The sequence below is a fragment of the Pseudophryne corroboree genome, chromosome 2 (assembly GCF_028390025.1).
Source record: "Pseudophryne corroboree isolate aPseCor3 chromosome 2, aPseCor3.hap2, whole genome shotgun sequence".
In the NCBI taxonomy this organism is placed as follows: domain Eukaryota; kingdom Metazoa; phylum Chordata; class Amphibia; order Anura; family Myobatrachidae; genus Pseudophryne; species Pseudophryne corroboree.
Genome location: NC_086445.1, coordinates 77,620,514 through 77,908,871, shown reverse-complemented (window position 1 = coordinate 77,908,871; position 288,358 = coordinate 77,620,514). Strand labels below are relative to the sequence as shown.

General features: G+C 47.0%; 2 protein-coding genes across 2 annotated transcripts; one reads left to right on the top strand and one right to left on the bottom strand.

Annotated features, from left to right (window-relative positions):
* Nucleotides 1-105,472: 105,472 nt before the first annotated feature.
* On the bottom strand, nucleotides 105,473-274,203 carry PANX1 (pannexin 1). The gene is made up of 5 exons (XM_063951448.1): nucleotides 273,726-274,203; nucleotides 138,420-138,559; nucleotides 135,064-135,281; nucleotides 119,016-119,674; nucleotides 105,473-114,251 (listed from the first exon to the last, which is right to left on the bottom strand). The coding sequence occupies exons 1-5, from the start codon at nucleotides 273,904-273,906 to the stop codon at nucleotides 114,172-114,174; spliced, it is 1,278 nt and encodes a 425-aa protein (XP_063807518.1). The 5' UTR covers nucleotides 273,907-274,203; the 3' UTR covers nucleotides 105,473-114,171.
* LOC134999741 (zinc finger protein 862-like) lies at nucleotides 185,906-188,987 on the top strand. Its single transcript, XM_063951447.1, has 3 exons — nucleotides 185,906-186,064; nucleotides 186,151-186,257; nucleotides 186,349-188,987. Exons 2-3 carry the CDS (start codon nucleotides 186,156-186,158, stop codon nucleotides 188,794-188,796), a joined length of 2,550 nt encoding a protein of 849 aa, XP_063807517.1. The 5' UTR covers nucleotides 185,906-186,064; nucleotides 186,151-186,155; the 3' UTR covers nucleotides 188,797-188,987.
* Nucleotides 274,204-288,358: the final 14,155 nt, after the last annotated feature.

The window sequence follows — 288,358 nt, the reverse complement described above, 5'->3', positions numbered from 1 at the left end:
GACCGACCTGCGTGTGAACATAAGGTAAGTATGTATGTATGTATGTGTGTATGTATGTAATAAAATTATACTTTCACGGTGTGTGTGTCTTGTCTTTTTTTGGGTATTTTTTTAGTAGTAGTACTACAGGTACCAGCGGGCCCGTTTTTCCGTCGCATGCTGGTACTTGTGGTTCTCCAAGTACCAGCATGCGGGGGAGGCTTGCTGGGCCTTGTAGTACTGCTACTAAAAACAATATCTTTTCTTTTACAACAAAGGCTATCAGCCTCCCCATCCGCAGCCCATTGGATGGGGGGGGACAGCCTCGGGCTTCACCCCTGGCCCTTGGGTGGCTGGGGGGGGGGGGGACCCCTTGATTGAAGGGGTCCCCACTCCCCCAGGGTACCCCGGCCAGGGGTGACTAGATGGATTTTTGATGCCACGGCCGCAGGGCACTATATAAAAGTGACCCCCGGCTGTGGCATTATCTGTCCAGCTAGTGGAGCCCGGTGCTGGTTTTAAAAATACGGGGGACCCCTACTCTTTTTGTCCCCCGTATTTTTGGAACCAGGACCAGGCGCAGAGCCCGATGCTGGTTGCTTAAATATGGGGGAACCCCTGTCATTTTTTTCCCCATATTTCGGCAACCAGGATCGGCTCAAAGAGCCCGAGGCTGGTTATGCTTAGGAGGGGGGACCCCACGCAATTTTTTTTTTAAATTTTACAGTGTTTAATTAAAAAAAAAAAAAAATAGAACCCCAGCACGGATCACACAGATCCGGCCGAGATTAATTGTAAAAAAGTCGGCAGTGTTTTGCTAATCACTGCCGTAAAAAACACAAAAAAAACACGAATGACATCGACATCGGAAGAAAAGAAAAACCCGAATACGACAGCTTAGTAAATCCATCGTAACAAATTCAAAAAGTTGCAGTTTTACACTTTCGATGTCATTCGTGATTGAACTTTGACCTGAAACGGGAAAATACGAATCTTAGTAAATTTACCCCTAAGAGGGGACATGATCAACATCTACAAATATATAAGGGGTCAATACACAGAGCTTGGGAGGGACCTGTTTTCTATAAGATCAACACAGAGGACATGTGGTCATTCGCTTAGGTTAGAGGAGAGGAGTTTCCGCACATTGAGGCGATAAGGTTTTTTCACAGTAAGGACAATACGTGTTTGGAATTCCCTGCTTGAGAGAGTAGTAATGGCAGACTCAGTCAACACCTTTAAGAATGGGTTAGATAAATTCCTATTGGATAAAGATATTCAGGGTTATGGTGCATTATAGTTAATATAACCAGTCATAACATAAAAATAAATATGCCTATAATAAGACTGCATAGGAGACCACAAATAGGTTGAACTCGATGGACAATTGTCTTTTTTCAACCTTAGTTACTATGGGGGTCATTCCGAGTTGTTCGCTCGCTAGCTGCTTTTAGCAGCATTGCACACGTTAGGCCGCCGCCCTCTGGGAGTGTATCTTAGTTTAGCAGAATAGCGAACGAAAGATTAGCAGAACTGCTAATAAATAATTCTTTGCAGTTTCTGAGTAGCTCCAGACCTACTCACAGATTGCGATCAGCTCAGTCCGTTTAGTTCCTGGTTTGACGTCACAAACACGCCCTGCGTTCGGCCAGACACTCCCCCGTTTCTCCAGACACTCCCGCGTTTTTCCCTGACACGCCTGCGTTTTTTAGCACACTCCCGGAAAACGCTCAGTTACCACCCAGAAACGCCCCTTTCCTGTCAATCACTCACCGATCAGCAGAGCGACTGAAAAGTGCTGCAGGATCCACAGCAAATCTACTAAGTTTTTAGTTAAATAACTAAGCGCATGCGCCCTGCGTGCCTTGCACATGCACATTTTGCAACAAATCGCAGCATAGCGAAAATCGTTAACGAGCGAACAACTCGAAATGACCCCCTATGTTACTATGTTACTGTAAGACGTCTAGCAGTTGATGATCATGCCAAGGCAGTAACCCTCAATGCTAATTTGCCATATCTAAAATGAAAAGGCATAGCTTTAATGACTATAAGGTCAATGGTCGGCCGAGACAGTAGAGCAACCAATCAGCTGCAGCTAAAACAAACCTTACCAATAGAGGCAAACCACTCCCAACGCAACCTAAACTGCAGACTCACCTCCCATTGCCTTGTCATGGTACTGGATACTCCTGCAAAGAAACCCCCAAGCCCCCCTAATCCCCCCCTCCTACACACACAGACACACACACATGCAGGTCAAATTGTATGCAGTCATTAGGTCAACATACAGAATGTTGATAACAAAATGTCGGCAAAAACAAATTGTCAACAGTCAAAATGTCAACATGGACAAAATGTTGACATTTAGGGCTACAAATCAGCTGCAAACGATATGTCAACAGTCGCCATTCTCAATGTTAATAATGTAAATGTCTACATTTTACATGTTGACATTTTGTACAACTCCCGGGCAAACTTTTGAAAGGGGAAGTGCTCCACAGTCACCTCTTCTGCTAAATAAATTGTTTGTGCTATAAAACTACTTCGAGCCCAGCGGGTAGTTCCAGTAACTCTACACTGGGAGACAATCAGTATACAGTCTGCAACTGCATTTATACGGGGGGAGATTTATCAAATCTTCGAGAGAGATAAAATACCAACCAATTGGCTTTCAACTGTCAGGTTACAGGCTGTGCTAAAGTTGACAGTTGGAAGCTGATTGGTTGATACTTTATCTCACTCCAAGATTTTATTAAATCTGCCCAACAATCCTTGAACACTTTAATGGGGAAGCAGTCTAGATGCCAGCTGCGGGATCCTGTCAGCCGGCATCCCAAACGTAAGTATAGCAGGTGGGTTAGGGCTGGGTGGGTGTAGGTTTAGGCCCCACCCGAGGGGGGGGTTTAGCCTGTGGGAAGGTGGAAGTTAGGGAAAGAGGGGGGGTAAGGGTTAGGCTGCAGAAAGGGGAGGTTAGGGATAGGGGGGAGGTAAGGGTTAGGCTGTGGAAAGGGGAGGTTAGGGTTAGGCGAACTAAGGGGGGAAGGTAAAGGTTAGGCTACGGGGCAGGGGGAGGGGGTAGGTTTAGGCACCACTGGGGCGAGGTTAGGGTCAGGCATTAAGGGTGGAGTTTAGGGTTAGGCTGTGGCAAGGGAGTGATAGAAGATAGGGGACAGGGGAGAACAGTAAAGGGATTTCAAGTATCGGTATGCCGGCATCAGTATTCTTACCTCCGGCATCCCATACGCCAGGATATCATAATGTACATCCCCTTTAATGGATGACTCTCAGTGCCTTCCAGCCAGGGGTGCAGCTGGTACTGGGAGGTGGGCATGGCCAATAGGAAGGGGAGTTGTGGCCAGACCCCTGCCTGAAAACATTTTAAAAATAAAGTTAATGTGCGCCCATGAATCGGCTGAGTGCGCTGCACAGGGGGGACGTGGGTGCCCGATCAGGGGGGCGGCCAGCCGCGATCATGCCCCCATACATGACACAAGGAGAGGACTGACTGCTTCCTCCACCAGGCCATCCAAGGGGCATGTAAAAGAGGATGACATTTCACTTCTGGGGGTAAACGTCCCACGGGGCATGCAGTATACTTAAAAGATTGGTTTGTGGGCAAAAGGAAGGATCCAGTTTATGAGAACTATAATTATCCCCACTCCCTATCCAATCAGGTGCAAACCTGTAATTTTCCGCTAAGGCATAATCATGAGCACAAGGCAAATTAACCCCTCCCTTAGAAGTAGGTTGTTGTGGCTTAAATAAAGAAATGCAAGTGTTATGATTCCAGCACTCTGGTCTGAGGAGATCTTATTGCGAGGACCGGAGCACTGGAACGTAATGCTGGGGAAGGGAGCGGGAATGGAAAATAGCCCCTGGCACCCTAACTCCGTTGTCTCGCCCGTGCTGTCAGAAATCCCCTGCGAGACTATGGTTGCTTGAGCCCATGGCAGCCGCGTTTGAAGGGCGGATTACGTCTGCCCAACTCCGATGCCCCCCCAGGTCTTAATGAGAGACAAAGGGAAATCCGAGACAGGGTGATAACAAGGGGCCCTCTGACTAAACAACCAGGCCAGGGGCTACAAGCTAATAAAAACTAGAATATGTGCAGAAAAACCGCCAGGGAAAAGGACAACCAAAATATCCACTTGTCCACTTCTCCTACCCGGCACCGCCGAGTTCCAGAGAGGACTTGTGGAAGCGGAACCCTCCGCAAATGCTCCAAAGACAAAATATGTAAAGATAAAGCGGCTGAGCCGCAACACACGGCAGAGCCGCAACTCACGAAACACCACTCGATATTCAAAGGTGATCAGTCAGGACTACTGGGGACCCAACGACTTCCTGGGATGAGATGACAACTCCCGGATACAGGACTTCTGAGGACAGGAATGACCGGATACAGCAGGACTGGAACAGACTCTCAGCAAACCAAAGCAGCATGCAGGAAGCTATTACCGGCGTCTGTGAGAAGCACTGAGAAGGTATTTAGCAGGGAGTCCTCCAATCAGCTGTTCAGAGCCTGATTGGTATTAATGCCGTGCAGCTGCCTTGCTGCACGGCCAGAAGACAAGTGTGTGTGCGTGTGTAACTAGACCCTGCAAAGGGGAACGCGGTTGCTAGGGTCCGTGCGGCTCAGCGCGCCCGGCGTCTAGCGTTGCTAGGAAGCTGGCGGCTGAACACGCACGGCGTCCCTAGTTGCTAGGCGCCGGGCCGCGTGGACATTGCGGACCCCGGCGCCTAACAGTACCCCCCCCCTTGAGGAGGGGTCAAGGAACCCCTAAAGCCAGGTTTCTGAGGAAATTCCCGAAAAAATGCCCTCTTGAGCCTAGGGGCATGAAGATCCTTATCTAGGACCCAAGACCTTTCCTCCGGACCATAGCCTTTCCAGTGAACTAAAAAATAAAGCTGACCACGGGACAATTTGGAATCAAGAACTTTCTCTACCAAGAACTCCTGTTGTCCCTGTACATCCACTGGAGATCTACCCTGAGAGATCCTCCGAGGAAATCTACTGGAAGAAACGTATTGTTTCAACAGGGAACAGTGAAACGTATTTCCAATCTTGAGAGATCTTGGTAAACGTAGCCGAAAGGCAACTGGGTTGACTCTTTTAATAATAAGAAATGGTCCAATAAATTTGGGTCCCAGTCTAGCCGAGGATTGTCGAAGCCTGATGTTGCGAGTTGACAACCACACCTTATCTCCCACCTTAAAAGTGCAAGGACGTCGGAGCCTGTCAGAAAATTTCTTCTCTCGAAAGGCCGCTTTTCTGAGAGCAAGGTGCACTTTTTTCCAAATTGCTCTGAGATGGGAGGTCAATGCCAGCGAGGAGACTGGAGAATGATGAAAAAAAGAATTAGCTCTGGGGTGAAAACCAAAAACTGAAAAGAATGGAGACTCTTTAGTGGAGGAATGACAAGAATTATTGTAAGCAAATTCAGCCAAAGGAAGAAACTCGGACCAATCATTCTGGAGTTTGGCTGAATACAAGCGCAGATATTGTTTCAATGACTGGTTAACTCGTTCGGTTTGCCCGTTGGATTGTGGGTGGTAACCGGATGTTAACGACAGTTTCATCTTTAATGAAGCACAAAAACATTTCCAGAATTGTGCGACGAATTGTGGACCCCGATCAGAAACAATATCAGTGGGCAACCCATGAAGCCTGAACACATGGCGGAGGAACAAAACTGCCAACCCTTGGGCAGAAGGCAATCGGGGAAGAGCAATAAAATGAGCCATTTTACTAAAACTGTCCACTACCACCCATATGACTCGGAATCCAGCTGAAAGGGGAAGGTCAACCACAAAATCCATGGAAATATGAGACCATGGCCTGAGAGGGACACTTAAGGGCATAAGTTGCCCTATAGGCAAGGAACGGGGAACCTTATGCTGTGCACAAACCTGACATGAATAAACAAATTCCCTAACGTCTTTAGAAATACTAGGCCACCATACTGAGTGAGAGACTAACTCCAATGTTTTAGTGATTCCCGGATGCCCTGAAACTTTGTTGTCATGGAATTCAGTTAAAACAGTAGCTCTCAAAAATTCAGGAACGTAAAGACGACCAGCAGGAGTAAATCTAGGAGCTTGATGTTGAAGCTGGTTTAACTGGGTAAATAAATCCTGTGTGAGGCCTGCCCGGATGACCGAAGATGGAAGTATTGGGGTAACAACAGGATTGTTATTGTGAACCGGAAGAAAGCTACGTGACAGGGCATCAGCTTTAGTATTCTTGGAACCAGGCCTGAAAGTGATTATAAATTTGAAACGAGTAAAAAATAATGCCCAACGTGCCTGCCGGGCATTAAGCCGTTTAGCTGATTCAATGTATTGCAGGTTCTTATGGTCAGTCAATACCGAAATAGTATGCTTTGCTCCTTCCAGCCAATGCCTCCACTCCTCAAAAGCCCACTTTTCCGCCAGTAACTTCCGATTACCAACGTCATAATTGGATTCAGCGGAGGAGAATTTCCTGGACATAAAGGCACAAGGATGTAACTCCAGAGACTCCGGATCCTTTTGAGAAAGGACGGCCCCCACTCCAACTTCTGAGGCATCAACCTCCACAACAAAGGGCAATTCCGGATTAGGATGTTTTAGGACTGGAGCTGAGACAAAGGCTTGTTTCAGGGCCCGGAAGGTTAACTCAGCTTCATGCGACCAGTTGGTAGGATCCGCTCCTTTCTTTGTCAGAGCTACAATGGGTGCAACCAGGTCAGAAAAAGAATGAATGAACCTCCTATAATAATTCGCAAACCCTAAAAAGCGCTGAATTGCTTTTAAATTGGTGGGTTGCGCCCAATTAAGGATGGCCTGGAGCTTCTTAGGTTCCTTCGAAAATCCCTGAGGGGAAATTATGTACCCTAAAAAAGATACTTCCGTGACGTAAAATTCACACTTCTCCAGCTTGGCATATAAATGATTCTCACATAACTTTTGAAGAACCAGACGCACCTGGGTGATATGTTGTTCCATCGATTCAGAATAAATCAAGATGTCGTCTAAATAAACGACCACGAATTTCCCTAAGAAGTCACGGAGCACATCATTTATGAGGTCTTGAAAAACTGCTGGAGCATTAGACAGGCCGAACGGCATCACCAGGTATTCGTAGTGACCCGACTGAGTACTGAAAGCCGTCTTCCACTCATCTCCAGATTTAATTCGGATGAGGTTGTAAGCTCCTCTCAGGTCAATTTTAGAAAAAATCACAGCAGAACGTAACTGATCAAAGAGTACAGAAATCAACGGCAAAGGATAGGTGTGTTTAACTGAGATCTTATTCAGGGCTCTAAAATCTATGCATGGTCTAAGCGAGCCATCCTTCTTCTCCACAAAGAAAAAAACAGCACTTAAAGGGGATTTTGATGGTCTAATAAATCCTTTCTGTAAGCTCTCCTGAACATAGTCATTCATAGCCGACACCAAAGAACTGAGGCTGTCAAAGGAAACCTTAACTGGGACTAAAAGAGAGTTATTCGAGGAGATAAGCTGCAGACCTAGGTGAACCCCCTCACAATTCACCTGGTCAAAGCGTTTCCCGACTTGTTCGGAAAGTTACGAGCAAAATGTCCCTTACCACCACAGTACAAACAAAGACCGGAATTTTGCCTTCTGGTCCTTTCCTCAGGAGACAGCCGGGAGATACCCATCTGCATGGGCTCCTCGACGTCTTCTGGAATGGAATAAACACAAGGACTTGACCTTACAGATGTTCCTCTTTCAGCTCTCCGCTCTCTGAGACGACGATCAATCTTAATAGAAAGCTCCATGAGTTTATCGAGAGTCTCAGGAGCGGGGTACTGGAGGAGACTGTCTTTAATAGACTCTGATAAGCCGAGGCGAAACTGACTCCGCAGGGCTGGGTCATTCCAGCCACAGTCGTTCGACCAACGGCGAAACTCAGTACTATAAACCTCTGCAGGATTTCTACCTTGTTTGAGAGCGCGCAGCTGACTTTCAGCGGACGCCTCTCTATCTGGGTCATCATACAAAAGCCCTAAAGATTTAAAGAAAGTGTCTACTGACAACAACGCAGGATCCTCTGCTCTTAAACCGAATGCCCAGGTCTGAGGATCCCCCTGGAGTAAAGAAATAATAATCCCAACCCGCTGAGATTCAGTACCAGAGGAAGTAGGTCTTAAACGAAAATAAAGTTTACAGGATTCTTTAAAATTAAAAAATTCTTTTCTATCACCAGAAAAACGGTCAGGCAAATGCATCTTTGGTTCAGGGACTCCCCTTGGGGAGGCTTGCAAAAGATCTTCCTGCGACCTCACCCGAAGAGAAAGATCCTGAACCATCTGAGTAAGTTCTTGAATCTGATTGACTAAGAGCTGGCCAGGGTTTGGCCCTAAACCTGTCGGATTCATGAGGCAAAAAATTTTTAACAAAATATGAATGAGAGGAAAAAATTAAAGCCCTGTTTAATTTTAATTTTTGGTATGGCCGGTAATAATGTTATGATTCCAGCACTCTGGTCTGAGGAGATCTTATTGCGAGGACCGGAGCACTGGAACATAATGCTGGGGAAGGGAGCGGGAATGGAAAATAGCCCCTGGCGCCCTAACTCCGTTGTCTCGCCCGTGCTGTCAGAAATCCCCTGCGAGACTATGGTTGCTTGAGCCCATGGCAGCCGCGTTTGAAGGGCGGATTATGTCTGCCCAACTCCGATGCCCCCCAGGTCTTAATGAGAGACAAAGGGAAATCCGAGACAGGGTGATAACAAGGGGCCCTCTGACTAAACAACCAGGCCAGGGGCTACAAGCTAATAAAAACTAGAATATGTGCGGAAAAACCGCCAGGGAAAAGGACAACCAAAATATCCACTTGTCCACTTCTCCTACCCGGCACCGCTGAGTTCCAGAGAGGACTTGTGGAAGCGGAACCCTCCGCAAATGCTCCAAAGACAAAATATGTAAAGATAAAGCGGCTGAGCCGCAACACACGGCAGAGCCGCAACTCACGAAACACCACTCGATATTCAAAGGTGATCAGTCAGGACTACTGGGGACCCAACAACTTCCTGGGATGAGATGACAACTCCCGGATACAGGACTTCTGAGGACAGGAATGACCGGATACAGCAGGACTGGAACAGACTCTCAGCAAACCAAAGCAGCATGCAGGAAGCTATTACCGGCATCTGTGAGAAGCACTGAGAAGGTATTTAGCAGGGAGTCCTCCAATCAGCTGTTCAGAGCCTGATTGGTATTAATGCCGTGCAGCTGCCTTGTGTTATGATTCCCGTACTCCAGACCAGAGGAGATCTTATGGCAGAGGTCTGAGTACAGGAAAGATATACTGGTTGTGGGAGCAGGAGAGCTTAGTAACCCCTGGCGCCCTAACTCCGTTGTCTCGCCCGTGTTATCAGAAATCCCCTGCGAGACTATGGTTGCTTGAGCCCATGGCAGCCGCGTTCGAAGGGCGGATTATGTCTGCCCAACCCCGATGCCCCCTCAGGTCTTAATGGGAGACAAAGGGAAATCCGAGACAGGGTGATAACAAGGGGCCCTCTGACTAAGCAACCAGGCCAGGGGTTACAAGCTAACTAACTTAACCAAAGAAGTATGTGCGGACTAGCCGCCAGGGAAAAGGACAACCAAAGATCCCCTGATCCGTCACTCCTATCCAGCACCGCTGGATACCAGAGTGGACCAGGGAGAGCGGAATCCTCCGCAAAAGCTCCAGAACACAAAGATACAAAATAATAAACAGTAAGCGGTCAAGCCGCAACACACGGCTATGCCGCGACTCACGAACACCACAGGATGTTAAAGGTGCTCGGTCAGACTCCAGGAATAGATGACAAACTTCCGAGTACAGGATCACTGAGAACAGGAACAACCGGATTGAGCAGGACTGGAAACTCTCTGTAACTGACACAGGCAAACAGGAAGCTATCACCGGCGTCTGTGAGAAGTCCAAAGGGTGCTTATAACTGTGAGCTCCCCAATCAGGAGCCAGGCTGGGTAATCACAAGTAATGCCGTGCAGCTTGCATGCTGCACGGCCAGCACACCATTAATACAAATTAGAAAAGACCCAGCAACGGGGAACGCGGCCCGAACGTGGCGTCCCCGTTGCTAGGGTCTGAGCGGCTCCGTGCGCCCGGCGTCCAGCGTTGCCAGGGAGCCGGCGGCTGTACGCGCACGGCGTCCCCGGTTGCTAGGCGCCGGGCCGCACCGACGAGCGGACCCCGGCGCCTAACAGTACTCCCCCCTTGAGGAGGGGTCAAGGAACCCCTAAAGCCAGGTTTCTGGGGAAATTCTCGAAAAAATGCCCTCTTGAGCCTCGGGGCATGGAGATCCTTATCCAGGACCCAAGACCTTTCTTCTGGACCATAACCTCTCCAATGCACCAAAAAATAAAGCCGACCCCGGGACAACTTGGAATCGAGAACCTTCTCCACCAAGAACTCCTGCTGACCCTGTACATCAATTGGTGATCTCCCCTGAGATATCTTACGAGGAAATCTACTGGACGAGACAAATGGTTTCAGCAATGAGCAATGGAAAGTATTTCCGATCCGTAAAGTTTTTGGTAAACGTAACCGGAAGGCAACTGGATTGACTTTTTTGATAATGTGAAATGGTCCAATAAATTTAGGACCCAATCTGGCTGAGGTTTGTCGAAGTTTAATGTTGCGAGTCGACAACCATACCCTATCTCCTACTTTAAAAGTGCACGGCCGCCGGAGCCTGTCAGAAAATTTATTTTCCTGAAATGCCGCTTTTCTGAGAGCCAGGTGCACTTTTCTCCAAATGAGCCTAAGATGAGAGGTCAAGGTCAGTGAGGAGACAGAGGAATGTTGAAAAAAGGAATTGGCTCTGGGGTGAAAACCAAAAACTGCAAAAAATGGAGACACATTGGTGGAGGAATGACAGGCATTATTGTAAGCGAACTCCGCCAATGGAAGAAACTCAGACCAGTCATTTTGGAGTTTGGCCGAGTACAAACGCAAATATTGTTTTAGTGATTGATTAACTCGCTCAGTCTGCCCGTTGGATTGGGGATGGTAGCCTGACGTTAAAGATAATTTCATCTTCAATGAGACACAAAAAGATTTCCAAAACTGTGCAATGAATTGTGGACCCCGATCAGAAACAATATCAGTGGGTAACCCATGGAGTCTGAAAACATCGCGGAGGAATAAGACTGCCAATCCCTGGGCAGATGGCAATCGGGGAAGAGCAATGAAATGGGCCATTTTGCTAAAACGGTCCACTACCACCCATATGACTCGGCATCCGGCTGACAGAGGGAGGTCCACCACAAAATCCATGGAGATATGAGACCATGGCCTAAGAGGAACATTCAAGGGCATAAGCTGACCGATAGGCAAAGAACGGGGAACTTTATGCTGTGCACAGACCTGACACGAAAAAACAAACTCTTTAATGTCTTTGGAAAGACCAGGCCACCATACTGAGCGGGAGACTAATTCCAAAGTCTTAGCGATTCCCGGATGCCCGGCAACTTTGCTATCATGAAACTCCGTCAAAACAGTTGCTCTCAAAAACTCAGGGACAAAAAGACGACCAGCAGGAGTATTTCCAGGAGCTTGATGTTGAAGCAGCTTTAACTGGGTAAATAAATCCTGTGTGAGGCCTGCCCGAATGACTGAAGACGGAAGTATGGAAGTAACAGGACTGTTGTCTTGAACTGGAAGAAAACTGCGTGACAGGGCATCTGCCTTGGTATTCTTGGAACCTGGCCTGAAGGTGATAATGAATTTGAAACGAGTAAAAAATAAAGCCCAACGAGCCTGCCGGGCATTCAGTCGTTTAGCTGATTCAATGTATTGAAGATTTTTGTGATCAGTCAAAACTGAAATGATATGAGTCGCTCCCTCAAGCCAATGCCTCCACTCCTCGAAAGCCCATTTAATAGCCAGCAATTCCCGGTTACCAACATCGTAGTTGGATTCAGCAGAAGAGAATTTCCTGGACATAAAGGCACAAGGATGTAATTCAAGGGAATCCGGATCCTTCTGAGACAGGATAGCCCCTACTCCAACCTCTGAGGCATCAACCTCAACAATGAAAGGCAATTCTGGGTTGGGGTGTCTGAGGACAGGGGCTGAGACAAAGGCTTGTTTCAAGGCCTGAAAAGATAACTCAGCTTCACGTGACCAATTGGTAGGATCTGCTCCCTTTTTAGTCAGTGCCACAATGGGAGCAACTAGGTCAGAGAAAGAGTGAATAAATCTTCTATAGTAGTTCGCAAACCCTAAAAAGCGCTGAATTGCTTTTAAGTTGGTGGGTTGCGCCCAACTGAGGATGGCTTGGAGCTTTTTTGGTTCCATACGGAATCCCCGAGGGGAAATAATGTATCCTAAAAAGGATACCTCCGTGACATGAAATTCACACTTCTCCAGCTTGGCATATAGGTGATTTTCACGTAATTTTTTTAGAACCTGACGTACCTGGGTAACATGTTGTTCTACAGAGTCAGAATAAATCAAAATATCGTCTAAGTAGACTACAACGAATTTTCCAAGAAATTCACGGAGCACATCGTTAATGAGATCCTGGAAAACTGCCGGAGCGTTAGACAGGCCGAATGGCATAACCAGATACTCATAGTGGCCTGACTGAGTACTGAATGCCGTTTTCCACTCATCCCCTGACTTGATTCTGATGAGGTTATATGCTCCTCTCAGGTCAATTTTAGAAAAAATCACAGCCGAACGTAGCTGATCAAAGATGACAGAGATCAGTGGCAGAGGGTAAGTATTTTTTACTGAGATTTTATTCAAGGCTCTAAAGTCAATGCAGGGTCTGAGTGAACCATCCTTCTTCTCTACGAAAAAGAAGCCTGCACTTAAAGGGGATTTAGATGGCCTGATAAATCCTTTCCCTAGGCTTTCTTTAACATACTCATTCATGGCCATGGTTTCAGGTCCGGACAATGCATATAACCTTCCCTTAGGCAAAGTGGCACCAGGAATAAGCTCAATAGCACAATCATAAGGCCTATGGGGAGGCAGAATATCCGCATTGCCCTTGGAAAAAACATCAACAAAATCCTGGTATTCCACAGGAATGAGTGCGGGAATGGCAGCAGCTATTCTGATGGGAAGCGTAATACATTCTTTATTACAGATGGTACCCCATTGTGAGATCTCCCCCGACTGCCAATCAATGATGGAATTATGAAAGGCCAGCCAAGGGTGACCCAGAACCACTGGAACTGCTGGGCAATGGGTGAGGAAAAACTCAATTTTTTCAGAATGCAGAGCTCCTACCGAGAGTAGAACAGGAGGTGTACAGAGAGAAATAACCCCATTGGACAAGGGACTCCCATCTAAACCATGCATGGTGATACACCTACCCAAGGCTAACTGAGGAATACCTAAGGTCTTGGCCCATGTTAAATCCATAAAGTTCCCTGCAGCTCCACTGTCCACAAAAACAGAGACCGAGGAACAGAGGCTGCCAAAGGAAACTTTAGCTGGGACTAACAGTGAATTATTTGAGGAGATAAGCTGCAGACCAAAGTGAACCCCCTCACAATTCACTTGGTCGAGACGTTTCCCGACTTGTTCGGACAACTACGGGCAAAATGTCCCTTACCTCCACAGTATAAACAAAGACCAGAATTTTGCCTTCTGGTTCTTTCTTCAGGAGACAGTTTGGAGAGACCTATCTGCATAGGCTCCTCTATGTCCACAGGGATGGAAAAAACACAAGGAGTTGACCCGACAGATGCTCCTTTTTCAGCCCTCCGCTCTCTGAGCCGACGATCAATCTTAATAGAGAGCTCCATGAGTTTATCGAGAGTCTCAGGAGCGGGATACTGAAGGAGACTGTCTTTTATAGACTCAGATAAGCCGAGGCGAAACTGACTGCGCAGGGCTGGGTCATTCCATCCACAGTCATTCGACCAACGGCGAAACTCCGTACAATAATTCTCTGCGGGATTCCTACCCTGTCTGAGAGCACGCAACTGAGTCTCGGCGGATGCCTCTCTATCAGGGTCGTCATATAACAGTCCTAAAGACTTCAGAAAGGCGTCTACAGAAAATAAAGCCGGATCGTCTGTCTTTAAACCAAAAGCCCAGGTCTGAGGATCCCCCTGAAGCAGAGAAATAATAATTCCAACCCGCTGAGCCTCCGTACCTGAGGAGACTGGTCTCAAACGAAAATAAAGTTTACAAGACTCTTTAAAATTAAAAAACTGTTTTCTATCCCCAGAAAAACGGTCAGGCAGATGCATTTTTGGTTCAGGAATGACCCTTGGGGAAGTCCGTAACAGATCTTCCTGTGACCTCACCCGAAGGGACAGATCCTGAACCATCTGAGTAAGTTCTTGAATCTGACTAACTAGAAGCTGGCCAGGATTTGGCCCGACACCGGTGGGATTCATGAGGCCGACAAATCTCCCAACTGAACAAGGGAAAAATTAACTCCTGTTAATTTTAATTTTTAGTTGGGCCGGTGATAATGTTATGATTCCCGTACTCCAGACCAGAGGAGATCTTATGGCAGAGGTCTGAGTACAGGAAAGATATACTGGTTGTGGGAGCAGGAGAGCCTAGTAACCCCTGGCGCCCTAACTCCGTTGTCTCGCCCGTGTTATCAGAAATCCCCTGCGAGACTATGGTTGCTTGAGCCCATGGCAGCCGCGTTCGAAGGGCGGATTATGTCTGCCCAACCCCGATGCCCCCTCAGGTCTTAATGGGAGACAAAGGGAAATCCGAGACAGGGTGATAACAAGGGGCCCTCTGACTAAGCAACCAGGCCAGGGGTTACAAGCTAACTAACTTAACCAAAGAAGTATGTGCGGACTAGCCGCCAGGGAAAAGGACAACCAAAGATCCCCTGATCCGTCACTCCTATCCAGCACCGCTGGATACCAGAGTGGACCAGGGAGAGCGGAATCCTCCGCAAAAGCTCCAGAACACAAAGATACAAAATAATAAACAGTAAGCGGTCAAGCCGCAACACACGGCTATGCCGCGACTCACGAACACCACAGGATGTTAAAGGTGCTCGGTCAGACTCCAGGAATAGATGACAAACTTCCGAGTACAGGATCACTGAGAACAGGAACAACCGGATTGAGCAGGACTGGAAACTCTCTGTAACTGACACAGGCAAACAGGAAGCTATCACCGGCGTCTGTGAGAAGTCCAAAGGGTGCTTATAACTGTGAGCTCCCCAATCAGGAGCCAGGCTGGGTAATCACAAGTAATGCCGTGCAGCTTGCATGCTGCACGGCCAGCACACCATTAATACAAATTAGAAAAGACCCAGCAACGGGGAACGCGGCCCGAACGTGGCGTCCCCGTTGCTAGGGTCTGAGCGGCTCCGTGCGCCCGGCGTCCAGCGTTGCCAGGGAGCCGGCGGCTGTACGCGCACGGCGTCCCCGGTTGCTAGGCGCCGGGCCGCACCGACGAGCGGACCCCAGCGCCTAACACCTTGCTGCACGGCCAGAAGACAAGTGTGTGTGCGTGTGTAACTAGACCCTGCAACGGGGAACGCGGTCCGCCCGTGGCGTCCCCGTTGCTAGGGTCCGTGCGGCTCAGCGCGCCCGGCGTCTAGCGTTGCTAGGAAGCCAGCGGCTGAACGCGCACGGCGTCCCTAGTTGCTAGGCGCCGGGCCGCGCGGACATTGCGGACCCCAGCGCCTAACAGCAAGGAATCTTTCCTGCCCATATGAAACGATTAAGGGCTGTTTTAATAATCTGATTATCTCTTTTCGAGATCATAAAGGGAAGCATCTGGATTGTACACAGTCATCTAGGGAAAGCCACCATTTTGTACAGGTAGCATTTACCCAGAAATGAAATGGGTAATTGTTTCCATTTATAAAATTCTCTTAACATCTGCTGGACATGAAAAGAAATATTATAACTGTATAAATCCTTAAGTGAAGACGGAATCCACAATCCTAAATATGTTAGATGGTTTCCGACCCAATGAAAGGGAAAATCAGTTCCCCTGTCAGCCTTCGCATCAGAATGTAGGGGTGGAGCCTCTGTTTTAGTACAATTGATCAAAAAAACAGAGATGCTGTGAAAATCTTGAAGACTTGATTGTAAAAAGAGTATTGCAATTCTAGGTTCACTGAAATACAACAAAAGGTCATCCAGAAAAGCAGAAACCTTGATATCCATATTTCCTCTCCAGGAGTATGTCTGAATGAAGCTTCTAACGAGGGGGACTAAGGCAATGTAAAAAAATAGGGGAGATTAGGGGCAGCCCTGATGAGTACCCGTTGCAATATGAATGAGGATGTGTTACAACCATTAACAGTAAGAAATGCAGCCGGCCGAGAATATAACATTCTGAAGACATGTATAAATTCTGGCCCAAACTGTTGACGATGAACAAGTAAAATATGTCACCAGGAAAACCTGTCAAAGGCCTTGTCAGCATTACAGCTGATAATTATGGCCTTATAATTAGCCAATTGTTGATTCCTATACATTGCAGCAATTAGCATACGAAGATTGTGCACCATAAACTTTGAAAAAAGTTTTAAATCTTGATTCAATAATGATATAGGCCTGTAGGTTTGGACCAAAGTGGGGTCTTTACCTGGTTTAGGAGATATAATGATTCTGGCCTCATTAAACCCTAATGGAGGTGGTTTCCCCTCAAGCAAAGAATTATACAGGGAGAGTAAATGGAGTATTACATGTGGAGTTAGCATTCTGCCCCGTCACCATCAGGTCCTGGAGATTTTCCTCTTAGCAATGATTTAAGCAGAGAGGGGACCTCCAATTCAGTAATTGGTATTTTCAGTATCTCTCTCTCCTCTTCAGTTAAAGTCGGTAAATTGGCTTTCCTAATAAAATCCATGCCCAAAGCTGGCCCATCAAGCGATGCAGCTAACCTATTTTAATTACATTCAATGATAAATATCCTACCCCAAAACAGATTTAGATTTGTAGCTAATACACACCATACAAATGTTGTCATGGTGATCATCGGTCCTAATCTTCTATCAAATAAAAACAGAAAATCAATGGGTTTGTTCTGTCTGCTACAAATACATGAGAATAGCGAAGCTAGATGAAGCAAACTGCATTCTCCGGCTTGGAGAGATCAATATCAGATGGGAAACAGAGCTGGACGGCTGAGTACCTGCTCCCTGGGCCCTTTATAATCTGATGACATATTCCTGGTGTCAGCAGGATACAGCAAGTAAAGGCGGAATTTACCAGCTAGCTCAGTATTTTCCCAGAACAGACGTTTGGCGCCGTTACATACATGTGTCCGAACATCATTTTGGAAAAAGGCAAACGTTAATAATAAATTGGCAATCTTATTATTATTATTTTTGTTGTGTAGCATTAACTTTTCAGCTGAATGTAGTTTGTGTTCTATGTTATTCCAGGATGTAGTCAGAGGGCAAATGTAATGGATTATGAGACAGCCGCAGCTCCGAGATTCCGGCCGTCTCGCAATCCATTACATTCGGCCCAAAATGTTGATTACCACAATGTCAACAGGCAACGATGATATTGTTGAAATGTCAAGAGGCAACATGTTGACATTTCTCAGAATGTAGACAGGTTAAATGCCGACACTGTCAGAATGTTGACATTAGCGTTAGACTGCAGACGGGAGGGTTAGGTTTAGGATGCGATGGGGGGGGGGGGAGCTAGGGATAAGCTGTGGGGAGGGTTTTGGGCACTAGAGGGAGGGATAGGTGTAAGGATTCCGCCGGCGGAATTTGAGGTCTCATCCGAAAGTGATGGCCACATGACCGCCGGAACCCCGGAAGATCCGCCAAGGTGAAACGTCAACATTTCACCACTGTCTACATGATGAATGCTGCTATGGTCAACATCAACATTATGACTGCCGACATTTTGTACCCAAATTTTCTATCCCATATATGTAGATTTAAATAAATTCTGATATTTAGAGAAAATGTATCATCATTTAATTCTTATGCAATTTATAACAGGAAAAAAAAAACCTAAACTTGGAAACAGAAAATGATTTAGTTTAAATGTTGTAATTTAAAAAACGGACTCTGAAAGTATTTCTTAAATGAACTTTAATGATTGCTTTAACGAAAAAATGGAAACTGCAGCACAACGCTGTCAAATTTTTCATCTAAGAGGAACGCCTTGTCATTATGTGATGCGTCATGGAGACAGAAGTAGGATTAAAGTATTTCTTGACCTTTAGATGATTTAAATTTATTGGTTTGTACTTATCCCCTGGCACTTTATCGCCTTGTATTTTGTTCCTCATTTAGAGTCGGATGTATCACAATTCTTACGCCTGATGAGAGTAAGGACAAGCAGCGCCCAGCACATGTGGGACGTAGATAAAAATTAGACTCCAGGAACATTACTAAAGATTTAAATATTTTGTGGTGTAGCTGTCGCTGCTTCTTATAAAGGTTCAGATTTTTTTTTTTTTTTTTAAATAAAAACCTCTAAAGAAATTGTACACCACCGATAATCCGGCAACCTCGGTTCTGACACTGTGCCGGATTATCAATTTTGCCGGATTATCTGGGGGATTGGCGACAGAGGTGTCGGCGGCATTCTGATCCCCCCTCCCCTGCAGCCTAATTCTATCCAGCATGCCTTCCACAAACTAACTCTAGACCTGCAGCCCGACTCCCAGCACCGCAGCCGGACTACCCGCCCACAGTCCGACATTATCCCGGTTCCGGTATGAATGGTCGACAGTCATTAGGTCAACCACTATTGGTCAACTTTGACACGGTCGACATGGACACATGGTCGACACATGAAAATGGTTGACACATGAAAAGGTCGACGTGGATTCTTGAACTGTTTTTTGGTGCCATTTTTTCCGTAACATGACCAGAATCCCCAATTAGTGTACCGCGTCCCCTTGCATGGCTCGCTTCGCTTGTCATGCTGCGGGCAAGGTGCCTCGCTTCGCTACCGCTGTGCTTGGCACAGGTTACTGTTCCCAGTCGTAGTCCACGTGGATGGTAAAGTATGAAAAATTTAAAAAATCTGTTTTTTTAAAAAAAAAGCCATGTCGACATTTTCATGTGTCGACCTGTCATGTGTTGACCATGTGTCCATGTTGACCGTGTCAATGTTGACCAATAGTGGTCGACCTAATGACTGTCAACCATCCAAACGGATACCCTCCTCCCCCATCCACCCACCGCAGCCTAACTAAGCCTCATGCTGCCTATTTAAACTCTCCCACAGCTATCTAAGCCCTCCCGCAAACTACCAGCCACCGCCAAACTTCACCGGGCACCTGATGTGTCCGGAGTAAAAGAGGTGCCGGAAAATCAATGTTGTACCTGTACTTAATAAGAAATGCAGGCATATACACCTACTCATTAACAACAAATTCAAAATAAAAAGGGCTTGGTAAGACGCAATTAAAAAAACAAAAACAAAATGTAAATAACATAAAATGTGACATACAAAAGGGTCGATTCAATTAAATACCACATACAGTAGGGGTAATAAAGGCGATGATAGGAGCACATTGACAACTGCACCCTACATTGTGTATTTTAACTAGCACCCCTGTAGGGGTGAGCAGGAAAATGCACAATATTAGGCTACCAAATTTACAGGATATGTATGCACTGAAACATTGTAATGTAATTGAATTGACACCATAAAATTCCAATACCAACTTGATGCTGTATTAATGATCTTGCTTACTAATCAGATTGTATAGTTATTTCCTAAACTGGCAAGTATCGGCAATCCAATAAAAAGACATTACAGTGCATGCAAAGCTATTAGGGCTGCCTGAAATCTGGTGATACCGCACAATTACATACCCTCCAACTGTACCTTTTTGGCAGGTACAGTACCTTTTTTTATGGTCTGTACCGATTTTTGGCTCTACAGACGTCTATTAAAAGTATAGGAAAAGGGGCGTGACCACGTAACTGTACCCGTGGCCACGCCCCTTTTCGAATGTGTACCGTTTTTTATGTGTAAATTGTTGGAGGGTATGCAATTAATGTGATAGATTAGGTTCCTGGCACTACATTCAGCTAACCACCCGCAACTGAATTACAAACGGTACTACTCCTATTTATATAGTACATATGGCAGAACATCCGCAGTAATAAATGGAACATTATAATATATCAATATCTCATAAATGGTCACATATCAGTAAATTAGATCTCGCCGCTGTAACAAAGGAGCATTTCTCCTTTTAAGCAGTAAAACAGTTTGCTTCAGTGCTGGCAATGTGGAAACACCTTATTCAAGGATATAGATAATAAATGAGTCCGTCCATTTCAGTGATACTGTAAGAAATTATAACTTACGTTTGAAAAACGGTGGCTTGGCATGATATACTGCAAATAATGGTTATATCATTTCTCAAAGGAACATACATCAAGTAAATTGTATAAAATAGGATTTTAATTATCTACCGGTAAATCCTTTTCTCGTAGTCCGTAGAGGATGCTGGGATCCACATTAGTACCATGGGGTATAGACGAGTCCCTTGGGAGCCATGGGCACTTTAAGAGTTTAATAGTGTGGGCTGGCTCCTCCCTCTATGCCCCTCCTACCAGACTCAGTCTAGAAACTGTGCCCGAGGAAACGGACAAACTTCGAGAGACGGAAATACACAGATAGTGGTAAGATTCACACCAGCTCACACATAACAAGGCAAACCAGACTAACCTGTCTGAACAACTTCAGTAACAGCTGAACAACAGTACTTAACCAAGTAATAATGCAGTACTTAGTTCAGTACTGCCTTGTTACTTGGTTAAGTAACTACTGCAGGAAAACGAAGTGCTGGGTGGGCGCCCAGCATCCTCTACGGACTACGAGAAAAGGATTTACCGGTAGGTAATTAAAATCCTATTTTCTCTTATGTCCTAGAGGATGATGGGGTCCACATTAGTACCATGGGGATGTACCAAAGCTCCCAGTACGGGAGGTAGAGCACGGAGGCTCCTGCAGAACTGATTGACCAAACTTTAGGTCCTTAGAGGCCAAAGTATCGAACTTGTAGAACTTTGCAAACATATTCGACCCTGACCAAGTAGCCGCTCGGCAAAGCTGTAAAGCCGAGACACCCAGGGCAGCCGCTCAGGAAGAACCCACATTAGGAGTAGAGTGGGCCTTAACAGATTTTGGACATGGCAAGCCTGCCTTAGAATAAGCATGCTGAATAGTAAACCTGATGCAGCGAGAAATCATCTGCTTAGAAGCAGGACACCCAACCTTGTGGGGATCATAAAGGACAAACAGAGCGTCCGATTTCCTGTGATGCGCAGTCCTCTTCTCATATATCTACAAAGCCCTCACAACATCCAAGGACTTTGAGGGAATTGAGGAGTCAGTAGCCACTGGCACCGAGCTAAGATCTGGCGTTCAACCTCCATGTCATCAAATGTAGCTGTGGTAAGTCTCGATAAGCAAACGGCCCCTGTTGCAGAAAGTCTTCTCAAAGAGGAAGTGGCCTCGGGTCTTCCAGCAGTAACTCCAGAAGATCCGCGTACCACGCTCTTCCCGGCCGGTCCGGAGCAATGAGGATTGCCTGAACTCTTGCTTTCTTTATGAGTTTTAGAATTCTTGGGATGAGTGGAAGCGGAGGGAACATGTACACAGACTTGAACACCCACGGAGTTACCAGAGCGTCCACTGCCACTGCCTGTGGATCCTGAGTCCTGGAACAGTACCTCCGAAGCTTCTTGTTGAGGCTTGTCTATCATGTCTATTTGAGGTACACACCAAAGATTTGTTACCTCCATGAACACCTCCGGATGGAGGCCCCACTCTCCCAGATGGAGATCGTGTCTGCTGAAGAAGTCCGCTTCCCAGTTGTCCACTCTTGGGATGAAGATTGCCGACAGCGACACAGCATGCTTTTCTGACAAAAGGAGGATCCTCGTTACCTCCGACATTGCAGCCCTGCTCTTCGTTCCGCCCTGTCGGTTTATGTATGCCACCGTCGTTACATTGTCCGACTGCACCTGAATGGCTTGATCTTGTAGAAGATGTGCCGCTTGTAGAAGACCGTTGTATACGCCCCTTAGTTGTAGAATGTTTATTGGAAGAATGGATTCCAGACTTGACCACCTTCCTTGGAAGGTTTCCCCTTGGGTGACAGCGCCCCAACCTCTGAGACTTGCATCCGTGGTTAGAAGGATCCAGTTCTGAATCCCGAACCTGCGGTCTTCGAGAAGGCGAGGCATTTGTAGCCACCATGGGAGCGAAATCCTGGCTTTCGGCGACAGCCATATTCTCTGGTGCATGTGCAGGTGAGATCCCGACCACTTGTCCAGGAGATCCAGTTGGAAGGACCGCGCATGAAATCTTCCGTTACAGCAGAGCCTCGTAGGAGGTAACCATCTTTCCCAGAAGGCGAATGCACTGATGAACCGATACCCAGGCAGGCTTCAAGACATTCCGGACCATTGTTTGGATCACCAACGCCTTCTCCACCGGTAGAAACACCCTCTGCACTTCCGTGTCAAGGATCATCCCCAGGAAAGACAATCTCCTTGTCGGCTCCAAATATGACTTTGGAAGATTCAGGATCTATCCATGATCCCTGAGCAGTCGAGTCATGAGAGCAATGGACTGAAACAACCTCTCAAGGGACGACGCCTTTATCAGCAGATCGTCCAGATATGAAATTATGTTCACTCCCCATTGGCGGAGCAGCACCATCATCTCTGCCATCACCTTGGTGAGTGAACACCCTCGTTGCTGTGGAGAGGCCGAATTGCAGTGCCTGGAACTGATAATGACAGTCCAGCATTGCAAATCTGAGATAAGCCTGGTGAGGCGGCCAGATTGGAATGTGAAGGTACGCATCCTTGATATCCAGGGATACCAGGAATTCCCCCTCCTCCAGTCCTGAGAGCACTGCTTTCAGAGACTCCATTTTGAACTTGAATTCCCTCAAATAAGGGTTTAATGACTTCAGGTTCAAAATTGGTCTGACCGAACCATCCGGGTTTGGTACCACAAATAGGTTTGAATGGTAACCCTTGCTTTCTAGATGAGGTGGAACCGGAACAATGACATTTGCCCTTTCCAATTTTTTTATGTCTTCCTGTAGGATAGCCCTTTCTGTCAGCAAAGCTGGTAAGTCTGATTTGAAGAATCTGTGAGGTGGGAGCTCTTGAAATTCCAGTCTGTACCCCTGGGACACAATATCCTGTACCCAGGGATCCAGGCCGGATGATACCCAGACGTGGCTGAAAAGTCTGAGACTCGCTATACCTGCCCGCTCTCCAGGCTGAGAGGTCCACCGTCATGCTGAGGATTTTGAGGAAACAGAGCCAGACATCTGTTCCTGGGAACCTGCAGGTGCAGGTTTTCTGGATTTTCCCCGACCACCTCTGAAGAAAGTGGTAGGGACTTTGGACTTCTTAAACTTTGCGGTCCAAAAGGACTGCATTGTAGATGCAGAAAAAAAATTCTTCGGTGTCTGAGGGGCTGAGGGAAGAAAGGTTGACTTACCCGCGGTTGCCGTGGAGATCCACGCATCCAAAGATTCCCAAAAGAGAGCCTGACCTGTGAAGGGGAAGTTCACCACACTTCTCTTGGATTCCGCGTCTGCAGACCATTGGCGCAGCCAGAGTCCCCTGCGTGCCGAGACAGCCATGGAAGATGTCCTTGCAGTCAGATGAACCAGGTCCTTCATGGCCTCCACCATGAAACCTGCAGAATCCTGTATGTGACGTAAAAACATTTCAATGTCACTTCTATCCATAGAATCTAATTTCTCTAGTAATGTGCCTGACCACTTTACTATGGCTTTAGAAATCCATGCACAGGCAATAGTGGACCTTAACGCCATGCCTGAAGCACTGTATATGGATTTGAGCATAGTCTCAATTTTGCGGTCTGACGGTTCTTTCAAAGCGGTAGACCCAGGGACCGGTAAAACCACCTTTTTAGACAGTCTAGATACAGAAGCGTCTACTATAGGGGGGTTATCCTACTTTTTCCTATCCTCCTCAGGAAAGGGAAAAGCCACCAGAACTCTCTTTGGGATCTGAAATTTTTTCTCCGGGTTTTCCCAGGATTTTTCCAATAATGCGTTCAATTCCTTAGACGCAGGAAAAGTCAGGGAGGCTTTCTTATTATCTGTAAAGTAAGCCTCCTCGACCTGCTCAGGTGCTTTGTCAGTAATGTATAACACATCCCTAATGGTCTCAATCATGAGCTGCACCCCCTTTGCAAGGGATGCCTCACCACCCCGCATATCCCCCTCACCATCTCCCGTATCAGAGTCGGTATCCATGTCGACTTGCATAATTTGGGCAAGAGCACGCTTCCTTGGGCATATACCAGGGGAGTTTGAGGAGGCTGTGGGAACAGAACCTCTACAGATTTTCTCAAAACCTGCGTTTCAGTCTCATTAAGAGTTATCCTAGATGAAATCTGGGCTATCATTCCCTTAAGTGAAACCACCCACAACGGTTTGGATTCAGAAGGCTGAGACATGGTATTACATTCCTGAGTACATGGAATGGAATCCTCTGGGGAAGATACATACTCTGCAGCACAAGATACAGAGTCCCTGGACATGGTAATGTGAGAAAATGTACATACACACACACACAGGAAAATGTCAGACACAGTTTCCCCCAAGTACCTTCAGAGAGACACAGAGTTAATGGAGCCAGCACCCACACAGCGCCCCAGTTGACAGTTATATCATAAAAGCCTGACGCTGACTGTGCAACCTTAATAGACTACACAGTTAACCACTTAACTGATGATTTATTTCGCCCAAAAACGCTCCGAAATTGTCTTTTTTTTTTTAATGAGTGAATTAGGTGAAGAACATGAATTTAACCCTATCCCAAATTATTTTAATTAAAAAGAAGGAATTTATTTTTATTCCCCCCCCCCAAACATCGAAACATTGATCGGGAACATTGTGACCATCGGAACATCGGGAACATCGCGGATTTCATTTTGAAAGCCGGGACAGCCTGCAGGTATACAGCGGGGTCTGGGGGTGGCTTGGGAGGGTTCATTTACACTCCCCAGCGGCTGCCATTGTCTGCAGTTGCTGGAGGGGGGGGATCCTGCCGTGCTGACCGATCAGCAGTGATCAGCAGCACGGCAATCAGTGGGGGAGAATGCAGGGAGGCAGAGGGTCCTTCCGGTCCCTCTGCCAGCAGCAGCGGAGGGAAGTGCTGGGTGGGCTGGGTGAAATGATGTTCACTCCCCATCTGCGGAGTAGCACCATCATCTCTGCCATCACCTTGGTGAGTGAACACCCTCGTTGCTGTGGAGAGGCCGTATGGCAGTGCCTGGAACTGATAATGACAGTCCAGCAGTGCAAATCTGAGATAAGCCTGGTGAGGCGGCCAGATTGGAATGTGAAGGTATGCATCCTTGATATCCAGGGATACCAGGAATTCCCCCTCCAGTCCTGAGAGCACTGCTTTCAGAGACTCCATTTTGAACTTGAATTCCCTCAAATAAGGGTTTAACGACTTCAGGTTCAAAATTGGTCTGACCGAACCATCCGGGTTTGGTACCACAAATAGGTTTGAATGGTAACCCTTGCTTTCTAGATGAGGTGGAACCGGAACAATGACATTTGCCCTTTCCAATTTTTTTATGTCTTCCTGTAGGATAGCCCTTTCTGTCAGCAAAGCTGGTAAGTCTGATTTGAAGAATCTGTGAGGTGGGAGCTCTTGAAATTCCAGTCTGTACCCCTGGGACACAATATCCTGTACCCAGGGATCCAGGCCGGATGATACCCAGACGTGGCTGAAAAGTCTGAGACTCACTATACCTGCCCGCTCTCCAGGCTGAGAGGTCCACCGTCATGCTGAGGATTTTGAGGAAACAGAGCCAGACTTCTGTTCCTGGGAACCTGCAGGTGCAGGTTTTCTGGATTTTCCCCGACCACCTCTGAAGAAAGTGGTAGGGACTTTGAACTTCTTAACCTTTGCGGTCCAAAAGGACTGCATTGTAGATGCGGAAAAAAAATTCTTCAGTGTCTGAGTGGCTGAGGGAAGAAAGGTTGACTTACCCGCGGTTGCCGTGGAGATCCACGCATCCAAAGATTCCCAAAAGAGAGCCTGACCTGTGAAGGGGAAGTTCACCACACTACTCTTGGATTCCGCGTCTGCAGACCATTGGCGCAGCCAGAGTCCCCTGCGTGCCGAGACAGCCATGGAAGATGTCCTTGCAGTCAGATGAACCAGGTCCTTCATGGCCTCCACCATGAAACCTGCAGAATCCTGTATGTGACGTAAAAACATTTCAATGTCACTTCTATCCATAGAATCTAATTTCTCTAGTAATGTGCCTGACCACTTTACTATGGCTTTAGAAATCCATGCACAGGCAATAGTGGACCTTAACACCATGCCTGAAGCACTGTATATGGATTTGAGCATAGTCTCAATTTTGCGGTCTGCCGGTTCTTTCAAAGCGATTGACCCAGGGACTGGTTAAACCACCTTTTTAGACAGTCTAGATACAGAAGCGTCTACTATAGGGGGGTTATCCTACTTTTTCCTATCCTCCTCAGGAAAGGGAAAAGCCACCAGAACTCTCTTTGGGATCTGAAATTTTTTCTCCGGGTTTTCCCAGGATTTTTCCAATAATGCGTTCAATTCCTTAGACGCAGGAAAAGTCAGGGAGGCTTTCTTATTATCTGTAAAGTAAGCCTCCACGACCTTCTCAGGTGCTTTGTCAGTAATGTGTAACACACCCCTAATGGTCTCAACCATGAGCTGCATCCCCTTTGCAAGGGATGCCTCACCACCCCGCATATCCCCCTCACCATCTCCCGTATCAGAGTCGGTATCCATGTCGACTTGCATAATTTGGGCAAGAGCACGCTTCCTTGGGCATATACCAGGGGAGTTTGAGAAGGCTGTGAGAACAGAACCTCTACAGATTTTCTCAAAACCTGCGTTTCAGTCTCATTATGAGTTATCCTAGATGAAATCTGGGCTATCATTCCCTTAAGTGAAACCACCCACAACGGTTTGGATTCAGAAGGCTGAGACATGGGCCAAAATGTACTAATATTCGTGTTTGTGTCGGTTTGTGTAGTGTTTAAACTCGTCTTGTATCGGGTGCATTTTCATGCAACTTTTTGAAACTATATATGCCAAGTTACTAAGCATTCGAGTTTATTGTTTTCGTGTTTTCCGATGTCGATGCCAGTCGTTTTTTTTTGGCACATTTACGGCCGTCATTGTCGTTTGCGTACGTGTTTGTGTTGTTTTTGCTGGGGGGTTTTCTAAGTTAAACGCGGCAGGGTTTTTTTTCCCGCGGCCGCATTTTCACTTTTAGTTTCGGTTTTCATCCCCGTTCGTGATTGGTTGCGTTTCAGATGGTAGGAGTGTCTGTGCGCAACCATATAAATACGCCCCAAACCGTCCGCACCTCGTGGGTTTAGTTAGTGGTGAGGAGAGAGGTTGTGCAGTGGAGTTTGGTGAGTAGTGTTTGTTTGGAGGAGTATTTTTTGCGAGTTCTGAGTGTTGTATTGTGTTTGAAAGTAGTTTTGTCATTCTTGTTGTCTTGTATTTTTTGGTTTTGTCTCAATTTTTGTCCAAGTTTTTTTTATTTATAGTCCCTTGTCAGTGTGTGTGTGTGTGTGTGTGTGTGTGTGTGTGTGTGTGTGTGTGTGATTAGTGTAGTGGTATCGGAGGAGTGTTTTGTTTTGTCTTTTTTTTCTGTGTTAATTGTTTAGTCACACAATTATGTGTGACTCAGAGGTGGCTGAGGTGAGTGAGGTGGAGGGTGTTAGTGAGGGGGAGGAGGTCGGTCAGGTGGAGGAGGTGAGTGTTAGTGAGGTTAATGAGGTGGAGGAGGTTGGTGAGGTTGCTGCAGCAGCCTCAAGTGACAGTGATAGTGACAGTCAGACAGCTCTGCAGCCACACACCACTACTAAGACTGGGCGGAATGTCAAGTTTAGTTATGCAGAAAATGTGGCATTGGTGCGGGAGCTGATGAAGTATCAGCGGCAGCTATTTGGGCCTGAGTCCGCCAAGGTGCCAACAAGGAAGAAGACGGTGTTGTGGGCGAAAGTAGTTGCTGCTGTAAATAGTGAGGGGGTGGTGAAGCGGACGGAGGACACGTGCCGCAAACGGTACTATGACATAAAGCGACGTGTCAAGTCCAAAATGGCCAAGGAGGCGAAGTCGGCTCGCAAAACCGGTGGTGGTCCGCCCTTTATTGCCACATATCTGGACTATGAGGAGCCCATGCGGACTATAATCCCTCCAGAAGTAGTGTCTGCAACCCATGTCCGGGATTCCGATCGCCCCAGGAAGGATGGTGAGCATGTGTATTTGCCTTAACATTCTATGACATTACTTCTGGCTTACTGTATGTTTTAAATGTGTGTCATGTGACGTTGCATATTACTCCCATCTTCAAGTGTGCGTCATCAAATACATTGTTTTGGGTCATGTTTCATACAAAAGTCAATGTAACGTCTTACTTGCTTGTATGTCATGTGGTTTTTGGACAGTACATTTTCCATGTGTAGTTTGGACTTGGTGTGTCATTGAATTGCCCAGCAATAATGTTTTACTTTTGCACATTGTACATTTTGAAAGTTGGACTATGTTTTTTAATTCAGTTATCCATGTGCAATGTTTCCAAATCAGTGGTTGATATGTTAGAGGCTGGAGTAGTGCAAAGTGTCTTTGAAGGCAGTTACATGTATAATTTCATTAGTACTCAATGTAATATTGTTTAAGTCAAGGCCACTATTTGCTGGTTCATTTTGAGTCTGTATTTGTACACTGATACAACTGCAGACTTAGTTACCTTACTGATTTTTTGTTTTGTTTTGTTTTTTGTTGGCCTCATATTGTGTTAATGTGTGTTTGGAGTGCCACATCACAGACCTATTTCTATATCGCATCTGTATTTTTTTTCCTTTTATTTGAAAATGAAGCTGTGTGTGTTTTGGCTTGTTAGTGTATGTTTTTGGAATTGTGTCCTATGTCTGTGTCCTGTATATGATTCCGTGTTGCACTTTACATAGTGCATATGGCTATTGGACAATGTTTTGGGTTTGTTGTTGTGCTTTTTGTGTTTAATGTCCTTATTTTTAGATTCAGAATAAAACATCAATTTTTTAAAGATGTAATGTTTATAAGCATAATGGGTGGATGTATTAACAATAGCATGAATAATTTTTTTTTTTTGGGGGGGGGATTTACAGTGTTGAAAAAAAGCAGTACTGGTCGTCCTACAGTCACTCCCATCACATCTGATGATGATGACGCTGCGGAAGCAGGTAAAGTGTCCATTGTAGTATAGGTTAGGTTTGTAAATGAATGGCCATAACAAAATGTCACTTTCAATACCAGGTCCATCCAAAGAAGTCTTAAGCAGCGGAAGGTGCACTTCTGGAACACACCACAAAAAACATCTGCTAGCAAAGAAAGCAAGGTCTGATGTCCAGGGCCAACCACAGCAGGCTACCCCGCCACGAAGATTATCTACTATTTGTTCGGTGCCTCCACTCCAAATTTTGGACACACCTCCAAGACGACAACCACACTCCCCTCATCTTGATTGTGAGTAACAAACTGTGATAACAATTAAAAATGTCAGATCTTTAAAAAACCATTTATTTAAACTCATTAAGTCAATACCCATCAAAATCTGCTATACTTACCAAAGTCAGTAAAACATGAAATGGAAACGAAACAAAATGGCCTACACAACATCCAGTAAAGATATGTATGTCCACTTCAGCCATACAGTAGCACATTGTGTGGAAGATGCTGCAACAGAAACTCATGTGTAAGCTTTGCAAATAGTAAGGTTGTTAGAATCATTTACACATGTTTGTTTGTCCTAACATTGCCAACTGCATACAAAAACATTACTATGTTTTGGTTGGAGACACTATAAGGCAACACATTATGGATTACAATGTGTTTTTAGGCAGGAGTATGTCTGATGTACCATACAACTCATGTGTTTGCTTTTAGAATGAAGTAACCAGACACATTTGCCACAAACAGGCATATGTATGTATTTAAGTAATGAGTGATGATGGTGCTAGGCCGGATATCTGAAAGCACCAGTCCATTACATGTGTTCCATGTTTAGTGCTTTGTACCAATGTATTAAACATATGGATTAGTAACGGATAAATGTTTTTAATTTCAGCTTCTAGTCCTGGTACCACCATCCCTCCGCAACAACAGCAACACAGTGACATGGATGACACAATCATGTTAGAAATGCATCCAGTAAGCGAAGGAATCAGCCCCCCAGCACCTGTGAGTACTCCCCCACAGCAAAGCACACCACCACACCAACACAGCCCAACAACACCAGTAACACAAGGCCCTGATCAAGTGTTCTGGACCATTTGGGCTAGACAGCAGGCCACAAATGAAGATTGCCTGCGTAGGCAGACCCAAATGTTTGCAAGCCTACCATCTCACCTCTGTCAAAGTCAGAAAAATATCTCTATGCACACTACCATATTTGCACCGCACACAGGTCCGTGCTGCGCATGCGTACGCTCTCCCGTACGTGCGCATACTCACAGTCGCGGGCACCCGCAGGCGCATGGTATGCGTATTTACGGTAGAGTTTATGCGATCGTAGCGTGCGACTCAATCATTACATATTTTCACTAATAATGTATTTTGTAGATCATGGTCCCTTTGATAGATTCTGAAAGTTTGGTTAATATAGAATGTTCATGAACAGAGGAATCCCTCTTTGTTTGATACGAAGGGTCAGATAGGAGTAATACAGTGGTGTTTAGTATCCATCGGAAGAATATTTAATTAGAAATATTCCGGTGTTGGTTTGAAGCAGATCAATCGCTCGTGCGAATAGTTATGGACATAAGAAGTTTATGAACATTTACTTTATTTGCACTTTATTACCCATGCGGCGGGAAACCCAGTTTCCCTCCCACCTGAGCAGTTGGAAATAGTCACAGCCCACCTGTATGAATCAACCTATGACCTTTTGTTATAATGCGAAGCCGAATTCCTGTGTCCAATGAACAATGAGATTGTAGGGACCATTGAATTGTATTGTGTGTGGAGCATAAATAGCAGGCCGACCATATCCAACTTCACTCTCTTCAACGGTTCTCATTGCTGATAATCGGGAGCTGGATATCGAGGCGCATGCGATCGTTCCCCTTGTGCGTAAGTTCTCTCCGTAATCATACTGTCTTACTGTGAGCCATTTCTCTCTCTCTCTCTCCCTCTCTTCTCTTTCTCTCGTATTTTCCCTTGATTAGACTTAAATTGTATTGTATTGTATTTCCTGTGTAGTTATTTGGTTAGTTGGTTTATGTTATACTGTAGTGTATGCTTTGTACTGTGATTCTTTTTGCAAGTAATAGTCATAATACATATAATAGGTTTCGGACCCTAAGCCAGGTATCTGTGTATTCTTTATAGTGTTAAGTATTCTCTGAGCGTCGGTGACGCTCAAGCAGCTTTGTAGGTAATCAGGTTACACAAGGTTGCACTTACACATTGTCTCCACACTAAGGTTTACTGTGTATTTCATTGCTGAAGGTATAGATATAAAGGTTTAACGTTGTGAGCGTCTGCATCGCTGGTGATCTCCTCGTGGTCCCGAGCGTCCGCTACGCTATAGCTAATCATAACGTTAGTCGGCAGCCAATAGCGTGCCTGCCTGTGATCTCTGGGCCGTGAGCGAACGCGACGCTTGAGCGTCTCGCCTACAGCTGAGCGATCATTACGCAACTTGCGTACCCTTACGGTACTTCTTACGTAGCTAGCGTACAGTGTTCTTAGACCTCATAAAGGGTTATATACACGATAAATATTTAGCTTTATCAATTGGCGGCTCGTCCTGTCCTTCACATATCTGCACTAGGTAGATCAGCAGACATTATCCCTCAGCAAAGGGCGGGAGGTTGTCTCGTAGTGCTGACGGGATAAGCGTCTGCTTCACTTAGATAAAAGAGTGCTGAAGGAATCCGGGAACCGGAGGTAAGAACAAAACGCTAGTGTCTTTTAAAACTGTATTTTTCTGTCTTGCGTACACACGCACGCACACATATATATCTGCATTTCTTTTTCTTTTCATTTTCGTATATCACTCTCCTGTCTGCCAGTTTTATAGTCGATAGAAGTGCTAAAAAAAGATTTGCCGTTATTTCATAGTTTAAGAGTAAAGGTAATATAGTTAAAAGATAGACAAACACACAGTTTTGCCTGGGAGATAAGGCGAAGTCAGTGTGTTGTGTGGTAGATGACCAGGGATCATCTACATTGATAAAAATATAAATTGTGTTACGGTGGATCTTTGCTTTGCGTACACGTGTCCCTAACAAAAGACTTGTGTACGCAATCCAAAGGCGGACGCACGCAGCGTACATTACGCAACGGAGCGTCCGGTTACGCCCACGTAGCTCGTCACGATAAGTTGATTTTTAACGCAACGCGATAAGTAACGCAAAGCGGTAAATAGCGCCACAGGCGATAAATAACGCAAGTCTATTTTTGGAAAATCCAAAATTTAAATTAACAGATCCTGCTCCTAATTGGTAACACAGCTGGGCTAAAGAAAAATTTCTGCGCAGAAATAGAAATAGAAGCAAAAGTGTACATGTGATGAGTGAGTGTTTTTGTATTACATAAGTTTATATAACTTAAAGGTTGAACCACAAGAAAAGTCGAGTACTCGTGAGGTACACGCGTGTAAGTGACGTGCACGGTGGCTAGGGAGGCATCCTTGGTTAAACATAATATTTGAGCATTAGAGTATAGCGGACCAGTATAGAACAAGACCAGGAGGTCAGACCAGGAGGTCGTACAGAACAAGACCAGGAGGTCATAACAGACCAGGAGGTCCAGGTACAGTAAACAGGGAAGTCCGCTATACAGTTCAGAGGCACAACACCGAGAAGGGTTGGTGCAAGACCCATATAGGCCGTACAAGCTCTGGCTGAAGGAATTCGCAGTCGTAAGTTTCGATTCCATTGGTCTTTCTGTACACAAGCTTAGTTGTTTGTGTACTGAACGACTGGACCGCACGTAATTGTGTACAGTAGTTAGTAATCTGACCTAGTACCATTAGAGTAAAGGGGTCACAAACGCTATTTGTACATTCTGACGTGATTTGTGTAATTTTTTATTTTTCAAGAAGGGAAGTTCGCTGGTCACTCAGGAACTATCTGACAAACCTCACCTTTACTGGAAAGAGTAAGTGTTCTGCGGATAACCCTCACATGTTCCAGTAAACAACGGTTTTTATAGGTGCCCTGGGTCGAGTACGCCAGCACCATATCGGTGTGATCAGGTCGTATTGGTCGGCGTGGGCGAGTGAGTGGGGTACTCGGTAAACCGCCACCGTCGGCCTATTGTGAACAATCTGGTTTTCTGTAAGGGTTCGCTGAAGACCTTGATATAGAGATCAGAGGTAGAGCAAGCAACGCCTGCAGAGTTATGGGGGCCAGTTGTTCAGGTAGGGGGCGATCAACCTCGGTTCGGGTTGATTCAGTGGTCCGACCAATTGGGTCGGCCAGGTATATCATGTGTGAGAAATATGGAAGTCACACAGAGGTTTTATGTGATGAATGGGAGAGAATGAAGGTACAAGACCGGGAGAAATTCCCAAGAATAGGTAGCTTCAGCCCAGAGGTGTTACAAAATTTAAGGAGGAGGATATGTCTCATAAAATCAACAAAGAGACGAGTTCAGCATTATGATTATTTACAGTTGTGGCAACAGGAAGGTGAGATACAGAGAGGTTTGGCTCAGGCGGCAGGATCTGGTTCTAACAGAAAATTGATTGCCACGGCCCCGCCGCCACCATATATATCAGGAGAGAAGTTGATTACGGAGAAAGACGCACTAAGGTGTAACACAAAATCACTTAGTAACTGTGTAAATGTTAATGATAATGTTAACCCATTAACCCATGCAAGTATTAACCCGTGCAAGTTGTACCCTGTTTTGAACTTTCCTCAGGAGTGTGATCAAGAGGACGAAGCGACAACGATTTCAGCGCTCTCTCTAGCAGCCACCATAGCAGAGACCACAGTAGGCACAGCAACACCCACGAGATTAGTAAAGGCCCCTAGCGGAGGGATAGGTGAGGTCGTATCAACTGGTAAGTACGGCACCATGCATTATGCTGAGACTATTTCACCACAAGCTGTAGAATCTACACAGAATGAGGTTGTTAGAATTACTCCTGTTAGGGTAATAGCAGTTCCCAATGGGAAAACGGATGTATCAGGAGCCACTCCCATAAGGAACATTGCCATGTACAGCCCATTTTCCCGAATGGAATTAAGGACCATAGTGTCTGAATTCCCTGACCCTAGAAAAGATTTAGTTGCCAGCCAAAAATACATCACAGACTTAGGAAACACTTTAGAGCCCAATAATAAAGATTGGCAGATATTGCTAAAAGCTTGTTTACCCTCCAATGTCGACTCAGCTCAATTTTTAGCTGATTGTGGACTAGATCTGGATGTACCTCTTACAGATGTGTACAACAAAGATAACGTAAGAAGGATAAACTTACAGTTAAAGGAGCAATTCCCAGCAGTTGTTAAATGGAACAAAATATTTTCCATTAAACAAAAAGAGTCAGAAACAGCTGCAGAATATTTTCACCGGGCACTATTAGAAATGGCAAAGTACACTGGTATAGAGGACATTAGGACAAATCCAAACCATCGAGAAATAGCAGTATCTGTACTAATGGATGGTTTGAAGGAAACATTAAAGGCAAGGGTACAGACCACGCAACCATGTTGGCGAGGTCTGTCAGTGTCCACTTTGAGAGAGGCTGCTATTGATCACGACAGAAACATCACCAGACACAGGGAACAACAAGGTGACAAATTAATGTCAGTAAGTATACAGGCTCTGACCACAAAGCAGCCTGCGTATGTACCATCCAACCCTATGGGTAAGTCAACTATGATAACATGTTATTCTTGTCAAAGACAGGGACACTATGCACGAGACTGTAGAGCGAAAAATTCGCAAAGATCATACCAACCCCCTAGACAACGACACGACACACGACATTGGGAGCAAGGTCCGCAGAAACGGAGTTATGAGCCACATACAGGGGAAACAAAAAGATATCCCCCAAACAGAGACTGGCATGCCTCTGGTAGTTCCCAACTATCTCCCTCACAAATAGTTGCTGCCAGCGGGATTCAGGGAGGTCACCATACCCAATAGGGGTGTGGCCATACCTGTAATCTGCAGCCAGTGAAATTGATTGCCAACCTTGAAAGTGAACCCGAGGTCGCAATTAATGTAGCTGGTAAAACTTTAAACTTTCTTGTAGACACAGGGGCGGCCAAGTCGGTGATAAATTCGACAGTGGGCATGAGGACCACTGGTAGGACAATTCCAGCCATGGGAGTAACAGGAGTAGTCCAGCACTACCCTGTTAGCAAACCAGCCGAGATTACAATAGGGCCTTTGCATACCAAGCATTCCTTTTTGCTGGCTGCATCGGCACCAACCAATCTCCTGGGAAGAGATTTACTGTGTAAAATGGGGTGCGTCATTTATTGTACTCCTGAAGGTGTATTCTTGGACATACCTGAGAAACACGCTCAGGAAGTGCGAGACATGTTAGACTCCCCATCAAAATTAATGTCACATACCATTATGACAAATAGGAATCCATCCCAAGTAGAAGAGATGACATCTCAGATACCAGAGTCACTTTGGACAAAAGACGGACAGGACACTGGATTTATGGCAAACGTAGCTCCAGTAGTTGTACAAGTAAAAGATGGTAGGATAGCTCCAAAAATCCCACAATATCCTCTGAAGCCAGAGGTGGAGTTAGGAGTTTACCCAGTAATAGAGCGCTTGCTACAACAGGGCATTCTGGTAAGAACGTCCAGCACTGCCAATAGTCCCATCTTCCCTGTTAAGAAGAGTGGGGGGAGGGGTTACAGGCTAGTGCAGGATCTAAGGGGGATTAACAAAATAGTTGAGAGTCAGTTCCCCGTAGTGCCAAATCCAGCTGTCATCCTAATGCAAATCCCTCCCACTGCCAAATTTTTCACTGTTATTGACCTCTGCTCCGCTTTCTTTTCGGTACCTCTGCACCCTGACAGCCAATATTTGTTTGCATTCACATACAGAGGAGTCCAATACACGTGGACTCGATTACCCCAAGGTTTCATAGATAGTCCAAGTATATTTTCTCAGGCTTTGCATGATTGTTTACAGTCTTTTCAACCAGACAGTGGATCAGTATTGATACAGTATGTGGACGATCTATTACTGTGTTCAGATTCACTGGAAGCATCTCTGAAGGATACGAAACAGCTCCTGTTTCATCTTTCAGACACCGGACACAAGGTGTCCAAAGACAAGTTGCAATTATGCCAAACTAAGGTAAAATATTTGGGACACTGTCTAACACAAGGACTGAGACACCTGACCGCTGATAGAATCCAAGCAATTAGAGACATGACCCTGCCACAAACCCAGCAACAGATCAGAACGTTTTTAGGAATGTGTGGGTATTGCCGTAATTGGATCCCAGGGTTTTCCATTTTAGCGTTACCTTTGCAGGAAATGGTCTCCTCAAACAAACCTGATAGGATCTCGCATACAGACGAGTCCGAAACAGCATTTGAGAGACTCAAACAGTGCCTAACGCAGGCACCAGCACTAGGTATGCCAGACTATGGGAAACCCTTTGAACTATACGGAACAGAAAGTGCTGGTTGCGCGGCAGGCGTACTAACCCAAAAACACGGTGATGCCAGCAGGCCAGTTGCATACTACAGCGCTCAGCTAGATACGGTAGCGCGATCCCTCCCCACATGCTTGCGAAGCGTTGCTGCGATAGCATTGCTAGTGACAAAAAGCGAAGATGTCGTGCTAGGCCACAACCTCACAATCCATACGCCACATGCAGTATCAGCCTTATTGAATTCTGCCCAAACCAGACACGTCTCATCAGCGAGGTTTACAAGATGGGAATTAGCACTAATGGCCCCCGTAAACATCACCATAAGGAGATGCAGTGCATTAAATCCTGCAACATATCTCCCAGGTGTGCCTGGTCAGGCACAAAGGGTGGAAGGTGAGAGTGCTGGGGAAGGAGGATTTAATACAAAGGAAGATACACATGATTGTATGGAATATTTGACCCAAAATTTTACCGCAAGGCCTGACATCAGTGACAACCCACTGGAAGATGCAGAACTCACGTTCTACACGGATGGTAGTTGTCACAGACAGTCAGACTCGGGAGACTTGTGTACTGGATACGCAGTCGTAGATGACCAAGACACCATAGAAGCGGAACCGCTAGGCCCACCTCACTCAGCCCAGGTTGCTGAACTGGTCGCCCTAACCAGAGCATGTGAATTGGCTAAGGGTAAGTCAGCCAATATCTACACCGATTCTAGATACGCATTCGGGGTAGTCCATGATTTCGGAGCCCTATGGCGCCTCAGAAATTTCATGACGGCAGCTGGTACACCGGTAGCGCATGCAGCTCACATAAAAAGGCTTCTAACAGCGATACAGGAACCCGACAGAGTGGCTGTTATCAAATGTAAAGCACACACATATAGCCAAGACCCGGTATCACTTGGTAACAGCCGAGCAGACGAAGCTGCTAAGTTAGCAGCTGCTAACCCCATACAGACAGACACCACACAACTGATGGTATTCAATACCATCAACACACAGAAGTTGTGTAAAATGCAAAATTTGTGTTCCACACAGGAAAAGGCAGTCTGGAAGGCAAAGGGATGTGGCCAAGAGTCCTCAGGACTCTGGACGGATGGACATGGTAAACCAGTGGCCCCCAGAGCATATCTTCCATGTCTGGCTGAAGCAGCTCACGGGCTGACTCATCTAGGCAAGGAGGGAATGTGCAAATTGGTAAGAGCCTATTGGTGCGCCCCAGGATTCTCCTCTCATGCGAGTAAAAGAGCAATGTCATGCCTTACCTGTCTGAGAAAGAATATTGGAAAGGCAATACCAACAGAACCATCCCATATCCCACCTGCCGGCGGCCCTTTCCAGGTAATACAAATTGACTTCATTCAATTACCCCCTTGTCGGAATTTGAAATATGTACTTGTTTGTATAGATGTTTTCTCGAATTGGGTCGAAGCATTTCCTGCAGCTACAAATACCGCTATGTTTACAGCTAAGAAAATTGTGCAGGAATTTGTATGTAGATATGGTATCCCTAGAATAATCGAGAGTGATAGGGGTACCCATTTCACAGGTGATGTCTTTCAAGGAATGTGTAAGTTGATGGGAATTGATAGCAAGCTGCACACTCCGTACCGTCCACAGGCGAGTGCGAAGGTCGAAAGAGTGAACAGCACTATTAAAAATAAATTGAGTAAAGTGATGGCAGAGACAGGATTGACATGGCCAGAAGCTTTACCCATTGTATTGTACAGTATCAGAACCACTCCCAGGTCCCCTCTTAATCTGTCCCCCTTTGAAATCTTATTTGGTCGACAACCGCATGTCATGATTAACCCTCAGGATGATTTGAAATGTAACAATGAAGTAACTGTAAAGTACTTGATTAACATGAGTAAACAGTTAAGGAATCAAAATGATAATCTAAAGTTGGTGATTCCTGATCTACCTGATAGTAGTTGTCATGACATTGAACCTGGGGATTATGTAATGATACGAAATTTTCTACGCTCAGGTTGCCTTATTGACAGATGGGAAGGACCATACCAGGTCTTATTGACTAGCACGACAGCATTGAAGGTTGCTGAGAGAGAGACTTGGGTCCATTCATCCCACTGCAAGAAGGTTGCTGACCCAGAGAAGTCCCGTGATAAGGAACAGACGGTAGAGGTTGTATCACTGGAGTGTCTGTTCCAGGAGGACTGAGGCAGCACCTGAGCCTTGAAGACCGAGAGCTGTTGTCGACTCCCCACTCCCTTTTATTGTTTTTCTCCACTTCCCATCCCCTCTCCCTCAAATGTATTTTTCCTCCTTCTCACTCTTCTTCGTCTCCTCCTCAAAGATGGACTTGCCCCAAGAGACTGTGATCCGGATTTTCCTGTTGACCATGATGTTGACCAGAGCAGTCTGTTCCGGCGAGAGTACCATGGAGGTCGATAGAGGTTCTGGAATGGGTTCTGATGATAAAGATGGAGGCGTAGTTTTCCAAGATCAACCTAACCAACAAGCAAAGGCGAGTATCAGAAAACGATCCGATAGCATCGATCATAGAAGAAATTGTGACGGATTGTTAGCTGAAGAAAACTGTATCTGTAGGCTCTGTAACAATGTCATTGAAGATGGGTGCATTAAGAAATGCCAATCCAGTTTTAATATCCATATGGACCGGCATCCATTGAGTGATTATCACTCCTTAGTGGGTAATGTATTAAACAAAACAGATTGTTGGGTATGCTCTCAAGTACCTCAGGGTCATAGCAAATCAGGGCTAGTACCATTTCCTTTAACGATAGGGGAGGTACTTGAGTTAAATGGTGGGAGACCGGTGGACCGGAGGTTTAATATCTCCAGCCCTCCTAGTTTGAAGCTCCACCAATACCACGTGGATAGGTCCCTATTATGGCCCTCATTCCGAGTTGTTCGCTCGGTATTTTTCATCGCATCGCAGTGAAAATCCGCTTAGTACGCATGCGCAATGTTCGCACTGCGACTGCGCCAAGTAACTTTACTATGATGAAAGTATTTTTACTCACGGCTTTTTCTTCGCTCCGGCGATCGTAATGTGATTGACAGGAAATGGGTGTTACTGGGCGGAAACACGGCGTTTCAGGGGTGTGTGGCTGAAAACGCTACCGTTTCCGGAAATAACGCAGGAGTGGCCGGGGAAACGGTGGGAGTGCCTGGGCGAACGCTGGGTGTGTTTGTGACGTCAACCAGGAACGACAAGCACTGAACTGATCGCACAGGCAGAGTAAGTCTGGAGCTACTCTGAAACTGCTAAGTAGTTAGTAATCGCAATATTGCGAATACATCGGTCGCAATTTTGATAAGCTAAGATTCACTCCCAGTAGGCGGCGGCTTAGCGTGTGTAACTCTGCTAAATTCGCCTTGCGACCGATCAACTCGGAATGAGGGCCTATGTTTTAACATCTCCAATTCCAGAAAGCCGGGAAATTGGGAAGTATCATGGAGTGACCACACCATGACCTTTTCACATAGAGCAGATAGAATGCCTACAGATACAGAGCTTGTACGCCACATAGCCAGTAGAGGAAAATCTTTCCGGTATAGATACACCTTAGGAAATAGGATTACTAGAGTTGGAGAAGTATCACCAGGATACTGTGCACATATCGTACAACCTGATACGTGCATGAAGCAGATGGAAGAATTAGGGCTAGGAGATTTCACCTGGAAGGTGTGTAATATGGTGATGTCTTTCTCCGTCCCATATGTTCTCCCCGATGATGCATATTTCATATGCGGGAGAAAGGCGTACAAGTGGCTTGCCCCAAACTCAGAAGGATTGTGTTATATTGGAAGAGTATTGCCTGAAGTAATGACTGTAACTCATGATAAAATGAAAGACATACACCGTGGTGCCCAAGCTCCTTATACTCACACTCATTACGAGCACCTCGTTAAAAGACAACTGTCAGAAAGGTTAGAGCATCCGGCCTCTGATCTGATCCATGAATCCACCGGGATTCAGGTTCTGGTGGCGTTAGATTTCACTCGCACCGCTCGAGGAGTGATGAATTATAGATACATTTCCGCACTCGCCAATTTGTTAGATAATATCACTGAAATGTATGATGACACGTTTAGATACACTGGAAGAGAACTTCAAGCTTATAAAACAGAACTGGTACAGCATAGAATGGTTCTTAATTACCTCACAGCAGTGACAGGCGGATATTGTGTTACATTAGCAACACAGTACGGCGTGAAGTGTTGCACGTATATCACGAATAGCACCGAGGATCCGGTAGAGGTCATAGACCAAAAGATGGACGACATTCTCCAATTAAAGTGGGAATTTCGTCGAAAACACAATCTCACTCTTGCTGCTGTAGGTAATGAGCTGACTGGTTGGGTGTCATGGTTGAACCCGCGAAATTGGTTCTCTGGTTTAGGAGACTGGGCTCAAGGAGTCATAATGGATGTTGGGAAGTTTCTGCTATGTATCTTAGGTGTCGTTATATCGATTGGATTGATATTTAGATGCGGGCAGGCCTTAATGAGGTGCAAACAAAGTACCAGAGTGATGAGTTTGAGGAGTGAGGAAACTGTAATTAACCTGGATTTGATTTACGACCCAACGATAGAAACAATGATGTGATGAAAATGCGATTTCTACGGTCCGTTTCTTTCACCTGTTTTTCTGGTTTTTCTCCAAGATAACAAGACCCCCTTGGACGAGGAAGTTGATGAGACGCTATACAGACAACGGATAGACCAAAGAAGAAGTTTTGACCACTTGAGATATGGACACTTGATGAACTTTGCCATGGATCCCCAGTTTCCCTAGAATTCTTAAAATTACGCTAGCCCAACATTTTTTGTAAATCTAATGGCATTGACAAAGCTTATTGCTCACGCTTAATGAGCAAAACAGCGCAAAGAAGACGACTTTCAACTGATACCGAACAAAACTTCAACCGACAGATGTACATTGATAAAGCTGGATTCCTTTATCGTTTATATAACCCTTTATGAGGTCTAAGAACACTGTACGCTGACTACGTAAGAAGTACCGTAAGGGTACGCTAGTTGCGTATCGATCGCTTAGCCGTGATCGAGACGCTCAGGCGTCACGTTCACTCACGAGTAAGTGATCACAGGCAGGCACGCTATTGGCTACAGACAAACGTAATGATTCGCTATGGCGTAGCGGACGCTCGAGACCACGAGGAGGTCACCAGCGGCGCAGACGCTCACAACGCTATACCTTTATATCTATATTTTTAACAATGAAATACACAGTATACCTTAGTGTTGAGACAGGGTGTAAGTGCAACCTGGTGTAACCTGATTAACTACAAAGCTGCTTGAGAATCACCGACGCTCAAGTGAACACTTAACACTATAAGAAATACACAGATACTTGTTTAGGGTCCAAAGCCTATTATATGTATTATAACTAATATACTTGCAAAAAGGAATCACAGTACAAATGATACACTACAATATAACAGAGACTTCCTAACCGAAATAGCTACACTAGAAATACAATACAATACCAATCTAATACAATACAATACTAGTCAAGGGGAGATATGGGAGAAAAGAGAAGGGAGAGAGAGAGAGACGGAGAGAGAGAGACGGAGAGAGACGGAGAGAGAGAGAGAGAGAGAGATAGGGAGAGAGATGAGAGAAATGGCTCACAGTAAGACAATATGATTACGGAGAGAAACTTACGCACAAGTGGAAACGTTCGCAAGCGCCTCTGGACACCCAGCTTCCCGATTATCAGCAATGATAACCGTTTGAAGAGAAGTGAAAGCTGGATGTCACAGGCCCGTCTTTTATGCTCCACACACAATGCAATCCAATGGTCCCTACAATCTTATCGTCCATTGGACACAGGAATTCGGCTTCGCATTATAACAAAGGTCATAGGTTGATTCATACAGGTGGGCTGTCTTGTATCAGTGGCCTTGGTTATGCAACACAATGGGTGATGACCAACACATTCCTGTCTTCTGGAGAGCTATTGTTTGGTGAATACAAAACAGAATCCTGTCTGGGTTTTGTTCTATATTCATGATGTCCACTTTCAGTTGAGACAATGACATCTCAGCCCTCATTCTCCTGGATACAAACCCTAATCCATTCGTAAACACAGGTGTTGGCCCTCCTCATTGAGTCTCAAAGCTCAGTGTAATTAAAGGCTATTGTACTCCGTCTGCGGGAAAGATACTGATTTGGAGTACAATTGATCTTCAATTACTATTCCGGTGCTTACCTTATGCATGTAAAGATATGAGGCCCTCCCAACATGCAAACTATTGTTTGGGGGATCTCTGAGGTCAAAGAGCCATTTGAGACCCACTGATACCTGTCTCCAACTGTTCAGGTGCATGACTAAGTAAGAACAAATAATAATAAATGGACATAACTTCTTATGTCCATAACTATTCGCACGAGCGATTAATCCGCTCCAAACCAACACCGGAATATTGCTATTTAAATACTCTTCCGATGGGTACCAAACACCACTGTATGACTCCTGTTAGACCCTTCGCACAATACAAAGAGGGATTCCTCCGTTCAGGGACATTCTATATTAACCAAACTTTCAGAATCTATCAAAGGGACCATGATCTACAAACTACCTTATTAATGAAAATATGTAACGATTGAGTCGCACGCTACGATTACATAAACTCTACCGCAAATACGCATACCGTGCGCCTGCGGGTTCCCGCGACTGTGAGTATGTGCACGTACGGGAGAGCGTACGCATGCGCAGCGCGGACATGAATGAGGTGCAAATATGGCAGTGTGCATAGAGATATTTTTCTGACTTTGACAGTCTACCCTTTGGCAGTCAATAATAACTGCCACCTTCTAAAACATTTCAAAAGGAGAAAAATATAGGTCAGGGGTTAATTCATTTCCATGGTTGGGTAGGGGAGGAGAGAGGAGTAGGTGTGAAGAGGGTATGACCTAGTGAGATAGCAGAAGCGTGTGTGTATGAGTCCATGTTTGGTGGGTCATGTATCATCGTGCCGTACGTGTTGTAAATCAAGCTTCGAGGTATTGCGAAGTATACATTTGAATTCCTTCTTATCCCGTATCAAGGGTCTGTGGATGGGCTGTCAAACTCTACCGAGCTCATTTTGGCTTTTAGTTGTAACAAAATGGGGATGCACATTTTAGTTGATGATACATGAATGGGGGAAGTATGTGGTTGCTGATATCTGTGCCTGTATTCCCTATCGACTATGTGTGTCATTACCTGAGGGTTGTAGAGATGAAGATAAAGAACACTTATGGAAAATGCAATGATATTCTATGTCAGGTAAATGTACATCTGTCGTTGAAGTTTTGTTCGGTATCAGTTGAAAGTCGTCTTCTTTGCGCTGTTTTGCTCGTTAGGCATGAGCAATAAGCTTTGTCAATGCCATCAGATTTACAAAAAATGTTGGGCTAGCGTAAGTTTAAGAATACTAGGGAAACTGGGGATCCATGGCAAAGTTCATCAAATGTCCATTTCTCAAGTGGTCAAAACTTCTTCTTTGGTCCATCCGTTGTCTGTATAGCGTCTCGTCAACTTCCTCGTCCAAGGGGGTCTTTTTATCTTGGAGAAAAGCAGAAAAACAGGTGAAAGAAACGGACCGTATAATCGCATTTTCATCACATCATGGTTTCTATCATTGGGTCATAAATCAAATCCAGGTTAATTACAGTTTCCTCACTCCTCAAGCTCATCACTCTTGTACTTTGTTTGCACTTCATTAAAGCCTGCCCGCATCTAAATATCAATCCAATAAATATAACAACACCCAAAATACATAGGAGAAACTTCCCAACATCCATTATGACTCCTTGAGCCCAGTCTCCCAAACCGGAGAACCAATTTCGCGGGTTCAACCATGACACCCAACTAGTCAGCTCATTACCTACAGCAGCAAGGGTGAGATTGTGTTTTTGGCGAAATTCCCACTTTAATTGGAGAATATCGTCCATCTTTTGGTCTATGACCTCTACCGGATCCTCGGTGCTATTTGTGATATACGTGCAACACTTCACGCCGTACTGCGTTGCCAATGTAACACAATATCCGCCTGTCACTGCTGTGAGGTAATTAAGAACCATCCTATGCTGAACAAGTTCTGTTTTGTAGGCTTGAAGTTCTCTTCCAGTGTATCTAAACGTGTCATCATACATTTCAGTGATATTATCTAACAAATTGGCGAGTGCGGAAATGTATTTATAATTCATCACTCCTCGAGCGGTGCGAGTGAAATCTAACGCTACCAGAACCTGAATCCCGGTGGATTCATGGATTAGATCAGAGGCCGGATGCTCTAACCTTTCTGACAGGTGTCTTTTAACTCGGTGCTCGTAATGAGTGTGAGTATAAGGAGCTTGGGCACCACGGTGTATGTCTTTCATTTTGTCATGTGTTACAGTCATCACTTCAGGCAATACTTTTCCAATATAACACAATCCTTCAGAGTTTGGGGCAAGCCACTTGTACGCCTTTCTCCCGCATATGAAATATGCATCATCGGGGAGAACATATGGGACGGAGAAGGACATGACCATATTACAAACCTTCCAGGTGAAATCTCCTGACCCTAATTCTTCCATCTGCTTAATGCACGTATCAGACTGTACGATATGTGCACAGTATCCTGGTGATACTTCTCCAACTCTAGTAATTCTATTTCCTAGGGTGTATCTATACCGGAAAGATTTTCCTCTACTGGCTATGTGGCGTACAAGCTCTGTATCTGTAGGCATTCTATCTGCTCTATGCGAGAAGGTCATGGTAAGGTTGCTCCATGATACTTCCCAATTTCCCGGCTTTCGGGGATTGGAGATATTAAAACATAAGAGGGACCTATCCACATGGTATTGATGGAGCTTCAAGCTAGGAGGGCTGGAGATATTAAACCTCCTGTCTACCGGTCTCCCACCATTTAACTCAAGTACCTCCCCTATCGTTAAAGGAAATGGTACTAGCCCTGATTTGCTATGACCCTGAGGTACTTGAGAGCATACCCAACAATCTGTTTTGTTTAACACATTACCCACTAAGGAGTGATAGTCACTCAAGGGATGCCGGTCCATATGGATATTAAAACTGGATTGGCATTTCTTAATGCACCCATCCTCAATGACATTATTACAGAGCCTACAGATACAGTTTTCTTCAGCTAACAATCCTTCAAAGAAAATGTTTACAGATAACATGGTTGTTAGATCGTGCCCGGTACTCGCCTTTGCTTGGTGATTGGGTTGCTATTGGAAATTTACACCTCCGTCTCAGCCATCAGGACCTTTCTGGATCCTTTCTCGACCTCACTGGTACTCTCACCGAAACAGACTGTTCTGGTCAACATCATGGTTAACGGGAAAATCCATATCACAGTCTCTTGGGGCAAGTCCATCTTACAGGAGGAGAAAAGAAGAAATTTGTAAAGGGGGTATAAGAAAACAGTTTGAGGGGGAGAGAACTTGTTACGATAATAAGTTCTCTCGTCTTGTTGTTCTTCTTGTTCTGCTGTCCTCTCAAAGGTGCTGTCTCTCAGTCTTCCAAACGAACATTCTGGTGATGCAATATTCCCTCCCTAACCGACGATCTTTCTGTAAGGAGCAAAAATCTGGCATTACCATTGGTCCAACTGAGGGGTGACATAGCATCTTTAAACCATGGAAACATGAGTGGGAAGAGAGAGACAACAAAAAAACAAAAGAGATAGAGAACAATTCATGTGCATATATACATTACATAACTCGACAATAACCATCAATAAGAAAAGAGAAACAAAACATTTTTAAACATTGTCAACATTAAGAAAACATTGTTAGCATTAGAAAAACATTGTCAGACTTATTAGGCTGTCATATCTATGTGTCTAATGGTCTCCTTGAGCAGTCCCTCCCCACCAGCACCTGCATTACTCCACTGTCTGTATCTGGCCATAAATACATTGTGGCGGAGGTCATGCTGGGGTTTGGTAGACTTCTGCAAGGACCAAGTGGATATGCAATGTGTGAATTCTTACCAATACTCGTCAGAGATGGGGATAGAGAGAGAGAGAGAAAAAAAACATTTCACTGATACATTTACAACGTTTCACCTGGTCATTCCTGTGTCTTTCAGTGAATGACCTCCCAATTTATTAACCGTTACCTCAGGCTTACCATCAGTCCTAATGTTCACCTTTCCTGACTACATATCATGAGTGTGGGACAAAATTCTTCCTGTCGGATCTCTGATTATAATTTGGTGTGTTCTTACTTTGCTCATTTCTTGGTCTAGGGGGTCTAACTTTATGTGGGTTGTTACAGTTGCTGGCGTAATGCCCTTCTCTTCTACAATGGTAACAAACCCTTGGCTTTCTCCAAGTGTCAGTGAACTGGGGTCTTGGCTGATTTGATGCCTCCTCAAACGCTTGGATGCTCATCACCCTCAACCGCTTTCCCTGTACCTCCCTGCTTCCTTGGATATCATGGTTGTGTTGTTGTCTAGGGGGTGTATATACCTTGTGTGTGCTTCTAGGCCTGCAATTTCTTGCATAATGACCTTCCTCCTGGCAGTTATAACAGACTTTCAGATTTGAATTTTTCGCAGTGGTGTGGGGCTTTTGTTGAGGTGGTCTTGTGGTTAGGGCCTGTATACTTGTTGCTATTAACTTATCTCTTAGTGACTCTCTGTATCTGGTGATATTCTGATCATGATTAATGACGGCCTCTCTTAGTGCGGCCACCGAGATATCTCTCCAGTTTGGGTTGGTGGTCTGTACCCTTGTTTTTAATTCATCCTTTAAACCATTCATTAGCACATATACTGCTGTTTCTCTGTGCGGTGTGCTTGCTTCAATGTTTTCTATACCCGTATACCTAGTCAGGTCCTGCAATGCCCGGTGGAAATAATTGGAAGTACTTTCCCTTTCGTTTTGTCTTATGGAGAAAATTTTGTTCCACTCGACAATGGCTGGGAAATGTACTTCCAACTGTCGGTTGATCTGCTTAATACATTCCTGATTGTGTTCCTCCGTCCAAGGTACCTCCGTGTCTAATTTACAATCAGCAATAAATTTCGCAGGGTCAACACTGGAGGGCAAACATACCCTCAGCACTATCCGCCAATCTTTGTTGGTGGGTTCTGTGGAGTTTCCTAGTTCTTTAATAAATCTTTGGCAGGCTACTAGATCTTTCCTAGGATCAGGGAATTCAGACATAATTGATCCCAATTCGGTCCGGGACCAAAGACAGTGCATTGCACTGTCCTTGACGGAAATGATTCCCTGATCGTCAGTCTTCCCATTGGGGACTGTGATCACCCTGACAGGACTAAACTCAATTACATCACCTTGTTTTGGTCTTATAATATGGGGTACATTTGTTTGTGCGTGATATAAAACATTGTACGTACCTGTGGACACGACCTCACCTGACCCTCCGTTAGGGGGTTTGATTATTGCCTTTACCAATTTGGTCGCGTCCACCTGGATGTCTTGTAGGATGGCTTCCGGAAGAGGTGCCGACATTGTTCTGGCCTCACTTTCATGAGTGTATTCCTGGGGGAAGTTTGACATGGGGTGCAACTTGCATAGGTTAATAGTTGTACATTCAACAGTATTACAATAATCATTGTTACATTTATTACACTTATTCTTATAATCTATACTACAGTTGCTAAGAGCGTTTTTATTGTTCAACCTTGTGCTTTTCTCCGCAACCACAATCCTCCCTGATGCCATGTCTCTCTTCTCAAGATAAGAGTCAGAAAAGTCAATTGAATCTCTTTGTAATTCACCTTCCTGTTGCCCTAACTGCAAATAATCATAATGTTTACTTCGTCTCTTTGTTGGTTCAATGAGACATATCCTCCTCCTTAAATTTTGTAACACTTTTGGGCTAAAGCTGCCTATATTTGGGAACTTCTCCCCATCATGTACAGTCATTCTTTCCCATTCATCACATAAAACTTCTGTGTGACTTCCATGTTTCTCACACATTATGTACCTGGCCGATCCTACTGGACGGTCTTCTGAATCAACCCGAACCGAGGTTGATCGCCCCCTACCTGAACAACTGGACCCATAATCTGCAGGTGTTGCTTACTACTCCTTTGATCTTTATATCACGGTCTTCAGCGAACCCTTACAGCAAACCAAATTATTCAAAATAGGCCGACGGTGGCGGTTTACCGAGTACCCCACTCACTCGCCCACGCCGACCAATGCGACCTGATCATACCGATATGGTGCTGGCGCACTCGACACAGGGCACCTACCAAAAACCTTCTGTTTACTGGAACATGTGAGGGTTACCCGCAGGACACTTACTCTTTCCAGTAAAGGTGGGGTTGTTAGATAGTTCCTGAGTGACCAGCGAACTTCCCTTCCAAAAATAAAAAATTACACAAATCACGTCAGAATGTACAACTAGCGTTTATGACCTTTGTACGCAAAATGATACTAGTCAGGTTTACTAATGCACACAATGACGTGCGGTACAATCGTTCAGTACATAAGCACTACTTGTTATGTACTGAGAGATCAATGGAATCGAAAATTTCGGCTGCGAATTCCTTCAGCCAGAGCTTATATGGCCTATATGGGTTCTGCACCAACCCCCGGGGTTGTGCCTCTTACCTTTATAGCGGACTTCCTTGTCTATTGTATGACCTCCTGGTCTGTTACCTTGTGGTCCGCTATACTCTAATGCTCAAATATTTTATTTAACCAAGGATGCCTCCCTAGCCACCGTATATGTCACTTACACGTATGTCCCTTACGAGTACCCGATTTCTTTTTGGTTCAACCTCTAAGTTATATAAACTTATGTGATAAAAAAAAAACACACTCACTCAACACATGTACACTTTCGTTTCTATATCTATTTCTGCGCAGAAATTTTCTTTAGCCCAGCTGTGTTACCAATTAGGAGCAGGATCTGTTAAACTAAATTTCAGATTTCCAAAAATAGACTTGCGTTATTTACCGCGTCGCGTTATCTACCGCTTTGCGCTAATTATCGCCTTTGCGTTAATTCAACTTATCGTGACTTGAGCTACGTGGGCGTAGCCGGACACTCCGCTGCGTAATGTATGCTGCGTGCCTCGGCCTTTGGATTGCGTACGCAAGTCTCAGTTAGGGACACGTGTACGCAAAACAAAGATCCACCGTAACACAATTTATACTTTTATCAATGTAGATGATCCCTGATCATCCACCGCGTACCCCACTGGCTTTGCCTTATCTCCCAGGCAAACCGTGTGTTGGTCTATACTTTAACTATTACCTCTATTCTTAAACTATGAAATAACAGCAAGTCTCTTTTAGCGCTTTTCTATCAACTATAAAACTGGCAAACAGGATAGTGATATACGAAAATTTTAAATGAAAAGGAAATACAGATGTATACGTAAAGCAGAAGAAAAATACAGTTTTAAAAGACACAAGCGTTTTGTTCTTACCTCCGGTTCCCGGATTCCTTCAGCACTCTTTATCTAAGCAAAGCAGACGCTTATCCCGTCAGCACTGCGAGACAACCTCCCGCCCTTTGCTGAGGGATAATGTCTGCTGATCTACCTAGTGCAGATATGTGAAGGACTGGACGGCCCCCAATTGATAAAGCTGGATTCCTTTATCGTTTATATAACCCTTTATGAGGTCTAAGAACACTGTACGCTGACTACGTAAGAAGTACCGTAAGGGTACGCTAGTTGCGTATCGATCGCTTAGCCGTGATCGAGACGCTCAGGCGTCACGTTCACTCACGAGTAAGTGATCACAGGCAGGCACGCTATTGGCTACAGACAAACGTAATGATTCGCTATGGCGTAGCGGACGCTCGAGACCACGAGGAGGTCACCAGCGGCGCAGACGCTCACAACGCTATACCTTTATATCTATATTTTTAACAATGAAATACACAGTATACCTTAGTGTTGAGACAGGGTGTAAGTGCAACCTGGTGTAACCTGATTAACTACAAAGCTGCTTGAGAATCACCGACGCTCAAGTGAACACTTAACACTATAAGAAATACACAGATACTTGTTTAGGGTCCAAAGCCTATTATATGTATTATAACTAATATACTTGCAAAAAGGAATCACAGTACAAATGATACACTACAATATAACAGAGACTTCCTAACCGAAATAGCTACACTAGAAATACAATACAATACCAATCTAATACAATACAATACAATACTAGTCAAGGGGAGATATGGGAGAAAAGAGAAGGGAGAGAGAGAGAGACGGAGAGAGAGAGAGAGAGAGAGAGAGACGGAGAGAGACGGAGAGAGAGAGAGAGATAGGGAGAGAGATGAGAGAAATGGCTCACAGTAAGACAATATGATTACGGAGAGAAACTTACGCACAAGTGGAAACGTTCGCAAGCGCCTCTGGACACCCAGCTTCCCGATTATCAGCAATGATAACCGTTTGAAGAGAAGTGAAAGCTGGATGTCACAGGCCCGTCTTTTATGCTCCACACACAATGCAATCCAATGGTCCCTACAATCTTATCGTCCATTGGACACAGGAATTCGGCTTCGCATTATAACAAAGGTCATAGGTTGATTCATACAGGTGGGCTGTCTTGTATCAGTGGCCTTGGTTATGCAACACAATGGGTGATGACCAACACATTCCTGTCTTCTGGAGAGCTATTGTTTGGTGAATACAAAACAGAATCCTGTCTGGGTTTTGTTCTATATTCATGATGTCCACTTTCAGTTGAGACAATGACATCTCAGCCCTCATTCTCCTGGATACAAACCCTAATCCATTCGTAAACACAGGTGTTGGCCCTCCTCATTGAGTCTCAAAGCTCAGTGTAATTAAAGGCTATTGTACTCCGTCTGCGGGAAAGATACTGATTTGGAGTACAATTGATCTTCAATTACTATTCCGGTGCTTACCTTATGCATGTATAGATATGAGGCCCTCCCAACATGCAAACTATTGTTTGGGGGATCTCTGAGGTCAAAGAGCCATTTGAGACCCACTGATACCTGTCTCCAACTGTTCAGGTGCATGACTAAGTAAGAACAAATAATAATAAATGGACATAACTTCTTATGTCCATAACTATTCGCACGAGCGATTAATCCGCTCCAAACCAACACCGGAATATTGCTATTTAAATACTCTTCCGATGGGTACCAAACACCACTGTATGACTCCTGTTAGACCCTTCGCACAATACAAAGAGGGATTCCTCCGTTCAGGGACATTCTATATTAACCAAACTTTCAGAATCTATCAAAGGGACCATGATCTACAAACTACCTTATTAATGAAAATATGTAACGATTGAGTCGCACGCTACGATTACATAAACTCTACCGCAAATACGCATACCGTGCGCCCGCGACTGTGAGTATGTGCACGTACGGGAGAGCGTACGCATGCGCAGCGCGGACATGAATGAGGTGCAAATATGGCAGTGTGCATAGAGATATTTTTCTGACTTTGACAACATTAACCTGACATAGAATACCACCGCATTTACCGTAATTATGTCTTTTCTTCATTTCTACAACCCTCAGGTAATGACACACATAGTATAGGGAATACAGGCACAGATATCAGCAATCACATATTCCCCCATTCATGTATCATCAACTAAAATGTGCTCCCCATTTTGTTCAAAATCCGAAAAGAGCTCGGTAAAGTTTGACAGCCCATCCACAGACCTGTACCACGGGATAAGAAGGAATTCAAATGTATACTTCGCAATACCTCGAAGCTTGATTTACAACACGTACGGCACGATGATACATGACCCCCCAAACATGGACTCATACACACATGCTTCTGCTATCTCACTAGGTCATACCCTCTTCCCACCTACTCCTCTCTCCTCCCTTACCCAACCATGGAAATGAATTAACCCCTGACATATATTTTTCTCCTTTTGAAATGTTTTCAGGAAGTGGCAGTTATTATTGACTGCCAAAGGGTGGACTGTCAAAGTCAGAAAAATATCTCTATGCACACTACCATATTTGCACCGCACACAGGTCCGTGCTGCGCATGCGTACGCTCTCCCGTACGTGCGCATACTCACAGTCGCGGGCACCCGCAGGCGCATGGTATGCGTATTTACGGTAGAGTTTATGCGATCGTAGCGTGCGACTCAATCATTACATATTTTCACTAATAATGTATTTTGTAGATCATGGTCCCTTTGATAGATTCTGAAAGTTTGGTTAATATAGAATGTTCATGAACAGAGGAATCCCTCTTTGTTTGATACGAAGGGTCAGATAGGAGTAATACATTGGTGTTTAGTATCCATCGGAAGAATATTTAATTAGAAATATTCCGGTGTTGGTTTGAAGCAGATCAATCGCTCGTGCGAATAGTTATGGACATAAGAAGTTTATGAACATTTACTTTATTTGCACTTTATTACCCATGCGGCGGGAAACCCAGTTTCCCTCCCACCTGAGCAGTTGGAAATAGTCACAGCCCACCTGTATGAATCAACCTATGACCTTTTGTTATAATGCAAAGCCGAATTCCTGTGTCCAATGAACAATGAGATTGTAGGGACCATTGAATTGTATTGTGTGTGGAGCATAAATAGCAGGCCGACCATATCCAACTTCACTCTCTTCAACGGTTCTCATTGCTGATAATCGGGAGCTGGATATCGAGGCGCATGCGATCGTTCCCCTTGTGCGTAAGTTCTCTCCGTAATCATACTGTCTTACTGTGAGCCATTTCTCTCTCTCTCTCTCCCTCTCTTCTCTTTCTCTCGTATTTTCCCTTGATTAGACTTAAATTGTATTGTATTGTATTTCCTGTGTAGTTATTTGGTTAGTTGGTTTATGTTATACTGTAGTGTATGCTTTGTACTGTGATTCTTTTTGCAAGTAATAGTCATAATACATATAATAGGTTTCGGACCCTAAGCCAGGTATCTGTGTATTCTTTATAGTGTTAAGTATTCTCTGAGCGTCGGTGACGCTCAAGCAGCTTTGTAGGTAATCAGGTTACACAAGGTTGCACTTACACATTGTCTCCACACTAAGGTTTACTGTGTATTTCATTGCTGAAGGTATAGATATAAAGGTTTAACGTTGTGAGCGTCTGCATCGCTGGTGATCTCCTCGTGGTCCCGAGCGTCCGCTACGCTATAGCTAATCATAACGTTAGTCGGCAGCCAATAGCGTGCCTGCCTGTGATCTCTGGGCCGTGAGCGAACGCGACGCTTGAGCGTCTCGCCTACAGCTGAGCGATCGTTACGCAACTTGCGTACCCTTACGGTACTTCTTACGTAGCTAGCGTACAGTGTTCTTAGACCTCATAAAGGGTTATATACACGATAAATATTTAGCTTTATCACCTCAGACGAATCAGCAGAAATCTGAGTAGACAAAATGAAACAAACACAAGAATTGCAAATACCATGGAAATCATACGTGCAGACATTACACATGTCATGGGCAACTTACAGCGCATAATGGAAGAACAGCACAGACAACAGCAAAGCTATATAAACATTTTAGAAAGCAATCAAATGATCAATGAATCCATGTCCAGAATTGTAGACAATCAAAATGCTGCAACACGTGAACTCAATGCCACCCTCACTAACCTCAATGAAACACTCAGATCCCTGCAGCAACAGCAAACAAGCAGCAGTTCTGGTACGACTACTCCAAATGTAACGCCAGTGTCATCACCACCAAGGCGCTCCACCAGAGCACGCCAACACGACAGTGGTAAAGGCAAAGGCCAGGACAAGCAACCACCCAAATAAACATAAAAAAACCACACCCATTTCTTTAAAGAGAAGAGAAAAAAAACACTTACCAAGTGTATGATTAACAGAATATATATAACACTTAGCTCCTTGACAATTTGTACAACATCATTAATTATAACTGGTACAAACAACAAAAGGAATTTTGTACGCACATTTCTTCTTTATCATATTTGTATTTTTTGTTAGCAGGAAACTGTTGTTTGAGCTGCACATAGATGTTAGCATGCAGAAAGCAGACCACTTGATTTTTTTCTAATCATTACTCTTTCTAGATTCTAATCATTCTTTGAGCCAGCAGACAGACTTATTGGCAGCCAGGCAGATTGTCTTAAGCAGGCAGAAAGCAGACCACTTGATTTTTTTCTAATCATTACTCTTTCTAGATTCTAATCATTCTTTGAGCCAGCAGACAGACTAATTGGCAGCCAGGCAGATTGTCTTAAGCAGGCAGAAAGCAGACCACTTGATTTTTTTCTAATCATTACTCTTTCTAGATTCTAATCATTCTTTGAGCCAGCAGACAGACTAATTGGCAGCCAGGCAGATTCATCCATGACCAATACAATTTACAATGTGAATTGTAACTGTTTTACATTTCTTCTCTAGACGAATTGACAAGAAAAACACAATTGAGTTGGCTAAAAGTGTCCTAATATGTTGGGGGTAATATTTAGATAATTCAGTCCGAAAATGACTGACATTATTGTTGTGCCATGTTTGTGTGTGTTAAAAATAAGTAATCAGATTTAAAAACATGATGCAGAAACAACAACATTTGAAATATTTGAAAGTTGAACACAAATGTGTGTAATAATGGATATATGTTGTTAAATGTGTATTGCCTTACAAATCTACAAGTTTTGGCCAGCAAACATAAGGAAATAAATTATTTTGCATGAGAGACGTTTGTGTCCCTTTTATAGGCATCCTAATTCAGGTTTGAATGATTTGTAAGTGTCAACACATGTAAACACGGCTGAAAAAAGCAGGTCTATTTTTTTGCTGCGTTTTTTAACGAATCGCAAACAAATCCGACCGCAATTGAGCACTCAGAGACTAACACCCAAATACGAATGAATAGTGAATTCCCGTATTGTATGAAATAACAGCCGCGTTTGACTGATGGTCTATTCATTCGTATTTGTGTACTTTGCCGTTCAAACCATTACGAATGTCCCAAACACTGCCGAGATATGTGCTTAGTGAATTCCCGTGTTGGGACTTAGTAAAAAAAACACAAATTGGCCAAACTCGGATTTTTAGTAAATACTGGCCAAGGTATTACATTCCTGAGTACATGGAATGGAATCCTCTGGGGAAGATACATACTCTGCAGCACAAGACACAGAGTCCCTGGACATGGTAATGTGAGAAAATGTACATACACACATACACACACACACACACACACAGGAAAATGTCAGACACAGTTTCACCCAAGTACCTTCAGAGAGACACAGAGTTAATGGAGCCAGCACCCACACAGCGCCCCAGTTGACAGTTATATCACAAAAGCCTGGCGCTGACTGTGCAACCTTAATAGACTACACAGTTAACCACTTAACTGATGATTTATTTCGCCAAAAAACGCTCCGAAATTGTCTTTTTTTTTAATGAGTGAATTAGGTGCAGAACATGAATTTAACCCTATCCTAAATAATTTTAGTTAAAAAGAAGGATTTTTTTTTAATCCCCCCCCAAACATCGAAACATTGATCGGGAACATCGTGACCATCGGAACATTGCGGCTTTCATTTTGAAAGCCGGGACAGCCTGCAGGTATACAGGAGGGTCTGGGGGTGGCTTGGGAGGGTTCATTTACACTCCCCAGCGGCTGCCATTGTCTGCAGCCGCTGGAGGGGGGGGATTCTGCCGTGCTGATAGATCAGCAGTGATCAGCAGCACGGCAATCAGTAGGGGAGAGTGCAGGGAGGCAGAGGGACCTTCCGGTCCCTCTGACAGCAGCAGCGGAGGGAAGTTTATCTTCCCTGCCAATGCTAACACTCTCTACCTGACTGGTCGCATCCTGTGCGTCCAGGTCAGATAGAGCATTTGCAGGCATGGTCGCATCTGATGCCACCATGCCAAGCAAGTGGTTAAAATTGGGAATAACAACTCTCCCCCCCTGCTATAACCCGCTGGTACCGCACGGGACAGTTGGAGATATGTAGAGGGTCAGCGCTCCCTGTCAGCGTCTCTGTGTGCTGATCTGCAGGGAGAAAATGGCGCTGGTGAGCTGCTGGATCCGCTCTGAGGAGACGCTCTGCCCCCTGTCATGGCGCGTCTTCCCGCACTTTATGATAATACTGACCTGAGGTAAATTACACAGCTGGCAGTAGAACACATTCGATGATAGCCCAGTGACCAGTCTTAAGGGTGTTGCGCTGGCCCAGGGCGCCCCTCACAGCGCCGCACCATAGTACCACTGAGCCCTCTGGAGTGCAGCCTTAACGCTTCGCTCCTACCCTGATGCCGCCATTCACACCGGCTCCCCGCTTGTTGGGTCGCCGGTAATCTACTCACCACCGATGTCTTCTTGCTCTGTTAGGGGGTGGCAGCATGCTGCGGTAGTGAGCAGTTGCCTCGGGGGCTAGCGATCATCACCCTCAGGAGCTGAGTGTCCTGTCAGCGGAGATAGTGGCCATTAACTTCAGAGGGACACTACTCCCCCCCCTAAGTCCCACGAAGCAGGGAGGCTGTTGCCAGCAGCCTCCCTGTGCCTAACTCTATTTAAAATAATAAAACTAGAAAAACTCCTATGGAGCTCCCCTAGCTGTGACCGGCTCCTCCAGGCACATTTTCTAAACTGAGTCTGGTAGGAGGGGCATAGAGGGAGGAGCCAGCCCACACTATTAAACTCTTAAAGTGCCCATGGCTCCCATGGTACTAATGTGGACCCCAGCATCCTCTAGGACACAGGTTCTCAAACTCGGTCCTCAGGACCCCACACGGTGCATGTTTTGCAAGTCTCCTGACAGAATCACAAGTGACATAATTAGCTCCACCTGTGGACCTTTTAAAATGTGTCAGTGAGTAATTAATACACCTGTGCACTTGCTGGGTTACCTGCAAAACATGCACTGTGTGGGGTCCTGAGGACCGAGTTTGAGAACCACTGCTCTAGGACATAAGAGAAAATACGTAACCAAGAAATTTCGCAGCTGATTGATCCAATGGACAAACTAACACGTTTCTCCACATATACAAGGTTTTTTTTGTGTGTGCGTGTTTTTACCTACAGTATGTAAGTTTAGCCCTCCAATATGCTTACCTCTAAATGAGGCACAATGCTTTCCCTTTCTGTTATTATTTCTTGCATTTGAGACAAGTATTTATATCATCCACAGAGTTCATATTTGTTGCCCAAAATTTTGGGCCTGATTTAGGCCTTGACCCATTTTTAGGTTATGAAAACGTAGACATTTTGATATGAAATTGCAGTCTTTAATATTTTCAAAAGGCGCATACAGTATCTTATCCAAAATAATATACAGCCAGTGTCAGACTGGGGCATGTAGGGCCCACCGGGGGGATGCAGTGGTAGGGGCCCATGTTAGGGGTGTGGCCAGTCTGCAGAGGGGGTGTGGCCTGCCACCTCATTGGTTTGACTAACCATTAGAGTGCAACGTCTGGGCCCCTTCATAAATATATACAGTAAATTCCGCTGCTGCATGCATGATAATGTTCCAGATTAATAACAGCAATCACTATAGAAAATACAAAATAGTCCACTATAAGGTAACATATGTATTATGCATAATACAAGTGCACAGTCTGGAACCTGATCCTTTTTTACCAGTTTGGGTAGATTAGTTTTGCTATATTGGGCGGTAAGAACAAAATAATAATCTTTTCTGAAAAGTCAAAGTCACCAGAAAAAAACTATGACTAAATAAACAAATCAATAACAAATTACTTACATTGATGCTGGGATGTGTCCTGTCAAAAATAGACTGCACACAGTAGTGGCTTTTGCCACGGGCAAGCAGGCTTTTTGCCTTGGGCGCCGCTACCCTGAGGGCGCCACCGTGGCAAGAGCCGCTACTAAGCCTCCCTCCCTCCCCGCTCCCCAGCTGCAGCGAGCGCCGTGTGCGCCCGCTGCAGCCGGCGTCACTGACTGACGCTAGAGGTCAAAATTGACCCCTAGTGCCAGTGCGGCACTGCTATGGGAGAGACGTCATGATGTCTCTCCCATAGAGAGGAGCCGCCGCCAGGAGACAGCGGCAGCAGCGGAGCAGCGGAAGCAGGAGCGAGGCAGGTAATTATTTTGATTTTTCTTTTAGGGTTTCAAAGCAGCGCTACAAGAGGGGGCACATACAGGGGGGACAGCTATAAGGGGCAGTACTACTGGGGACACAGCTACAAGGGGCAGTACTACTGGGGGCACAGCTACAAGGGGTAGTACTAATGGGGGCACAGCTACAAGGGGCAGTACTACTGGGGGCACAGCTACAAGGGGCAGTACTACTGGGGGCACAGCTACAAGGGGCAGTACTACTGGGGGCACAGCTACAAGGGGCAGTACTACTGGGGGCACAGCTACAAGGGGTAGTACTACTGGGGACACAGCTACAAGGGGCAGTACTACTGGGGGCACAGCTACAAGGGGCAGTACTACTGGGGGCACAGCTACAAGGGGCAGTACTACTGGGGGCACAGCTACAAGGGGTAGTACTACTGGGGGCACAGCTACAAGGGGCAGTACTACTGGGGGCACAGCTACAAGGGGTAGTACTACTGGGGACACAGCTACAAGGGGCAGTACTACTGGGGACACAGCTACAAGGAGCAGTACTACTGGGGGCACAGCTACAAGAGGCAGTACAACAGGGGGCACAGCTACAAGGGGTAGTACTAATGGGGGACAGCTACAAGGGGCTGTACTAATGGGGGCACAGCTACAAGGGGTAGTACTAATGGGGGACAGCTACAAGGGGCTGTACTAATGGGGGCACAGCTACAAGGGGCTGTACTACTGGGGGCACAGCAACAAGGGGCAGTACTACTGGGGGCACAGCTACAAGGGGCAGTACTACTGGGGACACAGCTACAAGGGGCAGTACTACTGGGGGCACAGCTACAAGGGGCAGTACAACTGGGGGCACAGCTACAAGGGGTAGTACTAATGGGGGCACAGCTACAAGGGGCTGTACTAATGGGGGCACAGCTACAAGGGGCTGTACTACTGGGGGCACAGCTACAAGGGGCAGTACTACTGGGGGCACAGCTACAAGGGGCAGAACTACTGGGGGCACAACTACAAGGGGCAGTACAACTGGGGGCACAGCTACAAGGGGCAGTACTACTGGGGGCACAGCTACAAGGGGTAGTACTACTGAGGGCACAGCTACAAGGGGCAGTACTACTGGGGGCACAGCTACAAGGGGCAGTACTACTGGGGGCACAGCTACAAGGGGCAGTACTACTGGGGGCACATCAACAAGGGGCAGTACAACTGGGGGCACAGCTACAAGGGATAGTACTACTGAGGGCACAGCTACAAGGGGCAGTACTACTGGGGGCACATCTACAAGGGGCAGTACAACTGGGGGCACATCTACAAGGGGCAGTACAACTGGGGGCACAGCTACAAGGGGTAGTACTACTGAGGGCACAGCTACAAGGGGCAGTACTACTGGGGGCACAGCTACAAGGGGCAGTACTACTGGGGGCACAGCTACAAGGGGCAGTACTACTGGGGGCACATCTACAAGGGGCAGTACAACTGGGGGCACAGCTACAAGGGGCAGTACTACTGGGGGCACAGCTACAAGGGGCAGTACTACTGGGGGCACAGCTACAAGGGGCAGTACTATTGGGGGCACATCTACAAGGGGTAGTACTACTGGGGGCACAGCTACAAGGGGCAGTACTACTGGGGGCACAGCTACAAGGGGCAGTACTACTGGGGACACAGCTACAAGGGGCAGTACTACTGGGGGCACAGCTACAAGGGGCAGTACTAATGGGGGCACAGCTACAAGGGGCAGTACTACTGAGGACACAGCTACAAGGGGCAGTACTACTGGGGGCACAGCTACAAGGGGCAGTACTAATGGGGGCACAGCTACAAGGGGCAGTACTACTGGGGGCACAGCTACAAGGGGCAGTACTACTGGGGGCACAGCTACAAGGGGCAGTACTACTGGGGGCACAGCTACAAGGGGTAGTACTACTGAGGGCACAGCTACAAGGGGCAGTACTACTGGGGGCACAGCTACAAGGGGCAGTACTACTGGGGGCACATCTACAAGGGGTAGTACTACTGGGGGCACAGCTACAAGGGGCAGTACTACTGGGGGCACAGCTACAAGGGGCAGTACTACTGGGGACACAGCTACAAGGGGCAGTACTACTGGGGGCACAGCTACAAGGGGCAGTACTAATGGGGGCACAGCTACAAGGGGCAGTACTACTGAGGACACAGCTACAAGGGGCAGTACTACTGGGGGCACAGCTACAAGGGGCAGTACTAATGGGGGCACAGCTACAAGGGGCAGTACTAATGGGGCCACAGCTACAAGGGGCAGTACTACTGGGGGCACAGCTACAAGGGGCAGTACTACTGGGGGCACAGCTACAAGGGGTAGTACTACTGGGGGCACAGCTACAAGGGGCAGTACTACTGGGGGCACAGCTACAAGGGGCAGTACTACTGGGGGCACAGCTACAAGGGGCAGTACTACTGGGGGCACAGCTACAAGGGGCAGTACTACTGGGGGCACAGCTACAAGGGGCAGTACTACTGGGGGCACAGCTACAAGGGGCAGTACTACTGGGGGCACAGCTACAAGGGGTAGTACTACTGGGGGCACAGCTACAAGGGGTAGTTCTACTGGGGGCACAGCTACAAGGGGCAGTACTACTGGGGACACAGCTACAAGGGGCAGTACTACTGGGGGCACAGCTACAAGGGGCTGTACTACTGGGGGCACAGCTACAAGGGGCAGTACTACTGGGGGCACAGCTACAAGGGGCAGTACAACTGGGGGCACAGCTACAAGGGGCAGTACTAATGGGGGCACAGCTACAAGGGGCTGTACTAATGGGGGCACAGCTACAAGGGGCAGTACTACTGGGGGCACATCTACAAGGGGCAGTACTACTGGGGGCACAGCTACAAGGGGCAGTACTAATGGGGGCACAGCTACAAGGGGCAGTACTACTGGGGGCACAGCTACAAGGGGCAGTACTACTGGGGGCACAGCTACAAGGGGCAGTACTACTGGGGGCACAGCTACAAGGGGTAGTACTACTGGGGGCACAGCTACAAGGGGCAGTACTACTGGGGGCACAGCTACAAGGGGCAGTACTACTGGGGGCACAGCTACAAGGGGTAGTACAACTGGGGGCACAGCTACAAGGGGTAGTACTACTGGGGGCACAGCTACAAGGGGCAGTACTACTGGGGACACAGCTACAAGGGGCAGTACTACTGGGGGCACAGCTACAAGGGGCTGTACTACTGGGGGCACAGCTACAAGGGGCAGTACTACTGGGGGCACAGCTACAAGGGGCAGTACAACTGGGGGCACAGCTACAAGGGGCAGTACTAATGGGGGCACAGCTACAAGGGGCTGTACTAATGGGGGCACAGCTACAAGGGGCAGTACTACTGGGGGCACATCTACAAGGGGCAGTACTACTGGGGGCACAGCTACAAGGGGTAGTACTAATGGGGGCACAGCTACAAGGGGCAGTACTACTGGGGGCACAGCTACAAGGGGTAGTACTAATGGGGGCACAGCTACAAGGGGCAGTACTACTGGGGGCACAGCTACAAGGGGCAGTACTACTGGGGGCACAGCTACAAGGGGCTGTACTACTGGGGGCACAGCTACAAGGGGCTGTACTACTGGGGGCACAGCTACAAGGGGCAGTACTACTGGGGGCACAGCTACAAGGGGTAGTACTAATGGGGGCACAGCTACAAGGGGCAGTACTACTGGGGGCACAGCTACAAGGGGCAGTACAACTGGGGGCACAGCTACAAGGGGCAGTACTACTGGGGGCACAGCTACAAGGGGTAGTACAACTGAGGGCACAGCTATAAGGGGCAGTACTACTGGGGGCACAGCTACAAGGGGCAGTACTACTGGGGGCACAGCTACAAGGGGCAGTACTACTGGGGGCACATCTACAAGGGGCAGTACAACTGGGGGCACAGCTACAAGGGGTAGTACTACTGAGGGCACAGCTACAAGGGGCAGTACTACTGGGGGCACAGCTACAAGGGGCAGTACTACTGGGGGCACAGCTACAAGGGGCAGTACTACTGGGGGCACAGCTACAAGGGGCAGTACTACTGGGGGCAGTACTACTGGGGGCACAGCTACAAAGGGCAGTACTACTGGGGGCACAGCTACAAGGGGCAGTACTACTGGGGGCACAGCTACAAGGGGCAGTACTACTGGGGGCACAGCTACAAGGGGCAGTACTACTGGGGGCACAGCTACAAGGGGCAGTACTAATGGGGGCACAGCTACAAGGGGTAGTACTACTGGGGGCACAGCTACAAGGGGTAGTACTACTGGGGGCACAGCTACAAGGGGCAGTGCTACTGGGGACACAGCTACAAGGGGCAGTACTACTGGGGGCACAGCTACAAGGGGCTGTACTACTGGGGGCACAGCTACAAGGGGCAGTACTACTGGGGGCACAGCTACAAGGGGCAGTACAACTGGGGGCACAGCTACAAGGGGCAGTACTAATGGGGGCACAGCTACAAGGGGCTGTACTAATGGGGGCACAGCTACAAGGGGCAGTACTACTGGGGGCACATCTACAAGGGGCAGTACTACTGGGGGCACAGCTACAAGGGGTAGTACTAATGGGGGCACAGCTACAAGGGGCAGTACTACTGGGGGCACAGCTACAAGGGGTAGTACAAATGGGGGCACAGCTACAAGGGGCAGTACTACTGGGGGCACAGCTACAAGGGGCAGTACTACTGGGGGCACAGCTACAAGGGGCTGTACTACTGGGGGCACAGCTACAAGGGGCTGTACTACTGGGGGCACAGCTACAAGGGGCAGTACTACTGGGGGCACAGCTACAAGGGGTAGTACTAATGGGGGCACAGCTACAAGGGGCAGTACTACTGGGGGCACAGCTACAAGGGGCAGTACAACTGGGGGCACAGCTACAAGGGGCAGTACTACTGGGGGCACAGCTACAAGGGGTAGTACAACTGAGGGCACAGCTATAAGGGGCAGTACTACTGGGGGCACAGCTACAAGGGGCAGTACTACTGGGGGCACAGCTACGAGGGGCAGTACTACTGGGGGCACATCTACAAGGGGCAGTACAACTGGGGGCACAGCTACAAGGGGTAGTACTACTGAGGGCACAGCTACAAGGGGCAGTACTACTGGGGGCACAGCTAGAAGGGGCAGTACTACTGGGGGCACAGCTACAAGGGGCAGTACTACTGGGGGCACAGCTACAAGGGGTAGTACTAATGGGGGCACAGCTACAAGGGGCAGTACTACTGGGGGCACAGCTACAAGGGGCAGTACTACTGGGGGCACAGCTACAAGGGGCTGTACTACTGGGGGCACAGCTACAAGGGGCTGTACTACTGGGGGCACAGCTACAAGGGGCAGTACTACTGGGGGCACAGCTACAAGGGGTAGTACTAATGGGGGCACAGCTACAAGGGGCAGTACTACTGGGGGCACATCTACAAGGAGCAGTACTACTGGGGGCACACCTACAAGGGGCAGTACTACTGGGGACACAGCTACAAGGGGTAGTACAACTGAGGGCACAGCTACAAGGGGCAGTACTACTGGGGGCACAGCTACAAGGGGCAGTACTACTGGGGGCACAGCTACAAGGGGCAGTACTACTGGGGGCACAGCTACAAGGGGCAGTACAACTGGGGGCACAGCTACAAGGGGCAGTACTACTGGGGACACAGCTACAAGGGGCAGTACTACTGGGGGCACATCTACAAGGTGCAGTACTACTGGGGGCACAGCTACAAGGTGCAGTACTACTGGGGGCACAGCTACAAGGGGCAGTACTACTGGGGACACAGCTACAAGGGGCAGTACTACTGGGGGCACAGCTACAAGGGGCAGTACTACTGGGGACACAGCTACAGGGGGCAGTACTACTGGGGGGCACAGCTACAAGGGGCAGTACTACTGGGGGCACAGCTACAAGGGGCAGTACTACTGGGGGCACAGCTACAAGGGGTAGTACTAATGGGGGCACAGCTACAAGGGGCTGTACTAATGGGGGCACAGCTACAAGGGGCTGTACTACTGGGGGCACAGCTACAAGGGGCAGTACTACTGGGGACACAGCTACAAGGGGCAGTACTACTGGGGGCACAGCTACAAGGGGCAGTACAACTGGGGGCACAGCTACAAGGGGCAGTACTACTGTGGGCACAGCTACAAGGGGCAGTACAACTGGGGGCACAGCTACAAGGGGCAGTACTACTGGGGGCACAGCTTCAAGGGGCAGTACTACTGGGGGCAGTACTACTGGGGGCAGAGCTACAAGGGGCAGTACTACTGGGGGCAGAGCTACAAGGGGCAGTACTACTGGGGGCACAGCTACAAGGGGCAGTACTACTGGGGGCACAGCTACAAGGGGCAGTACTACTGGGGGCACAGCTACAAGGGGCAGTACTACTGGGGGCACAGCTACAAGGGGCAGTACTACTGGGGGCACAGCTACAAGGGGCAGTACTACTGGGGGCACAGCTACAAGGGGCTGTACTAATGGGGGCACAGCTACAAGGGGCAGTACTAATGGGGGCACATCTACAAGGGGCAATAGTACTGGGGGCACATCTACAAGGAGCAGTACTACTGGGGGCACAGCTACAAGGGGCAGTACTACTGTGGACACAGCTACAAGGGGCAGTACTACTGGGGGCACATCTACAAGGAGCAGTACTACTGGGGGCACAGCTACAAGGGGCAGTACTACTGGGGGTACAGCTACAAGGGGCAGTACTACTGGGGGCACAGCTACAAGGGGCAGTACTACTGGGGGCACATCTACAAGGTGCAGTACTACTGGGGGCACAGCTACAAGGGGCAGTACTACTGGGGACACAGCTACAAGGGGCAGTACTACTGGGGGCACAGCTACAAGGGGTAGTACTACTGGGGGCACAGCTACAAGGGGCAGTACTACTGGGGACACAGCTACAAGGGGCAGTACTACTGGGGGCACAGCTACAAGGGGCAGTACTACTGGGGACACAGCTACAAGGGGCAGAACTACTGGGGGCACAGCTACAAGGGGCAGTACAACTGGGGGCACAGCTACAAGGGGCAGTACTACTGGGGGCACAGCTACAAGGGGCAGTACTACTGGGGGCACATCTACAAGGTGCAGTACTACTGGGGGCACAGCTACAAGGTGCAGTACTACTGGGGACACAGCTACAAGGGGCAGTACTACTGGGGGCACAGCTACAAGGGGCAGTACTACTGGGGACACAGCTACAAGGGGCAGTACTACTGGGGGCACAGCTACAAGGGGCAGTACTACTGGGGACACAGCTACAAGGGGCAGTACAACTGGGGGCACAGCTACAAGGGGCAGTACTACTGGGGGCACATCTACAAGGTGCAGTACTACTGGGGGCACAGCTACAAGGTGCAGTACTACTGGGGACACAGCTACAAGGGGCAGTACTACTGGGGGCACAGCTACAAGGGGCAGTACTACTGGGGACACAGCTACAAGGGGCAGTACTACTGGGGGCACAGCTACAAGGGGCAGTACTACTGGGGACACAGCTACAAGGGGCAGTACAACTGGGGGCACAGCTACAAGGGGCAGTACTACTGGGGGCACATCTACAAGGTGCAGTACTACTGGGGGCACAGCTACAAGGTGCAGTACTACTGGGGACACAGCTACAAGGGGCAGTACTACTGGGGGCACAGCTACAAGCGGCAGTACTACTGGGGACACAGCTACAAGGGGCAGTACTACTGGGGGCACAGCTACAAGGGGCAGTACTACTGGGGACACAGCTACAAGGGGCAGTACTACTGGGGGCACAGCTACAAGGGGCAGTACTACTGGGGGCACAGCTACAAGGGGCAGTACAACTGGGGGCACAGCTACAAGGGGCAGTACAACTGGGGGCACAGCTACAAGGGGTAGTACTACTGGGGGCACAGCTACAAGGGGCTGTACTAATGGGGGCACAGCTACAAGGGGCTGTACTACTGGGGGCACAGCTACAAGGGGCAGTACTACTGGGGGCACAGCTACAAGGGGCAGTACTACTGGGGGCACAGCTACAAGGGGCAGTACAACTGGGGGCACAGCTACAAGGGGCAGTACTACTGTGGGCACAGCTACAAGGGGCAGTACTACTGGGGGCACAGCTACAAGGGGCAGTACTACTGGGGGCACAGCTACAAGGGGCAGTACTACTGGGGGCACAGCTACAAGGGGCAGTACTACTGGGGGCACATCTACAAGGGGCAGTACTACTGGCGGCACAGCTACAAGGGGTAGTACTACTGAGGGCACAGCTACAAGGGGCTGTACTACTGGGGGCACAGCTACAAGGGGCAGTACTACTGGGGGTACAGCTACAAGGGGCAGTACAACTGGGGGCACAGCTACAAGGGGCAGTACAACTGGGGGCACAGCTACAAGGGGCAGTACTACTGGGGGCACAGCTACAAGGGGCAGTACTACTGGGGGCACAGCTACAAGGGGCAGTACTACTGGGGGCACAGCTACAAGGGGTAGTACTACTGGGGGCACAGCTACAAGGGGCAGTACTACTGGGGGCACAGCTACAAGGGGCAGTACTACTGGGGGCACAGCTACAAGGGGCAGTACTACTGGGGGCACAGCTACAAGGGGCATGACAATGCTAAATTCCTTTGTCGTATAACCAACCCTTTATGAAGTCTAAGAACACTGTACGCTGTTTACTTAAGAAGTATCGTATGGGTACGCTAGTTGCGTAACGATCGCTCAGCCGTAGGCGAGACGCTCAAGCGTCACGTTCGCTCACGGCCCAGAGATCACGGGACAGAATGATTCGCTATGGCGTAGCGGTTCGCTCGAGACCACGAGGAGATCACCAGCGGCGCAGACGCTCACAACGCTATACTTTTATGTTTAAACCTTATACCAATGAAATACACAGAATAACTTAATGTGGATACAGGGTGTAAGTGCAACCTTGTGTAACCTGACTAACTACAAAGCTGCTTGAGCGTCACCGACGCTCAAGTGAACACTTAACACTATAGAAAATACACAGATACTGGTTTAGGGTCCAAAGCCTATTAACTGTATTATATCTAATATACTGGTAAAAAGGGGATAACAGTACAAATGATACACTACAATATAACAAAGACTTCCTAACCAAAATAGCTACACTAGAAATACAATACAATACAATTACTATTTATGGGAAAATGGAAGGGGAAGAGAAGAAGAGAGAGATAGAGAGAAATGGCTCATGATAACATTAAATAAGAGACAACATGGTTGCAGATAAAACTACACATGTGAGAGACAATCGCTGCGCAGTTAGTCAATGCTGAATACAGCATGGGATGGAAGCTAGACTCCATTTTGAGAAACCTCCACTTGATTCCAAAGACCACACCACATGGCTGAAAGGGGGAGGGGAAGACATCCAGCAGCAGCCATTTTAGATTTGCAGGTCCAAACACATGGCACTTTATTCCAAAATGTCCAAGCCTCAAAACAATGCATATGTTCTGATTTTACAATTCCAAACCATCTAAATCACCTTTCACAATGTAATCCAACTTCCTAGAACCATCTCATAATTCCACATCCCAAACAACTTCAGTATCTCAATAACCAGAGCATATTCATCACAAGACCAGATCACAATGTAATTAACACAAACGTAACTGCATGGTGGTATTTATGATTAACAGGATATATATTATAACTAACCAGCACAATCTATTTTAAATCTCCATAGGCAAACAAATACCACAAATACTATGCTACAGATTGTATACTGTTCCAATTTATCACAGACTTCACAGAGTATCCACAAACACCCAACAATCACACAACCAAGTTACAATATCCTATTTAAACCAGAAAGCAATCTGTCTGTTTCCTTATCTAGCCATGTGAAGTTCAATACTTAGCCTTTAGTTTGGAAGATGTCCTGGGGATTTTGCTGCCATGCTGCTTGGTGCCAGGTAGCTGTGTGTGTGTCTGTGAGTGTAGCTACATTACATCTGTTCTCTGAGGCCACACCTGACCACTACCTTCCTGTTTGACCAGTACCTGGGGGAGGGGTCTTTCTTTCTCCTTTGTATATGCTAATCAGGTTCAGCCCTGAAAACTTAGTAAAAGGTTGTCTTGAGCATCCATTGTTCTAACAATATGATCTTAGCTTTTATACATATAATCATATCTATCCGCTGCAATGTCCCACAACAACACAACAGGCCTCAAACTAACCCACACCTCATTCTGCTTGCTTCAATACCAAACATGATGTGTTTATCTGGTTCGGTTCGAATGATACACATCCATGACATTAATTCATTAGCCAATTCTAAATCTCCATGATGTCTGGTGCTGTTCATTATTATAACCATGTACTGTATGAAACAAGTGCCGAATCCATCTCTGTGCCATGTCCGAGCAAATGCGTGTGTTTCCATATATTGCTGTGCTCGCTGCGCATATTTGCAAGTATAGCGACTTAAATGTGTGTGTGTTTTGTATGTTCTCTCTATGTAATATTTTTGACTTTGACAGTCCACCCTTTGGCAGTCACCAATAACTGCCACTTCCTAAAACATTTCAAAAAGAGAAAAATATATGTCAGGGGTTAATACATTTCCATGGTTGGGTAAGGGAGGAGAGAGGAGAAGGTGTGAAGAGGGTATGACCTAGTGAGATAGCAGAAGCATGTGTGTATGAATCCATGTTTGGGGGGTCATGTATCATCGTGCCGTACGTGTTGTACATCAAGCTTCGAGGTATTGCGAAGTATACATTTGAATTCCTTCTTATCCCGTACTAAGGGTCTGTGGATGGGCTGTCAAACTTTACCGAGCTCATTTCGGCTGTGGTTGTAACAAAATGGGGGAGCACATTTTAGTTGATGATACATGAATGGGGGAGGTATGTGGTTGCTGATATCTGTGCCTGTATTCCCTATCGACTATGTGTGTCATTACCTGAGGGTTGTAGAGATGAAGATAAAGAACACTTATGGAAAATGCAATGATATTCTATGTCAGGGAAATGTACATCTGTCGTTGAAGTTGTGTTCGGTATCTGTTGAGAGTCGTCTTCTTTGCGCTGTATTGCTCTTTGGGCATGAGCAAATAGCTTTGCCAGTGCCATCAGATTTACAAAAATGTTGGGCTAGCGTGAGTTTAAAAATACTAGGGAAACTGGGGATCCATGGCAAAGTTCATCAAGTGTCCATATCATAGGTTGTCAAAACTTCATCTTTGGTGCTTGTCTGTTGTCTGTATAGCGTCTCGTTAACTTCCTCGTCCAAGGGGTCTTTGTATCTTGGAGAAAAGCAGAAAAACAGGTGAAAGAAACGGACCGTATAATCGCATTTTCATCACATCATGGTTTCTATCATTGGGTCATATACCAAATCCAGGTTAATTACAGTTTCCTCACTCCTTAGACTCATTACCTCAGGTAGTACTTTTCCAATACAACACAACCCTTCAGAGTTTGGGGCGAGCCGCTCATACGCCTTTCTCCCGCATATGAAATATGCATCATCGGGGAGAACATATGGGACGGAATATGTCATTACCATGTTACACATTTTCCATGTGAACTCTCCTAACCCTAATTCTCCCATCTGTTTAGTACACGTATCAGTTTGTACGATATGTGCACAGTATCCTGGTGATACTTCTCCAACTCTCGTAATCCTATTTCCTAAGGTATACCTATACCGGAAAGATTTTCCTCTACTGGCTATGTGGCGTACAAGCTCTGTATCTGTAGGCATCCTATCTGCTCTATGCGAAAAGGTCATGGTTAGGTTGCTCCATGACACTTCCCAATTTCCCGGCTTTCGGGGATTGGAGATGTTAAAACATAATAGGGACCTATCCACATGGTATTGGTGGAGCTTCAAACTAGGAGGGCTGGAGATATTAAACCTCCTGTCCACCGGTCTCCCACCCTTTAGCTCAAGTACCTCCCCTACCGTTAAAGGAAATGGTACTAGCCCTGATTTACTATGACCCTGAGGTACTTGAGAGCATACCCAACAATCTGTTTTATTTAACACACTACCCACTAAGGAGTGATAGTCACTCAATGGATGCCGGTCCATATGGATATTAAAACTGGATTGGCATTTCTTTATGCATCCATCCTCAACCATTGTCACAGAGCCTACAGATACAGTTTTCTTTTTGAACTAACAATCCTTCACAATTGTTTACAAATAACATGGTTGTTAGATCGTGCCCGGTACTCGCCTTTGCTTGGTGATTGGGTTGCTATTGGAAATTTACACCTCCGTCTCAGTCATCAGGACCTTTCTGGATCCTTTCTCGACCTCGCTGGTACTCTCACCGAAACAGACTGCTCTGGTCAACATCATGGTCAACAGGAAAATCCATATCACAGTCTCTTGGGGCAAGTCCATCTTACAGGAGGAGAAAAGAAGAAATTTGTAAAGGGGGTATAAGAAAACAGTTTGAGGGGGAGAGAACTTGTTACGATAATAAGTTCTCTCGTCTTGTTGTTCTTCTTGTTCTGCTGTCCTCTCAAAGGTGCTGTCTCTCAGTCTTCCAAACGAACATTCTGGTGATGCAATATTCCTTCCTAACCGGCGATCTTTCTGTAAGGAGAAAAAATCTGGCATTACCATTGGTCCAACTGAGGGGTGACATACCATCTTTAAACCATGGAAACATGAGTGGGAAGAGAGACAACAAAAAAACAAAAGAGATAGAGAACAATTCATGTGCATATATACATTACATAACTCGACAATAACCACCAATGAGAAAAGAGAAACAAAACATTTTTAAACATTGTCAACATTAAGAAAACATTGTTAGCATTATCAGGCTGTCATATCTACGTGTCTAATGGTCTCCTTGAGCAGTCCCTCCCCACCAGCACCTGCATTACTCCACTGTCTGTATCTGGCCAGAAATACATTGTGGCGGAGGTCATGCTGGGGTTTGGTAGACTTCTGCAAGGACCAAGTGGATATGCAATGTGTGAATTCTTACCAATACTCGTCAGAGATGGGGATAGAGAGAGAGAGAGAAAAAAAACATTTCACTGATACATTTACAACGTTTCACCTGGTCATTCCTGTGTCTTTCAGTGAATGACCTCCCAATTTATTAACCGTTACCTCAGGCTTACCATCAGTCGTATGATCACCTTTCTTGACTACCTATCATGGGTGTGGCTCAAAATTCTTCCTATGTGATCCCTGCTTGTAATTTGGTGTGTCATAACTTTTGCTCATTTTCATGTCTAGGGGGTCTGATTTTATGTGGGCTGTTGCAGTTACTGGCATAATGCCCTTCTCTTTTGCACAGATCACAAATCCTTAAGTTTCTCCATGTGCCAATGGCCTGGGGTTTTGGTTGATTTGATGCCTCCTCAAACGCTTGGATGCTCATCACCATCAACCGCTTTCCCTGTACCTACCTGATTCCTTGGATACCATGATTATGTCGTTGTCTAGGGGGTTGGTATGCCTTCTGTGAATCTTTGATCATACAGTTAGATCTTTCCTAGGATCTGGGTAATCAGACATGATTGATCTCAATTCTGTCCGGGACCAGGGATGGCGCATTGCACTGTCCTTGACGGGAATGGTTCCCTGATCGTCAGTCTTCCCATTGGGGACTGTGATCACCCTGACAGGACTAAACTCAATTACATCACCTTGTTTTGGTCTTACAATATGGGGTACATTTGTTTGTGCGTGATATAAAACATTGTACGTACCTGTGGACACGACCTCACCTGACCCTCCGTTAGGGGGTTTGATTATTGCCTTTACCAATTTGGTCGCGTCCACCTGGATGTCTTGTAGGATGGCTTCTGGAAGAGGTGCCGACATCGTTCTGGGCTCACTTTCTTGTTGGTAATCCTGAGGGAAGTTTAACATGGGGTGCGACTTGCACAGGTTAACATTTGTAATTTTTACACTTTCATTTTCATAAACATTATTACATTTAACACTTTCATTCTTAATACAGTTACTAAGTGCATTTTTATCGTACAACATTGTGCCATTTCTCTGCAACCATAATCCTCTTCAATGCCATGTCTCTCCTCTCAAGATGAAAGTTAGATATGTAAGTTACATTTCTTTGCATTTCACTTTCCTGTTGCCATAACTGCAAACAATCATCATGTTTAACTCGTTGTTTCCAGGATTTTATGAGACTGATCCTTTGCCTTAAATTATGCAACACCTCTAAGTCAAAACTACCTATCCCGGGAAATGGTGCCTTATCCCCCGCAGTCATTCGTGTCCATTCATCACAAAAGGTCTCAGTGTGGGGACCATATTTCCCCCACATTACTAACCGAGCAGACCCTCGGGGTCTGCAAGCCTCTGGAGTCTGAATCCTGACCTCCGACCGTCTCTGTGTTGTGCACTTGGCTGCCATTGTGGACCTTTTTAACACAGAAAAACTTCCTAAAATGCACCAAACACAGAACTTCGTTGGAAATCCTTAAAGCTCTTCCACTGAACTTCTTCTGCTCCGGGTATCCCCGTTCCGCCTTCTAGCAGACACGTGTAGCCGTTGCAGGCCCTATCTCTAGAGATTTTCCTGAGAAAATTCCCTTCCTTTTTCTTTACACAAATCACGCTTGCATGTGCTCCCTACAACACGTATGAGGGCAAGATTTACGCATGGATATACGACCTCATATCACGTTGCGTTATTGGTCACACATACAACCGTGCGGTCCAATCGTACCACTTATAGACACTTGTTGCCCATAAATGGTAGGATCATTGGAGTCTCCCTACTGTGCTCCAAAACAGCCAGAGCGTAATACAACGAACTTTATCACACTCTGTTGCACGTTTTCACTCAGATCGTGCTCATCACGTTCCACATAGATCACACAGATCACAAAGTCCACAAAGCGGAATTCAATACCGTTTTATCACATAGATCACAAAGTCCACAAAGCGGGATTCAATACACTCATACCGTTTTCAACCCACTATCATTCTTATAGTTTTCTGATCAGAAAAATCATTTCCCGTAGTCTGATAGCTCTCCCCAGAGGCGTTACAGTAAAGTAAGGTATTTAAACTAAATTTTGGAACTGAACAAATGTGTGCTATTGTCTTGTGGCTTCTGTATCGCCTTACTATAAGCGATATTTCACTATATAAACGCTTACCAAACACCACACAGTATCTTCTATGCTGTGTGCTTGTTTTTTCTCAGCACGTTATCAATGCAAATGGCAAACAGGAAGGTGAGATGTGAAACTTACACAGATGAAAATGCAATTCTAAATTTAATCTAATAACATACATTGATGTAAGCACACGCATATGAAATTACATATAAGTACCAATCACTATTACTTATGATTGACTATGATATAGATTAAATAAATGCATTAAAAAAAAACTCATTAAATGATGATTTCTTTTTGACAGTGGATGGCTGATTGTTTCCTGAGTCAACTGAAAACCAGCCGCTCAGAAAAAAAAATAAAAATTTTTTTTTTTTTTGACCTTCCCAAAATGGCCGCTGCTCCTCCCCCTTCCACCTCCATGAGGGTCACACAAAATGGTGGACAGACCATGCGGCCTCTTGTCACAAAGAAAGTCATCATTCAAAACTCCTAAAGTTATTCTAGGCCTGAGTGTGTAGTTGGCACCAAATTGAAATAAAAACCAGATTTTCAAAGACAATAGCGTACTGTTCTTACCTCCGGTCCCGGATTCCCTCAGCACCCTTTACTAAGCGAAACAGACGCTTATCCAATCAGCACTGCAAGGAATATGATCCCGCCCTTTGCTGATGGATAATGTCTGCTGATATTACCTAGCAGAGATATGTGAAGGATAGGACGAGTCCCCCAATTGACAATGCTAAATTCCTTTGTCGTATAACCAACCCTTTATGAAGTCTAAGAACACTGTACGCTGTTTACTTAAGAAGTATCGTATGGGTACGCTAGTTGCGTAACGATCGCTCAGCCGTAGGCGAGACGCTCAAGCGTCACGTTCGCTCACGGCCCAGAGATCACGGGACAGAATGATTCGCTATGGCGTAGCGGTTCGCTCGAGACCACGAGGAGATCACCAGCGGCGCAGACGCTCACAACGCTATACTTTTATGTTTAAACCTTATACCAATGAAATACACAGAATAACTTAATGTGGATACAGGGTGTAAGTGCAACCTTGTGTAACCTGACTAACTACAAAGCTGCTTGAGCGTCACCGACGCTCAAGTGAACACTTAACACTATAGAAAATACACAGATACTGGTTTAGGGTCCAAAGCCTATTAACTGTATTATATCTAATATACTGGTAAAAAGGGGATAACAGTACAAATGATACACTACAATATAACAAAGACTTCCTAACCAAAATAGCTACACTAGAAATACAATACAATACAATTACTATTTATGGGAAAATGGAAGGGGAAGAGAAGAAGAGAGAGATAGAGAGAAATGGCTCATGATAACATTAAATAAGAGACAACATGGTTGCAGATAAAACTACACATGTGAGAGACAATCGCTGCGCAGTTAGTCAATGCTGAATACAGCATGGGATGGAAGCTAGACTCCATTTTGAGAAACCTCCACTTGATTCCAAAGACCACACCACATGGCTGAAAGGGGGAGGGGAAGACATCCAGCAGCAGCCATTTTAGATTTGCAGGTCCAAACACATGGCACTTTATTCCAAAATGTCCAAGCCTCAAAACAATGCATATGTTCTGATTTTACAATTCCAAACCATCTAAATCACCTTTCACAATGTAATCCAACTTCCTAGAACCATCTCATAATTCCACATCCCAAACAACTTCAGTATCTCAATAACCAGAGCATATTCATCACAAGACCAGATCACAATGTAATTAACACAAACGTAACTGCATGGTGGTATTTATGATTAACAGGATATATATTATAACTAACCAGCACAATCTATTTTAAATCTCCATAGGCAAACAAATACCACAAATACTATGCTACAGATTGTATACTGTTCCAATTTATCACAGACTTCACAGAGTATCCACAAACACCCAACAATCACACAACCAAGTTACAATATCCTATTTAAACCAGAAAGCAATCTGTCTGTTTCCTTATCTAGCCATGTGAAGTTCAATACTTAGCCTTTAGTTTGGAAGATGTCCTGGGGATTTTGCTGCCATGCTGCTTGGTGCCAGGTAGCTGTGTGTGTGTCTGTGAGTGTAGCTACATTACATCTGTTCTCTGAGGCCACACCTGACCACTACCTTCCTGTTTGACCAGTACCTGGGGGAGGGGTCTTTCTTTCTCCTTTGTATATGCTAATCAGGTTCAGCCCTGAAAACTTAGTAAAAGGTTGTCTTGAGCATCCATTGTTCTAACAATATGATCTTAGCTTTTATACATATAATCATATCTATCCGCTGCAATGTCCCACAACAACACAACAGGCCTCAAACTAACCCACACCTCATTCTGCTTGCTTCAATACCAAACATGATGTGTTTATCTGGTTCGGTTCGAATGATACACATCCATGACATTAATTCATTAGCCAATTCTAAATCTCCATGATGTCTGGTGCTGTTCATTATTATAACCATGTACTGTATGAAACAAGTGCCGAATCCATCTCTGTGCCATGTCCGAGCAAATGCGTGTGTTTCCATATATTGCTGTGCTCGCTGCGCATATTTGCAAGTATAGCGACTTAAATGTGTGTGTGTTTTGTATGTTCTCTCTATGTAATATTTTTGACTTTGACAGGCAGTACTACTGGGGGCACAGCTACAAGGGGCAGTACTACTGGGGGCACATCTACAAGGGGCAGTACTACTAGGGGCACAGCTACAAGAGGCAGTACTACTGGGGGCACAGCTACAAGGGGCAGTACTACTGGGGGCACAGCTACAAGGGGCAGTACTACTGGGGGCACATCTACAAGGGGCAGTACTACTGGGGGCAGTACTACTGGGGGCACAGCTACAAGGGGCTGTACTAATGGGGGCACAGCTACAAGGGGTAGTACTACTGGGGGCACAGCTACAAGGGGCTGTACTACTGGGGACACAGCTACAAGGGGCAGTACTACTGGGGGCACAGCTACAAGGGGCAGTACTACTGGGGGCACAGCTACAAGGGGCAGTACTACTGGGGTCACAGCTACAAGTGGCAGTACTAATGGGGGCACAGCTACAAGGGGCAGTACTACTGGGGGCACATCTACAAGGGACAGTAGTACTGGGGGCACATCTACAAGGAGCAGTACTACTGGGGGCACAGCTACAACGGGCAGTACTACTGGGGACACAGCTACAAGGGGCAGTACTACTGGGGGCACAGCTACAAGGGGCAGTACTACTGGGGACACAGCTACAAGGGGCAGTACTACTGGGGGCACATCTACAAGGGGCAGTAGTACTGGGGGCACATCTACAAGGAGCAGTACTACTGGGGGCACAGCTACAAGGGGCAGTACTACTGGGGGCACAGCTACAAGGGGCAGTACTACTGGGGGCACAGCTACAAGGGGCAGTACTACTGGGGGCACAGCTACAAGGTGCAGTACTACTGGGGGCACAGCTACAAGGGGCAGTACTACTGGGGGCACAGCTACAAGGGGTACATCTACAGGGGGCACATACTGGGGCACTGCTACAGGGGGAACAGCTACGGGGGGCACTACTACAGGGGACACTGCTACAAGGGGCACAGTTACAGGGGGCACAACTACTAGGGGCACTGCTACAGGGGGCAAATTAACTAATTAACTGGGTGCACAGCTACTGGGGGCAAATCTACAGGGGGGCACAACTACAGGTGGCACAACTACAAGGAGCACATACTGAGGTCACTGCTACAGGGGGAACAGCTACAGGGGGCAAATCTACTGGGGGCAAATCAACTGGGGGGCACAACTACTTGGGGCAGATCTGGGGGCACAATTACTGGGAGCATAATTGTAGCCACGCCCCTCCCCTATGAAGCCAAGCCCCTGTTTAGCTGCGGGGGGGCGCCAGTGGAAACTTTCGCACTGGGCGCCACAATGTGTAGAACCGGCCCTGACTGCACAGGGTGAAAAAAGGAATGTCAGCAAACAGGTTATAAGGTACACGTGTAATATGAACATCTTCATTTTCACACTGCAATTTAGATTTCAGTTTGAACACATCCCACCCAAATCTAAATCTCTCTGCACATGTTACATCTGTCCCACCTACAGGGCAACATTTTTTTCCCCAGTTGCTTGCTTTTTTGCTTTACTTACAAATATGAATCAGACCCTGTGTAATTGTAGATAAAATAAATCAAAGGGATTGTTTACAGAGATAAATAAATGTAATAAATAGGCCTAGATACTGTAGTTCTCAATTTCGTTATTTTAACAAGAGGTCCAAAGTGAAACCTCTTTTAGCAGATGATTCTATCATGATCCATAAATAAAACTTTGGGGATTTATTAATAACAGTCCAAACCATTTTTAGATTTCTTTCAAAATGTAAATAAATTGGCTTTTAGGGAAAAATAACATTTTGATTTTGAAAAAAGTTCTTTTTCATTGAATCATACTGCTGTTATATATCATATGAAAGCCCATAAAAAGAGGTTTATGGTGATAAATTATCCAGCTCTCTATTTAAATTAGGTGAGCTGCAAATGCATTTTTTTTATTCAATACTATAGCAATATTTGTGTTAGAAAAAATGTAGCTTTAAAAGCATATACTGTAACTTCAAAACCAGTGTACATAGCCTAAAATAATGAAGTTATCTTCACACCGAAGTCATCAATTAATATACCTAATTTAATTACTATCTGAAATGATTGGTTTAAAACCCTCTGTTGATTTGGTGTGGAATAACCTGACTTGCTTCACTAAAATAGTCACCGCTCGACTCCCTTTTGCCATAGACTAATGTTTCATACACCTAAAACTTCCTTGAAAAATGCTCTATAAAACTGTGCAAACCACATCAAAATCCATCAAGCGGTTCTTGAGATTAGCCCGCATAAAACAAACATACGCCTGCCAGGGGGCTTTATACTATGTAGAGATATTGAATATTGTATGTAGCTGTAATTAAATCCTAACCACTGTTATGTTTCACATTTTTATAGGTTATAGTGTGAAAATTGTAGTTTTCCTCATTTGCATTATTTGCCTTAAATTAAATTATTGAATTGTCTGTGTAGACGCTGCATAGAAAACGTTAAGGCCAGTACTCACGGCCCGATTTGGGAGAGATGTGTGCTGAGCGAACCGCTCAGCACACATCTCTCCCGCCACTCAGCACAGTGCGATCTGTGCTGAGCGTGCGGGGGGAGACGGGGGGGCCGCTCATTTCACCCAGCGGGTGAAGTGAGCGACCCGCTAGATTGGCCTGCATGCAGGCCAATCTAGCAGCAGCGATAGCGATGTGCGGGGCCGCGCATCGCTATCGCTGAGGGGGCTACACACGGAGCGATGTTGCTGAAAATCTAAGCAATCTAGTCAGATTGCTTAGATTATCGCTCCGTGTGTACCCCCCTTTATTCTCTATGTAGCACTGTTATCTGAGATAACGAACAGTGCAGGTAATTAACTTGTCATTTAGTGGTTATGCATCTGTGAATGTTGATAAGGCAATGGAAGTTTAATGTGATAGCGCGGAGAGAGCTTTGCTTGAATTTTATTATAATTATTGTTTCCCACCTGAATTTCTAACGTATTCTTTGCATAACGCAGAGTCTAAAAACCAGATAAAATACCTTTATAACTAAAACAATGGTGGTCATTCAGAGTTGTTCGCTAGCAGTTTTCGTTCGCAGTGCAGTATTTAGTAAAAAAAAGCGGCAGTTCTGCGCATGCGTAAGCGCCGCAATGCGCACACGTGACGTATTTTCACAACAGCCGAAGTAGTTTCACACAAGGTCTAGCAAAGCTTTTCAGTCGTACTGCTGGCCGCACAGTGATTGACATGAAGTGGGCGTTTCTGGGAGATAACTGACTGGGAGTGAGTGAAAAAACGCAGGCGTGCCTGGGGAAACGCGGGCGTGCCTGGGGAAACGCAGTCGTGGCTGGTCGAACGCAGGGCGTGTTCGTGACGTCAAAACAGGAACTAAATAGTCTGCAGTGATCGCAAGCGCTGAGTAGGTCTGGAGCTATTTTGAAGCTGCACAAAATTATTTTGTAGCCGCTCTGTGATCCTTTCGTTCGCACGTCTGCTAAGCTAAAATACACTCCCAGAGGCCGGCGGCTTAGCGTTTGCACGGCTGCTAAAAGCAGATAGCGAGCGATCAACTCGGAATGAGGGCCAATGTTGGTTACTGTGTCTGAGTGTTTGGGGGGAACCTGCCTATCTATAGTGGTGTACGCAAAGGAAAGTATCCAGAAAACGTCAAGGAAGTCGGTTTCTAGACAGTACTTACCAGCCTCCCTGCTCTTCATTGGTCTATGAAAGGGATGGGGCACCTTCGGACCTCCAGCTGTTTTTGAACTACGCATCCCAGCATGCCCTGCAACAGTTTTAGCATGGCCATATAGCAAAACTGTAGCAACGCATGCTGGTATGTGTAGTTCAACAACAGCTGGAGGGCCGAAGGTTCCCCATACCTGATCTATGAGAACAATTTACAAAGAAACCTTTACAGTCAATAATTTGAGTGTATAAGGCCATGAACTGAATCAGAAAGACTTTCTCTATCAGCGCTAACATTAACATACTGTAAATCTCTGTGCATGTAGCAAATAAAAGAGGGGATTTTGTCATATTTTGATCAAAACATTTAAGCTTGCAGCCCATGTCCAGCCTAGATGTTTTGATCAAAATATGACAAAACCCCCTGTGTATGGAGGTGTGGATGTATGTATTAAACTTTTACTTTCAAGGTTTGTGTCTTCTGTTTTTATTGGGGTATTTTTTTAGTAGTAGTACTACAGGTACCAGCGGGCCTGGTTTTCCACCGCATGCTGGTACTTGTGGTTCTCCAAGTACCAGCTTGCGGGGGAGGCTTGCTGGGACTTGTAGTACTGCTACTAAAAACAATATTCATTTTTTGACAAAAAGGCTATCAGCCCCCCATCCGCAGCCCTTGGATGGGGGGGGGGACAGCCTCAGGCTTCACCCCTGGCCCTTGGGTGGCTGGAGGGGCGGGACCCCTTGATTGAAGGGGTCCCCACTCCTCCAGGGTACCCCGGCCAGGGGTGACTAGTTGGGTATGTAATGCCAGGGCCGCAGGGACCTATATAAAAGTGTCCCCCGGCTGTGGCATTATGTATCTGGCTAGTGGAGCCCGGTGCTGGTTTCAGAAATACGGGGGATTCCTACGCTTTTTGTCCCCCGTATTTTTGGAACCAGGACCAGGCGCAGAGCCCGGTGCTGGTTGTTTAAATATGGGGGAACCCCTGTCATTTCCCCCCCCATATTTTTACAACCAGGGCCGGCTCAAAGAGCCCGAGGCTGGTTTGGCTTAGGAGGGGGGACCCACGCATTTTTTTTTAACAAAAATAACACTTTCCCACCCCTTCCCACTGAAAAACATGCACGGATCTCATGGATCCGTGCATGCCTATCCGAACACGGTAAAAAAAAAGCAGGTCGGTTTTTTTTAGCACTTTTTCACGATTTGTATTTTAGCACGGCAGTGTTTGTGATTTGCACTTTTTAGTAAATGACCGATTTCTACCAAATTCCTGGCGTATTTGACCGATGGTGTATTGATTCGTAATTTTTTCCTAGGACTTCCAAAATAATACGAATGCCCTCATCACTGCCGTGATTTGAGTTTAGTAAATTCCCGAGATGACACTTTGAAGAAAAAACATCATCTCGGTCAAAATCGGGACCTTAGTAAATATACCCCTTTGATTTCACAGAAGTGTGATTGACTTGGAGTTACTGTACATTGTGTTGTTTAAGTGTTCCCTTTATTTTTTTTTAGCAGTGTACATACATGGCATTAATATTGCTACACAGCTGGTACCAGATAGAATATGGGTAAATCCGAGCGTGGGCATATTTCTTTTCATGGACCGAATCCGTTTGCTTGCCAGAGGGGCAATTTATAGTTTCCTTTTTAATATCCTTTCAGCAATCAATGTTATAAAGAAAATCAGATTTGTGTAGGCAGCAGGTTTATGGCTCATGAGTCACATTAGGGTCGCTACGGTACTCTAGTATTAAATTAGTATTTATTCTGTAAAACTTTAATCCTATGAGCTCTCACATTGATTGCTCAGTCCTTTTCACAGCCAAGTACAAGTGTAAGCTATACCTCACCTACTGGGATCTACACAATTAGAATTTAGCAAGATGAATAAATGTTGTTTCCAAGGAAATTAACAGAGATAACAACGGTTGTGTTGTAAACTATAAAAAAATAAAATGGGTAACTCACTCCTATAATTATACATGCAAATAATAGGATTTTGGTACCTACCAGTAAATCCTTTTCTCGTAGTCCGTAGAGGATGCTGGGGTCCACATTAGTACCATGGGGTATAGACAGGTCCACCAGGAGCCATTGGCACTTTAAGAGTTTGAGAGTGTGGGCTGGCTCCTCCCTCTATGCCCCTCCTACCAGATTCAGTCTAGAAACTGTGCCCGAGGAGATGACATACTTCGAGAGAAGGATTATACACAGATAGTAGTGAGATTCATACCAGCTCACACATACAAGGCACGTCAAGACAACTAGCTTGAACAACTCAGCAACAGCTGAAACATTACTTACCAAGTAACTATGCAGTACTCAGCTAAACAAAGTTGTACTGAACCAAATAACGATAGCAGCTGGGCGGGCGCCCAGCATCCTCTACGGACTACGAGAAAAGTATTTACCGGTAGGTACCAAAATCCTATTTTCTCTTACGTCCTAGAGGATGCTGGGGTCCACACTAGTACCATGGGGATGTACCAAAGCTCCCAGAACGGGAGGGAGAGCGCGGAGGCTCCTGCAGAACTGATTGGCTTCTGATGATCTGAAGTTCAGTCAAAGTATCGAACTTATAAAACTTTGCAAACGTGTTCGACCCCGACCAAGTTGCAGCTCGGCAAAGTTGTACTGCCGAGACACCCCCCTTCCCGGGCAGCCGTCCAGGAAGACCCCACCTTAACAGATTTCGGACACAGCAGTCCTGCTGTGGAATATGCGTGTTGGATAGTAAATCTGATCCAGCGAGAGATCGTCTGCTTAGAAGCAGGACACCCAATCTTCTTGGGATCATATAGGACAAACAGAGTCTGACTTTCTGTGACGAGAAGTTCTCTTCACATATATCTTCAGAGCCCTTACGACATCCTGTGAAGGATGTGAAGTAATCGAGGAGTCAGTAGCCACTGGCACCACAATAGGTTGGTTGATATGAAATGCCGACACAACCTCGGAAGAAACTGCTGACGAGTCCGGAGCTCAGCTCTATATTCGTGGAAGATTAAGTAAGGGCTTTTACAGGATAAAGCCCCCAGCTCGGACAGATGTCTAGCAGAAGATAAGGCCAACAAAGTGACCGCCTTCCAAATTTGAGGTCTACCTCCTATAGAGGCTCAAACCAATCCGATTGGAGGAACTGCAACACCACGTTAAGGTCCCATGGCGCCGTAGGCGGTACAAAGGGAGGTTGGATATGCAGAACTCCCTTCAAAAAGGTCTGAACCTCAGGGAGGGCAGCCAATTGTTTCTGAAAGAAAATGGACAGGGCTGAAATCTGGACCTTCACAGATCCCAACCGCATACCCATATCCACTCCTGCTTGCAGGAAGAGGAGGAAACGTCCCAGTTGAAACTCCACCGTAGGAAACTTCTTGGACTCACACCAAGAGACATATTTCTTCCAAATACGATGGTAATGTTTAGACGTTACCTCTTTCCTAGCCTGTATGAGGGTAGGAATAACTTTCTTCGGAATGCCCTTCCGAGCAAGAATCGGGCGCTCAACTTCCATGCTGTCAAACGTAGCCGTGGTAAGTCTTGATAGGCGAATGGCCCCTGCTGCAGCAGGTCCTCCCGAAGAGGAAGAGGCCTCGGCTCTTCTTGCAGTAGATTCAGAAGGTCCGCGTACCAAGCCCTTCTTGGCCAGTCTGGGGCAATGAGGATCGCTTTAACCCTTGTTCTCCTTATGAGCTTTAGGATTCTTGGGATGAGTGGGAGTGGTGGAAACACGTACACTGAGTGGAACACCCACGGAGACACCAGGGCATCCACTGCCACTGCCTGTGGATCCCGCAACCTGAAACAATAACGCCGAAGCTTCTTGTTGAGACGAGAGGCCATCATGTCTATTTGGGGTAGGCCCCAAAGATCTGTTACTTCCTTGAACACCTCCGAATGGAGTCCCCATTCTCCTGGATGGATATCGTGTCTGCTGAGGAAGTCTGCTTCCCAGTTGTCTACTCCCGGAATGAAGATGGCTGACAGCGCCAACGTGTGCTTTTCTGTCCAGAGGAGTATTCTTGTCACCTCTGACATTGCCGCTCTGCTCTTCGTTCTGCCCTGTCGGTTTATGTAAGTCACTGTTGTTACGTTGTCCGACTGCACTTGAATGGCCAGATTTCTAAGAAGAGGGGCCGCCTGAAGAAGACCGTTGTAGACAACTCTTAGTTCCAGAATGTTGATGGGCAGGCTGGCTTCCAGGCTTGACCACCGTCCTTGGAAGGTCACTCCTTGAGTGACTGCTCCCCAGCCCCTGAGGCTCGCATCCGTTGTTAGCAGGACCCAGTCCTGAATCCCGAACCTGCGTCCTTCCAGGAGGTGAGGCAATTGGAGCCACCAAGGAGTGAAATCCTCACCCTTGGCGACAGATGAATTCTCTGATGCATGTGGAGGTGAGATCCCGACCACTTGTCCAGGAGATCCAGTTGGAAGGTCCAAGCATGGAACCTTCCGTACTGGAGAGCCTCGTAAGAGGCCACCATCTTTCCCAATAGGCGAATGCATTGATGAACCGACACCTGGGGTGGCTTCAAGACATCCCGGACCATGGATTGGATCACCAACGCCTTATCCTGCGGAAGAAAGACCTGCTGCACTTCCATATCTAGGATCAGTCCCAGAAATGACAATAGTATAGGAAAAACTTTCAAACCAGCGCTCCAAACCAGCAGTGCTGCAACGTCCGCTGAAGTGGTCACCCCCACTCCCAAAGAAACGTTTAAAAAGTTCACACAATGCAGATGTGCGCACCCCGGGGTACTACGGGATAGATAGTCAAATGTTATTTTTATATGGAAACCATTCGATATCCAAATCCTTCCTTTTGGATCAAAGAAAAACTCCTCTTCATTCCCTCAAAGAAACAAAGAAGGGGGAATATAGTGAAGTACAGTTTTTATTATTGGTAAAACAACATAAAATAGAATAATACACAATTCCACCAACTGAAGGTGGGGCAAATATGCGTACCGTAATGTGTGGGGTCCCCAGTGATGGTTACCCTATAGCATTTGTGAGGTAGTAAACAGATACCTCCAGGGATCCAGGCACTGCTCTCCTTCTAGCTATGGCAATCCTGGGTACTCCCCTCTTACTTGGTCAGTCGCAGTCTGTCCCACAGCACCAACGTGTTTCTGCTCACAGGGAGCCTTTCTCAAGGTGTATGGTGGAATGAGTGACTGGGAGTATTTAAACCCAGTGGTGTGGTGTGATTGGATCAGACCGGACCGTGCAGTAATTATACCTCCCCACATCAATTAACTTGTGCCAGCTGTTGTGGAGGGTATGGTTAATATCCTTTATAGCCCCATTGGTGGACAAACTTAACATTAAAAACTTTTACAACTTTAAAAACGGTAAAATTCTCTATTATTCGGCGTGCGTTCCAGCTCGTGGAACGCACGCCTCACTTCCGGTTCCGTATTTGTGTACTCCGTGATTCGGCGTGCGTTCCAGCTCGTGGAACGCACGCCTCACTTCCGGATCCGCCCGTCATTACTAATCGTGCGCTCCCAGCTTGACACCCGCGATGCGTGCGTTCCACGAGCTGGAACGCACACCTCTGCCATTTCCGCCTCCGCTTTCTATAGCGGCAATGAGGAGTCCGATACCCCTACTCCCAATTGCAGAAGGCTTCAGTTGTGGAACGCATTAATTAATATGCGTTCCACCTACTTGTATTCCGGCCTTAATGAATAGTTTCTTTAAAAATGAACATTAAAAGGGGAAAGAAATGGAACTAATGGGCATAGATAAATAATGATTACATTTAAGATATGATAAAAGGAGTTTTATCTTTTTAAATGCTAATAAATCAGAAATGACAATCTCTGGGTTGGTTCCAAATGTGACTTTGGAAAGTTCAGAATCCACCCGTGACTCTGGAGCAGTCGCGTTGTGAGAACAATGGACTGCAGCAGCTTCTCCTTGGACGATGCCTTTATCAGGAGCTCGTCCAGATATGGAATGATGTTCATACCCTGCTTGCGGAAGGAGTATCATCATTTCCGCCATCACCTTGGTAAACACCCTCGGTGCTGTGGAGAGGCCGAATGGCAGGGCCTGGAACTGAAAATTACAGTCCAGCAATGCGAAGCGGAGATAAGCCTGATGCAGCAGCCAGATCGGAATGTGAAGGTACGCATCCTTGATATGCAGTGATACCAGGAATTCCCCCTCTTCCAGACCTGATATCACCGCCCGGAGAGACTCCATCTTGAACTTGAACTCCTTTAGAAAGGGGTTCAATGACTTTAGGTTCAGAATGAGCCTGACCGAACCATCCGGTTTGGGTACCACAAAAAGGTTTGAATAGTAACCCTTGTTCAGCATGTGAGGTGGTACCGGCACAATGACTTGTGCCTCTACCAGCTTTTGGACAGCGTCTTGAAGTACTGCGCTGTCCTCCAACAGAGTTGGTAAGCCCGACTTGAAAAAATGATAAGGGAGACTTTGAAATTCCAGCCTGTATCCCTGAGACACAATATCTACTACCCAGGGATCCAGGCCGGACGATACCCATACATGACTGAAATGTCTGAGTCTCGCTCCCACTGGCCCCACCGCCGGGCCGTGCAGTCCACCGTCATGCGGAAGCAGGCTTTTGTTCTTGGAAACCTGCAGCGTCAGGTTTCTTTGACTTAACCTTACCCCCCCTAAAGAAGGTATTGGATTTTCTGGCCTTCTAGGCTTGTTAGGCCGAAAGGACTGCTGTGCAGCTGAGGAGAAGGATTTCTTCGGAGCAGGTGCTGCTGAGGGAAGAAACAGAGACTTACCCACTGTAGCGGTGGATATCCACGCGTCTAGAGCTTCCCCAAAGAAAGCCTGACCTGTATAGGGTAGCGACTCCACACATCTTCTGGTTTCCGCATCAGCTGACCACTGGCGCAGCCACAGTCCCAGACAAGCTGAAACAGACATGGAAGAAATTCCCACAGCCATGGAACCCAGGTCTTTCATGGATTCTACCATAAAACCTGCAGAATCATGTACGTTGCGTAAAAATAATGCAACATCATCCCTATCCATCGTATCCCAATTCTCAAGCAAGGTAGCCGACCACTTCACTATTGCTTTTGCAATCCATGCACTAGCAATAGTGGGACGTAATATGGCCCGAGGGGCAGTATGCATTGATTTAAGTGTGTTATCAATCTTTCTATCTGCCGGCTTTTTTAAAGTGGTAGATCCCGGAACAGGCAAAACCACCTTTTTTGAGAGTCTGGACACAGATGCGTCAACAATCGGAGGGTTTTCCCACTTTCCTATCCTCCTCAGGGAAAGGAAAAACCACCTGAACCCTTTTAGGGATCTGGAACTTCTTTTCAGGGTTTTCCCATGCTTTTTCAAATATAGCATTCAACTCCTTTGACGCAGGGAAGGTTAGCGAGGCTTTTTTATTTTCAGTGAAAAAAGCCTCCTCAACCTAGTCAGGTGTGGTATCTAACATTTAACACATCCCTGATAGCCTCTATCAATAATTGCACCCCCCTTGCAAGAGATGCCGACCCTCGCAACACATCCCCATCACCGTCTGTAGTGTCAGACTCGATATCCGTGTCGTCTTGTGTGACATGCACAAGCGCACGTTTGTGGGGGTATATGGCGGGGTGTCCTGAGGTACCAGACATAGGCCATACAGCCATAGAGCTCTGTAATACCTGGGTTGCAGATTCATTACTAGCAACCCTGTCAGAAATCTGAGAAATCCAATTTTTGATAGAGGAAAACCACTCTGGTTCCCTTGCTGGTATCTGTGCTAAACCAGTGCTAGCCTGATTACATGGAATGGGATCATCCTGGGAGGATAAATCCTCTGCAGCATATGACACAGTGTCCCTGGACATAGCTAAAGGAGACAACCAAACACTACACACACACACACACACACACACACACACACACACACACACACACACACACACGTGGGGCATACAGAGTTCCCCACCCCCCAAGAAAGGCAAGAGAGACACAGAGATCAGAGCCAACCCGCCACAACACAGGGCTTTTAGTAAAAGGCTACCCCTTACCAGCGCAGACTGTGTCCCTCTCACTTCTACAACCCCCTGGTACCGTGGTCAGTCAGATGGAGCTTCTGTGGAGGGACCTGATCTTCCATCCAGCGCTGATAAGGCAGGAAAATGGTGCTGGAACACTGCTAGGTCAGCTCTGAGAAGCTCCGCCCCCTTAATGGTACTGTCTTCCCGCTCTTCAGATGTTTTTACTGGCCTGAGGAAAATTGCTGGCTGAGATCCGCAGACCCCGACAGGCTTGCTGACCAGTGTGGAGGTAAGCACTGGCCCAGGGCGCCCCACTATGTGCCTCTGGTACCTTCCCAGGAGCACAGTTAATACTGCGCTCCCTCCCCATTGCCGCCATCTTCACACCGGCCCCCCGCTTGCTAGGGGGGTCGGTGACTAACTCACCACTTCTTCAGCTCTGTAAGGGGTAGGCGGCATGCTGCTGGGGCGAGCGGTTCCCCTGTGGCGGAGACCGATCCAACCCCTCTGGAGCTCAGTGTCCAGTCAGCGGAGACAGTGGCTCAGACCCCTCAGGGCGGACTCTGCTCCCCCCTTAATCCCACACTGCAAGCAGGCTGTTGCCAACAGCTTCCTGTAAAAATATAAACTCTAAAATAACTTTTACTAGAAAAGCTCAGGAGAGCTCCCCTAGCTGTGACCGGCTCTTCTGGGCACATTTTCTAAACTGAGTCTGGTAGGAGGGGCATAGAGGGAGGAGCCAGCCCACACTATCAAACTCTTAAAGTGCCTGGTGGACCAGTCTATACCCCATGGTACTAATGTGGACCCCAGCATCCTCTAGGACGTAAGAGAAACCAGATTTGTGTAGGCAGCAGGTTTATGGCTCATGAGTCACATTAGGGCCACTACGGTACTCTAGTATTAAATTAGTATTTATTCTGTAAAACTTTAATCCTATGAGTTCTCAGATTGATTGCTCAGTCCTTTTCACAGCCAAGAACAACTGTAAGCTATACCTCACCTACTGGGATCTACGCAATTAGAATTTAGCAAGATGAATAAATGTTGTTTCCAAGGAAATTAACAGCGATAACAACGGTTATCTATTAAATAAAATGGGTAACTCACTCCTATAATTATACATGCAAATATACAGATGACCGGGGATTGTGTGTACCGTTGCTACGGCAATGGGGGCAGTACGGATGGTGTAATGGTTAGCATTACTGCTTCACAACACTGAGGTCATGGGTACAATTCCCACCATGGCCCTAACTGTGTGGAGTTTGTATATTCTCCCCGTACTTGCGTGGGTTTCCTTCGGGTGCTCCGGTTTCCTCCCACAATCCAAAAATTTACTGGTAGGTTTATTGGCTCCAAACAAAATGTAACACTAGTGTGTGAATGTGTGTGCGTGTACATATGGGGGGTAATTCCAAGTTGATCGCAGCAGGGAAATTTTTTAGCAGTTGGGCAAAACCATGTGCACTGCAGTGGAGGCAGATCTAACATGTGCAGAGAGAGTTAGATTTGGGTGGGTTATTTTTATATTTTGTTTATATATTTTGTTTCTGTGCAGGGTAAATACTGGCTGCTTTATTTTTACACTGCAATTTAGATTGCAGATTGAACTCACCACACCCAAATCTAACTCTCTCTGCAAATGTTATATCTGCCTCCCCTGCAGTGCACATGGTTTTGCCCAACTGCTAAAAAATTTCCTGCTGCGATCAACTCAGAATTACCCCTATGGTAGGGAATAGATTGTAAGCTCCAAAGGGGCAGGGAAAGATGTGAATGGCCTAATATTCTCTGTAAAGCGCTGCAGAATATGTGTGCGCGATAAAATAAATTAATAAATAATGCTGCGGGGCCTGCCGTCATCATTATGGAGCGTTTGGTGCGCTTTACTTCCCATTTCTGGTGGAGTGCCTGCGTGGGTGTATTTAAATTAAGCACGTTTTACATTTATATTCATACCGGTAAAAAGAACACTGTGACACTCTGAAACGTTCGTGAGGTGGTGTAATGTTTTAATATATATAATTTACAATCCTGAGAGCGGATTTTCTTCCTGTGCTGGAGAAAGTGTAATGTTTGTGCTAAAAGTTTGCAAGAGGGCACATTTATCATTTGCATAGAGAGTAGAATTTGGACAATTATTTTATACTAGGTGCTTCATCGCGCCCTACGGGCGCTCTTCACACCGTCGGAAGGGGCTACGCCCCCTTAACCCCTGCACGCCTTTCTGGGGTTCAATATATGGAGTATTACCTGCATTCCTAGTTTTGTTAGTGTTTGAATATTGCACAATGATAGGGCGTCCGATGGTGAAGGGGGCGTAGTCCCTTGCAACAGGAAGGGGTTTGGGGAGTGGGGACCGCGGATGGGGGAGGGGGTATGAAGGCGCTGTGAGTGGGGTAGGAGCAGGGGTGTCGCAAGTGGGGGATGGCAGCTGCAGGGCTGTTGCGGATGGAGGAGGGGTTCCGAAGGCGCTGCAGATGGGGAAGGGGTGGGTGCGGGTGTGCAGTGGATGGGGGAGGTGTCCAGGGGGCGCGGTGGGTGGGGGAGGGGTGTATGCGGGGGTAACATGGGTGGGGGAGTGGCGGGTGCGGTGCTGTTGCGAATGGTGTAGGCGATGCGGATTGGGAAGGGCCTGCTGCGTGGGTGGGGTAGGGGATCCAAAGGTGCAGCGGGCGGGGGAGAGCCAGATGCGGGGTGTGGCGGATGGGGGAGGGGCTGCTACAGATGGGGGAGGGGTTTGGAAGACACTGCGGGTGGGGTAGGGGGTCCGAAGGCGCAGTGGGTGGGGGTGCCACGGGTGGTGGAGGGGCAGGTGCGGGGGATGGGGAGGGGTCCAGGGGCGCTGCAAAAAAATGGGCGTGGTCACACACCAGAAGGGGTGTGGCTACGCTCCAGAAGGAGTGTGGCCACTGAAAATGGCCCACAGTGCCAGTTACATTGCCCCACGGTGCCAGATACATTGCCCCACGGTGCCGGATACATTGCCCCACTCAGTGCCGGATACATTGCCCCACTCAGTGCCGGATACATTGCCCCACTCAGTGCCGGATACATTGCCCCACTCAGTGCCGGATACAATGCCCCACTCAGTGCCGGATACAATGCCCCACTCAGTGCCGGATACATTGCCCCACGGTGCCGGATACAATGCCCCACGGTGCCGGATACAATGCCCCACGGTGCCAGATACATGCCCCACGGTGACAGATACATGCCCCACAGTGCCAGATACATGCCTCACAGTGCCAGTTACATTCCCCACAGTGCCAGTTACAGTGCCAGATACATGCCTCACAGTGCCAGTTACATTCCCCACAGTGCCAGTTACAGTGCCCCACAGTGCCAGTTACAGTGCCCCACAGTGCTGGATAAAATGGCCCACAGTGCTGGATACAATGCCCCACAGTGCCAGTTACATGCCCCACTGTGCCAGTTACAGTGCCCCACTGTGCCAGTTACAGTGCCCCACAGTGCTGGATAAAATGCCCCACAGTGCTGGATACAATGCCCCACAGTGCCAGTTACAGTGCCCCACAGTGCTGGATACAATGCCCCACAGTGCCTGTTACATGCCCCACAGTGCCAGGCCCCCCGTGCCGCCGCCGGACCCCCGTCACTAACCTCTTGTGAGGGGAGGAGAGCGCAGCGCAGCGCCTCTCCTTCCCCTTGCTGCTCCAGGTCTCTGGACGCCGGCGGCTGTCTGGCGCCGGTTCGCTAGCCAAACAGAGCTCGCGGACCGGCAGCCAATCAGGAGCCGGTCCGCAAGCCCTGATTGGCTAGCGCCGGAGACCGGACACGGCAGCGCTGCTGGCAGCGCTGCTAGTGCTCCCAGCGGCGGTGAGGGGAGGGAGAGACGCTGCGCTCTCTCCTCCACTCACATTTAGGGTTAACGGGGCGAGTGGGGCATGATGCCCTGGACGCCGGCGGCGCCCCCCTCTCCTGGGCCTGCCAGGGCGCCCAGGGCACGTGCCCCACTCGCCCTACCCTAGTTACACCTCTGGTGAGGTATATGTGAGGTATGTGTGAGGTATGTGTGAGGTAAGGATGTGCGGGTCGTGGTGGCCACTAACCTCCAGGCTGCTGCTGTGAGATGGTGACTGCAGAGGGAGGGAGCTCAGACCCAGCAGCAATGGGTCGTGGTCAGCATTCCCTCCTGGCCCCGTTCCGCCGCACACTGTCCGCCCCGTCTGACGGGCGTCATTCCTCCATCCTGCATGGCAGCGTCAGCTGCTGTGATCGCGGAGCAAAGGTAAGCGTCCGGAGCCCTGTGGGCGGGCAGGCATGGTGTTTCCCTGGAGAGGTGCGGCGTGCGTCCTTAGGCTGCAGACGGAGGGAGCTCCGGCCCAGAAGCAATGTTGATTAGTGCGTGTCCCGTCCTGGCGCTGTCCCGCTGCACACGCTCCGCACCGCTTGCCGCTGAGCATGGCAGCCCTTGTCTGTATGCTGCAGATGCTGATCTAGCGGTGCCTGAGCTAGCGCCCTCTCCCTGGGGTGTGGGTGTCAGGTATGGTGTGTAGGTGGGAGAGGAGCTGCGGGCGGCGACTCGCTGCCTGCAAGTACCCTCCATATCAGCGCTGTTCCCCTCCCTGCAGATAGTGTCAGTGGAGTGGTGTACTTTTGCTACTGGTGGCCAGGGCCGGTGCTAGGGTGTTCGGCGCCCCCCTGCAAACTATGAATTTTGCGCCCTCCCATATTCCTTTGTTGTGCATCGGGAAAAGTGGTGTGGTCTCACAACTAAGGGGCATGGCCACACAATAGTACCCCCATTTAAAATTACGCCACAATGTAGCACAATCTTATTCATCTTATACGTAATGCCCCACCCGTAGTAGTAGCGTCCTTATACGTAATGCCCCACCCGTAGTAGTAGCGTCCATATACGTAATGCCCCCCCAATAGTAGTAGTGTCCTTATACATAATGCCCCCCCAGTAGTAGTAGCAGTTATATGTAATGCTCCCCAACAGTATTAGTAGCGTCCTTATACATAATGCCCCCCCAGTTGTAGTAGCGTCCTAATACATAATGCCCCCCCAATAGTAGTAGTATCCTTATACATAATGCCCCCCCAGTAGTAGTAGCAGTTATATGTAATGCCCCACAACAGTAATAGTAGCATCCTTATACGTAATGCCCCACCCGTAGTAGTAGCGTCCTTATACGTAATGCCCCCCAGTAGTAGTAGCAGTTATATGTAATGCTCCCCAACAGTAATAGTAGCGTCCTTATACGTAATGCCACCCCTGTAGTAGTAGCATCCTTATACATAATGTGCCCCCAGTAGTAGTACCGTCCTTATACATAATGCCCCCCCAGTAGTAGTAGCATCCTTACATGTAATGCCCTCCCAGTAGTAGTAGCACCGTCCTTATACATAATGCCCCCCAGAAGTAATAGAGTCCTTATACATAATGCCCCCCCCAGTAGTAGCGTCCTTATATGTAATGCCCCCCAGTATTAGTAGCCTCCTTATACGTAATGTCACCCTATAGTAGTAGCGTCCTTATACGTAATGCCCCCCCTAGAGTAGTAGCGTCCATATACGTAATGCCCCCCCATAGTAGTAGCGTCCTTATACGTAATGCCCCCCCATAGTAGTAGCGTCCTTATACGTAATGCCCCCCATAGTAGTAGCGTCCTTATACGTAATGCCCCCCTATAGTAGTAGCGTCCTTATACGTAATGCCCCCCTATAGTAGTAGCGTCCTTATACGTAATGCCCCCCATAGTAGTAGCGTCCTTATACGTAATGCCCCCCATAGTAGTAGCGTCCTTATACGTAATGCCCCCCTATAGTAGTAGCGTCCTTATACGTAATGCCCCCCTATAGTAGTAGCGTCCTTATACGTAATGCCCCCCCTATAGTAGTAGCGTCCTTATACGTAATGCCCCCCCTATAGTAGTAGCGTCCTTATACGTAATGCCCCCCCCTATAGTAGTAGCGTCCTTATACGTAATGCCCCCCTATAGTAGTAGCGTCCTTATACGTAATGCCCCCCCTATAGTAGTAGCGTCCTTATACGTAATGCCCCCCCTATAGTAGTAGCGTCCTTATACGTAATGCCCCCCCTATAGTAGTAGCGTCCTTATACGTAATGCCCCCCCTATAGTAGTAGCGTCCTTATACGTAATGCCCCCTATAATAGTAGCGTCCTTATACGTAATGCCCCCCCTATAGTAGTAGCGTCCTTATACGTAATGCCCACCCTATAGTAGTAGCGTCCTTATACGTAATGCCCCCCCTATAGTAGTAGCGTCCTTATACGTAATGCCACCCCTATATTAGTAGCGGCCTTGCATGTAATGGCCCCCCCAGCAGTGGCGTCCATAAAGTGCGCACACACAGACATACCTCACACACACACAATTCACACATATATACAAACACACACCCCACCATATATATACACACACACACACACACACACACACACACACACTTCTCTCTCACCCTCCACTTACCAAGTTTGGCTGGCCGTCACTGCAATGCTGATTCCACCACTGTTCAGCGTCTGGTCCCGTGTAGCTCCGCCCCTCTATTCCGTGTAGCTCCGCCCCTCGTGACACCATAGCTCCGCCCCCTTTTTGGGCCCCACTCTGCACAGCACACAGCCCGCTGTCACAGGTGATTTGGGGTGGGGGGGGGGGGGGGAGACAGGCACAGCAGCCGGCAGCTAGTGGCCAGCCTCACCTCCTATACTGTAAGGTAGGGTCTTGCACCTGACTGCTGCTGGCGCTGGGTATGGGGTAGCTCCCTGCAGCAGATGCAGTTGACTCCGCCCAGCTCTGTGACTCCGCCCAGCATTACGAGCACAGAGTCACAGATTAAGGCAAATATATAGGAGACTAGGTGATTCATCGCGCCCTACGGGCGCTCTTCACACCGTCGTAAGGGGCTGCGCCCCCTTAACCCTTGCACACCCTTTTGGCGTGCAATATTTTTATTATATGGAGTATTACCTCCTATCATAATTGTGTGAGTGGTTAAATATTGCACGGACAAAGGGCGTGCAATGGTTAAGGGGTGGAAGCCCCTTGCAACGGCTTGAACAGCGCACGCAGGGCCTGGTGAATCACCTAGTAGGTGCTTTGGTTGGGGGAGTAGGGGGTGTGGGGAAGAGGCGGATGGGATCCTGGGGTGCCACGGGAGGGGCGGTTGCGGTGGTGCTGCAGGCGGGGGAGGGTGCGTGCTGCGGGTGGTGGTCCGCAGCCGCTGCGGGTGGGGGAGGAGCAGTTGCGGGGTTGCCCCGGGTGGGGGAGGGGCGGTTGTGGTGGGAGGTACGGGTGCGGGGTCGCTGCGGGTGGGGGAGGGGGTCCGGAGCTATCGCGGGTGCCGGAGGCAGTGTGTGGGGGTGTTGTAGATGGGGCCCGGAGGTACTGCGAGTGGGGGAGGGGCGGGTAATGCTTATCCTGCTTCTCCTCCTGTCAGTAGCTAAGCTGCTGTCCTCCCTTTGGCAGTGGCTCATCCGCAGACTCGCACAGCAGCCAGTCACTATTGTTAGCGCCGGTGTCCCAACGCGCTGCATTACAGGGAAGAAGATGTACGCAATAAACTACAGCTCCCAGCAGCCCTAAGGGGCGGAATGCTTCGGTGCTTAGGGCCGCTGGGAGCTGTAGTTTATGTAGTGCGCTGTAATGCGGCGCGTTGCGACACTGGTGCTAACAACTCGCCACTTGCGATCACTTCAGACCATTCAGTTCCTGATTTGACATCATGAACACGCCCTGCGTTCGCTCAGCCACGCCTGCGTTTTTCCGAACACTCCCTGAAAACGGTCAGTTGACACCCAGAAACGCCCTCTACCTGTCAATCACTCTGCGGCTGCCTGTGCGACTGAAAAGCATCGCTAGACCCTGTGTAAAACTACATCGTTCATTGTAATAGTACGCCGCACGTGCGCATTGCGCTGCATGCGCAGAAGTGCCGAGTTTTTGCCTGATCGCTGCACAGCGAACGAATGCAGCTAGCGATCAACTTGGAATGTCCTCCATAGGACGCTGCAGTAAAAGGATTTCCCCCCCCCCTATCTACAGCGCAGAGACTTGCTGCAGATGCAGTGACATACCCTCCAGCTGCACCTTTTTGTCAGGTACAGGACCTATTTTTTATGGTCTGTACCGTTTGTTTTTTGACTCTCCAAGCTTCCATTGAAAGTATATTAAAAGGGGCGTGGCCACGCTGCTGTACCCGTAGCCACGCCCCCTTTTCGAATGTGTATCAATGTTTATTAAATTGTTGGAGGGTATGATGCTGCAGATGCAGTGGGACTATTTTGGGGTGTGGGGCTGGAGCTGCAGCTCCATCAGTCCCATTGCTAATACTGCTCTGTGAAAACACAGCAGGCAAAGGGCAGAGCCTCCCATTGGATGTAACCTGTGTGGGAGGGCGTTTCTCGCCCAATCAGTTGTGGACTGGGTGTGATAGACCTGCTGCTAACCCAATGAGAGCTCCTAGCCACGCCCAGCGTTAAAGACCCAGGCACAGAATCACAGGGCTATTATATAGGAGATACAGCCGTATATTCATGGAATAAAGTCTTAAATTCCTAGGGATGCTTTGTCATACTGCTTACCTCACTGAGGGGCAGATATATTAACCTGGAGAAGGCATAAGGATGTAATAAACCAGTGATAAATGCAAGGTGATAAACGCACCAGCCAATCAGCTCCAAAATGTAAATTAACAGTCAGGAGCTGATTGGCTGGTGTGTTTATCACCTTGCACTTATCACTGGTTTATCACTTCCTTATGCCGTCTCCAGGCTTAATACATCTGGCCCTATATAGCTACACTCAGGGGCAGATGTATTAACCTGGAGAAGGCATAAGGAAGTGATAAAACAGTGAAAAGTGCAAGGTGATAAACGCACCAGCCAATAATCCACTCCAATATGTAAATTAACAGGAGCTGATTGGCTGGTGCATTTATCACCTTGCACTTATCACTGGTTTATCACTTCCGTATGCTGTCTCCAGGCTTAATACATCTGCCACACACTGTCTGTTCCAGGCACTTTCCTGGGTGCAGGCGCCCAATATCCTAGGACAATGATATGCAAATTCAGATTTAACCTTATTTTCTGTATTATTATTATCATCATTTATTTATATAGCGACACAAAGGTTCCGCAGCGCATAACAACACATATAAACAAATAGGCAAGACAAGAAAAATAAGAATTTACTTACCGATAATTCTATTTCTCATAGTCCGTAGTGGATGCTGGGGACTCCGTAAGGACCATGGGGAATAGCGGCTCCGCAGGAGACTGGGCACATCTAAAGAAAGCTTTAGGACTAACTGGTGTGCACTGGCTCCTCCCCCTATGATCCTCCTCCAAGCCTCAGTTAGGATACTGTGCCCGGACGAGCGTACACAATAAGGAAGGATTTTGAATCCCGGGTAAGACTCATACCAGCCACACCAATCACACGTATAACCTGTGATCTGAACCCAGTTAACAGTATGATAACAGAGGAGCCTCTGAAAAGATGGCTCCCAACAATAATAACCCGATTTTTGTAACAATAACTATGTACAAGTATTGCAGACAATCCGCACTTGGGATGGGCGCCCAGCATCCACTACGGACTATGAGAAATAGAATTATCGGTAAGTAAATTCTTATTTTCTCTAACGTCCTAAGTGGATGCTGGGGACTCCGTAAGGACCATGGGGATTATACCAAAGCTCCCAAACGGGCGGGAGAGTGCGGATGACTCTGCAGCACCGAATGAGAGAACTCCAGGTCCTCCTCAGCCAGGGTATCAAATTTGTAGAATTTAGCAAACGTGTTTGCCCCTGACCAAGTAGCTGCTCGGCAAAGTTGTAAAGCCGAGACCCCTCGGGCAGCCGCCCAAGATGAGCCCACTTTCCTTGTGGAACGGGCTTTTACAGATTTTAGCAGTGGCAGGCCTGCCACAGAATGTGCAAGCTGAATTGTACTACAAATCCAACGAGCAATAGTCTGCTTAGAAGCAGGAGCACCCAGCTTGTTGGGTGCATACAGGATAAACAGCGAGTCAGATTCCTGACTCCAGCCGTCCTGGAATATTTTCAGGGCCCTGACAACATCCAGCAACTTGGATTCCTCCAAGTCCCTAGTAGCCGCAGGCACCACAATAGGTTGGTTCAGGTGAAAACGCTGGAACCACCTTAGGGAGAAACTGAGGACGAGTCCTCAATTCCGCCCTGTCCGAATGGAAAATCAGATAAGGGCTTTTACAGGATAAAGCCGCCAATTCTGACACGCGCCTGGCCCAGGCCAGGGCCAACAGCATGACCACTTTCCATGTGAGATATTTTAACTCCACAGATTTAAGTGGTTCAAACCAATGTGACTTTTGGAACCCAAACTACATTGAGATCCCAAATTGCCACTGGAGGCACAAAAGGAGGCTGTATATGCAGTACCCCTTTTACAAACGTCTAAACTTCAGGGACTGAAGCTAGTTCTTTTTTGGAAGAAAATTGACAGTGCCGAAATCTGAACCTTAATGGACCCCAATTTCAGGCCCATAGACACTCCTGTTTGCAGGAAATGTAGGAATCGACCCAGTTGAATTTCCTCCGTCGGGCCTTACTGGCCTCGCACTACGCAACATATTTTCGCCAATTGCGGTGATAATGTTTTCGCGGTTACATCCTTCCTGGCTTTAGATCAGGATATGGATGACTTCATCCGGAATGCCTTTTTTCCTTCAGGATCCGGTGTTCAACCGGCATGCCGTCAAACGCAGCCGCGGTAAGTCTTGGAACAGACAGGGTCCTTGCTGGAGCAGGTCCCTTCTTAGAGGTAGAGGCCACGGATCCTCCGTGAGCATCTCTTGAAGTTCCGGTTACCAAGTCCTTCTTGGCCAATCCGGAGCCACGAATATAGTGCTTTCTCCTCTCCATCTTATCAATCTCAGTACCTTGGGTATGAGAGGCAGAGGAGGGAACACATACACTGACTGGTACACCCACGATGTTACCAGAGCGTCTACAACTATTGCCTGAGGGTCTCTTGACCTGGCGCAATACCTGTCGAGTTTTTTAATCATGTGGACGACTTCTGGGTGAAGTCCCCACTCTCCCGGGTGGAGGTTGTGCTGAGGAAGTCTGCTTCCCAGTTGTCCACTCCCGGAATGAATACTGTTGACAGTGCTATCACATGATTTTCCGCCCAGCGAAGAATCCCTGCAGCTTCTGCCATTGCCCTCCTGCTTCTTGTGCCGCCCTGTCTGTTTACGTGGGTGACTGCCATGATGTTGTCCGACTGGATCAACACCGGCTGACCTTGAAGCAGAGGTCTTGCTAAGCTTAGAGCATTGTAAATGGCCCTTAGCTTCAGGATATTTATGTGAAGTGATGTATCCAGGCTTGACCCTAAGCCCTGGATATTCCTTCCCTGTGTGACTGCTCCCCAGCCTCGCAGGCTGGCATCCGTGGTCACCAGGACCCAGTCCTGAATGCCGAATCTGCGGCCCTCTAGAAGATGAGCACTCTGCAACCACCACAGGATGGATACCCTTGTCCTTGGTGACAGGGTTATCCGCTGATGCATCTGAAAATGCGACCCGGACCATTTGTCCAGTAGGTTCCACTGGAAAGTTCTTGCGTGGAATCTAGCGAATGGGATTGCTTCGTAGGAAGCCACCATTTTTACCCAGAACCCTTGTGCATTGATGCACTGAGCCTTGGTTCGGTTTTAGGAGGTTCCTGACTAGCTCGGATAACTCCCTGGCTTTCTCTTCCGGGAGAAACACCTTTTTTCTGGACTGTGTCCAGGAACATCCCTAGGAAACAGAAGACAAGTCGTCGGAACCAGCTGCGATTTTGGAATATTGAGAATCCAATCGTGCTGCCGCAACACTACCTGAGATAGTGCTACACCGACTTCCAACTGTTCCCTGGATCTTACCCTTATCAGGGAATCATCCAAGTAAGGGATAACTAAAATTTCCTTCCTTCGAAGGGATATCATTTCGGCCATTACCTTGGTAAAGACCCGGGGTGCCGTGGACCATCCCTACGGCAGCGTCTGAACTGATAGTGACAGTTCTGTACCATAACCTGAGGTACCCTTGGTGAGAAGGGTAAATTTTGACATGAAGGTAAGCATCCTTGATGTCCCGAGACATCATGTAGTCCCCTTCTTCCAGGTTCGCAATCACTGCTCTGAGTGACTCAATCTTGAATTTGAACCTCTGTATGTAAGTGTTCAAAGATTTTAGATTTTAGATTTAGAATCGGTCTAACCGAGCCTTCTGGCTTCGGTACCACAATAGTGTGGAATAATACCCCGTTCCCTGTTGCAGGAGGGGTACCTTGATTATCACCTGCTGGGAATACAGCTTGTGAATGGCTTCCAAAACTGCCTCCCTGTCAGAGGGAGACGTCGGTAAAGCCGACTTTTGGAAACGGCGAGGGGGAGACGTCTCGAATTCCAATATGTACCCTTGAGATATTACCTGAAGGATCCAGGGGTCTACTTGCGAGTGAGCCCACTGCGCACTGAAATTCATTGAGAACGGGCCCCCACCGTGCCTGAGCTTGTAAGGCCCTAGCGTCATACTGAGGGCTTGGCAGAGGCGGGAAAGGGTTTCTGTTCCTGGGAACTGGCTAATCTCTTCAGCCTTTTTCCTCTCCCTCTGTCACGAGCAGAAAAGAGGAACCTTTTGTCCGCTTGCCAACAAAGGACTGCGCCTGATAATACGGCGTCTTATTTTGAGAGGCGACCTGGGGTACAAACGTGGATTTTCCAGTTGTTGCCGTGGCCACCAGGTCTAAAAGACCGACCCCAAATGTCCCTTTTCAAAGGCAATACTTCCAAATGCCGTTTGGAATCCGCATCACCTGACCATTTTACTGGTAGAATTGGACAACGCACTTATACTTGATGCCAGTCGGCAAATATTCCGCTGTGCATCATGCATATATAGAAATGCATCTTTTAAATGCTCTATAGGCAATAATATACTATCCTTATCTAGGATATCAATATTTCCAGTCAGGGAATCCGACCATGCCAACCCAGCACTGCACCTCCAGGCTGAGGCGATTGCTGGTCGCAGTATAACACCAGTATGTGTGTAAATACCTTTTTGGATACCCTCCTGCTTTCTATCAGCAGGATCCTTAAGGGCGGCCATCTCATGAGAGGGTAGAGCCCTTGTTCTTACAAGCGTGTGAGCGCCTTATCCCCCCTAGGGGGTGTTTCCCAATGCACCCTAACCTCTGGCGGGAAAGGGTATGCAGCCAATACTTTTTAAGAAATTATCAATTGTTATCGGGGGGAAACCCACGCATCATCACACACCTCATTTTATTTCTCAGATTCAGGAAAACTACAGGTAGTTTTTCCCTCACCGAACATAATACCCCTTTTTGGTGGTACTCGTATTATCAGAAATGTATAAAAACATTTGCCATTGTCTCAATCATGTAACGTGTGGCCCTACTGGAAATCACGGTTGTCTCTTCACCGTCGATACAGGAGTCAGTATTCGTGTCGGCGTCTGTATCTGCCATCTGAGGTAACGGCCGCTTTAGAGCCCCTGACGGCCTATGAGACGTCTGGACAGGCACAAGCTGAGTAGCCGGCTGTCTCATGTCAACCACTGTTTTTTTATATAGAGCTGACACTGTCACGTAATTTTCAACAGTACATCCACTCAGGTGTCGACCCCCTAGGGGGTGACATCACTGTTACAGACACACTGCTCCGTCTCCACATCATTTTTCTCCTCATACATGTCGACACAAACGTACCGACACACAGCACACACACAGGGAATGCTCTGATAGAGGACAGGACCCCACTAGCCCTTTGGGGAGACAGAGGGAGAGTATGCCAGCACACACCAGAGCGCTATATATATACAGGGATAACCTTATATAAGTGTTTTTCCCCTTATAGCTGCTGTATGTTTTAATACTGCGCCTAAATAGTGCCCCCCTCTCTTTTTTTAACCCTTTCTGTAGTGCAGGGAAGAGTCAGGGAGCTTCCCTCCAACTGAGCTGTGAGGGAAAATGGCGCCAGTGTGCTGAGGAGATAAGGCCGCCGAAAAGGGGGCGGAGCCTATCTCCCGGTTTTTTGTATATTCTGGCAGGGGTTAAATGCATCCATATAGCCCAGGAGCTATATGTGATGCATTTTTTTGCCATGTAAGGTATTTCTGTCATGTTTTATTGCGTCTCAGGGCGCCCCCCCCAGCGCCCTGCACCCTCAGTGACCGGAGTGTGAAGTGTGCTGAGAGCAATGGCGCACAGCTGCAGTGCTGTGCGCTACCTTATTTGAAGACAGGAACGTCTTCTGCCGCCGCTTTCTCCGGACCTCTTCGCTCTTCTGGCTCTGTAAGGGGGCCGGCGGCGCGGCTCCGGGACCCATCCAGGCTGAACCTGTGATCGTCCCTCTGGAGCTAATGTCCAGTAGCCAAGAAGCCCAATCCACTCTGCACGCAGGTGAGTTCGCTTCTTCTCCCCTTAGTCCCTCGATGCAGTGAGCCTGTTGCCAGCAGGTCTCACTGAAAATAACAAACCTAAACTAAAACTTTCACTAAGAAGCTCAGGAGAGCCCCTAGTGTGCACCCTTCTCGTCGGGCACAGAAATCTAACTGAGGCTTGGAGGAGGGTCATAGGGGGAGGAGCCAGTGCACACCAGTTAGTCCTAAAGCTTTCTTTAGATGTGCCCAGTCTCCTGCGGAGCCGCTATTCCCCATGGTCCTTACGGAGTCCCCAGCATCCACTTAGGACGTTAGAGAAACAATGACTTACAGTACAAGACAATGTAGTACAAGTACAGGGTATACAAACATTGTTACATCAGGGGATAGGACACTAAAATAATCATTAGGGTTGCAGAAACTGAGGGCTAGGTGCCGATAAAGGGGGCATGGAGTAGAAAATAGTCTGAGAGAGGGAAAAGCACACGAGGACAGAGGGCCCTGCTCATGAGAGCTTACATTCAGAAGGGGAGGGGCAGACGGACGGGTGACACAGATGGGGTAGGAGGGAGCATGTAGCAGAGGGTTAGGATGAGTGATGGCTGGATTTGATGAAAAATAGGGTCTCTGGAGCCCGCTTAAAGTTTTGTAGAGTCTGATAGGGAGAGGTAGACAATTTCAGAGATAAGGAACAGCAAGTGCAAAATCTTGGAGGCAGGAATAGGAGGAGGTAATCAGTAGGCAGGGGAGGCAGCGGCGTGTTTTTGTGGAGTGAAGAGGGCAGGTGGGAGTGTAAACGGAGATAAGGTCAGATATATAAATGAGAGAGGAATGGGTGAGGGATTTGTGAGTGAGTGTGAGAAGCTTGAATTGGATTCAGAAGCATTTGGAGAGGAAGATGAGCCGGGCAGCAGCATTGAGGATAGATTGGAGTGGGGAGAGGTATTTGTCAGGGATGCCAGTCAGGAGGAGATTACAGTAGTCCAGTCTGGAGATGACCAGTGAGTGGCTGTGGGTCTTAGTAGCATCCTGGGTGAGATATGGTCTGATCCTAGCAATATTTTTGAGATGGAAACGGCAGGACTGCGAGAGGTGCTGAAGGTGTGGTCAGAGGGAGGAGTCAGGGATTACTCCAAGACAGCGTACTTGGGAGCTAGAGGAGATAGATGTGCTGCGAATAGATAATAAGCTCAGTCTAAAGGGTCCCATACACTTACGCGACATGTCCGTCTGACATGTCGCAGGCGATCACCCCGGCAGCCTGTCCTTTTGCATACGATGTGGGCGATCCTGGGCGATCCCAGCCATGCCTGCGGGGTCGGACGTGATCGCTAGTGCAGCACATTCAATCTGGAGGATCCAATCCGATGCTCACGGGAACGCGGATCGGAAACATCTCCAAAATGCCCGATTTCATCCGATATATCGGGCCGAATGCCCGAAATTGGGCAATATCGTTCTAGTGTATGGGGCCCTTTAGACATGTTACGTTTAGGAAAGCGCTGGGACAGCCAAGAAGAGAAAACAGAGTGACAGTTGGAGACACGAGTGAGTAGGGAGGGAGAGGTCAGAGGAGGATAGGTAGATTTGAGTACCATCAGCACAGAGGTGATTTTGTAAGTTGAAAGAGCATATAGCTCCCCTAAAGTGGGTATGTGGTTTGTAACTTTTTTTAAATCAAAATCATTTTGGTTTAAAAATGAATACAGTATGCAGAGGTCTTTCTTTTCACAGAGCATAATGACAGATACCGAAATCCAAAGTTTAATCAGATAAGCAAATATATTATTTTCTGGTACCCATTTTTTCACTCATATTCCATGAATTCATCATACAGTATTACATTACTGTACATCATTCTCTTTCTTGTTGCGTCAACACACTGGAAATATATACATCTGGCTGCATCTCATATGGAAGAGAAGAGCTGTGACTGAGGCAGGGGCGTAGCCAGAACTTTGTGGGCCCCATAGCCACATTTTGAAGGGGCCCCCCGTCCCAATGACACTTCTCTGCAGCAGTTGTTAATTTTATGCCCTATAGTCATTTTCTGAACCATAGTAGAGCCTTATTTAATGTTATGCCCCATAGTAGAGCCCTAGTTTCTTTTATGAATCGCAGTAGTGCTTAAGTTCACCCTATGTCACATTTCAGAGCTGCCAGTACACATTATGCCGCACAGTACCCCCAATTCACATTATGATATATATACTGCTACCTGTTCATATTATATAACATTATAATGCCCTCCAGTTCATTTTATACCACACTACAATGAGCAGGTCCAGGGGCAGACCTAGATATATTGCAGGCCCCAACGAAAAAGTTTGAAAGGACCCCTACGTACCACCCAATGGCGAAAAATGTATATAACACATGTAACTGACAGGGAAGGTGGCCCCTCTCAGCTCTGGACCCCATAGCAGCTGCACTCCCTGCACCTATAGTAGCTATGCCCTAGTATAACACACATGTAACTGTGACAGGGAAGGTGGCCCCTCTCAGTTCTGGGCCCCATAGCAGCTGCACTGCCTGCACCTATGGTAGCTACACCCTTGGACTGAGGTTATGTAATAATCAGACAGGCTTGACACTTTCTTCACTTCGGTATGCAAACCCTCGGCGCTATATACATATATTCATTGTAGATTTAACATACTATACTATTAAGTGCTTGTCCTTTCCCAGATTCGAAATATACAAGCACAGCACACAATTATATTATTCATTTTTTTATTTAAACAAAATGAAAAATCATAGTCTGAACTTGTTAAGAAAAGACAAATACAAGAATAAACTTTAGAAAATATAAGCTACAGAATGTTCCAGAGTAAGTATCCAATTATCAAGTGTAAATGTCAGCATTCAGCAGGGATGGGTCCCTGAATAATGACACAGACCACCTTTGTGTTAAATGCAGCCATTCTATTCCATTATTATGTAGCCAGTTAAGTGCCACTTTATCCTGTGCTCAGAGAGTTTTAAGGGGCTGAGTTTAGAAACACACGCACACAGCTATGCTGAAGGACCGTATCCTAACCTGAACCTATCTCGTCGTAGATTAGAGAAGACAAGTTGATCCAAGAGTTTTATTAGTTTGTACTGAAGCTCTAAGTGCAACAATCCATATCATTCCAGTTTATACAGGGTTAAGAAGATAAACAGCAGAAATGTATAAAATATTTACAGCATCGAATATTTACATACAATTGGTCAGGATTATTCTAAAGAAACATGTACATTATTTCATACAAATAATATTGGTTGCCAGCGTCTCACAATGGTCAGCCATTTTGTGAGCTTATAAACATTAAGCATACCAATTTACTAATAACTAGTGACATAATTTAAATAATTCAGTGTATCAGTTCACTAGGAAGTAGGGCAATCATTTAGGCAGCCTTGATGTCCCCAGTTCCTAGTGCATTTATACTCAACAAAATGGCTGCCATCACTGTGTACTGTAGGTAATGAGCACAACAAGTTCTAATCTTGCACTTTTATGGCTAGATACGAACACAATTCTGCTTTCGATAACAACACAATGGACGAATCCACTGTTTTTCTATTCAAGAAGCTTGAAGGCTTTGTTCTAGTTGCATATAAACTCAGAGAAGGCATTAGTGGCAGCTATTCAAGTTCATGTTTTGTGACCTTTCCCACCACGGCTGAAAGCAAACTGTAGCTATGGTAGTCCCAGCAGCATACTGTATGTTCTCCTGAGCCAACCAGCCCACCAAATCATGCCTGGGACACTAAAAAATGTGTATTATGGGCATGGTTGTCTCACAGCCAATAGCAGTTGTTCAACTAGTGATTGTCAGTCAGTATACGTACCATTGTAAACTCAGCACTATGTCATATTGCTGATGTCATTATTTGTAAAGAAGAGACGTCACCTGTGGAGATGCTAAAGTGTAAATGATCCTATTAAAATGTGTTTCTGCCACTGGCAGCTATTTGTGAACTTGAGAATGCAGCCATTACTTTTACTAGGAACCAGTGCATCACGAATATTGAAGTACCTCAGTGACATCACTGGTCCCTAGTGAACATGGGAGTTTTTATCTTCATGACAATTGGTTCAGCCTACAAAATGGCTGCTTCCACAACGTGCAGACAACTGCTGCACTTTAACAGAGGACACTGGTGACCATCTTGCAACAGAGTTAATGTAATGTATAAAATTCTGTAATTGGAAAAATTATGCACTAGTTTACAGCATAAAATGTATTACTGTCTGCGTTCATCACAAAAAACAAACAGCCATACCCAGTATCTTTACTCCTGTATCCAAAAAATGTAAAAACAATGGGGGTCATTCTGAGTTGATCGCAAGCTGCCGTTGTTCGCAGCGTAGCGATCAGGCTAAAAATCGGCATTTCTGAGCATGCGTACGGGCCACAGTACGCACGCGCAAAGTACTTTCACACAAAACTATACTGTTTTACACAAGGTCGTGCGACGCTCTTCAGTCGCTCTGCTGATCGTTGAGTGATTGACAGGAAGTGGGTGTTTCTGGGTGGTAACTGAGCATTTTCCGGGAGTGTGCTAAAAAACGCAGGCGTGTCAGGTAAAAACACAGGCGTGCCTGGGGAAACGGGGGAGTGGCTGGCCGAACGCAGGGCGTGTATGTGGCGTCAAAGCAGGAACTAAACTGTCTGCAGTGATCACAACGAAGGAGTAGATTTGGAGCTACTCAGAAACGGCATGAAAATATTTTTCGAGCAGTTCTGCTAATCTTTCGTTCGCAATTCTGCTAAGCCAAGATACACTCCCAGAGGGCGGCGGCTTAGCGTTTGCACTGCTGCTAAAAGCAGCTAGCGAGCGATCAACTCGGAATGAGAGCCAATGTACAGATGTAAAGATGTATAGCAGTAAACAGCCGATGTATTAAACTAGTTCTGCAGTCAGTCCAGCGGTATTCGGAGGATTGGCGCATTATCGGGGCTATGTATAAAGAGAATACCACAGATATCTGCTGCAGTCCCTCTTTACTGATCGTAAGATTGGGACTGCGAAAGATGACAAGTATTAAGCGATAAAAAGGACTATATGGAGCTTGGCAATGATACCTAACGCCATCTTTCAACATCACCCGTTGCCTATGGCAGACTGTGGAGATAGTGGCCGGGAGATAACGAAGTCTGAGTTTGGCGGCCGTGCGGGATGCTGGCCGAACTCTGACTTTTTTAAAGGGGCAATCATGTGCAGGACTAAACTATGCCTTATTCCAAATTCGGGCCAGCATCCCACACGGCCGCCGAACTAGGACTTCATTACATTCTATCCAATGAGTCTGTAGGTTGAGTACATATTCTAGAACATTGTCTTGTTTAAACAGGGACTAGAGAACTCCGCTCGCCAATAAACTAGGAACTAGTGACATCATAGATTGGCTCGGCGACATCACTAGCTCCTAGTGAATACATAGGCTACATATCTGTAAATACGGTTTGAACAAACACAATGGCTGCCTCCATTGTCTGGACGCTTTAAAATAATACTCGTAAAGGTCATGCATACGGTTTGCAGACAATAATCCTTTTTCATAAACTCAGCAGCAGCTCTGACGCCTGCAGTATTTTATTTTATCAAAGGAATTATGCCACGGACTAACACTAAGCGAACCTGAAGACAGCCATAAACTGAAGGCAATCTTTATTAAATCCAGATAAAAGTTATGAAGCAAATCGGCTTCTCTGCAGTTATCAGCGATAATTATCATGGCTTCTCAAACATGATGGCAAATATATTACTAAAGACCACAACATATATATTTTATTCACCCCTGACATCATAAAACTGTACCTCTAATTATATAGGATATGTGCAACGCAGGATTGCAAGCCTTCTGTTCAAAGGGTATACTGTCAGAGACATTGGGGGTTATTCAGAGTTGGTCGCTCGCTAGCAACTTTTTGCAGCGCTGCGATCAGGTTAAATCTTGGCAAAACTGCGCATGCACGTCGTACGGGTACAAAGAGGATCGGTGTTGGGCGATGGATTTAACGAAAAATCCATTCGCACAGCCGATCGCAAGGTGATTGACATAAAGAGGGCGTTTGTGGGTGGCAACTGACCGTTTTCAGGGAGTGGTTGGAAAAATGCAGGAGTGTCCAAGCGTTTGCAGGGCGGGTGTCTTGACGTCAATTCCAGGACCGGACAGGCTGATGTGATCGCAGCGGCTGAGTAAGTCCAGACCTACTCAGAAACTGCAAGAAACTTTTTTGTGCCGTCGGCTGCAAAAGCGTTCTCACACTTGCAAAGCGAAAATACACTCCCCCGTAGGCGGCGACTACCTGATCGCAGCGCTGCAAAAAGTTGTTAGCGAGCGATCAACTCGGAATGACCCCCCTTAGCTCTAGCTTCTGAACATATACAAGTTACGTAAGTTTCTCTACAGTCATTTCTTTAAACACTGCGGAAAGAACAAAATGATTTCTACACAAGTGTCGGAAAAGCTTTATACTTCGGGTAAACTTGCCCAATTACCTGTAAACACATTACATATCTATAAACAGAGGACGCCATTATAAAAATCCTGATTTTCTCACATAATGGGAAAGGAAAGGCTGCATCGCCATAAGCGTTACTGTGGTTATTATCCAAACCTCTGCGATCAATTGTCGCGGTGTTTGTAATCAGCGGGGGGGCTCGGCTGGATGAAATAACCATGCCAGTAAAGTAAGCTGCCTACAAAAGCATAGCCTTTAATGCACATACAAAAGTGTTATTGTACTGATTTAAAGCAGTAACCATGCGGCGCGTTCACAATTCTATCCAGCAGTACATGAAAATCAGGGACATGTAGGACAATACAGTATGTCCACAGGAAGAGAGGTTTTCATTTTCTAAACTAGACTAGAAAGCAGAGATTCTAGAATCTAAATATCCATCAATAAATCCATATAATGTAATAGTATGTATTGAATGCTCTCATACTAATACATGCACAATCCATTTCATTTATGGCACTCACATAAATATTACATGTTTCTTAGTCCTTTCTTTACTAAGCAAATGCAGGTACAAGACTTCACCGAGGCTACAGGCTACTCAAGGGATCAGCGACAGATCACAGAGAGGGATTGCGGGATGACAGCGGGATCCTGACGGCCAAAATCAGGGATAAAGGACAGGTTCCACTTAAACACAGGTGAGTTACTTACAGGTCACTGCGGGTCAGTCTGTTAGTAGCTATGGGTATTCTGCAGCCATAAATAATTACTTTTGTACCAAGTGCAAGCAATGTCATTCACCACGACCAAGTGTCAGCTTCAAAGTGTTAAGGGCGATGTTTTCGACCAACGATATTATCAATGGTCGATTTTAACATACACACTGGACGACATCGATGGTCAATTTGAACGATACGAGAGTGCATACATCAATATCGGCCAAATTGACTGGCATGTATCAACGATGATCGATCAACGATTGCGGGCACGCGCATCGTTCACCGTTGATGCATCCACACTGAAAGATAGGAACGATTTATCGTTCATTTATGAACAATCTTTCAAGACATCACCCAGTGTGTAGGCCCTCTTACAGTGGAAGCCTAGATGTAAGTGCAGTCTTCAACTAACAACTCATTAGAAATTAGTGATATCACACTAGGAGCATTTTGGTCCACAAAAGAGGCTGCGTGTTAGTTCAGCCCACACAGTGCTGCTCTCACTGCGTACAGGGGACGGTACCTCTTCAGCAAATCAAGACTATAGTATAGTAAGTATATATCATGGGAGACAACTGATAAAAGTTAAGCATATTTCTTGTGTGTTAATTAAAATCTTACAGGGTAAACCTCAGGTATAGTGATCATGTAGCAGACACTGCGGCAGATGTATTAACCTGGAGAAGGCATTAGGAAGTGATAAAGCAGTGATAAGTGTAAGGTGATAACGCACCAGCCAATCAGCTCTTAACTGTTAATTTACATATTGGAGGTGATTGGTTGGTGCGTTTATCACCTTGCATTTGTCACTGGTTTATCACTTCCTTATGCCTTCTCCAGGTTAATACATCTGCCCCCTAATCACAATGCTATGGACTTCTAACTACATCATTTGTCCAACGCAATCTTACAGAGTGTACTAAACAAGCCGAATAACTGCTGAATTTTCTGGTCTTCTAATAGTATTTTATATATGGAGTTAACCAGGATGAGGATTTATCAAGGTTTCTGGGTATTAAATGGATGTGTTTAATTACAGTAATGTAGGCAGCATGGATGGTCTCAATGCAAGGAGAGAATCTGTGCACGTGGTCTCTACTCATCAATATCCTGCTCTCAGTCTCCAGCCAGTGTCATTAATCTGTATCTATTGACTGTAAATACAAAGATCAGGGGAATACAATCTGTCCAAGCCGGGACTAGCTCTCAGCAGTTACATTAATTACCAACAGACAGAACTCCCCAATTGCATATCTCTGTAACGAATGTGTGTTAAGCAGACACATTTGATACGTCCGAATGTTGATGAGGAAGAATGTTTTTGCTTTCTACAAAAATACAAACGCTTCTCCTTTAAGACTTAACGAAGAAACCTATAATCAATGCAAGTCTACACTCTCCGTATTTACATGACTGTTCCTTTAAATTGGAAAGCTAGCTAATCTGTTGAGTTAATGGTAAAACCAAAACCTATGCGCAGTTTGCTAGGGAACATCGCCTCCTGCAGACACCTCTGCACCTGACTGATATGTAGCATCACACAGAGCTGGGACTGTGACATTGCCCGGTGCAAGGTTCTCATACCTGGAAGGAGAAGCTTAGACTGTACATTGCTGGTAAGAGCAGAGCCTGCCGTCCCCGACGCACAGCTAATCATTACGTAGCAGCTGCTGCTGTAACACATTCACTTTATCATGCATCGGCCAATGTACTGCCATACAGGGCTGCGACAGTCAGTATTCTCAGACAGCTCTCAGCTACAGCACAAACAGCATTTACACATCATGTTGTCAGGCATACAAATATTACCCAATACATTGATTTTTCCAGCAACGGACGTCTAAATCATATAAATTCAAAGGTCCGTGTAGGTTTGTTTTAGAAGGGAACCCCGCAGGCTCCTGATCCCATTAATAGGCTGTGAAAATTAGTGTCTTTACTTCCTTATGTCTCCTGGCGGATAAGTAATCACATTTATATATTATATATATATATATAAAATTATAGGTTGCCAAGAGGCATGTCAGGGTTAGGGTGTCAACATTTGAATACATTGACTTTAAGATATTGTGACTTTAAGACATTATGCACGTCAACATTTTCAACATGTTGACACGTGGAGCCCCTGCTGACATTCTGGGGGTAAATTTACTAAGATGGTAGTTCTATTTAAGATGGGATGTTGCCCATAGCAACTAATCAGATTCCAGGTATTATCTTCTAGAAGGTGCTAGATAAATGAGAAGTAGAATTGTAAGCTTGCGAGCAGGGCCTTCCTACCTCTATGTCTGTCTGTTTTTACCCAGTTTTGTTCTATTACTGTTGTTCTAATTGTAAAGCGCAACGGAATATGCTGCGCTATATAAGAAACTGTTAATAAATAAATAAGTAGAATATGATTGGTTGCTATAGGCAACATCCCATCTTAAATAGAACTCCCATCTTAGTAAATTTACCCCCTGGAGTCTACATTCTGGAGTCTACATTCTGTCCGTGGACAAGTCACACTAAAGTTTAAAGTTAGGTATACATTAGTGCGACCAGCAATTGTGCCGATGGGCAGGGCGATTACCCTTTGCCAGTACACACTAGGTAGATATTAATGAGTGACAGAACGATCACTGCTCCGCCCCTCATTAATATTCACTGCATTGCATGCAAGGTCGTGCGATTGGCTGTGCTGCACAGCCAATCACACAACCTCGCATGTGACCTGCAGAAGCGCGCAATCGACCATACACACTGCACAATACGGCTGATTTGTCTTTCTGATTCGGAACCCGCATTTCCGGCCAACTCAGACTTCGTTACATCCGGCTCCATATATATTGATAGATGAAAAAAATACTACTTTTGGCTGCAGTTAGAATTGCGGCTATAGGACTTGTGAACAGCAGTGACTACAGATGTAAGAGCAAGACTCAGACTATAGCAGACATTACATTAATCAATTAGAAGTCACACTAATATCGCATTTAAGGAAAACCAAGCTACCATAACTGTTGTACAAAAACATCAGTGACTGATAAGAGTTCCCCTGTTCAGTAACCCAGAAAATTATTCACAGACCAGAGCTGAATGGGAATCCACCTGCAAAACAGCACCACGTGTCCTCATCACACAATCCTAGCGTGAAAACACCTCATGCAATCAGCTCTCCACACCAAGCAGGCGATAAGAATATACTGCTTACTTAATTTAAAGGCTAGAACATTTGCAATTATGAAGTCTCCTCAAGTAGTGTGTGAAAGCCGTATTTTTCTTCGGTTACATATGTTGGTAACAATGGGATGTCCACCTAATCCATATCAATGCACACTTAGTGCATCAGAGAGACTCGTGCCTCAGTCTCCTGCGGGTTGCGGTTTCCAATGATCATCAAACTTTGTTCATACACCGCGTCGCATTGTCAGTGAGGCACCACAAATGAGTCGCCAGGAGCTTCCTAGTGTCCATAATGCAGTCAATAAAGTCTATTATTGCAGAAATAGTAAAGGGTTTGTAAACAATGTCATTTAAAAAAAACATATTTCAACAATCAAAACATTTTAAAAGTATATTATTGGTTTGATGGACATTCCTATTACATAATAATAAAAAAAACTGCAACGAGGAAACACCACTAACATCTTTAAATCTTAGTATGAAAGCCCGTTCCTCTGTCGGGCGCAATTACAGGGCGGGGAACAAATTCCCTGAGGATCCCCTGAGGCAATGGTGATTCAAGTGATATTGAGCCTTCAATTGGCTTTTACTAAATGCTTTGATCTTAATTATCTTCTGCACTTATTAGGCATGTATTTTACCATAAGGCAGAGCTGTTGATATCTATTGCCCTAGGGAACAACACATAGCTGCTCTCTAGGCTCAGCTTTATCACAGAACCTGGCAATGCCAAGATGCATCCCAGGGGAGGGCAAAATAAAAAAGGAACCATATTTAGTAAAAGCTGCAGGGTGTACAAGTGTACACCCTGCACAAGCCAATAAAGTTATCTGAAGGTGAAAACACCTTTACTTACAAAATCCATTCGAATGGCTAAATAAAGACAATATTAAATATAGCTTAAGTGCATATAAGGGATGATTCAAGGGGAAAAAACAATGTACAGTAATGCGGCAGGTTTTTTTTTCTATTTTTTTTTTTTAAATCAAAGTAACTGAAGACAAATTTAAGTAACACATTCTAAAAAAAACCCAAATGTAATTATTATACAGTTTTGCCACATTACAAAAAGTATTGCCAGTTTTTTGTTTGTACAATTCGGTGACTTATAATTATTTAATTCAAGTCGCTGTTATTAGGATAAAACAGGTTGGCCTGTTCTCTTGATTCATATTGGCTACACGAAAGTGCTCATTTGTCAGACATAACATTGTCGCTAGTTCGAGGGTAAGCTTAGGATTTCAGCCAACTATAAAAGTCCTGGACCGACAGCGGCCAATCAAAGAAATGGAACTGCGACCAAAACCTGAGTAAAATGCTCCGGCACGCTGCACAAAGTATATTCAGGTGCCGGATCATCCAGTGAATACTACCAATGGTTCTGCCTCAGACGTGGCTGTGGTAAACAATAGGAGGCTGGATGCGCTGCCTAGCAAGACGAATCCAAGAGTCTCTGCCTCACGTTCTTGTCTTCTGTGGTGGTCTTTACTCCATCCCCCGTGGACAGATCTGCAGAGAAAGAATACAATATGGAATGAATCCAGACGGCATCCTCCAGGCTCCTCTTTCGTACATAGCAGAAATAATGGGACTTTGTATTCGCTTTAAATGCTCTTCTCAGTAGCTGAAGGGGGACATTAGAACACTGGATATATAGAGTGAGGCTACAGCAGCTCTTCCAAATTAATTTTCAAAAGTTTACATACAGTATGCATGCCCTGCAAGCCATATGCTGACACTTGTAGTTCCACAACACCTAGGGTTGTTTAGGTACCTTCTATACTGATATATGTCTTCATACATCTGTGCTGCAGTCACGCCAAACAGCTCCTCTTGGCATGTCAGGTCGCGTGAGAATGTTCTAGCGTATTTCTTTACCAAAAAATGCATCTTCATCACAACACGAATAAGACGCACAAGCAGACTCTGCTGATTAAAATGTGTGGCATGCCTATACAGGTTTAGTATCCCATATCCAAATATTCCGAAATGCGGAATATTCCGAAATACGGACTTTTTTGCGTGAGAGTGAGATAGTGAAACCTTTGTTTTTTGATGACTCAATGTACACAAAGTTTGTTTAATGCACAAGGTTATTAAAAATATCGTATTAAATGACCTTCAGGCTGTGTGTATAAGGTGTATATGAAACATAAATGAATTGTGTGAATGTAGACTCACTTTGTTTAATGTACAAAGTTATAAAAAATATTGGCTAAAATTGCCTTCAGGCTGTGTGTATAAGGTGTATATGTAACATAAATGTATTCTGTGCTTTTATTTGGGTCCCATCACCATGATATCTCATTATGGTGTGCAATTATTCCAAAATACGGAAAAATCCGATATCCAAAATATGTCTGGTCCCAAGCATTTTGGATAAGGGATACTCAACCTGTATTCTGTGTGCAACTGCAGCTGTATCTGCATCCAAAATAATACGCTAAAGTGTTTTCCTGGAAACACTATAACACAGCATTTCGTATGCAGATACAGGCGTGGTCACACACAGAATGTAGACATGCAACATTTAATTTTAATCAGCAGTCTGCTTGTGCGTCTTCTTCGCATAGCGATGTGACTAAAGGCCCATACACACTTGCCGATAAAATGAGCGACGTCGCTCATTTTTCCCCTCCCTGAGCGACGTTGCTCATTTTATCGGCAAGTGTGTATGCCGCCAGCGACTACCAATGCGCAGCCCCGTGGGTCGGCAACGATCGTCGCTGTCGCCAGTGCATGCATGCAGGATCTGGACTGTCGTCCACAACCTGCATGCAGGGCTGGTGGAGGTGTGACGTCACTAAGCGATATGAGTGGTCATATCGCTGAGTGTGTACAGTCGGCCGCCAACCGGCTGGCCCGGGAGGGGGAAACATTAGATGACGACGCTCACAGAGCGACATCGTCTAATGTGTACGGACCTTTAGACACATTCTCGGCAACAAAAGATGCCCGACACTAGCAGAGTTGCACGGGACCGGTCAGCTCACTCACACGCCAGGCATCTCCCGCTGCGTGGCGTATTGAGGCAAGACGTATGAGCTGTCAGCAAGCTGTGGATTGATAAGCATGAAAAGGACCAAAAGTATACCAATCTCAAGACTGGTGCAAATAATACAACTTGTAAGATAAGAAGGAAAGAAACGGCTGAATAAGTTAATGCCCACTTTTGTGGACTCTACTTCTGTTAATGTAACTGCACTTACAGTAATAGACACAAATGGATGTGTCTGTACATAGAGCTCCCATTTCCTAAGTTCTTTATCTTGCTAGCAAATTATATCCCACGAAAACCTGCAACTGAACAATCTGGCTGTACTGGAGACATGTTCTGCTCTATTGTGCTTCTGTACCTTCCAGAAATCCACACACGTTTATGAATAATAATATACTATATTATTATTCCAAGCAGATACATCTCCACAAAGATTACAGTGTGAATATTACAATGGACGTGACCGTTTCACCCGCTGTGCATGAAATCTTATTACAAACCACCTCACTTGTGCAGACAGATTCCGACTACTCATCAGAACAGGAGAACTACCCCCTTTCTCACACCCTGCCCTGGTTCTCAGGAAAAAGAACCTAATGGACAGAAATGTACAGCTATAAGGAAATATATAAAACGCTGCTGTAGAATCATGTGACGTTTGCAATGATTACCTGTGAACAAGTATATCCCTAAAACCTGGCCTGTCTGTAAGTTTCAAGTATTTGTCAACATGATGCAAGGAAGATGCAAAACATTTCTAGAATGACAGAGAACAAACCGTCTTCTTTAAGGAGATTGCAAATTCTACAAGTATGGGATAAAAGGAAGCGCGGTCTGTTGCTCTAAACTTCTGTTCCCAGAACATCATGTTATGTTATGATATAATTAAATCTCATAGTAAAAAGTGTGTCTGACAACTGAGGCGTGGTGGAATTGCACCATCTGCAGGCAGTGTGCGGTACAGCGTCAACTGTAGAATAAATTCAGAGCCGACTTACAAGTGGGGGAAAAAAACAATCCAAAACGCAAGGGGGCTAATTCAGATGTGGGTGGAGCTAATATAATTTCCCTTGAAGCAGCAGTGATAGTGCTGTATGGTGATGCAGCAGGAGGAGTCTGTTACAAGTAGACGCCTCCTGCTGCGACTTGCAGTACTAATGGTGTTACGCAAGCCGCCGTTGCAGAGGCCGGGAACCTTCTGTCCAACTATGGAGATCCCTGGCCTCTTCCCTCCCCCTATACGGCGGCAACACACCTCCGCTTTGGGAAACGGAAGCCGTCGCCGGCCCCCAGACGGCAGCAGACTGTAAATCGCTAACAATCTGCTGTCGTCTTACATCGTAGGACCTATTCGTGCATGAGAAAAGCACTGAACACCTGTACTTTGCGCATGAAGTAGCAGATCCGATGGGATCTGAATGACCCGCAATGTCCCAAAAAGACGGCCGAGGTCTGAGACCTGAAAAGAGTTATAGTGTGTAGTCATCATTTAAGCCACATGGACTACACAAACCCCTTCTTGTTCTCCACTACTAAATTGATCCTTTGCCAACTTATAACAATGTAAATCACTTGTCTGCATTTTCTGTATCTCCTAATTATTGCTATTGTTGTAGAGACTTTTCATACTGCTCGTTTCATACTATACTCCTATAGGAGCAAGTCTTTATACACAAACACGTACTGATGGGTTCAAATACACCTATTCTTAAATTGTGCCAAACAGCCCCATTTAACGTGCCACCGACTTTAGGACTTATCTGCGCCAAAATACTACTCCTAAGAACCTATGGCCTGATTCACAGGTATTTTTTAGCAGTTGAGCAATTATCAGCCGACAGCGCACACGACGGCCATTCTGAGTGACCACAGCCTCACTGAGAGGAGCGGATGTTGATCTGCACCCGATGCTGCGATGGCTCCGGACGGTGCCTCACTACAAGCTCTGGCGGCAGCATTAGCATATTTTTGCAGATCCACAAAAGTCGACGCCATTATAGCACAAGTATGAATCAGGCCCCTAGAACACTATAAGCAAACTAAAATCCAAAACAGGGGAAAAAGTAGCACAGTTTGTGTAGAAAGAGCAAAATACAGGGTCCGGTAGGAGTGACTGACGCTGTGCATCGGTCAGCTTTATGCGCAACTTCATAGCAATTCCTTTGTGGCAAAAATAATCCTAAATACCTAGTACACTATGGGGGTAATTGATTGGCAAAACCATGTGCACTGCAGCGGGGGCAGATATAACATTTGCAGAGAGAGTTAGATTTGGGTGGGTTATGTTGTTTCTGTGCAGGGTAAATACTGGCTGCTTTATTTGGGATACGGTCATTAGGTCGACAGGGTCAAAAGGTCAACATGAGTTTTCACATTTGTAAAAAAATTTTTGGACTTTGTCATACTTTCCAATCCACGTGGGCTACAATTGGGAACGGTAACCTGTGCCGAGCGCAGCGAGACACCTTGCCTTGAAGCATGGCGAGCGAAGCTAGCCATGCGAGGGGACGCGGTGCACTAATTGGGGTTCCCAGTACTTTACGAAGAAAACGACACCGAAAAAAGAAGAAAAAAAAAACACTCATGTCGACCCTTTGACCTGTCAACCTAATGCATGTCGACCAATAGTGATCGACCTAATGACTGTCGACCTAAGTTGTGTCGACCCAGCGACCCATACCCCTTTATTTTTACACTGCAATTTAGATTTCAGTTTAAATACACCCCACCCAAATCTAACTCCCTCTGCACATGTTACATCTGCTCCCCTGCAGTGCACATGGTTTTGCCAATCTACGATCAGGTCTGTATTAGGCACTATATGTGAACTAACACATGAAACTGAGGCAAAAGTGTGCAGCACGGGAATCGCACCAGGCGTCTTGTGCTATATGGCGCTATAATTAGAACAGTAAGTACAATTTTCCTTTAAGTGGATCTGTCTCCAGAACAAATAATCATGACGATCCATGCGGATGTTTGCGTTGCCTCCTCAGGGTGGTGGCAGTCAGGTGGGAGGTGCATAATACGGTAAATGCATCCCCACTATACAAAGCCGTGATCACCAGCATTGTAGAGTGTGTTAGAATCTCCCGGACATTCTGTCCAGTATTGGCAGTCTATACATTCCCTAAGAATAAGTAATTATTGGCTCTGTCTATAAATTGGCTTCCTCTATGGTACACAGGCATCAGCTGCGCGTTAAACATGACGGATAGTGCATAAACTAATCATGTTAGTAAATACCCATGTAGCAAGCACTCTAATCTATTTACCTTTAAGCTCAGTGCAATTCTTTGTCGCCGGGGGCTGTACACCAGTTTTAAACGCTGTTTGCTTCCCGTCCACCATGTCGGTCTTCACCGTTCCTAGCGACGTTAAGAGCTGCATGGTGTCGAAATCTTCCCCCGTGCCTTTAAGGTTCTCTAGTACCTTGAGAAATTTGTAGGACTTCAGCTCGCTAACGTTCTCTTCCAGAAACAGAAGAAAGAGGCTCAGGTCGTCGTAGTTTTTCGAGGGGCACTGGTGGACGCTAAACGTGGGGAGCAGTTCATAAACCTTCAGGACGTTGGACCTTTTCCTAAAAGGGACCAGCATGGTGTAGACCACAAAGGGCATGACCAAAGAATAGACAATCAGGTTTATATAACTGAGCAGCCGAAACACCCCCACCGCTATCAGCTTGCACTGTATCAAGGGCGGCAGTGTGGTGTCATTCTTCAAGATGCCGGTGCGGATGTTGCAGCTAAACTCGTCTGTGAGGGAGAAGAAGCTTATGTAATAACCGAGGTAGATAGAAGTCAGGAACATAATCACCAGTGTCAGAGACCGGCAGATGAGGTACTTGATAATCAGATTTAAAGAGCTCCGCTTGGTCTTGAGATACTGTTCCACGAACGGGTATTTGAAGGGGCTTTCTGAAGGATCCCACGTGCTGCAAGGAGAGAAACACGCAGGCATTAAACTCTGAAACGTTACTTACATCCGTCCAAAGACAAGGACTCGTTAAGAAGATAATCAACTGAAAAGCCCACTAAGCTCTCTCATCTATTTCACTGATGGTTTTGGATTCAAACAATCTTTGCTTATTATAACATGAAGTTGATACAAAGCCTAAGCCTGAATTACAATGCAAATAAAGATGGGAATTACTGGGAAACGGGCCTCTCTTAGTCTCCGACTAAGTCAGCAATCTATAGCCAACTCTTACTGAATTTTATGTGTATTTTATTCCAAAACCTTAAACTGTGCACTGATACGCTCTGTGATGCTTTACTTAACCCTCGGCTGTCCCCAACACCGGTGCATCTCCAGCTGAGAAGCAGCAACATTACAAGTAGGGGATGAAGTTATCACGTTGAAGGCTCAATTATACTTGTATAATGCAGACTTAGGGGTGCATTCAATAACTGTCGGAAGCTACAGTCTTGTCAGAAAGACGGAAGCTTCCGACAGAAATAGGTCGGAAGGGATTCTGACCTATTCAATAGGGGCTGAATAGGGGGAATTCCCGACTTGTCAGAAAACACGTTGATCGGCGGAATAGCCGCCGATCCACGTGCTTCTGCCGGAAATTGGGCCAAATCCGACCTGTTTTGGCCCCCTTTCCGACAAACTAAATCTGACTTGAAAACATGTCGGATTGAGGTGAGGAGACAAGCGGTGCTGCGGGCGGCAGGGGGAAGCTGAGATCAACAGCCGACGGGGAGAGCTGGCTGCGGGGGGAAATGTCTGCGGCGGCTGGGAGAGGCGCTGCAGGGAGAGAGGTGCCTGGCTGTCCCCCAGCCAGGTACCTCTCTCCCTGCAGTGCCTTCCCCCCGCATGTCCCCCCCACATCCAGCTTCCCACACCCGCCATTGATCTCAGTTCCCCCAGCCGCTCGCAGGCACCTCTCTCCCTGCAGCGCCTCCCCAGACATGTGCTCCCGAAGCCAACTCCAGGCGCCGATCTCTGCTCCCCCCGCCGCCATACCGCTCACGGTCGCCGCCATATGCACCCCTGGCCGCTGCGGTCAGCGCATCCACAGCCGCTGACAGCAGCAGCAGGACAGGGGCCCTGTGTACGGCCAAATCCGACAGTCTGATTTGGCCGTCCATTGAATAGGGGTTGTCGGATCCATTCCGATAACTGCACGTCGGAATGGATCCGACTCTTATTGACTATACCCCTAAGGCTACATCCGTGCCTCACTAGTACACACAAAGGTGACTGTGTTGGCGCGCAGATTTTAAGTTATATGCACATTTTTCAATTTGGAATGGTAAATGCCGGAATCTTATATTCACAAGGACGTCTCTTAAAGCATCTGCATTTACATAATACTAGAAACCACATTTAGGATCGATCGTGAGTATTTTGGTGTAGTACAATTTACCAACTTTGTGAATGTCAACATGTAGCATGTCCAGCATCGGTGAGTATTGCTCATCCTAACACTAACCTTCTTGGCTGCCTAACCCTAAAATCATCCTAGTATGGGCTGCCAATTGTCTTTTGAATTTCAACATTCTGAACGTACACCGGGCATTTACTCACTAGAACACAGGTTCTCAAACTCAGTTCTCAGTACCCCAAACAGTTCACGTTTTCCAGGTCTCATCACAGAATTGCAAGTGAAATAATTAAAATGTGTCAGTGAGTAATGAATCTGGGTGATCTGGAAAACATGACCCGTCCTGAGGACAGAGTTTTAGAACCACTGCATTAGAATTTTATGTAATAAACACATTTTAAAAACGTGTTTTACGAATCTGTGTAACGGATCTAAGAGGACAATTGACCCTACAGTAAAAATAAGATTTTACTTACCGGTAAATCTATTTCTCGTAGTCCGTAGTGGATGCTGGGGACTCCGTAAGGACCATGGGGATAGACGGGCTCCGCAGGAGACATGGGCACTTTAAGAAAGAATTTAGGTTCTGGTGTGCTCTGGCTCCTCCTTCTATGCCCCTCCTCCAGACCTCAGTTAGAGAAACTGTGCCCAGAAGAGCTGACAGTACAAGGAAAGGATTTTGGTAATCCAGGGTAAGATTCATACCAGTCACACCAATCACACCGTATAACATGAGTTTATAACAACCAGTCAACAGTATGACAACAACAGAGCATCAGGTCCAACCCTGATGCAACCATAACATAACCCTTATTGAAGCAATAACTATATACAAGCATTGCAGAAGAAGTCCGCACTTGGGACGGGCGCCCAGCATCCACTACGGACTACGAGAAATAGATTTACCGGTAAGTAAAATCTTATTTTCTCTAACGTCCTAGTGGATGCTGGGGACTCCGTAAGGACCATGGGGATTATATCAAAGCTCCCAAACGGGCGGGAGAGTGCGGATGACTCTGCAGCACCGATTGAGCAAACACAAGGTCCTCCTCAGCCAGGGTATCAAACTTGAAGAACTTTGCAAAAGTGTTTGAACCTGACCACGTAGCCGCTCGGCAAAGCTGTAATGCCGAGACCCCTCGGGCAGCCGCCCAAGAAGAGCCCACCTTCCTAGTGGAATGGGCCGTAAACTGATTTTGGCAGCGGCAATCCAGCCGCAGAATGAGCCTGCTGAATCGTGTTACAGATACAGCGAGAAATAGTTTGCTTTGAAGCAGGAGCACCAAGCTTGCTGGAAGCATACAGGATAAACAAAGACTCTGTTTTCCTGACCCTAGCCGTTCTGGCTACATAAACCTTCAAGGCCCCGACCACATCAAGCAACTCGGAATCCTCCATGTCAGTAGTAGCCACAGGCACCACAATAGGTTGGTTTATATGAAAGGATGAAACCACTTTCGGCAGAAATTGTGGACGGATCCGCAATTCTGCTCTATCCGCATGGAAAACCAGATAGGGGCTTTTATGTGACAAAGCCGCCAACTCTGACACACGCCTAGCCGAAGCCAAGGCTAATAGCATGACCACTTTCCACGTGAGATATTTCAACTCCACCGTTTTGAGTGGTTCAAACCAGTGGGATTTCAGGAAACTCAACACCACGTTAAGATCCCAAGGTGCCACTGGAGGCACAAAAAGGGGCTGAATATGCAGCACTCCCTTTACAAACGTCTGAACTTCAGGTAGAGAAGTCAATTCCTTTTGAAAGAAAATGGATAGGGCCGAAATCTGGACCTTAATGGAACCCAATTTTAGGCCCAAATTCACTCCTGACTGTAGGAAGTGAAGGAAACGGCCCAGCTGGAATTCCTCCGTAGGGGCATTCCTGGCCTCACACCAAGCAACATATTTTCGCCATATACGGTGATAATGTTGAGCTGTCACGTCCTTCCTAGCCTTTATCAGCGTAGGAATGACCTCATCCGGAATGCCCTTCTCTGCTAGGATCCGGCGTTCAACCGCCATGCCGTCAAACGCAGCCGTGGTAAATCTCGGAACAGACAGGGCCCCTGTTGCAACAAGTCCTGTCTTAGAGGAAGAGGCCACAGGTCCTCTGTGAGCATTTTTTGCAGATCTGGATACCAAGTCCTTCGTGGCCAATCTGGAACAATGAGTATTGTTCTTACTCCTCTTTTTCTTATTATTCTCAGCACCTTGGGTATGAGAGGAAGAGGAGGAAATACATAGACCGACTGGAACACCCACGGTGTCACCAGGGCGTCTACAGCTATCGCCTGAGGGTCTCTTGACCTGGCGCAATACTTCTGTAGTTTTTTGTTGAGACGGGATGCCATCATGTCCACCTGTGGCAGTTCCCACCGACTTGCAATCTGTGCGAAGACTTCCTGATGAAGCCCCCACTCTCCCGGGTGGAGGTCGTGTCTGCTGAGGAAGTCTGCTTCCCAGTTGTCCACTCCCGGGATGAACACTGCTGACAGTGCGCTTACGTGATTCTCCGCCAAGCGAAGAATTCTGGTGACTTCCGCCATCGCCACTCTGCTCCGTGTGCCGCCTTGTCGGTTTACATGAGCCATTGCGGTGATGTTGTCTGACTGAATCAGAACCGGTTGGTCGCGAAGCAAGTTCTCCGCTTGATGCAGGGCGTTGTATACGGCCCTTAGTTCCAGGATGTTGATGTGAAGGCAAGTCTCTTGACTTGACCACAGACCTTGGAAATCTCTTCCCTGTGTGACTGCTCCCCACCCTCGGAGGCTTGCATCCGTGGTCACCAGGACCCAGTCCTGAATGCCGAATCTGCGGCCCTCGAGAAGGTGAGCACTCTGCAGCCACCACAGAAGAGACACCCTGGCCCTGGGGGATAGGGTGATTAACCGATGCATCTGAAGATGTGATCCGGACCACTTGTCCAGTAAGTCCCATTGAAAGGTCCTCGCATGGAACCTGCCGAAGGGAATGGCCTCTATGATGCCACCATCTTTCCCAGGACTCGAGTGCAGTGATGCACTGGCACCTGTTTTGGTTTTAATAGGTTCCTGACCAGTGTCATGAGTTCCTGAGCTTTCTCTATCGGGAGATAAACCCTTTTCTGGTCTGTATCTAGAATCATGCCCAGGAAAGGCAGACTAGTCGTAGGAACCAACTGCGACTTTGGAATATTTAGAATCCAGCCGTGTTGCCGTAACACTTCCAGAGAAAGTGCTATGCTGATCAGCAACTGCTCTCTTGATCTCGCCTTTATGAGGAGATCGTCCAAGTACGGGATAATTGTGACTCCTTGCTTCCTCAGGAGTACCATCATTTCCGCCATTACCTTGGTAAATATTCTCGGTGCCGTGGAGAGACCAAACGGCAACGTCTGAAATTGGTAATGACAATCCTGTACCACAAATCTGAGGTACGCCTGATGAGGTGGATAAATGGGGACATGAAGGTATGCATCCTTTATGTCCAGAGACACCATAAAATCCCCCCCTTCCAGGCTTGCGATGACCGCTCTCAGCGATTCCATCTTGAACTTGAACCCTTTCAGGTATATGTTCAGGGATTTTAAATTCAATATGGGTCTGACCGAACCGTCCGGTTTCGGGAGTACAAACATGGTCGAATAAAAACCCCTTCCCTGTTGAAGGAGGGGAACCTTGACCACCACCTGTTGAAGATACAATTTGTGAATTGCAGTTAACACTATTTCCCTCTCGTGGGGGAAGCTGGTCGAGCCGATTTGAGGTATCGGTGAGGGGGCATCTCTTCGACTTACAGCTTGTATCCCTGAGACACAATTTTTATTGCCCAGGGATCCACCTGGGAGTGAACCCACTTGTGGCTGAAATTTCGAAGACGTGCCCCCACCAGGCCTAGGAGCCCCAGCGTCATGCGGTGGATTTTGTAGAGGCCGGGGAGGACTTCTGTTCCTGGGAAATAGCTGTGTTGTGCAGCTTCTTTCCTCTGCTCCTGCCTCTGGCAAGAAAGGACGCACCTCGGACTTTCTTGCTTTGTGATCGAAAGGACTGCATTTGATAATGACGTGCTTTCTTAGGCTGTGCGGGAATATAAGGCAAAAGATCAGAATTACCAGCTATAGCTGTGGAGACCAGGTCCGAGAGCCCTTCTCCACACAATTCCTCAGCCTTGTAAGGTAAACCTTGCATATGCCTCTTTTAGTCGGCATCACCTGTCCATTGCATGTTCTACAGGACACGTCTAGCAGAAATCGACATAGCATTGACTCTAGAACCCAGTAGACTAATGTCTCTTTGGGCATGTTTATATATATATATATATATATATATATATATATATATATATATATATATATATATATATATATACATACATACATACATACATACATACATACATATATATATATATATATATATATATATATACATATACACTAGGTGATTCATCGCGCCCTACGGGCGCTCTTCACACCGTCGTAAGGGGCTGCGCCCCCTTAACCCTTGCACACTCTTTTGGCGTGCAATATTTTTATTATATGGAGTATTACCTCCTATCATAATTGTGTGAGTGGTTAAATATTGCACGGACAAAGGGCGTGCAATGGTTAAGGGGTGGAAGCCCCTTGCAACGGCGTGAACAGCGCACGCAGGGCCTGGTGAATCACCTAGTAGGTGCTTTGGTTGGGGGAGTAGGAGGTGTGGGGAAGAGGCGGATGGGATCCTGGGGTGCCACGGTAGGGGCGGTTGCGGTGGTGCTGCAGGCGGGGGAGGGTGCGTGGGTGCTGCAGGTGGTGGTCCGGAGCCGCTGCGGGTGGGGGAGGAGCAGTTGCGGGGTTGCCCCGGGTGGGGGAGGGGCGGATGTGGTGGGAGGTACGGGTGCGGGGTCGCTGCGGGTGGGGGAGGGGGTCCGGAGCTATCGCGGGTGCTGGAGGCGGTGTGTGGGGGTGTCGCGGATGGGGCCCGGATGTACTGCGAGTGGGGGAGGGGCGGGTAATGCTTATCCTGCTTCTCTTCCTGTCAGCAGCTAAGCTGCTGTCCTCCCTTTGGCAGTGGCTCGTCCGGAGACTCGCACAGCAGCCAGTCACTATTGTTAGCGCCGGTGTCCCAACGCGCCGCATTACAGGGAAGATGTATGCAATAAACTACAGCTCCCAGCAGCCCTAAGGAGCGGAATGCTTCGGTGCTTAGGGCCGCTGGGAGCTGTAGTTTATGTAGTGCGCTGTAATGCGGCGCGTTGGGACACTGGTGCTAACAACTCGCCACTTGTGATCACTTCAGGCCATTCAGTTCCTGATTTGACATCATGAACACGCCCTGCGTTCGCCCAGCCACGCCTACGTTTTTCCGAACACTCCCTGAAAACGGTCAGTTGACACACAGAAACGCCCTCTACCTGTCAATCACTTTGCGGCTGCCTGTGCGACTAAAAAGCATCGCTAGACCCTGTGTAAAACTACATCGTTCATTGTAATAGTACGCCGAACGCGCGCATTGCGCTGCATGCGCAGAAGTGCCGAGTTCTGCCTGATCGCTGCACAGCGAACGAATGCAGCTAGCGATCAACTTGGAATGACCCCCATAGGACGCTGCAGTAAAAGGATTTTTCCCCCTCCTATCTACAGCACAGAGACTTGCTGCAGATGCAGTGACATACCCTCCAGCTGCACCTTTTTGGCAGGTACAGTACCTATTTTTTATGGTCTGTACCGTTTGTTTTTTGACTCTCCAGGCTTCCATTGAAAGTATATGAAAAGGGGCGTGGCCACGCTGCTGTACCCGTAGCCACGCCCCCTTTTCGCATGTGTATCAGTGTTTATGTGTAAAGTGTTGGAGGGTATGATGCTGCAGATGCAGTGGGCCTATTTTGGGGTGTGGGGCTGGAGCTGCAGCTCCATCAGTCCCATTGCTAATCCTGCTCTGTGAAAACACAGCAGGCAAAGGGCAGAGTTCCCATTGGATGTAACCTGTGTGGGAGGGCGTTTCTCGCCCAATCAGTTGTGGACTGGGTGTGATAGACCTGCTGCTAACCCAATGAGAGCTCCTAGCCACGCCCAGCGTTAGAGACCCAGGCACAGAATCACAGGGCTATTATTTAGGAGATATATAATAAGATTTTACTCACCGGTAAATCTATTTCTCGTAGTCCGTAGTGGATGCTGGGAACTCCGTAAGGACCATGGGGAATAGCGGCTCCGCAGGAGACTGGGCACAACTAAAGAAAGCTTTAGGACTACCTGGTGTGCACTGGCTCCTCCCACTATGACCCTCCTCCAGACCTCAGTTAGGATACTGTGCCCGGAAGAGCTGACACAATAAGGAAGGATTTTGAATCCCGGGTAAGACTCATACCAGCCACACCAATCACACCGTATAACTCGTGATACTATACCCAGTTAACAGTATGAAACATAACTGAGCCTCTCAACAGATGGCTCATAACAATAACCCGTTAGTTAGGCAATAACGATATACAAGTATTGCAGACAATCCGCACTTGGGATGGGCGCCCAGCATCCACTACGGACTACGAGAAATAGATTTACCGGTGAGTAAAATCTTATTTTCTCTGACGTCCTAGTGGATGCTGGGAACTCCGTAAGGACCATGGGGATTATACCAAAGCTCCCAAACGGGCGGGAGAGTGCGGATGACTCTGCAGCACCGAATGAGAGAACTCAAGGTCCTCCTCAGCCAGGGTATCAAATTTGTAGAATTTAGCAAACGTGTTTGCCCCTGACCAAGTAGCAGCTCGGCAAAGTTGTAAAGCCGAGACCCCTCGGGCAGCCGCCCAAGATGAGCCCACCTTCCTCGTGGAGTGGGCTTTTACTGATTTAGGATGCGGCAGTCCAGCCGCAGAATGCGCCAGCTGAATTGTGCTACAAATCCAGCGAGTAATAGTCTGCTTAGAAGCAGGAGCACCCAGTCTGTTGGGTGCATACAGGATAAATAGCGAGTCAGTTTTCCTGACTCCAGCCGTCCTGGAAACATATACTTTTCAGGGCCCTGACTACGTCCAGTAACTTGGAATCCTCCAAGTCCCTAGTAGCCGCAGGCACTACAATAGGTTGGTTCAAGTGAAAAGCTGATACCACCTTAGGGAGAAACGGAGGACGAGTCCTCAATTCTGCCCTATCCATATGGAAAATCAGATAAGGGCTTTTATATGACAATGCCGCCAATTCTGATACACGCCTGGCCGAAGCCAAGGCCAATAACATGACCACTTTCCACGTGAGATATTTCAGATCCACGGTTTTTAGTGGCTCAAACCAATGTGATTTTAGGAAACTCAACACCACGTTGAGATCCCAAGGTGCCACTGGAGGCACAAAAGGGGGGTGAATATGCAGCACTCCCTTTACAAATGTCTGAACTTCAGGTAGTGAAGCCAGTTCTTTCTGGAAGAAAATGGACAGAGCCGAAATCTGGACCTTAATGGAACCCAATTTTAGGCCCACAGTCACTCCTGACTGTAGGAAGTGCAGAAATCGACCCAGCTGAAATTCTTCTGTTGGGGCCTTCCTGACCTCACACCCCGCAACATATTTTCGCCAAATACGGTAATAATGGTTTGCGGTTACTTCTTTCCTGGCTTTTATCAGCGTAGGAACGACTTCCTCCGGAATGCCCTTTTCCTTTAGGATCCGGTATTCAACCGCCATGCCGTCAAACGCAGCCGCGGTAAGTCTTGGAACAGACAGGGCCCCTGCTGTAGCAGATCCTGTCTGAGCGGTAGAGGCCATGGGTCCTCTGATATCATTTCTTGCAGTTCTGGGTACCAAGCTCTTCTTGGCCAATCCGGAACCACGAGTATCGTTCTTACTCCTCGTTTTCTTATTATTCTCAGTACCTTTGGTATGAGAGGCAGAGGAGGGAACACATAGACCGACTGGAACACCCACGGTGTCACTAGAGCGTCCACAGCTATCGCCTGAGGGTCCCTTGACCTGGCGCAATATCTCTCTAGTTTTTTGTTTAGGCGGGACGCCATCATGTCCACCTGTGGCCTTTCCCAACGGTTTACCATCGGTTGGAAGACTTCTGGATGAAGTCCCCACTCTCCCGGGTGTAGGTCGTGTCTGCTGAGGAAGTCTGCTTCCCAGTTGTCCACTCCCGGAATGAACACTGCTGACAGTGCTAAGACGTGATTTTCCGCCCATCGGAGAATCCTTGTGGCTTCTGCCATCGCCATCCTGCTTCTCGTGCCGCCCTGTCGGTTTACATGGGCGACTGCCGTGATGTTGTCTGATTGGATCAGTACCGGCTGGTTTTGAAGCAGGGGCCTTGCCTGACTTAGGGCATTGTAAATGGCCCTCAGTTCCAGAATATTTATGTGTAGGGACGACTCCTGACTTGACCAAAGTCCTTGGAAGTTTCTTCCCTGTGTGACTGCTCCCCAGCCTCGAAGACTGGCATCCGTTGTCACCAGGACCCAGTCCTGTATGCCGAATCTGCGGCCCTCTTGAAGATGAGCACTCTGCAGCCACCACAGTAGAGATACCCTGGTCCTTGGAGACAGAGTTATCAGCCGATGCATCTGAAGATGCGATCCTGACCACTTGTCCAAGAGGTCCCACTGAAAGGTTCTTGCATGGAACCTGCCGAATGGAATTGCTTCGTAGGAAGCTACCATTTTTCCCAGGATTCGTGTGCAGTGATGCACCGATACCTGTTTTGGTTTCAGGAGGTCTCTGACTAGAGATGACAGCTACTTGGCTTTCTCCAGCGGGAGAAACACTTTTTTCTGTACTGTGTCCAGAACCATCCCTAGGAACAGTAGGCGTGTGGTAGGAACCAGCTGTGACTTTGGAATGTTTAGAATCCATCCGTGCTGTTGTAGCACTTCCCGAGATAGTGCTACCCCGACCAACAACTGCTCCCTGGACCTCGCCTTTATAAGGAGATCGTCCAGTTACGGGATAATTAAAACTCCCTTTTTTCGAAGGAGTATCATCATTTCTGCCATTACCTTGGTAAACACCCTCGGTGCTGTGGACAGCCCAAACGGCAGTGTCTGGAATTGGTAATGGCAATCCTGTACCACAAATCTGAGGTACTCCTGGTGAGGATGGTAAATGGGGACATGCAGGTAAGCATTCTTGATGTCCAGGGATACCATGTAATCCCCCTCGTCCAGGCTCGCAATAACCGCCCTGAGCGATTCCATCTTGAACTTGAATCTTTTGATATATGTGTTCAAGGATTTTAAATTTAAGATGGGTCTCACCGAACCGTCCGGTTTCGGTACCACAAACATTGTGGAATAGTAACCCTTTCCTTGTTGAAGGAGGGGTACCTTGACAATCACTTGCTGTGAATACAGTTTTTGGATAGCCACCAACACTGCCTCCCTGGCAGAGGGAGTTGCTGGTAAGGCAGATTTTAGGAAACGGCGGGGGGGGGGGAAGACGCCTCGAATTCCAGCCTGTACCCCTGAGATACTAGTTGAAGGATCCAGGGATCCACCTGTGAGAGAGCCCACTGTGCGCTGAAATTTCTGAGACGGGCCCCCACCGTACCCGGGTCCGCCTGTGAAGCCCCAGCGTCATGCTGTGGACTTACCGGACGCTGTGCCTTTTTGAATCGGCATCACCTGACCACTGCCGAGTCCATAACCCCCTTCTTGTGGCAATGGACATTGCGCTTATTTTTGATGCCAGCCGGCAAATATCCCTCTGTGCATCACGCATGTATAAGACAGCGTCTTTTATATGCTCTATTGTCAGCAAAATATTGTCCCTATCCAGAGTATCAATATTATCCGACAGGGAATCTGACCACGCAGCAGCAGCACTGCACATCCATGCCGATGCAATCGCTGGTCGCAATATAATGCCCGTGTGTGTATATATAGCTTTTAGGGTAGCCTCCTGCTTTCTCTCAGCAGGTTCCTTTTGGGGCGGCCGGCCACCTTTTTTGATAAATGTGTAAGCGCTTTATCTACCCTAGGGGGTGTTTCCCAACGTGACCTATCCTGTGGCGGGAAAGGGTACGCTGCCAATAACCGTTTAGAAATTATCAATTTCTTATCGGGGGAAGTCCACGCTTCCTCACACACCTCATTTAATTCCTCAGATGCAGGAAAAACTACTGGTAGTTTTTTCTCACCAAACATAATACCCTTTTTTGTGGTACCTGGGGTACTATCAGAAATGTGTAATACATTTTTCATTGCCTCAATCATGTAACGGGTGGCCCTATTGGAAGGTACACTAGTCTCATCGTCGTCGACACTGGAGTCGGTATCCGTGTCAACATCTGTGTCTGCCATCTGAGGTAGCGGGCGTTTTAAAGCCCCTGATGACATTTGAGACGCTTGGACAGGCACAAGCTGAGTAGCCGGCTGTCCTATGTCGTCAAACCTTTTATGTAAGGAGCTGACACTGTCACGTAATTCCTTCCATAAGTCCATCCACACAGGTGTCGACCCCGCAGGGGGTGACATCACATTCACAGGCATTTGCTCTGCCTCCACATCATTATCCTCATCATACATGTCGACACAGCAGTACCGACACACAGCACACACACAGGGAATGCTCTGACAGAGGACAGGACCCCACAAAGCCCTTTGGGGAGACAGAGGGAGAGTATGCCAGCACACACCAGAGCGCTATATAACACAGGGATATCACTATACAGAGTGTTTTCCCCTATAGCTGCTTGTATTATATATACTGCGCCTAAATTTATTGCCCCCCCTCTCTTTTTTACCCTTTCTGTAGTGCAGGACTGCAGGGGAGAGCCAGGGAGCGATCCTTCCAGCGGAGCTGTGAGGGAAAATGGCGCCAGTGTGCTGAGGAAGATGGCTCCGTCCCTTTTTCGGCGGGCTTTCTCCCGCTGTTTGTGTAAATCTGGCAGGGGTAATTTACACCTATATAACCTCTAGGGCTATATATGGTGTCAGTTTTGCCAGCCAAGATGTTAATATTGCTGCTCAGGGCGCCCCCCCCCCCAGCACCCTGCACCCATCAGTGACCGGAGTGTGTGGTGTGCATGAGGAGCAATGGCGCACAGCTGCAGTGCTGTGCGCTACCTTGGAGAAGACAAAAGTCTTCAGCCGCCGATTTTCCGGACACTTCTTGCTTCTGGCTCTGTAAGGGGGACGGCGGCGCAGCTCCGGGACCGGACGACGAGGTCGGGTCCTGTGTGCGATCACTCTGGAGCTAATGGTGTCCAGTAGCCTAAGAAGCCCAAGCTACCACCAGTTAGGTAGGTTCGCTTCTTCTCCCCTTAGTCCCTCGTTGCAGTGAGCCTGTTGCCAGCAGGTCTCACTGTAAAATAAAAAACCTAAAATATACTTTCTTTCTAGGAGCTCAGGAGAGCCTCCTAGTGTGCATCCAGCTCGGCCGGGCACAGAAATCTAACTGAGGTCTGGAGGAGGGTCATAGTTGGAGGAGCCAGTGCACACCAGGTAGTCCTAAAGCTTTCTTTAGTTGTGCCCAGTCTCCTGCGGAGCCGCTATTCCCCATGGTCCTTACGGAGTTCCCAGCATCCACTAGGACGTCAGAGAAATATACATATATACATATGTATACACATACTAGGGTCTTTTGTACCAGCATGTGTGTAAATGGACTTCAAAGTACTTTTACTGCATGCTATCTGCAGGATCCCTGAGGATAGCTGTTAAGTCAGCGCTACCTTTTGGGTAAACGTGACAAGCTTTGTCCACCCTAGGGGAAGATTCCCATCGTATCCTGGCCCTAGTGGGGAAAGGATACTCCCTGAGAATTCTTTGTGGGAAGCTGCAGCTTCTTGTCTGGAGATTCCCGCTCTTTTTCTTCATGAGAGGAGGGAAATTTACCTCAGCTTTCTTCCCCTTAAACATGTGTACCCTTGTGTCAGGGACAGATGAGACATCAGTGATATGCAAATCATCTTTCATTACAATAATCATATATTGAATACTTTCCTGCCATTTTGGCTGTAACTTTGCATTATCGTAGTCGACACTGGAGTCAGACTCCGTGTCGATATCAGTGTCTATTATTTTGGATAGTGAGCGTTGTGAGACTCTGAATGTCTCTGCGACATAGGGACAGACCTGTGTAGATTCCCTGTCTGTTCTCTAATCTTTTGTGCAATAAATTTACCTCAGCACTTAATTTCACATATCCAATCAGGTGTCGGCGTTGTCGACGGAGACACCACACACACACACACATTTGCTCCATCACCTCCTTAGGAGAGCCTTTTACCTCAGACATGTCGACACACACGTCTGAAGATAATTCCTCCCACAAGGCCCTTTGGAGAGACAGAGAGAGAGTATGCCAGCACACACCCCAGCGCTCTATGACCCAGGAAAAAACACAGCAATTTAATGTTTACCCAGTAGCGCTGTTATTATCTGCGCCGAATTATGTGCCCCCCCTCTTCTTTAAAACCCTCTCTTCTACGGTGGTAAAGGCAGGGGAGAGACCGGGGAGCTTCCTCTCAGCGGTGCTGTGGAGAAAAAACATGGCGCTGGTGAGTGCTGAGGAAGAAGCCCCGCCCCCTCAACGGCGGGCTTCTGTCCCGCTTAAATATAAATTTTCTTGGCGGGGGCTCATACATATATACAGTGCCCAACTGTATATATGTTTACTTTTGCCAAAAAGAGGTCCAAATGCTGCCCAGGGCGCCCCCCCCCCTGCGCCCTGCACCCTTACAGTGACCGGAGTATGTGAGGTGTGTGGGAGCAATGGCGCACAGCTGCAGTGCTGTGCGTTACCTCAGTGAAGAACGGAGTCTTCTGCCGCCGATTTCGAAGTCTTCTTGCTTCTCATACTCACCCGGCTTCTGTCTTCCGGCTCTGCGAGGGGGACGGCGGCGCGGCTCTGGGATCGGACGGCGAGGATGAGATCTTGCGTACGATCCCTCTGGAGCTAATGGTGTCCAGTAGCCTAAGAAGCAGGACCTAGCTTCAGAGAGTAGGGCTGCTTCTCTCCCCTCAGTCCCACGATGCAGGGAGTCTGTTGCCAGCAGAGCTCCCTGAAAATAAAAAACCTAACAAAATACTTTCTTTCAGCAAACTCAGGAGAGCTCACTGAAAAGCACCCAGCTCGCTCTGGGCACAGTATCAAACTGAGGTCTGGAGGAGGAGGGAGGAGGAGGGAGGAGCCAGAGCACACCAGAACCTAAATTCTTTCTTAAAGTGCCCATGTCTCCTGCGGAGCCCGTCTATCCCCATGGTCCTTAGAGTCCCCAGCATCCACTAGGACGTTAGAGAAATACAAATAATATGAAATATAAATCGGCATCTTGCAATTTTTATAAATGGGTGTAGTACGGCTGACCGGCGGTCTCCTGACCGCCGGTCATCTTACCGACGCCGGGATCCCGGCAGCATACCGACGCAGGGATCCCGGCGGGGAGGGGCGAGTGCAGCAAGCCCCTTGCGGGCTCGCTGCGCTCGCCACGCTGCAAGCTCGGTGGCGACCTGTGGTCGCCACGGGTTCTATTCCCACTCTATGGGTGTCGTGGACACCCACGAGTGGAAATAGTCCCTGTTGGTCGGCATGCCGACCATCGGGACAGTGACCCGTCGGGCTGGTGGAGGAGGTCATGCGACTGTCGGTCAGCTGACCGGCGGTCACATGAATACCACCCTTATAAATATATATGTAAGTATGCCCTGCAGAGGGAATACATATGATTTACCAGCGGGCGAGATGCCGGCTGTCCATATCCTGACAGCAGCATCCTACCCGCCAGAATTCTGGCAGTGGGGCGAGAGCAAAGAGTCCCCTTGCGGACACGCTGCACTCGCCACAGTATCTGTTCTCACTCTATGGGTGTCATGGACAACCACGAGTGGGAATAGTCCTGTTTGACCGGGATTCCAGCTGGAGGCACTGTCGGCCAACCTTGGCTACCTTGGTCTGCGAGAGGATGGACTCTTCCTGACAATCACTATAGGCTATGGCCACCTCCCTGTATAAGGCATCAGGTGCTCCTTATATTTTGCAGGCTTGAACAACTGCACAGAATACCTCATACGATTGGCTGGAATGACACCATTACCTCGGTGCCAGGTTGTCCTTCGCTGTCGGGGAGCTGGTGCCGTCCTTCTTGTTGCTGCTTAAACCGTTTTTAGCTTTGATGGCTCGGTTATAAGCTTTGTCTAGCTCTTCCATTATAAACTTCAGGTCTGAGCTGAGATGGGGGGCAGCCGTGAATCTCCAGAACAAGGACGGCAGGTAGAGCAGTATCGCCACCAGCAGCAGAATGTATGGGAAGAACTGGAAGGAGAGAAACGGTATGCATCTTATATTGATGACACTGGCACACATGCCATCGTGGCACACATTCCCACACCTGGACTTATTTATACAGCTTACAATAATATAGAATAGTACTAGTAAGAGAAGTTAACTAGGTTAACATTAAATAACGAGTCTTCATTCCCTCTGAAGCTTGTTCGCTGGATCAAAGTCTCTGAAATTCCCAACTGATCCCTTGAATCTTGCAGGGACAGCCAATGCTATTATAGAGCTTTGATAAAGTGATTTAAAACTTTATATTAATTTAAAAAAAAGAAAAACAGTTCTGGGGCCTATTAAGAGCACCGACAGAGAATGGCGTAGCCATTTAATTGACCTTCATGCATCACACTGTATTTAACTTGACAGACCATACATATCTCTCTCTGCAACCAATACGCACACAAGCTATGGGAAAATAAGGTAGTCAGACAGCGCCATCTAGTGTACGCAAATGAATAAACACTTCCAAAAGCACAGCACTTACCTGTTCTCCTATTTCTAAGTAGTCTGATTAACTAGAAGTCTAGCTCTAATGGTTACCCTAATTAAGGCACTAATTTACACTTGGGGGGCAGATGAAGGGTTCAATGCTAGTCGGCCTTATTGGCTCCCGCTGTGTGCACGGAAATAAATGTGCATCTTCGTCCTAGTGCAGAGTTGTACGAATGTGCAGCTAGACTACCCCCTAATCCATTTGCTTCATGTCATAGTTATCATTATTATTGATGCATGCTTATACATGCTCTATCCCTGATGAAAAAGATCCACCTGGAAACGCACACAGTGGCATAATCCGCAGTCAGTAGACACACTCTTGCTAAATAATATAAAGTGGGGTACCAGCGCTAAGAGTTGTATTGCCAATTTTCAATAAATCAATTACCACTGGATCAGTAATAAATTTTAATAAACACAATTATCACATGAATTAAAAACGTGAAGGTGAAGGTGTTGAAAATTCACCAAACAATTATAATATAAAATAATTATAAAATTGAGTTAAAATATGAATGGCTCTGAGGTGAAAATATTCAAAATGCTGAGAAGAACCCAACCATTATTTTGATGATCCCGGACTTAATAAAGTGCAGATGTCCTCCTCCTTATATTTGGTTATGCAGTCAGCTGGTAATACCCTTAATAGTACCTCTCACACAGTTCCATATGAATGGTGATGATTGCTCGTCTGTGTAGATATTCAAGGGGTTTCCATATCTTGCTGGTTGTGCTGAAAGGAGTAGTTTAAGATGTAGTTCTTGGAAATCCAAGTGTGCAAGAAAGTCCTTATCTGGATCAAAACTGGGCAAAGGTTGGGATTCCACAGCAGTGCCTTAACGCATTTCCCTGAGCCAGGTCGCTCAGCTTCTTCAGAAGTAACACTCTTGCTAAACTCTGCCTACCCTATTACCACCCCAATTTCCTCCCTTAGACTGTGCATCCAAATCTTGTAAAGTTCAGTCGCACTCATTTTTGCTACTCTCCAGAAAATGGTGCAGTGCGAAAATACACAAGATCCACCTGCAAATCTTGTGTTCATGCACCAGCCCCTTGATATTTGCATAAATGGTTAAACACATGCATGGGTGGGAAATGGTGGGCGTTGGGTGGGTTTCACGTGTCGCATTGTTGACTAATATATGTGTTGCAAATGCATGCAACAAATATCTTTGAATTTCTATTACCATATAGTTTTTCAAGCATTGTTGCCGGTACAATTTAATGTTCCTGGGGGACACCTGGGGGATAAATAATCCCCCTCGCTGTTTTTTATTTGGTATGACCCCTCCCTTTCATGCACCTGAAAAGTACTGCTAAATTGATTTGAGCAGCTTGTACTGTGTTTGTTTTTAGTATGTGTGACCTACGTGATTCATCGTCCTCTGGTATAAAGATTGAAACCTAATTTACAAAGCGCAAAAAATGTGCCGGCTTAGGAGCAGGGGGGTGATGGGAACAGACTGGCTTGGCACAGCTGAATTTTGCTCCTGCTTAGACCGGGTAGACGTCACGGCACCTCCTGCGCTTGCAATGTGACATATTTGCACTTCAGCATATACAGTAGGTGCACTTCTTGGAGCTCTCTGCCCAATATAAATAAACAGAAGCTTTAAACAAAAAAATGCCACAAACCTTCTCAATGTCCCCTCACTCGTATTACATTTGGACAATAAACGAGGCAATATCAAGCATTCATTGGAAACTGAAAATATTGCATGAAAATTGGTAGGAGATTGTGCCGCAATACTACTAAACCCATCTATAATATATTATCTATATAAAGGGTAATATCGGTATAATGCAGTAGGCACACTAGTGTAAAACTATGAAATTATAATACGAGCATTGTAGGATGGCTTTTTGAAACGATTTAACAGTTTAGGGACATTTTCTTTTTTTAAAGATGTTCTCCAGTGACAATGGGCCTGATTCAGCATGGATTGCAAAGGCAAAATCTTTCTCTAATAGGCAAAACCATGTGCACTGCAGGTGGGGCAGATATAACATGTGCAGAGAGAGTTAGATTTGGGTGGGTTATATTGTTTCTGTGCAGGGTAAATACTGGCTGCTTTATTTTAACACTGCAATTTAGATTTCAGTTTGAACACACCCCACCCAAATCTAACTCTCTCTGCACATGTTACATCTGCCCTAGCTGCACATGGTTTTGCCCATTAGTGAACAATTTTGCTCTTGTGATCCACCCTGAATCAGGCCCAATATGTGCAAAAGTAAGTTTTGGGGCTCACAAGTTCAGCGCTAACCTTTTCCCTGCACCAGTGGGCTGTTTCTAAAGCACTTCATAACCCTATCCTGCACCGAGGAGACCCAACAGGATAAATATATCAGTGTGTGGTTCTGATTTAGCCATTGTCCATTACGTGTGTGTAAAACAACAATGTTCAGCACTGTGATTGATGGCAGGGGTTACAGGTAGCAGTAGATGCGGGAATATGTCAGCCTGGTAAGTATACTGCAGCCACAATTTTAAACAAAATAAAATTAATTCAAATGTATTTGTATCTACTACCTTGTATAGAGAACCCATGAGGTGGCACTGCCACACAGATAGTGCTGAGCCTGGGTCAGCCACTTGCAGCAGGGTTTGGGCCTTACCTTGTGCAGCCAGAGGGGAATATTCCCGGAGTCGCTGTGTGATAGGTGGTTCTGCTGGACGGCTGCCCAACAGAAAGAGTCCACGTAGGCGGCCTGTCTCCATGAGAAGCTGGTGGGGGCGAAGCAGCTGATTTGGGCACCTGTGACCAATGAAGACAGTAGAAATCAATTAGTACCGACCATCTGCAGTGGGGCATCAATGCTGCATAGCCTTACCAGTCATCAAGTTGGCACAAGCCGTGTCTGCATACAGAGGTGTCATTTTATGAGTGGTTAGCTAGCAGGCTCTGAAGCGTTTTACACTGACTGAGCAGCAGGGCGGGTCAGTAATAATCTCATAAAACAAATGCAGATTCATATTATCCTGGACCTACAGTAGGCTATAGATATCGCTACACTGTGATTAGTAAGAACAATACACCTGTCTGTGGAAGGAGAAAGCTTCTACATAACAGATGAGGAGAGAATGAAGGTGTGTACATACGGGGAGATACTGACTATGCAATTTCCCAAAACTCCCCCAGAGCCCAGATTTTGACTATCTGTACCTTCGATTTTGACTATGGGGGTAATTCAGATCTGATCGCTGCTGTGCGTTTTCTGTGCGTTTTCGCACAGCAGGTGATCAGATCCAAACTGTGCATACACCACACTGCGCTGGCGCGTCGCACAGCTGCAACGGGGATCGCCGGTCAGCGACAGTATGGTGCGAAGGATCCATTCGCACGGGCGTTCCCAAGGAGATTGACAGGAAGAAGCCGTTCGTGGGTGGCAACTGACCGCTTTCAGGGAGTGTCTGGAAAAACGCAGGAGGGATCAAGCGTTTTCAGGGAAGGTGTCAGACGTCAGCTCCGGCCCCCGATCAGCAGGATTCCATCGCAGCGGCTGAGTAACTCTGCAACAGAAGCGATCGCACACCTGCACAGCGATTTTACCCTCCTCCTATAGGCGGCGACTATCTGATTGCAGGGCAACAAAAAACGCAGCCCAGCGATCAGATCTGAATTAGGCCTAATGTGCGGTTTTGACTAAGTGCCAATTTTGACTATGCTATGTACTAGATTGTACACAATATAGCCAGGACTGACTTGCCTGCACAGTCTATCTTTCCTTGCGATACCGACCCCGCGGGAGTGCGCATCGAGATCGCATCTGGCTAAACACAGTGCGATTTGCACTAACTTTCCTTGCGATTTTGACTATATAGTCAAAATGGAAAGGATAAATGTCACTATGGGGTCGATTCAATTCAGCAACTTGAGAATAGCGCCGGGAATTAGCTCCCGACGCTATTCAATTCAGCTGCTAGTGACCCGCAATTGTCAGGAATTCTTCTCTCATCCCCGGGGGATGAGAGAAGAAACCCGACAAAAGTGCTGCCTCGCGGCCGGCGCGAGGCTGATTCTGTCGGGAATCAGCCTTGCGCCGGGGAGACAAGTCGGAGAATGCCCGTTCTCCCGACAATTCAACCTGTTTAGTCGGCGAGAACGGGACATCGCCGACTTAACTGGAGCTGAATTGAATAGCTCCCTGACACCGCACAGGTGAATGCATAACGGAGTGATTACAGTCTCTCTCTGTATTACCATTACTGTACGTCTAAGGACGGTACAGGTGCTGTAATACAAATCCAATGGAATAGAAACATGGCTTTGCTGCAGAACACTTTGGGGCAGACACTACTAAGCTGAGTACGGCTTATCTTGTTTATTCAGGTCTAATAATATAAAGGTAGTTGCTATCAGCAATGTGTCAATGAGGCAAAGATTTCATGTTCTCACGGACTAAAAAACTGGGTAAGTAAGGACAATGACAGAATTGTACAAATGCTGACTGAGGACAAGGCACTGGTTACAGCAGAGTCTTATGACTGCAGCACAAGACTGCTTTCATTACTGTAATGGGTGACCACAGCACAGCATGCGGAGCGTTCCGTGTAAGGGCGACATTAGTTTTGCCTGACCCTACAGCACCCACGTGCACAAGGCAGTGGGGACTGCACAGAACCTCTGATGATAGGATCATTTCACCCAAAAACTAATTTGCGGTTTGGGTGAAAGCAAGTTCACCGGGGAGGACATCAATACAGGACAAGGCCCAACAGGGGACAAGGCCCAAGAGGGCAGGAGGGGAATTGCCTACACACTCTGCAGGAATGGCACTTTCCATCCAAAACTAACTTTTGTTTTTACTTTTAGGTGAAATTGGCCTCCTAACACATTTTGGAGGTGAAGTATTATCTATGGCTTTACCAAGCCTTTACTCTCCTCACCTTACTGCCTTATTTATTTAAACCTTTCCAGTACCAAAACCTGCATCACCATTTCCACCTTAATAATGTCCCTTTACTGCAGCATTTCAAAGAGGGGGGCTTAAAGAAGCGTTCTACATTAATGTAGGGCAATTCCAAAGTAACGGATGTAACTCTCAGATACAATGTTTGTGATAAACATCAGAATTGCTTCAAATTTAAAATGCACATAAAGAAGCAAATTTTACCACAATTGTATCTGCCACTGGTGAATAAAAATATGAAGTGTGAACAGGCCTCACCATCGTCTGCTGTAAATAAATACATTGTTTAAATGTAACCGGGATAGGACACATAAAATACATGTCTGATTTCTCTGAAACTTATTTATTCCATACTTTTTTACAATAAAGCATAAACCACACAGATTGTTTTAGTACAATTTTCAGCAAAGTCTTTCTTATTACCCTGACGATATTAAATGGAAGGTATGTGTAACGGACGTAACCCAAAAATCGTCACGGACGTAACCATCAAATACATTATTCAGGACATGAAAAAAGGCCCCTTGCATTAACTGTACAGGGTCATTTACCTTTCTGACAATGTTCTCAGATGGGTAGCATATCTCATCATCTTTGTTTTAACTCTTTCACTAACATAAAACCACATGAAACACTGATTATCAATATGTAATTTCTGACAGTACATGTCCTCAACTTTTGTTAACTACAATAATCCAAGTTTTTAGCCTTTGTTTCCAGAAAACAGCAATAGATAATCAGCGGTCACAATCAGTGTCTGCCTGGTAGCAATCACTGAAATAAGACAAAATGGCAGCATGTCATGTGACACACTGTTACCAACCCATTTTTGAACTGCTATAGACTATGACTGATGCACGGGGAACTTCATTTTTTGAATATTTCAACCTTTTTTTGTTTTTTTCATGACCCTTGTCCACTTTTGGTTGGAATGGCCCTGTATCTTGATCTGTACTAGTTTCTTATAATCAAAATGATTTTCTTAAAATACTTTGCTAAGGACCATAGTCATCCCACTGCACCTCTCATATACACCCTCAGTCCAGATCATAGCATTCGCTCGTTAACGATGCAAAATTTGTAGTGCATAATCAGACACTTGACATTAGCATTATATATGGACGCCCAACTTCCATGGAACAATCCTAATTTGGGGTCTTTGTCCCACCTTCCCCTTAGGGACTGCAATGTCTGGGTCGGCCCAGCAGTAAAGGGTATGTTCCATACACTGCTGCTATACCATGGTGTGTACAGCATACAAACAAAGGTAAAGGGTTTGGGTGTGGTCCAGCTTGTCCTTTAACCTGAAAAGTGGAAGTCACACCCTTGGGTTGCCTAGCCACGCCCTTTCACATTCGCACTCTTGTCCAGATTGCCGTATGAGCAAATGATAGGAGGTATGGATTGGTAAGAGAACCAATAGTGGTTACTGTGTTCCAACGCAACTTTTCACCTAAATATGTTGTATAATTTTTCTTTTTAATCCACCAATTTTGTCGACGCTCAACATGAAATCAAACGTGTCAACATTCAGCTTGTCAACACTGATGACATGTCAACAAGGTGAGAATGCGGACACTGCTTTTAATGTCTGTATATCCCTAACGGTAACCCCAACTCTATGCAAATGTCAACATTGTCAAGATCAACATCATAACTGCATTCCAATTAAGAGTGGTAGACTCAGGGGTAGAACCCACCTTGCAGTAGCCTTACCATTAGCGACTCCATCATTCGTGTCAGTAGACCAAACAGCTCACATAATGGAGGAATATAAAAAACATCCTACAGTACTCACTCAGCAACTATAAATAATGGAAAACAAAAAAAAGAAAATGAAATGTAGTAAGTGCAAGTGGGCACCACGCAGATAAGATCACGGAAACCGATATTTATGAATATTACATGAAGTCATCTGTCAGACAATGGCTACAATGATCATTTAGCCTTCCTGCCAGATGGCGTGCTTGTGATGCAGGACGCAATGTGACCATAGCTAAAGCACATCATCTTCAATTAAAAAAAACTAAATAATAATGTTGTTTGTTGCTTTTTATAATAATTAGGCAATTTCTGAGGAAAAAGTAGTCGCCAATCACAAGGAGAAAATTAGTTCCAATGTTTAATGTGGAACAATTAGATTTTCTGATCAGGAGAACAGACGTTCTCTGACATAATTATCCAGTGACATCCTGTACAGCACGCAAGAGGGCTGCGTCTGAGATGAAGCAATTAAGTCTATTCTCCGTCTAAATGAGACCGATATGGAGACGGCAAGATAGAAGGAAACAAATTAAAGTACTGTAAGCCCGTAACATATCTAAATATAGATATTGACGAAAAAAAAAAAAAAGATTTAAGGAGCTCCAAAAAAGCCTTCTGTGCAGTTACGTGTGATTTTCTATGGCGTTTGTAAAAGAGTAAGCAGTGCCATAACTATGGGCGCAAGTGGGTATGGGGGTCATTGTAGTCATTAGGGTCTATGGGCCGATGGTTTGCGTACAACTCCGATGGCGGGAGAACTGTGCAGGACCCGTTCTATTAACGTGCAGATATTTACAAAAGATGTCTCCTGCAAACTTACAGGTTTAAAGAACATTAACAACTTCGTGAAGGTCACTTTAATAATGTACTTCACCCATATAATGATGGCCTCTATCCAACAGTGGGATCACTTTATTCCGAGAATGCTTTTGTGTACAGCACTTACACGCGAGGGCCCAGATCAGCTCCTCACATCACAAGGAGCTACAAGTGACGGAACTGTGCGCCCAAAGGGGGTAATTTCAAATTGATCGCAGCAGGATTTTTGATAGCAACTGGGCAAAACCATGTGCACTGCAGGGGAGGCAGATATAACATGTGCAGAGAGAGTTAGATTTGGGTGGGTTATTTTATTTCTGTGCAGGGTAAATACTGGTTGATTTATTTTTACACTGCAAATTAGATTGCAGATTGAACACACCCCACCCAAATCTAACTCTCTCTGCACATGTTATATCTGCCTCCCCTGCAGTGCACATGGTTTTGCCCAGTTGCTATCAAAAAATAAGAATTTACTTACCGATAATTCTATTTCTCATAGTCCGTAGTGGATGCTGGGGACTCCGAAAGGACCATGGGGAATAGCGGCTCCGCAGGAGACTGGGCACAAAAGTAAAAGCTTTAAGACTACCTGGTGTGCACTGGCTCCTCCCCCTATGACCCTCCTCCAAGCCTCAGTTAGGATACTGTGCCCGGACGAGCGTATACAATAAGGAAGGATTTTGAATCCCGGGTAAGACTCATACCAGCCACACCAATCACACCGTACAACTTGTGATCTGAACCCAGTTAACAGCATGATAACAGAGGAGCCTCTGAAAAGATGGCTCACAACAATAATAACCCGATTTTTTTGTAACAATAACTATGTACAAGTATTGCAGACAATCCGCACTTGGGATGGGCGCCCAGCATCCACTACGGACTATGAGAAATAGAATTATCGGTAAGTAAATTCTTATTTTCTCTGACGTCCTAGTGGATGCTGGGGACTCCGAAAGGACCATGGGGATTATACCAAAGCTCCCAAACGGGCGGGAGAGTGCGGATGACTCTGCAGCACCGAATGAGAGAACTCCAGGTCCTCCTCAGCCAGGGTATCAAATTTGTAGAAATTAGCAAACGTGTTTGCCCCTGACCAAGTAGCTGCTCGGCAAAGTTGTAAAGCCGAGACCCCTCGGGCAGCCGCCCAAGATGAGCCCACTTTCCGTGTGGAATGGGCTTTTACAGATTTTGGCTGTGGCAGGCCTGCCACAGAATGTGCAAGCTGAATTGTACTACAAATCCAACGAGCAATCGTCTGCTTAGAAGCAGGAGCACCCAGCTTGTTGGGTGCATACAGGATAAACAGCGAGTCAGATTTTCTGACTCCAGCCGTCCTGGAAACATATATTTTCAGGGCCCTGACTACGTCCAGCAACTTGGAATCCTCCAAGTCCCTAGTAGCCGCAGGCACCACAATAGGCTGGTTTAAGTGAAATGCTGAAACCACCTTAGGGAGAAATTGAGGACGAGTCCTCAATTCTGCCCTGTCCGTATGAAAAATTAGGTAAGGGCTTTTATAGGATAAAGCCGCTAATTCTGAGACACGCCTGGCTGAGGCCAGGGCTAACAGCATTACCACTTTCCATATGAGATATTTTAAGTCCACAGTGGTGAGTGGTTCAAACCAATGTGATTTTAGGAACCCCAAAACCACATTGAGATCCCAAGGTGCCACTGGAGGCACAAAAGGAGGCTGTATATGCAGTACTCCCTTGACAAACGTCTGAACTTCAGGAACTGAAGCTAGTTCCTTTTGGAAGAATATTGACAGGGCCGAAATTTGAACCTTAATGGACCCTAATTTTAGGCCCATAGACAGTCCTGTTTGCAGGAAATGCAGGAAACGACCCAGTTGAAATTCCTCTGTAGGGGCCTTCCTGGCCTCACACCACGCAACATATTTACGCCAAATACGGTGATAATGTTGCACAGTTACATCCTTCCTGGCTTTGATCAGGGTAGGGATGACTTCATCCGAAATGCCTTTTTCCTTCAGGATCCGGCGTTCAACCGCCATGCCGTCAAACGCAGCCGCGGTAAGTCTTGGAACAGACATGGTCCCTGCTGGAGCAGGTCCTTTCTTAGAGGTAGAGGCCACGGGTCTTCCGTGAGCATCTCTTGAAGTTCCGGGTACCAAGTCCTTCTTGGCCAATCCGGAGCCACGAGTATAGTCCTTACTCCTCTCCTTCTTATGATTCTCAGTACCTTGGGTATGAGAGGCAGAGGAGGGAACACATACACTGACTGGTATACCCACGGTGTTACCAGAGCGTCCACAGCTATTGCCTGAGGGTCCCTTGACCTGGCGCAATATCTGTCCAGTTTTTTGTTGAGGCGGGACGCCATCATGTCCACCTTTGGTCTTTCCCAACGGTTCACAATCAGGTGGAAGACTTCTGGGTGAAGTCCCCACTCCCCCGGGTGGAGATCGTGTCTGCTGAGGAAGTCTGCTTCCCAGTTGTCCACTCCCGGAATGAACACTGCTGACAGTGTTATCACATGATTTTCCGCCCAGCGAAGAATCCTTGCAACTTCCGTCATTGCCCTCCTGCTTCTTGTGCCGCCCTGTCTGTTTACGTGGGCGACTGCCGTGATGTTGTCCGACTGGATCAGCACCGGCTGACCCTGAAGCAGAGGCCTTGCCTGACTTAGGGCATTGTAAATGGCCCTTAGTTCCAGGATATTTATGTGAAGTGACGTTTCCATGCTTGACCACAAGCCCTGGAAATTTCTTCCCTGTGTGACTGCTCCCCAGCCTCTCAGGCTGGCATCCGTGGTCACCAGGACCCAGTCCTGAATGCCGAATCTGCGGCCCTCTAGAAGATGAGCACTCTGCAACCACCACAGGAGAGACACCCTTGTCCTTGGAGACAGGGTTATCCGCTGATGCATTTGAAGATGTGATCCGGACCATTTGTCCAGCAGATCCCACTGAAAAGTTCTTGCGTGGAATCTGCCGAATGGAATCGCTTCGTAAGAAGCCACCATTTTTCCCAGGACCCTTGTGCATTGATGCACTGACACTTGGCCTGGTTTTAGGAGGTTCCTGACTAGGTCGGATAACTCCCTGGCTTTCTCCTCCGGGAGAAACACCTTTTTCTGTACTGTGTCCAGAATCATCCCTAGGAACAGCAAACGTGTCGTCGGAATCAGCTGCGATTTAGGAATATTTAGAATCCATCCGTGCTGTCGTAGTACTACCTGAGATAGTGCTACTCCGACCTCTAACTGTTCTCTGGACCTTGCCCTTATCAGGAGATCGTCCAAGTAAGGGATAATTAAGACGCCTTTTCTTCGAAGAAGAATCATCATTTCGGCCATTACCTTGGTAAAGACCCGGGGTGCCGTGGACAATCCAAACGGCAGCGTCTGAAACTGATAGTGACAGTTCTGTACCACAAACCTGAGGTACCCTTGGTGAGAAGGGCAAATTGGGACATGGAGGTAAGCATCCTTGATGTCCAGAGACACCATATAGTCCCCTTCTTCCAGGTTCGCTATCACTGCTCTGAGTGATTCCATCTTGAATTTGAACCTTTGTATGTAAGTGTTCAAGGATTTCAGATTTAAAATAGGTCTCACCGAGCCGTCCGGCTTCGGTACCACAAACAGCGTGGAATAATACCCCTTTCCCTGTTGTAGGAGGGGTACCTTGATTATCACCTGCTGGGAATACAGCTTGTGAATGGCTTCCAATACCGCCTCCCTGTCGGGGGGAGACGTTGGTAAGGCAGACTTCAGGAACCGGCGAGGGGGAGACGTCTCGAATTCCAATTTGTACCCCTGAGATACTACCTGCAGGATCCAGGGTTCCACTTGCGAGTGAGCCCACTGCGCGCTGAAATTCTTGAGACGGGCCCCCACCATGCCTGAGTCCGCTTGTAAGGCCCCAGCGTCATGCTGAGGACTTGGCAGAAGCGGGGGAGGGCTTCTGTTCCTGGGAAGAGGCTGTCTGCTGCAGTCTTTTTCCCCTTCCTCTGCCCCGGGGCAGATACGAGTGGCCTTTTGCCCGCTTGCCCTTATGGGGACGAAAGGACTGAGCCTGAAAAGACGGTGTCTTTTTCTGCTGAGAGGTGACCTGGGGTAAAAAGGTGGATTTCCCAGCCGTTGCCGTGGCCACCAGGTCCGATAGACCGACCCCAAATAACTCATCTTTTTTCTAAGCAGCTCAGGAGAGCCACCTAGACTGCACCCTTCTCGTTCGGGCACAAAAATCTAACTGAGGCTTGGAGGAGGGTCATAGGGGGAGGAGCCAGTGCACACCAGGTAGTCTTAAAGCTTTTACTTTTGTGCCCAGTCTCCTGCGGAGCCGCTATTCCCCATGGTCCTTTCGGAGTCCCCAGCATCCACTAGGACGTCAGAGAAATCCTGCTGCGATCAACTTGGAATTACCCCCAAAGAGTCGGCCGCCAGCTCAGTGGTACAACATGGTGTCTGGGAAACACAATGATGTTTCACAAACACAAGTTCCCATCTAAGTCAGGCCAATGATTAAGCACAAAGGTGCTCTACTTAGGTCGGCCTTAATAATATATACTGGTTGGAGCTGGTTAAGTGTATGTTACCGTGGCCACTAGGGACCCTGTGGTAGAGAGCGTCCTGTAAGAAGCACCGCTGGTCACATACTGCGCCAATTGTTATACATCTGTGTCTTATAGATTGCTTCTCCGTAAGGCACAGAGAGGCTGACTCAGAGCTGAATGGATCTCTCATTTTTCCATACATGACAGAATGTCAGATACAGTATACAGGTGTGTCCTCAAACACTGTGGCTTCAGTCACGCCATACAGCCCTTCTCAGAATACCAGGTCCCGGGCGGCTCGGCCGTGCGTCTTATTTCGCTCAATATGTGCGTCCTATTCGCATAAATAAAACTGTAAGCGCTAAACTGCCCTGCACTGATCTGATGTGCGACATTTGTGCATCTGTGTGTGCAAAGGAGTCTGAACCTGTATACTGAGTGCTGCAATGCAGCCACCGCAACTTTCACCTGCGCCAAGTAAACTAAATAACCAATGGCCATCCACCGAGGAGCACATTATAAATGACCTCACACAGAGCACTGCACGTGGGTGACATGTAAAGGAAAAACAGAGCGACATGCAAGTGAATATATACACAACACACACAAGCATCAGGTACTAAGGCTGATATGAGGATCAGTGAGTCTACATGCGGGAAACCATCTAAACCCCACTGATTTTAAACCATTCTCATTATTATCAGTGGCCCTTACACCAGCCCCATACTAGCTGCAAGAGGCCAATCAGAAGCAGGTTTCCCTTCACTGTGCGTGCGACTTGCACGAGGTTAGTTTTATCAGAAGCCGGTTAACCCACCAGTATGTTTTTAGAGTGTGGGAGGAAACGTGTGCACACACAGGGAGAAACACATGAACAGCATACAGGAAGTCAGGAAAATCCACTGCCACAAACCAGGGCTAGAAACCCTCCATCACTGGAAGAGGAAGCTCGTGACACGGAGCAAGACGGGATGGAGACCTGTGACTTACACTGCTACATACTGCTTGTGACGGTCCGTCAGTCTGCATAACTATGGGTCTATTTATTAAAGGGAGGTAAGAGCCGTCCACCTGCGACAACGGGTGCTTCTCTGAACTCTCACACTCATGCTGGCCTAACAAGGACCAGTTTTCGCTCTTGCCATTACTGGATGATGATGACTGTATAGGATAATAATAGACATTTATTTAATTAAAGCATTTGAAATTATTTTTTTCTTTTTATGAAGTGAAATAGGAAACCCAATTCCAGCCTTCCGGTACCACTGCATATGTGAGAACTGCCAATGCTGGGCCAGCCACGTGGCTCCATCAAGCCTGGCCGCTCTTATCGCTGCCAGCCAGTACCGCCGGGGAGCCGAACAGCACTCAGGTGGGACATTTTCATGATAAATTGTGGCACTAACTAATTCTCTAAGCATGCAAACAAGTGGCAGCAGCAAAACACCATTATTCCCATTAACTGGTGAACTCACTGATATTGCAGTTACCGCCACAAGAAAAATCACATATATAACAAGTATATAGGTGGTCATTCCGAGTTGTTCGCTCGCAAGCTGCTTTTAGCAGCTTTGCACACGCTAAGCCGCCGCCTACTGGGAGTGAATCTTAGCATAGTAAAATTGCGAACGAAAGATTCGCAATATTGCGAAAAGACTTCTCTGTGCAGTTTCTGAGTAGCTCGAGACTTACTCAGCCAGTGCGATCAGTTCAGTGCTTGTCTTTCCTGGTTTGACGTCACAAACACACCCAGCGTTCGGCCAGACACTCCTCCCTTTCTCCAGCCACTCCCGCGTTTTTCCCAGAAACGGTAGAGTTTTTTCGCACACACCCATAAAACGGCCAGTTTCCGCCCAGAAACACCCACTTCCTGTCAATCACATTACGATCACCAGAACGAAGAAAAAACCTCGTAATGCCGTGAGTAAAATACCTAACTGCATAGCAAATATACTTGGCGCAGTCGCACTGCGGACATTGCGCATGCGCATTAGCGACTAATCGCTCTGTTGCGAGAAAAAAAATAAGATTTTACTTACCGATAAATCTATTTCTCGTAGTCCGTAGTGGATGCTGGGACTCCGTAAGGACCATGGGGAATAGCGGCTCCGCAGGAGACAGGGCACAAGAATAAAAGCTTTAGGATCAGGTGGTGTGCACTGGCTCCTCCCCCTATGACCCTCCTCCAAGCCTCAGTTAGGATACTGTGCCCGGACGAGCGTACACAATAAGGAAGGATATTGAATCCCGGGTAAGACTCATACCAGCCACACCAATCACACCGTACAACTTGTGATCTGAACCCAGTTAACAGTATGATAACAACGAAGGAGCCTCTGAAAAGATGGCTCACAACAACAATAACCCGATTTAGTTAACAATAACTATGTACAAGTATTGCAGATAATCCGCACTTGGGATGGGCGCCCAGCATCCACTACGGACTACGAGAAATAGATTTATCGGTAAGTAAAATCTTATTTTCTCTGACGTCCTAGTGGATGCTGGGACTCCGTAAGGACCATGGGGATTATACCAAAGCTCCCAAACGGGCGGGAGAGTGCGGATGACTCTGCAGCACCGAATGAGAGAACTCCAGGTCCTCCTCAGCCAGGGTATCAAATTTGTAGAATTTAGCAAACGTGTTTGCCCCTGACCAAGTAGCTGCTCTGCAAAGTTGTAAAGCCGAGACCCCTCGGGCAGCCGCCCAAGATGAGCCCACTTTCCTTGTGGAATGGGCTTTTACAGATTTTGGCTGTGGCAGGCCTGCCACAGAATGTGCAAGCTGAATTGTACTACAAATCCAACGAGCAATAGTCTGCTTAGAAGCAGGAGCACCCAGCTTGTTGGGTGCATACAGGATAAACAGCGAGTCAGACTTTCTGACTCCAGCCGTCCTGGAAACATATATTTTCAGGGCCCTGACAACGTCAAGTAACTTGGAGTCCTCCAAGTCCCTAGTAGCCACAGGCACCACAATAGGTTGGTTCATGTGAAAGGCAGAAACCACCTTAGGGAGAAATTGAGGACGAGTCCTCAATTCTGCCCTGTCAGAATGAAAAATTAAGTAAGGGCTTTTATATGATAAAGCCGCCAATTCTGACACACGCCTGGCTGAAGCCAGGGCTAACAGCATCGTCACCTTCCATGTGAGATATTTTAAGTCCACAGTGGTGAGTGGTTCAAACCAATGTGACTTAAGGAACCTCAAAACAACATTGAGATCCCAAGGTGCCACTGGAGGCACAAAAGGAGGTTGTATATGCAGTACCCCTTTTACAAATGTCTGAACTTCAGGTACTGAAGCCAGTTCTTTCTGGAAGAAAATCGACAGGGCCGAAATTTGAACCTTAATGGACCCTAATTTTAGGCCCATAGACAGTCCTGTTTGCAGGAAATGGAGGAAACGACCCAGTTGAAATTCCTCTGTAGGGGCCTTCTTGGCCTCACACCACGCAACATATTTTCGCCAAATGCGGTGATAATGTTTTGCGGTTACATCCTTCCTGGCTTTGACCAGGGTAGGGATGACTTCATCTGGAATGCCTTTTTCCTTCAGGATCCGGCGTTCAACCGCCATGCCGTCAAACGCAGCCGCGGTAAGTCTTGGAACAGACAAGGCCCCTGCTGGAGCAGGTCCTTTCTTAGAGGTAGAGGCCACGGGTCTTCCGTGAGCATCTCTTGAAGTTCCGGGTACCAAGTCCTTCTTGGCCAATCCGGAACCACGAGTATCGTTCTTACTCCTCTCCTTCTTATGATTCTCAGTACTTTTGGTATGAGAGGCAGAGGAGGGAACACATACACTGACTGGTACACCCACGGTGTCACCAGAGCGTCCACCGCTATTGCCTGAGGGTCCCTTGACCTGGCGCAATATCCGTCTAGTTTTTTGTTTAGACGTGACGCCATCATGTCCACCTTTGGTTTTTCCCAACGGTTTACAATCAGGTGGAAGACTTCTGGGTGAAGTCCCCACTCTCCCGAGTGAAGGTCGTGTCTGCTGAGGAAGTCTGCTTCCCAGTTGTCCACTCCCGGAATGAACACTGCTGACAGAGCTATCACATGATTTTCCGCCCAGCGAAGAATCCTTGCAGCTTCTGCCATTGCCCTCCTGCTTCTCGTGCCGCCCTGTCTGTTTACGTGGGCGACTGACGTGATGTTGTCCGATTGGATCAATACCGCCTGACCCTGAAGCAGGGGTTTCGCTTGACTTAGGGCATTGTAAATGGCCCTTAGTTCCAGAATGTTTATATGAAGAGATGTTTCCATGCTTGACCACAAGCCCTGGAAATTTTTTCCCTGTGTGACTGCCCCCCAGCCTCTCAGGCTGGCGTCCGTGGTCACCAGGACCCAATCCTGAATGCCAAATCTGCGGCCCTCTAGTAGATGAGCACTCTGCAGCCACCACAGAAGAGACACCCTTGTCCTTGTCGACAGGGTTATCCGCTGATGCATCTGAAGATGCGATCCGGACCATTTGTCCAGTAGATCCCACTGAAACGTTCTTGCATGGAATCTTCCGAATGGAATTGCTTCGTAAGAAGCCACCATTTTTCCCAGGACCCTCGTGCACTGATGCACTGACACCTGGCCTGGTTTTAGGAGGTTCCTGACTAGCTCGGATAACTCCCTGGCCTTCTCCTCCGGGAGAAACACCTTTTTCTGGACTGTGTCCAGAATCATTCCTAGGAACAGTAGACGTGTCGTTGGAATCAGCTGCGATTTTGGAATATTTAGGATCCACCCGTGCTGACGTAACACTACCTGAGATAGTGCTACTCCGACTTCTAACTGTTCCCTGGACCTTGCCCTTATCAGGAGATCGTCCAAGTAAGGGATAATTAAGATGCCTTTTCTTCGAAGAAGAATCATCATTTCGGCCATTACCTTGGTAAAGACCCGAGGTGCCGTGGACAACCCAAACGGCAGCGTCTGAAACTGATAATGACAGTTTTGTACTACAAACCTGAGGTACCCTTGGTGAGACGGGTAGATTGGGACGTGGAGATAAGCATCCTTGATGTCCAGAGACACCATATAGTCCCCTTCTTCCAGGTTTGCTATCACCGCTCTGAGTGATTCCATCTTGAATTTGAACCTCTTTATGTAAGTGTTCAGGGATTTCAGATTTAAAATTGGTCTCACCGAGCCGTCCGGCTTCGGTACCACAAACAGCGTGGAATAATACCCCTTTCCCTGTTGTAGGAGGGGTACCTTGATTATCACCTGCTGGGAATACAGCTTGTGAATGGCTTCCAAAACTGCCTCCCTGTCGGAGGGAGACTTTGGTAGAGCAGACTTCAGGAACCGGCGAGGGGGAAACGCCTCGAATTCCAGTTTGTACCCCTGCGATACCACCTGTAGAATCCAGGGGTCCACTTGCGAGTGAGCCCACTGCGCGTTGAAATTCTTGAGACGGGCCCCCACCATGTCTGAGTCTGCTTGTAAAGCCCCAGCGTCATGCTGAGGACTTGGCAGAAGCAGGGGAGGGCTTCTGCTCCTGGGAAGCGGCTGCATGGTGCAGTCTTTTTCCCCTTCCTCTGCCCCGGGGCAGGAAGGAATGGCCTTTAGCTCGCTTGTACTTATGGGAACGAAAGGACTGAGTTTGAAAAGACGGTGTCTTTTTCTGCTGATGTGAAGTGACCTGGGGTAAAAAGGTGGATTTTCCAGCCGTTGCCGTGGCCACCAGGTCCGATAGACCAGCCCCAAATAACTCCTCCCCTTTATACGGCAATACTTCCATATGTCGTTTGGAATCCGCATCGCCTGACCACTGTCGCGTCCATAACGCTCTTCTGGCAGAAATGGACATAGCACTTACTCTTGATGCCAGGGTGCAAATATCCCTCTGTGCATCACGCATATATAGTAATGCATCCTTCAAATGCTCTATAGTTAACAGTATATTGTCCCTATCCAGGGTATCAATATTTTCAGTCAGGGAATCCGACCACGCGACGCCAGCACTGCACATCCAGGCTGAAGCGATTGCTGGTCGCAGTATAACACCAGTATGTGTGTATATACTTTTAAGAATATTTTCCAGCCTTCTATCTGCTGGTTCTTTGAGGGTGGCCGTATCAGGAGACGGTAACGCTACTTGTTTAGATAAACGTGTGAGCGCCTTATCTACCCTAGGGGGTGTTTCCCAACGTGTCCTAACCTCTAACGGGAAAGGATATAGTGCCAATAATTTTTTAGAAATTAGCAGTTTTTTGTCGGGGGAAACCCACGCTTTTTCACACACCTCATTTAACTCATCTGACTCAGGGAAAATTATTGGTAGTTTATTCACACCCCACATAATACCCTTCTTTGTGGTACTTGTAGTGTCAGAAATGTTCAATGCTTCCTTCATTGCCGTGATCATGTAACGTGTGGCCTTACTGGACATTACGTTTGTCTCCTCACCGTCGACACTAGACTCAGTATCTGTGTCTTTGTCTGTGTCGACCCACTGAGGTAACGGGCGTTTTAGGGCCCCTGACGGTGTCTGAGACGCCTGGACAGGCACTAATTGATTTGCCGGTTGTCTCATGTCATCAACCGTTCTTTGCAAAGTGCTGACATTATCACTTAATTCTTTAAATACGATCATCCAGTCAGGTGTCGACTCCCTAGGAGGTGACATCACTAACCCAGGCAATTGCTCCGCCTCCACATCATTTTCCTCCTCATACATGTCGACACACACGTACCGACACACAGCACACACATCGGGAATGCTCTGATAGAGGACAGGACCCCACAAGCCCTTTGGAGAGACAGAGGGAGAGTCTGCCAGCACACACCAAGCGCTATATATATATACAGGGATAACCTTATATAAGTGTTATTCCCTTATAGCTGCTGTTTATATAGTTTTTAGCTGCCAATAGTGCCCCCCCTTCTCTTTTTTACCCTGATTCAGTAGCAAGTCTGCAGGGGAGAGTCAGGGAGCCGTCCTTCCAGCGGAGCTGTGAGGGAAAATGGCGCTTGTGTGCTGAGGAGATAGGCTCCGCCCCTTCACGACGTCCTTATCTCCCGCTTTTTCAGTAAAAAATGGCAGGGGTTAAAATACATCCATATAGCCCAAGAGCTATATGTGATGTATTCTTTAGCCAATCTAAGGTATTATCATGTTATATTGCGTCTCAGGGCGCTCCCCCCCAGCGCCCTGCACCCTCAGTGACCGGAGTGTGAAGTGTGCTGAGAGCAATGGCGCACAGCTGCGGTGCTGTGCGCTACCTTAGTCTGAAGACAGGATCGTCTTCTGCCGCCGATTTCACCGGACCTCTTCGCTCTTCTGGCTCTGTAAGGGGGCCGGCGGCGCGGCTCCGGGACCCATCCAGGCTGAACCTGTGATCGTCCCTCTGGAGCTAATGTCCAGTAGCCTAAGAAACCCGATCCACTCTGCACGCAGGTGAGTCCGTTTCTTCTCCCCTTAGTCCCACGATGCAGTGAGCCTGTTGCCAGCAGGACTCACTGAAAATAAAAAACCTAAAATATACTTTTATTCTAAGCAGCTCAGGAGAGCCACCTAGCCTGCACCCTTCTCGTTCGGGCACAAAAATCTAACTGAGGCTTGGAGGAGGGTCATAGGGGGAGGAGCCAGTGCACACCACCTGATCCTAAAGCTTTTATTCTTGTGCCCTGTCTCCTGCGGAGCCGCTATTCCCCATGGTCCTTACGGAGTCCCAGCATCCACTAGGACGTCAGAGAAATAACGAGCGAACAACTCGGAATGACCCCCATAGTCAGGCGCTATGATGAGTGGTCTCGCCTAGCAGCTGTAGTAGATGAGGGGTAGTCAGACCCTTTAGAAGTAGACAACTGTAGAAAAGGGGGGTATACAGCGCTTAAGACATAGAATAAATAAGAATTTACTTACCGATAATTCTATTTCTCATAGTCCGTAGTGGATGCTGGGGACTCCGTAAGGACCATGGGGAATAGCGGCTCCGCAGGAGACTGGGCACATCTAAAGAAAGCTTTAGGACTATCTGGTGTGCACTGGCTCCTCCCCCCATGACCCTCCTCCAAGCCTCAGTTAGGATACTGTGCCCGGACGAGCGTACACAATAAGGAAGGATTTTGAATCCCGGGTAAGACTCATACCAGCCACACCAATCACACCGTATAACCTGTGATCTGAACCCAGTTAACAGCATGATAACAGAGGAGCCTCTGAAAGATGGCTCACAACAATAATAACCCGATTTTTGTAACAATAACTATGTACAAGTATTGCAGACAATCCGCACTTGGGATGGGCGCCCAGCATCCACTACGGACTATGAGAAATAGAATTATCGGTAAGTAAATTCTTATTTTCTCTAACGTCCTAAGTGGATGCTGGGGACTCCGTAAGGACCATGGGGATTATACCAAAGCTCCCAAACGGGCGGGAGAGTGCGGATGACTCTGCAGCACCAAATGAGAGAACTCCAGGTCCTCCTCAGCCAGGATATCAATTTTGTAGAATTTTACAAACGTATTTGCTCCTGACCAAGTAGCTGCTCGGCAAAGTTGTAAAGCCGAGACCCCTCGGGCAGCCGCCCAAGATGAGCCCACCTTCCTTGTGGAGTGGGCATTTACAGATTTTTGGCTGTGGCAGGCCTGCCACAGAATGTGCAAGCTGAATTGTACTACAAATCCAACGAGCAATAGTCTGCTTAGAAGCAGGAGCACCCAGCTTGTTGGGTGCACACAGGATAAACAGCGAGTCAGATTTCCTGACTCCAGCCGTCCTGGAAACATATATTTTCAGGGCACTGACAACGTCTAGCAACTTGGAGGCCTCCAAGTCCCTAGTAGCCGCAGGCACCACCAATAGGTTGGTTCAGGCGAGACGCTGAAACCACCTTGGGGAGAAACTGAGGACGAGTCCTCAATTCCGCCCTGTCCGAATGGAAAATCAGATAAGGGCTTTTTCAGGATAACGCCGCCAATTCTGACACGCGCCTGGCCCAGGCAAGGGCCAACAGCATGACCACTTTTCATGTGAGATATTTTAACTCCACAGATTTAAGTGGTTCAAACCAATGTGACTTTTGGAACCCAAAACTACATTGAGATCCCAAAGTGCCACTGGAGGCACAAAAGGAGGCTTTATATGCAGTACCCCTTTTACAAACGTCTGAACTTCAGGGACTGAAGCTAGTTCTTTTTGGAAGAAAATTGACAGGGCCGAAATTTGAACCTTAATGGACCCCAATTTCAGGCCCATAGACACTCCTGTTTGCAGGAAATGTAGGAATCGACCCAGTTGAATTTCCTCCGTCGGGCCTTACTGGCCTCGCACCACGCAACATATTTTCGCCAATTGCGGTGATAATGTTTTTGCGTTTACATCCTTCCTGGCTTTGATCAGGATAGGGATGACTTCATCCGGAATGCCTTTTTTCCTTCAGGATCCGGCGTTCAACCGCCATGCCGTCAAACGCAGCCGCGGTAAGTCTTGGAACAGACAGGGTCCTTGCTGGAGCAGGTCCCTTCTTAGAGGTAGAGGCCACGGATCCTCCGTGAGCATCTCTTGAAGTTCCGGTTACCAAGTCCTTCTTGGCCAATCCGGAACCACGAATATAGTGCTTACTCCTCTCCATCTTATCAATCTCAGTACCTTGGGTATGAGAGGCAGAGGAGGGAACACATACCCTGACTGGTACACCCACGGTGTTACCAGAGCGTCTACAGCTTATTGCCTGAGGGTCCCTGGACCTGGCGCAATACCTGTCGAGTTTTTAATCATGTGGAAGACTTCTGGGTGAAGTCCCCACTCTCCCCGGTGGAGGTCGTGCTGAGGAAGTCTGCTTCCCAGTTGTCCACTCCCGGAATGAATACTGCTGACAGTGCTATCACATGATTTTCCGCCCAGCGAAGAATCCTTGCAGCTTCTGCCATTGCCCTCCTGCTTCTTGTGCCACCCTGTCTGTTTACGTGGGTGACTGCCGTGATGTTGTCCGACTGGATCAACACCGGCTGACCTTGAAGCAGAGGTCTTGCTAAGCTTAGAGCATTGTAAATGTCCCTTAGCTTCAGGATATTTATGTGAAGTGATGTCTCCAGGCTTGACCATAAGCCCTGGATATTCCTTCCCTGTGTGACTGCTCCCCAGCCTCGCAGGCTGGCATCAGTGGTCACCAGGACCCAGTCCTGAATGCCTAATCTGCGGCCCTCTAGAAGATGAGCACTCTGCAACCACCACAGGAGGGACACCCTTGTCCTTGGTGACAGGGTTATCCGCTGATGCATCTGAAGATGCGATCCGGACCATTTGTCCAGCAGGTCCCACTGGAAAGTTCTTGCGTGGAATCTGCCGAATGGGATTGCTTCGTAGGAAGCCACCATTTTACCCAGAACCCTTGTGCATTGATGCACTGAGACTTGGCTCGGTTTTAGGAGGTTCCTGACTAGCTCGGATAACTCCCTGGCTTTCTCCTCCGGGAGAAACACCTTTTTCTGGACTGTGTCCAGGATCATCCCTAGGAACAGAAGACACGTCGTCGGAACCAGGTGCGATTTTGGAATATTGAGAATCCAATCGTGCTGCCGCAACACTACCTGAGATAGTGCTACACCGACCTCCAACTGTTCCCTGGATCTTACCCTTATCAGGGAATTGTCCAAGGAAGGGATAACTAAAATTCACTTCCTTCGAAGGAATATCATCATTTCGGCCATTACCTTGGTAAAGACCCGGGGTGCCGTGTACCATCTATACGGCAGCGTCTGAACTGATAGTGACAGTTCTGTACCATAAACCTGAGGTACCCTTGGTGAGAAGGGTAAATTTTGACATGAAGGTAAGCATCCTTGATGTCCCGAGACATCATGTAGTCCCCTTCTTCCAGGTTCGCAATCACTGCTCTGAGTGACTCAATCTTGAATTTGAACCTCTGTACGTAAGTGTTCAAAGATTTTAGATTTAGAATCGGTCTCACCGAGCCGTCCGGCTTCGGTACCACAACAGTGTGGAATAATACCCCGTTCCCTGTTGCAGGAGGGGTATCTTGATTATCACCTGCTGGGAATACAGCTTGTGAATGGCTTCCAAAACTGTCTCCCTGTCAGAAGGAGACATCGGTAAAGCCGACTTTAGGAAACGGCGAGGGGGAGACGTCTCGAATTCTAATTTGTACCCCTGAGATATCACCTGAAGGATCCAGGGGTCTACTTGCGAGTGAGCCCACTGCGCGCTGAAATTCATTGAGACGGGCCCCCCACCGTGCCTGATTCTGCTTGTAAAGCCCCAGCGTATACTGAGGGCTTGGCAGAGGCGGGAGAGGGTTTCTGTTCCTGGGAACTGGCTGATTTCTGCAGCCTTTTTCCTCTCCCTCTGTCACGGGGCAGAAATGAGGAACCTTTTGCCCGCTTGTCCACGAAAAGACTGCGCCTGATAATACGGCGTCTTCTCATGTTGAGAGGCGACCTGGGGCACAAACGTGGAATTCCCAGCTGTTGCCGTGGCCACCAGGTCTGAAAGACCGACCCCAAATAACTCCTCCCTTAATAAAGCAATACTTCCAAATGCCGTTTGGAATACGCATCACCTGACCACTGACGTGTCCATAACCCTCTACTGGTAGAAATGGACAACGCGCTTAGACTTGATGCCAGTCGGCAAATATTCCGCTGTGCATCACGCATATATAAAAATGCATCTTTTAAATGCTCTATAGGCAAAAATATACTGTCCCTATCTAGGGTATCAATATTTTCAGCCAGGGAATCCGACCACGCCAACCCAGCACTGCACATCCAGGCTGAGGCGATTGCTGGTCGCAGTATAACACCAGTATGTGTGTAAATACCTTTTAGGATACCCTCCTGCTTTCTATCAGCAGGATCCTTAAGGGCGGCCATCTCAGGCGAAGGTAGAGCCCTTACAAGCGTGTGAGCGCTTTATCCCCCCTAGGGGGTGTTTCCCAACGCACCCTAACCTCTGGCGGGAAAGGATATAATGGCAATAACATTTTAGAAATTATCCGTTGTTATCGGGGGAAACCCACGCATCATCACACACCTCATTTAATTTCTCAGATTCAGGAAAACTACAGGTAGTTTTTCCTTACCGAACATAATACCCCTTTTTTGGTGGTACTCGTATTATCAGAAATGTGTAAAACATTTTTCATTGCCTCAATCATGTAACGTGTGGCCCTACTGGAAGTCACATTCGTCTCTTCACCGTCGACACTGGATTCAGTATCCGTGTCGGCGTCTATATCTGCCATCTGAGGTAACGGGCGCTTTAGAGCCCCTGACGGCCTATGAGACGTCTGGACAGGCACAAGCTGAGTAGCCGGCTGTCTCATGTCAACCACTGTCTTTTATACAGAGCTGACACTGTCACGTAATTCCTTCCAACAGTTCATCCACTCAGGTGTCGACCCCCTAGGGGGTGACATCACTATTACAGGCAATCTGCTCCGTCTCCACATCATTTTTCTCCTCATACATGTCGACACAAAAGTACCGACATACAGCACACACACAGGGAATGCTCTGATAGAGGACAGGACCCCACTAGCCCTTTGGGGAGACAGAGGGAGAGTTTGCCAGCACACACCAGAGCGCTATATATATACAGGGATAACCTTATATAAGTGTTTTTCCCCTTATAGCTGCTGTATAGTTAATACTGCGCCTAATTAGTGCCCCCCTCTCTTTTTTTAACCCTTTCTGTAGTGTAGTGACTGCAGGGGAGAGACAGGGAGCTTCCCTCCAACGGAGCTGTGAGGGAAAATGGCGCCAGTGTGCTGAGGAGATAGGCTCCGCCCCTTTTTCGCGGACTTTTCTCCTGCTTTTTTATGGATTCTGGCAGGGGTTAAATGCATCCATATAGCCCAGGAGCTATATGTGATGCATTTTTTTTGCCTTCCAAGGTGTTTTTATTGCGTCTCAGGGCGCCCCCCCCCAGCGCCCTGCACCCTCAGTGACCGAAGTGTGAAGTGTGCTGAGAGCAATGGCGCACAGCTGCAGTGCTGTGCGCTACCTTGTTGAAGACAGGACGTCTTCTGCCGCCGATTTTCCGGACCTCTTCTGCCTTCTGGCTCTGTAAGGGGGCCGGCGGCGCGGCTCTGGGACCCATCCAAGCTGGGCCTGTGATCGTCCCTCTGGAGCTAATGTCCAGTAGCCTAAGAAGCCCAACCACTCTGCACGCAGGTGAGTTCGCTTCTTCTCCCCTTAGTCCCTCGATGCAGTGAGCCTGTTGCCAGCAGGTCTCACTGAAAATAAAAAACCTAATCTAAAACTTTCACTAAGAAGCTCAGGAGAGCCCCTAGTGTGCACCCTTCTCGTTCGGGCACAGAGATCTAACTGGGGCTTGGAGGAGGGTCATGGGGGGAGGAGCCAGTGCACACCAGATAGTCCTAAAGCTTTCTTTAGATGTGCCCAGTCTCCTGCGGAGCCGCTATTCCCCATGGTCCTTACGGAGTCCCCAGCATCCACTTAGGACGTTAGAGAAATGTTAAATACACATTTTATTACTGTTAGGAATATTTGTGTTTTGTTTTGCCTTGCATTACCTCATTCCTGCCTCTAGGGGTCTCACTTGTTGCCTCAGGCAGTTGCACACTGCCTCTGCAGGGTAATTACCTGATTGTGTGCACCTGGAGCCCAACACCCTGCTGCTATTTAACTCCAGCTCACAGGCACTTAGTTGCAGATCATTGCGGTTCCGTATGGAGTGAGACTGGGCTCTCTCCAGTAACCCTGTCCAGATTCTGCCTTATTTGCTTCTTGGAGACTTCCCTGCAGTTTGCTAAAACGCATGTGCCTTGCTTCTGGACTTCTTACCCTGCCAGTTCAACATCTACATTTCTGGACTATTATTTGCAGTTTGTTTCCATTCCTGCCTGATCACTTCATTTTTGGTATGTTATTTTTCCCCTGCTTGATTTAAACCCGGATTTCTTCATGTTTATTTTGCATCTATGTTTAACCTGAAATATTCCATTTATCGTGTTTTGTTCCATGTAATCAAGCATCCAGTTTATATTTATTTTTACCACCACTTTTTCCACAAATAAAATTTACTTAATTTTCACCTGGCTTCAGCTGACATCTTTCCAAGCACGCACACACAGAGAACTCTAGAAATCGTTACAATTACTACATCAGAGAAAATATTTTTCCCAAATTAACAAACAATTAATATTCAATAAAATTATTAAAAGGAATTCCTTAATAGTAAATATAAGTCTCAGAAGCGTGCCCTTAGTGGAGATAATTTGATTATGACCAGATTTGTAATATCGCCAAAAAAGGGTGCGGATTTGCTAGCAAATATACAATCATTGAGTATGTCCAGAAATGGACAATGAATGTTAATAATTCATCCACTTGGATGTGATTACCAGTTCCATGTTCCAATTTAGAAGGCTCCAATAATGTAACGGTTCGTATGGCAACGGCAACCTGTAATGGAGTCCTGGTCCACAGTGGAGAAACAGTTCCGTGTTCCAATTTGAAGGTCTCCAATAGTGTATAATTCATACGGCAGCAGCAGCCGGCAATGGAGTCCTGGTCCACAGCAAGGGAACTGTTAGGTTGAAAATCTTGACTGTTATGAACAGGCAATGGTGGCGCTGGTCAAATGTGTCCACTTAGGGTCTTAGAACCTGACGCGTTTTGCTGCACCAGGCAGCTTTATCAAAGGTGGTTTGGCATTGAGACTGATCCCCTTTTTATAGGGGAAATGATGTCATAAGTGGGGACAGCTGATTCAGGATTTTTTGACATCCAAATTTATACTACATCAAATTCCACATTTTATACCCTAATATACACAATAAATACATTTTGCATTATAAATTAAAATGATTTCTAAAAAACGAAGCTGGAGACAAGAAACAGTGCTATTTTTAATAGTCAAAAATCTCCAGTCACGTGATCGGAGTCCGAGCACATGTGAAAATTGCACCAATGAAAGCTCTTTGCGGGTCACATGGACGGGGATGAGTCACGTGGTCGGATCAACCAGGACATGGTTGTTTGAATGACAAGTGTAATCACCTGACCAGTGAGGTGATTACACTTGTCATTCAAACAACTATTTCCCAGCTGACCATGTGATCGGGTTCCGACCATGTGACCGGAGTTACTGACTATTAAAATCAAAATTATAAAAAATATTACTATCTCTTGATTTTATTAAAACAATAGTAATGATGGTTTTTCCTTTAAGACAGAGTTTTTTTGTTTCCTTTTAATGAGGGTTACTAAGCAACCACAATAACATTTCCTCGTATGTTACTAGCTTACCATGCTCTGAGACATGTGACTAGTGTCACATGAACGTGAGCCTGGTCAGGTGATTACACCTGTCATTCAAACAACCATTTCCTGGTTGATCCGACCACATGACTCATCCCCGTCCATGTGACCCGCAAAGAGCTTTCATTGGTGCAATTTTCACATGTGATCGGGCTCCGATCACGTGACCGGAGTTTTTTGACTATTAAAAATAGCACTGTTTCTTGTCTCCAGCTTCATTTTTTTTAAATCATTTTAATTTATAATGCAAAATGTATTTATTGTGTATATTAGGGTATAAAATGTGGAATTTGATGTAGTATAAATTTGGATGTCAAAAAATCCTGAATCAGCTGTCCCCACTTATGACTTCACGTCCCCTATAAAAAGGGGATCAGTCTCAATGACTAACCACCTTTGATAAAGCTGCCTGGTGCAGCGAAACGCATCAGGTTCTAAGACCCTAAGTGGACACCTTTGACCAGCGCCACCATTGCCTGTTCATAACAGTCAGGATTTTCAACCTAACAGTTCCCTTGCTGTGGACCAGGACTCCATTGCCGGCTGCTGCTGCCGTATGAATTATACACTATTGGAGACCTTCAAAATGGAACACGGAACTGTTTCTCCACTGTGGACCAGGACTCCATTACAGGTTGCCGTTGCCATACGAACCATACATCATTGGAGCCTTCTAAATTGGAACACGGAACTGGTAATCACATCCAAGTGGATGAATTATTAACACTCATTGTCAATTTCTGGACATACTCAATGACTGTATATATGCTAGCAAATGCGCACCCTTTTTTTGGCGATATTACAAATCTGGTCATAATCAAATTATCTCCACTAAGGGCACGCTTCAGAGACTTATATTTACTATTAAGGAATTCCTTTTAATAATTTTATTGAATATTAATTGTTTGTTAATTTGGGAAAAATATTTTCTCTGATGTAGTAATAAAATGTGTATTTAACATTATTCTGTGTCTTAAGCGCTGTATACCCCAATTTTCTACAAATCACATATATCCAAAAATAGGGAAGTGTTATTTTCTTTTTTTTCTGATCAATAATCACTTACAAATATTTGTTTTGGCGACACCAATGTGAAATACAGACCGCACACACAATGGCAGAATAAAAACTATAGTGCACAGAGAAGATTCCACACGCCAATAAAACTAGTGTCGGGTGATTGTCACCTTGTAAACCAGTCCCTAAGAATGGCAGCTCTTCCCTCTGTCCAGGCTAACAGGCTGCAGCGTTACTAAGACGACAGTATCTGTGCGCAGTGATCCGGATCACAGAAAACGCATACAGACTATCATGTGCCCCCATTATCACTGGATGAGATACATTTGTGAAAGAATTAAAAACAGAACACTGTGACATGCCATTGTAAATGGGCTCTAAATCATAGATATTAACAGAAATCCGAATGTCTTGTCTTATGTTACCTGCAGACTGTACTGGTTGTAACTTACCCCCAGGACATGACTATTACAGCAGCCTGCTATAGCAAGAACCAGATAAACCGCTTGTAATGTTTATGTACATGAAAGCAAAATGTCTAGTTGTACATTTGAATACTTCTGATGCCGTGATCTGCGCAAGTGTCGCAGGGGGCGTTACCAGGGAAGGGGCGTGTCTTATGAAGGATTATAACACAGTACAAAACCTGAAAATGGGAATACTGCACCACAACAGGAGGAACAACACTGTTCTACCAGAATCATTAGCGTGGATAGATAGTGTGCTCTTACTAGGGATCAAACCAGTATCCATCCCTTATGTTACATGTTTCCTTTGATCAAGTGACCAGAAGGGGGCAGACAGAACAGAGAACATATAGATCATGATTACATACATAAAGTACCAGTTGTGTACATTACACCTACCATAACAACCAATACAAACACGTGGCTTCACACTGCCAATCGCCAGGTATAAACCACAAGTCTGAGTGGCATGTGGGGTTTTTAGGGCATCTCGCGGCATTTTATGCCAAGTGTTGCTCTCATGGAATGAGTGCTTTGTATGTGTACTTTCATCACTAAAATTTGAATTAATGTGTGGCTCTTTCATAGGTTGGAGGGCCACGGCATCGCATATCACAGTGGTTATTAAATTCATCCTCAGTCAGGACACCAAACAGTTCATGTTTTCCAGATCATCTGTGGATCTTTGAGACTTAGCCGCACCAAACTTCCTGAAGAGATTTTTTTCTCAAAACGTGCATCTTAGGGCTGTATTCAATAAGAGTCGGAAACTGCCGTCTTGTCGGAAAGACGGCAGTTTCCGACTGGAATAGGTCGGAAGGGGTTCCGACCTATTCAACAGGGGCACATTTTTTCCGATAAGTTGGGAAACCCGACTTGTCGGAATGCTGTCGGAAAGCAGGTGGATCGGCGGAATACCCGCCGATCCACCTGCTGCTGTCGGAAACGGGGCCAAATCCGACAGGTTTTGGCCCCCTTTCCGACAAACTCAATCCGACTTGAAAACAAGTCAGACTGAGGTGAGGAGACGGGGAGCGGTGCGGCGGGCTACGGGGATGATAGTACCTGCAGTGTCTCCTCCGCCGCCGCACAGATCACTCCCGCTGCCAGCCCCGGCTGAAAGCTCCCCCACCGGCCGCCGCACACTGCTCCCCCGCCGGCCGCCGCACACTGCTTCCCCCCGCCGGCCGCTGCACACTACTCCCCCCCCCCCCCCCGGCCGCTGCTGTCAGCGCACCCGGCAGCCGCTGACAGCAGCGGCAGGACAGGACACAGGGAACGGCCAAATCCAACAGTCGGATTTGCCCGCTCTTTGAATAGGAGTTGTCGGGCCCATTCCGACAACTGCATGTCGGAATGGACCCGACTCTTATTGAATATACCCCATAGTCTAATCACTAATGCGACAAAAGTACAATGCACAGGTACCCTGGATGCTGGCGCTGGAATTTTATACAGCTTCTGGGCTCATCTGATACAAGCAATGCATGTCATGTCTCACGCCGCGTATCAATATGGGTAATCTGCAACATTACACCAACCCCCGAGTGACAACAGTGCTAAGCTAGTGTGCCTGGTACACAGAGTGACTGATGCCAGAATTCTGGAGAATGGTAAGAATCGCTATCTGTGGTGAAGCGTTGCAGCCTCGCCCCGTAGGACGCAAAAAAGCTAGGTGAACAAGTCTCACATCTGTACCACACAATAGTTGCATACGTGTAAAGACGTGTCCATATGTAGTAACATACACATCACTCATAGCAGAATGGAATATGAGCATTCATACATCTAAACATGAGAGGTGATCATCATCACTTAGATGTAACACATTTTGCTTATATAGTTGATGTATCCTCATATACAGAGCCTCAGTAATCCCTGCGGGCACGAGACGACTGGCATGAGTGAGCCACAATGAGTGATAAGCGGATTTTTTTTTCGTGACTCTGCGTCTTAATCGCATTGCAACGAGACTGCTTTGCGTAATCTGATATGCGGCACTTGTATCGCTGTATGTGACTGGGTCTACATCTGCATGCCAAGAACGTGGAATTTGGCGTGATAAAAGCCTTGTCCACCGCATTTTAGCACATTGGGTGAGATTCAAATGTTATCCCGCCGGCAGCCACTAGATGGCGCCCAAACGTAGCTATTCAATTGTAGTTCCATTCGGGCGTGATGGCTGTCAGCGTCTGAATTTCAACTTGCCCTCGCCGGGTATGGCAAGCTGAAATGCACAAAAAGTGACTCGTCTGGGTTCCCAAATGGCACTTCTCGCAGTCGCACCCAGCACTTTGGTCGGGTTTAGCAGCTTTATGCGACTAAACCTGACCTCTATGGGCACGATAGCCGTAAAAAATAAACCCCCAAAACAATAGAATGGCGCCCATGATCTCCTCACTTTAGATGGGAAATCAAGGGCGCAAAACATTTGAATTCCGCCCATTGTATACACATTCAGACTCAGTCGCACACACATAAAACAAATATCCCATATCAAATTATTCAGTGCAATCTCTTGAAGCATTTACAACGTCCGTGCGGAAAAAGCGCTCGGTACGGGGCCTGGTGCACAAACAAGGGATGTTTGTCACAACTGAAACAACTGTGTGGTACATATTATAAGACCATCCAATCGCACCCTGACGAACAGTAATGCAGTATATGTGAGATGTAACCACCAGATCCTGCATAGTGATACACAGCAGTCATTTATGTGACACTCTGTTGTGAGCCACATGTTCTATGTAGTCATACATAACGCTAGCCACTCTGATGTAAAATAAGATTTTAAACCTACCGGTAAATCTTTTTCTCCTAGTCCGCAGAGGATGCTGGGGACTCCGTAAGGACCATGGGGTATAGACGGGCTCCGCAGGAGACATGGGCACTATAAAGACTTTAGATGGGTGTGCACTGGCTCCTCCCTCTATGCCCCTCCTCCAGACCTCAGTTAAAGAACTGTGCCCAGAGGAGACGGACAGTACGAGGAAAGGATTTTTGTTAATCTAAGGGCAAGATACATACCAGCCCACACCATCCACACCGTATAACATGGAATATACGCAACCAGTTAACAGTATGAAACAAAACAGCATCAGCCAGAGACTGATCAAAACTGTAACATAACCCTTATGTAAGCAATACCTATATACAAGCCTTGCAGAATTTAGTCCGCACTGGGATGGGCGCCCAGCATCCTCTACGGACTAGGAGAAAAAGATTTACCGGTAGGTTTAAAATCTTATTTTCTCTTACGTCATAGAGGATGCTGGGGACTCCGTAAGGACCATGGGGATTATACCAAAGCTCCAGACCGGGCGGGAGAGTGCGGATGACTCTGCAGCACCGATTGAGCAAACATGAGGTCCTCATCAGCCAAGGTATCAAACTTATAGAATTTAGCAAAAGTGTTTGAACCCGACCAACTAGCAGCTCGGCAAAGTTGTAATGCCGAGACACCTCGGGCAGCCGCCCAAGAAGAGCCCACCTTCCTAGTGGAATGGGCCTTTACCGAATTTGGTAACGGCAATCCAGCCATAGAATGAGCCTGCTGAATCGTGTTACAGATCCAGCGAGCAATAGTCTGCTTAGAAGCAGGAGCACCAACCTTGTTGGCTGCATACAGGACAAACAGTGCCTCTGTTTTCCTAACCCGAGCCGTCCTGGCTACATAAATTTTTAAGGCCCTGACTACATCAAGAGACTTGGAATCCTCCAAGTCACCCGTAGCCACAGGCACCACAATAGGTTGGTTCATATGAAATGATGAAACCACCTTAGGCAGAAATTGAGGACGAGTGCTCAACTCTGCTCTATCCACATGGAAAATCAGAAAGGGGCTCTTGTGAGACAAAGCCGCCAATTCGGACACCCGCCTCGCAGATGCCAAGGCTAGCAACATGACCACTTTCCAAGTGAGAAATTTTAACTCAACTGTTTGAAGAGGTTCAAACCAGTGTGACTTAAGGAACTGTAACACCACGTTAAGGTCCCATGGCGCCACTGGGGGCACAAAAGGAGGCTGGATGTGCAGCACTCCCTTTACAAAAGTCTGGACTTCTGGGAGAGAAGCCAATTCCTTCTGAAAGAATATTGACAGGGCCGAAATCTGCACCTTAATAGAGCCTAACTTTAGGCCCATATCCACTCCTGTCTGCAGAAAGTGGAGAAAAAACAAAACTCTGACCCGAACTCTCTCTCTAACTACCGTCCCATCTCTCAGCTCCCATGCCCCTCCAAGCTACTGGAGAGACTTGCCTACACTCGCCTCACACACTTTCTTAACTCACACAGCCTACTGGACCCACTTCAGTCAGGATTTCGTGCCCAACACTCCACAGAGACGGCACTGACTAAGGTAGTGAATCATTTGGTCACTGCTAAATCTAAAGGACATTACTCTCTACTTATTCTCCTTGATCTCTCTGCTGCTTTTGACACTGTTGACCACTCTCTTCTCATACAAACACTACAATCCCTAGGTATTCAGGACACAGCCCTTTCTTGGTTCTCATCCTACCTATCTAATCGCTCCTTCAGTGTTCGTTTCTCTGATTCCACCTCTCCTTCGCTACCTCTCTCAGTTGGAGTACCGCAAGGCTCAGTCCTAGGTCCTCTGCTTTTCTCTATCTATACCACATCTCTTGGCAAACTAATCAACTCTTTCGGATTTCAGTACCATCTGTATGCGGATGATACTCAAATCTACCTATCCTCCCCTGATTTGTCACCATCTGTATTGGGCCGTGTCACTGAATGCCTTTCTGCCATTTCATCTTGGATGACATCTCGCCACCTCAAACTTAATATTTCCAAAACAGAATTAATTATATTTCCACCGGCCAATAGTAGTTTCCAACCTGATATCTCTATCACTGTTGAGAACTCTGCAATCACCCCTACCCCACAAGCTCGCTGCCTAGGTGTCATTCTTGACTCTGAACTGTCCTTTGTTACCCACATTCTAACTGTCTCAAGATCATGTTACATACATCTAAGAAACATATCCAAAATACGCCCTTATCTTACACAAGACACAGCAAAAACTCTAATCCATGCTCTCATTATCTCCCGCATTGATTATTGTAATAGTCTCCTGACCGGTCTTCCCAAACATAGGCTCTCACCACTACAATCCATTTTGAATGAAGCTGCAAGGCTAATCTTCCTTGCCAGACGTTCATCGTCTGCAGATCCGCTCTGTCAGTCCCTCCATTGGTTACCGATATTCTACCGTATTAAATATAAAATACTTTTACTCACATACAAGGCTATTAACCAAACTGCACCAACATACATCTCTTCACTCATCTCAAAATATCTCCCTACCCGACCTCTCCGCTCTGCACAAGATCTACGTCTCTTATCCACACGCATTACTTGTTCACACTCAAAATTACAGGACTTTATCCGGGCTTCACCCACTCTGTGGAATGCCCTCCCACGCACAGTAAGACTCGCCTCTAGTCTCCAAACCTTTAAATGTTCCCTGAAAACTCACCTCTTCAGACAAGCCTATCAAATTCCAGACCCACCCACATAACCTTCAGTGCTTCCCTATCTAATTACATCCTCTGTAGCATATTCATAACATCACATATCTTGTCTTTCTTTAGTCTCACACCCTCCTGACACTTGGATAACTTTGTGGGGTATCATCATACAACCCATTAAGAACCTAGCAATCTGGTGGACTATTATGCAATAGGTAGCATCTATCCTTGTGTATCTATGCCTATTTCCCTATAGATTGTAAGCTTGCGAGCAGGGCCTTCCTACCTCTATGTCTGTCTGTTTTTGCCCAGTTTTGTTCTATTACTGTTGTTCTAATTGTAAAGCGCAACGGAATATGCTGCGCTATATAAGAAACTGTTAGTAAATAATAAATAAAATAAATAAAACGGCCCAGGTGGAAATCTTCCGTAGGAGCATTCTTGGCTTCACACCAAGAGACATATTTCCTCCAGATACGGTGATAATGTTTCGCCGTCACCTCCTTCCTAGCTTTTATCAGAGTAGGGATGACTTCCCCCGGAATACCTTTCCTAGCTAGGATTTGGTGTTAAACCGCCATGCCGTCAAGCGTAACCGCGGTAAGTCTTGGAACACGCAGGGCCCCTGCTGCAACAGGTCCTCCCTGGGAAGAAGAGGCCACGGATCTTCTGTGAGCATTTCCTAAAGATCTGAATACCAGGACCTTCGAGGCCAATCAGGAACAATGAGTATTGTCTGGACTCTTTTTCGTCTTATGATTCTCAGTATTTTTGAGATGAGTGGAAGAGGAGGAAAGACATAGACCGACGGAAACACCCATGGTGTCACCAGGGCATCTACCGCTACAGCCTGAGGGTCCCTTGACCTGGAACAATACCTCTGAAGTTTCTTGTTGAGGCGTGACGCCATCATGTCTATTTGAGGAAGTCCCCAACGACTTGTTATCTCTGCAAAAACTTCTTGATGAAGACCCCACTCTCCTGGATGGAGATTGTGTCTGCTGAGGAAGTCTGCTTCCCAGTTGTCCACTCCCGGAATGAAGACTGCTGACAGCGCGCTTACGTGATTTTCCGCCCAGCGAAGAATCCTGGTGGCTTCCGCCATTGCCACTCTGCTCCTTGTCCCGCCTTGGCCACTGCTGTGACGTTGTCCGATTGAATCAGAACAGGTAGGTCGCAAAGAAGAGTCTCCACTTGTCGTAGGCCGTTGTATATGGCCCTTAATTCCAGCACGTTGATGTGTAGACAAGCCTCCTGGCTTGACCACAGTCCCTGAAAATTTCTTCCTTGTGTGACTGCTCCCCATCCTCGGAGGCTCGCGTCCGTGGTTACCAGAACCCAGTCTTGAATGCCTAACCTGCGCCCCTCTAGAAGGTGAGCACTCTGCAGCCACCACAGGAGAGACACCCTGGCCCTGGGGGACAGGCTTATTTTCTGATGTATTTGCAGATGGGACCCCGACCACTTGACCAGAAGGTCCCACTGAAAAGTCCTTGCATGGAACCTGCCGAAGGGGATGGCCTCGTAGGCCGCCACCATCTTTCCCAGTACTCGAGTGCATTGATGAACTGACATTTTTTTTGGCTTTAACAGGTCTCTGACCATGCTCTGGAGTTCCTGGGCTTTTTCCGTTGGGAGAAAAACCCTCTTCTTGTCCGTGTCCAGAATCATGCCTAAAAATGATAGCCGAGTCGTTGGAATCAACTGCGACTTTGGCAGATTTAGGATCCAGCCGTGTTGCTGCAACACTCTCAGGGAGAGTGACACGCTTTTCAGCAACTGATCTCTCGATCTCGCTTTTATCAGGAGATCGTCCAAGTATGGGATAATTGTGACTCCTTGCCTGCATAGGAGCACCATCATTTCCGCCATTACCTTGGTGAAAATCCTCGGGGCCGTGGACAGCCCAAACGGCAACGTCTGAAACTGGTAATGACAGTCCTGTACAGCGAATCTCAGGTACGCCTGATGAGGAGGATAAATGGGGACATGAAGGTATGCATCCTTTATGTCTAGTGACACCATAAAATCCCCCCCTTCCAGGCTGGAGATCACTGCCCGGAGAGATTCCATCTTGAATTTGAACTTTTTTAGATACAGGTTTAGGGATTTTAGATTCAGAATGGGTCTGACCGAGCCATCTGGTTTCTGGACCACAAATAGGGTTGAATAGTACCCTTTTCCCTGTTTCATTAGGGGAACCTTGATAATCACTTGCTGTCGACACAGCTTTTGTATTGCAGCTAAAACTATTTCCCTCTCTGGGGGAGAAGCTGGCAAAGCCGACTTGAAAAATCGGCAAGGAGGCACTTCTTCGAATTCCAGTTTGTAGCCTTGGGATACAATTTCTATCGCCCAAGGATCCAAATCTGACAGAACCCAGACCTGGCTGAAGAGTCGAAGACGTGCCCCCACCGGTGCGGACTCCCGCAGTGGAGCCCCAGCGTCATGCGGTGGATTTTGTAGAAGCCGGGGAGGACTTCTGTTCCTGGGAACCAGCCGTAGCAGGCATTCTTTTCCCTCTACCCTTACCTCTGGCGAGGAAGGAAGAGCCCCGACCTCTTCTGGACTTAGGCGACCGAAAGGTCTGCATCTGATATTGAGGTGTTTTCTTTTGCTGTGGGGGAACATAAGACAAAAAAGAAGATTTACCCGCGGTAGCTGTGGAAACCAGGTCCGCGAGGCCCTCCCCAAATAAAACCTCACCCTTGTAAGGCAAAGTTTCCATATGTCTCTTTGAGTCGGCATCACCCGTCCATTGGCGGGTCCACAGGGCTCGCCTAGCAGAAATTGCCATGGCATTGGCTCTTGAACCCAACAGCCCCACGTCTCTCATATATAACGCTGCGTCTTTAATATGACCCAAGGTCAATAAAATGCTATCCCTATCTAGGGTGTCAATGTCAGATGACAAGTTATCTGCCCATGCTGCTATTGCGCTACATACCCATGCCGACGCTACTGCCGGTCTGAGCAAGGCACCCGTTCGTGCATAAATCGATTTTAAGGTAGTCTCCTGTCTGCGATCAGCAGGATCCTTGAGGGCTGCCATGTCTGGAGACGGTAGCGCCACCTTTTTGGACAAGCGCGTCAAAGCCTTGTCCACCCTGGGCGAGGATTCCCACCGTAACCTGTCCTGTGCGGGGAAAGGATACGCCATAAGAATTCTCTTGGGAATCTGCAGTTTCTTGTCTGGGGTTTCCCAAGCTTTTTCAAATAAAGCGTTTAGCTCATGAGATGGGGGTAAAGGGTTACCTCAGGTTTCTTTTCCTTAAACATGCATACCCTCGTGTCAGGCACCGAGGGGTCTTCTGTGATATGCAAAACATCTTTTATTGCAATAATCATATAATTAATACTTTTGGCCACCCTTGGGTGTAACCTCGCATCATCATAGTCGACACTGGAGTCAGAATCCGTGTCGGTATCAGTGTCTGCTACCTGGGACAGGGAACGTTTATGAGAGCCCGAAGGGCCTTGTGACACAGTCAAAGCCATGGATTGACTCCCTGCTTTTTCTCTGGACTCTGCTTTGTCCAATCTTTTATGTAATAAAGACACATTTGCATTTAAAACATTCCACATATCCAATCAGGTGTCGGCGTCGCCGACTGAGACGCCACAATCATCTGCTCTACCTCCTCCTTAGACGAGCCTTCCGCTTCAGACATGTCGACACACTCGTACTGACACCCCCACACACACTGGGATATACAATTATGGGGACAGCCCCCCAATAAGGCCCTTTGGAGAGACAGAGAGAGAGTATGCCAGCACACACCCAGCACCACTGGACACTGGAATAAAATCCCAGACTGTACAGCGCTCTTTTATAGAATAAATAATACACTCACTGCGCCAATTAAATGTGCCCCCCCCCCCCTCTTTTTTGCCCTCTATACTTGAGTTCAGCAGGGGAGAGTCCGGGAGCAGCTTCTCTGCAGCTTGCTGTGGAGAAAAACGGCGCTGGTTAGTGCTGGAGGATCAAGCTCCGCCCCCTCAACGGCGGGCTTTGGTCCCGCTCAAATTCTTTATACTGGTGGGGGGTTTTCAATATACTGCCTCCGCAGTATCTAATATATTAGCCAGTGTCCCTTGAGGTTAATATTGCTGCCCAGGGCGCCCCCCCTGCACCCGTACAGTACCTTCTGTGTGTGTATGTGTGGGAGCAATGGCGAGCAGCGTTACCGCTGTGCGGTACCCTCAGTGAAGATCTGAAGTCTTCTGCCGCCTGTGAAGTCTTCTTTCTTCTTATACTCACCCGGCTTCTATCTTCCGGCTCTGTGAGGAGGACGGCGGCGCGGCTCCGGGACGAACAGAGAGGACGACACCTGTGTTCCGACCCTCTGGAGCTAATAATGTCCAGTAGCCTAAAAAGCAAAGCCTATCAGTTAAGTAGGTCTGCTTCTCTCCCCTCAGTCCCACGATGCAGAGAGCCTGTTGCCAGCAGTGCTCCCTGAAAATAAAAAACCTAACAAAATTCTTTAAACAGAGAAACTCAGGAGAGCTCCCCTGTAATGCACCCTATCTTCTCTGGGCACAAGATCTAACTGAGGTCTGGAGGAGGGGCATAGAGGGAGGAGCCAGTGCACACCCATCTAAAGTCTTTAGAGTGCCCATGTCTCCTGCGGAGCCCGTCTATACCCCATGGTCCTTACGGAGTCCCCAGCATCCTCTAGGACGTAAGAGAAATATATGATATACATACTACAGTATGCAGGAAATACGTATATTATACCCAGGATTTATAGAACTAATTTTATACAGATACATAGACAGTGTATAAAGAGAAGTGTAATACAGAACCTACACAGCACATAAATTGCAGTAAACGCACCTGAAGACTGAGCCACAAGAGATGTATTGTTACATATCAGATACGGCCCTTGGTAATTCCTAATTCCCAGGTGTGCAATTAGCACTATAAACTATCAGCACAGATGGAAACAAAACTAGCTTTTCCCCTGACCAGAACATAATGCATAATGTGACCTCATTGCTGGAAATAAAGCCCACACAGGCCTGCTGTATAGATGCAGATTATTATTATTATTAGTGGTGTTACTGTTTACTTATAGAGCACCACCAACTTAAGCAGCGCTGTACAGAGTGTACCAGGGGGTACCCAAAAGAAACAGGAATCATGTTCTCTTGTAGTACGAGATTCCATCGCTAGGTGAATGTTTGCCAGTATCCCCGCTGACGTTGCAGGGGGAGGTAGCGTTTGACTTCAGTGATCTTTTTTTTCTTCCAATGAGTTAGTCACTTTTTCGCCTAATTTTTGGCAATTATGTGAAAACAAAGCTCGTTTGTTTCTTTGATGTGAGAGGGATTGTGCACTCAGAATTTGTACCCCAGGGTCAAACTGTAAACCAAAGTTTTTATTTGGAAGTCTTGAAAAGGTTGCGAACAGGTGACTAGTTCTTTCATCATGACAACGCACCTGCCCACACAGCACTGAGTGTTACGCGAATTTTAACCAAAAAATTACATGACGCCATTGCCTCACCCACCACATTCACCCGATCTCACCTCGTCCAATTTTTTTTTTATTTCCTCGGATGAAAAGAGACCCTAAAGGAAACCATTTCGATGATACTGAAGAGGCGAAACAGAAATTAGTCAAAAGTACTGAAAAGCATCAACGAAGAGGAGTTTAAGAAATGTTTTGAGCAATAGAAAAACCGCTTGGACAAATGTATTGATTCAAGTGGAGAGTACTTTGAGGGTGACTGAAGTTTCAAAATGTACAAATAAAGAATTACTCAATCATTAACTCCTGTTTCTTTTGGGTACCCCCCTCGTATATCTCATCCATTTTGGACCACGCATCATTGGAGCTTGCAGACTGACGTCCCTAGCATACAAGCACACACATACACTAGTGTTCATTTCATCAGAATCAAAACAACCTACTAGCAAGATTTTGACCTGTGAAACCAAAGAACCAGGAGGGAACCCAGGCAAACGCAGGGAAAACATACAAACTCCAGAAAGATGAAGCATAAAGCGAGGATTATCCTGTAGCCAGTGGTAGCTGGGCTAACAGAAATATACAGCACAGGAGGCGAGCTGCATGCTGCCAGTAAAATAGATCCATTCCTCTGGATCTCATGCCCAGCAGCAGCTGGAGTGTCGGCCAAGGAAACCAGGTTTCTCTACAATGTTGCACAATCTGACTGGACTGCTAAATAGGTTTTCCTTCTCAGTGTTCAATCATTAATAAAAGTCAGAACTTTGTCATTAAAGCATTTCGAGCCCAACCTGGACCCTTTTTCTAAAGATGCCCAAAGTGGGACTCTTAAGGGCCTATTCAATTGTTGTTGTTTTTTTTTGCAGCCACCACAAGATGGCGGATGACGGCATCAATTCGATTGTTCTGCCGTCCGGGCACCCAGCAGCCACAGAGGACACATTTTGTCTCACAGCCTCCTGAGGTGTGAGAAAGAATGTGTGCAAATTCTGCACTTTGGGCTTCCAAACAGTAGTTTGGATGCCCAAAGCAGCAGTTTAGACGTTTTAGGCAGCTAAACCTGGGTCTGTTTGGGCGCGACATGCACAATATGCATGTGTGCCCAAACGACAATTGAATAGTGACAATTGTTTGAGCTTCTAAACAGTCTCATTTAGTCCTACCAATACATTGACACACCCAAGATGTACTGTAGGCCAAATGTCCCATCGTATCTCCAAAATGTCCATTGACATAATGTATATATGATCAAAGCCTCTCAAAGAGGTACTGGGAAAAATAAAACAAGGTACACAAGGTATCTAGTGGGACAACCGAGTGACTGAGGTGTACAGAGAGACCCCTCACCCCATAGGTCTGCAATTTCGGTCCTCATTACCCCCACACAGTGCATGTTTTGCAGGTAACCCAGCAAGTGCACAGGTGCATTAATTACTCCCTGACACATTTCAAAAGGTCCACAGGTGGAGCTAATTATTTCACTTGTGATTTTGTGAGGAGACCTGCAAAACATGCACTGTATGGGGTCCTGAGGACCGAGTTTGAGAACCTGTGCCATAGAGCACAGGTTCTCAAACTCGGCCCTCAGGACCCCACACGGTGCATGTTTTGCAGGTCTCCTCACAGAATCACAAGTAAAAATAAGAATTTACTCACCGGTAATTCTATTTCTCGTAGTCCGTAGTGGATGCTGGGAACTCCGTAAGGACCATGGGGAATAGACGGGCTCCGCAGGAGACTGGGCACTCTAAAAGAAAGATTAGGTACTATCTGGTGTGCACTGGCTCCTCCCTCTATGCCCCTCCTCCAGACCTCAGTTAGGGAAACTGTGCCCGGAAGAGCTGACACAACAAGGAAAGGATTTGGAATCCAGGGTAAGACTCATACCAGCCACACCAATCACACTGTACAACTTGTGATAACCATACCCAGTTAACAGTATGAACAACAACTGAGCCTCATTTAACGGATAGCTCATAACAATAACCCTTTAGTGAAGCAATAACTATATACATGTATTGCAGAGAGTCCGCACTTGGGACGGGCGCCCAGCATCCACTACGGACTACGAGAAATAGAATTACCGGTGAGTAAATTCTTATTTTCTCTGACGTCCTAGTGGATGCTGGGAACTCCGTAAGGACCATGGGAATTATACCAAAGCTCCCAAACGGGCGGGAGAGTGCGGATGACTCTGCAGCACCGAATGAGCAAACTCAAGGTCCTCCTCAGCCAGGGTATCAAACTTGTAGAATTTAGCAAATGTGTTTGAACCTGACCAAGTAGCAGCTCGGCAAAGCTGTAAAGCCGAGACCCCTCGGGCAGCCGCCCAAGAAGAGCCCACCTTCCTTGTGGAATGGGCTTTTACTGATTTAGGATGCGGCAGTCCAGCCGCAGAATGTGCCAGCTGAATCGTGCAACAGATCCAGCGAGCAATAGTTTGCTTTGAAGCAGGAGCACCCAGCTTGTTGGGTGCATGCAGTATAAATAGCGAGTCAGTTTTCCTGACTCCAGCCGTCCTGGAAACATAAATTTTCAAAGCCCGGACTACGTCCAGCAACTTGGAATCCTCCAAGTCCCGAGTAGCCGCAGGCACCACAATAGGTTGGTTCAAATGAAACGCTGATACCACCTTTGGGAGAAATTGGGGACGAGTCCTCAATTCTGCCCTGTCCATATGGAAGATCAGATACGGGCTTTTACATGACAAAGCCGCCAATTCTGACACACGCCTAGCTGAAGCTAAGGCCAACAGCATGACCACCTTCCACGTGAGATACTTTAGCTCCACGGACCTAAGTGGCTCAAACCAGTGTGATTTCAAGAAATCCAACACAACGTTAAGATCCCAAGGTGCCACTGGAGGCACATAAGTGGGCTGAATATGCAGCACTCCCTTTACAAACGTCTGAACTTCAGGCAGTGAAGCCAGTTCTTTTTGAAAGAAAATAGATAATGCTTTGCTGTCACATCCTTCCTAGCTTTCATCAGCGTAGGAATCACTTCATCTGGAATGCCCTTTTCCGTTAGGATCCGGCGTTCAACCGCCATGCCGTCAAACGCAGCCACGGTAAGTCTTGGAACAGAGAGGGCCCCTGCTGTAACAGGTCCTGTCTGAGAGGCAGAGGCCATGGGTCCTCTGAGATCATTTCTTGTAGTTCTGGGTACCAAGTTCTTCTTGGCCAATCCGGAACGATGAGTATAGTTCTTACTCCTCTCTTTCTTACTATCCTCAGTACCTTGGGTATGAGAGGAAGAGGAGGGAACACATAAACCGACTGGTACACCCACGGTGTCACTAGTGCGTCCACAGCTATCGCCTGAGGGTCCCTTGACCTGGCGTAATATTTTTTTAGCTTTTTGTTGAGGCGGGACGCCATCATGTCCACCTGTGGCAGTTCCCAGTGATTTACAATCTGTGTGAAGACTTCTTGATGAAGTTCCCACTCTCCCGGGTGGAGGTCGTGCCTGCTGAGGAAGTCTGCTTCCCAGTTGTCCACTCCCGGAATGAACACTGCTGACAGTGCTAGCACGTGATTCTCCGCCCATCGAGGAATCCCTGTGGCTTCTGCCATTGCCATCCTGCTTCTCGTGCCGCCCTGGCGGTTTACATGGGCGACCGCCGTGATGTTGTCTGACTGAATCAGTACTGGGTGGTTTTGAAGCAGGGGCTCTGCTTGACTCAGGGCGTTGTAAATGGCCCTTAGTTCCAGTATATTTATGTGTAGTGAAGTCTCCAGACTTGACCACTGTCCTTGGAAGTTTCTTCCCTGAGTGACTGCCCCCCATCCTCGGAGGCTTGCATCCGTGGTCACCAGGACCCAGTCCTGTATGCCGAACCTGCGGCCCTCGAGAAGATGAGCACTCTGCAGCCACCACAGCAGAGACACCCTGGCCCTTGGGGACAGGGTGATCAACTGATGCATCTGATGCGATCCGGACCATTTGTCCAACAGATCCCACTGAAAGATCCTTGCATGGAACCTGCCGAAGGGAATTGCTTCGTAAGAAGCCACCATCTTTCCCAGGACTTGCGTGCAGTGATGCACCGACGCCTGTTTTGGTTTCAGGAGGTCCCTGACCAGAGATGACAATTCCTGGGCCTTCTCCACCGGGAGAAACACCTTCTTCTGTTCTGTGTCCAGAATCATGCCCAGGAAAAGCAGACGCGTCGCAGGAATCAGCTGCGACTTTGGGATATTCAGAATCCAGCCGTGCTGTTGCAACACTTCCTGAGAGAGTGCTACGCTGACCAACAACTGCTCTCTGGACCTCGCCTTTATGAGGAGATCGTCCAAGTACGGGATAATTATAACTCCCTTCTTCCGAAGGAGTATCATCATTTCGGCCATTACCTTGGCAAATATTCTCGGTGCCGTGGAGAGACCAAACGGTAACGTCTGGAATTGGTAATGACAGTCCTGTACCACAAACCTGAGGTATTCCTGGTGAGGTGGGTAAATGGGGACATGCAAGTAAGCATCCTTGATGTCCAGCGACACCATAAAATCCCCCTCTTCCAGGCTTGCAATAACCGCCCTGAGCGATTCCATTTTGAACTTGAACTTCTTTATATAAGTGTTCAAGGATTTTAAATTCAGAATGGGTCTCACCGAACCGTCCGGTTTCGGTACCACAAACATTGTGGAATAGTAACCCCTGCCCTGTTGAAGGAGGGGGACCTTGATTATCACCTGCTGGAGGTACAGCTTGTGAATTGCCGCCAGTACTACCTCCCTTTCCCTGGGAGCAGCTGGCAAGGCTAATTTGAGGTAACGGCGAGGGGGAGTCGCCTCGAACTCCAGCTTGTATCCCTGAGATACAATTTGTACAGCCCAGAGATCCACTTGTGAGCGAACCCACTGGTTGCTGAAGTTTCGGAGACGCGCCACCACCGCACCTGGCTCCGCCTGTGGAGCCCCAACGTCATGCGGTGGACTTAGTGGAAGCAGGGGAGGATTTTTGTTCCTGGGAACTGGCTGCCTGGTGCAGCTTCTTTCCTCTACCCTTGCCTCTGGCCAGAAAGGATGCTCCTCTGACCCGCTTGCCTTTCTGAGGCCGAAAGGACTGCACTTGATAATACGGTGCTTTCTTAGGCTGTGAGGGAACCTGAGGTAAAAAAAGTCGACTTCCCAGCAGTTGCTGTGGATACGAGGTCCGAGAGACTGTCCCCAAACAATTAGACCCCTGAATCCCGCCCTGCCCGTTTGTTTGCGCCCTCCCGCCCCGCACTTTGCTGCCCGCTGGACCCCGCCACGCCGCCAAACACACTAAGCACACTGCACTGCATTTTTATTATCACTGAGACTCCGTGCATGTGTCGAGACGGAGACCTCCGCGGCCCGCCCCTCCCCGTCCGCCTTGTCCCGCCCTGTCATTAGCTGTCAGCGTCCTCTATAGGTCTGCTCAGGGTCTGGTGAGACAGGAGGGCTGGGTTTGCCTCTCCCGCCGAGGCAAACCCAGCCCACCTGTGTGGATGAATGTTTAAAAGGAGACGCCAGGGAGGATCACCCGGCCGCCATCTTTAATACCGCTCCGCAAGTGGGGCTGGGTGATCAGCGCTCCCCCTCTGTGATGTAAGTACTCAGTACGGTAGTACATAGATCATTCTTTGTTTCACGTGGAGAAGCCCCCTCTAACCCATACAATGACGAACTGAAATAGAGCAGAAATGTAACGGTAACTTGCAGTGCAATACTATCTGTGTTTTATAGTGCAGTTCTTTCAGAATAAAACAGTGGTACTCCCATCTCAGAGGGATTCTTTGTACAATATATAGCTGTGGATAAGTGTTGTGCCTTGTACCAGTGTTCCCTCACACCCCGGTCTGTATGTATCCTCCCCTCACACCCCGGTCTGCATGTACCCTTCCCTCACACCCCGGTCTGTATGTAACCCCCCCCCCCTCACACAAGGTCTATGTATCCCCCAGACCCTGGTCTTTGGGGGATACATAGACCTTGTGTGAGGGGGGGGGTTACATACAGACCGGGGTGTGAGGGAAGGGTACATACAGACCGGGGTGTGAGGGGAGGGTACATACAGACCGGGGTGTGAGGGAAGGGTACATACAGACCGGGGTGTGAGGGGGGTACATAATATGCAAATAAGAATACATTATATATATATATATATATATATATATATATATATATATATATATATATATATATATATATATATATATATAGTCTTCTTATATAGCTGAAATACCTTGCTTTTTATATAACAAATCTGTGCATCCACATTTAAGGTGTGAGTAGACTGTCACAAGTGGTTTTTATATTTTATAAGTTCAAGTTGTATGTTGAAGAGATTTAGGGCTCAAAATAGAATAAATATATATTTGAAAAAGCTACCATTGCATGACCCACTGCACTCTGTTGGACTATTGGTCCTATTGTGTGGAGTTTGTATATTCTTCCTGTGCTTTTCACATTTTTTATTTTTTTCACATTTTTCAAGATTAACTATCCACGCGAACTATAACTTATAGTTCGCGTGGATAGTTAATCTTGAAAAATTTGAAAAGCACAGGAAGAATATACAAACTCCACACAATAGGACCAATAGTCCAACAGAGTGCAGTGGGTCATGCAATGGTAGCTTTTTCAAATATATATTTATTCTATTTTGAGCCCTAAATCTCTTCAACATACAACTTGAACTTATAAAATATAAAACCACTTGTGACAGTCTACTCACACCTTAAATGTGGCTGCACAGATTTGTTATATAAAAAGCAAGGTATTTCAGCTAATAAGAAGACTATATATATATATAATGTTATTTGCATATTCCCTCACACCCCGGTCTGTATGTACCCTCCCCTCACACCCCGGTCTGTATGTACCCTTCCCTCACACCCCGGTCTGTATGTAACCCCCCCCCCCTCACACAAGGTCTATGTATCCCCCAGACCCTGGTCTTTGGGGGATACATAGACTTTGTGTGAGGGTGGGGGGGGTTACATACAGACCGGGGTGTGAGGGGAGGGTACATACAGACCGGGGCCCGGTCTGTATGTACCCTCCCCTCACACCCCGGTCTGTATGTAACCCCCCCCACCCTCACACAAGGTCTATGTATCCCCCAAAGACCAGGGTCTGGGGGATACATAGACCTTGTGTGAGGGGGGGGGGGGTTACATACAGACCGGGGTGTGAGGGAAGGGTACATACAGACCGGGGTGTGAGGGGAGGGTACATACAGACCGGGGTGTGAGGGAATATGCAAATAACATTATATATATATATATAGTCTTCTTATTAGCTGAAATACCTTGCTTTTTATATAACAAATCTGTGCAGCCACATTTAAGGTGTGAGTAGACTGTCACAAGTGGTTTTATATTTTATAAGTTCATTAAGTTGTATGTTGAAGAGATTTAGGGGACAAAATAGAATAAATATATATTTTAAAAAAGCTACCATTGCATGACCCACTGCACTCTGTTGGACTATTGGTCCTATTGTGTGGAGTTTGTATATTCTTCCTGTGCTTTTCACATTTTTTTTTTTTTCACATTTTTCATGATTATCTATCCATGCGAACTATAAGTGGGAATAGTAACCTGTCCGAATGTTCAGAACCATCAGGAACAGCCTGGAGTAGTGATAGCTAGCATAAATATGAATGCACCATCCAATCATTACAGGTTTTACATGACAGGAACTGACTGGCTAATGCACTATAATCACTTCTCCAAGTTTAATACATCTGCCCCAGTTTACTTTATGACTTGGGGGCCATTATTGAATGGTCATCATAAATGATGACCATAATAATTAAGGGCCCCCAAATCATACAGCATCCTCATGACATAAGGTGCAACACTTAAAATTCTATAAGTTAATTGAAAAATCTGTCCACATTTATTACTTTCTTTTTTTTTTCTAAAGCTGGCACATCCTCATCCTCGTCTCTATGTACTCAATCACATGACACACTATCTGTCACATCCATCACTGCACCTCTGACTCCTGGCACTCCACACCACAGGCTCCATAGCAGCATATTCTGGCTCCTTCTTTGATCCTCACGGCTCACCGGAGTCCTCAATTTGCCTCAGGTGAGTATGCTGGTACTGAGAGTAAACAGTGCGGCTCTCATCCGAGGGAGCTTGAGTGTGTTAAAGTGTTTTGTTCTTCCACAGAAAGCTGGCTCATCCTCATCCTCATCTCTGTGTACTCCATCACGTTAAGCAATCCGATTGCATCAACTGGCGCATCACTCCACACCACTGTGGCTCCAAAGTGGCATATTCTGGCTCCTTCTTTGATCCTCTAGGCATCCCCGGAGTCCTCAATTTGCCTCAGGTGAGTATGCTGGTACTGAGAGTAAACAGTGCGGCTCTCATCCGAGGGAGCTTGAGTTTGTTAAAGTGTTTTGTTCTTCCACAGAAAGCTGGCTCATCCTCATCCTCGTCTCTGTGTACTCCATCACGTTAAGCAATCCACTGCATCAACTGGCGCATCACTCCACACCACAGGCTCCAAAGTGGCATATTCTGGCTCCTTCTTTGATCCTCTCGGCATCCCCGGAGTCCTCAATTTGCCTCAGGTGAGTATGCTGGTACTGAGAGTAAACAGTGCGGCTCTCATCCTAGGGAGCTTGAGTGTGTTAAAGTGTTTTGTTCTTCCACAGAAAGCTGGCTCATCCTCATCCTCATCTCTGTGTACTCCATCACGTTAAGCAATCCGATTGCATCAACTGGCGCATCACTCCACACCACTGTGGCTCCAAAGTGGCATATTCTGGCTCCTTCTTTGATCCTCTAGGCATCCCCGGAGTCCTCAATTTGCCTCAGGTGAGTATGCTGGTACTGAGAGTAAACAGTGCGGCTCTCATCCGAGGGAGCTTGAGTTTGTTAAAGTGTTTTGTTCTTCCACAGAAAGCTGGCTCATCCTCATCCTCATCCTCGTCTCTGTGTACTCCATCACGTTAAGCAATCCACTGCATCAACTGGCGCATCACTCCACACCACAGGCTCCAAAGTGGCATATTCTGGCTCCTTCTTTGATCCTCTCGGCATCCCCGGAGTCCTCAATTTGCCTCAGGTGAGTATGCTGGTACTGAGAGTAAACAGTGCGGCTCTCATCCTAGGGAGCTTGAGTGTGTTAAAGTGTTTTGTTCTTCCACAGAAAGCTGGCTCATCCTCATCCTCATCTCTGTGTACTCCATCACGTTAAGCAATCCACTGCATCAACTGGCGCATCACTCCACACCACAGGCTCCAAAGTGGCATATTCTGGCTCCTTCTTTGATCCTCTCGGCATCCCCGGAGTCCTCAATTTGCCTCAGGTGAGTATGCTGGTACTGAGAGTAAACAGTACGGCTCTCATCCGAGGGAGCTTGAGTGTGTTAAAGTGTTTTGTTCTTCCACAGAAAGCTGGCTCATCCTCATCCTCATCTCTGTGTACTCCATCACGTTAAGCAATCCACTGCATCAACTGGCGCATCACTCCACACCACAGGCTCCAAAGTGGCATATTCTGGCTCCTTCTTTGATCCTCTCGGCATCCCCGGAGTCCTCAATTTGCCTCAGGTGAGTATGCTGGTACTGAGAGTAAACAGTGCGGCTCTCATCCGAGGGAGCTTGAGTTTGTTAAAGTGTTTTGTTCTTCCACAGAAAGCTGGCTCATCCTCATCCTCATCCTCGTCTCTGTGTACTCCATCACGTTAAGCAATCCACTGCATCAACTGGCGCATCACTCCACACCACAGGCTCCAAAGTGGCATATTCTGGCTCCTTCTTTGATCCTCTCGGCATCCCCGGAGTCCTCAATTTGCCTCAGGTGAGTATGCTGGTACTGAGAGTAAACAGTGCGGCTCTCATCCTAGGGAGCTTGAGTGTGTTAAAGTGTTTTGTTCTTCCACAGAAAGCTGGCTCATCCTCATCCTCATCTCTGTGTACTCCATCACGTTAAGCAATCCACTGCATCAACTGGCGCATCACTCCACACCACAGGCTCCAAAGTGGCATATTCTGGCTCCTTCTTTGATCCTCTCGGCATCCCCGGAGTCCTCAATTTGCCTCAGGTGAGTATGCTGGTACTGAGAGTAAACAGTGCGGCTCTCATCCGAGGGAGCTTGAGTGTGTTAAAGTGTTTTGTTCTTCCACAGAAAGCTGGCTCATCCTCATCCTCATCTCTGTGTACTCCATCACGTTAAGCAATCCACTGCATCAACTGGCGCATCACTCCACACCACAGGCTCCAAAGTGGCATATTCTGGCTCCTTCTTTGATCCTCTCGGCATCCCCGGAGTCCTCAATTTGCCTCAGGTGAGTATGCTGGTACTGAGAGTAAACAGTGCGGCTCTCATCCGAGGGAGCTTGAGTGTGTTAAAGTGTTTTGTTCTTCCACAGAAAGCTGGCTCATCCTCATCCTCGTCTCTATGTACTCCATCACGTTGACCAACCATTGAACCAACTGTGCATCACTCCACACCACAGGCTCCAAATAAGCATATTGATCCTTCTTTGATCCTCTTGGCTTGAATGACAGGAGACCTCAACTTGTCTCAGGTGAGTTTGCTGGTACGGAGAGTACAGTGGCTCTCATTCTAGGGAGCTTGAGTGTGTTAAGTGTTTTTATTTTTTTTTATTTTTAGAAAACATGCCTACTCTTAAAAGGAAAGTGAAAGAACATGAAAGAAAAACCAAGGAAATAGGCAAAAAATGTTTGAAAATCAATCAAATGTTTTCAGGAAAAAAGAAGGTAGGAAAACATTTACATACACCCATTTTAAACCCCTGTAAGAAAGTGTAACAAATATTTGAATTTAGATTATGATTTTTATTAATTACAGAAAATAAATGCAGCAGAGTTAGATCCTGTACCCAGCACCTCTGATCCTGTACCCAGCACCTCTGATCCTGTACCCAGCACCTCTGATCCTGTACCCACAGATAATCAATGCACTTCCCAAGATAATTCACTGGCCACAGTTAACACAAATTGCAGCAATGTAGATGACTCGGTATCGACGTCATGTAATGTCATTGTTAATGAAAACACCATAGATGTGCATTCTCAATCCTCCATCTCTCTTGCCAACTGTTCTCAGAATTTAGAGTGTGACACCTCACCCCCTATTATTTTGGATGATGACCTATCTGAAGAAAGGTGCTCTTCTAATGAAGATACAGATATAATAAATGACATTGGGGTTAGTGCTTCTCCAAAAAAAAAGTCAAAACATAAAGTTGGTTTCCAAATAAAATGGAAAAGAGAGTTTCCGTGGCTTAGTTGTAAAAAAAATGGTGAAAGAGAATCTCTACTCTGCAAGCTGTGTTTAAAACATCTGTTGAACGACACAAAATACAACAAATCTCCATGGATGAATAGTGGGATGAGCACAGTAAGGCGCGATAAAATTAAGGAGCATTCTGTTTCCGAGATGCACAAGGCAGCAATGCAAACTGAAATAATCGGTTGTAATGCTGAGGCTTCACAGAACAGAAAAAATAGACCAGAGTCAGAGGAATTCAAAGCTGTGGAATGTGCTATGAAGTGCCTGGATTTTCTAATCCAGCATAATATACCACATACAACTGTTTTTAAACCATTTGTTGTTTTCTGTATAGAAGAATTAAAGTCTCCAGTTTTAGCCCCTCTGAACAAATCTAAAAATGCCTCATATACAAGCTACCAAACAATCAACGAATTTGTTAATTCGATGGCCAGTGTTCAAAGAGAGAAAGTTATCTTGTCTTTACAGAAGAGTCCATCATTTTCAGTTATGTCAGATGAAACTACTGATGTCAGCAACAGAAAACACTTGGCAACTGCTGCAAAATATATAAAAGATGGAGAAGTCAGTGTGTCCTTTATTAATGATACAGAAATTCCAGATGGAAAATCAGAAACTATTTTCAATGCTCTTTCACAGACTATAGAAGACTGTGGAGGGTTTGAGAAATTAGTAGGCTTTGGAAGTGACGGCGCCAGTTCAATGGTTGGTCACCGTGATGGAGTAGCAGCCAAACTAAAGGCCAAAAATAATAAGATTATTTCAATACATTGTCACAATCATCGTTTAGCTCTTGCAACAAAAAATACATTTGAATCTTTGAATCCTTTCCTGAAAATGGATGAAGTATTAACAAGTATTTACAAATACTATAAATACAGCTCTGTGAGGAGCAAAACTTTGGAAGAAATACAAAGAGTATTTACTAAATGTAAGGGAACAAAAATAAAAAAGGCTAGCCACACAAGATGGCTATCACATGAAAATGCTATTAATTCAATAAGAATTAATTATCATTCGATCATTGTCGATTTGGAAAATGCTGTTGTAACTGGACAGTCAAGGACTACAAGTGGTGTGAGTGGGCCAACTGCTGAAGGACTTCTCAAACATCTGAAAAATTTTCATTTTTTTCAATTAATTCACTTTCTTTGTGATGTACTGAGCCTGCTTTCCAAATTAGTTTTAATCTTTGAAAGAAGAGATATTGACTTGTCTACAATACACAGCAATGTTTCCATTACGCTTGGTGCTTTGAAAAATTTAAAGCGTAAGCCTGGGGGTCAGTTTTGCAGGAACCTGGAAAATGCTGCAAGAAAAATAGGAATTCAGGCTCCTATAGCAGCAGAAAATTGTAAGTTTGAAGAAGATGCAAGGTGTTTTCTAGATCTATTGGTCCAAAACATTTCAGAGAGGATGCATAATATAGCTATACTTGATCATCTAAGTGTCTTAGATATGAGGCATCTTAATGCAGACAAAGGTGTGGGATTTTATGGTGTGGCCGAAATGGCACAGCTTGCTGATTTTTATCAACTGGACGAAGATCTTCTGTTATCAGAATGGGAAGACTTTAAATCTGTATTCTTACAAACGGAAGAAGAAAATTCTGATAATGAAAGATTGTCCATGGTCAACGTGTACAAGACTTTAGAAAAATCTGAAGACACAATTGGCGTAGCATTTCCTCTAATTCAGAAACTTGTTTCAGTTGGCTGTGTTCTACCACTCTCAACTGCTGAAGTTGAAAGAACTTTTTCGCAAGTTAAATTAATCTTAACAGATCACAGAAACCGTCTCAAGGTGGAAAATGTCAACAGCATATTAGCCATTAAGCTAAATGGCAAGGTAAACTACAGAGAGGCGGTAAAGCACTGGATGAAAAAGCAAAGAAGAATATTTTCTTGTAGACCACACACAGCTGGCCACCGACCACACTCTACAATCAGAAACACCTGTACTGTAGATTGTGAGCAACAACCAAGGACAACGCACATAAACTGACCCACCCAAGCTACTTGGAGCCCAACTTTCCAGTTCAAAAAGGTGAGTACCAAGTAAATGTGGGAGGAGGGAGAGTATTCCTACTTAGAGGTGGTGGAGTGGCCCTAGTATGTCCATAATCCTGTTATCAGAGTCCCTTTTCTGCTGTGTTCTTTAGTTCTTCAAAGCACAAGCCCTTATTTTTGTGTGGAAGAATTGTACGAGACTAAAAATCTATGGTGGTCTTACAATTCTACTCCAAGGAATAAGCTGTGCTTTGAAGAACTAGGAATGCAGTACAAATGGACTCTGATAACATGCAGTCAGTTTATGTTGTATGGTTCTGTTTCAGCTTCAGCACAGCGCCTAAGAGGATATTTACAGCCAGTGACAAGACGGCATCCGCCTGAGCCTGCATAAATAGTTGGACAGCTGTGGCGATTGCTCTTCTTCAGTTACCAAATCTGCACTCAACATTTCAGATGACAACCGAGGACTCTGCACCTGAGCCACCCAAGCTACTTGGAGCCCAACTTTCCAGTTCAAAAAGGTAGAGTACCAAGAAAATGTGGGAGGAGGGAGAGTATTCCTACTTAGAGGTGGTGGAGTGGCCCTAGTATGTCCATAATCCTGTTATCAGAGTCCCTTTTCTGCTGTGTTCTTTAGTTCTTCAAAGCACAAGCCCTTATTTTTGTGGGGAAGAATTGTACGAGACTAAAAATCTATGGTGGTCTTACAATTCTACTCCAAGGAATAAGCTGTGCTTTGAAGAACTAGGAATGCAGTACAAATGGACTCTGATAACATGCAGTCAGTTTATGTTGTATGGTTCTGTTTCAGCTTCAGCACAGCGCCTAAGAGGATATTTACAGCCAGTGACAAGACGGCATCCGCCTGAGCCTGCATAAATAGTTGGACAGCTGTGGCGATTGCTCTTCTTCAGTTACCAAATCTGCACTCAACATTTCAGATGACAACCGAGGACTCTGCACCTGAGCCACCCAAGCTACTTGGAGCCCAACTTTCCAGTTCAAAAAGGTAGAGTACCAAGAAAATGTGGGAGGAGGGAGAGTATTCCTACTTAGAGGTGGTGGAGTGGCCCTAGTATGTCCATAATCCTGTTATCAGAGTCCCTTTTCTGCTGTGTTCTTTAGTTCTTCAAAGCACAAGCCCTTATTTTTGTGGGGAAGAATTGTACGAGACTAAAAATCTATGGTGGTCTTACAATTCTACTCCAAGGAATAAGCTGTGCTTTGAAGAACTAGGAATGCAGTACAAATGGACTCTGATAACATGCAGTCAGTTTATGTTGCATGGTTCTGTTTCAGCTTCAGCACAGCGCCTAAGAGGATATTTACAGCCAGTGACAAGACGGCATCCGCCTGAGCCTGCATAAATAGTTGGACCCTTCTGTTTTGAACAGCTGACACCTACATCTACTCCAGATGACCTGTAGGACGTTTGATCAGCTACCTGCATCCAATCCACATGGTACTATTATTATAACTTGTATAAAATGCTAGGATTAGTGTTTATTTTAGCACCTTCACAACCTGTGCAGTTCCTCCTGCCTGGGGTGTCGTTCTGTACTCTAGTGCTTCTATCACAAGTCTACCACTGAAATAAAGACCAGAGTGATAGAAGCACCAGAGCAGAGGACGACACCCCTGGCAGGAAAGAATAACTGCACAAGTTGTGACAGGTGCAGGATGATAGAACACTGTAGTTGTAATCTATACAGTAGAGCTACATTGGTGATGAATGGACCACAAATACTTTTATTTAACACTCTTCACTTTCAAATCCTTGTCCGCATGTAAAAGGTAAACATTAAATAAAATGGGTGCACAAACAAAAAACCATGAGTCTTTGTACTCATTTTTAGTTAAGACACATGTCTAAGCATTACAGTATGGACATAATCGTGCCCTCCCGAATGAAAAATGTGCCCTCCCGAATGAAAAATGTGCCCTCCCGAATGAAAAATGTGCCCTCCCCGTGATCAGCACCCTGCCCTAAAAAATTCCTAGAGTGAACACTAATACTCTCCTGGCAGAAATGGACATTGCATTAATTCTAGATGCCAGCAGGCAAATGTCCCTCTGGGCATCCCGCATATATAAGACGACGTCTTTTATATGTTCGAGGGTTAGCAAAACAGTATCCCGGTCGAGGGAATCAATGTTGTCTGACAGGGTATCAGTCCATGCTGCTGCAGCACTACACATCCAGGCTGAAGCAATAGCAGGTCTCAGTAGAGTACCAGAGTGTGTATACACAGACTTCAGGATAGCTTCCTGCTTTCTATCCGCAGGCTCCTTTAGGGCGGCCGTATCCTGAGACGGCAGTGCCACCCTTTTAGATAAGCGTGTCAGCGCCTTGTCCACCCTAGGGGATGTTTCCCAACGTAACCTATCCGTTGGCGGGAAAGGGTACGCCATCAGTAACCTCTTAGAAATCACTAGTTTCTTATCAGGGGAACTCCACGCTTCTTCACACAAATCATTTAATTCATCAGATGGGGGAAAAGTCACTGGCTGCTTTTTCTCCCCAAACATAATACCCCTCTTGGTGGTAACCGGGTTAATATCTGAAATGTGCAATACATCTTTCATTGCAGTAATCATGCATCGGATGGCTTTTGTAGACTGTACATTTGTCTCATCCTCATCTACACTGGAGTCAGACTCCGTGTCGACATCTGTGTCTACCATCTGAGCTAGCGGGCGTTTATGAGCCCCTGACGGCTTCTGAGTCGCCTGGGCAGGCGCGGGCTGAGACCCCGGCTGTCCCAAGGCTGCTGCGTCATCGAACCTTTTATGTAAGGAGTTGACACTGTCAGTTAAGACCTTCCACATATCCATCCAATCAGGTGTCACCACACTTATCCGCCTCCACGTAACCCTTCTCATCAAACATGTCGACACAGCCGTACCGACACACCGCACACACACAGGGAATGCTCAGACTGAGGACAGGACCCCACAAAGTCCTTTGGGGAGACAGAGAGAGAGTATGCCAGCACACACCACAGCGCTATATAACACAGGGATTTACACTATAAAAAGTGATTTACCCAATAGCTGCTTAAATATCTTATTTGCGCCTAAATTTATGTGTCCCCCCTCTCTTTTTTACCCTTCTTGTATCAGGATACTGCAGGGGAGAGCCTGGGGAGCTGCTTCCAGCGGAGCTGTGAAGGGAAAATGGCGCTGGTGTGCTGAGGAAGAAGGCCCCGCCCCCTCAGCGGCGGGCTTCTGTCCCGCGTTTTATGTAACTTAATGGCGGGGGTTTTTACACATATACAGTTTTCAGACTGTATTATGTGTATTTTAAGTGCCAAAAGGTATTATAATTGCTGCCCAGGGCGCCCCCCCCAGCGCCCTGCACCCTACAGTGACTGGAGTGTGTGGTGTGCTGTGGGAGCAATGGCGCACAGCTGCGGTGCTGTGCGCTACCTTAATGAAGACAGGAGTCTTCTGCCGCCGATTTCATCGCTTCTCTTCTGCCTTCTGGCTCTGCAAGGGGGACGGCGGCGCGGCTCCGGGAACGGACGATCGAGGTCAGGCCCTGTGTTTGAACCCTCTGGAGCTAATGGTGTCCAGTAGCCTAAGAAGTACAAGCTAGCTGCAAGCAGGTAGGTTTGCTTCTCTCCCCTCAGTCCCACGTAGCAGTGAGTCTGTTGCCAGCAGATCTCACTGAAAATAAAAAACCTAACAAATACTTTCTTTTCTAGCAAGCTCAGGAGAGCCCACTAGGAGCACCCAGCTCTGGCCGGGCACAGATTCTAACTGAGGTCTGGAGGAGGGGCATAGAGGGAGGAGCCAGTGCACACCAGATAGTACCTAATCTTTCTTTTAGAGTGCCCAGTCTCCTGCGGAGCCCGTCTATTCCCCATGGTCCTTACGGAGTTCCCAGCATCCACTAGGACGTCAAAGAAATAATTAGCTCCACCTGTGGAACTTTTAAAATGTGTCAGTGAGTAATTAATACACCTGTGCACCTGCTGGGTTACTTGCAAAACATGCACTGTGTGGGGTCCTGAGGAACGAGTTTGAGAACCTGTGCCATAGAGGAACTCCCCAAATCTACTCTGATGGGCCCAATGTTCTTTGTTTTGACGAAGGGCCATCCCTCATCTACACTGGCCCAGACAGATGAAGGAGGAATCACAGTTATATAACTACTGTTAGTCTTGGTGGCTTGCTCTGTGGCCGTACACTGACACTTCCTCTTCTGCACAAATGTAAACGTCTCCTTCAAAAAAAAAACACAAAGGAAATAAAACCTGTCTCCGTTCTGTATTCATCTTAGGTCCCTTTAAAGGTTATAAAGAATAATAAGAATTTACTCACCGGTAATTCTATTTCTCGTAGTCCGTAGTGGATGCTGGGAACTCCGTAAGGACCATGGGGAATAGCGGGCTCCGAAGGAGGCTGGGCACTCTAGAAAGATCTTAGACTACCTGGTGTGCACTGGCTCCTCCCACCATGACCCTCCTCCAAGCCTCAGTTAGGTACTGTGCCCGGACGAGCGTACACAATAAGGAAGGATTTTGAATCCCGGGTAAGACTCATACCAGCCACACCAATCACACCGTACAACTCGTGATATGAAACACAGTTAACAGTATGAAACAATAGAGCCTCTCAACAGATGGCTCAACAATAACCCGATTTAGTTAACAATAACTATGTACAAGTATTGCAGATAAACCGCACTTGGGATGGGCGCCCAGCATCCACTACGGACTACGAGAAATAGAATTACCGGTGAGTAAATTCTTATTTTCTCTGACGTCCTAGTGGATGCTGGGAACTCCGTAAGGACCATGGGGATTATACCAAAGCTCCCAAACGGGCGGGAGAGTGCGGATGACTCTGCAGCACCGAATGAGAGAACTCCAGGTTCTCCTCAGCCAGGGTATCAAATTTATAGAATTTTGCAATGTGTTTGCCCCTGACCAAGTAGCAGCTCGGCAAAGTTGTAAAGCCGAGACCCCTCGGGCAGCCGCCCAAGATGAGCCCACCTTCCTTGTGGAATGGGCATTGACAGATTTTGGCTGTGGCAGGCCTGCCACAGTATGTGCAAGCTGAATTGTACTACAAATCCAACGAGCAATAGTCTGCTTAGAAGCAGGAGCACCCAGCTTGTTGGGTGCATACAGGATAAACAGCGAGTCAGATTTTCTGACTCCAGCCGTCCTGGAAACATATATTTTCAGGGCCCTGACAACGTCTAGCAACTTGGAGTCCTCCAAATCCTTAGTAGCCGCAGGCACCACAATAGGCTGGTTCAGGTGAAACGATGACACCACCTTAGGGAGAAACTGGGGACGAGTCCTCAATTCTGCCCTATCCATATGGAAAATCAGATAAGGGCTTTTACATGATAAAGCCGCTAACTGACACTCGCCTGGCTGAAGCCAAGGCCAATAACATGACCACTTTCCACGTGAGATATTTCAGATCCACGGTTTTTAGTGGCTCAAACCAATGTGATTTTAAGAAACTCAACATCACGTTGAGATCCCAAGGTGCCACAGGAGGCACAAATGGGGGCTGACTATGCAGCACTCCTTTCACAAATGTCTGAACTTCAGGTACTGAAGCTAGTTCTTTTTGAAAGAAAATTGACAGAGCCGAGATCTGTACCTTAATGGAGCCCAGTTTTAGGCCCATATTCACTCCTGCTTGCAGGAAATGCAGAAATCGACCTAGTTGAAATTCCTCCGTTGGGGCCTTTTCGGCCTCACACCATGCAACATACCTCCGCCATATGCGGTGATAATGAGTTGCTGTGACCTCTTTCCTGGCTTTAATAAGCGTAGGAATGACTTCCTCCGGAATGCCCTTTTCCTTCAGGATCCGGCGTTCAACCGCCATGCCGTCAAACGCAGCCGCGGTAAGTCTTGGAACAGACAGGGGCCCTGCTGCAGCAGGTCCTGTCTGAGCGGCAGAGACCACGGGTCCTCTGAGATCATCTCTTGAAGTTCCGGGTACCACGCTCTTCTCGGCCAATCCGGAACCACGAGAATTGTGTTTACTCCTCGCTTTCTTATTATTCTCAATACCTTTGGTATGAGAGGTAGAGGAGGGAACACATAAACTGACCGGTACACCCACGGTGTCACTAGAGCGTCCACAGCTATCGCCTGAGGGTCTCTTGATCTGGCGCAATACTTCTCTAGTTTTTTGTTTAGGCGGGACGCCATCATGTCCACCTGTGGACGACCCCATTGATTTACAATCATTTGGAAGACTTCTGGATGAAGTCCCCACTCTCCCGGGTGGAGGTCGTGCCTGCTGAGAAAGTCTGCTTCCCAGTTGTCCACTCCCGGGATGAACACTGCTGACAGTGCTAGTACATGATTCTCCGCCCATCGGAGAATTTTTGTGGCTTCTGCCATCGCCGTCCTGCTTCTTGTGCCGCCCTGTCGATTCACATGGGCGACTGCCGTGATGTTGTCTGACTGGATCAGCACCGGCTGGTGTAGGAGCAGGGATTTTGCTTGACTTAGGGCATTGTAAATGGCCCTTAGTTCCAGAATATTTATGTGAAGGGCAGTCTCCTGACTTGACCATAGTCCTTGGAAATTTCTTCCCTTTGTGACTGCCCCCCAGCCTCGTAGGCTGGCATCCGTGGTCACCAGGACCCAGTCCTGTATGCCGAATCTGCGGCCCTCCAGAAGATGAGCACTGTGCAGCCACCACAGAAGAGACACCCTGGTTCGTGGAGACAGGGTTATTAAACGATGCATCTGAAGATGCGATCCGGACCACTTGTCCAACAGGTCCCACTGAAAAATTCTGGCATGGAACCTGCCGAATGGAATTGCTTCGTAAGAAGCTACCATCTTTCCCAGGACCCGCGTGCAGTGATGCACCGATACCTGTTTTGGTTTTAGGAGGTCTCTGACTAGAGAAGACAACTCCCTGGCTTTCTCCTCCGGGAGAAACACTTTTTTCTGGGCCGTGTCCAGAATCATTCCCAGGAACATTAGACGTGTCGTGGGGACCAGCTGTGACTTTGGGATATTCAGAATCCAACCGTGCTGGCTCAGCACTTCCTGAGATAGTGCTACTCCCACTAACAACTGTTCCTTGGATCGTGCCTTTATTAGGAGATCGTCCAAGTATGGGATAATTAAAACTCCCTTTTTTCGAAGGAGTATCATCATTTCCGCCATAACCTTGGTAAATACCCTCGGTGCCGTGGAGAGTCCAAACGGCAGCGTCTGGAATTGGTAATGGCAATCCTGTACCACAAATCTGAGGTACTCCTGGTGAGAATTGTAAATGGGGACATGCAGGTAAGCATCCTTGATGTCCAGGGATACCATGTAATCCCCCTCGTCCAGGCTTGCAATAACCGCCCTGAGCGATTCCATCTTGAACTTGAATTTTTTTATGTATGTGTTCAAGGATTTCAAATTTAAAATGGGTCTCACCGAGCCGTCCGGTTTCGGCACCACAAATAGTGTGGAATAGTAACCCCGGCCTTGTTGAAGTAGGGGTACCTTGATTATCACCTGCTGGGAATACAGCTTGTGAATCGCTGCTAGCACCGCCTCCCTGTCTGAGGGAGCAATCGGCAAGGCGGATTTTAGGAAACGGCGGGGTGGAGTCTCCTCGAATTCCAGCCTGTATCCCTGAGATACTATTTGAAGGATCCAGGGATCCACCTGTGAGCGAGCCCACTGATCGCTGAAATTCCTGAGGCGGGCCCCCACCGTACCTGGCTCCGCCTGTGAAGCCCCACCGTCATGCGGCGGACTTGGAAGAGGAAGCGGGGGAGGACTTTTGTTCCTGGGAACCTGCTGTTTGCTGCAGCCTTTTTCCCCTGCCTCTGCCTCTTGACAGAAAAGACCCTCCTTTTCCCCGCTTGTTTTTCTGGGACCGAAAGGACTGAACCTGATAAAATGGCGCCTTCTTAGGCTGTGAGGGGACATGGGGTAAAAATGCTGACTTCCCAGACGTTGCTGTGGAAACTAGGTCGGAGAGACCATCCCCAAATAATTCCTCCCCCTTATAAGGCAAAACTTCCATGTGCCTTTTGGAATCTGCATCTCCAGTCCACTGGCGAGTCCATAAGCATCTCCTAGCAGAGATGGATAATGCACTTACTTTAGATGCCAGCCGGCAGATTTCCCTCTGTGCATCTCTCATGTATAAGACTGAGTCTTTGATATGGTCAATTGTTAGCAGGATCGTGTCTCTGTCTAACGTGTCAATATCTTCTGACAGTTTATCTGACCACGCAGCGGCAGCACTGCACATCCATGCTGACGCAATAGCTGGTCTGAGTATAATGCCTGAGTGTGTATATACAGACTTCAGGATCGCCTCCTGCTTTCTATCAACAGGTTCCTTAAGGGCGGCCGTATCCTGGGACGGTAGTGCCACCTTTTTAGACAAATGTGTGAGCGCTTTATCCACCTTCGGGGGTGTTTCCCAACGTAACCTATCCTCTGGCGGGAAAGGGAACGCCATTAGTAGCTTCTTAGGAATTACCAATTTCTTATCAGGGGAAGCCCACGCTTCTTCACACACTTCATTTAATTCATCTGACGGGGTAAAAACTACAGGTAGTTTTTTCTCCCCAAACATAATACCCTTTTTTGTGGTACCTGGATGTAAATCAGAAATATTTAACACCTCTTTCATTGCCTCAATCATGCAGTGAATGGCCTTAACGGGCATTAAATTTGACTCATCGTCGTCGACACTGGTGTCAGTATCCGTGTCGACATCTACTTGTGCCACCTCAGATAGCGGGCGTTTCAGAGCCCCTGATGACTTTTGAGACACCTGGACAGGCACGAGCTGAAGACTCGGCTGTCCCACAGTCGGCATGTCGTCAAATTTTTTATATAAGGAGTCTATACGTGCACTCATTTCCTGCCATAATACCATCCACTCAGGTGTCTGACCCCCAGGGGGTGACATCCCTGCTAAAGGCATCTGCTCCCCCTCCACATCATTATCCTCCTCAAACATGTCGACACAGCCGTACCGACACACTCCACACACACAGGGAATGCTCCAACAGAGGACAGGACCCACAAAAGCCCTTTGGGGGGACAGAGTAAGAGTATGCCAGCACACACCAGAGCGCTATATATATACAGGGACTAACTGAGTTATGTCCCTAATAGCTGCTTTTCAATATAATATACTGCATACAGTGCCAATTTTAATGCCCCCCCCCTCTCTTTTCCCTCTTACTGTACTGTAGAATTGCAGGGAAGAGCCAGGGAGCTTCCTTCCAGCCGAGCAGTGAGGGAAAAATGGCGCCAGTGTGCTGAGGAGATAGGCTCCGCCCCTTTTTCGCGGCGTATTCTCCCGCTTTTTATGGGATTCTGGCAGGGGTATTTACCTCATATATAGCCCCAGGGGTATATATTGAGGTATTTTAGCCAGCCAAGGTGTTTTTATTGCTGCCTCAGGGCGCCCCCCCCCAGCGCCCTGCACCCTCAGTGACCGGAGTGTGAAGTGTGTATGAGGAGCAATGGCGCACAGCTGCAGTGCTGTGCGCTACCTTGGTGAAGACAGGATGTCTTCATGCCGCCGATTTTCCGGACCATCTTCTTGCTTCTGGCTCTGTAAGGGGGACGGCGGCGCGGCTCCGGGACCGAACATCAAGGCTGGGCCTGCGGTCGATCCCTCTGGAGCTAATGGTGTCCAGTAGCCTAAGAAGCCCAATCCGGCTGCAAGCAGGCGAGTTCGCTTCTTCTCCCCTTAGTCCCTCGCTGCAGTGAGCCTGTTGCCAGCAGGTCTCACTGAAAATAACAAATTCTAAGACTATAACTTTCTAAGAGCTCAGGAGAGCCCCTAGTGTGCATCCAACCTCGGCCGGGCACGAAATCTAACTGAGGCTTGGAGGAGGGTCATGGTGGGAGGAGCCAGTGCACACCAGGTAGTCTAAGATCTTTCTAGAGTGCCCAGCCTCCTTCGGAGCCCGCTAATCCCCATGGTCCTTACCGAGTTCCCAGCATCCACTAGGACGTCAGAGAAAATACATTATTAATGTAAACTTCGTCCAACTTGAAGAACCAGTATAAATGCAGTATACATACCTCCCAACATATCCCTTTCCAGGAGGGACATCATGCTCTGTTCCTGGACTTTCTCTTAATATATGAATGTCGACACCTGTTTTTAACAGGTTAATGGAAAAAAATAAGAATTTACTTACCGATAATTCTATTTCTCATAGTCCGTAGTGGATGCTGGGAACTCCGTAAGGACCATGGGGAATAGCGGCTCCGCAGGAGACTGGGCACAAAAAGTAAAAGCTTTAGACTAGCTGGTGTGCACTGGCTCCTCCCCCTATGACCCTCCTCCAAGCCTCAGTTAAGATACTGTGCCCGGACGAGCGTACATAATAAGGAAGGATCTTGAATCCCGGGTAAGACTCATACCAGCCACACCAATCACACCGTACAACTCGTGACCTGAACCCAGTTAACAGTATGATAACTGTAGGAGCCTCTGAAAAGATGGCTTCCAACAATAAACAACCCGATTTGTTTGTAACAATAACTATATACAAGTATTGCAGACAATCCGCACTTGGGATGGGCGCCCAGCATCCACTACGGACTATGAGAAATAGAATTATCGGTAAGTAAATTCTTATTTTCTCTGACGTCCTAGTGGATGCTGGGAACTCCGTAAGGACCATGGGGATTATACCAAAGCTCCCAAACGGGCGGGAGAGTGCGGATGACTCTGCAGCACCGAATGAGAGAACTCCAGGTCCTCCTCAGCCAGGGTATCAAATTTGTAGAATTTAGCAAACGTGTTTGCCCCTGACCAAGTAGCTGCTCGGCAAAGTTGTAAAGCCGAGACCCCTCGGGCAGCCGCCCAAGAAGAGCCCACCTTCCTTGTGGAATGGGCTTTTACAGATTTTGGCTGTGGCAGGCCTGCCACAGAATGTGCAAGTTGAATTGTACTACAAATCCAACGAGCAATCGTCTGCTTAGAAGCAGGAGCACCCAGCTTGTTGGGTGCATACAGTATGAACAGCGAGTCAGATTTTCTGACTCCAGCCGTCCTGGAAACATATATTTTCAGGGCCCTGACTACGTCCAGCAACTTGGAGTCCTCCAAGTCCCTAGTAGCCACAGGTACCACAATAGGTTGATTCATGTGAAACGCTGAAACCACCTTAGGGAGAAATTGAGGACGAGTCCTCAATTCCGCCCTATCCGAATGAAATATCATGTAAGGGCTTTTATAGGATAAAGCCGCCAATTCTGATACGCGCCTGGCTGAAGCCAGGGCCAACAGCATTACCACTTTCCATGTGAGATATTTCAAATCCACTGTGGCAAGTGGTTCAAACCAATGTGATTTTAGGAACCCTAAAACTACATTGAGATCCCAAGGTGCCACTGGAGGCACAAAAGGAGGCTGTATATGCAGTACCCCTTTGACAAACATCTGAACTTCAGGCACTGAAGCCAGTTCTTTCTGGAAGAAGATCGACAGGGCCGAAATTTGAACCTGCTTGCAGACAATCCTGCAGACAATCCTGCTTGCAGGAAATGTAGGAAACGACCCAGTTGAAATTCCTCCGTAGGGGCCTTCTTGGCCTCACACCACGCAACATATTTTCGCCAAATGCGATGATAATGTTTTGCAGTTACATCCTTCCTGGCCTTGATCAGGGTAGGGATGACTTCATCCGGAATGCCTTTTTCCTTCAGGATCCGGCGTTCAACCGCCATGCCGTCAAACGCAGCCGCGGTAAGTCTTGGAACAGACAAGGTCCCTGCTGGAGCAGGTCCTTCCTTAGAGGTAGAGGCCACGGGTCCTCCGTGAGCATCTCTTGCAGCTCCGGGTACCAAGTTCTTCTTGGCCAATCCGGAGCCACGAGTATCGTTCTTACTCCTCTCCTTCTTATGATTCTCAGTACTTTTGGTATGAGAGGAAGAGGAGGGAACACATATACCGACTGGAACACCCACGGAGTTACCAGAGCGTCCACCGCTATTGCCTGAGGGTCCCTTGACCTGGCGCAATATCTGTCCAGTTTCTTGTTGAGACGGGACGCCATCATGTCCACCTTTGGTTTTTCCCAACGGTTTACAATCACTTGGAAGACTTCTGGATGAAGTCCCCACTCCCCCGGGTGGAGGTCGTGTCTGCTGAGGAAGTCTGCTTCCCAGTTGTCCACTCCCGGAATGAACACTGCTGACAGTGCTATCACATGATTTTCCGCCCAGCGGAGAATCCTTGCAGCTTCTGCCATTGCCCTCCTGCTTCTTGTGCCGCCCTGTCTGTTTACGTGGGCGACAGCCGTGATGTTGTCCGACTGGATCAATACCGGTTGACCTTGAAGCAGAGGCCTTGCTTGGCTTAGGGCATTGTAAATGGCCCTTAGCTCTAGGATATTTATGTGAAGAGACGTTTCCATGCTTGACCACAAGCCCTGGAAATTTCTTCCCTGTGTGACTGCTCCCCAGCCTCTCAGGCTGGCATCCGTGGTTACCAGCATCCAATCCTGAATGCCGAATCTGCGGCCCTCTAGAAGATGAGCCTTCTGTAACCACCACAGGAGAGATACCCTTGTCCTTGGAGATAGGGTTATACGCTGATGCATCTGAAGATGCGATCCGGACCATTTGTCCAGCAGATCCCACTGAAAAGTTCTTGCATGGAATCTTCCGAATGTAATCGCTTCGTAAGAAGCCACCATTTTTCCCAGGACTCTCGTGCACTGATGCACTGACACTTGTCCTGGTTTTAGGAGGTTCCTGACTAGCTCGGATAACTCCCTGGCCTTCTCCTCCGGGAGAAACACCTTTTTCTGGACTGTGTCCAGAATCATCCCTAGGAACAGTAGACGTGTTGTTGGAATCAGCTGTGATTTTGGGATATTTAGAATCCACCCGTGCTGACGTAGCACTACCTGAGATAGTGCTACTCCGACCTCTAACTGTTCCCTGGACCTTGCCCTTATCAGGAGATCGTCCAAGTAAGGGATAATTAAGACGCCTTTTCTTCGAAGAAGAATCATCATTTCGGCCATTACCTTGGTAAAGACCCGTGGTGCCGTGGACAATCCAAACGGCAGCGTCTGAAACTGATAATGACAGTTTTGTATCACAAACCTGAGGTACCCTTGGTGAGAAGGGTAGATTGGGACATGGAGATAAGCATCCTTGATGTCAAGAGATACCATATAGTCCCCTTCTTCCAGGCTCGCTATCACTGCTCTGAGTGACTCCATCTTGAATTTGAACCTTTTTATATAAGTGTTCAAAGATTTTAGATTTAAAATTGGTCTCACCGAGCCGTCCGGCTTCGGTACAACAAACAGCGTGGAATAATACCCCCTTCCCTGTTGTAGGAGGGGTACCTTGATTATCACCTGCTGGGAATACAGCTTGTGAATAGCTTCCAATACTGCCTCCCTGTCGGAGGGAGACGTTGGTAGAGCAGACTTCAGGAACCGGCGAGGGGGAGACGTCTCGAATTCCAATTTGTACCCCTGTGATACTACCTGCAGGATCCAGGGGTCCACTTGCGAGTGAGCCCACTGCGCGCTGAAATTCTTGAGACGGCCCCCCACCGTGCCCGAGTCTGCTTGCAGAGCCCCAGCGTCATGCTGAGGACTTGGCAGAAGCGGGGGAGGGCTTCTGCTCCTGGGAAGAGGCTGCATGGTGCAGTCTTTTTCCCCTTCCTCTGCCCCGGGGCAGGAACGAGCGGCCTTTTTCCCTCTTGCCCTTATAGGGACGAAAGGACTGGGTTTGAAAAGACGGTGTCTTTTTCTGCTGAGAGGTGACCTGGGGTAAAAAGGTGGATTTTCCAGCCGTTGCTGTGGCCACCAGGTCCGATAGACCGACCCCAAATAACTCCTCCCCTTTATACGGCAATACTTCCATATGTCGTTTGGAATCCGCATCACCTGACCACTGTCGCGTCCATAACGTTCTTCTGGCAGAAATGGACATCGCATTTACTCTAGATGCCAGGGTGCAAATATCCCTCTGTGCATCTCGCATATATAGTAATGCATCCTTTAAATGCTCTATAGTTAATAATATACTGTCCCTATCCAGGGTATCAATATTTTCAGTCAGGGAATCCGACCAAGCCACTCCAGCGCTGCACATCCAGGCTGATGCGATCGCTGGTCGCAGTATAACACCGGTATGTGTGTATATACCTTTTAAGATATTTTCCAGCCTTCTATCAGCTGGTTCCTTGAGAGCGGCCGTATCAGGAGACGGTAACGCCACTTGTTTTGATAAGCGTGTGAGCGCCTTATCTACCCTAGGGGGTGTTTCCCAACGTGCCCTAACCTCTGGCGGGAAAGGGTATAGTGCCAATAATTTATTAGAAATCAGCAGTTTTTTATCGGGGGAAACCCACGCTTTATCACACACCTCATTTAATTCATCTGACTCAGGAAAAACCACTGGTAGTTTTTTCACACCCCACATAATACCCTTTTTTGTGGTACTTGTAGTGTCAGAAATGTTCAAAGCCTCCTTCATTGCCGTGATCATGTAACGTGTGGCCCTACTGGACATTACGTTTGTCTCGTCACCGTCGACACTGGATTCAGTATCCGTGTCAGGGTCTGTGTCGACCATCTGAGGTAACGGGCGTTTTAGCGCCCCTGACGGTGTCTAAGACGCCTGAACAGGCACTAATTGATTTGTCGGCTGTCTCATGTCGTCAACAGTTTTTTGCAAAGTGCTGACGTTGTCACGTAATTCTTTAATTACTACCATCCAGTCAGGTGTCGACTCCCTAGGGGGTGACATCACTAACACAGGCAATTGCTCTGCTTCCACATCATTTTCGTCCTCATACATGTCGACACAATCGTACCGACACCCAGCACACACACAGGGAATGCTCTGATAGAGGACAGGACCCCACTAGCCCTTTGGGGAGACAGAGGGAGAGTTTGCCAGCACACACCAGAGCGCTATATATATATATACAGGGATAACCTTATATAAGTGTTACTCCCTGTTATAGCTGCTGTATTTATATATTAGCTGCCAATAGTGCCCCCCTCTCTGTTTTACCCTGTTTCTGTAGTGCAGGACTGCAGGGGAGAGTCAGGGAGCCGTCCTTCCAGCGGAGCTGTGAAAGAAACTGGAGCTTGTGTGCTGAGGAGAAAGGCTCCGCCCCCTTCACGGCAGCCTTTTCTCCCGCTTTTTTCAGGAAACTGGCAGGGGATAAATGCATCCATATAGCCCAGGAGCTATATGTGATGCATTTTTTTTAGCCATATAAGGTTTTTATATCGTTTTTATTGCGTCTCAGGGCGCTCCCCCCCAGCGCCCTGCACCCTCAGTGACCGGAGTGTGAAGTGTGCTGAGAGCAATGGCGCACAGCTACAGTGCTGTGCGCTACCTTATTTGAAGACAGGAACGTCTTCTGCCGCCGCTTTCTCCGGACCTCTTCGCTCTTCTGGCTCTGTAAGGGGGCCGGCGGCGCGGCTCCGGGACCCATCCAGGCTGAACCTGTGATCGTCCCTCTGGAGCTAATGTCCAGTAGCCAAGAAGCCCAATCCACTCTGCAGTCAGGTGAGTTCGCTTCTTCTCCCCTTAGTCCCACGATGCAGTGAGCCTGTTGCCAGCAGGACTCACTGAAAATAAAAAACCTATTTAAACTTTTACTTCTAAGCAGCTCAGGAGAGCCACCTAGCTTGCACCCTTCTCGTTCGGGCACAAAAATCTAACTGAGGCTTGGAGGAGGGTCATAGGGGGAGGAGCCAGTGCACACCAGCTAGTCTAAAGCTTTTATTTTTTGTGCCCAGTCTCCTGCGGAGCCGCTATTCCCCATGGTCCTTACGGAGTTCCCAGCATCCACTAGGATGTCAGAGAAATAAGAATTTACTCACCGGTAATTCTATTTCTCGTAGTCCGTAGTGGATGCTGGGAACTCCGTAAGGACCATGGGGAATAGACGGCTCCGCAGGAGACTGGGCACATCTAAAGAAAGATTTAGGACTATCTGGTGTGCACTGGCTCCTCCCCCTATGACCCTCCTCCAAGCCTCAGTTAGGACACTGTGCCCGGAAGAGCTGACACAATAAGGAAGGATTTTGAATCCCGGGTAAGACTCATACCAGCCACACCAATCACACGTATAACTCGTGATAGGAACCCCGGTTAACAGTATGATAACAAAAGGAGCCTCTGAACAGATGGCTCGCAATAATAACCCGATTTGTGTAACAATAACTATTTACAAGTATTGCAGACAATCCGCACTTGGGATGGGCGCCCAGCATCCACTACGGACTACGAGAAAATAAGAATTTACTTACCGATAATTCTATTTCTCGTAGTCCGTAGTGGATGCTGGGAACTCCGTAAGGACCATGGGGAATAGCGGCTCCGCAGGAGACTGGGCACAAAAGTAAAAGCTTTAGGACTACCTGGTGTGCACTGGCTCCTCCCCCCATGACCCTCCTCCAAGCCTCAGTTAGGATACTGTGCCCGGACGAGCGTACACAATAAGGAAGGATTTTGAATCCCGGGTAAGACTCATACCAGCCACACCAATCACACCGTACAACCTGTGATCTGAACCCAGTTAACAGCATGATAACAGAGGAGCCTCTGAAAAGATGGCTCACAACAATAATAACCCGATTTTTGTAACAATAACTATGTACAAGTATTGCAGACAATCCGCACTTGGGATGGGCGCCCAGCATCCACTACGGACTACGAGAAATAGAATTATCGGTAAGTAAATTCTTATTTTCTCTGACGTCCTAGTGGATGCTGGGAACTCCGTAAGGACCATGGGGATTATACCAAAGCTCCCAAACGGGCGGGAGAGTGCGGATGACTCTGCAGCACCGAATGAGAGAACTCCAGGTCCTCCTCAGCCAGGGTATCAAATTTGTAGAATTTAGCAAACGTGTTTGCTCCTGACCAAGTAGCTGCTCTGCAAAGTTGTAAAGCCGAGACCCCTCAGGCAGCCGCCCAAGATGAGCCCACCTTCCTTGTGGAATGGGCTTTTACAGATTTTGGCTGTGGCAGGCCTGCCACAGAATGTGCAAGCTGAATTGTACTACGAATCCAACGAGCAATAGTCTGCTTAGAAGCAGGAGCACCCAGCTTGTTGGGTGCATACAGGATAAACAGCGAGTCAGATTTTCTGACTCCAGCCGTCCTGGAAACATATATTTTCAGGGCCCTGACTACGTCCAGCAACTTGGAGTCCTCCAAGTCCCTAGTAGCCGCAGGTACCACAATAGGCTGGTTCAAGTGAAACGCTGAAACCACCTTAGGGAGAAATTGAGGACGAGTCCTCAATTCCGCCCTGTCTGAATGGAAGATCAGATAAGGGCTTTTACAGGATAAAGCCCGCCAATTCTGACACGCGCCTGGCCGAGGCCAGGGCCAACAACATGACCACTTTCCATGTGAGATATTTTAACTCCACAGATTCAAGTGGTTCAAACCAATGTGACTTTAGGAACCCCAAAACTACATTGAGATCCCAAGGTGCCACTGGAGGCACAAAAGGAGGCTGTATATGCAGTACCCCTTTTACAAACGTCTGAACTTCAGGAACTGAAGCTAGTTCTTTCTGGAAGAAAATTGACAGGGCCGAAATTTGAACCTTAATGGACCCCAATTTTAGGCCCATAGACACTCCTGTTTACAGGAAATGCAGGAATCGACCTAGTTGAAAATTCCTCCATCGGGGCCTTACTGGCCTCGCACCCCGCAACATATTTTCGCCAAATGCGGTGATAATGCTTTGCGGTTACATCCTTCCTGGCTTGATCAGGGTAGGGATGACTTCATCCGGAATGCCTTTTTCCTTCAGGATCCGGCGTTCAACCGCCCTGCCGTCAAACGCAGCCGCGGTAAGTCTTGGAATAGACAGGGTCCTTGCTGGAGCAGGTCCCTTCTTAGAGGTAGAGGCCACGGGTCCTCCGTGAGCATCTCTTGAAGTTCCGGGTACCAAGTCCTTCTTGGCCAATCCGGAGCCACGAGTATAGTTCCTCCCCTCCGTCTTATAATTCTCAGTACTTTTGGTATGAGAGGAAGAGGAGGGAACACATACACTGACTCGTACACCCACGGTGTTACCAGAGCGTCCACAGCTATTGCCTGAGGGTCCCTTGACCTGGCGCAATATCTGTCCAATTTTTTGTTTAGGCGGGACGCCATCATGTCCACCGTTGGTTTTTCCCAATGGTTTACAATCATGTGGAAGACTTCTGGGTGAAGTCCCCACTCTCCCGGGTGGAGGTCGTGCCTGCTGAGGAAGTCTGCTTCCCAGTTGTCCACTCCCGGAATGAACACTGCTGACAGTGCTATCACATGATTTTCCGCCCAGCGAAAAATCCTTGCAGCTTCTGCCATTGCCCTCCTGCTTCTTGTGCCGCCCTGTCTGTTTACGTGGGCGACTGCCGTGATGTTGTCCGACTGGATCAGCACCGGCTGACCTTGAAGCAGAGGTCTTGCTTGGCTTAGGGCATTGTAAATGGCCCTTAGCTCCAAAATATTTATGTGAAGTGATGTCTCCAGGCTTGACCACAAGCCCTGGAAATTTCTTCCCTGTGTGACTGCTCTCCAGCCTCGCAGGCTGGCATCCGTGGTCACCAGGACCCAGTCCTGAATGCCGAATCTGCGGCCCTCTAGAAGATGAGCACTCTGCAACCACCACAGGAGAGAGACACCCTTGTCTTTGATGACAGGGTTATCCGCTGATGCATCTGAAGATGCGATCCGGACCATTTGTCCAGCAGGTCCCACTGGAAAGTTCTTGCGTGGAATCTGCCGAATGGAATTGCTTCGTAGGAAGCCACCATCCAAGTAAGGGATAACTAAAAACTCCCTTCTTTCGAAGGAGTATCATCATTTCGGCCATTACCTTGGTAAAGACCCGTGGTGCCGTGGACAATCCAAACGGCAGCGTCTGAAACTGATAGTGACAGTTCTGTACCACAAACCTGAGGTACCCTTGGAGAAGGGTAAATTGGGACATGTAGGTAAGCATCTTTGATGTCCAGAGAGACCATATAGTCCCCTTCTTCCAGGTTTGCAATCACTGCTCTGAGTGACTCCATCTTGAATTTGAACCTTTGTATGTAAGTGTTCAAGGATTTTAGATTTAAAATTGGTCTCACCGAGCCGTCCGGCTTCGGTACCACCAATAGTGTGGAATAGTACCCCTTTCCCTGTTGCAGGAGGGGTACCTTGATTATCACCTGCTGGGAATACAGCCTGTGAATGGCTTGCAATACTGTCTCCCTGTCTGAGGGAGACGTCGGTAAAGCAGACTTTATGAAACGGCGAGGGGAAGACGTCTCGAATTTCTTGAGACGGGCCCCCACCGTGCCTGAGACCGCTTGTAAAGCCCCAGCGTCATGCTGAGGACTTTGCGGAGGCGGGAGAGGGCTTTTGTGGGAATTGGCTGTTTGCTGCAGCCTTTTCCCTCTCCCTCTCCCTCTGCCACGGGGCAGAAATGAGGCGCCTTTTGCCCGCTTTATGGGGCCGAAAGGACTGCGCCTGATAATACGGCGTCTTCTTAGGTTGAGAAGCTACCTGGGGTAAAAATGTGGATTTTCCAGCCGTTGCCGTGGCCACCAGGTCTGTTAGACCTACCCCAAATAACTCTTCCCTTTTATAAGGCGATACTTCCATATGCCTTTTGGGATCAGCATCACCTGACCACTGTCTTGTCCATAACCTTCTTCTGGCAGAAATGGACAGCGCACTTACTCTTGATGCCAGTCGGCAAATATCCCTCTGTGCATCACGCATATATAGAAATGCATCTTTTAAATGCTCTATAGTTAGTAATATACTGTCCCTATCTAGGGTATCAATATTGTCAGTCAGGGAATCCGACCAAGCCACCCCAGCACTGCACATCCAGGCTGAGGCGATTGCTGGTCGCAGTATCACACCCGTGTGAGTGTATATACATTTTAGGATATTTTACTGCTTTCTGTCAGTAGGTTCCTTAAGGGCGGCCGTATCCGGGGACGGTAGTGCCACCTGTTTAGACAAGCGTGTGAGCGCTTTATTCACCCTAAAGGGTGTTTCCCAACGTGCCCTATCCTCTGGCGGGAAGGGGTATGATGCCAATAACTTTTTTATCGGGGGAAACCCACGCATCATCACACACTTCATTTAATTCCTCAGATGCAGGAAAAACTACAGGCAGTTTTTTCTCACCCAACATAATACCCTTTTTAGTGGTACTGGTATTATCAGAAATGTGTAAAAACATTTTCCATAGCCTCAATCATGTAACGTGTGGCCCTACTGGAAGTCACATTCGTCTCTTAATCGTCGACACTGGAGTCAATATCCGTGTCGGCGTCTGTATCTGCCATCTGCGGTAACGGGCGTTTTAGAGCCCCAGATGGCTTTTGAGACACCTGGACAGGCACAGACTGAGTCGCCGGCCGTCTCATGTCATCAATCTTTTGTAAAGAGCTGACACTGTCACATAATTCCTTCCATAAGCTCATCCACTCAGGGGTCGACTCCCTAGGGGGTGACATCTCTGTTACAGGCAATTGCTCCGCCTCCACCTCATTTTCCTCCTCATACATGTCGACACAACGTACCGACACACAGCACACACACAGGGAATGCTCTGATAGAGGACAGGACCCCACTAGCCCTTTGGGGAGACAGAGGGAGAGTATGCCAGCACACACCAGAGCGCTATATATATATACAGGGATAACCTTATATAAGTGTTTTTCCCCTTATAGCTGCTGTATTGTTATACTGCGCCTAATTAGTGCCCCCCTCTCTTTTTTAACCCCTTTCTGTAGTGTAGTAACTGCAGGGGAGAGCCAGGGAGCTTCCCTCCAACGGAGCTGTGAGAGAAAATGGCGCCAGTGTGCTGAGGAGATAGGCTCCGCCCCTTCTCGGCGGCCTTTTCTCCCGTTTTTCTGTGGAATCTGGCAGGGGTTAAAATACACCCATATAGCCCTGGGGGTTATATGTGGTGTATTTATGCCAGCCAAGGTGTTTTACATTGCTGCTCAGGGCGCCCCCCCCTAGCGCCCTGCACCCTCAGTGACCGGAGTGTGAAGTGTGCCTGAGTAACAATGGCGCACAGCTGCAGTGCTGTGCGCTACCTTGTTGAAGACTGAGGTCTTCTGCCGCCGATTTTTCCGGACCTTTTCTTGCTTCTGGCTCTGTAAGGGGGCTGGCGGCGCGGCTCCGGGACCGAGCTCCGAGGCTGGGCCTGTGTTCGGTCCCTCTGGAGCTAATGGTGTCCAGTAGCCTAAGAAGCCCAATCCACTCTGCACGCAGGTGAGTTCGCTTCTTCTCCCCTTAGTCCCTCGATGCAGTGAGCCTGTTGCCAGCAGGTCTCACTGAAAATAAAAAACCTAAAACTAAACTTTTCACTAAGAAGCTCAGGAGAGCCCCTAGTGTGCACCCTTCTCGGCCGGGCACAAAAATCTAACTGAGGCTTGGAGGAGGGTCATGGGGGGAGGAGCCAGTGCACACCAGGTAGTCCTAAAGCTTTTACTTTTGTGCCCAGTCTCCTGCGGAGCCGCTATTCCCCATGGTCCTTACGGAGTTCCCAGCATCCACTAGGACGTCAGAGAAATAGAATTACCGGTGAGTAAATTCTTATTTTCTCTGACGTCCTAGTGGATGCTGGGAACTCCGTAAGGACCATGGGGATTATACCAAAGCTCCCAAACGGGCGGGAGAGTGCGGACGACTCTGCAACACCGAATGAGAGAACTCCAGGTCCTCCTCAGCCAGGGTATCAAATTTGTAGAATTTTGCAAACGTGTTTGCCCCTGACCAAGTAGCAGCTCGGCAAAGTTGTAAAGCCGAGACCCCTCGGGCAGCCGCCCAAGATGAGCCCACCTTCCTTGTGGAATGGGCTTTTACAGATTTAGGCTGCGGTAGTCCCACCGCAGAATGCGCCAGCTGAATAGTGCTACAAATCCAGCGCGCAATAGACTGCTTAGAAGCAGGAGCACCCAGCTTGGTGGGTGCATACAGGATAAACAGCGATTCAGTTTTTCTGACTCCAGCCGTCCTGGAAACATAAATTTTCAGGGCCCTGACTACGTCCAGCAACTTGGAATCCTCCAAGTCCCTAGTAGCCGCAGGCACCACAATAGGTTGGTTCAAGTGAAAAGCGGAGACCACCTTTGGGAGAAACTGAGGACGAGTCCTCAATTCTGCCCTATCCATATGGAAAATCAGATAAGGGCTTTTACAAGACAAAGCCGCCAATTCTGAAAACCGCCTGGCCGACGCCAGGGCCAACAGCATGACCACTTTCCATGTGAGATATTTTAAATCCACAGTCTTAAGTGGTTCGAACCAATGTGATTTTAGGAATGCCAAAACCACATTGAGATCCCAAGGTGCCACTGGGGGCACAAAAGGAGGCTGAATATGCAGAACTCCTTTGACAAAAGTCTGAACTTCAGGCAGTGAAGCCAGTTCTTTCTGGAAGAAAATCGACAGAGCCGAAATCTGGACCCTTATGGACCCCAATTTGAGGCCCAACGTCATTCCTGCTTGCAGGAAGTGCAGGAATCGACCTTCATGGCCTCACACCAAGCAACATATTTCCGCCAAATGCGGTAATAATGTTTTGCGGTGACATCCTTCCTGGCTTTGATCAGGGTAGGGATGACTTCCTCCGGAATACCCTTTTCCTTTAGGATCCGGTGTTCAACCGCCATGCCGTCAAACGCAGCCGCAGTAAGTCTTGGAACAGACAGGCTCCCTGCTGCAGCAGGTCTTGTCTGAGCGGCAGAGGCCAAGGGTCCTCTGCCAGCATCTCTTGAAGTTCCGGGTACCAAGCTCTTCTTGGCCAATCCGGAACCACGAGTATGGTTTTTTCACTCCTTGCCTTCTTATTATTCTCAGTACCTTTGGTATGAGAGGTAGAGGAGGAAACACATAAACCGACTGGTACACCCATGGTGTCACTAGAGCGTCCACCGCTATCGCCTGAGGGTCTCTTGACCGGGCGCAATAACTTTTCAACTTCTTGTTGAGGCGGGACGCCATCATGTCTACCTGTGGTTTTTCCCACCGGTTGACCAGTATTTGGAAGACTTCTGGATGAAGTCCCCATTCTCCCGGGTGGAGGTCGTGCCTGCTGAGGAAGTCTGCTTCCCAGTTGTCCACTCCCGGAATGAACACTGCTGTCAGTGCTAACACATGATTCTCTGCCCATCTGAGAATCCTTGTGGCTTCTGCCATAGCCATCCTGCTTCTCGTGCCGCCCTGTCTGTTTACATGGGCGACCGCCGTGATGTTGTCTGACTGGATCAGTACCGGCTGGTTTTGAAGCAGGGCTCTTGCCTGGCTTAGGGCATTGTAAATGGCCCTTAGCTCCAGGATATTTATGTGAAGAGAAATCTCCTGATTTGACCACAGTCCTTGGAAATTTCTTCCCTTTGTGACTGCCCCCCAGCCCCGAAGGCTGGCATCCGTGGTCACCAGGACCCAGTCCTGTATTCCGAATCTGCGGCCCTCTAGTAGATGAGCCCTCTGCAGCCACCACAGCAGCGACACCCTGGTTCTGGACGATAGGGTTATCCGCTGTTGCATCTGGAGATGGGACCCGGACCATTTGTCCAACAGGTCCCACTGGAACGTCCTTGCGTGGAACCTTCCGAATGGAATTGCTTCGTATGAAGCTACCATTTTTCCCAGGACTCGTGTGCATTGATGTACCGACACTTTTCCTGGTTTTAGGATGTCTCTGACCAGAGATGACAATTCCTCGGCTTTTTCCAGTGGAAGAAACACTCTTTTCTGGTCTGTGTCCAGAATCATTCCCAGGAACAGAAGACGTGTCGTCGGGACCAGCTGTGACTTTGGAATATTGAGAATCCAGCCGTGCTGTTGTAGCACTTCCCGAGAAAGTGCCACCCCCACTATCAACTGTTCTTTGGACCTCGCCTTTATCAGGAGATCGTCCAAGTACGGGATAATTAAAACTCCCTTCTTGCGAAGGAGTATCATCATTTCGGCCATTACCTTGGTAAAGACCCTCGGTGCCGTGGATAACCCAAACGGCAGCGTCTGGAACTGATAATGACAGTCTTGTACCACAAATCTGAGGTACTCCTGGTGCGGAGGGTAAATGGGGACATGCAGGTACGCATCCTTGATGTCCAGGGAGACCATGTAATCCCCCTCCTCCAGGCTCGCAATAACCGCCCTGAGCGATTCCATCTTGAACTTGAACCTTTTGATATAAGTGTTCAAGTCTTTTAAATTTAAGATGGGTCTCACCGAACCGTCCGGTTTCGGTACCACAAACATTGTGGAGTAGTAACCCTTTCCTTGCTGAAGGAGGGGTACCTTGACAATCACTTTCTGTGAATACAGTTTTTGAATAGCCACCAACACTGCCTCCCTGGCAGAGGGAGTTGCCGGCAAGGCAGATTTTAGGAAACGGCGGGGGGGAGACGTCTCGAATTCAAGCCTGTACCCCTGAGATACTACTTGAAGGACCCAGGGATCCACTTGTGAGAGAGCCCACTGTGTGCTGAAAAACCTGAGACGTGCCCCCACCGTTCCCGGTTCCGCCTGAGCAGCCCCAGCGTCATGCTGTGGACATACCGGACGCAGGGGAGGACTTCTGCTCCTGGGAACTAGCTGTGTGCTGCAGCTTTTTCCCCCTTCCTCTGCAGAAAGGATGAGCCTCTAGCCCTCTTATTTTTCTGGGGCCGAAAGGACTGTACCTGATAATACGGTGCTTTCTTTTGCTGTGGGGTAGCCTGTGGCAAAAAAGTCGATTTCCCAGCAGTAGCTGTGGAAACGAGGTCTGAAAGACCTACCCCAAAAAGTTCCACCTCTTTATAGGGTAAAACTTCCATGTGCCGCTTGGAGTCGGCATCACCTGACCATTGCCTAGTCCATAACCCCCGTCTGGCGGCAATGGACATAGCGCTTATTTTTGATGCCAGCCGGCAGATATCCCTCTGTGCATCACGCATGTATAAGACCGCGTCTTTTATATGGTCAATCGTTAGCAAAATATTGTCCCTATCCATGGTATCAATGTTTTCCGACAGGGAGTCTGACCACGCAGCTGCAGCACTGCACATCCAAGCTGATGCAATAGCGGGTCTCAATATAATGCCAGTGTGTGTGTATATAGCTTTAAGGGTACTTTCCTGCTTTCTATCAGCAGGTTCTTTTAGGGCGGCCGTATCCGGAGATGGTAGTGCCACCTTCTTTGATAAGCGTGTCAGCGCTTTATCTACCCTAGGGGGTGTTTCCCAGCGTGACCTATCCTCTGGCGGGAAAGGGTACGCAGCCATTAACCGTTTAGAAATGATCAATTTCTTATCTGGGGAAGTCCACACTTCCTCACACACCTCATTTAATTCGTCCGATGCAGGAAAAACTACTGGTAGTTTTTTCTCACCAAACATAATACCCTTTTTTGTGGTACCAGGGGTATCATCAGAAATGTGTAAAACATTTTTCATTGCCTCAATCATGTAACGGGTGGATCTATTGGAGGGTACACTCGTCTCATCATCGTCGACACTGGAGTCGGTATCCGTGTCGACATCTGTATCTGTCATCTGAGGTAGCGGGTGTTTTATAGCCCCTGATGACATTTGAGACGCTTGGACAGGCACAAGCTGAGTAGCCGGCTGTCCTATGTCGTCAAACCTTTTATGTAAGGAGCTGACACTGTCACGTAATTCCTTCCATAAGTCCATCCACACTGGTGTCGACCCCGCAGGGGGTGACATCACATTCACAGGTATTTGCTCCGCCTCCACATCATTATCCTCATCATGCATGTCGACACAGCAGTACCGACACCCAGCAGACACACAGGGAATGCTCTTACAGAGGACAGGACCCCACAAAGCCCTTTGGGGAGACAGAGGGAGAGTATGCCAGCACACACCAGGGCGCTATATAACACAGGGATATCACCTATACAGAGTGTTTTCCCTTATAGCTGCCTATATAATATATATACTGCGCCTAAATTGTGCCCCCCCTCTCTTTTTTACCCTTTCTGTAGTGCAGGACTGCAGGGGAGAGCCAGGGAGCTTCCTTCCAACGGAGCTGTGAGGGAAAAATGGCGCCAGTGTGCTGAGGGAGATGGCTCCGCCCCTTTTTCGGCGGGCTTTCTCCCGCTATTTTATCATTTCTGGCAGGGGTTAATATACACCTATATAGCCCCTGAGGCTATATATGGTGTTAGTTTTGCCAGCCAAGGTGTTAATATTGCTGCTCAGGGCGCCCCCCCCAGCGCCCTGCACCCATCAGTGATTGCAGTGTGTGGTGTGCATGAGGAGCAATGGCGCACAGCTGCAGTGCTGTGCGCTACCTTGGAGAAGACAGGAGTCTTCAGCCGCCGATTTTCCGGACCACCTTCTTGCTTCTGGCTCTGTAAGGGGGACGGCGGCGCGGCACCGGGAACGGACGACGAGGCCGGGTCCTGTGTTCGATCCCTCTGGAGCTAATGGTGTCCAGTAGCCTAAGAAGCCCAAGCTACCACCAGTTAGGTAGGTTCGCTTCTTCTCCCCTTAGTCCCTCGCTGCAGTGAGCCTGTTGCCAGCAGGTCTCACTGTAAAATAAAAAACCTAAACTATACTTTCTTCTAGTAGCTCAGGAGAGCCCCTAGTGTGCATCCAGCTCAGCCGGGCACAGAAATCTAACGGAGGCTTGGATGAGGGTCATAGGGGGAGGAGCCAGTGCACACCAGATAGTCCTAAATCTTTCTTTAGATGTGCCCAGTCTCCTGCGGAGCCGTCTATTCCCCATGGTCCTTACGGAGTTCCCAGCATCCACTAGGACGTCAGAGAAATAAGATTTTACTCACCGGTAAATCTATTTCTCGTAGTCCGTAGTGGATGCTGGGACTCCGTAAGGACCATGGGGAATAGCGGCTCCGCAGGAGACTGGAGACTGGGCAAAGCTAAGAAAGATTTAGGACTACCTGGTGTGCACTGGCTCCTCCCACTATGACCCTCCTCCAGACCTCAGTTAGGATACTGTGCCCGGAAGAGCTGACACAATAAGGAAGGATTTTGAATCCCGGGTAAGACTCATACCAGCCACACCAATCACACCGTATAACTCGTGATACTATACCCAGTTAACAGTATGAAATATAACTGAGCCTCTCAACAGATGGCTCAACAATAACCCTTTAGTTAGGCAATAACTATAACAAGTATTGCAGACAATCCGCACTTGGGATGGGCGCCCAGCATCCACTACGGACTACGAGAAATAGATTTACCGGTGAGTAAAATCTTATTTTCTCTGACGTCCTAAGTGGATGCTGGGACTCCGTAAGGACCATGGGGATTATACCAAAAGCTCCCAAACGGGCGGGAGAGTGCGGATGACTCTGCAGCACCGAATGAGCAAACTCTAGGTCCTCCTCAGCCAGGGTATCAAACTTGTAGACTGTTGCAAAAATGTTTGAACCCGACCAATTAACAGCTCGGCAAAGTTGTAAAGCCGAGACCCCTCGGGCAGCCGCCCAAGAAGAGCCCACTTTCCTCGTGGAATGGGCTTTTACAGAGTTAGGGTGCGGCAGTCCAGCCGCAGCATGTGCAAGTTGAATCGTGCTACAGATCCAGAGAGCAATAGTCTGCTTAGAAGCAGGAGCACCCAGCTTGTTGGGTGCATACAGGATAAATAGCGAGTCAGTTTTCCTGACTCCAGCTGTCCTGGAAACATATTTTTCAGGGCCCTGACTACGTCCAGTAACTTGGAATCCTCCAAGTCCCAAGTAGCCGCAGGCACCACAATAGGTTGGTTCACATGAAAAACTGATACCACCTTAGGAAGGAATTGGGAACGAGTCCTCAATTCCGCCTTTCCCATATAAAATACAGATAAGGGCTTTTGTATGACAAAACCACCAATTCTGATACACGCCTGGCCGACGCCAAGGCCCACAGAATGACCACTTTCCACGTGAGGTATTATAGCTCCACGGATTTAAGTGGCTCAACCCAATGCGACTTCAGGAAATCCAACACCACGTTGAGATCCCACGGTGCCACTGGAGGCACAAACGGGGGCTGACTATGCAGCACTCCCTTAACAAAAGTCTGAACTTCAGGCAGTGAAGCCAGTTCCATTTTAGAAGAAAATCGATAGAGCCGAAATCTGGACCTTAATGGAACCCAATTTTAGGCCCATAGTCACCTCTGACTGTAGGAAGTGCAGAAATCGACCTAGCTGAAATTTCTCCTTTGGGGCCTTCCTGGCCTCCCAGTACGCAACATATTTCCGCCATATGCGGTGATAATGGTTAGCGTTCACTTCTTTCCTAGCTTTAAATAGCGTAGGGATAACTTCCTCCGGAATTCCCTTTTCCTTCAGGTTCCGGCGTTCAACCGCCATGCCGTCCAACGCAGCCGCGGTACGTCTTGGAACAGACAGGCCCCCTGCTGCAGCAGGTCCTGTCTGAGCGGCAGAGGCCATGGGTCCTTTGAGATCATTTCTTGGAGTTCTGGTTACCAAGCTCTTCTTGGCCAACCCGGAACAATGAGTATAGTTCTTACTCCTCTCCTTCTTATTATTCTCATTACCCTGGGTAAGAGAGGCAGAGAAGGGAACACATACACCGACTGGTACACCCACGGTGTTACCAGAGCGTCCACAGCTATCGCCTGAGGGTCCTTGACCTGGCGCAATATCTTTGTAACTATTAGTTGAGGCGAGACGCCATCATGTCCACCTGTGGCCTTTCACACGGTGTACAATTATTTGGAAGACTTCTGGATGAAGTCCCCACTCTCCCGGGTGGAGGTCGTGTCTTCTGAGAAAGTCTGTTTCTCAGTTGTCCACTCCGGGAATGAACACTGCTGACAGTGCTAACACATGATTTTCCGCCCATCGGAGAATCCTTGTGGCTTCTGCCATCGCTATCCTGCTTCTTGTGCCGCCCTGTCGTTTACATGAGCGACCGCCCTGATGTTGTCTGACTGGATCAGCACCGGCCGGTGTTGAAGCAGAGGTCTAGCCTGACTTAGGGCATTGTAAATGGCCCTTAGTTCCAGAATATTTAAGTGTAGGGAAGTCTCCTGACTTTTCCATAGCCTTGGAAGTTTCTTCCCTGTGTGACTGCCCCCCAGCCTCGAAGGCTGGCATCCGTGGTCACCAGGACCCAGTCCTGTATGCCGAATCAGCGGCCCCCTAGAAGATGAGCACTCTGCAGCCACCACAACAGCGACACCCTGGCCCTTGGAGACAGGGTTATCCGCCGATGCATCTGAAGATGCGATCCGGACCACATGTCCAACAGATCCCACTGGAAAATCCTTGCATGGGACTTGGCGAATGGAATTTCTTCTTAAGAAGCTACCATCCTTCCCAGGGCTCGCGTGCATTGATGCACCGACACCTGTATACGTATTAGGAGGTCTCTGTCTAGAGACGACAACTCCTTGGACTTCTCCTCCGGGAGAAACCCTTATTATCCTGTTCTGTGTCCAGAACCATACTCAGGAACAGTAGACGCGTCGTAGGAACCAGCTGCGACTTTGGAATATTCAGAATCCAGCCGTGCTGTTGTAGCACTTCCCGAGATAGTGCTACTCCGACCAACAACTGCTCCCTGGACCTCGCCTTTATAAGGAGATCGTCCAAGTACGGGATAATTATTTCGGCCATTACCTTGGTAAATACCTCGGTGCCGGGGACAGACCAACGGCAACGTCTGGAATTGGTAATGACAATCCTGTACCACAATTTTGAGGTACTCCTGGTGAAGAGGGTAAATAGGGACATGCAGGTAAGCATCCTTGATGTCCAGTGATACCATGAAATTCTCCAGGCTTGCAATAATCGCCCTGAGCGATTCCATTTTGAACTTGAACCTTCGTATATAAGTGTTCAAGGGTATTAATTTTAGAGTGGGTCTCACCGAACCGTCTGGTTTCGGTACCACAACATTTTGGAATAGTAACCCCGGCCTTGTTGAAGGAGGGGTACCTTGATTTCACCTGCTGGAAGTACAGCTTGTGAATTGCCGCCAGTACTACCTTTCTCCGAAGGCAGCAGGCAAGGCTGATGTGAGGTAACGGCGAGGGGGAGTCACCTCAAACTCTAGCTTGTATCCCTGTGATACTATTTGCAGAACCTAGGGATCCACCTGTGGGCAAACCCACTGGTCCCTGAAGTTCCCGAGACGCGCCCCTTCCGCACCTGTCTCCACCTGTGGAGCCCCAACGTCATGCGGCGGACTCAGAGGAAGCGGGGGAAGATTTTTGATCCTGGGAACTGGCTGCTGGTGCAGCTTTTTCCTTCTTCCCTTGTCTCTGTGCAGAAAGGAAGCGCCTTTGACCCGCTTGCTTTTCTGAAGCCGAAAGGACTGTACCTGAAAATACGGTGCTTTCTTAGGCTGTGAGGAAACCTGAGGTAAAAAATGTTCTTCCCAGCTGTTGCTGTGGATACGAGGTCCCAGAGACCATCCCCAAACAATTCCTCACCCTTATAAGGCAGAATCTCCATGTGCCCTTTATAGGCAGCATCACCTGTCCACTGCCGGGTTTCTAATACCCTCCTGGCAGAATGGACATTGCATTAATTCTGGATGCCAGCCGGCAAATATCCCTCTGTGCATCCTTTATATATAAGACGACGTCTTTAATATGCTCTATGTTAGCAAACTATTATCCCTGTCTTAGAGTATTAATATTATCTGACAGGGTATCAGACCACGCTGCAGCAGCACTATTTATGCTGAGGCAATTGCAGGTCTCAGTATATAACCTGAGTGTGTATATACAGACTTCAGGTTAGCCTCCTGCTTTTTATCAGCAGGCTCCTTCAAAGTGGCCGTATCCTAAGACGGCAATGCCACCTTTTTTGACAAACGTGTGAGCGCCTTATCCACCCTAAGGGATATCTCCCAACGTGACCTATCCTCTGGCGGGAAAGGGTACGCCATCAGTAACTTTCTAGAAATTACCCGTTTCTTATAGGTGGAACCCACGCTACTTTACACACTTCATTCATCTGATGGGGGAACAAAACACTGGCTGCTTTTTCTCCCCAAAAATAAAACCCCTTTTATGTGGTACTTGGGTTCATGTCAGAAATGCGTAACACATTTTACATTGCCGAGATCATGTAACGGATGTTCCTAGTGGATTGTGTATATGTCTCAACCTCGTCGACACTGGAGTCAGACTTCGTGTCGACATCTGTGTCTGCCATCTGAGGTAACGGGCGCTTTTTTGAGCCCCTGATGGCCTTTGAGACGCCTGGGCAGGCGCGGGCTGAGAAGCCGGCTGTCCCACAGCTGTTTTACGTCATCCAGCCTTCTATGTAAGGAGTTGACATTGTCGGTTAATACCTTCCACCTATCCATCCACTCTGGTGTCGGCCCCACAGGGGACGACATCCCATTTATCGGCCTCTGCTCCGCCTCCACGTAACCTTCCTCATCCCACATGTCGACACAGCCGTACCGACACACAGCACACACACAGGGAATGCTCTGACTGAGGACAGGACCCCACAAAGTCCTTTGGGGAGACAGAGAGAGAGTATGCCAGCACACACCAGAGCGCTATATAATGCAGGGATTAACACTATAACTGAGTGATTTTTCCCCCAATAGCTGCTTGTATAAACAATATTGCGCCTAAATTTAGTGCCCCCCCCTCTCTTTTTAACCCTTTGAGCCTGAAAACTACAGGGGAGAGCCTGGGGAGCTGTCTTCCAGCTGCACTGTGAAGAGAAAATGGCGCCAGTGTGCTGAGGGAGATAGCTCCGCCCCTTTTTCGCGGACTTTTCTCCCGCTTTTTTATGGATTCTGGCAGGGGTATTTATCACATATATAGCCTCTGGGGCTATATATTGTGATATATTTGCCAGCCAAGGTGTTTTTATTGCTGCTCAGGGCGCCCCCCCCCCAGCGCCCTGCACCCTCAGTGACCGGAGTGTGAAGTGTGTATGAGGAGCAATGGCGCACAGCTGCAGTGCTGTGCGCTACCTTGGTGAAGACTGATGTCTTCTGCCGCCGATTTTCCGGACTCTTCTTGCTTCTGGCTCTGTAAGGGGGCCGGCGGCCCGGCTCTGGGACCGAACATCAATGGCCGGTTCCATGCGGTCGATCCCTCTGGAGCTAATGGTGTCCAGTAGCCTAAGAAGCCCAAGCTACCACCAGTTAGGTAGGTTCGCTTCTTCTCCCCTTAGTCCCTCGCTGCAGTGAGTCTGCTGCCAGTAGATCTCACTGTAAAATAAAAAACCTAAAATATACTTTCTCTCTAGGAGCTCAGGAGAGCCCCTAGTGTGCATCCAGCTCAGCCGGGCACAGGATTCTAACTGAGGTCTGGAGGAGGGTCATAGTGGGAGGAGCCAGTGCACACCAGGTAGTCCTAAATCTTTCTTAGCTGTGCCCAGTCTCCTGCGGAGCCGCTATTCCCCATGGTCCTTACGGAGTCCCAGCATCCACTTAGGACGTCAGAGAAATAAAGGTGTTTCAGCACAGGTGATGGCAATCATACATTAAGAGGGAAGTCCAGAAGCAGAGCATTCTGTCCCTCCTGGAGAGGGTCATGTTGGGAGGTATGAGTATATAACAACCCCCACTCTGATTCTGCAGTCCCTATATTTATTTACAGCCAGGACAGACTACTACTGGCCAATTCTGACCAAAACTCTATACTATCCACCACCCAAAAATAAATAAAAAAAAAACACTTTGACCCACATACTGTATAAAAACCTGTTGTACCTGAGCTTTCACGTACATTCCTGTACAGGGTGGAAAGCTTGCTCATACAAGGCTTTCTTTACCTACACCACGTTCTCTCAGGCTTAAGCTTAGAAAAACGTGACAGAAATATACGGCTAGAAAGAAGAGGATAATAACGTATCGCCATATATTCCCGATCTGGACAGGCAGCTCCCAGACCGGCCATTACAACATTCCCCTGATATTCAATGGGCTTCTCCAGCAAAAATTCTGTCATCACCATTTTGGAATGGCGTTGGCAGAAGAATTTTAATAAAAATAAAAAGCATTTTACAAGTGTAAATCATATTAACTTATAATAATGATATATGCATCATATAAAAGGGGGGAATTAAATTGTTCCATGCCCCCTTGCTGGGCTTTAGCAATGGGCGTTTATCGGTGCTATTCAATTGTTGCTCCAATAGATGCCCATTAGCCACGGCAGTCACATTTTTTCTCGCAGCCTCCGAAGGTGCGAGAAAAAAAAAAATGTTAAAAAGTACTTAGTTTAAGCAACCAAAGTGCCCAAACCTGGACGCCCATTGAAGCACTTTAGTGGGTAAACCTGGAGCTGACAGCAGGGGGCGCACGGCACAACTAAATTCCCCCCAAAGACGATAGAAAGTTTTCTCTATCACCATGATAAACAACGATAAACTACCCATCGCATATTGTAATTAAAGCCCCGTACACACTGAACGACTACACAGGAGGATACGAATGAAAACAATCTTTTCTGCAAGATCTATCGTTCATATCGTCCAGTGTGTATGGATGAACGATGAGCATACCCGCGGGTCGTTCTCATTTATCCATCACCTATCTATCATGCATCTGTCACCCAGTATATACCCGGCTTAAAAAGGCATGTAAATCAGGCCCACAAGCTGCAATAGTGCCGCCTCTATCAAGAAAGTCACTGCCTACAGATTATAGGGCCTTTTTATTATCAATACCGGCCTGAAAATATGTGGAAACTGCTGCAGAATAAAGTAACCTTTAAACCTACAAATCAGGAAAGATTTCCAGCTGCAAGACCCTGCAGCGGGCATCCCATCCTCCGTTTTTGTGGGAATGGTAATTAACAAGATCTGCAAATCTTTGCGGATCTTGTCTGTGTGGGCTGATGTCATCGTGACACCCCCCCCCACCCCTCCCCCCAATTGCTGTCTGAATGTAAACTCTTAGCAGCAGAGTATTTTATTGCCTGTATCTGCTGATATTATACCTCCGTATACCCATGTAATCCTGTAGATTGTTTGCCAATGTACAATGTACGCGCCCGCTCAGTTCATGACGTCAGTCCCCGACGGATCGGGCAGTGTGTATGCTCAACACACTGCCCGATCCGTCCATAGATATATCTGCAGATCAATTGATCGGCAGATATATCTACCAGTGTGTACCCACCTTAAGGCATCAGTCAATGTTACCTTGAATTACAGCATGCTGCATTTAGTCTTATACTTAATGTACTGGAGAGTAGCGAAATATACATACAGTATTGCGCCAATAAGCTTCAGTTACAGTGTTATTATCAGTAATCACAGCTCCTCTTATCTAACTGTGATATGTAGCAACCACAGACAAAACCACACATCTGCAAATTCAGTCTAGTATTACTTCCTTTTCTATAATTAATTCCTTTTACTAATATTTGTTTTGGCAAACCCGATCTGACATACAGACAAGACAGAGCACTGAAAATATAACACATCCCAATAACATCAGGGGCAGGTGATTGGCCCTTTCTGATGCAGGACTGTTCAGCCGGACCTCCCCCTATACACAACAGAACAAGACATCAGCTTTTTTGGAGCTTCTTAAATAGCCTATTGCAACAGAGAAATACTGAGGTGACGGCTCTTTATTGGAATATTCTGTACTGTAGTAAACGCTGTATATCTGTGATATCACTGACATTTTAGGGATTATAAAAAGCAGCAAAATTTAAATTTGCCTTAATTATGCAGGATTGATGGCTTAATTAATAGGAACCTTATTGAAGAACAAGCACAAGAAACATAGACTGCATTTTCACGGGAGGCAATCAATTACAACAGACGTCGGAATACCGACAGCTGACAATACCGACAGCCTACAATACTGACTCACAGGGGCTATTCCCACTCATACTGCTCTCCCCGCTGCCGGCATTCTGGCGGGCGGGATGCCGCTGTCGGGATACTGAGAGCCGGCATCCCGTCCGCCGGGAGTACATATGTATTCCACTTTCACAGCTAAGAAAACATTGAGCCTTAGGGGGCATAGTCATTTAGCCGCATTAACCCACAATCCAAGCTAACACGTCCGGTCGCAGGTTTTATTCACCATTCAATTTGCCATACAAATATAGCGGCGGTAATTTTCAAAAGAAAATAACATAGCCATTTTTCTTGCAACCCCTGAGCAGGATAGCACTTTGGGAAAACAGCTATTTTAAAGGTAAACATTTCAGGACTTGCTTTCGATCCCCTGGGACACCTCCTCTAATGATAATGAAACACTTATCTGTTCTCAATTAGCTTTTGGAAGTGCTGTATGGATGGGAGAGATATTTTTAACCTTGCAGTTGGGAGTTACAGGTGTTTAGCAATTTACAAAATTGCTTCAAATGACACAAAAACCAATGTACGGGCATTTTTATGCACCCCAAATTAATTAGATAATTTATTTGAAATAAAATGCTTGTTTTCTATCATTCTTAAACTATTAAATATGCAAAAAAAAAATATCAGCCATTCGAAACAAATATTTTCATGTTGCCCACTAATAGATATCTATACTGTTAGCCAATACTTATTTGCACTTTTTTAAGGGTGCAGACTGAGTCCCCCATTTTTTAAATAAACTTACAGCGGCTTTTAAAAGCACAAACTACCGTAAGAGTGCTTTTTCCAACTGAATTGGTCGTGAATCAGGAGCGCACACATCCGCGCTAAGAGAGAAGTCTGCATGTCAATTTCAATTTTTTAATCGTAGCTTATTGACTATGCTCCTTATCGTGGACAAATAGGGGCAATTTAATTTGTAGTGATGAATGAGAGTTAACAGTGTTCCATTTTGACAGCAACTCACAACCACCAACATCCAGGTCTGCATTGCTGAGCTTCTGTAGTTCTCAGCGACCCGTATAACACTTAGAATTGAACTGCCCCTATACTGTCCAATTAACCAACCGACCATTATATCTTTGGTGTGTGAAGAAACCCACACAAACATGGGGAGAACATACAAACTCCACACATAACCTTATTCAGGATTTAAACTCTTAACCTCAGCGTGTGAAGAAGCAATGCTAACCACTATGTCTCCATGTTACCACAACAATATGGATCAAACCAGTAACCACCCCTCAATGTTACATACTTATCTTTATCAACTGACCAGAAGTAACGGAGTCTAGACAGGGTAAAGTACGCAGAAGCCTGAACCTTTCAAAACAGAATAGTGGTTTACTAAATAATAGCAGCAGAACAGACAAGAACGTAGATAGTGATTACAGTACATAGTACAAGTTACACCTCCCATAACTACCTGGAGAAGACGCACAAACATGTGGCTTCAGATCAACAGAAACATGCGGCTGAATCTACAAATGAATTAAGCAGTGCCTTCCAGCTCCCATTACTTTCTCCCAATTACAACAATGCACAAATCCCAGCAGCAGCAGCTAATGCCCCTAAAATCACTGCTGAAACCTAACTTTTACTAAAGATTTCAACTGAATTGAACAGATGCACAACTCTTTGTACAAAAGCTCCTAGATTTCCATTCTTTTGTTCTGATTGGTTCTTGTGAATTACACAGGTGCCATTTGTAGGGTAAGCAACTCTGTCCCATTGTACTGTATGTAGGCATTTTGGAATAGTGGTGGAGAGCTCTCCATTATTGTGCAGGTTCTCATGTTCAGCCTGTTTCCTTTCAGTGAAATGACTGTATATATAGGGCAGAGTGACAGTCTGCAAAGTGCTGCGCTCTGACTAGCGCCTCGGAGCTGGTTACAGGAGGCCTCCCATGTACAGTCCATTACTCCACCCGCATTAGCCTAAACTCCCCCACTCACACTCAATACAACCAAATCTACCCTGGAGTGACAGGCGGCGCCTGTATAATTAACAAGCACATTTTATTCACCATTGGCCTATCTTTATTTTGATCTCAAGTAGAAAGAAGATCCTGTTCCCTTCTTTGGTACCCCCATCTTTACTATCTCATCTCCAGGACCACCGCTGTTATATTATCCAGACATAACTTCCTGCACAATAATGGGAGTGGGCTTTGGAAACCCAAACAAACATATATCCATAACGCTTAATTATATACAAAACTTTGCAACATACAAGATGCCACAATGGAGGTCTGCAGTGCCACAGAACCACTACCAGTACAACCACGAAAAGAAAAATATTCATATTTTCTGTAACGACGCCTAAACAAAACTATTTCTTCGGTAAGACCACAAGATTTGTAGCAATTTTTCAGTATACAGGGCAGTGGGGTAAACAAAACTTTGTGGGCCCCATAACATTTTGGAAATTCACCCATAACGTCTTTATCACACAGCTGAGTTCCCACTTTGAGCTCCTAGACTGCAACAGGATATAAAACGTCTACTCAGGCTGGTGGTAAAGTCTGACTAGTAATCTGGAACTGTAGAAACCCCAGATGAGACGGTAGAATAATCAGAAATAGTGCACTATAAAGAGAATGTTGGCCTGAAAAAATATCATAGATATGTTTAAACGTGGCGGCTGACGCATTTGGTCTTTAACATTGTCAAAGCATTTTTTGAATAAAGTCAAAAATATGAAACGCGTCAGCAGCCTAGCTGTGCCAGGCTTACTTCACAAGCTCTGACAACTGTCCTCTTTTCCAGTAGTCAGACCAGATGGGCCACCAACTATGTGCTAGGACTTGCCCACCAAAGTGCTACCTACTATAGGATTACCTTTGCAATAAAAAGCTTGCTCACCCTTTATAGTCCTAGCCATACATTAGTTATTTGTATCTTTTGTACGGATAACCTCCAGAAATGTAATAATAAATATTTACTTCCGCTCCTGTGCATCTATTCCCTAAATATTTACTTCCACTCCTTTGCACCTATTCAGTAAATATTTACTTCCACTCCTGTGCATCTATTCCCTAAATATTTACTTCCGCTCCTGTGCATCTATTCCCTAAATATTTACTTCCGCTCCTGTGCATCTATTCCCTAAGTATTTACTTCCGCTCCTGTGCATCTATTCCCTAAATACTTCCACTCTTGCGCATCTATTCCCTAAATATTTACTTCCACTCCTGTGCATCTATTCCCTAAATATTTACTTCCGCTCCCGTGCATCTATTCCCTAAATATTTACTTCCGCTCCCGTGCATCTATTCCCTAAATATTTACTTACGCTCCTGTGCATCTATTCCCTAAATATTTACTTCCCCTCCTGTGCATCTATTCCCTAAATATTTACTTCCCCTCCTGTGCATCTATTCCCTAAATATTTACTTCCACTCCTGTGCATCTATTCCCTAAATATTTACTTCCCCTCCTGTGCATCTATTCCCTAAATATTTACTTCCGCACCTGTGCATCTATTCCCTAAATATTTACTTCCACTCCTGTGCATCTATTCCCTAAATATTTACTTCCGCTCCTGTGCATCTATTCCCTAAGTATTTACTTCCGCTCCTATGCATCTATTCCCTAAATACTTCCACTCTTGCGCATCTATTCCCTAAATATTTACTTCCACTCCTGTGCATCTATTCTCTAAATATTATCTTCCACTCCTGTGCATCTATTCCCTAAATATTATCTTCCACTCCTGTGCATCTATTCCCTAAATATTATCTTCCACTCCTGTGCATCTATTCCCTAAATATTATCTTCCACTCCTGTGCATCTATTCCCTAAATATTATCTTCCACTCCTGTGCATCTATTCCCTAAATATTATCTTCCACTCCTGTGCATCTATTCCCTAAATATTATCTTCCACTCCTGTGCATCTATTCCCTAAATATTATCTTCCACTCCTGTGCATCTATTCCCTAAATATTATCTTCCACTCCTGTACATCTATTCCCTAAATATTATCTTCCACTCCTGTGCATCTATTCTCTAAATATTTACTTCCACTCCTGTGCATCTATTCCCTAAGTAGCAGCAGGTTTCTAATGAATGATTTCTCTGCGCATTGCCAGTCTGTGTTCTTCAACAGTAGTGTGCAGAAACAACCAATCATCATGGCAGCCAGCCCATGGGGCACAGGCCATAGTCAGTGGTGAGTGAGATGTGGAGTTGGGGGACTAAGGTAAATTAATTAACCTCTTTTTGGCATAATAGCAATAATATTTATTATTCTATGTGGGCGTTCCAATAAGGTTAAAGAGCAAGCATTCTTGAAAACAAAATACATGATATATAAGAAGAATTTAAGGAATAATTATTGTCTGCTGCCAATGATGAATAGACCCCGTACAACACAAAACAAGAAGTGTCCACTTTTCTATCCTATTGTACTACAATGTAGCATAAGTTAGCAGAATAATGGGAAACAAGGGTCACACGAATCGAACATCTCAGAAAGCCTGTTATGTTTTACTACTGTGTTGAACTAACATTAAGCAGAGGGCTTTTCATGCCTGCCCACATAACTCATTACAGCTCACTGTATAAATGAAGCGGTATCCGGACTCCAGGTCGACAGCACAAAGGTCGACACACCTTTGGTCGACGCCAATTGGTCGACACACCTTAGGTCGACATGGACAAAAGGTCGACAGGAACAAGGACGACATGGAAAAAGGTCGACATGAGTTTTTCACGATTTTTTTCTTTTTTTTTAACCTTTTCATACTTAACGATCCACGTGGACTACGATTGGAACGGTAAAGTGTGCCGAGCGAAGTGGTAGCGGAGCGAAGGCACCATGCCCGAAGCATGGCGAGCGAAGCGAGCCATGCGAGGGGACGCGGTGCACTAATTGGGGTTCCCGGTCACTCTACGAAGAAAACGACACCAAAAAAAACATAAAAAACTCACGTCGACCCTTTTCCATGTCGACCTTGTTCCTGTCGACCTTTTGTCAATGTCGACCTTTTGTCCATGTCGACCTAAGGTGTGTCGACCAATTGGCGTCGACCTAAGGTGTGTCGACCTTTGTGCTGTCGACCCTGAGCCCCAGACCCAAATGGAGCATAGCTGCCTCTATATATCTGTCTGTCTTACTGAACATTATGGTTATTCATCATGTCATAGAAAATCTGCATCAAGAAGGGAAGGGCGACAGACAATAGGTGCAGATTATGCAGATTCAGAATGACTATACATTACAAATAATAATAGTGGGGTTTAGCATCCTCTAATTCTAAATTTGGAAACGGGTGTGTATGCCCACGTGGATCCAGCTTCTCGTTCTGGATACACCTAATGCAATTAGACAAGATATCATATAACAGAACGCATGATTACATTAACATGTAGCACAAGTGAGGCTTCAGTTTAATGTAGCAAAAAAATAAAAAATAAGATTTTACTTACCGATAAATCTATTTCTCAGTCCGTAGTGGATGCTGGGGACTCCGTCAGGACCATGGGGAATAGCGGCTCCGCAGGAGACAGGGCACAAAAGCAAGCTTTTAGGATCACATGGTGTGTACTGGCTCCTCCCCCTATGACCCTCCTCCAAGCCTCAGTTAGGTACTGTGCCCGGACGAGCGTACACAATAAGGAAGGATCTTGAATCCCGGGTAAGACTCATACCAGCCACACCAATCACACCGTACAACTTGTGATTTGAACCCAGTTAACAGTATGATAACAATGAAGTAGCCTCTAAAAAAGATGGCTCACAACAATAATAACCCGATTTTTTTGTAACAATAACTATGTACAAGTAATGCAGACAATCCGCACTTGGGATGGGCGCCCAGCATCCACTACGGACTATGAGAAATAGATTTATCGGTAAGTAAAATCTTATTTTCTCTAACGTCCTAGTGGATGCTGGGGACTCCGTCAGGACCATGGGGATTATACCAAAGCTCCCAAACGGGCGGGAGAGTGCGGATGACTCTGCAGCACCGAATGAGAGAACTCCAGGTCCTCCTCAGCCAGGGTATCAAATTTGTAGAATTTAGCAAACGTGTTTGCCCCTGACCAAGTAGCTGCTCGGCAAAGTTGTAAAGCCGAGACCCCTCGGGCAGCCGCCCAAGATGAGCCCACCTTCCTTGTGGAATGGGCATTTACAGATTTTGGCTGTGGCAGGCCTGCCACAGAATGTGCAAGCTGAATTGTACTACAAATCCAACGAGCAATAGTCTGCTTAGAAGCAGGAGCACCCAGCTTTTTGGGTGCCTACAATATAAACAGCAAGTCAGACTTTCTGACTCCAGCCGTCCTGGAATTATATATATATATATATTTTCAGGGCCCTGACAACGTCTAGCAACTTGGAGTCCTCCAAGTCCCTAGTAGCCGCAGGCACCACAATAGGTTGTTTCAGGTGAAACGCTGACACCACCTTAGGAAGAAACTGGGGACGAGTCCGCAGTTCTGCCCTGTCCGAATGGAAAATCAAATATGGGCTTTTGTAAGACAAAGCCGCCAATTTTGACAATCGCCTGGCCGAGGCCAGGGCCAACAGCATGGTCACTTTCCATGTGAGATATTTCAAATCCACAGATTTGAGTGGTTCAAACCAATATGATTTGAGGAATCCCAACACTACGTTGAGATCCCACGGTGCCACTGGAGGCACACAAGGGCTGTATATGCAATACTCCCTTGACAAATGTCTGGACTTCAGGAACTGAAGCCAATTCTTTCTGGAAGAAAATCTATAGGGCCGAAACTTGAACCTTAATGGACCCCAATTTGAGGCTCATAGACACTCCTGTTTGCAGGAAGTGCAGAAATCGACCTAGTTGAAATTTTTTCGTGGGGCCTTCCTGGCCTCACCCACGCAACATATTTTTACCACATGTGGTGATAACGTTGTGCGGTCACCTCCTTCCTGGCTTTGACCAGGGTAGGTATGACCTCTTCCGGAATGCCTTTTCCCTTAGGATCCGGCGTTCAAACCGCCATGCCGTCAAACGCAGTCGCGGTAAGTCTTGGAACAGACAAGGTCCCTGCTGGAGCAGGTCCTTTCTTAAAGGCCGATGCCACGGTTCCTCTTGGAACAGACATGGTACTTGCTGAAAGCAAATCCCTTCTTAGCTCCCGAGGCCATTAGTCCTCTGTGAGCATCTCTTGAAGTTCCGGTTACCAAGTCCCTCTTGGCCAATCCGGAGCCACGAGTATAGTTCTTACTCCTCTATGTCTTATAATTCTCAATACCTTGGTTATGAGAAGCAGAGGAGGGAACACATACACCGACTGTTACACCCACGGTGTTACCAGGACGTCCACAGCTATCGCCTGAAGGTCTCGTGACCTGGCGCAATACCTGTCCCATTTTTTTTTTTTTTTTCGGGCGGGACGCCATCATGTCCACCTTTGGTCTTTCCCAACGGTTCACAATCATGCGGAAAACTTCCCGATGAAGTTCCCACTCTCCCGGGTGGAGGTCGTGCCTGCTGAGGAAGTCTGCTTCCCAGTCGTCCACTCCTGGAATGAACACTGCTGACAGTGCTATCACATGATTTTCCGCCTAGCGAAAAATCCTTGCAGTTTTGCCACTGCCCTCCTGCTTCTTGTGCCGCCCTTTCTGTTTACGTGGGCGACTGCCGTGATGTTATCCCACTGGATCAATACCGGCTGACCTTGAAGCAGAGGTCTTGCTAAGCTTAGAGCATTATAAATTTGTTCTTAGCTCCAGTATATTTATGTGGAGAGAATTCTCCAGACTTGATCACACTCCTTGTGTGACTGCTCCCCAGCCTCTCAGGCTGGCCTCCGTGGTCACGAGCATCCAATCCTGAATGCCGAATCTGCGGCCCTCTAGAAGATGAGCACTCTGTAATCACCACAGGAGAGACACCCTTGTCCTTGGATATAGGGTTATCCGCTGATGCATCTGAAGATGCGATCCGGACCATTTGTCCAGCAGATCCCACTGAAGAGTTCTTGCGTGAAATCTGCCGAATGGAAGCGCTTCGTAATAAGCCACCATTTTTACCAGGACTCTTGTGCAATGATGCACTGACACTTTTCCTGGTTTTAGGAGGATCCCGATTAGCTCGGATAACTCCCTGGCTTTCTCCTCTGGGAGAAACACCTTTTCCTGGACTGTGTCCAGAATCATCCCTAGGACCAGCAGACGTGTCGTCGGAACAACTGCGGTTTTGGAATATTTAGAATCCACCCGTGCTGTCGTAGAACTACTTGAGATAGTGCTACTCCGACCTCCAACTGTTCTCTGGACCTTGTTCTTATCAGGAGGTCGTCCATTTTCTTTGAAGACGAATCCTCCTTTCGGTCATTACCTTGGTAAGGACCCGGGGTGCCTTGGACAATCCAACGGCATCGTCTTGAAACTGATAGTGACAGTTCTGTACCACGAACCTGAGGTACCCTTGGTGAGAAAAGGCAAATTTTGGGACATGGAGGTAAGCATCCCTGATGTCCCGGGACACCATATAGTCCCCTTGTTCTTTGCTATCACTGCTCTGAGTGACTCCATCTGGATTTGAACCCTTGTAAGTGTTCAAATTTTTCAGATTTAGAATAGGTCTCACCTAGCCTTCAGTACCACCATATAGTGTGGAGTAATACCCCTTTCCTTGTTGTCGGAGGGGTAAATTTATTATCACCTGCTGGGAATACAGCTTGTGAATTGTTTTCAATACTGCCTCCCTGTCGGAGGGAGACATTGGTACAGCAGACTACAGGAACCTGCGAGGGGGGAAACCTCTCGACGTTCCAATCTGTACCCCTTGGATACTACTTGTAGGATCCAGGGGTCCTGTACGGTCCCAGCGTCATGCTGAGAACTTGGTAGAAGCGGTGGAGGGCTTCTGTTCCTGGGAATGGGCTGCCTGCTGCAGTCTTCTTTCCTTTCCTCTATCCCTGGGCAGATATGACTCTTATAGGGACGAAAGGACTGAGGCTGAAAAGACGGTGTCTTTTTCTGCAGAGATGTGACTTAGGGTAAAAAACGGTGGATTTTCCAGCAGTTGCCCTGGCCACCAGGTCCCATGGACCGACCCCAAATAACTCCTCCCCTTTATACGGCAATACATCTTTGTGCCGTTTGGAATCTGCATCACCTGACCACTGTCGTGTCCATAAACATCTTCTTGCAGAAATGGACATCGCATTTACTCTTGATGCCAGAGTGCAAATATCCCTCTGCGCATCTCGCATATATAGAAATGCATCCTTTAAATGCTCTATAGTCAATAAAATACTGTCCCTGTCAAAGGTATCAATATTTTTAGTCAGGGAATCCGACCAAGCCACCTCAGCTCTGCACATCCAGGCTGAGGCGATCGCTGGTCGCAGTATAACACCAGCATGTGTGTGTATACTTTTTAGGATATTTTTCAGCCTCCTATCAGCTGGCTCCTTAAGTACGGCCCTATCCGTAGATGGTACCGCCACTTGTTCTGATAAGCGTGTGAGCGCCTTATCCACCCTGAGGGGTGTTTCCCACCGCGCCTTAACTTCTGGCGGGAAAGGGTATACCGCCAATAATTTTCTATCGGGGGAAACCCACGCATCATCACACACTTCATTTAATTTATCTGATTCAGGAAAAACTACAGGTAGTTTTTTCACCTCACACATAATACCCTTTTTTGTGGTACTTGGAGTATCAGAAATATGTAACACCTCCTTCATTGCCCTTAACGTGTGGCCCTAAAAGAAAATACGTTTGTTTCTTCACCGTCGACACTGAAATCAGTGTCCGTGTCTGGGTCTGTGTCGACCGACTGAGGTAAATGGGCATTTTACAGCCCCTGACGGTGTTTGAGACGCCTGGACAGATACTAATTTGTTCGCCGGCCCTCTCATGTCGTCAACCGGCTTGCAGCGTGTTGACATTGTCACGTAATTTCCATAAATAAGCCATCCATTCCGGTGTCGACTCCCTAGAGAGTGACATCACCATTACAGGCAATTTGCTCCGCCTCCTCACCAATATTTTCCTCATACATGTCGACACACGTACCGACATACAGCACACACATAGGGAATGCTCTGATAGAGGACAGGACCCACTAGCCCTTTGGGGAGACAGAGGGAGAGTTTGCCAGCACACACCAAAACGCTATAATTATCCAGGGACAACCTTTATATAAGTGTTCCTCCCTTATAGCATTTTAATATATATACATATCGCCAAATCAGTGCCCCCCCTCTCTGTTTTAACCCTGTTTCTGTAGTGCAGTGCAGGGGAGAGCATGGGAGCCTTCCCACCAGCCTTTCTGTGAGGGAAAATGGCGCTGTGTGCTGAGGAGAATAGGCCCCGCCCCCTTTTCGGCGGGCTTCTTCTCCGGAGTTTTAGATATCTGGCAGGGGTTAAATACATCCATATAGCCTCAAGGGCTATATGTGATGTATTTTTCGCCATACAGGTATTATACATTGCTGCCCAGGGCGCCCCCCCCCAGCGCCCTGCACCCTCCGTGACTGCTGTGTGAAGTGTGCTGACAACAATGGCGCACAGCTGCAGTGCTGTGCGCTACCTGATGAAGACTGAGAGTCTTCTGCCGCCTGGTTCCGGACCTCTTCATCTTCAGCGTCTGCAAGGGGGGTCGGCGGCGCGGCTCCGGGACGAACCCCAGGGCGAGCCCTGTGTTCCGACTCCCTCTGGAGCTATGTCCAGTAGCCTAAGAATCCAATCCATCCTGCACGCAGGTGAGTTGAAAATCTCTCCCCTAAGTCCCTCGATGCAGTGAGCCTGTTGCCAGCAGGACTCACTGAAAATAAAGAACCTAAAAACTTTTTCTAAGTAACTCTTTAAGAGAGCCACCTAGATTGCACCCTTCTCGGCCGGGCACAAAAACCTAACTGAGGCTTGGAGGAGGGTCATAGGGGGAGGAGCCAGTACACACCATGTGATCCTAAAAGCTTGCTTTTGTGCCCTGTCTCCTGCGGAGCCGCTATTCCCCATGGTCCTGACGGAGTCCCCAGCATCCACTAGGACGTTAGAGAAATAGCACAAAGGAAAAACATGACCCAGACGCAGTAAACGCAAACTTACGGCACAATTAAGGGGCTCCTATCTCCGCTGTGACCCTAGCACAGTCTAAGCATTTGTTTAATGTGCCCATCATAACAGACAGCCTTGAACTAGCTTGGGTGTTTATATTAAAATGTACCCTCCCCAGCGTTCAGCACCCTGCATATGTTTACTATATATAATTCAGAGAAGATTATGTTTACGAACACCTCACGATGTCACTGCAATAGGCTGCAGTGTTGCACTCAGTACAGCTGAACTTACGATACAGGATCAGGCATGCATTGCATTTAATTGCGTTGTATATCTGTTTCTGAGCTGTCAGCATCTACAATCCTCCATGTGCGGCTCAGGGTCACATCCCACGTGCTGAGAACAGCAGCTGTTTACCAGTAATCAGTGTGGGATCCAGTGGAGGAGTGTGAAAGCTGCACAATGTAAGGAGTAACATTAGTCACCAAACATCCCCCTATATACAGTATCACAGTACTGAGTTACTGTCACCAGGCTGCAAGTGCTGGAACTCACGGAGAACAGGCTGCAGCAAATCTGACACCTGAGCTCACAGAGGGACAACTGTGACTGCAGAAATGTCCCTGTAACTCACTGATTCTGGCATCAGTGTTAGACTTAAGGTGCGTACACACTGAGCGCTTTTTCCACCTGCCCAGCGATGTCAGCGGGGGTGAACGGCTTTCCATAGCAGGACACTATGGAAAGCCGTCCACTCCGCCGTGTGTATGGGACTTTAGCAAGAGCAGTGGGAGATTCATCACTGAATTGTAATGTCTTCAGACCCAAAATTGTTTCTATCCGAGGCCACCACTAGATGGTGCCCAACGAAGAAATTCAATTGTTGCTCCGATCAGTGCACTTTGCTTGGGCGCCCAAATGGCACTTTTCGCGCCTTTTAGTTTAGGCAGATTTAGCTGCTTTACACGACTAAACTCAACACTTATGGGCGCAATTAGCGTGATAAGGGGGCATCAATTGAATATCAGCCCTGCAATCTCCCACCACATTAGATATGAGATCGGGCGGCGATATCAACTGAATTCCCCCCAGTGACTTACCCCATCAGCCAGTCAGTTATATTACAAAGCTACTTAGTGTGAATATAATGAGGAACTCAGGAAGCACCTATCCATATTTATTTACTAACAGGTATTTATATAGCGCATACACATTACGCAGCACAGTACTGAGTATATTCAGTAATTCACGGCACTCACTGCCCCAGTAGAGCTTACAGTCTATTTACACATGAACACATACACCAGGGTTCATTTTTGCGTTGGCTGCCAAGTAACCTACCAGTAAGTTTTTGGGCCATTTCACCATCACATATCAATTTGTGTTAAAACAGAACACAAAGACGTTCTTTTAAAATAAAACGATGGATGTAATATCAAAGATGACTAGGCTTATTTTTTATGTAGAAAAAAACCTCAATATAAATAGTAATACCCAACACAATATTACAGAATGTAGTGTTCACATACGGAACAAGCCAAGACCACCACCGGTTTGTAAAGGAAACTCCAAATGCAGATTTTTAATTTTTTTAAGAAAATCTATTAGAAAAAGCTATAATTTATCATGTCAACCTATGTTGAATACTCGAAGATACATACAGTAGCTATAGAATTTTGTTTATATTTTCTGGTGTCACGTATGGGACATTCTTACTCATTTTCATTTCATTACCCTTTTGGAATAGCGGAGAAAACCAGAGCACCTGAAGGAAACCCAGGAAACAGGATACTGAGAGAACATGCAAACTACACACATACCTGCCACGGGAATTGAACTCATGGACGCAATTCTGTTAAGCAGTAATGATACCCGCTATGCCAACCGTGCTGCGTATACATAAGAACAAGCAGCATCTTTTAAAGCGGATGTACTATCCACATTTAATACCATAAGGCCATATAATGTGAATACAAAAGGTGATATCCAACAGAACGTGGCACTTCATTGGTTATGAGAATCAGGTTATCACCTAACATATCTTCCACCCAACTCTTCCAGTATCACCCGCTGCTTCTGTTTCTCCTTCCTATCTGAATGCATTATGTTATGGGGTCAGCTGGGGGAAACCAGCTCCTTTAAGGAAGCAGAGAAGAAATGCATATATTGTCATCAACAGAAACACTGGGTTGATGACAGCGGTTATCTTTCTTTAGGTACATGGGCCACGTGGTCTCAGGGGTTTTATCTAGCTATGTGCTAGAATGTTATAATATAAAGGAGAATGTGACATGTGTAGGAGGTCCGGTATCCGTTCAGATGGTCGACCATGTTATGGTCGACAGTCATTAGGTCGACCACTATTGGTCGACATTGACATGGTCAACATGGACACATGGTCGACACATGAAAAGGTCGACACATGAAAAGGTCGACATGAGTTTTTTTACTTTTTTACTTTTGGGGAACTTTTCCATACTTTACGATCCACGTGGACTACTATTGGAACGGTAATCTGTGCCGAGCGGAGCGAAGGCACCATGCCCGAAGCATGGTGAGCAAAGCGAGCCATGCGAGAGGACGCGGTGCACTAATGGGGGTTCCCAGTCACTTTACGCAAAAAACGACACCAAAAAAAGTTTAAAAAACTCATGTCGACCTTTCCATGTGTCGACCTTTCATGTGTCGACCATGTGTTCATGTCGACCATGTCAATGTCGCCCATTAGTGGTCGACCTAATGATTGTCGACCATAACATGGTCGACCATTCATACCGGAACCAATAGGTCAATACAGCATGCCCTTCATAATCCAATGCTACTCTACAAATGTGCAGCCTTCCTGGGTAACAGTGTTCCATATAGAAGGCATGGGGGGGTCATTCCGAGTTGATCGCTAGCTGCCGATTTTCGCAGCGCAGTGATCAGATAAAAAAACGTCTAAACTGCGCATGCACCGCAATGCGCAGGCGCGTTATACGGGTACAAAGCGGATCATTGATGGCGATGGATTTAATGAAGAATCCGTTCACACGGCCAATCACAAGGAGATTGACAGGAAGAGGGCGTTTATGTGCGTCAACTGACCGCTTTCTGGGAGTGTTTGGGAAAACGCAGGTGTGTCCGGGCGTTTGCAGAGCGGGTGTCTGATATCAATTCTGGGACCAAAAAGACTGACGTGATCACAAGGGCTGAGTAAGTCCAGAGCTACTCTGAATCTGCACAAAATGTTTTTGCTGCGCTCGGCTGCAAAGGCGTTCGCACACTTGCAAAGCGAAAATACACTCACCCGTGGGCAGCGACTATGCTTTTGCACGGCTGCTAAGAGTACTTGGAATGACCCCCATAGTGAAGGTCATGATCTATTAAAACTCTTTTGGCTAGATCCAAAAACAATTATTTTATGATGCAAACCAGGCGGCAGGACATGTAACATACAGACATCAGCCAATGCAACATACCAGAATTCACTTGTCAATATACAGATATTGCCACATACACACAGAAATCTACAGTATGTGCCCTTATTGCAGGTGCCGTGAACGCGCTAACCCATAGCTCCAGGTACTTATCCCAGAACCCATGGCTTAACGTGCGTTAGCAGCAAATTTACTGCATGAGAAAAGAGTCTGTAACTGAATAGCCTTGGACGTAAAAGCCAGAGGCTACCACCCTTTCCCCGCGGCGGGTAAATGACACGGCTAACGAAATATGGCCCTTAATGTGCTATACTAATTCTAAGTAATTAGTACACTATTACTAAATTAAGACACCAAATACAGGGAAAAGTATATAATCAGGGTAACAAAGACAAAAGACAGAGGTGCCACAGTACGACTTCTGCATTTTACCTTTTTACATACTTTTTCCTAAATTCGCTAATAGTGTACTAAGTACTGTTCTAAAGAATAGTTTTTATTGTCGCAAAGGAATTAGTATAAAGTAGAAAATTAAGCATAACGCTGCGTGGTGCGGGTCACTCGCATACATGTGCTCCTTTTATACCAATTCCTTTGTAACAAAAAAATAGGATTTTAATACCTACCGGTAAATTCTTTTCTCCTAGTCCGTAGTGGATGCTGGGGACTCCAAAAGGACCATGGGGTATAGACGGATCCGCAGGAGACATGGGCACACTAAAAAGACTTTGACTGGGTGTGAACTGGGTACTCACTCTATGCCCCTCCCCCAGACCTCAGTTATAGGAACTGTGCCCAGGAGAGACGGACATTTCAAGGAAAGGATTTTTTTAAACTAAGGGCGAGAAACTACTAGCCCACACCACAAACATACCGTACAACTGGATCAACAGTAAACCAGATAAAACAGTATGAACCAACAACAGCAACAAGCTGAATACACTGATACACAAACCTCGTGTAACCAAAAGTAACCAGTATCAAAACAACTGCAAGGAACAGTCTGCACTGGGATGGGCGCCCAGCATCCTCTACGGACTAGGAGAAAAGGATTTACCGGTAGGTATTAAAATCCTATTTTCTCTTACGTCCTAGAGGATGCTGGGGACTCCAAAAGGACCATGGGGTCTATACCAAAGCTCCAGACCGGGCAGGAGAGTGCGGACGACTCTGCAGCACCGATTGAGCAAACATGAGGTCCTCCTCAGCCAACTTGTAGAATTTAGCAAAAGTGTTTGAACCCGACCACGTAGCTGCTCGGCAAAGATGAAGTGCCGAGACCCCTCGGGCAGCCGCCCAAGATGAGCCCACCTTCCTGGTAGAATGGGCCTTTACTGACTTCGGCAACCCAGCCGAAGAATGAGCGTGCTGAATCGTATTACAAATCCAGCGTGCAATAGTCTGCTTGGAAGCAGGATTTCCAATCTTGTTGGAAGCATACAGGACAAACAGAGCTTCCGTTTTCCGAACCAGAGCCGTTCTGGCGAAATAAATTTTCAAAGCTCTTATGACATCAAGAGATTTCGGAACTGACACAGCATTCGTAGCCATAGGCACCACAATAGGTTGATTTATGTGAAAGAAGAAACCACCTTCGGCAGAAATTGCTGACGAGTCCTCAATTCCGCTCTATCCACATGGAAAATCAAATATGGGCTCTTGTGAGACAAAGCTGCCAATTCCGACACCCATCTGGCGGATGCCAAGGCCAAAAGCATGACCACTTTCCAAGTGAGAAAATTTAACTCAACCTTACGCAAAGGTTCATTACCAGTGAGACATAAGTAACTGTAACACCACTTCAAGATCCCACGGTGCCACAAATGGAGGATGGATATGCAGCACTCCCTTCACGAAAGTCTGAACCTCAGGAAGGGCGGCCAATTCTTTTTGAAAGAAAATAGATAAAGCTGAAATCTGCACTATGATGGAACCCAATTTCAGGCCTGCATCCAAGCCTGCCTGCAAAAAGTGGAGGAAACGACCCAAGTGGAAATCCTCCGCAGGAGCTGCTTTGGTTTCACACCACGACACATATTTTCTCCAAATACGGTGATAGTGTTTCGCCGTGACCTCCTTCCTAGCCTTAAGGAGAGTGGGAATGACCTCCCCGGGAATACCCTTCCGGGCTAGGATCTGGCGTTCAACTTCCACGCCGTCAAACGCAGCCGCGGTAAGTCCAGGAACACGCATGGCCCCTGCAGTAACAGGTCCTCTCTTAGACTGAAGCGGCCAGGGATCTTCCACTAGTAATTCCTGAAGATCCGGATACCAGGCCCTCCGAGGCCAATCTGGAGCGATGAGTATAGCCTGAACCCTTCTAGAAAAACAAAACCCAGACGCGCTACCACAGCTGCCAGTAAGAGATTGTCAGTCCCAAAACAAAAGTATACAAAATAGAAAAGGAACTGGCGCTTTATTTTTTCTCCAAAATTAATAGACTACTGTGGATGAATTTAAAAAAGTATATTTATTATCTAAAACATCACATGCAACAAATAAAAGGGATTAATCCCATAAAAACATGTATTAGGGCATAAATTGAGCCGAGAAAAAAAGAATATATAATAAGAGCATGTGATGTTTTAGATAATAAATATACTTTTTTAAATTCATCCACAGTAGTATATTAATTTTGGAGAAAAAATAAAGCGTCAGTTCCTTTTCTATATAGCCTGAACCCTTGTTCGTCTTATGATCCTCAACACCTTGGGGATGAGAGGAAGCTGAGGGAACACATACACCGACCGATACACCCACGGAGTTACCAGGGCGTCCACCGCACAGGCTTGGGGATCCCTCGACCTGGAACAGTAATTCGGAAGCTTCTTGTTGAGGCGAGACGCCATCATGTCTATCAGAGGAATGCCCCAACGCCTTGTCACTTCTGCGAATACCTCTTGATGAAGAGCCCATTCTCCTGGATGGAGATCGTGTCTGCTGAGGAAGTCTGCTTCCCAGTTGTCCACGCCCGGGAGGAAGACTGCTGACAGAGCGCTCACGTGTTGTTCCACCCAGCGGAGAATTCATGTGGCTTCCGCCATCGCTGCCCTGCTTCTTGTACCGCCTTGGCGGTTTACGTACGCCACCGCTCTTATGTTGTCCGACTGGATCAGGACAGGAAGACCCTGAAGAAGGTTTCTCGCTTGCAGGAGGCCGTTGTAAATGGCTCTTAACTCGAGAACATTTATGTGGAGACAAGACTCCTGTCTTGACCATTTTCCCTGGAAACTTCTTCCTTGCGCGACTGCCCCCCCAGCCTCGGAGACTTGCATCTGTGGTCAGCAGAACCTTGACTTAATTCCGAATCGGCGTTCCACTAGAGGGCGAGAGCCTTGCAGCCACCACAGGAGAGAGATCCTGGCTCTGGAAGATAGACTTATTTTCCGGTGCATGTGCAGGTGAGACCCGGACCATTTGTTCAGCAAATCCCACTGAAACACCCGGGCATGAAACCTGCCAAACGGAATGGCTTCGTAAGCCGCAACCATCTTCCCTAGCACTCGAGTGCATTGATGAATCGACACACTTGCCGGTCTCAGAAGTTCCCTGACCATGGTCTGGATTTCCAGAGCTTTGTCTGCCGGAAGAAACACTCTCTGTAGTTCCGTGTCTAGGATCATGCCCAAGAAGGGCAGCCGATTTGTCGCGATCAACTGAGACTTTGGCAAATTTAGACTCCAACCGTGATGTCGCAGAACAGACAGGGAGAGTTCCACATTTCTTAGCAATTTTTCCTTTGATCTCGCCTTTATCAGGAGATCGTCCAAGTATGGGATAATTGTGACGCCCTTGCTTGCGAAGGAGTACCTTCATGTCCGCCATCACCTTGGTGAAAACCCCAAAAGGCAACGTCTGAAATTGGTAATGACAATCCTGCACTGCAAATCTCAGTAAGGCCTGATGAGGAGGATATATCGGGACATGTAAATAGGCATCCTTTATGTCGACTGACGCCATAAAATCCCCCCCTTCTAAGCTGGAGATTACAGTTCGAAGAGATTCCATCTTGAACTTGAAAGTTTTTAAGTATGGATTGAGGGATTTTAGGTTCAGGATCGGTCTGATCGAGCCGTCCGGCTTTGGCATGACAAAGAGGCTTGAATAGAACCCTTCCCCCCGTTGGGACGGGGGAACCGGCACCACGACCCTCTGTTGACACAGCTTTTGTATCGCAGCATTTACTACTGCTCTTTCTGGAAGAGAAACTGGAAGGGCAGACTTGAAAAATCGGCGGGGGGGGGGGGGGCATCTCCTGAAACTCCAGTTTGTACCCTTGGGACACTACGTCTAAAACCCAAGGATCCAGGCCCGATTGAGACCAGGCCTGACTGAAGACTCGGAGACGGCCCCCCACCGGCACGGACTCCCACAGGGGAGCCCCAGCGTCATGCGGTGGACTTGGTAGAGGCGGGGGAGGACTTTTGGTCCTGGGCGCCTGATACTGCAGGCGATCTCTTTCCCCTTCCTCTACCTTTTGAAGCGAGGAAGGACGAACCCCTACCTCTTTTGTATTTATTAGGCCGAAAGGACTGCATCTGCTGATGGGGTACCTTTTTCTGTTGTGTAGGAACATAAGGAAGAAAAGATGACTTACCCGCAGTAGCGGTAGACACCAGGTCAGCAAGGCCGTCACCAAACAAGAAACTACCTTTAAAGGGGAGCGCTTCCATATTCTTCTTGGAGTCGGCATCAGCATTCCATTGATGAGTCCACAGCGCCCTCCTGGCCGAGACCGCCATGGCATTAGCTCTTGATCCCAAGAGGCCAACATCCCTCGCAGCATCCTTTAGGTAATCAGCAGCGTCCTTGATAAAACCAAGAGTCAAAAGAATGTTATACTTATCAAGGGTATCCATATCAGAAGCCAAATTGTCAGCCCATTTAGCAATAGCACTACTCACCCATACCGACGCCGCAGCAGGTCTGAGCAATGCACCAGTATTAACGAAAATGGTCTCCAGCTTGCGATCCACCGGATCCTTGAGCGCAGCCGTGTCAGGAGACGGCAGCGCCACCTTCTTGGACAATCGGGATAGAGCCTTGTCGACACTGGGAGACGACTCCCATTTCTCCCTGTCATCAGAGGGAAAAAGATACGCCATAAATATTCTCTCGGGAATCTGCCACCTCTTATCCGGCGACTCCCAAGCCTTTTCACAAAGAGCGTTCATTTCATGAGAGAGGGGAAACTTCACCTCAGGCTTTTTCCCTTTAAATAAACAAACCCTCGTGTCTGGAACAGCAGGTTCCTCAGAGATATGTAAAACATCTTTAATAGCCACAATCATGTACTGAATACTCCTAACTACCCTTGGGTGTAAAGTAGCCTCATTGAAATCGACATTGGATTCAGAGTCTGTGTTGGCATCTGTATCTACCATCTGGGTAAATGAACGTTTCTGTGACCCCGAGGGGGTCTGTACCTGAGACAAAGCGTCCTCCATGGATTTCCTCCATGTTTGTGTCTGAGAATCCGATTTATCCAGTCTCTTAGACAATAAAGCCACATTTGCATTCAGTGTACTCAGCATATTTACCCAATCAGCAGTCGGCTGTGCCGACAAAGCCATTCCCAAATCCTTTTCTGCGCCCCCAGTAATTTCCTGCGGGGAGGAACACTCAGCCTCAGACATGTCGACACACAGTACCGACACACCCACACTCTCAAACCAGGAGACAGACCCACAGGGAAGCCCACAGGGAGAAACACAGAGGGAATATGCCAGCTCACACCCCAGCGCCCATATACTACCAGCAATAATATATGTGGATAGCGCTGTATTTAACAACAAAACACCAAATTGTAAGTGCCCCCCCCCGTTTTGCTCCCTTGTTACTTGAAGGAGCTTGGGGGATCGGGCCAGCGTCTCTGCAGCGGCTGTGAAGAGAGAGAAAATGGCGCTGGTGAGCTGTGCAGCTAAGCCCCGCCCCTTCCCGGCGCGCTATAGTCCCGCTTAAATGTGAAATATTTATACTGGCGGGGGTACGATATTCGGTGCCCGGCCCCGAATATACACTTTGCCAGTCAGAATTGACCCCAGTAACTGCTGCCCAGGGCGCTTTCCCCCAGCGCCCTGCAAGTGCCGTTGGTGATGTGTGTGGGAGCATGGAGCGCTGCGCTTACCTCCGTTACTGAAGTCTTCTGCCGTCTGATGTATTCTGTTCTTCTAATACTCACCCGGCTTCTTTCTTCTGGCTTCTGTGAGGGGGGTGACGGCGCGGCTCCGGGAACAAGCAGCTAGGCGAACCAAGTGATCGAACCCTCTGGAGCTAATGGTGTCCAGTAGCCTAAGAAGCAGAGCCCTTGAACGAAGCAGAATTAGGTCTGCTTCTCTCCCCTCAGTCCCACGATGCAGGGAGCCTGTAGCCAGCAGGTCTCCCTGAAAATAAAAAACCTAACATAAGTATTTTCCAGAGAAACTCAGGAGAGCTCCCCTAGTGCGTGTCCAGTCACTCCTGGGCACAAAGTCTAACTGAGGTCTGGGGGAGGGGCATAGAGGGAGGAGCCAGTTCACTCCCAGTAAAAGTCTTTTTAGTGTGCCCATGTGTCCTGCTGATCCGTCTATACCCCATGGTCCTTTTGGAGTCCCCAGCATCCTCTAGGACGTAAGAGAAATATTACTCGTAAGCACAGTATTTAGTACACTATTCGCGAACGAAAACACAAAATTCTGGAAAGTATGCGAGCACAGGAATAGCTTCATGTGCTGTTTCAGTTATGTCTCGCCAGGTATCTGGCGCCACATGGTGCGAAAAAAGGATACGTGTATGGGGGTCACAACTACCAACACACGTGACCTAGCATAGTGTTTCTACAGCTTATTAGGATACTAGTGATCAGCCCATCAAAATGACAGAACAACATAAAAGTGCTCGCACAAACGGAGCAATGCTTGAATTGCTCTGTCAGGTGCCACTGACTTCCGGCACGCAAAACACTTGACTTCCTCCCATAGAGGTGAGGAGCAGCATTAGCCTTTTATTATATAGGATTTATTTTCTAATTTACCACACGTATTTAAACACATATCTTTACACACACACACACACACACACCTATCTATAAAGAAAAAAAAGAAAAAGAAAAAAAAAAAAAAAAAAAAAAAAAAAAAAATTATATATATATATATATATATATATATATATATATATATATATATATATATATATATATATATATATATATATATATATATATATTTACATACACACTTCAAAAAGTATATAGATGATAACGTTTTCGGCCCTGTAGGCTGGTAAATAAAAAAACTGAGACGAATATGCCAAGTGGTAAATAAGAATGGAGATACAGTATATACAGTGATCACAGTAAGAGAACAGGGAGCATACTAAACCATGAAAAGCAATGTACCCTCCAGTGATTAAATAACACACCGAGTATCTTTGCTGTGGTCTGAGAACTATTCATGGCAGATTTATGGAAGCCAGAGGTAAGCAGGCTGTGATACTACATGCCAGAGCCTATGATCTAGGAAAACAAGATTTCCTTGTACTGTAACATTACACAAGCAAAACAACTTGGATGATAATAAGGAAACTTTCTATTTAAATGTTTCACTGCTAAAATTAGCTATTAACAAATCAACAAGGGCATAGAAGGATCAGCTTGTATTCTAAAGGGCCCCATCCAATTTTGGGCATTCGGGCCGATATATCGGGTGAAATCAGGCATTTTGGAGGTGTTTCCGATCCGATGCGCATTCCCGTGAGGGCCGGATCGGCACCCCTAGATAGTTAGCGCTGCACTCGTGATATGTCGGTTTCCGCAGGCATGGCTGGGATCGCATACGATATATTGCATGCAAAATGTACCAAATCGTATGGAATCGTATAGAACCACTCATGGGAAGCTCCCGGGAGAGTTCGAGGGAAATCGCCTCTGACTTCAGCCTCAGACATATCGTTGAAGTGTATGTGGGCCTTAAGATCTGTGGCCAAATCAATGGCTAAAGCTGGAGTCACAGAACTGGATTTTCAAGGTCCTCATTAAATGGGTCGCTAAACCTAAGATACAAAGTGATGCTAAAGGATATATTTTACTTGTCCATCCACATAAGCGCCCTTATTAATTTGTGACATAACCTTTAACCTTGCACATTATCCTGTACAAAATCTACAGTACCAGCTGCAGAGCATGACCACAGACGGAGATGGCTGCAGATAGCCAGAGCACCACTACATACACTCCTCAGAAAACTCCTTAGTTTTCCCAAGTGAAACTTACAATGATCTTCATTGATAATAGCAGCAGTGCAATCTATGATAACAGTCCTGAAGATGGATGTATTAACGTAAATTCGTATATGGGATGGTATCGGGGACCCGGTACTTGGGATTCCGGCAGTAAAAATACTGACAGATCCTCCAGAAGGTCAGGATCCCGACACCAAGGTGGTAAGACTAGCCCTAATCCCTAACCCCCATTACCCGCAGCCTGGTAATAATGAATTTAGGAAGTTAGGGACTGCTCTGAACCAGGTGGCAACCACTGTAACTTTTTCAGACGTATTGCCAGTACACAGAGGGGAAAACAGAACTCATTGCATCAGAAACTTCAATGGTTGGCTAAAGACAAGGTGCAATGAGGAGAGATTTGGATTTATAGGCCATAGTCATACCATCTGACAAGATAGGAGCTTACACAAAAGTGACGGCCTGCACCCATCTTCAAGCTTGGGGGGTTCATCAAGAACTATTTAAATAGAGGGGGCAGTGAACCAAATAGGAATAAAGCTATACCGGGATATACTGTACTTTATTTAGGAAGTGGAGAATGGGAAAAATCGGAGGAGGGCTAGCAACGTATGTTAAAAAAGTACGCTGTCTTGGTGTAATCCTTGACTCCTCCCTCTCCTTCAAACCACACATTCAGCACCTCTCACAAACCTGTCATTTTCATCTCAAAAACATTTCCAGGATCAGACCTTTTCTCACCCAGGATGCCACTAAGATCATTATTCACTCACTGATTATTTCCAGACTGGACTACTGTAATCTCCTCCTAACTGGCCTCCCTGACAATTACCTCTCTCCACTCCAGTCTATCCTCAATGCTGCTGCTCGGCTCATCTTCCTCACCAAACGCACTACATCCACCTCCCCTCTCCTACTAGCCCTTCACTGGCTTCCCTTCCCCTTCAGAATCCAATTCAAACTTCTCACTCTCACTTACAAAGCTCTCACCCAATCCTCTCCCATTTACATCTCTGACCTTATCTCCCTTTACTCTCCCACCCGTCCTCTTCGCTCTGCTAATGCACGCCGCCTCTCCTGTCTCCTGATTACTTCCTCCCACTCCTATCTCCAAGATTATTCACGTGCTGCTCCCTTCCTTTGGAATTCTTTACCTCTCCCCCTCAGACTCTCCACCTCTCTACAAAACTTCAAACGGGCTCTCAAGACCCATTTCTTTACCAAACCCAGCCAAATCTCATCCTAACCCCCTGTTCCATGCTCTCTATGTACCCCATCTGTGTCACCCCTGTCTGTCTACCCCTACCCCTAGAATGTAAGCTCTCACGAGTAGGGCCCTCTTCCCTCATGTGCTCACCCTTTTCTTCTTTAATAATTCACAACTGCCCAAATCACAGTTTTTGGGCCACCTGGAACTTATCTCTGTCATTTACTGGTGTAGTTATGCTTAGTTACCCTGTACTTGTCCAAAATTGATTTCAACTGTAAGTCACTGTTTTGATTATGTGCATATGTACTCTGTAATTGGGCGCTGCGGAACCCTTGTGGCGCCATATAAATAAATGATAATAATAATAATAATAATAAATAATAATAATCTGCTCCCCCCAACACAGAGGTATTGTTTCTGCAGGCAAAGGGAATAGGAAGCCTATCCACAGCAACAGAAGATAATTCAGATCAAAACCAAATAAATATAGGTAGAGATAAGAACATAGATAGGAACAGGAAAAGCACAAACAAGACTCGAGCCTAAAAGCTATGTGTGCAAATGCTAGGAGCTTAGGAAATAAACACCCAGAACTAATTGCAATAATGGCAAGGGATGATCTAGATATTGTGGCAATCACAGAGTCATGGTGCAATGAAAATCATGACTGGGACATAGCTATACCGGGATATACTGTACTTTATTTAGGAAGAGGAGAATGGGAAAAATCGGAGGAGGGCTAGCAACGTATGTTAAAAAAAAAAGCATAAATACTACCTTAATACAAAGTATTGAAGAACAAACTGAGGCCCTTTGGGTGACCATGGAAACAGGGGAGAAGTCGATTATTCGTATTGGCGTGATATACAGGCCAGCATGTCAGGAACTGGACAAGAACCTATTGTAGGACATAACTAAAATGGCATTCAAAGGAGATGTAATAGTTGCTAGTTCCACTAGAAGTAGGGACATTTTAAATTCCCTTCAGGGAGCATCCCTTCACCAATTGGTGAAGGAGCCCACTCGGAAAGACGCAATATTAGACTTAATACTTACAAATGGAGACAGAATATCGGACGTAAAAGTGGGTGAAAATCTGGGATCCAGTGATCATCAAGCAGTGTGGTTAAGCATAAAGACAGAGACTGACTTATCCCATACAAAAACAAAGGTGTTAGATTTAAGGAAGGCTCATATTGTAGGGATGGGAAAATTCTTTAGCCGAGTGGAGGAACTTGGAAGCAGTGCAGGAGAGGTGAGAAACATTAAAAAGTGCAATATTAAAGGCAACAGACATTTGTATAAAAAAAAAAGTGTTCAGAAAAACACAAGGAAAAGGAAGCCAGTGTGGTTTGCGAAAGAAGTAGCAAATATTGGGGTCAATTCAATTTGCCAACAGTTGAATAGCGCCGGTAATTAGCTCTTGGTGCTATTCAATACCGCGCCAAGTGACAATTGTCTGGAATTCTTCTCTCACCCCCGGGGGATGCGAGAGGAAATCCGACAATAGTGCTGGTGCGTAGCTGGCGCAAGGCTGATTCTGTCGGGAATCAGCATCGCGCCGGGGAGTTAAGTCGGAGAATGCCCGTTTTCCTGACAAATCAACCTGTTAAGTCCGGGAGAACGGGTATTCGCCGACTTAACATGAGCTCAATTGAATAGCAACGGGAGCTAATTCCCGGTGCTATTCAACTGTCGGCAAATTGAATTGATCCTACTGTGAAAGCAAAAAAGATGGCTTTTAGAAAATATAAGCAGAAACAAAAAAAATAAGATTTTACTCACCGGTAAATCTATTTCTCGTAGTCCGTAGTGGATGCTGGGAACTCCGTAAGGACAATGGGAATAGCAGCTCCGCAGGAGACTGGGCACAACTAAAAGAAAGCTTTAGACTACTAGTGTGCACTGGCTCCTCCCACTATGACCCTCCTCCAGACTTCAGTTAGGATACTGTGCCCGGAAGAGCTGACACAATAAGGAAGGATTTTGAATCCCGGGTAAGACTCATACCAGCCACACCAATCACACCGTATAACTCGTGATACAATACCCAGTTAACAGTATGAAAATATAACTGAGCCTCTCAACAGATGGCTCAACAATAACCCTCCTCAGCCAGGGTGTCAAACTTGTAGAATTTAGCAAATGTGTTTGACCCCGACCAAGTAGCTGCTCGGCAAAGTTGTAGAGCCGAGACCCCTCGGGCAGCCGCTCAAGAAGAGCCCACCTTCCTCGTGGAATGGGCTTTCACTGATTTAGGATGCGGCAGTCCAGCCGCAGAATGTGCAAGCTGAATCGTACTACAGATCCAGCGAGCAATAGTCTGCTTTGAAGCAGGTGCACCCAGCTTGTTGGGTGCATACAGGATAAACAACGAGTCAGTTTTCCTGACACTAGCTGTCCTGCAAACATAAATTTTCAGGGCCCTGACTACGTCCAACAACTTGGAAGCCTCCAAGTCCTTAGTAGCCGCAGGCACCACAATAGGTTGGTTCAAATGAAAAGCTGATACCACCTTAGGGAGAAACTGGGGACGAGTCCTCAATTCTGCCCTATCCATATGAAAAATCAGATAAGGGCTTTTACATGACAAAGCCGCCAATTCTGAAACACGCTTGGCCGAAGCCAAGGCCAATAACATGACCACTTTCCACGTGAGATATTTCAATTCCACGGTTTTAAGTGGCTCAAACCAATGAGACTTTAGGAAATCCAACACCACGTTGAGATCCCAGGGTGCCACTGGAGGCACAAAAGGGGGCTGAATATGCAGAACTCCCTTAACAAAAGTCTGAACTTCAGGCAGTGAAGCCAGTTCTTTTTGAAAGAAAATCGACAGAGCCGAAATCTGGACTTTAATGGAACCCAATTTTAGGCCCATAGTCACCCCTGACTGTAGGAAGTGCAGGAAACGGCCCAGCTGAAATTCTTCCGTCGGGGCCTTCCTGGCCTCACACCACGCAACATATTTTCGCCAAATGCGGTGATAATGGTTCGCGGTCACTTCTTTCCTAGCTTTAATCAGCGTAGGAATGACTTCCTCCGGAATGCCCTTTTCCTTCAGGATCCGGCGTTCAACCGCCATGCCGTCAAACGCAGCCGCGGTAAGTCTTGGAACAGACAGGGCCCCTGCTGCAGCAGGTCCTGTCTGAGCGGCAGAGGCCATGGGTCCTCTGAGGTCATTTCTTGAAGTTCCGAGTACCAAGCTCTTCTTGGCCAATCCGGAACAATGAGTATAGTTCTTACTCCTCTTCTCCTTATTATCCTCAGTACCTTTGGTATGAGAGGAAGAGGAGGGAACACATAAACCGACCGGTACACCCACGGTGTCACTAGAGCGTCCACAGCTATCGCCTGAGGGTCTCTTGACCTGGCGCAATATCTTTCTAGCTTTTTGTTTAGGCGGGACGCCATCATGTCCACCTGTGGCCTTTCCCAACGGTTTACAAACAGTTGGAAGACTTCTGGATGAAGTCCCCACTCTCCCGGGTGGAGGTCGTGCCTGCTGAGGAAGTCTGCTTCCCAGTTGTCCACTCCCGGAATGAACACTGCTAACACGTGATTTTCCGCCCATCGGAGAATCCTTGTGGCTTCTGCCATCGCCGTCCTGCTTCTTGTGCCGCCCTGTCGGTTTACATGGGCGACTGCCGTGATGTCTGACTGGATCAGCACCGGCTGATTTTGAAGCAGGGGTTTTGCCTGACTGAGGGCATTGTAAATGGCCCTCAGCTCCAGAATATTTATTTGTAGGGAAGTCTCCTGACTTGACCATAGCCCTTGGAAGTTTATTCCCTGTGTGACTGCTCCCCAGCCTCGAAGGCTGGCATCCGTGGTCACCAGGACCCAGTCCTGAATGCCGAATCTGCGGCCCTCTTGAAGATGAGCACTCTGCAGCCACCACAGCAGAGACACCCTTGTCCTTAGAGACAGGGTTATCAGACGATGCATCTGAAGATGCGATCCGGACCACTTGTCCAACAGGTCCCACTGAAAGGTTCTTGCATGAAACCTGCCGAATGGAATCGCTTCGTAGGAAGCTACCATTTTTCCCAGGATCCGCGTGCAGTGATGCACCGACACCTGTTTTGGTTTTAGGAGGCCTCTGACTAGAGATGACAGCTCCTTGGCCTTCTCCTCCGGGAGAAACACTTTTCTCTGTTCTGTGTCCAGAACCATCCCTAGGAACAGCAGGCGTGTCGTAGGGACCAGCTGTGACTTTGGAATGTTGTAGCACTTCCCGAGATAGTGCTACCCCTACCAACAACTGCTCTCTGGACCACGCCTTTATCAGGAGATCGTCCAAGTACGGGATAATTAAAACTCCCTTCCTTCGAAGGAGTATCATCATTTCCGCCATTACCTTGGTAAAGACCCTCGGAGCCGTGGAGAGAACGAACGGCAACGTCTGGAATTGGTAATGACAATCTTGTACCACAAACCTGAGGTACTCCTGGTGAGGATGGTAAAATAAGAATTTACTTACCGATAATTCTATTTCTCATAGTCCGTAGTGGATGCTGGGGACTCCGAAAGGACCATGGGGAATAGCGGCTCCGCAGGAGACTGGGCACAAAGTAAAAGCTTTAGGACTAGCTGGTGTGCACTGGCTCCTCCCCCTATGACCCTCCTCCAAGCCTCAGTTAGGATACTGTGCCCGGACGAGCGTACACAATAAGGAAGGATTTTGAATCCCGGGTAAGACTCATACCAGCCACACCAATCACACCGTACAACTTGTGATCTGAACCCAGTTAACAGCATGATAACAGAAGGAGCCTCTGAAAAGATGGCTCACAACAACAATAACCCGATTTTTGTAACAATAACTATGTACAAGTAATGCAGACAATCCGCACTTGGGATGGGCGCCCAGCATCCACTACGGACTATGAGAAATAGAATTATCGGTAAGTAAATTCTTATTTTCTCTAACGTCCTAGTGGATGCTGGGGACTCCGAAAGGACCATGGGGATTATACCAAAGCTCCCAAACGGGCGGGAGAGTGCGGATGACTCTGCAGCACCGAATGAGAGAACTCCAGGTCCTCCTCAGCCAGGGTATCAAATTTGTAGAATTTAGCAAACGTGTTTGCCCCTGACCAAGTAGCTGCTCGGCAAAGTTGTAAAGCCGAGACCCCTCGGGCAGCCGCCCAAGATGAGCCCACTTTCCGTGTGGAATGGGCTTTTACAGATTTTGGCTGTGGCAGGCCTGCCACAGAATGTGCAAGCTGAATTGTACTACAAATCCAACGAACAATCGTCTGCTTAGAAGCAGGAGCACCCAGCTTGTTGGGTGCATACAGGATAAACAGCGAGTCAGATTTTCTGACTCCAGCCGTCCTGGAAACCTATATTTTCAGGGCCCTGACTCCGTCCAGCAACTTGGAATCCTCCAAGTCCCTAGTAGCCGCAGGCACCACAATAGGTTGGTTTAAGTGAAATGCTGAAACCACCTTAGGGAGAAATTGAGGACGAGTCCTCAATTCTGCCCTGTCCGTATGAAAAATTAGGTAAGGGCTTTTATAGGATAAAGCCGCCAATTCTGATACACGCCTGGCTGAAGCCAGGGCTAACAGCATTACCACTTTCCATGTGAGATATTTCAAGTCCACAGTGGTGAGTGGTTCAAACCAATGTGATTTTAGGAATCCCAACACTACATTGAGATCCCAAGGTGCCACTGGAGGCACAAAAGGAGGCTGTATATGCAGTACTCCCTTGACAAACGTCTGAACTTCAGGAACAGAAGCTAGTTCTTTTTGGAAAAATATCGACAGGGCCGAAATTTGAACCTTAATGGACCCTAATTTGAGGCCCATAGACAGTCCTGTTTGCAGGAAATGTAGGAATCGACCCAGTTGAAATTCCTCCGTAGGGGCCTTCCTGGCCTCGCACCACGCAACATATTTACGCCAAATACGGTGATAATGTTGTACGGTTACATCCTTCCTGGCTTTGATCAGGGTAGGGATGACTTCCTCCGGAATGCCTTTTTCCTTCAGGATCCGGCGTTCAACCGCCATGCCGTCAAACGCAGCCGCGGTAAGTCTTGGAGCAGACATGGTCCCTGCTGGAGCAGGTCCTGTCTTAGAGGTAGAGGCCACGGGTCTTCCGTGAGCATCTCTTGAATTTCCGGGTACCAAGTCCTTCTTGGCCAATCCGGAGCCACGAGTATAGTCTTTACTCCTCTCCTTCTTATGATTCTCAGTACTTTTGGTATGAGAGGAAGAGGAGGGAACACATACACTGACCGGTACACCCACGGTGTTACCAGAGCGTCCACAGCTATTGCCTGAGGGTCCCTTGACCTGGAGCAATATCTGTCCAGTTTTTTGTTGAGGCGAGACGCCATCATGTCCACCTTTGGTTTTTCCCAACGGTTTACAATCATGTGGAAGACTTCTGGGTGAAGTCCCCACTCCCCCGGGTGAAGATCGTGTCTGCTGAGGAAGTCTGCTTCCCAGTTGTCCACTCCCGGAATGAACACTGCTGACAGTGCTATCACATGATTTTCCGCCCAGCGAAGAATCCTTGCCACTTCCGTCATTGCCCTCCTGCTTCTTGTGCCGCCCTGTCTGTTTACGTGGGCGACTGCCGTGATGTTGTCCGACTGGATCAATACTGGCTGACCCTGAAGCAGAGGCCTTGCCTGACTTAGGGCATTGTATGTAAATGGCCCTTAGTTCCAGGATATTTATGTGAAGTGACGTTTCCATGCTTGACCACAAGCCCTGGAAATTTTTTCCCTGTGTGACTGCTCCCCAGCCTCTCAGGCTGGCATCCGTGGTCACCAGGACCCAATCCTGAATGCCGAATCTGCGGCCCTCTAGGAGATGAGCACTCTGTAACCACCACAGGAGAGACACCCTTGTCCTTGGAGACAGGGTTATCCGCTGATGCATTTGAAGATGCGATCCGGACCATTTGTCTAGCAGATCCAACTGAAAAGTTCTTGCGTGGAATCTGCCGAATGGAATCGCTTCGTAAGAAGCCACCATCTTTCCAAGGACCCTTGTGCACTGATGCACTGACACCTGGCCTGGTCTTAGGAGTTTCCTGACTAGGTCGGATAACTCCCTGGCTTTCTCTTCCGGGAGAAACACCTTTTTCTGTACTGTGTCCAGAATCATCCCTAGGAACAGCAGACGTGTCGTCGGAATCAGCTGCAATTTTGGAATATTTAGAATCCATCCGTGCTGTCGTAGTACTATTTGAGATAGTGCTACTCCGACCTCTAACTGTTTTCTGGACCGTGCCCTTATCAGGAGATCGTCCAAGTAAGGGATAATTAAGACGCCTTTTCTTCGAAGAGGAATCATCATTTCGGCCATTACCTTGGTAAAGACCCGGGGTGCCGTGGACAATCCAAACGGCAGCGTCTGAAACTGATAGTGACAGTTCTGTACCACAAACCTGAGGTACCCTTGGTGAGAAGGGCAAATTGGGACATGGAGGTAAGCATCCTTGATGTCCAGAGACACCATGTAGTCCCCTTCTTCCAGGTTCGCTATCACTGCTCTGAGTGACTCCATCTTGAACTTGAACCTTTTTATGTAAGTGTTCAAGGCTTTCAGATTTAAAATGGGTCTCACCGAGCCGTCCGGCTTCGGTACCACAAACAGCGTGGAGTAATACCCCTTTCCCTGTTGTAGGAGGGGTACCTTGATTATCACTTGCTGGGAATACAGCTTGTGAATGGCTTCCAATACCGCCTCCCTGTCGGGGGTAGACGTTGGTAAAGCAGACTTCAGGAACCGGCGAGGGGGAGACGTCTCGAATTCCAATTTGTACCCCTGAGATACTACCTGCAGGATCCAGGGGTCCACTTGCGAGTGAGCCCACTGCGCGCTGAAAATCTTGAGACGGGCCCCCACCGTGCCTGAGTTCGCTTGTAAGGCCCCAGCGTCATGCTGAGGACTTGGCAGAAGCGGGGGAGGGCTTCTGTTCGTGGGAAGAAGCTGTCTGTTGCAGTCTTTTTCCCCTTCCTCTGCCCCGGGGCAGATATGAGTGGCCTTTTGCCCGCTTGCCCTTATGGGGACGAAAGGACTGAGCCTGAAAAGACGGTATCTTTTTCTGCTGCGAGGTGACTTGGGGTAAAAAGGTGGATTTCCCAGCCGTTGCCGTGGCCACCAGGTCCGATAGACCGACCCCAAATAACTCCTCCCCTTTATACGGCAATACTTCCATATGCCGTTTGGAATCCGCATCCCCTGACCACTGTCGCGTCCATAATCCTCTTCTGGCAGAAATGGACATCGTACTTACTCTTGATGCCAGAGTGCAAATGTCTCTCTGTGCATCTCGCATATATAGGAATGCATCCTTTAAATGCTCTATAGTCAATAATATATTGTCCCTGTCCAGGGTATCAATATTTTCAGTCAGGGAATCCGACCAAGCCACCCCAGCACTGCACATCCAGGCTGAGGCGATTGCTGGTCGCAGTATAACACCAGTATGTGTGTATATACTTTTAAGGATATTTTCCAGCCTCCTATCTGCTGGCTCCTTAAGGGCGGCCGTTTCTGGAGACGGTAACGCCACTTGTTTTGATAAGCGTGTGAGCGCCTTATCTACCCTAGGGGGTGTTTCCCAACGAGCCCTAACCTCTGGTGGGAAGGGATATAGTGCCAATATTTTTTTAGAAATTAGCAGTTTTTTGTCGGGGGTAACCCACGCTTCATCACACACTTCATTCAATTCATCTGATTCAGGAAAAACTACGGGTAGTTTTTTCACACCCCACATAATACCCCTTTTCGTGGTACTTGCAGTATCAGAGATGTGCAAAACCTCCTTCATTGCCGTGATCATGTAACGTGTGGCCCTACTGGAAAATACGTTTGTTTCTTCACCGTCGACACTGGAGTCAGTGTCTGTGTCTGGGTCCGTGTCGACCCACTGAGGTAACGGGCGTTTTATAGCCCCTGACGGTGTTTGAGACGCCTGGACAGGCACTAACTGAGCTGCCGGCTGTCTCATGTCGTCAACAGTTTTCTGTAACGTGCCGACACTGTCACGTAATTCCTTAATTACGGCCATCCATTCAGGTGTCGACTCCCTAGGGGGTGACATCACCATTATAGGCAATTGCTCCGCCTCCACATCATTTTCCTCCTCATACATGTCGACACACACATACCGACACCCAGCACACACACAGGGAATGCTCTGATAGAGGACAGGACCCCACTTAGCCCCTTGGGGAGACAGAGGGAGAGTTTGCCAGCACACACCAGAGCGCTATATATATGTATAGGGACAACCTTACAATAAGTGTCTATCCCTTATAGCTGCTTATATCTGTTATTTCGCCAAATAAGTGCCCCCCTCTCTTTTTTACCCTGTTTCTGTAGTGCAGGATGCAGGGGAGATTCTGGGAGCCTTCCTACCAGCGGAGCTGTGTGGGAAAAATGGCGCTGTGTGCTGAGGAGATAGGCCCCGCCCCCTTCACGGCGGGCTCTTCTCCCGCTTTTTTCTGGAAAACTGGCAGGGGTTAAATACATCCATATAGCCCAGGAGCTATATGTGATGTATTTTTTGCCAAATAAGGTAAATTCATTGCTTCCCAGGGCGCCCCCCCCCCAGCGCCCTGCACCCTCAGTGACCGAAGTGTGAAGTGTGCTGAGAGCAATGGCGCACAGCTGCAGTGCGGTGCGCTACCTTATGAAGACAGGAAAGTCTTCTGCCGCTGATTTATGGACCTCTTCTTGCTTCAGCATCTGTAAGGGGGCCGGCGGCGCGGCTCCGGGACCCATCAATGGCTGGGCCTGTGATCGTCCCTCTGGAGCTAATGTCCAGTAGCCAAGAAGCCCAATCCACTCTGCACGCAGGTGAGTTCGCTTCTTCTCCCCTTAGTCCCACGCTGCAGTGAGCCTGTTGCCAGCAGGACTCACTGAAAATAAAAAAACCTAAGTATACTTTTACTTCTAAGCAGCTCAGGAGAGCCACCTAGATTGCACCCTTCTCGGCCGGGCACAAAGATCTGGGGCTTGGAGGAGGGTCATAGGGGGAGGAGCCAGTGCACACCAGCTAGTCCTAAAGCTTTTACTTTGTGCCCAGTCTCCTGCGGAGCCGCTACTCCCCATGGTCCTTTCGGAGTCCCCAGCATCCACTAGGACGTTAGAGAAATGGGGACATGTAGGTAAGCATCCTTGATGTCCAGCGATACCATGTAATCTCCCTCGTCCAGGCTTGCAATAACCGCCCTGAGCGATTCCATCTTGAACTTGAATTTTTTGATATATGTGTTCAAGGATTTCAAATTTAAAATGGGTCTCACCGAACCGTCCGGTTTCGGTACCACAAACATTGTGGAATAGTAACCCCTTCCTTGTTGAAGTAGGGGCACCTTTACTATCACTTGTTGTGAATACAGCTTTTGAATTGCCTGTAACACTGCCTCCCTGCCTGAGGGAGTGGTTGGCAAGGCAGATTTGAGGAAACGGCGGGGGGGGAGACGTCTCGAATTCCAGTTTGTACCCCTGAGATACTATTTGAAGGATCCAGGGATCCACCCGTGAGCGAGCCCACTGATTGTTGAAATGCTTGAGACGGGCCCCCACCGTACGTGGCTCTGCCTGTGGAGCCCCAGCGTCATGCTGTGGACTTAGAGGAAGCGGGGGAGGACTTTTGCTCCTGGGAACTGGCTGTATGCTGCAGCTTTTTCCCTCTACCTCTGCCTCTGGGCAGAAAGGACGCGCCTTTAACCCGCTTGCCCCTATTGGGCCGAAAGGACTGTACCTGATAATACGGTGCTTTCTTTGGTTGTGAGGTAACATGGGGCAAAAATGTAGACTTCCCAGCTGTTGCTGTGGAAACGAGGTCCGAGAGACCATCCCCGAACAATTCCTCACCCTTATAAGGCAGAACTTCCATGTGTCGTTTGGAATCTGCATCACCTGTCCACTGCCGAGTCCATAACCCTCTCCTGGCAGAAATGGACATTGCACTAATTTTGGATGCCAGCCGGCAAATATCCCTCTGTGCATCCCTCATGTATAGAAGTGCGTCTTTTATATGCTCTACGTTTAGCAAAATAGTGTCCCTGTCTAGGGTATCTATATTTTCTGACAGGGAATCTGACCACGCAGCAGCAGCGCTGCACATCCAGGCTGAAGCTATAGCCGGTCTCAGTATCACACCTGTGTGTGTATATATAGATTTCAGGATAGCCTCCTGCTTTCTATCAGCAGATTCCTTCAGGGCGGCCGTATCCGGAGACGGTAGTGCTACCTTCTTTGACAAGCGTGTGAGCGCTTTATCCACCCTAGGGGATGTTTCCCAGCGTGACCTATCCTCTGGCGGGAAAGGGTACGCCATTAGTAACCTCTTAGAAATTACCATCTTTTTATCAGGGGAAGCCCACGCTTCTTCACACACTTCATTTAACTCTTCAGATGGAGGAAAAGCTACTGGTAGTTTTTTCTCTCCAAACATTATACCCTTTTTTGTGGTACCGGGGGTAACATCAGAAATGTGCAACACATTTTTCATTGCCTCAATCATGTAACGTGTGGCCCTACTGGAAGTTACATTAGTCTCTTCGTCGTCGACACTGGAGTCAGTATCCGTGTCGACATCTGAGTCAACCATCTGAGGTAGCGGCCGTTTTAGAGCCCCTGATGGTTTTTGAGACGCCTGGGCAGGCACAGGCTGAGAAGCCGGCTGTCCCACATTAGGTATGTCGTCAAACCTTTTATGTAAGGAGTCGACATTATCACGTAATTCCTTCCACAGCACCATCCACTCAGGTGTCGACCCCGCAAGGGGTGACATCACATTTACAGGCATCTGCTCCGCCTCCACATAAGCCTCCTCATCAAACATGTCGACACAGCCGTACCGACACCGCAAACACACAGGGAATGCTCTGACAGAGGACAGGACCCCACAAAGCCCTTTGGGGAGATAGAGAGAGAGTATGCCAGCACACACCAGAGCGCTATATAACACTGGGATCCCACTATCAATGAGTGTTTTCCCTATAGCTGCTTTTTTATATATATTACATATATATATATATCTATACTGCGCCTTAATTTAGTGCCCCCCCCCCTCTCTTTTTTACCCTTCTGTAGTATTCTCAGACTGCAGGGGAGAGCCAGGGAGCTTCCTTCCAGCGGAACTGTGAGGGAAAAATGGCGCCAGTGTGCTGAGGGAGAAGCCCCGCCCCCTTTTTGGCTGACTTTCTCCCGCTTTTTCTGTGATACTGGCAGGGGTAATTTTACATCTATATAGCCTCTGGGACTATATATGATGTATATTTTGCCAGCCAAGGTGTTATTTATTGCCCTCAGGGCGCCCCCCCCCAGCGCCCTGCACCCATCAGTGACCGAAGTATGAGGTGTACATGAGGAGCAATGGCGCACAGCTGCAGTGCTGTGCGCTACCTTGGTGAAGACTGAAGTCTTCTGCCGCCGATTTTCCGGACCTTCTTCGTGCTTCTGGCTCTGTAAAGGGGACGGCGGCGCGGCTCCGGGAACGAACACCAAGGTCGGGTCCTGCGGTCGATCCCTCTGGAGCTAATGGTGTCCAGTAGCCTAAGAAGCCCAAACTACCACCTGTTAGGTAGGTTCGCTTCTTCTCCCCTTAGTCCCTCGCTGCAGTGAGTCTGTTGCCAGCAGATCTCACTGAAAATAAAAAACCTAAAATATACTTTCTTTCTAGGTGCTCAGGAGAGCCCCTAGTGTGCATCCAGCTCGGCCGGGCACAAGAATCTAACTGAGGTCTGGAGTAGGGTCTTAGTGGGAGGAGCCAGTGCACACCAGTAGTCTAAAAGCTTTCTTTATAGTTGTGCCCAGTCTCCTGCGGAGCCGCTAATCCCCATGGTCCTTACGGAGTCCCCAGCATCCACTTAGGACGTTAGAGAAAGAAGTAATAATGCCACTGTATAGGTCATTGGTACGGCCTCATCTAGAATCCTGTGTACAGTTCTGGAGGCCATATCTTCAAAAGGATATTACAGATTGAGTATCCCATATCCATATATTCCGAAATACGGAATATTCCGAAATACAGACTTTTTTGAGTGAGATAGTGAAACCTTTGTTTTCTGATGGATCAATGTACACAAACCTTGTTTAATACACAAAGTTATTAAAAATATTGTATTAAATTACCTTTAGGCTGTGTGTATAAGGTGTATATGAAACATAAATGAATTGTGTGAATGTAGACACACTTTGTTTAATGCACAAAGTTATAAAAAATATTGGCTAAAATGACCTTCAGGCTGTGTGTATAAGGTGTATATGAAACATAAATGCATTCTGTGCTTAGATTTAGGTCCCATCACCATGATATCTCATTATGGTATGCAATTATTCCAAAATACGGAAAAATCCCATATCCAAAGTACCTCTGGTCCCAAGCATTTTGGATAAGGGAGACTCAACCTGTAATAAATTTGAGACTGTACAAAGAAGGGCAAATAAAATGGTGCATGGCCTACAGCACAAAACATAATCCAGAAAGACTAAGAAATCTTAATATGTATAGTTTGGAGCAGAGAAGGGAAAGGGGGGACATGATAGATGCTGTCAAATGTACAGTGTCAAGGGTTTTAACAAGGTCCAGGAGGGAAACATTCTCCAAATGAAGAGAAGCAATAGGACATGAGGACATACACTGAGACTGGAGGGGGGAGGTTCAGGGGAAATATGAGGAAAAATTACTTCACAGAAAGGGTAGTGGACAAGTGGAATAGCCTCCCATCAGAGGTGGTAGAGGCTTAGACAGTAGAGCAATTTAAACATGCATGGGATAGACATAAGGATATCCTTACAAAGAAATAAGGATCAAATAAGGTTTGAGATTTAAAAAAAATGGTAAAATAAAAAAGGGGCAGATTAGATGGGCCAAGTGGTTCTTATCTGCCGTCAAATTCTATGTTTAATAATAATATTATTTATATAGTGCTCTTTCTCCAACAGGACTCAAGGAGCTGTACAGACATCAAAACACAATGCAGATAATACAGAAGCTTTAAGTAATACAGCAATTGACAAGACACAGATATAAAAAGAAAACTTTGAGCACACAGTAAGTAAAATGCAGGATTGGTGTAGGCATTTTGGGTATCAACTTCCAAGGGTTGTATATTCACAAGATAGATAACTCAAAATGTGTTTGCAGAGTCTTTGAGGATAAAACTATTCCCAAACAAAATTACAGCTCTGAAGTTTTATTCCTTCCCACTGAAACACAATCCAAAAACATACTTTTTTTTTGTTTAAATCTGACCATTAACTTTGGCCTTAAATTTCAGTCATAAAGGTAGTGAGGTAGGGAAATAGTTATATGACAAAAATGTAGCTTGAGATGTGATGAAAATAATAGTTTTTATCCCAGCTTTCTATGACTTTTCTGAACGGAGATACTGCATTTACCCCAAGTATCCGCAACAGTGAAAAATGTCATACGCCATGATACAAAAATGGCAGCCATCTTCATATGAAGGTAAATAAAATAAAGTAATGGTGGTTTCTGACTACTAACTTAAGGGGGTCATCACACACTAAAAAAAAAAAGTTAAGCAACCAGGGCTGGACCACTCTACATGGATTGGCCCAGCACCTTCACACCCCAATAGGCTGTGAACAGAAATCGGCTACAGTGAGTAACGCTCATAGCCGCCAGAACCCAATGGCTAGCATACTTAATTAACTCTGCCCCTATACACCCTCAATATTGTGCATTAAACGAGTTAGCCACTGACCAACTCCACTGGGGTTACATGTTGCAGATTTGACTAGTTTGATTTCTAACGCCAAATGTTGGGATCTATTCTTCATCTAGATTCCAATACCTCAGCAAGAGTCTCCAGTAATGGCTTTCATTCATGCACATTTAGGGGGAGATTCAATTGTTTGAAAAGACTTGTTTGAAAAGTCAGTTGGGTGTCTGTTTTTTCCTATCTAATAGACAGGTAAAAACAGCCACGGAACAGACTTTTCAAACATTTGAATTCCCCCCTTAGAATGGTACCCATCAGGGTTTCCCCATCATCGCCCCTAGTATTTGTCCAAACTCTGAAAATGCTAGTGGGTAAACACAAACTTACTCTTCAGCTTACAATACCTCATTACCAAAGAAGCATTCTCTCTCTAATGGGAAAGTTTCCTATTATGAACTAGACAGAAGCAATCGATCCAAACATGTCTTTAGGAAACGGAGCAAAAATAAGAATAGGCCATTAGATATGTGGCGTTCCGCACATCGCATTGACGTCAGGGAACTGAATCCACCCCCCACCCCTTAAATGTTGTCCCACTAACTAAAGGCATGTTATTATGAGGTCTTATAGTCCTGCCATATAGTGGCAAAATAAATTATACAATTCTACCTAGAATATTGTACCTGTTCAATAGTTACCATTTGCCAACTGGTTTGTTTCTACAACTAAAGGTGCAAACACACTTGTGGAGAAAATGAGCGACATCGCTCATTTTCCCCCTTCCTGAGCGACGTTGCACATTTTCTCGGCAAGTGTGTATGCCACCAGCGACGATCGATGCACGGCCCCGTGGGTCGGCAATGATCGTCGCTGTCGGCAGTGCATGCATGCTCGATCTGGACTGTCGTCCGGTAGTTGCATGCACGGCCAGCCACTGCGTGACGTTGCTGAGCGATATGAATGGTCATAACGCTCAGTGTGCATGGGCGGCCGCCAACCGCTCGGCCCGGGAGGGGAAACACTTGACAACGTTGCCCTTTTTTTTATTTGGAAGAACAAACTTAAGCTTGGGGCTTAGCAGAGGCCATGGTCAGTCTCCCTTTCTCCGTAATGGACATTATTTGAACTCCCGACTCCAATCAACCTAACCCTTCTGCCACCCACAGAATCATCCCTACAAAAGTAGGACAAAACCCTTAGGAATGTGTAAGTAATGGTGCCCACATCCACCAGTACTCAATATTGGGACTGGCCAGGCCAACCCGAACCCCCCGGGTAACTGGCATGTTAAAGGAAGCCAAACACTCAACCAATAATTTAATTAATCCTCTGCTTACATTTTCACAAATACCAGACCAGAATTGTTATAATCGGTCTAAATAAGACGCAGGGTACAATTGCTCCCCAATAGTTTGGCCTCTGTTTCTCCTATCGCCACATATATGAGGATCAGGCTAAAATTACTTAGAAATAAAGGAGGTTCTGTCAACCATTTTTGTTCTCAAGCACCAAAGCCTTACTAAACAAGCAAGACAAGCTAACAAACAAATTTAATAAAGCAAGAAGGAACTGGGGGCTGCAAGTGACGGCTTGGGGGGCTGCATGTGGCCCCAGTGCCACATGTTGTCCATCACTGAGCTTGGAGATAGGAATGAAATATATTCCAGGCTCTTAATCTTCTTTATTGAAATGTATCAAATGACAGAGATATAATTCTTGATATAAGCCATTCTTATACATTATTATTATTATTAATAAGTTTCTTATATAGCGCAGCAAATTCCGTTGAGTTTTACAACTGGACACAATTAGAAGACAAAACTGGGTCAAAACAAACAGTCAGAGGTAGGAGGGCCCTGCTCGCAAGCTTACACTCTATGGGGAAATAGGCATTGGTCGGCTACATGATATCACATCACAGCAGTGATGAACCAGGGTCAGGAGGAAGGGAGAGTGAAGAATTAAATATGTGGGGGATGTGTGTGGACTGTACTGCGGGGATATAATTGGATAGGAAAGCTATGAAGGTTATGTGGGTGGGTCTGGCATTTGATGAGCTTGCCTGAATAGATGAGTTTTCAGGGAATGCTAGAAGGTTTGAAGACTAGAGGAGAGTGTTATTGTGCGTGGTAGGGCATTCCACAGAGTGGGTGCAGCCAGAAGAAAGTCCTGTAATCGTGCATGGGAGCAAGTAATGAGTGTGGATGAGAGACGTAGATCTTGTGAAGAACGAAGGGGCCGGGTTGGGAGATATTTTGAGATGAGTGAAGAGATGTATGTTAGTGTAGTATGGTTAATAGCCTTGTATGTAAGTAACAGAATTTTATATTGAATACGGTAGAATACAGGTAACCAATGGAGGGACTGACATAGTGGGTCTGCAGACGATGAACGTCTAGCGAGGAATATCAGCCTCGCAGCTGCATTCAGAATGGATTGTAGTGGTGAGTCTTTTTGGTAAGACCAGTAAGGAGACTATTGCAACAATTATTGCTGGAGATAATGAGAGCATGGATTTGAGTTTCTCTATCGTCCTAGTGGATGCTGGGGTTCCTGAAAGGACCATGGGGAATAGCGGCTCCGCAGGAGACAGGGCACAAAAAGTAAAGCTTTACGATCAGGTGGTGTGTACTGGCTCCTCCCCCTATGACCCTCCTCCAAGCCTCAGTTAGATTTTTGTGCCCGGCCGAGAAGGGTGCAATCTAGGTGGCTCTCCTAAAGAGCTGCTTAGAAAAGTTTAGCTTAGGTTTTTTTATTTTACAGTGAGTCCTGCTGGCAACAGGATCACTGCAACGAGGGACTTAGGGGAGAAGAAGTGAACTCACCTGCGTGCAGGATGGATTGGCTTCTTCGCTACTGGACATTAGCTCCAGAGGGACGATCACAGGTACAGCCTGGATGGTCACCGGAGCCTCGCCGCCGGCCCCCTTGCAGATGCTGAAACGAGAAGAGGTCCAGAATCGGCGGCAGAAGACTCCTCAGTCTTCTTAAGGTAGCGCACAGCACTGCAGCTGTGCGCCATTTTCCTCTCAGCACACTTCACACGGCAGTCACTGAGGATGCAGGGCGCTGGGAGGGGGGCGCCCTGGGAGGCAAATGAAAACCTTTTTTGGCTAAAAATACCTCACATATAGCCTCCGGGGGCTATATGGAGATATTTAACCCCTGCCAGAATCCACTAAAGAGCGGGAGACGAGCCCGCCGAAAAAGGGGCGGGGCCTATCTCCTCAGCACACAGCGCCATTTTCCTCACACAGCTCCGCTGGTCAGGAAGGCTCCCAGGCTCTCCCCTGCACTGCACTACAGAAACAGGGTAAAACAAGAGAGGGGGGGCAAAATTGTGGCAAAACTATATTATTAAAGCAGCTATACAGGGAGCACTTATTATAAGGCTATCCCTGTCATATATAGCGCTTTTGGTGTGTGCTGGCAAACTCTCCCTCTGTCTCCCCAAAGGGCTAGTGGGGTCCTGTCTTCGTTAAGAGCATTCCCTGTGTGTCTGCTGTGTGTCGGTACGTGTGTGTCGACATGTATGAGGACGATATTGGTGTGGAGGCGGAGCAATTGCCAAATATGGGGATGTCACCTCCTAGGGGGTCGACACCAGAATGGATGCCTTTATTTATGGAATTACGGGATAGTGTCAACACGCTAAAGCAGTCGTTTGACGACATGAGACGGCCGGACAATCAATTAGTGCCTGTCCAGGCGCCTCAAACACCGTCAGGGGCTGTAAAACGCCCTTTGCCTCAGTCGGTCGACACAGACCCAGACACAGGCACTGATTCCAGTGGCGACGGTGACGAATCAACCGTATTTTCTAGTAGGGCCACACGTTATATGATTTTGGCAATGAAGGAGGCGTTACATATTGCTGATACTACAGGTACCACAAAACAGGGTATCATGTGGGGTGTGAAAAAACTACCTATAGTTTTTCCTGAATCAGATGAATTAAATGAGGTGTGTGATGAAGCGTGGGTTGCCCCCGATAAAAAAATGCTAATTTCAAAGAAGTTATTGGCTTTATACCCTTTCCCGCCAGAGGTTAGGGCGCGCTGGGAAACACCTCCTAGGGTGGACAAGGCGCTCACACGCTTATCAAAACAAGTGGCGTTACCCTCTCCTGAGACGGCCGCACTTAAAGATCCAGCAGATAGGAGGATGGAAAATATCCAAAAAAGTATATACACACATACAGGTGTTATACTACGACCAGCTATAGCGACAGCCTGGATGTGCAGTGCTGGGGTAGCTTGGTCAGAGTCCCTGATTGAAAATATTGATACCCTGGATAGGGACAATGTTTTACTGTCTTTAGAGCAAATAAAGGATGCATTTCTTTATATGCGTGATGCACAGAGGGATATCTGCACACTGGCATCACGGGTAAGTGCTATGTCCATTTCGGCCAGAAGAAGTTTATGGACGCGACAGTGGTCAGGCGATGCGGACTCAAAACGGCATATGGAAGTTTTGCCGTATAAAGGGGAGGAGTTATTTGGTGTCGGTCTATCGGATTTGGTGGCCACGGCTACAGCCGGGAAATCCACCTTTTTACCTCAAGTCACTCCCCAACAGAAAAAGACACCGACTTTTCAACCGCAGCCCTTTCGTTCCTTTAAAAACAAGAGAGCAAAGGGATATTCATATCTGCCACGAGGCAGAGGAAGGGGGAAGAGACAGCAACAGGCAGCTCCTTCCCAGGAACAGAAGCCCTCCCCCGCTTCTACAAAAGCCTCAGCATGACGCTGGGGCTTCTCAAGCGGACTCGGGGGCGGGTCGTCTCAAGAATTTCAGCGCGCAGTGGGCTCACTCGCAGGTAGATCCCTGGATCCTGCAGATAATATCTCAGGGGTACAGGTTGGAACTAGAGACGGATCCACCTCGCCGTTTCCTGAAGTCTGCTTTACCAACGTCCCCCTCCGACAGGGTGACGGTCTTGGAAGCCATTCACAAGCTGTACTCTCAGCAGGTGATAGTCAAGGTACCCCTTTTACAACAAGGAAAGGGGTATTATTCCACTCTATTTGTGGTACCGAAGCCGGATGGCTCGGTAAGACCTATTCTAAATCTGAAATCCTTGAACCTGTACATAAAGAAGTTCAAGTTCAAGATGGAGTCACTCAGAGCAGTGATAGCGAACCTGGAAGAAGGGGACTTTATGGTATCCTTGGACATCAAGGATGCGTATCTCCACGTTCCAATTTACCCCTCACACCAGGGGTACCTCAGGTTCGTCGTACAGAACTGTCACTATCAGTTTCAGACGCTGCCGTTCGGATTGTCCACGGCACCTCGGGTCTTTACCAAGGTAATGGCCGAGATGATGATTCTTCTTCGAAGAAAAGGCGTATTAATTATCCCATACTTGGACGATCTCCTAATAAGGGCAAGGTCCAGAGAACAGCTAGAGATGGGATTAGCACTGTCTCAAGAAGTGCTAAAACAGCACGGGTGGATTCTGAATATTCCAAAATCCCAGTTAATTCCGACAACACGTCTGCTGTTCCTAGGGATGATTCTGGACACGGTTCAGAAAAAGGTTTTTCTCCCGGAGGAAAAAGCCAAGGAGTTATCCGAGCTTGTCAGGAACCTCCTAAAACCAGGAAAGGTGTCTGTACATCAATGCACAAGAGTCCTGGGAAAAATGGTGGCTTCTTACGAAGCAATTCCATTCGGCAGATTCCACGCAAGAATTTTCCAGAGGGATCTGTTGGACAAATGGTCAGGGTCGCATCTTCAGATGCACCAGCGGATAACCCTGTCTCCAAGGACAAGGGTATCTCTTCTGTGGTGGTTGCAGAGTGCTCATCTATTGGAGGGCCGCAGATTCGGCATACAGGATTGGATCCTGGTGACCACGGACGCCAGCCTGAGGGGCTGGGGAGCAGTCACACAAGGAAGAAACTTCCAGGGCGTGTGGTCGAGCCTGGAAACGTCTCTTCACATAAACATTCTGGAACTAAGAGCAATCTACAATGCTCTAAGCCAGGCAGAACCTCTGCTTCAAGGAAAACCGGTGTTGATCCAGTCGGACAACATCACGGCAGTCGCCCATGTGAACAGACAGGGCGGCACAAGAAGCAGGAGTGCAATGGCAGAAGCTGCAAGGATTCTTCGCTGGGCAGAGAATCATGTGATAGCACTGTCAGCAGTGTTCATCCCGGGAGTGGACAACTGGGAAGCAGACTTCCTCAGCAGACACGACCTTCACCCGGGAGAGTGGGGACTTCATCCAGAAGTTTTCCACATGCTGGTAACCCGTTGGGAAAGACCAATGGTGGACATGATGGCGTCTCGCCTCAACAAAAAACTGGACAGGTATTGCGCCAGGTCAAGAGATCCGCAGGCAATAGCTGTGGACGCGCTGGTAACGCCTTGGGTGTACCAGTCGGTGTATGTGTTTCCTCCTCTGCCTCTCATACCAAAAGTATTGAGAATTATACGGCAAAGAGGCGTAAGAACGATACTAGTGGTTCCGGATTGGCCAAGAAGGACTTGGTACCCGGAACTTCAAGAGATGATCACGGAAGATCCGTGGCCTCTACCTCTGAGAAGGGACTTGCTTCAGCAGGGTCCCTGTCTGTTTCAAGACTTACCGCGGCTGCGTTTGACGGCATGGCGGTTGAACGCCGGATCCTAAAGGAAAAAGGCATGCCGGAAGAAGTCATTCCTACTTTGATTAAAGCAAGGAAGGAAGTAACCGCGCAACATTATCACCGCATTTGGCGAAAATATGTTGCGTGGTGCGAGGATCGGAGTGCTCCGACGGAGGAATTTCAACTGGGTCGATTCCTACATTTCCTGCAATCAGGATTGTCTATGGGTCTCAAATTGGGATCTATTAAGGTTCAAATTTCGGCCCTGTCGATTTTCTTCCAAAAAGAATTGGCTTCAGTTCCTGAAGTCCAGACTTTTGTTAAGGGAGTGCTGCATATACAGCCCCCTGTGGTGCCTCCAGTGGCACCGTGGGATCTCAATGTTGTTTTGGACTTTCTCAAATCTCATTGGTTTGAACCACTAAAAACTGTGGATTTGAAATATCTCACATGGAAAGTGACCATGCTACTAGCCCTGGCTTCGGCCAGGAGAGTGTCAGAACTGGCAGCTTTATCTTACAAAAGCCCATATCTGATTTTCCATTCGGACAGGGCAGAACTGCGGACTCGTCCGCATTTTCTCCCTAAGGTGGTGTCAGCATTTCATCTGAACCAACCTATTGTAGTGCCTGCGGCTACAAGCGACTTGGAGGACTCCAAGTTGTTGGACGTTGTCAGAGCTTTAAAAATATACATTTCAAGGACAGCTGGAGTCAGGAAATCTGACTCGCTGTTTATACTATATGCTCCCAACAAGTTGGGCGCTCCTGCGTCTAAGCAGACTATTGCTCGCTGGATTTGTAGTACGATTCAGCTTGCACATTCTGTGGTAGGCCTGCCACAGCCAAAATCGGTAAAAGCCCACTCCACAAGGAAGGTGGGTTCTTCTTGGGCGGCTGCCCGAGGGGTCTCGACATTACAACTCTGCCGAGCGGCTACGTGGTCGGGGGAGAACACGTTTGTAAAATTCTACAAATTTGATACCCTGGCTAAGGAGGACCTGGAGTTCTCTCATTCGGTGCTGCAGAGTCATCCGCACTCTCCCGCCCGTTTGGGAGCTTTGGTATAATCCCCATGGTCCTTTCAGGAACCCCAGCATCCACTAGGACGATAGAGAAAATAAGAATTTACTTACCGATAATTCTATTTCTCGGAGTCCGTAGTGGATGCTGGGCGCCCATCCCAAGTGCGGATTATCTGCATTACTTGTACATAGTTACAAAAATCGGGTTATTATTGTTGTGAGCCATCTTTTCAGAGGCTCCGCTGTTATCATACTGTTAACTGGGTTTAGATCACAGGTTGTACGGTGTGATTGGTGTGGCTGGTATGAGTCTTACCCGGGATTCATAAATCCTTCCTTATTGTGTACGCTCGTCCGGGCACAGTACCTAACTGAGGCTTGGAGGAGGGTCATAGGGGGAGGAGCCAGTACACACCACCTGATCGTAAAGCTTTACTTTTTGTGCCCTGTCTCCTGCGGAGCCGCTATTCCCCATGGTCCTTTCAGGAACCCCAGCATCCACTACGGACTCCGAGAAATAGAATTATCGGTAAGTAAATTCTTATTTTTAGCAGTGTCTTGTGTAAAGGGCCCCATACACTAGAACGATATTGCCGGATTTCATCCAATTTCGGGCATTCGGCCCGATATATTGAGTGAAATCGGGCATTTTGGAGGTGTATCCGATCCACGTTCTCGTGAGGGTCGGATCGGCTCCTCTAGATCGATAGTGCTGCACTCATGATATGTCTGTTCCCGCAGGCATGGCTGGGATCGCATACGATATATCGCATGCAAAATGTACCAAATCGTATGGAACCACTCTCGGTAAGCTCCCGGGAGAGTTCAAGGGAAATCGCCTCCGACTTCAGCCTCAGACATATCGCTGTAGTGTATGGGGCCCTTTAGATGCATGTAACATGATTTTGAGACAGATTGAATGTGGGGATGAAAGGACAGTTCTGAGTCAAGTATGACACCTAGGCAGCGAGCTTGTGTGGTAGGGTTGATTATAGAGTTATCAACAGTGATAGAAATACATGAAATACATGATATACAGTACATTACTTCATGTTAAAAGATTTGTGACAGAGCACTTTAATGGGGAGTTCATATCTAAAGATTGTAAGCTTGCGAGCAGGGCCCTCCTACCTCTATGTCTGTCTGTTATTACCCAGTTTTGTTTTATTACTATAAAAGAAAACCAAGAGAGCGCTAGTTCACATTTGATGTGGATTTTTTATTTATATTAAATGAAAAAACAATGTCTAAAACAACTGTACTTATTGCCGGCCGACAAAAACACTCTTATCACATAAAAAAACAATAATTCTAAAACAGGATAACTCCCCTATTTTTTTAAAAAACAATATGCATGAATCTATGAGTAGACTATCTATGTTCCAATGAGTGAATACTTCACAATTTATCCATGGACTATAAATGTATTCGATTGAACATGGATACAATATTGGTTATATATTTTGAGCAAAAAGATCTCTCCAGATAGATGAAGCCTATACTATATAACTCTTTAAATTCTTAGTTATATTGTAACAGTCCATGTATCAGAATGTGAACAGATGATAATGGTATTCCTGTATATACTTATACGGACAATAAGTCTCCTATATGTTGGCTTTCAAATGAGCTGTAATGATTGGCAACAATTGTTCTGACTATCAATCATCCGCTCCCAATTAATTGCGACTGTTGCGCCCGTTCTCTTCACCACATGTTTAAAGTCAGTGATCTGTGGCATATAATGAGTAGTATGGATTGAACATTTAGTATATCATGCAAATGTCTGAGAATAATCACAATGCATGTGATGGTGCTCCCGGCTGATTAACTCACCGATCACCCGTTATAAATGGAACTTGTATTTCTCACGGAAAAGATGATTCGTCCTCCCGGCCCTTAGCGGTACTCGCTTGTACTTGCAGCCTTATCCGGAGTCCGTGAATCTAAACCGATTGTATGGTTCCCTTCTCAGGTGTCGGTTCACACCGTCAGCTGGTGTGAATGCTTCCGCTCTGGTGTGCGGGCAGTGAAAGACAAGACAGACGCGTTTCTCCGCCTACTCCTCAGTATCGGCGGCTTCCTCAGTGTCATCTGAGGAAGCCGCCGATACTGAGGAGTAGGCGGAGAAACGCGTCTGTCTTGTCTTTCACTGCCCGCACACCAGAGCGGAAGCATTCACACCAGCTGACGGTGTGAACCGACACCTGAGAAGGGAACCATACAATCGGTTTAGATTCACGGACTCCGGATAAGGCTGCAAGTACAAGCGAGTACCGCTAAGGGCCGGGAGGACGAATCATCTTTTCCGTGAGAAATACAAGTTCCATTTATAACGGGTGATCGGTGAGTTAATCAGCCGGGAGCACCATCACATGCATTGTGATTATTCTCAGACATTTGCATGATATACTAAATGTTCAATCCATACTACTCATTATATGCCACAGATCACTGACTTTAAACATGTGGTGAAGAGAACGGGCGCAACAGTCGCAATTAATTGGGAGCGGATGATTGATAGTCAGAACAATTGTTACCAATCATTACAGCTCATTTGAAAGCCAACATATAGGAGACTTATTGTCCGTATAAGTATATACAGGAATACCATTATCATCTGTTCACATTCTGATACATGGACTGTTACAATATAACTAAGAATTTAAAGAGTTATATAGTATAGGCTTCATCTATCTGGAGAGATCTTTTTGCTCAAAATATATAACCAATATTGTATCCATGTTCAATCGAATACATTTATAGTCCATGGATAAATTGTGAAGTATTCACTCATTGGAACATAGATAGTCTACTCATAGATTCATGCATATTGTTTTTTAAAAAAATAGGGGAGTTATCCTGTTTTAGAATTATTGTTTTTTTATGTGATAAGAGTGTTTTTGTCGGCCGGCAATAAGTACAATTGTTTTAGACATTGTTTTTTCATTTAATATAAATAAAAAATCCACATCAAATGTGAACTAGCGCTCTCTTGGTTTTCTTTTATTGTTCTTTATACTAGGGGCGTTTATACCAATAGCCCCTTAGAGAGCAGCTGTACAACATTTTATAAATCACAGCGCCAGGTTTTTGGTCTTGTTCTTGTTTTATTACTGTTGTTCTAATTGTAACGTGCAACGGAATATGCTGCACTATATAATCGTTAATAGATAACCTCTGTGTTATTTCGTGCTTGGCCTGTCCATTTTTTCTATACCTGTCCTGTTTGTATTTTCTGCACCCATTGTGTCTGACAGATCAAAAATATAATGGGGCCAAAAAATAAAAATCTACAGTAACTAGTACAGTATGTCACATTGGAGACATCATGATATTCAATAGTAATTTAGAACTACAGGCATTAAAGAACATTTAGGTGGACATGGGCCTTTACTGGGGCGAGGCAAGTTTTATAAATAATGCAGCAATGCCACTAATATTAAACAATCAATAAATCACATTACCCAGCAATACAGCAATCCCATGCCTATAGCTTTATCACATAACCTTTAGTACATGGCACATATAATAATGGTATAAGGATGAGGCATATTATTTTATGCATCATATTTGCATGTTAATGTACTTTATTGCAGGGTATAATGGTAAATGCACCAACAAACCAGCCATATACAATTGGCCATAGATAAACGATGCTAATGTATTAAGGGACCATGTGTGTGCCTTCGCCCCATCAATACACAATAGTGCCACCTATGCCAACCCCCTGCCAGGCATTCTTGTAAAGAGTCTATGACAGTGGACAGATCATTTGCTTCTCAGCTGGTGGGGGAACTACAAATCCCAGGATAGAATGCTGGGATTTGTAGTTCTACAAGGGTAGGGAGAAGCACAGATTGGTCTGGTGAATGCCCCCCATGTGGGTATTGTTCCCAGCCAGACAAGGAGGGAGGACAGAGAGAAGAACCTGCTTTGTGTCTAGCAGCTGCTGGGCACGCTGCATGCATGGCACTGCCGCACCACTCACCCATGGAGATCTCCTGGGCGAAGGCCAGCGAGATGAGCAGCAGGGGCAGCCCGACAGCGATGCAGGACACGATCTTGTCCACAGCCAGCTCCAGCCGCAGCCCCTTGTACTTGGACTCCGGCGGGTCCTTCAGCAGGAAGTCGGAGAAGACGTACTCGGTGGCGATGTGGGCGATGGCCATGGCTGCCGGGGGACACCCGCGGGGGAGCGGGAGATACGGGAGTCAGCGCTGGTGTCCCCTCATACCCTCAGCCCGTGTGACTGACTGACACACCGAGCAACACACTGCGCTCGCTCCCGGCCCGGAGGCGGGACGGCGGGTGTGAGGGAGGCGGGACGGCGGGTGTGGGGGGACATGGAGGCGGCCCGCTGCCCCGTCACATTGCTGCTGCTGAGGTGTGTGCGGGAGGAGAGAGTGACCGTGCGGCGCTGAGCTTTGTCACAGGCTCAGGTTACTCCGGGACAGCCTGCTGCTGCTGCTGCTCAGTATATGGGTATATCAGTGTATATCAGTATCAGTACATCAGTGTATATCTGTATATATCAGTACAACAGTATATAAGAATGAAGATCAGTGCTTCAGTGTCAGTGGCGTGCGGTGACGTCAGTGGCTGGTGAGGCTCTACAGCCATAATGTCCGCCAAATCAGTGTATATAATAGTAAATATCGGTATATCAGTGTTAAGCTGGCCATACTAGCCCTTTAAACTGGGACACTCATGGATTACACAGGTTCTGTGGCTGGCTGACTTCAAGTCTGCATTTCACCTGGTTTTAATAATCAGCCACAGAACCTGTATAATTCATGAGTGTCCCAGTTTAAAGGGCTAGTATGGTCAGCCTAATAGTGTATATCAGTACATAACTGTATCTGTTTAAGATTGTAAGCTTTCGAGCAGGGCCTTCCTACCTCTATGTCTGTCTTTGCCCAGTTTTGTTCTATAACTGTTCTAATTGTAAAGTGCAACAGAATATGCTGCGCTATATAAGAAACTGCTAATAAATAAATATCAGTGTATAATATATTAGTACATCAATGATTATCTGTATAATGAGTACATCAGTGTATACCATACATCAGTGTATGTATATCAGTAAGGGGATCCGGTCTCTCTAGGTCGACAGTAACTAGGTCAACCACTATTGGTCTACAGTAACTAGGTCGACAGGGTCTCTAGGTCAACATGTTCTAGGTCAAAAGGTCGTCATGAGTTTTTCACAATTTTTTTCTTTTTTTGACCTTTTTCATACACAACGATCCATGCGGATTACGATTGGGAATATTAACCTGTGTCGAGCGCAACGGAGCGAGGCACCTTGCCCAAAGTGCGAGCCATGCGAGGCAACACGTGCACTAATTGGGGTTCCCGGTCACTGTACGGAGAAAACAACACCCAAAAAAACATTAAAAACTCATATCGACCTTTTGACTTGTAGACCTAGACGCTGTCAACCTAGAGACCCTGTCGACCAAGTTACTGTCGACCTAGTTACTGTCGAACTTGCATACCACACCCATTAGTAAGTAGCCGTACATCAGTGTAATCCATACATCAGTGTATATCAGTAAGTAGCAGTACAGCCAGGGCTGCCATCAGAAATTGTGGGGCCTGGAACTGACAAAATAGGCAGGGCCCTCCTGGGCAGAGCTGTGAGTATTGTGGGTGGAGCTACAACATGGATGTGGCATCAATTGCAGTTTGCGCATAAACTTGTTTACAAATAATATCAAAGTTTGGGCTTTGAGGGTATGTATTAGGTAAACGCTACAGAAACACCAGAATATATACTTAATAGATAGGGAAAGCCACACACTCACACATATATACATCCACATTAAAACACTGAAAAAGCTAGGGCCAGAGAGCCAGAACTAAAAATAAAAAAAAAAGTGAAAAGTCAAATCAACATAAAATTTTTTGTAAAACAACCAGATTCACATGAAGGACATTTTACCTCCAGGTCCCTCACAGTTAGGGAGGTGGTAGGTGGCCAGTACTGGGTGGGTGAAACAGAAGCCCTCTCGCGGACCATGGTCTCTTTCAGAACTCTGTCACTGGAGAGAGGTCCCTGTCACCGGCTGCTCTGACCATGGCAAGAAGACCTGTATTGATCAGTGTAGCGAGCAATGCTGGAGAGTGTGAGAGCAGTAAGCATTGGTTTAGGGAGTAGTAACAATGGGTGTAGGGAGCAGGATGGATCTGTGTAGGGGACAGGGGGAGTAGGTGTGGTAGGCAATGAGAAAGGGTGTAGGGAGCAGAAAGGAAGGGTATAGGGAGCAGTAATGATAGGCGTAGAGCAGAAAAAATCAGTATAGGTAGCATGGAGAGGGTGTGTGTACAGAGCAGTGAGGGACAGTTGGTGGGGGCAGACGCTGAGCCTAGTGTGTGAGCAATGACATCGCCGACGGCATTTAAATGTGTGCATACCGTAGTGTTTAGGCAGACAGCCATGGAGTCAGCGCCCGCGGCATCCAAATGTGGGCCCGCCCGCCAGCAAATCTGAGCTTGCGCTCCAGCAGGCAATCAGGAGCTGTTGCTGCGGCCGCTTCTCTGATTGGCTGCCGGTCCACCAGCTCCGATTTGCTGGCGGACGGCACTACATTTTAAATGCCGCTGACGCTGTCTGGATCCCCATGGCTGCCAGACTAAGCACTTTGTACACCACTGCCATCCGGGCCCCATTGCCTGCCTGGGACAAAAGAACTGAGGGTCCCCCCTTGATGGCTGGTCTGAGTATATCAGTGTATATCAGTAAAAATCAGTACATCAGTGTACAGTGCATCCGGAAAGTATTCACAGCGCTTCACTTTTTCCACATTTTGTTATGTGACAGCCTTATTACAAAATGGCCGGCCGTCTAAACTGAGCGATTGTGGGAGAAGGGCCCTAGTCAGGGAGGTGATCAAGAACCCAATGGTCACTCTGTCAGAGCTACAGCATTCCTCTGTGGAGAGAGGAGAACCTTCCAGAAGGACAACCATCTCTGCAGTGATCCACCAATCAGGCCTGCATGGTGGAGTGGCCAGACAGAAGCCACTACTTAGTAAAAAGCACATGGCAGCCCGCCTGGAGTTTGCCAAAATGCACCTGAAGGACTCTCAGACCATGAGAAACAAAATTCTCTGGTCTAAAGAGACAAAGATTGAACTCTTTGGGGTGAATGCCAGGCACCATGTTTGGAGGAAAACAGGCACCGCTCATCACCAGGCCAATACCATCCCTACAGTGAAGCATGGTGGTGGCAGCATCATCATTCTGTGGGGATGTTTTTCAGCGGCAGGAACTGGGAGACAGTCAGGATAGAGGAAAAGATGAATGCAGCAATGTACAGAGACATCCTGGATGAAAACCTGCTCCAGAGCGCTCTTGACCTCAAACTGGGGCGACGGTTCATCTTTCAGTAGGACAACGACCCTAAGCACCCAGCCAAAATATCAAAGGAGTGGCTTCAGGACAACTCTGTGAATGTAATTGAGTGGCCCAGCCAGAGCCCAGACTTGAATCCGATTGAACATCTCTTGAGAGATCTGAAAATGGCTGTGCACTGACGCTTCCCATCCAACCTGATGGAGCTTGAGAGGTGCTGCAAAGAGGAATGGGCAAAACTGCCCAAAGATAGGTGTGCCAAGCTTGTGGCATCATATTAAAAAAGACTAGAAGCTGTAATTGCTGCCAAAAGTGCATCAACAAAGTATTGAGCAAAGGCAGTGAATACTTATGTACATGTGATTTCTTAGTTTTTTATTTTCAATAAATTTGCAAAAATCTCAAAAAAACTTTTTTCACATTGTCATTATGGGGTATTGTGTGTAGAATTTTGAGGGGAAAAATTAATTTATTCCAGTTTGGAATAAGGCTGTTACATAACAAAATGTGGAAAAAGTCAAGCGCTGTGAATACTTTCCGGATGCACTGTATATCAGTGTGTATCAGTACTTCAGTGTACTTCAGTGTATATCTGTACATCAGCGTAAATCGGTGAATATATGTACATCAGTGTATATCAGTACATCAGAGAATATCAGTACATCAGTGTATATCTGTACATCAGTGTATATGTAAATATCTGTACATCAATGTATATCAGTAAATATCTGTACACCAGTGTATGAGTATATTAGTATGTGTATATATCAGTATACAGTATGTATATATCAGTATATGCTATGTATCAATATATGTACTATGTATGTATGTATGTGTGTATATATATATATATATATATATATATATATATATATATATACTAATCCAATTCAGCCGGCACTCCTCGCTGTGTTATCAGCTGGTCCTGGTGCCAAGTGCAAAACCCGTCACTAAAAACATTTGATCGTCTGCTTCATGAGTCTGTTACCAAATTTAGATTGGCTCCAGGTAAAATACATAAGAACTTGTCCAGGGAGGAGTCTATAGCTCTTAAACAACTTGGCTCCTATGATGACATTATTATCAGGCCTGCCGACAAGGGCGGGGCCATCGTGATACAGGATATTAATGACTATCGCCAGGAGATTACACGCCAACTATCTGAAGAGGGAGTGTATAAACGGTTACCGGGTAACCCTACAGTTAGGTTCCAGAAGGAACTAGTTGAGGTGTTAAGTACAGCTTTGCAACAACAACATATTACGCCCAAAGTCTATAAGGCATTGGTAGTGGAACATCCGAAGGTCCCGGTTCTGTACACTCTCCCTAAAATGCACAAGGACAGTAATAATCCGCCAGGTCGCCCGATTATATCGGCGCGAGATTCTGTATACTATCCTGTTGCACAGTTACTGGATCATCTGCTACAACCTCTATTGAGTAAAAAGGAGTCTTTTCTTAAAGACACAACGGAGTTTCTGAAGCTACTGGATCGAGTAATTGAAGTACCTAAGGGAACCTGGCTGTGTTGTTTGGACGTCTGCAGTCTGTATACATCTATCCCCCACGATGGCGGCTTAGCCGCCATGAAGAACTTCTTATCACTTCATTTAGATCCAACAGTATTTAATCATGACCTTTTCTTGAAGTTATTAGAGTTAATTCTCTATAGAAATTATTTCCTATATGATGGTTATTACTATCTGCAACAACGGGGGTGTGCGATGGGGTCCCCTGTGGCCCCGTCGTACGCCAATGTGTATATGTTTGAGCAAGAAGAAAGGTTACTGTTGAATCACCCAGCTGTATCTGGATGCATTAAGTTGTATACCAGATACATAGATGATATCTTTCTATTATGGGTAGGAAGGATAGAACCCTTGACCACTATGCTAGAAGAGATTAATGGTAGCAGGTCGGCCATCAAATTTACGTTTTTATGCAGTGAAGTTCAAGTGCATTTTTTAGACGTACAAGTAAATGTCTGTGAAGGCAAAATTACCACAGAGGTGTTTCAGAAAGATGTAGATAGAAACACCTTTCTGCTGGCCTCAAGCCATCACCCGACATCTCTGAAACGGGGTTTGCCCCGTTCACAGATGATGAGGGTGGCTAGAATTTCTAGCAATCCCGTAAAAGCTGCAGAATCCATTGATACATTAATCACTAAATTTACAGCACGGGGGTATGACCCTAAGATGCTAGAGGAAAACAAAGTGCAAGTGCTGAATATGCCTAGAGTACAATTAATGCAATCGCACACCAAAGCACCCGAGAAGGTTTTTCCGTGGGTCAGCAGCTTTACTACCGCGAGCCCAGTGATTAATCGGGCCACCAAGGCATTATGGCCTATTGTAACTTCCGATAAGGACCTGCCATGCTTTAAGTCCACACGCCCATTAGCAGCATTTAAAAGAGGTCGTAACCTCAGGGACAGATTGGTGATTACAGACATCACAGACAGAGGTATCCCCAGATTACCCAATGTCTACGTTAAACCTGCTGGGTGCTACAGCTGTTATGACTGTACCACATGCAGGTTTATGACAGCTTGTAAATCTTTTCAACATCCTCATCTCCAAATCAAATATGACATCCGACATGTGCTCACTTGCACCTCATCTTTTGTGGTGTACGTGATCACGTGCCCATGTGGGCTATACTATGTGGGCCAGACTTCTCGTAAGTTTCGGGAACGTATGGCCCTACACAGGTCGGCGATACATTTGTCTATTGAGGGTAGAGTTATTGATCAGCCTGTGGCCCGTCACTTTAAAATGACGGGCCATACATTATCTGATCTGAAGTACTTTATGATTGATCATGTGCGGGAGTCTCCCCGCGGGGGTGATCGGATTAAAGCATTATGTATACTGGAAGCAAGATGGATTATCCGTCTGGGCACTATGGTACCCGACGGATTGAATGATAAAATCAATTGGAACAGCTTACGGTAATTACCCTTATAATATAAATTGTAATATATTTTCTGTTAGTCAGACGTTTTGAAACATACTATGCGCTCTGAGCGGATTAACAGGTAGCATTGAGCCCTTATACATGTATATTTAGGGGCTGCTGCAGATTTATGTCTTCTACGTTTTTAAATGTTTACATATTTGTGTCCTAATTGTAAAAGTTTTGTCCCCGGCAGTCCCCCACAGATGGCGCTGACTGGGAACACTTGGTCCGGGCTTGCTGCACTGGAACGCAAGCCAGCGGTTGCTTGGCAACCGCGCCCTGCGTGAACCCGGAAGTAAGACTCCGGTGGTGGATCAGCGGCTGCAGCTGTGGACGCGGACGCCGGCGGGAGACAGGACTCGGTAACAGGTATTTAAGTGTTTTATGTGTATGTGTCTGTTGTATATTGGTGTATCCTGACGAAAGGGCTGATGCCCTGAAACATGTTGATGTGACACCGCCAATAAAGGCGTTTTGCAGAAGAGTCCTTGGAGTGCCGTGCTTTTTTGTATTGCTATATATATATATATATATATAAAACAGAAGAACAGGCACTCCCATAAAGGTATTGTCACTGCACCGGTGCCATCCCAAAGGAGATTTTTAAATAGAATGAAAGAAGAGCGGCACTCAGCGTCTTGAGGTAAAAAAATTGTATTAGAACAACACATATAGAAGTCCGACGTTTCGGGGCTCACATGCCCCTTTGTCAAGGTGTACACCTTGACAAAGGGGCATGTGAGCCCCGAAACGTCGGACTTCTATATGTGTTGTTCTAATACAATTTTTTGACCTCAAGACGCCGAGTGCCGCTCTTCTTTCATTCTATATATATATATATATATATATATATTTATATTTCAGTAGGCTTACCATACCATCCTTTTAGACCGGGGCACTCATGACTTATACAGGTTCGGTGGCTTATTAAAACCAGGTGAAATGCAGACTTGAAGCCAGCCACAGAACCTGTGTAATTCATTAGTGTCCTGCTTTAAAGGGATTGTATGGTAAGCCTATACAGTATATCAGTATATGTAGAGTGACCATATTATGCCTTTTATCTGGGACGCTCTTGGATTACACAGGTTCTGTGGCTGGCTGACTTCAAGCCTACATTTCAGCTGGTTTTAATCAGCCACAGAACCTGTGTAATCCATGAGCGTCCCAGGTAAAAGGGGTGGTCTTCAGTATGCCGACTGACGGAATCCCGGCGCACGGTATACCGGCGCCGGGATCCCGACAGCTGGCATACCGACACTTATTCTCCCTCGTGGGGGTCCACGACCCCCCTGGAGGGAGAAAAAAATAGCGTAGCGCGCCACCGTGCCTGTAGCGTGGCGAGCGCAGCGAGCCCGCAAGGGGCTCATTGCGCTCGCCACACTGTCGGTAAGCCGGCGGTCGGGCTCCCGGCGCCGGTATGCTGGTCGCCGGGAGCCCAACCGCCGGCATACCATAGTGAACCCGGTAAAAGGGATAATATGGTCACTCAAGTTATATGTAGTGATGTGCACCGGAAATTTTTCGGGTTTTGGTTTTGGATTCGGTTCCGCGGCCGTGTTTTGGATTCGGACGCGTTTTGCCAAAACCTCCCTGAAAATTTTTTGTCGGATTCGGGTGTGTTTTGGATTCGGGTGTTTTTTCACAAAAACCCCTCAAAAACAGCTTAAATCATAGAATTTGGGGGTCATTTTGATCCCATAGTATTATTAACCTCAATAACCATAATTTACACTCATTTTCAGTCTATTCTGTACACCACACACCTCACAATATTATTTTTAGTCCTAAAATTTGCACCAAGGTCGCTGGATGGCTAAGCTAAGCGACACAAGTGGCCGACACAAACACCTGGCCCATCTAGGAGTGGCACTGCAGTGTCATGCAGGATGGCACTTCAAAAAAATAGTCCCCAAACAGCACATGATGCAAAGAAAAAAAGAGGCGCACCAAGGTTGCTGTGTGACTAAGCTAAGCGACACAAGTGGCCGACACAAACACCTCGCCCATCTAGGAGTAGCACTGCAGTGTCAGGCAGGATGGCACTTCAAAAAAAATAGTCCCCAAACAGCACATGATGCAAAGAAAAAAAGAGGCGCACCAAGGTCGCTGTGTGACTAAGCTAAGCGACACAAATGGCCGACACAAACACCTGGCCCATCTAGGAGTGGCACTGCAGTGTCAGACAGGATGGCACTTCAAAAAAATAGTCCCCAAACAGCACATGATGCAAAGAAAAAAAGAGGCGCACCAAGGTCGCTGTGTGACTAAGCTAAGCGACACAAGTGGCCGACACAAACACCTGGCCCACCTAGGAGTGGCACTGCAGTTTTCTAGCGAGAGGATGAGTGCTTCCATCCTCATGTGAAGCTGAACCACTAGCCATGAACATAGGCCAGGGCCTCAGCCGTTCCTTGCCACTCCGTGTCGTAAATGGCATATTGGCACGTTTACGCTTCTCCTCAGACGCTTTTAATTTTGATTTTTGGGTCATGTTACTGAACTTTTGTTTTTTGGATTTTACATGCTCTCTACTATGACATTGGGCATCGGCCTTGGCAGACGACGTTGATGGCATTTCGTCTCGGCCATGACTAGTGGCAGCAGCTTCAGCACGAGGTGGAAGTGGATCTTGATCTTTCCCTATTTTACCCTCCACATTTTTGTTCTCCATTTTTTAATGTGTGGAATTATATCCCAGTATCAATAGCAATGGCCTACTACTATATATACTGCGCACAACTGAAATACACCACAGGTATGGATGGATAGTATACTTGACGACACAGAGGTAGGTAGAGCAGTGGCCTTCCGTACCATACTGCTATATATATATACTGGTGGTCACTGTCAGCAAACTGCAAAACTAAAATGCACCACAGGTATAGAATCTAGATGGATAGTATACTTGACGACACAGAGGTAGGTAGAGCAGTGGCCTTCCGTACCGTACTGCTATATATACTGGTGGTCACTGTCAGCAAACTGCAAAACTAAAATGAACCACAGGTATAGAATCTAGATGGATAGTATACTTGACGACACAGAGGTAGGTAGAGCAGTGGCCTTCCGTACCGTACTGCTATATATACTGGTGGTCACTGTCAGCAAACTGCAAAACTAAAATGCACCACAGGTATAGAATCTAGATGGATAGTATACTTGACGACACAGAGGTAGGTAGAGCAGTGGCCTTCCGTACCGTATATCTATATATATATATATATATATTTATATATATACTGGTGGTCACTGTCAGCAAACTGCAAAACTAAAATGCACCACAGGTATAGAATCTAGATGGATAGTATACTTGACGACACAGAGGTAGGTAGAGCAGTGGCCTTCCGTACCGTACTGCTATATATACTGGTGGTCACTGTCAGCAAACTGCAAAACTAAAATGCACCACAGGTATAGAATCTAGATGGATAGTATACTTGACGACACAGAGGTAGGTAGAGCAGTGGCATCCCGTACCGTACTGCTATATATACTGGTGGTCACTGTCAACAAACTGCAAAACTAAAATGCACCACAGGTATAGAATCTAGATGGATAGTATACTTGACGACACAGAGGTAGGTAGAGCAGTGGCCTTCCGTACCGTACTGCTATATATACTGGTGGTCACTGTCAGCAAAACTCTGCACTGTACTCCTCCTATATAATACTGCTGGTCCCCAGTCCCCACAATAAAGCAGTGTGAGCACAGATATATGCAGCACACTGAGCACAGATATGGAGCGTTTTTCAGGCAGAGAACGGATAAAACTGGTGGTCACTGATCAGCAAAACTCTGCACTGTACTCCTATATTATACAGCTGCTCCCCAGTCCCCACAATTAAGCAGTGTGAGCACAGATATATGCAGCACACTGAGCACCGATATGGAGCGTTTTTCAGGCAGAGAACGGATAAAACTGGTGGTCACTGATCAGCAAAACTCTGCACTGTACTCCTCCTATATAATACAGCTGCTCCCCAGTCCCCACAATTAAGCAGTGTGAGCACAGATACAGAGGCGGAACTACCGGCAGGGCAAGCAGTGCGTTGCACTGGGGCCCGCCTCTGTCCAGGGGCCCAAGCATGTAATGAGTCAAACTGACTCATTACATGCCGCTGTGCGCTGCGGGGAACCGCTGCCCGCAGCACACAGCCGCCCACAGAGGAGAAGAGCAGCGGCACGGACGGGGGAAGGAGGAGGACGGAGGTGAAGGAGGGAGCCGCAGCAGCGCTTTGTTACTGGTGGAGGCGCTGCTGCTGCTGCCCCTCTGCTTCACTATAGGCTGTCTTCCGAGAACAGCCTATAGTGAAGCAGGGGGGCAGCAGCGCCTCCACCAATAACACAGCGCTGCTGCGGCTCCCTCCTCCACCTCGCCTACTGCCCGGGAATCGTCAAGCTGCACGAGAAGCCTGAGCCAGCGGAGAGGGTAAGTATGATTCTACTTTCTTTCTTTCTCTTTCTTTCTTTCTGTCTCTTTCTTTATTTCTTTCTGTCGCTTTCTTTATTTGTTGGGACTGCCTACCGCTATGTGTAAAAATGGGGGACTGCCTGCCGCAATGTGTAAAAAGGGGGGACTGCCTGCCGCAATGTGTAAAAATGGGGAATCTGCCTGCCGCAATGTGTAAAAATGGGGAATCTGCCTGCCGCTATGTGTAAAAAGGGAGAATCTGCCTGCCGTAATGTGTAAAAATGGGGAATCTGCCTGCCGCAATGTGTAAAAACGGGGGACTGCCTGCCGCAACGTGTAAAAAGGGGGAATCTGCCTGCCGTAATGTGTAACAAGGGCACGCTGTCTGCCGTAATGTGTAACAAGGGCACCCTGTCTGCCGTAATGTGTAACAAGGGCACGCTGTCTGCCGTAATGTGTAACAAGGGCACGCTGTCTGCCGTAATGTAATGTGTAACAAGGGCACGCTGTCTGCCGCTTTGTGTAAAAAGTGTACGTTGTCTGCCGTTATGTGTAAAAAGTGTACGCTGTCTGCCGTAATGTGTAAAAAGTGTACGCTGTCTGCCGTAATGTGTAAAAAGGGGACGCTGTCTGCCGTAATGTGTAAAAAGTGGGACGCTGTCTGCCGTTATGTGTAAAAAGTGTACGCTGTCTGCCGCTATGTTTAACAAGGGCACGCTGTCTGCCGTTATGTGTAAAAAGTGCACGCTGTCTGCCGCTATGTGTAACAAGGGCACGCTGTCTGCCGTTATGTGTAAAAAGGGGACGCTGTCTGCCGTAATGTATAAAAAGGGGGACGCTGTCTGCCGTAATGTGTAAAAAGGGGACGCTGTCTGCCGTAATGTGTAAAAAGAGGAATCTGTTCGCTGTAAGGTGTAAAAGGGTCTCTACCTGGTGTAGTGGTGCTACTGTGCGGCGTAATTTGAAGAATGGAGACTACTGTGCACCGTTTTAGGAATTGGTATTATTTTGTGGCCACACCCCTTCCCCGCGAAGCCACGCCACTATGTATTTTTGCGCGCGCCTGCGGCGCGCACTGCCCCTGTTTTGCTTGCAGGGGTGGGGCTCCGATGCCGTTTCTTGCACACAGTGCTAAAATGTCTAGTTACGGCACTGTTGCTAGGTATCCATTTCTCTGGCCCTGAGCAGGTCCCCCTCACCAGATCCTCTCCAAGGGTGAGGGGGTGGACTTGGATGGGATGGGGGGGGGGCAAAGCATTTTGTCGCACCTGGGCCCACCGCTTGCTAGTTCCGCCACTGCACAGATATATGCAGCACACTGAGCACAGATATGGAGCGTTTTTCAGGCAGAGAACAGATAAAACTGGTGGTCACTGATCAGCAAAACTCTGCACTGTACTCCTCCTATATAATCATACTTACCTACTCTCCCGTTTTTTGGGGTAGCCCCCCGCACCCCCGGAAGAGTGGGCAGGTCTCCCGCATCCTGCTCGCATCCTAGTGATGCCAGCAGGATGGAGAGATAATCTTCTGTATTTGCAGGTCCGTCGGGTGGGGAAGGGGTTAAAATGACGCAAATCGCGTCATTTTAGCCCCGCCCCCTTCCCGCGGACCTGCAAATTGCGGCATTTTCCGATATGGGGGCGGGGCTTGGTGATGTCACAGTACGCCCCCGCCCCCTGAAGACTCCTGCTGCGTCTCCTCTCCGGGCTTCTGCCGGAGAGGAGAATCACAATGTAGGCAAGTATGTATATAATACAGCTGCTCCCCAGTCCCCACAATTAAGCAATAAGCACAAATATTTGCATCAACATTAATAAACGGAGAGGACGCCAGCCACGTCCTCTCCCTAACATTTCCAATGCACGATTGAAAATGGCGGCGACGCGCAACACCTTATATAGAATCCGAATCTCGCGAGAATCCGACAGCAGGATGATGACATTCGGGCGCGCTCGGGTTAACCGAGCCATACGGGAGAATCCGAGTATGCCTCGGACCCGTGTAAAATGGTTGAAGTTCGGGGGGGGTCGGTTTCCGAGGAACCGAACCCGCTCATCACTAGTTATATGTATTTATTTATATATCACTATATTTATATATGTATATATCAGCATAGGGAAGGGTGGGGTAAGATGATTCAGTTCATATATATGTTGTCCCCTGGGCAAGGAAAAATGAGACAGAAGTAAAATGTAAACATTTACCTTTATTTCAGGATGTCTCCTATCAATAAAAATGATAAGAATGCATCTATTACAAAGGGCTGGTCTTGTTGGTCATCTTGCCCCACATTAGGGGTAAGTTGATCCAAGTCAGTTGGTAAAATGTCCCATCTGGGGGTAAACTGACCAAATTACTTTTTCAAGTTTAAACATGAGCATAATTATTTATTTATTTTTTGACGAAAGCCTTTTCCAAATATTCTTATTTCTTTTCTTAAAGGTAACTTGAAACAACATAAAACCCACCAAATAAACTTTATCATTCAACAATGAAACAATTTTCATACAACAGCTGCTCAGCATTTTGACTATGCAATATTCCACTCATCAAGGTTGCAGGGAAATGTGAAGTGTTGCTTCCTACTTTCCGTTCCTCCGGCCTTTTGAGGTTGCTGTTACTTCTTCAGCAACTCACGTTGTAGGGAAATGCCACATCATTTTCCTTACATGCAAACGGTCGGTCCTCTTTCCTAGTGCTCCCCTGGATTCTTCTGAGAAATCTTGTTTGTCGCTCTCAATTTCAAACTGTCTCAACCCCACAGCCACCGTTTCGGAAAAATATCAGTATATTAGTACAGGTTGAGTATCCCATATCCAAAATGCTTGGGACCAGAAGTATTTTGGATATCGGATTTTTCCATAGTTTGGAATAATTGTATACCATAATGAGATATCATGGCGATGGGACCTAAGTCTAATCACAGAATATGTTTCATATACACCTTATACACACAGCCTGAAGGTCATTGAATACAATATGTTTAATAACTTTGTGTATTAAACAAAGTTTGTGTACATTGAGCCATCAGAAAACAAAGGTCTCACTATCTCAGTCTCACTCCAAAAATTCTGTATTTCAGAATATTTAGATGTGGGATACTCAACCTGTATATGTATATATCAGTACATGTATATCAGTATATGCAGTGCTGTTTTTCAGCTGAACCTCCTATTAACTATGACCAGTTCTTGAAGTGGGGCGGTGTGACACACCACCACTTCCCCTGGCTCAGCCCACACCTCTGCCTGCTCCACTGCAGTGATCAGCAGGACGCAGGCATGTGGAAGGTCCTGGTAGCCCTGTCACTTTGTCCTCTTCTGGCTGATTCAATAACGTTTTTCCTTGTTTAATGGGTGCAGCGCACGTGACGTGGCACCGCTCCGCGTGGCAGAGAGGCACAGCATGAAGAGCAGCATGAACCTGAAGATGTAGAATAAAGCTGGGGTGGGGAGGGGGAGTCTGGAGCCATGGGATGTAGGTGGCTGCAGTTGGAGAGACGGGGGCTGGAGAAACAAATGGGAGCTGGAGAGACAGAGGGGTGCTGGTGAGAGCGCTGCTAGAGAGGCACTGAGGTGCTGCAGAGACAGTGGGTCAATGTGGCAGCTGCGTCCCCAAGCCCAGACAGGGAGTGTGTTCAGGGGATGAGAGAGGGAAGCAAAGAGTGAGAGGTGTAGAAAATGAGAGGGAAGTAGGGGGTGAGAGGGGCAGGGGAGAGAGAGAGCGAAGCAGGGATATGTTTTATATCATACTGCTTAGTACTAAAAATAATATTAAGAGTAATAATATAGAAACATAACATAGAATTTGACGGCAGATAAGAACCACTTGGCCCATCTAGTCTGCCCCTTTTTTTTTATCCTTTAGGCAATCTCAACCCTTTTTG

What these genes read in the sequence shown, in the direction of transcription:
- LOC134999741 (XM_063951447.1), top strand. Translation starts at nt 186,156, where the DNA reads ATGCCTACTCTTAAAAGGAAAGTGAAAGAACATGAAAGAAAAACCAAG. An exon ending in TGTTTTCAGGAAAAAAGAAG is followed by an intron (nt 186,258 to 186,348) that starts GTAGGAAAACAT and finishes TATTAATTACAG; the next exon opens with AAAATAAATGCAGCAGAGTT.
- PANX1 (XM_063951448.1), bottom strand. Translation starts at nt 273,906, where the DNA reads ATGGCCATCGCCCACATCGCCACCGAGTACGTCTTCTCCGACTTCCTG. An exon ending in TTCCCCTCTGGCTGCACAAG is followed by an intron (nt 135,282 to 138,419) that starts GTAAGGCCCAAA and finishes CTCTCCTTCCAG; the next exon opens with TTCTTCCCATACATTCTGCT. An exon ending in AAGGACAACCTGGCACCGAG is followed by an intron (nt 119,675 to 135,063) that starts GTAATGGTGTCA and finishes CTCTCCTTGCAG; the next exon opens with CACGTGGGATCCTTCAGAAA.